The 282,842-nt window shown below is 40.6% G+C and overlaps 1 long non-coding RNA gene and 2 pseudogenes across 5 annotated transcripts; all 3 read right to left on the bottom strand.

The window, feature by feature from the left end:
* Positions 1 to 21,140: 21,140 nt before the first annotated feature.
* LOC126337177 (5S ribosomal RNA) lies at positions 21,141 to 21,258 on the bottom strand (annotated as a pseudogene).
* Positions 21,259 to 60,538: 39,280 nt separating this feature from the next.
* On the bottom strand, positions 60,539 to 261,726 carry LOC126335189 (uncharacterized). 5 transcript variants are annotated; one of them, XR_007564823.1, is made up of 12 exons: positions 261,597 to 261,726; positions 249,516 to 249,587; positions 242,246 to 242,291; positions 198,086 to 198,331; positions 197,268 to 197,736; positions 196,833 to 197,060; positions 190,608 to 190,976; positions 161,248 to 161,418; positions 62,528 to 62,760; positions 61,228 to 61,413; positions 61,000 to 61,138; positions 60,539 to 60,822 (listed from the first exon to the last, which is right to left on the bottom strand). It is a non-coding gene; the product is annotated as an uncharacterized LOC126335189 (long non-coding RNA). The 5 variants fall into 5 exon arrangements; XR_007564824.1 differs by lacking the exons at positions 196,833 to 197,060; positions 197,268 to 197,736; positions 198,086 to 198,331 and having other exon boundaries at positions 261,597 to 261,709; XR_007564821.1 differs by lacking the exons at positions 190,608 to 190,976; positions 196,833 to 197,060; positions 197,268 to 197,736; ... (2 more) ...; positions 249,516 to 249,587; positions 261,597 to 261,726 and adding an exon at positions 161,705 to 161,812.
* On the bottom strand, positions 113,172 to 113,289 carry LOC126337115 (5S ribosomal RNA; annotated as a pseudogene).
* Positions 261,727 to 282,842: the final 21,116 nt, after the last annotated feature.

Below are 282,842 nucleotides of genomic sequence, written 5' to 3'. Positions count from 1 at the left end.
GTGTAACCTAAGCTTGCATTTGTAAACTATGCAGGCATGTGTGGACTAAGCAGGCATGTGTGCACTAAGCAGGCATGTGTAAGCTAAGCTGGCATTTGTAAACTAAGCAGGCATGTGTAAACGTAGGAGGCATGTGTGGACTAAGCAGGCATGTGTAACCTAAGCTGGCATTTGTAAACTATGCAGGCATGTGTGGACTAAGCAGGCATGTGTGGACTAAGCAGGCCTGTGTAAGCTAAGCTGGCATGTGTAAACTAAGCAGGCATGTGTGGACTAAGCAGGCATGCGTGGACTATGCAGGCATGTGTGGTCTAAGCAGGCATGTCTGGACTAAGAAGGCGTGTGTGAACTGAGCAGGCATGTGTAAACTAACCATGGGTGTGTGGACTAAGCAGGCATTGGTGGACTAATCAGGTATGTGTGAACTAAGCAGGCATGTGTGAACTAAGCAGGCATGTGTGAACTATCTAGGCATGTGTGGACTAAGAATACATGTGTGGACTAAGCAAGCTTGTGTAGACTAAGCATGTATGTGTGAACTGAGTAGGCATGTGTGGACTGAGCAGGCATGTGTAAACTCAGCAGATATGAGACAACTAAGCAGGCATGCGTGAACTAAGCATGCATGTGTAAACTAAGAAGGTATATGTGGACTAAGACGGCATGTGTGGACTAAGTAGGCATGTGTGGACTAAGCAGGCACGTGTGGACTAAGCAGTCATGTGTGGACTAAGCTGCCATGTATGGACTAAGCAGGCATGTGTAAACTAAGAAGGCATATGTGGACTAAGCATACATGTGTGGACTAAGCAAGCTTGTGTAGACTAAGCATGCATGTGTGAACTGAGCAGGCATGTGTGGACTAAGCAGGCATATGTGGACTAAGCAGGCATGTGTAAACTAAGAAAGAGTGTGTGGACTAAGCAGGCATGTGTGGACTAAGCAGGCATGTGGGGACTAAGCAGGCATGTGGGGATTAAGCAGGCATGTGTGGACTAAGCAGGCATGTGTGAACTAAGCAGGCATCTGTGGACTAAGCAGGCATGTGTGGACTAAGTAGGCATGTGTGAACTGAGCAGGTATGTGTAAACTCAGCAGATATGAGTCAACTAAGCAGGCATGTGTAAACTAAGAAGGCATATGTGGACTAAGCAGGCATGTGTGGACTAAGCAGGCATGTGTGGACCAAGTAAGCATGTGTGGACTAAGCAGGCATGTATGAACTAAGCTGGAATATATGGACTAAGCAAGTATGTATGAAGTAAGTAGGCATGTGTGGACTAAGCAAGCATGTATGAACTAAGTTGGTTGTGTGGACTCACAGGTGTGTTGACTTAGCAGGCATCTGTAGGTTTGCTAGCTTGTAGGCTCTCAAACATCTGTAGTTGACCGGTGTTGTTGCCGGACTGGACTGAATTTCGTGTCCTCTGCATTCCATATATAGACTCTGAGCTTTGTTGAGATGTCATTTCCTAGGAAACGAATTGCTTTATTGTTGCCTCGCCTAGCTTAAAATAATAATGGGCAATATCCTCGTCATGTTTTCATGCTATGATTCCTATTTGATTATGCTCTATCTTACCACTTCTTAGAACGCTGCTGTTAAAATAAGTTTACAATGAATGAATCGGAAATGCAAAGTAATGACTGACACACGTAGTAAAATGTTGGTACCTACTTATTGTAACATTATAAAAGCCGTTAGTATGTCGACGATGTAAACATTTACGTCCATGTCTATATAGATAATCAGCAAACCACAATGTGGTACATGGCGGAGGGTACCTTGTACCGCTGCTAATCATTCCCTTTCCTGTTCCTCTCGCAAATGGAGCGAGGGAGAAACAGCTGTCTGTACACGAAATGTAATTTGGTAGCGGTGGAATCGTTCTTCAGTCTTTCGGAATTGCCGGTTCACTAAACTTTATCAATAAGTCTCGCGAAAAGAAAGTTTTCTTCCCTCCATACTTTTCCATTTGAGTTCAAGTAGGATTTTCGTATTAATCTCATGTTGATCTAAGATACTGGTTACAAATCTAGCAGCATAACTCTGAATTTCTTCATTGCCTTTAACCTGGAGTGGAGTGGTTTCCAAACCCACTTGAGCGGCACTCAAGAACGGCTGCTACCAGTGTCCCATATGCAGACTTCTTTACAAATGAGCTACACTTTTCTGGGAATCTCCCAATAAACAAGTCGAACATCGGCTCCCTACAACTGATATGACGTTCACGTTGCATTTAATAACGCTTTGCAACATTAATCCCAAATATTTTAGCGAAGTGACTGTGTCTTGCAGAACACAGTTGATACTGTGTTCGAATAAGACGTGATTACTTTCGCTACTCATTAACCTACATTTTTCCACATTTAGTACTAACCGCCATTCATCACACTAAACTGAAATTCTGTGCAAATCATCCAATGTCCTCCCACTGTCACTCAACGACGGCACTTCCCAGTACACTCGCAGTCGCTGTTTTGCTGCGCATCGTAACAGATAGATGGTGGACGTAAATAGCGAAGAGTGATGAATACTCGTCCTTCAGGACAACGTACTGATTTCTATGACTTAAAAAGTCTTCGAGCAACTCACATATCTGGGAACCTATTCCGTAGGCTCGGAACTTCGTTAACGGCCTGTGGAGTGGCATTGTGTCAAACACTAAATCGGAATGCAGAAATATACGATTTGACTGTTGCTTACAATCCATGATTCGCATAGTATCGCGATAGTATATGGAAAGATAGGTTTCTTATGAGCGATCTTTTCTAAATCCGCAGTGATTTGTGGTGGAAGCTTTTCCCCTAAGAGAAATTTATTATATTTGAACTTATAATATACTTAAGAATTCTGTAGCAAACAGTCGTTCAGGATATGGGCTGGTAATTTTGTAGGTCAGTTCTTTTACCCTTCTTATACGTTGGAATCATCTGATGTTTCTTTCAGTTGGTTTGGTGTGAACCTCACCTAAAAACCTTAATCTTTTCTTGTTTTGAGTGACAAATGAAGTTACATAAATCGGTCAATTGTTTTGTGTAAAACAAATTTATTAAAAATGTCTATCTCTGCTTCACTGTTTCTATACTCCGAAATAAGATAATTACTTTTATGGACACATGTATGTTGATATTTAAACAGCGAACTAACATACAATACATTCACAGTTCCAGTTTATAGAATTTTCAGTGCGTGATTTGACTATCGAGTATTGAAAAATCTGCACTATCAACAAAATATTATGTCCTTCACTCTCCCATCGAAGTGAGTTCCGTTGGATCACGTGGTGAACAAGTAATGTGGGGCAGTATGTAAATTACAACTCCATTGATTCAGCAGGGAATTAGGAAATATACGATTTGTGTGACTTGACAAAATGCAGTTGTGATCGCTTTCTGAGAACACAGGAGTTTTATAGACGATGGGAATCGTCGGACATTAACTGGCGTCTTAGGAATTTTTCGAAAGATGCGCGAAAGGCCGTAAAATCGTTAACGAACATACGGCATTAGATGTCAGCACCTCAGCAAATTACATGGGTAACGTAATTTTGATAGTCGTGTAAATGCAGAACAGGCGGCAGTAAACAGCAAGCGGACCACGGTTTACAACTAAAGGAAAAATCATAAGTGTTCAGGATTTACATGGTCAGAAGATTATGGTACGTCACGTTGATGGCAGTGTGAGAACACGCCGTCTTCCACGAGATGGACAGTTAGGCAAACGTACCCAGCAAGATGGCGCAGTGGAAAGACGCTGGACTCACATTCAGGAGAACTGCGGTTCGGATACCAATACAGACATTCAGCTCGAAGCAGAATAAATTTTCACTCTGCAGCTGAGTGTGTGCTGCTTTGAAACTTCTTGGCAGATTAACGCTGTGTGTCGGACGGGGACTCGAAACTAGGACCTCTGTCTTTCTTGGACAAGTACTCTTATCAAGTGAACAATCTAAGGACGACTAACGCCCCGCCCTCACAGTTTTACTTCCATCAGTATCTCTTTTCCTATCTACCAAACTTCACAAAAGTTCTCAAAATGGTTCAAATGGCTCTGAGCACTATGGGACTTAACATCTGAGGTCATCAGTCCCCTAGAACTTAGAACTACTTAAACCTAACTAACCTAAGGACATCACACGCATCCATGCCTGAGGCAGGATTCGAACCTGCGACCATAGCGGTCACACGGTTCCAGACTGAAGCGCCTAGAACCGCTCGGCCACACTGGCCGGCCACAAAAGTTCTCCTGTACACCTTGCGTGACTGGCTCTTCTGGAAGAAAGAATATGCTGATCTGCAAGGAATGCAGAAAAACTGTGAATTTGGAGGGCAGTAAAGATGCGAAGTCGGATAGTGAGTCACGATTTTGGTAGCTCAATGTGAAGGTCTTAGTTCGAATCCCAGTCCAGCACACATTTTGTATGCGAGTCCAGAGCCACATTAAATTTCTTGAAAGAAATCATTTTGCTATCTGAAGATGCTTTTTATTTGATTGGAGATTATGTTATTCAGACCCCTTAGGTATTACCAAGCACAAAACGTTTTCGATTTTATTAAGTATAACGGAATATTTTAATTTGTCGCAGAATGGCTGGTTGATACATGTACCTTAGTGATTTTTTTATCTTTTTGATTGTTTTGTTAGCATGCCATGATCCGCACAGCAGCGGAGAAAGATCAACATGTAATTGTTTCACATATTCCCTTTGAATGGCTGTATATAGTAAAATTTCAGCCGTGAGATTCTTACATTTGTAACGAAGCAAATGCGACCTATATACGTATTTATCCTCGGTACCAGTACAAGAGTTACAATCAAGCAGGTCAGCTTAAGTATTGAATTAACAATATACATTACTCGTTTTACATACTACAAATTTAAAAAAATACATACACACAAATTAAAGAATACAAGGCAATTTTTGTGCAATGCTGCTCAATAACCTAATGTGGGAATAGTTAATTCGTAATAAAATATAGTGTGTGTTTCGTGTAAGAAACTGAACATTGCAGGAAACGATGTCTTTCAGAAAATAATAATACACTTTCGAAACATTTTTTAATCTCATATTTTGTTCCCATTTTCGTAATTTAATATTGCTCTGTCTACTACAATAAAATCTGCTCAATTTTCTTCTGTTTAACTCTCTAAGATACCTGTTCGTGTCTTATATTTTTATTGCATGCAAATGTTTAACCTTAAATATGCTCCGAATGAAATGCTGCCCCTTTTACATACAAAATTTAGACTCGTGAATTTATGTGATGCCGCTGATTGTGCTCACAAACACATATGACACAAGAAGAGACGAAGGTTACTTTGCAGACTAATAATGGGCAAAAATAGAAACTTAACTGTGTTCCATGAACGTATGAAGTACTGATATGCACATGGCCTAACGTTAACATGCTTAATACGGCTTATAGCCGAATCACGTGCTACGAATGTGTTTACCCAGTGTATTAGCATGATCTTCCGATTCAGAAATCTGAATATTCAAAGACACAAGTGATTATATCATATATAAAATGATAAACTACCAGCTCCTTCTGAAACTTGTACTGGTTATTTCCCATTTGTTTTGTAAAAATGATGCACAGAAAATATACAAAGCGTATCATTCACTGCTGTTTATGAAGCAGTCGTATAATGATTGCAGTGATAATCCAGGAGAATTAGTGCCTCTACTGAAAGCTGAATGGCCGTTACATGAAGTAGCTTAGCGGCGATTGTGAAGTAGCCGGCCGTTGTGACAGAGCGGTTCTAGGCGCTTCAGTCCGGAACCGCGCTGTTGCTACGGTCACAGGTTCGAATCCTGCCTCGGGCAGGTTCGAATCCTGCCTCGGGCATGGATGTGTTTAATGTCCTTAGGTTAGTTAGGTTTAAGTAGTTCTAAGTCTAGGGGACTGATGACCTCAGATGATAAGTCCCCTAGTGCTCAGAGCTATTTTTTTGATTGTGAAGTACAACTCGGCCGTAAAGATATCAAAATTGTTAGTGACAAGGGATCATGAATGAATTCGAGAATTTTTTAGTAAGATGCTATGAAACTGTGTTTAAAGCAAGAATAAAGCCTCTACGATGCACATCATCCGTATGCAAAACACGCGACACAAACAATAACTATAGGTGAAGTATTGATCACAAGGAAATCGATATGCATCAGAAAGTATTGAAAAAAAAAAATCTCTAAACAGGAATGTAGCGAATTCAAATGCCGCAATATTCTGATGGATTAATATAAACTCCATTCTGGCCATGCTTCGAAATTCTCACATTTCACCGGGCCACGAATGTATTTTCTCAACGTAAAATATGCTCATTTAAGCACTGAAGTACTCGAAATAACACCATATGAAATCACAAAATACGAATCTTAAAATAAACAGACATTACTGCACGATGTTTGTGAATGTACAACACAAGTGGAAAGACGGGACAAATAGAGACATTGTGTAGACGAAAACTGCATCAGCAGCAGACATTTCGGAAAAAATTTATAAGGGCAGCGCTGGGAACTATCTACAGGCAACATGAAAGAACGGACAGAAATGCCATATAAAGCCGAGCTGGCCGACGTTGTAACGCAACAATTTGCTGGATTTTTAACAAAACGGAGATTTGGGACTATCTAACAACACAAGCCACGAACCCTGGTGCAAAAGGAAGACTACTAGATAACTTGTAATTTTATTCATAATCCATATATGTGTATTTTAATGTCCATAAGGGATGGCTTTGGCAGTCAGCATAGTGTGATGGCAGGTTTTTTTTTTCTGGATGGATATTTGAAACAGTTTTTCTATATGCACGTTAATTTTTATGGTACTTTGGACATGGATCACATATAAGATGACATTTTGGATATGCTGCACAGTTTACATTACATTACAGATACTGTTCATATACAGGGTGAAGAAAAATTCGCGCACTCTGACTTCGCAGCGCGATTCCTCACATACTAGCAATATAAAAATGTCTCTCGCCAAACTTCGCCCTGCGCTTAATTCCGGCAGTAAATGGACGTTAAAGATTGGCAATCTGGCAACACTATAATCACGTGTACGGTAACTATCTCTGTCAGCAGATAGGAATAGTGGGGGTGTGCAGTTCGTGCAGTGGACATCATCTTGGTTCATGCAGGAGGTTCAAGGTTCGAGTCTGGCTCGAGGCGTATTTGTTTCTATTTGCTAAACGCAGTCTGCGTCTTATAATGTCTGGGTCTTGATCGTTGTACAGAGATTACAGTGGGTCTAATACAAAACATTTGTACTTACATACTACGAAAACGACAATGGAAGTACAGTTGTTTTCACTGGCTAATTTTTTATTTCACACTACTGCATCTACTAGATTCCAAACCTGGTGTTTGTGTACCTTTAAACAACGATCTCATCGATTAATACCAACTATTATTCTTGCCATGTTCAGGCCCATTACACTCCATTTGCCCTTACATAATTTCTAAACATGTACTATGTAAACGTTGGACACATGGGCTTAAGAAACGGTGTGTACTTCAGTATTACATGGCACAATGAAACTGGCAAATAAGAACAAATAGGCCTCGATCGAGAAACGAATCCTAGACCTCCTGTATGCCAACCCAAAACACTATCTACTGCACTAACTGCACGGCATTACTGCCGTTTGCTAACAGAGGTAGTGTACACGTTATTATAGTGTTGCCATATTGCTAATCTTTAACGTCCATTTATTGCCAGAAGTAAGCGCAGGACGAAATTTTGTTACAGACATTTTTATATTGCTAGTATGTGAGGAATAGTGCTGCGAAGTCCAAGTGCGCGAATTTTGCTTCGCCCTGTATAAAGTACACCAGCGGCATACCTTCACTGCGAGGTAGCAAATTTCGGAAATTTGTGGTAAGGTCTTGTGGGACCAAACTGCTGAGGTCATCGGTCCCTAAGCTTACGCACTACTTAATCTAACTTAAACTAACTTACGCTAAGGACGACACACACATCCATGCGCGGTAGCATTGGTAATGTTACTGATGACAGTGCCACTAGAATTACTGAACATGGTTTTCCGGAATTCTTGCACCAAAGAAGAAGAGGTAAATTTTTCAGAATCTGAATCAAGAATAACTGCCAAAATAAGAAACTTAGACGTAGATATCCTCGGTGTAGCGAGGTAGCTAAAATTACTTAATAAAGGCAAGGCATTTGATCCAGGTTACATATCAGCTGGGTTCCTTTCAGAGAAGCTCATACAATTGCTCCATACTTAACAATCATAGACAACTTCTCGCTCCTCGAAAGCCACATATAACTAACGTCGTTTTGCAATAGGATTTTGGAACATATAGGCCTACTGTGTTCGAACATTATAAGTTACCTCGAGGAAAACGGTTCATTGACAAATAGCCAACAAAGAGTCTGAGAATATTGGCTCTGAGCACTATGGGACTGAACTGCTGTGGTCATTAGTCCCCTAGAACTTAGAACTACTTAAACCTAACTAACCTAAGGACATCACACACATCCATGCCCGAGGCAGGATTCGAACCTGCGACCGTAGCGGTCGCGCGGTTCCAGACTGTAACGCCTAGAACCACCCGGCCACCCCGGCCGACTGAACATCAACACTGACGCTGACGCTGACGCTGGAGTGACGAGCCTGTCCTTGGCTCGAGGTGATGCAGTATAGACATACATATGTCGTTCCTGCAGTTCCTGTAGGGGAGAGAAATATTAATTAACAGTCTAGCCGAATTAAGTCGGGTGATGCTGAGGGAATTAGATTAGGAAATGAGACACTTAAAGTAGTGGATGAGTTTTGCTATTTGGGGAGCAAAATAACTTATGATGGTCGAAGTAGAAATGATATAAAATGCAGACTGGCTATGGCAAGGAAAGAGTTCCCGAAGAAGAGAAATTTATTCAAAAAAATGTTCAAGTGTGTGTGAAATCTTGTGGGATTTAACTGCTAAGGTCATCAGTTCCTAAACTTACACACTACTTAACCTAAATTATCCTAAGGACAAACACACACACCCATGCCCGATGGAAGATTTCGAATCTCCGCCGGGACACGCTGCAAAGTCCGTGACTGCAGCGGCTGAGATCGCTCGGCTAATACCGCGCGGCAGAAGTTTATTAACATAGAGTATAGATTTAAGTGCCAGGAAGTCTTTTCTGAAAGTATTTGTATGGAAGTGAAACATGGACGATAAATAGTTTGGACAAGAAGAGAATAGAAGCTTTCGAAATATGGTGCTACAGAAGAATGCTGTACATTAGATGGGTAGATTTGAAGCTTTCGAAATATGGTGCTACAGAAGAATGCTGTACATTAGATGGGTAGATCACATAACTAATGAGGAGGTATTGAATAGAATTGGAGAGAAGCGAAATTTGTGGCACAACTTGACTAGAAGAAGTGATCGGTTAGTAGGATATGTTCTGAGGCACCAAGGGATCACCAATTTAGTATTGGAGGTCAGCGTGAGGGTAAAAATCGTAGAGGGAGACCAATAGATGAATACACTAAGCAGATTCAGAAGGATGTTGGTTCCAGTAGTTACTGGGATATAAAGAAGCTTGCACAGGAGAGAGTAGCACGGAGGGCTGCATCAAACCAGTCTCTGGATTAAAGACCAGAACAACACAACATAGTGTGTGTGTGAATTCCTAAGGCACCAAACTGCTGAGGTCATCGGTCCCTAGACTTACACACTAATTAAACTAACTTATGCTAAGAACAACACGCACACACACCCAGGCCCGAGGGAGGACTCGAACCTCCGGCGGGAGGGAGCCGCGCAATCCGTGACGTGGCTCTTCAAACCGCGCGGCCGCTCCTCACGGCTAAATACGTAGTGATTATAATTACGAATAACTTAAATTGGAACGATCACATAAATAATTTTGTGGGGATAGTAAAGCAAAGACGGCGATTTATTAGCACAACACTTACAAAATTCAACAGATCTGCTAAAGAGACTACCTACAATACGCTTGTCTGTCCTCTTCTGCAATATTGCTGTTTGGAGTGGGATCTACAAAAGATAGGCTTGACGGAGGACATCGAAAAGGTTGAAAGAAGGGCAGATCGCTCTGTATTATTGTGAAATAGGGACTGATACAAATGTGATACGCAGATTGGGATGGAAATAATTAAAACAAAGACGTTTTTCGTTGCAGCAGGATCTTCTTATGAAATTTCAATCACTAACTTCCTCTTCTGAATGCGAATATGTTTTGTTAGCGCCTGTCTACATAGGGAGAAATGATGATCATAATAAAATAAGAGGGAAGATTTAAGTTTTTTTCCATGGGTGCTTTTCGAGAATGGACAGTAGAGAAATAGCCTGAAGGTGGTTCGATGAATTACCCTACCAGGCACTTAATTCTGAATTGTAAAGTACTCATGTAGATGTACACATTTGTATTTCGTCAGAGACTGCTGTAGCACATCGCTCGTTGCTGCGGCTGCCAAATCACGCCACTCTGAGGGTCAGGGGTTCTGCCATAGCAGTTACACATACCTACAGCTCACACCAGAGAAGCAAAGATATGACAATCGGTCTGTGAGCGCCTGCCGACTTTCCTTCGTTTAACAATTGCCGCAGTGCATTATTCAAATATACTCTTGCTACGAAGTGAAACTGTCTGCATGTTTAAATGGGTTGACTACCTGAAACAATACCGCCAAAATTTGGATATTACCGAATTAGGATTGGCTGGTTTCGAGCATAAAAAAATATTTGTAGCGCCAATACCATTCTATAGTAGTAAAAACACACGAAAATAGTCTGAGTAGAGGTACACACCTTCCAGCCAGCAATGACTGAGAATGGTTTTAATCTATAATCTGTCTGCTTCTAGTTTCTAGTTCTTTGCATGTGGAAGTCTGTGTTACACATCCTGTTCCACTTCTCTGCTGGAGTACTGACTAACGTCATAAGCAGGCTGCATTTCAAAAATTTGGAGGAGGTGTGTGTCTGTAGTTTTATTAACGGAAATTCCGCAACCACCGGACGCAAAAGGGGACGGACGGGCGTATTGTTGACAATCTTTGTTAACATAGACGATACGGGTATTTTATTAAAGCTTAGGAAACATATTTTTTTCTCACTGCAGAAACATCTTAAAGTGATATACAAGGCTCTTCAAAAAATTCCTGAGCATTCGTAATTTCGTGCCAGTGGTATGTTGGAGCGAATGCGGTTATCAGCCCTGCACATTCCTGTGTTTAACATGTAACTGCCGAAGTTCCATTGTTGTACATCTGTTAGTTATCGTTCACATCGATTAGAGCTATGTGTTGTATAGGTTGCGAATTTCGAGATGGCAGAGTTAGAGGAGCAATGCGTGTGCATTAAATGTTTCGTGAAACTCAAAAAAACCTTTACAGAGACACGCCAAATGATGCAGGAAGCCTACGGTGATGAGCGCTTAAGCCGTACTCGGAGTTCCGAACGGTTAATGGTTCACGCGGTTTGAAAATGCCCTGACGGAAGTTACATATGATCCTCATTCAGGACGTCTACCGACGACGCTCATGTCAGGAACGTCAACGAAATAGTGCGCGCCAATCGGAGACTGACTGTTCGAGAGATGACAGCAGAAGGTAACATTTCAGTTGGATTATGTCATGAAATTCTGACGCAGCATTTTCGAACGGTTCAAATGGATCTGAGCACTATGGGACTTAACATCTGTGGTCATCAGCCCCCTAGAACTTAGAACTACTTAAACCTAACTAACCTAAGGACATCACACACATCCATGCCCGAGGCAGGATTCGAACCCGCGACCGTAGCGGTCACGCGGTTCCAGACTGAAGCGCTTAGAACCGCACGGCCACACCGGCCGGCTATCTTGGAACGCATCATGTTGCTCCCAAGTTCGTCTCACTGCTCTTGAGTCACTACCAGAAAGACCTTCACCTCGCAGCCTGTGAAGAGCTTTTGGATAGCGCAAATAAGAACGAGATGTTCCTTAAGAAAATCGTAACTGGCGATGAGACGTGGGTCTACTGTTATGATGTTGAGACCAAGGTTCAATCTTCATAACGGGACGGGAAAGGCTGTCCAAGACTAAAGAAAAGGTCGTCAGGCCACGCAAAATGTCAAAGCCACGTTGATAGTTTTCTTTGACTCTGAAGCTTTACTCATAATGAATTCGTGTCAGAGGTACAAACCGTTAATCGGTGGTACTATTGGGAAGTGTTACGACGCCTGCGAGAAAATGTGAGAGGGAAACGACGTGAAATGTGACGAGACAATTCATGGTTCTTACATCACAATAACGTACCCTCACATTCATCCCTGTTGGTACGTGGCCATTGCACAATAAACGATATCACTGTGCTGCTTCATACTCCGTATTCTGCAAACCTGATCCCTGCGGACTTTTTTTTTATTTCCGAAGTTGAAAACCCCATTGAAATGACGAAGATTTGCAACGATGGACGAGATTAAAGGAAATTTGCGGATGGCGCTTCGCGCGATCCAGCAATACTGCTGCAGTCATGGACTGTGCGGCTGGTCCCGGTGGAGGTTCGAGTCCTCCTCGGGCATGGGTGTGTGTGTTTGTCCTTAGGATAATTTAGGTTAAGTAGTGTGTAAGCTTAGGGACTGATGACCTTAGCAGTTAAGTCCCATAAGATTTCACACACATTTGAACATTTTTGAGCAATACTGCTGCCGGAAGTGAAACGGCGTTGGGAGCGGTGTAGCAGTTGTGGGAGAGAGTATTTCGAAGGAGACCATACACAATAAGCAAAAGCTAGGCACCGAGCGAGGTGGTGCAATGGTTAGCACATTGGACTCGCATTCGGGAGGACAACGGTTTTATTCCGCGTCCGGCCATCCTGATTTAGGTTTTCTGTGACTTCCCTAAATCGCTCCAAGCAAATGCCGGGATGGTTCCTCTGAAAGGGCACGGCCGACTTCCTTCCCCGTCCTTCCTTGATCCGACGACACAGATGACAGCGCAATCTGGTCTCTTCCCACAAACAACCCTAACGCTGGGCGTAGACAAATTTTGTAAACAAAGTTTCGGATTTTTTTGAACAGGTCTTGCTTAAGGGGCGATCAAAATGTTTTCGTTTGAGGGCATTGCCGGAGCTTATATACAATGTAGTGCGATTCCGATGCAGATGTATAGCTACCAACATGTAGGCTAGTTTAGTAGCTAGGGTTGTGTTTGTGTCTTTCCGACGTGCGTGCGGTATATGCGGATATGTGAACTATAGCGCCGTTATTACCAAATACCACCAAACAGGACCAATCTACTGTTATTCTTTCCTTGATTTCCGAAGGACATCCATCAGAAAATGAGGCAGATGTCTAGGGCAGCATCCCTGTCGAAAACCACTGTTATTGAATGGTCGGCAGAGTTCCGTGCTGGTCGCGATTCGACAAAAGACACCAGCCGATCTGAGAGGCCAGCCCCATCTATTCAAGACTTGAGGACCCGCCCTATAGCCAAGATCTCTCCCCATGCGATTTTGACGCCTTCTGTCCCTTAAAAAAAGGCTTTGAAGGGTCGACGATTTCTGTCGGACGAGGATATGGAGCAAGCAACTAAGGACTTCTTCACGCAGCACGACACGGTGCGTCAGTGATTGCCTCAGTGCTCGCGGTGATTTTGTCTGATTGGCATACCAATTTTGGACTACACGTCCTTTGACCAGAAACTTTTTGAACGCGCCCTCTACTATGCATTGATATGGATAATAATACGTAAACGAACCAATGTTTCGAGTAGACTTAAACCATTCCTTATTTCCAATATGAGTTGTATATTTGACGTTACTGTCGTTTTGCTGTTTTGTCTACTGTGGAATTGGTGGGAGGGGGGCGAGAAATAATTCTTCGTCTGCTCATGGCTTTTTAATTATAGACCTATAAACCAGGAAGACTGCTGATAGCTTTGGGAGAGCCAGCCCTGACAAAACTCTACCATCTGGTGAACAAGATGTATGAAACAGACGATATACCCTCAGACTTCAAGAACAATATAATAAAGGCAAACCTACGTTTCGAGCATTCGTAAACTTAGAGAAAGCTTTTGGCAACGTTGACTATACTCTCTTTCAACTTCTGTGGGTGGCAAGGGTCAAATACATGGAACGAAAGGCTGTTAAACAGTTTGTACAGAAACTAGATGGCAGCTATAAGAGTCGGGAGGTATGAAAGGGAAGCAGTGAATGGAAAGAGAGTGAGACAGTGTTTTAGCCTATCCCCGATGTTATTCAATCTGTATACTGAGCAAGCAGTAAATAAAACAAAAGCAAAATTAGGAATAGCAATTAAAATCCATGGAGAAGAAATAAAAACTTTGAGGTCTGCTGATGATATTGTAATTCTGTCAAAGACAGTAAAGGACCTGGAAGAGCAGTCGAACGCAATGAACAGTGTCTTGAAAAGAGGATATAAGATGAACATCAACAGAGGCAAAACGAGGATAATGGAATGCAGTTGAATTAAATCAGGTGATGCTGAGAGAATCAGATTAGAAAATGTAACACTTAAAGTAGTAGATGAGTTTTGCTATTTGGGGAACAAAATAATTGATGATGGTCGAAGTAGAGAGGATATAAAATGTAGACTAGCAATGGCAAGGAAAGCGTTTCTGAAGAAGAAATTTGTTAACATCAAGTACAGATTTAAGTGGCAGAAAGTCGTTTCTGAAAGTATTTGTATGGAGTGTAGCCATGTATGGAAGTGAAACATGGACGATAAATAGTTTAGACAAGAAGAGAACAGAAGCTTTCGAAATGTGGTGCTGCGGAAGAATGCTGCAGATTAGACGTCTACAGGCAAATGCCGGGATGGTTCCTTTGAAAGGGCATGGCCAATTTCCTTCCCAATCCTTCCGTAACCCGAGCTTGCACTCCGTCTCTAATGACCTCGTTGTCGACGGGACGTTAAACACAAACCACCACCACCACATAACTAATGAGGAGGTACTGAATGGTATTGGGGAGAAGAGAAATTTGTGGCACAACTTGACTCGAAGATGGGATCGGCTGGTAGGACATGTTCTGAGATATCAAGAGATCACCATTTTAGTATTGGAGGACAGCGTGGAGGGTAAAAATCGTAGAGGGAGACCAAGAGATGAATACACTTAGCAGATTCAGAGGGATGTAGGTTGCAGTAGGTACTGGGAGATGAAGAAGCTTGCACAGTTTAGAGTAGCATGGAAAATGCATCAAACCAATCTCTGGACTCAAGACCACAACAACAACAACAAGCCTCGAAGAGGTGATTATTAGCAAAGATGAAATAGTTATCATATATAAGTGCTATATTAATGCTGGAGAAATGTATTTTATTGAATCCAAGACATTCTTCTCCATCGTAATGTCAAATATATATCCAAAGTTCGTTCATCATGGAGGACGATCCAATTAAACAGTAGGCAAAAACACTAAGGCTCGATCATATTATAAATTATAACCAACTAGGGGATAACTATGCATCACGATGTTTTATACAAAAAGTAACGCACGCATGCAAGATATAGATGATGATAGAGCGGCTCCAGCTCGTGCGGATAATTTCGGTGCTGATGGAGTAAGGGTTTGCTATTTGTTGATTTAGCTGTGCTAGATATCCCAAGTATGGGCCGTAGCCAGAAGCAAAGCGTCTGTAATGCTGAAACATATTACTAACTCCCACAACAGTCTCATAAGCGAAAATCTGGGAAATTAGATATAATATGTAGCTTTACCAACAGTCTGTCTTTGGGTTATCTGCCGAGATTTTTACAGTCTGTGGAACAATCATGGTTAATGAGCATTTGTCTGGGTAGTGTGTTACACTACGTGGAAATCGATTACACAGGTTCCGACATGGCTTGCGATTAGTCAACCAAATTACTGGAATCGGATCCTTTACGCTGCAGTTTTACTGGAATATTTTAAGACACTCCGCTAAAAAAAGGGTTGCTGACACTTGTAGTGTAGATGTTTAGCCGTGCTAGACAGGCCAAATATTGACCGTAGCCGGAAGCAAATAAGCTGTGCATACGCCTCGCGACGTGACCGCAACGAGAAAATCCGGGGAACTTAACAGCCAACTGTCTCAGCGCCCCCTGCTTCGCTCGCGTAGACATTAAGGTCGGCCAAGATATTTTTCTTTTATTTTATTTAATCGAATTTTTATGTTGTTCACAACTTCCAACATCTTCTAAGCTTTTCGTGCTAATTAAGGCCATCGAGGCACGGTCTTTTCCAAATTTCCAAAAGAAGTGAAACACGTAATTTTTTTTCTAACCGAATAGCCAAATACCAATTTGAAAATTCAGCCCCTAAGGGATGAATATTTCTAAGAGAATGTCACCACTAAAACGCCAAAGGCCTTGGACTCCAGGTACCAGAATCGCTTTTTAGTCAGAAATATATCCAGAAAAAGACCATGCCTCTATGGACTTAATTAGCACCAATTTTCAAAGATTTAGCTTTAAAAATGCTTTCACAATGAAATACTTTCATAAACATTTTACCCCTTAGGAGTCCAATTTCCAATAACAGTGAAATGTTAACTTTTTTTTTATTTTTAACAGAGAAGCCAAATTCAAATTTTTGTAGAGTTAGCTTCTAAAACGGTTGCATAATGATGTATTTCCATATAAACTTCCATGTCCGATTTTTTAACCTCCATAAGAGTTGATATCCAAAGAGTAACTTTTTATTTCTAACCGAGAATCGAAATTCAAATGTTTGTGCGTTTAGTTTAAAAATGCTTTCATAATGGATTACTTCATAAAACAATTCATGCCCAATTTCATTACCTTAGTGGTTGAATTTCCAAACAAAACAGAAACATTTATATTTTTTATTTGTAACTCAGATTTCAAATATCAATTTTTCATAGATGTGGCTTTAAAAATACTTAAAGCAGTTCTTTAGTAATGATTCATTTTCAGAAAACAAACTTTGGCCCACTATTTCACCCCCATAGGGGTGAAATTTTCGAAAATGCTGAAAAAAGGTCTTTATTTACTTCTGACCAAGAAACCAGATACCAATTTTCAACGATATTTTCATTCCCTATTTCAATCTCTTAGCGGATGAATTTCGTGAAATCGCTTCTTAAACGACGCCTACAGTATATGAGCAACACACTCTCCAATTTTCAAGTTTCAATCCTTAGCGATTTGTGCTGGGCAATGAGGAGTGTTAGTCAGGGCATTGTATTTTATTTATATGGAAGATATGTAGGTTTGCCGACAGTTACTCTTTAGGTTCGTTACTAAGGGCTTATTTATTAAAGCTGTCGAATAATTAAATTTAACGTGCATATGTTTTTGTAGAGAGATAAATTACTTGGAAATCCATCAAACGGGCTCCAAGACTATTTACGGTTCGTCAACCCATGGTCATTACCAGCACTAAATTATTGGTGGAGGGGAGGGGCTCAAAAGATCACGAGAGAGTTATTAGATCACGAGGGGGTCTAAGCGGGAGATCACTTGAATGAAGTTGAAAAATAAGGACCGAAAACAAGTTTTTGGAGCATCAAGAACGCCTCAGACCATAAATTTCCATAGTACTTTTCCGAAAATGTTGATTGATTATCATGTATTATATCCTAAACGAAACGGCAATAGTTTTGAGTTCTTTTCATATATAAAAGCTTCATGCAAATTGTGGCTCAGTCGATTAGTTTGGTTATTAAAACCAGTGTGAGAAAGTGAAAATAATCCTCCAGAGAACACAATGTATTTCGTAGTTTACAGACCAGACCTTTGCTTTTAAAGCATGGAGAATGCCTGAAGTTATTACGTCAAGGATACCCTTCAAGAAATCACAATGCATAGTTTTATTTTACTGAGTAACGCGGCCGAAGCCGCGACTGTTAAATTGCTAGTTTACTGTAAAAAATTTTGTAGGGAAGAATCAAGCAAAAATAATATGTACAGAGCATAATAGGCTGTACGTTATATTACATTAGTTTAAAAAGAAAAGTTGACAAAGTTCTCTACTACACTGTTGCGCAAAACTGAGCAAGTCTGAATACATTTTGTAATAAATATTTACCATGAATTCTTCCCCGTTACAAAAAAAAAAAAAAAAAAAAAAAACCTATACTGATGAATTGCCTTAAACTCTCTTCATAGGAATTTCTCTTGACACATGCACTGACTATTAAGTTTGTTATTATACCGACATCGGACTGTGGTTGTCACGTGGCGTTCGATAGAGAGCAGTACGGTTATTGGCCACCCATCCTACAAATTTACAGATAAACTAAGCAGATTCGTGCTTATCTATTAGGCTCCATCATCACTTGTGGTCCTGCCAAAGCAGTTTATTAAAACTTTGGGTATTGTCTTGTTTGTTAATAATGTAAGTGGATTTGATTTACTGGAACATAAGTAAATCCTCCAGACCGCTGAGTCTTGCTGCACAAGAGCTTTTAGTACATGTAATCAGTTAATCTTCACTTGGATATATTCGTTCATCGGTGTCATATCTTTTGTCAACTGAGACACAAAAAACTGATACTTGGCTTCACGTCCCTTCCTCCCCCCCCCCTCCCCCCCCCCCCCCCACTTCCTCCTGCGGTGACGTCCATGTGTCAGTCACCTTAATGGGGTCAGGTACTTGCTAAGTTGCCGACTGAACAAAGACTTTATTTGCGGTGATGCACTAACAAATGTGGGTAGGTATGGGTCCACCTTCCCAGAAGGCTTTGCTGGTGGCAGACAGTAGCGGCTGCTGTGTAAGAGCATATTAACAGCCTAACTTCAGACGCCTTGCGGATTTTGTGGTAATTTTTCTTTGAATGTTGTTAAACTTAACATAGATGAGGTAATGTGAAATACGTGGTACTTATATCTGCCGCGCTATTGCTCGTCTGCACTCTGTGAAACTTGGCAACAGGATCAGGAGCACATCTTCAGTTGCGCGCGTTTTAAGGAGCTTCTGCGCATACCGAGCTGGCATGACATAGTCGCCTTATGGGTCAAATAACAGGGATTTGATTGACAATGCGCACGGTTTGTGTCGTGCACAGCTACGCATTATCACTCAACTGCAAGTTTACGTCTATGCCACTAGGTGGCTGCGGACTTCGATCTTCTTTCATTTGGCAGTTGGTATAAATTCCATTAGATAGCAGCAGACTCAGGTATGTCAATTCACTCATTATATGGTAAGATTATATCGGACGTCATTGTCACATTGCTATTACAATTATTAAAATTATTGGCAGTGGCTGCAGTTGTGTAACTTTGTTCATAATCATAACTGTTGTACAGCAGTTGCTATTTCATTCTTTCAGGTTTGTACTCATGGGCCACCACGGATGATAGACATTCTTCTCATACTGCTAATATAAATGCATTCCACGCAGTGGCACCAGGGGCGGATATCGAGGTTGTCATCTCACTAATGAAAACTCTTAAAATCTTTAAAACTGGATTCATGTCAAGTATCGATTCAAATAAGGCAAATAAAGTTCTCAGCGTCATTAATCATCAAATTGCAATATATAATTGAATTATAAATTATTACACATTAGTCTCTAGTATTACGCGCTAAATTAGGATATTTTATTATACTCTATGCATTAATATACAGTCTTTAGAAAACTATTTGCTAAAGCCAGCCACAAACACTAAAATCTTCTTTCTAACTTTTAACAGCCGCAAACTCTGATATCACATGTTCAAAATTAATATTTTGTGTTCTCTCGTGTTCGATACATGTAGCCTTGTGTGGCTAACTGTTGATCGTAAGTAATTTTTAATTAATTATAATGTACTCAAGCTCCTCTCACATGAAGCAACTGATAGGCGAGTATGAGGTTTGGAAAAAGAGTCTTTAAAATCGCATTGAACGACAAATTTCAAAAAGTCAAGACATGGCCAACCAGAAACTATAACATTTGCCGCTTTTACATGTCTTCTCAGCCTTGGAATTTCAGAGAGGAGTTCTCCTTCTGACACTTCATCAAAAAGCCAGTGAATTTTGAAACAACTTATTTCAACTTGTCATTGTTGGCCAAAAGCAAAGTATGTGGCTGCACAACCTCAACCAATGCGGTAGCATCTTGAGTGCACTTTGATCTAGTTCGGAGTGCAATACTGAATCGGTCAAGACATTCCAACATATCCTTTTTGATGCTTTAGTCGCAGTGTGATTCCTGTATCGGTGGCCAGTTCACAGCCATTCGTTTTCTATGACGAATTCATCCTTCTAATGAAATGTTGTATTCTTCCAATTTTTTCACAGCAAGATGCATTGCCTCTTCTGCAACATAACCTCGTTTTTGTTCGGTTTAAAGACAAAGTGCCTCTCTCTACTTTTGTAACTGAGACTTTGCAATGCAAGGGCAATTTGCATGTCTCAGTACATCATTCCAAAAGTAAATATGGCATAGAAATGTGAAATTAGATAAGCAGACGTAAGATTCTGTGCAGCACCTGTGAAGTCCAAATTTTCTTTTTGGCCTCATGATTCGTGATTTGCAGCGACAACCTCGTCAAAATGTTTTGCCGGTGCTGTTATTGTAACATAATGAGCACTCCAACGCATTGTTCAGTCTTTTAACAAATGATTTGCTGTGTGTAATAAGAACATCCCACTGTCTAAGGGAAGCAGAAAAAAATTGGAAAAATGGTTCCTACTTTTTCGAAAAATGTTACACAAGATATATTTTGTGCAAAGGATCAATACATCCACCAAAGACGGCCTTAATAACAGCTTGTACTCCTCCAAACACGCTCTGATAACAAGTCTAAACCGTCGTTTTCAGGCTCCTTAAGAATTTCGTCTCTTAGATCAGCGGCGTGTTTTTCTTTCAGGAGAAAAACTCCAAGGAATACTTCTTTTCCTTCCACTTTTTATTATTAATTTTCACGAAACGAATCACTTCAGATCAATATGTGAAGTGTCATCTGTGCTATCAAACACAATACCAGAACATTTACTAAAACTAAATTCTCTCCGAACAGGCCATGAAGGTCCAACGGTACCGACCGGCCTCCGTGTCATCTTCAGCGCACAGGCGTCACTGGATGCGGATATGGAAGGACATGTGGTCAGCACACCCATCCCCCGACCGTATGTCAGTTTCCGAGACCGGAGCCGCTACCTCTCAATCAAGTAGCTCGTCAGTTTGCCTCACGAGGGCCGAGCGCACCCCGCTTGCCAACAGCGCTCGGCAGACCGGATGGTCACCCATCCAAGTGCTAGCCCAGCCCGAAAGCGCTTAACTTCGGTGATCTCAGGGGAACCGGTGTTACCACTTCGGCAAAGCCATTGGCTACCAAAACATTGAGACTATTTAATTTCGCTGATAAGCTTAAATTTTACGTGGTTCACTAAAACATATATAAATTCATTCTGTACTTCTGGCGACAAATATGACAGTTTTTGAGATTTATCATGTTCCAAGTTCAAGTTGTATTCTTTCAACACTACATCACACTCTGACAGTAGATTCGCTGGTTCTAAGAAATTGCTTTTTACTTGTAGAATGTTGTCCTTCATCAAGTCCACGACATGCTAGGTTTTGCTTAGCAAGAAACACAGTTATATCCAGTAACCTTGGAAAAAGATGATTCCACTTCAATTTTTCAGTGTCCATTAATTGCAACACTACGTCATGCAACTTAAGTCTCATTTTCAAAGTTTTCCACTTTTCAAGATTTGCAGCTTTTCGTTTGCAGTTTCGTGGTCGGCCACTTTAGGATTCAGTTTCCATCACTTCTGAAATCGATTCACAGATGTGGCTCTTTCATTAGTGCTACTGGCGACCATAAACAAACGACATCAGAGGCACCCCAGGCTGCAGAATTTTTTCACCAGTACATATCACCTTATAAAAACATTCCTTTGAAAGATGCCGTACAACACCATTGGATTTTGATCGGTGCCTAGATACAGGGCCAAATGGTTTTACCGCAAATAACGTTTTGTTTTTGATCTGTGGTTAGGTACAGTGCCAAATGGCTCTTCTCTGTTTGGAAAAGTTTGCTTCCTTTTTTTATGATGACAATACAAAATTATCAGGAATAGGTACGCTCCAATGAGAGACATCTCTCAAATCCTGCAGAGATTTATTTGTACACTCCTGGAAATGGAAAAAAGAACACATTGACACCGGTGTGTCAGACCCACCATACTTGCTCCGGACACTGCGAGAGGGCTGTACAAGCAATGATCACACGCACGGCACAGCGGACACACCAGGAACCGCGGTGTTGGCCGTCGAATGGCGCTAGCTGCGCAGCATTTGTGCACCGACGCCGTCAGTGTCAGCCAGTTTGCCGTGGCATACGGAGCTCCATCGCAGTCTTTAACACTGGTAGCATGCTGCGACAGCGTGGACGTGAACCGTATGTGCAGTTGACGGACTTTGAGCGAGGGCGTATAGTGGGCATGCGGGAGGCCGGGTGGACGTACCGCCGAATTGCTCAACACATGGGGCGTGAGGTCTCCACAGTACATCGATGTTGTCGCCAGTGGTCGGCGGAAGGTGCACGTGCCCGTCGACTTGGGACCGGACCGCAGCGACGCACGGATGCACGCCAAGACCGTAGGATCCTACGCAGTGCCATAGGGGACCGCACCGCCACTTCCCAGCAAATTAGGGACACTGTTGCTCCTGGGGTATCGTCGAGGACCATTCGCAACCGTCTCCATGAAGCTGGGCTACCGTCCCGCGCACCGTTAGGCCGTCTTCCGCTCATGCCCCAACATCGTGCAGCCCGCCTCCAGTGGTGTCGCGACAGGCGTGAATGGAGGGACGAATGGAGACGTGTCGTCTTCAGCGATGAGAGTCGCTTCTGCCTTGGTGTCAATGATGGTCGTATGCGTGTTTGGCGCCGTGCAGGTGAGCGCCACAATCAGGACTGCATACGATCGAGGCACACAGGGCCAACACCCGGCATCATGGTGTGGGGAGCGATCTCCTACACTGGCCGACACCTCTGGTGATCGTCGAGGGGACACTGAATAGTGCACGGTACATCCAAACCGTCATCGAACCCATCGTTCTACCATTCCTAGACCGGCAAGGGAACTTGCTGTTCCAACAGGACAATGCACGTCCGCATGTATCCCGTGCCACCCAACGTGCTCTAAAAGGTGTAAGTCAACTACACTGGCTAGCAAGATCTCCGGGTCTGTCCCCCATTGAGCATGTTTGGGACTGGATGAAGCGTCGTCTCACGCGGTCTGCACGTCCAGCACGAACGCTCGTCCAACTGAGGCGCCAGGTGGAAATGGCATGGCAAGCCGTTCCACAGGACTACATTCAGCATCTCTACGATCGTCTCCATGGGAGAATAGCAGCCTGCATTGCTGCGAAAGGTGGATATACACTGTACTAGTGCCGACATTGTGCATGCTCTGTTGCCTGTGTCTATGTGCCTGTGGTTCTGTCAGTGTGATCACGTGATGTATCTGACCCCAGGAATGTGTCAATAAAGTTTCCCCTTCCTGGGACAATGAATTCACGGTGTTCTTATTTCACTTTCCAGGAGTGTATTATTACAGACTTTGATAGGAGTAGCATTACCAGTATTATCACAGTCATTTTCAGTATTTTTTCTAATTCGTCTCCCTGATGGGTTATCACCATATCTGTATTATCGCTGTTTCCTTCTAAAGATGAGCTGATGTTATTATCCTTACATCACCGTGAGATTCAGTTTCTTTTGATGCAATTTGGCTGTCGTCAGTTTTTGAATATGGGGCCAGACATTCTCTGAAGTGGATAAGTTTTAGCTTGTTTTGTTTTTATCTGCTGAAATCCACTTCATTTTTTTGGATGTATGAACTCCTCGAGGCATACATTATATCTTTGACACACGTACCTAAAAAAAGTATTCTCAATTAGTGTAGCCGACCTCATATACATGTTAATTTGTGGAAATAAACATGCTGAAAGGCAGTGGCAAAGAGATACTATTTAATATTTTCAATAGTTTCAAGGTTAATCTCATCTGTACATTTATTTCATCATCCCCTCTCAGATGTGTGTGTGCGTGAAATCTTATGGGTCTTAACTGCTAAGGTCATCAGTCCCTAAGCTTACACACTACTTAAACTAAATGAGCCTAAGGATAAACACACACACACAACCCATGCCCGAGGGATGACTCGAACCTCCGCCGGGATCGGCCGCACAGTCCCCCCTCTCAGAAACGTATAAACGAGGTTCTATGTATACGGTTCGACTATCCACATAAACTACTTTTCCGAACACCCATTTTTCCCAATTATTTCGAATAATCGATGCTGTACTTAGTCCAGCAGAATGGTGGCTCTCCTAACAGCTTATTTCCACAAAACGAAATGAAATATTCATTACTACGCACGTAAGTAAATATGCTGTTTATTTTGTCTAATATTAATAATAGAAGATTATCATTTCGGCGCGCATCTTCCGAATGCGGCAGCCATTCGCAGAGAAGGACAGCAATTTTGGAGGTCTTTTCACGATAGCCGTACCTAAAAAAAAACACCTGTCATCAGTACCTCACACCACATTACATCTTCTTTCCACTGCTGCCATCTCAACTGCTCTAAGAAGAGCTTCTTGTATCTGAATATATTGGCTGTAAAGCAAGAAATAATATACCAGTCGGGGCGTAAAGCTTTGTGTCGTGCAGTCATCAAGGGTACACGAGTGGGCCTTCGGCTCCGAAAGCCCATATCGATGAATTTTCGTCGAATGGTTCGCACGCTGACACTTATTGATGGTCCAGCATTGAAATCTGCAGCAATTTGGAGAAGGGTTGCACTTCTGTCACGTTGAACAATTCTCTTCAGTCATCATTGGTCCCATTCTTCCAGATCTTTTTCCGGGCGCAGCGATGTCGGAGATATGATGTTTTACTGGATTCCTGATATTCACTGTACACTTGTGAAATGGTTGTACGAGAAAATCCCCACTTCATCGCTACCTCGGAGATGCTATGTCCCATCGCTCGTGCGCCGACTGTAACGCCACGTTCAAACTCACTCAGATGTTGATAACATGCCATAGTAGCAGCAGTAACCGCGCGAGACACTGGTTGTCTTATATAGGGTGTTACAAAAAGGTACGGCCAGACTTTCAGGAAACATTCCTCACACGCAAATAAAGGAAAGATGTTATGTGGACATGTGTCCGGAAACGCTTAATTTCCATGTTAGAGCTCATTTTAGTTTCTTCCACCTGCGCCCAATGGAGCACGTTAACATGATTTCATACGGAATACTCTACCTGTGCTGCTAGAACATGTGCCTTTACAAGTACGACACAACATGTGGTTCATGCACGATGGAGCTCCTGCACATTTCAGTCGAAGTGTTCGTACGCTTCTCAGCAACAGATTCGTGACCGATGGATTGGTAGAGGTGGACCAATTCCATGGTCTCCACGCTCTCCTGACCTCAACCCTCTTGACTTTCATTTATGGGGGCAGTTGAAAGCTCTTGTCTACGCAACCCCGGTACCAAATGTAGAGACTCTTCGTGTTCGTATTGTGGACGACTGTGATGCAATACGCCATTCTCCAGGGCTGGATCAGCGCATCAGGGATTCCATGCGACGGAGGATGGATTCATGTATTCTCGCTAACGGAGGACATTTTGAACATTTCCTGTACCAAAGTGTTTGAAGTCACGCTGGTACGTTCTGTTTCTGTCTGCTTCCATTCCACGATTAATGTGTTTTGAAGAGAATTAATAAAATGAGTTCTGACATGGAAAGTAAGCGTTTCCAGACACATGTCCACATAACAAATTTTCTTTCTTTGTGTGTGAGGAATGTTTCCTGAAAGTTTGGCCGTACCTTTTTGTAACACACTGTATAGGCGTGCCGATCGCGGCGCCGTATTCTGCCTGTTTACATATCTCTTTAATTGAATACGCATGACTATACCAGTTTCTTTGGCGCTGCAGTATATTACTACTCGATAATTCTCATATGAATATTATGATAGCCTAAAGGCATCGTTCGTGTGGGACTAAATAACTCTCTGAGCCATATGTAAAATGTTGCATAGAAAATTTGCCACTTATAGCTTGGTTCATTCTTTCTTAACCGCATTCCAAGATCAAAAGGTCTTCAACACAGACTTTTCTCATTTTTATTTATAAAACATCAAAAGTGGTCATATTGTAATTCAATGACAGAAAAAATCGCAAAACGAAGGAGCTGTGCAACATAAACAAAAGTTGATAGGCATGTTTCTAGATCTGAGAGTTGACGTCTATTCAAATGTCGCGCCAGTCGCAAATGAGTGGCGCCCGTAGGATGAGAATCAGATTAGCTTTAAATACACGCTGCAGCGGTCGTGAACGTGTTACTCTTGAGATTGGACATGGTCATCTGATATTAGTCGAGAATCCCTTTAAGGCGAGAAGGACGCTATTGCCAACACCTCAATGAGTTTGAATGTGGTTCTATAGCACAGCTACTAGAAGCTAGACGTTCCTTCTGCAATATTGCAGGAACGCTTGGCAGGAATCTAACCTCTCTACATGACAGCTGGCAGCTGTGGTCCCAAGAACGTACAGTCGCAAGAAGACCGGGCTCTGGACAGCCACGTGGTACCAGCGAGAGGGAAGACCATCCTGCTCAGCGAATGGCTCTGTCGCATCGTAGTACACCAGCAGCAGCAGCACGTGCACCAGTTGCCACCACACTGACACGACGAACTGTTACACATCGGGTGCTTCAAAGGCAACTCCGAGACAGACACCTTGTAGCGTGCATTCCACTTCGGCTGGTAATCTTCCTGTTGGTAGTACAACTGAATCTTTGAAAGAAAGCTGTAGAAGTTTAGCAGCTGTGTGACCTGCGAGTTATCTCGTGGATGGTACAGAATTATCTTCCTAAATTCACTTCATTTTCCACGTAATTGCCATGGAATAATTTTTATGATTTTCACCTAAGGTTATCAATTTATGGTTTTGAGTCCACGTTAAAACTGCAACTAATCTCGTCTCTGGCAGTGCGATTTACCTGTCCTAACCACCACTGGGGCAACAAGTAAGAGACAAGTACCACAGCTCGTTTCTAGATCTGTGTTAAGATGTTTGCTTGTAAAGTGTAGACTGCTTAGGCTCAGGGTTCAGCCTTACTGAAGGCCAGGTTTCTAGTCATTCTGTTACTGAGCTACAAGCAATACAGAAGACTTAAGAAAATTTCTCCATCAGAAGCCATGTTGCTACTTTCAGTGCCTAATAGTATAAGAGCAAAAAACTTGTGGTGCCTTATCATTGAAAATGGCTCTTTCCATTTCGGTAGACATAATTTTTGCTTTTTGTTAATAAGAAATTTTATTTTCGAAATGCCACACTTCCACGTACTTGTGTATATGACAGACTATCTCAAATCCCAAAGTAATTCATGCTGACATAAGTACACTCGTTAGTTACAGATACTTCATGTTTTGTTAAATTAGACTTTCATCGTAGGGGTAGTATGGTAAGTTCTATTGCATTTGAGTTAGTACAGTGCATATTTAACGGCACTTTAATTAATTTATTGAACACATCAGAGACACATAAATAATTAACAATATATTCTCTCACATTACCTAAAACAGTAGTTGACTGATTCCACATCTGTAGAAGCCTCCTAGTTCTGATTTAAAGATGTCATCAATCCAGATTTGGAGTGCATTTTCGCCGTAAAACAAATTTTCTTGACTATTGTTCTATAAAGACTGAAAAAGTAGCGACACAGGACACAGCTTTGTGGGTAATTTTTGATGCGGTGTGGCTGAAAGGTGTCTCCGTTGTTGGCAACAAATACCATCTGTGATGGACACAACTCTGGGGAAGAGCTCGTAGGGTACAACAGCTTTCTTGAGCCACGAGATGAATAATATTATGTTCACACTGATCTTAGTTCAAGTGTACATCTTTTGTTAGGGATCAGATTTTAACTTCTCCTCAAGAGGTTAACATAATGGCATCATAACTTGCCGCCAATAACAATATTTCTTAGGAATGCTCAGTGAGGGAACATATGACATTCAAGCAAAAATGCTGTGTCAGTCAGGCCTTTTTTTTTTTTGGTAAATTATGGCATGGAATAATCCTACATCCGACTTATGAGCCTTGCCTATTGATTGGAAATGTTGCTTGATGGTCAAATGGCCACAGTTCATGTTATATGTCATTTGTTGAGATGTTCTCAATATGGAAAGTCATTCATTTCAGAACGAAGTTTCTTTAACAAGAAAAACCTTCCCGACATATTATGCGCAAAAGCACTCACTCCATATTTAATACAAAGGTTACGAGCTACCTCTGTTGCCTTCACCTCTTCTATTAAGACAAAGGGAAAAATATGCCGCAAATGTTAGACCTATTCTCTAATGCGACTGTATTTTACAATGCTTAAATAACGTTCATAAGCTCGAAGTACGCCAACTTCAGTCCATAACTGCAGGATAATGACGTCTGGCTGCTTGTGACCAGTAGCCGCCGTAGGGGAGGAAATTCTCGATTGTGAATTGTTCTGATCGTGAAGCAGCCATGAGTTGTTTTGCGGATATGTTTCTGAAGTTTTTGCCATTACTGGTGGGTTAGAAAGGAAACGAATTATCTTTGTAGTTTCATCAGATTGGTAACTTTAGCAGGCAGGCGAAATGCAGTTTAAAAAATAGAGGAAGGAGTGGACGCAAACACGCGACTATATGTCTACATTGGGCAACATTTACCAGTAGACCACGAGCTAATAAAGCTCTACTAACAACTTGAGAAGAAAATGACGCTTCCTCATCATAAAGTGTTCCCAAATCGTGCGTGTGGTCGGATTCAGAATTTGAGGGGTGGCCAGGTTTATTGGCCGCCTTAATGCCTGGCTAGACGTTACACAAATTGCTGGTACAGCTTGCGGACTTGTAACGACTAGGCTTGTAAAAACTTTTATCCATTGTGGGTGTGGAACAATGCGACTACGATGAATAAAGGCTTCTATTAATAAGTGCTACCAGTCGCCTTTTGTGATTCTTCACTTTTTATTTACAATGGCCAGTTTTGAATGGCTGCGCGTTTTATGGTACACGTTTTCTGAATGGGGATTATTGTAGCTAACTATAAAAAAAGGAAACAAGCCGGCACTGACTGTGGTGAGAATTATTTATATCGTGAGGCATTAGTTACAGTTATCAACATCCGACAGTTTGTTCCTGGTGCACACATTGCTCTGGAAAACATAATGTACGTTTTTCAGTAATGTTAAGTGTAATGTACGCTACGCATAGCAACTCCCACTGCTTTATGCACTGTAAATAAACCAAAGAGTGTGACTGAAGTTACATTCAAAGAATTTGGATCGGGGCAAATGCTCGTTATTGTATCGTGCTAGTCATACAGAGTGCGGCTTTGACGCGGGGGCAACTACTTCCTGCGGCGAGTTGTTTCAGAATACACATGCGTCGCAGTCTGCAGCGGCTGTGACTACCTCAAATGGTTCAAATGGCTCTGACAAGGGAACCTCCCCATCGCACCCCTCTCAGATTAAGTTATAAGTTGGCACAGTGGATAGGCCTTGAAAAACTGAACACACATCAATCGAGAAAACAGGAAGACGTTGTGTGGAACTATGAAAAAAATAAGCAAAATATACAAACTGAATATCCATTTGGAAGACAGGCAACATCAATGACAATTTGAGTTGAGGAGCACCGTGGCCCTGTGGTTAGCGTGAGCAACTGCGGGACGAAATGTCTTTGGTTCAAGTCTTCCTTCAAAAGAAAAGTTTTTATTTTTTTAAATTTTCAGACAATTATCAAAGTTCCAGCACTCACACATAATCAACTTCGCTCTCCAAAATTCCAGGGCATGTTCAGATTTGCTTGGACATATGCAGGATTTGACGGCCTACACACGGAAAAATTTGAAAACGTTAAAAACATGTTTTGACACAGCACAGAGAAAACTACGACTGTGAAACTGTTGCATTCATCTGTTGCAGTTTATGTGACAAACTCTTATCTTTTCATCACTTTTTCGGTAGTGATTATCACATCCACAAGGAAACCTAAATCGGGCAAGGTAGAAGAATCTTTTTACCCATTCGCCAAGTGTACAAGTTAGGTGGGTCGACAACATATTCTTGTCATGTGACGCACATGCCGTCACCAGTGTCGTATAGAATATATCAGACGTGTTTTCCTGTGGAGGACTCTGTTGACCTATGACCTTGCGATCAAATGTTTTCGGTTCCCATTGGGGAGGCACGTCCTTCCGTCTACTAATCGCACGGTTTTGCGGTGCGGTCGCAAAACACAGACACTACATTTATTACAGTGAACAGAGACGTCAATGAACTAACGACACATCATAACTTTGCGAAAATCAAGAAAGTAAAATTTACACTCGAGGGAAGACTTGAATCATGGACCTCCCGTTCCGTAGCTGCTCACGCTAAGCACGGGACCACGGCACGCTTGAGCGCAAATTATTCTTGATGTTCCTATCTTGCACATGGACTACTCAGTTTGTATATTTTGTTTGTTTTCTTCATAGTTCCACACAACTTCTTCCTGTTTTCTTGATTGATGTGTGTTCAGTTTTTCAAGGCCTATCCATTGTGTCAACTTATAACTAAACCTGAGGGGAGGTGCGATGGGGAGGTTCCCTTGTGAGCACTATGGGACTTAACAGCTATGGTCATCAGTCCCCTAGAACTTAGAACTACTTAAACCTAACTAACCTAAGGACATCACACAACACCCAGTCATCACGAGGCAGAGAAAATCCCTGACCCCGCCGGGAACTGAACCCGGGAACCCGGGCGCTGTGTCTACCTGCTGGAGCACTTGACTACTGGGAGGCGACACGGCAGGAGGTAGTTCTGTCTTCACCGCTACATATGCAAGCTGCTATGTGGTTTCGACCGCCCCCACAGTGCAACAGTTGACACACCACCAGAAGTCGCTAGAGCGAACCCCTCTCGCCTGTGCGACATCCTTTGGCGCTGAACGCCACTGCGGCGTAAGCCACACCGGCAGGCAGCAATCCTTCTGGCCAGGACAGATCATGTTTTATGACTACGCCGGGTTTTCACAGGAATTAATTGCTTACAAGTGCATCGCCCCTACCATAAACCTTACATGCAGCTAGCAATTCCACACGCCAAAGTTGGAAGCGCTTCTTATGTGAGTTTCAAGAAGTTGCTTATATGAGTTCAAAGAAGGTGACGAGAGAAATTATTCGTACGGGAGTTGCACAGCTTTCAACCGAAGAGCATATGAGCTGACAAAGAAAACACAGACAACCAAATGTTTGTAATGAAATGGAAACCTTCAAGAACTCATTTGGGAACATCCAATACGCTATTAACGGTGTGGCGATTATCGACCACAAGAAAAATCATCTTCGATTGTTACTTTTATGCTCTTTGACGGTGGATTTTGATTGTTTGTCTTTGCACGGTTCTTCTCTCGAATGTTGACACTGTGTGTATGTGCTACTGATATTCAATAAAAGTGTTCTGTGTACATTATGTTGCTGATTGTTATTCCTTCACCATACAACTAAAGGAAGAGAATTACCACATTATTGAACCCACTCGTTTTCACTCTTTTTTCAAGGACTGTGTGTTCTGTGCACGCTGCAAACAATGCGCCATGCACCGAATGACACAACAAACCACATGTTCTCTCATCTCGTTCTGCCTGCAGACTGTGAATCTCATGTGCACCACCTACCTCAAGTTAGCAGAACGGAACAGGAAAATTTCCTTCTTCACGCAACACAGAAGGACCCTCTGTCCTACCCTGGTTCACGATAGCGTGAACCAAGAGCATCGTCTGCAGTGTTTCTACAAGGTCACGTTGACCTCGAGACTCCGCACGTTTCATAAGCTGTTGAACACGCTTGCTGGAGACCGGATATCGCCACCGTTGCATGGTTAATATGATGCATACATCGACATTGGCGCGCAGCAGCTACCAGACTGGAAGTTATTACACTCAACATTTCACTCAAAGTACTGTTCATTCACCACCTTTGTATAATATACATCTCCTGTTATCGCCTTTCATACCCACAGCTGTATGGCCCATGATGGCCCACCGTGCGCATGTGTCTTCCACGACGCATGATCTCCCTAGTCGGTCCGTGCCCGCTAGTCGCAGAGAAACCCAACACCAACAAAATAAGATCCTAAAATCGGTCCGCAACCACATAAGTAATACACTAAAATAAAGAAACACACATACCCCTCCTAAGAAGAAGGAAATGCTCATAGTAGTAAACCCTTCAGTACATAGCTATAAGATAGCGTTAAGATAGCGGGCATAGCTATCCTGCCGCTCTAGGTGTTCTCTATTCCGTCCGCGCCCGCTCTGGCCGTCTCCAACTGCGGTCGAGGCCTCCTGGTGTTCCCTTCTGGGTCCGCACCCGCGAGTCGCGCTCCAGATCTATACCTACAGGCCGACAGCTGCCACCACCCAGCACAAAAAACCGGGGTGCTTAGAACACTCGTACACCGAGCCCAGACACTGTCTGACACTGACAGCCTTCTTCAAAAAGTGTTTGCTAACAACGGATTCTCATCCAGGGACATCCGCAGAGCTCTACATCCCACCAGACGTCAGGATACACCGGAGAACGAGCAAGAAGAAGAGATCAAGAAACTGGCATTTTTACCGTATGCCGAGCCTGTCTCAGCAGAATACTAATTAAAAATAACATCAAGAGTGTCTTTTGCCCACCTAGCAAAATCAGGGCTTTACTTGGAACAGTCAAAGATGACCTGGGCAAACAGAACACCAGGCACCGGGCAGGCATAAATAAGCGACCCGGTCCAGCAAGCAGCCAGTCTCAGGGAACACCTGATGAAGACTTCAAGTAATGACGTCGAAATATCGTGTTTGGAAGACGCTGATATCCGGCAGAAAACCCGATTTCCACGAGATGTCATCAAATCGCCTGGAAAGTCTAAGAAATTACACGATTGTTATTTCTTCGCCATACAACTAAAGAGAGAGAATTACAACAAGGGTGTTATTTCCCAAAGAAAGTTTCTTTCGAATATCATATTCGAATGAGTAAAATCAATCTTGGGATCGTTTTGAGCCATATATTCGTGTACGTGTACGAGATGCTGTTTCAGCTGGCATTAAATTACAAGTAACACTGAAACATCTCCCATTGGAACCGCTACAATATGTGCATTGTATTCCGAAGACCAACGTTTCTGAATTTTTATGTTCTCTACCATACAGAAAAAGTGTATCGGAAAGTAATGTTTTTGTCTCCACAGTTCAGCTTTGTTTATATTTTCAGGGTTAGTCAGGCTCTGATAGGTCACAGTACTAGGCGACCACAGTTTTACTACACTTGTCCTCTGATGGACGTAATCGGAAACACGCAGTACTGTTACAGTAAACAACTAACGAAAACTCAGCGTATGCTTGTGAAATACCCCAATAAAAGCTCACTATCCTCACTCCCAGTTTGATAATATTTTGGTCGACTAATATGGCCACAAGTGATGTAAATATCTCTTTGTTTTACTTAATTTTGTAACAGAACTTTGTACTACTGTGCACAACTGTCACTCGTTGATATCGCAAATAACTATATCTACATTCATACTTCGCAAGCCACCGTACAGCGGCGGCAGCAGAATCGTTAAGCACCTGCTTCACCTGCGGGTTCTCTCAATTTTCTCACCAACGTTCCTCGAATGAAACGTCGCCTTCCCTCCATGGATTCCCATTTGAGATCCCAAAGCATCTCTGTTTCACTTGTGTTGTTCGAACCTACCGGTAACAAGTAGGCTACATCAGCCTGCCTCCGAATTGCTTCAATGACATCCTTCAATCTGATCTGATATAGATCCCTAACACTCGAGCAGTACTCAAGAATAGGTCGCACAAGCGTCCTATATACGGTCTCCTTTATTTGCAGACCACACTTTCCTAAAATTCTCCCGATTACAGTATATCATGTGAGAAAACTGCAAGCTCAGTTTCGCATGAGCAGTCCTTTCTAAAATTTTTCTGATTCGTTGACATAAGCTTCTCAGTTTTAAGAGAGTTTATTAAATTCGCGCTAGGCGACAGATTCACGATAAATGCAGGCTAGGTAGGGTACCAGTGCCGTAGAGCACTTTTTGTAAAACCTATTAATTGATTGATTAATTAATAGGGGGTTATGGTACCAAATGGCGAGGTCATCAGTCCTGCAATTTCGAAGTTAGTCACAGTCGAAAGGCAGTCCGCTAAAAGTGGACAGATCCAGTCAGGGGAGTCAAGTTATAAAATAATGAACATTAAACACACACAGTACAAGGCATAAAAGGCGATACCTAATTAAAAATTAAAAAAGGGGGCAGTCCTGGGGTCACAAACCGAGAAGACTGGAAAAGAGGTCCCAACCACAACTATCCTGTCCCTGCTCCAAGACTAAAGTATAACCTTATATCTGGAAATAAAAACGACTTTCAGAGAGGAAACTGAGAACCAGTTCAATCACCCACAAATCGTCTGCTAATAATTAATTTAAAGAATCGGTAAGACTAATTTAAGGAATTGGGAAGACTATACTTAGCATGAAGGGCCAAAAGAAGGGGACATTCCACCAATATGTGGGATACTGTCACCCTGGCTCCACAACCACATTGTGGGGATGAGTTGTTACATAGGAGGAAACAATGGGTGAGCCTGGTATGACCAATGCATAGATGGCATGAAACAGTGGACTCCTTCTGAGAGCAGTGAAAGGAAGAGCCCCAAACCGCAGCAGACTCCTTGATTGTGCGGAGTTTATTACTAGGAGCACTAGTGCATCAGATGTCATTCCATTTTTGGGCAGAGAGAGATTTTATATAGACCTGCATATCCGCAGTTGGAATCATGAAAGGAGATGAGGGTAAGTATCTGCTTCTCTAGCCAAATGGTCAGCCAGTTCATTCCCTGGGATGGCCATATGACTTGGGACCCAGAGAAAGACAACTGAACAGGTGGCATGTCAAAGGCCAAAGAGAAGGAGATGGATAGTGGAGACCAAAGGGTGACGAGAGTAGCACCAGTTGATAGCCTGCAAGCTGCACATTGTGCCTGAACAAATTTAAAAACTGCCAAGGGAGGCCTGAGAAACAAAAAGGAGGGCTCTGTGATTGGCTAAAAGCTCTGCTGTGAACACACTTCACAATCCTGGCAATAAATGGTTTCCTTAGCCAGTAGGGGCCATGAAAGCATATGCCACCTTATCGATTGTCTTAGAACCATCAGCATAAAAAATGGTGGCACGGGGTGCATTCCAGTGAGTGGATGTGGAGATCCCAACAGAGGGAAGAGAGATGCATGCCAACCAGCAATCCGACCCATGGGTAGGTGTTAGGTGGGAGACATCCCTCGTTGACAAAGAGTACAGGGTACATAGGATAGTCAGGGAATTGGCGAGAGCGATTGCCTATGAAACCAGGAGTTGGCGTGTATGTGTAGAGGGGGAATCCGCACTTCTGTGAGGACTAGTGCAAAAGGCACCAATAGCCAGACACACCCCGCAATGGTGAGCAGGGTCAAGCAGTTTCAAAGTGACAGGAGCTGCTGAGCCATAAAACTGACTACCATAATCTAGTCTGGACAAGACTAGAGCATGGTAAAGATGGAGAAGAGTGAAACGGTCTGCACCTTGAGATGTGTAAACCAGGAAGCAGACAGCATAAAAGTAGTCTTTAGGTGGTGAATTGGGGGCACCCACGTCAGCTTGTTATCAAAAATAAAGCCTAAGAAACGGGACTGTCCTACAACATCGAGGAGCTGGTCCCCTAAATAAAGTTCTGGATCAGGGTGTACTATGACTTGATGACAAAAATGCATAACTCACATTTTGGAGGGAGAAAACTGGAAGCTATGGGAGGTGACCCACACAGAGGCCAATCGGATGGCACCTTGGAGTTGACACTCAGCACATGGTACCAAGTGGGAACTGCACCAGATCCAAAAATGGTCGACGTACAACGCTGGGGTAACCAGAGACACAACAGAGGTCACAAGCGTATTAATGGTAATGAGGGAGAGAATGACACTTAGAACAGAACTCTGTGGGATAATGTACTCCCGAATCTGAGGGGCACTGAGTGAAGTGGCTACTCGAACCTGGATGTGCCAGTGAGATAAAAACTCGTAGATAAAAATCAGAAGGGGATCACGGGTGCCCCAGTCATGGAGGGTAGCTCAAATGTGATAGCGCCATGCCATTTTGTATGCTTTATGTAGGTCAAAGAAGACCGCGACAAGGTGCCGGCAGTGAGTAAAAGCCTGTCATATGGCTGTTTCCAATCTGAGTAAATGGTTAGTTGGAGATCGTCTTGCCTGGAAACCACACTGGTGCAGGGACACAACGCCCTGAGATTCGAGTACCCAACATAATCTGAAACTGACCATCCTCTCAATCATTTTACGAAGTACACTCATCTGGCTAATTGGATAGTAGCTGTCAAGAGATTTTGGTTTATTCCTGGGCTTAAGGGCAGGGATAACTATACTGTCTCGCCATTGAGATGGCAGAGCGCCCGCAAGCCAAATGCAGTTGAAGACCCTGAAGAAATGTTGCCTCTCAGGAACGTCCAAGTGTTGGGTCATCTGGTTGTGCATGATATCTGGACCTGGGGCCGTGTCTCATGAAGAGGTAAGAGCCTGCAAGAATTCCCATTCAGTGAACGGTTCATTATAGGACTCAGCGTGGTATGGAATGAAACAGAGGGGGAGAGGGGTCTGTTCAACTATCTGAGTTTCTGTCAGAGAAAAGTAAGATGCCTAAGCTGTAGCAAAGTGTGTCGCGAGGTGTTCTGCGAGAACCAATCAAGCAGTGCACAGAGCACCTTGGAGGTTCACACCCTGGACAATTGACTGTCGTTGATGGTCCAGAAGGCTATGGAGCTTGGACCAAACCTGCGATGAAGAGTCATATGTTTCCAGGGAGCAAACATGACGCTCCCAGCATTCCTTTTTATTCTGCTTAATAAGGTAACGATCTTTAGCACAGAGACAAAATCGTGGAGACTGGTCTGTCAAGGGTGTCACTTAAATAACTGCAGCGCCCATCAGCGGTCCTGGACAGCGACTGTGACATCTTTGGTCCACTATGGTACTGGTCGATGATGAGGGGGACTTGTGGATGGGGGGATAGCACTGCCAGCAGCATGAAGGATAGTGGCAGAGACGCCTTGCACGAGTACATCAACAGAATTCGAGGGGGAGGTGTAGAAATGCACAGCAGATGTATATATAGGCCAATTGGCCCTCCAGAACACCCAACGTGGGGCCCTGGTGGCAGAAGGGGAACAATAGAACCACCAGAGAGTAGTCACTTTCACAAAGGTCATCATGAGATGACCAATGTAGAGAAGCCATGAGGGGAAGGGGAGGAGATCGTGAGATCCATAGCAGAAAGGGTGCCTTGAGTAGCACTGAAGTGTGTAGGGGAACCATCATTGAGGAGACACAAATCGAAGTCCATGATAAGTTGGTCAATTAGGAGAGTCCTACCTGTTGAAGCGACTCACCCCCACAATGTGTGGGGGGGCATTGAAGTCTCCAAGGAGGAGAAATGGGGGCAGGAGTTGCTGAATTAAGGTAGACAGTGTAACCTAAGGAAGTGGCCTACCTGGAGGGAGGTAGACATGCAAATGGTGATTGCAGGATCATTTGCACTCGATCCACTATTGCTTCCAGGTTGGTACATAGGGGGACCCAGTCACTTATGACATTGGAGCAAACCAAAGTGCAGACCGCACCAAATGCTACTCTAGGGCAGCACGGTTCTGATAGACTGTCCGATAACCACGATATGTTGGAGAGTTGTCATCATGGAAATGCATTTCTTGAAGAACAAGGCAGAATACAGACTAGCAGGAGACAAGATGTTGCTTTTCTGGTAGGTGACGGTAGTATCTATTGCAATTCCACTGGTTGATCATGTGGTGAGTGTCCAGGTTAGACATAAAGAAGCCAAGAGGAGGGCATGTCACACGGTCACTAGCCATCACCGACAAGGCTAGGGTGACATCCATAAATAAGATGTCAGACTTAGGTTGTGAAGGGGGAGATGGCACCTCCGGGGCCACGGGGGGGGGGGGGGGGGGGGGGCTTACCTTGGGATTTATGTTTCTTCTTCTTCTTCTTATTCTCTTTCAGAGGTGGAGGAGGGCAGGGCACAGAGGGAGTACAGGCGTCTGCAAGATCTGGAACCAAAAGAGTGTGTGCAATCTTGGGATGAACAGATGGTGTGTCTCATGGCCAAGTGGTGGTAGGAGTCTTCCAGCCTGAGAGACGTCGGGGAGATGGGTCCTGCGAGGGAGCCTGATCACTGGCAGATGTCAAAGAAGGGGTGCTGGGGTAAGGAAGAGGTTGGAGGAGGAAATGAAGGAACAGAGGCAAAAGTTGAAGATAGTGACACTGGATGGAGTCTCTCATAATTTTGGCAATCAGCATAAGACAGGCGATCCAGGAACTTTTCTATCTTTTAAGCCAGGCAATACGGCGAACGAGGTGGCAGAACACAGGCTTCCCTCATGGAGTAGATGCCCACAGTCACCGAGCAAAGGGTCTGCCGTACAGCAGGAAGACATATCCCAAAATGCAAGCACTGAAAGCACTGCATAGGTGGAGGGATGTACGGCTTCACATCACATCTGTAGCACATAACCTTGACCTTCTCTGGGAGGGTATCCCCCTCAAAAGCCAGAATGAAGATGCCTGTAATTGTGTGGTTGTCTTTGTGACCTTCTGAACATGTCGAACAAAATGAATGCCACACCACTCCAGATTAGCCCTGAGTTCCTCATCAGTTTTCAGGATGAGCTCCCTATGAAAAATCACACCCTGGACCATATTCAGAGACTGGTACGGACTAATAGACACTGGAATATTTCCAAAACAATCACAAGCATGAAGAGCTGCAGATTGGTTGACAGAAGAGGCTTTGGTCAACAGGGAGCCCAACCAGGTCTTACTAAGAGACTCCACCAAATGTGTCCTCGATATTTTCCACAAAAACAGTGGCTTTGTGGCAGTGAACATGTCCCCATCAATCCTAGTATAGATGAGGTAATGGGAAAATAGTTTCATCCCAAGACAGTGAGCCTGGCCCTACTCACATGGTATAGCCAGGGAAGGGAAGGTTGCCGGGTGATATGAAGCAGCATTCAATGATTCTCATCTTTTGAAGAGATGGCTTTTTGAGAATGTCCAGATTTTTGTAGCTTGATATGGTTAACGCTCCATGCATCTTCCCTGATACCACCCACTCCAACTTGGGGCTCTCCCCCTGGGTGCCACCCAGCCACAACAAGGGCCGTTTGGAATGGCAGCCATTGCCATTAGTTTCAAAGCTCCAAGAAGATAAATAACCACTCTTTTCCATATGTGGTGAGAAAACAGCTCAGGTATCAGTAGTGTGATCCTTGTGTTGTCAGCGGTGTGAGCCATGTGGGTGTATAACAGTCCCACCACTACATGGACTGGCTACACGGGCTGGTGACCTAGCAGGGTAGAAGGGGGCTACAGCAGGAAAGGGAAAGGAGAAGCAAGGGGGGAGCAGAATCCACACCATAGATGCTAGGGAGGGAGTTCTTCCCCAAATGGCTCACACAAAAAACAGAAATTTTGAAGTAGAGCTCAAACCTCAAACGGGGACCTAATGAAAGAACAGGCAAAAGGAATAAAATTGCAACCAATGCAGGAAACTAGGTGGATAGACAATTCGATATAAATCAGAACAATGAGAGAGAGGAAGGGGGGGGGGGAGGGGGCAACACGGAACGAGTGAGAGCAGGGTGAAGGAAATGGGACCAGGGAAGGAAGAATTGGCTGAAATAGCTCATGTCGTCCATATGGGTGCCTGTCAGATGGTCAAATTACAGCATGTGTGTATGATTCTCCTGTGTGAATGATTTCTTGAAAGTTAAATTTATAGCTCTGGCTTTTGTTTTGTGAACTGCAACTGCCACACCAGGTTGGTCAACAAGGGACTGAATGAAAGCCTTAAAACCACTTACACATTTTACATAGGATCAGAATTAACTTAGGTTCTCTTCCAGATCTTTTCCTAAGGTATGGCGGTGGTAGTTGGTGGATACTTCCCTCATAGATCTATTCACAGAAACATGAAGCTCTACTAACCCTTGCTTGTAGTTATTTGTGTGTTCTCTTTTGAATCATGAGTGCAACAGTCTTTGCTTTCTCAGCATCTTACAAATTTTGTTATTAATCCATGGTGGGTCTTTTCCATCATTTACCCACTTACTAGACACATAACTCACCAGACTACAATCTGCATAACATTTCCCATAATTTCTCTACATCCATCTTACTGGAACTAAGTGATATCAGTCACTATCTAAGTGAAATACTAACAACTGCTTATCTGCTCTATGTAGCAGAAACACTGCCCTAACCTTCTTAACTGATTTAATAACGTTCATAACCATAGTTGCTACAGTGACATCATGATCACTAATCCCCATCTCTATACTGATAGTGTCGGCCTATTTGTGGCTACAAGGTGCAAGATACTTCCATTGTGTGTGGGACGCTGAGCTAGCTGCTCAAGATGGCTTTCAGAAAATGTGTTTGAAAGTATTTCAGCAGGTTGTCTGTCTGTACCCCTGCGCAATGAATCCATAGACATCTCAATCTATACTCGATAGGTCAAAGTCGCCTCCAACTAGTACTGCATGATCTGGATATTTACACAGTACTGACCATGGACTATATTTGAATGATTCTAGAACTGTCACAGCAGAGTCGGGTGGGCCGGCAAAAACATTCAACAATTAACATGGTTTCACCTACCCACTTACACATAACTCACCAGATAACTTCACCGTGACAGTGAACTTCGACCTCAATAGAGGCAATATTTTAGTCGGCTGCTATGAGCACTCCCTGTCCAATGGATTTCTAATCTCTTTCCGATATACATTCCATGACTCGCTAAACATCTCAGAGCTTTCCCAGCTTTCAGTCCCAAGAAAAATTTTGAGTGCGAGAACTTTCCTGGAGGGCAGCAGATTAGGCATATTACAAATACTTTGACAGTTCACTGATAAAATTTTGGAAGTCAAAGTATGTTTACTCTAAATGCACTCTGAAATTTTCCTGCTGCATATTGACTGGTGAGTGGCCGCCAGAGAACCTCAAACTACTGTCTGGCCTAAAAACCTTCATGTTCACTTCACAAGTACTGTGCTGCCCACGTAGCTGTTTCCTTTGTGTAGTGCATCCCTGATCAGGCAAGGGGACACTTATGCTGACATAGGGTCAAGAGTGTGTAATATTTAAATTCTTTGACTAAACAACAAAATATTGTTATATAGAAATAAAAAATACCTTTACAGTACCAGTATTTACTGTTCTGCAACACTATCAACTTTAACAAGTTCATGCTCATCATTTACAATACATTTTAATCCACTTTATCACTTAAAATGATGGTACGTTACTCTCTTACAAATAAGCGACAAGGAGTTGCTGAATATTCCTATTGCACATTTTAAGAACATTTTGCCACTTTTCAAAGCATTAGTTTACTTAGTTGAAGACTCAATCCATGCCACTGATCTACGATCGGGCACCATTATCCTCTTTTCCTACATTCAACTTCACTTTACATCTTACTGTTCACCAGAATTGACATCACAATGTTCTCTCATCAACTAGTATGCTGAGGAAGAGATTGTGGAGATGCTGGAAAAGAGCAACTCTGAGGATGATTTTTTTTTTTATGTTGAAGTGATAACGCTTCCAAATTCTGAAACCAACAGTTTCAAGCTGTCTATCTCAGCAGGTGTAACACTACAGTCTTTCAACAGGAGATGTAACTGATTGTTAATCTGAATAACCTGAAACATAATTATGCACTTTAAGAAAGCAAAGTTTAGTGACAAATTGGATTGGAAAAGATTTTCATCCACGTAATCATGCACGTGATAATTATCCTTTGGAACTAAAAAGTCAGCCATGAGTTGATACAATTGTCATTTTCTGTGTGTGTGTTTTTTTATTTACAGAAGATACTGTGCTGGGGTTAGAAGTGCTACAATATTTATTTTGTTTGTGAAGTATACAAAAGTGAAAATACAGCACATTGTGCCAAACAATTAAGCAGTATCAATATATGACACTGAGCTACTCATACATCAACCAAAAAATATGTACATACAACTTGATTTTCACTGCCTTTAAAACTGGATTGCATACTAAACCATTTTTGTATATTTTTTAGAGTTGTTACCCACTTCTTTAGCAAAAGTAATAAGAAGTAGCAAGGAGGCACTGAAGTATTGCATCAGCAACCGAAGTGTGGAGATTTCACCCTGCACTATGACAGCCTACAATCTCTTCATTTGGGCTGAGTGAGCCTACTTTGTTCTTTTGTAGTGAGAGTCATGGGGTTGAGAATTTAGGATTACTTTTTAAAACTGGTGTAACCAGCAAATTTATCACAATTTAAGGGGAGTTCTAGATTGCTTGTGCAACCTGCCTCTTGTGCAGTCTGTACAATAGATTGCTGTAAATGTAATTATTTTGGGTGCATGGATGAACAGTGTAGAAAGCCTAGGTGGCTCATGAGTAGATAAAAGATGCAGGTTGGTACTGCAGGTAACTGTGGAGTGCTTTGTGTTGCTGTTGGAGTATTATTTTTCAATTGTTTCAGAGACTTGATTCTGAATCATGAAGATGAGTAACAGAGAGGCGTTGAAGATAGGAGTAGGAGACTGAATGAGTTACAGTGAAGACTTAAGTATCGTACAGGAAGCCAAGTAAGTTTCATGTTTTTCTGAGAGGTCTGGCACCAGAGACGTCTAGTAAGGTGCGCACTGCTGTGGCTAAAGATATACACGCAGTGGTTATATTATCACTGGAGTATAAGGAAATATATTTGTCAAGAGGTATAATGGACTGAAGAAATGTGTTAGCATCGAAGTTACAATATCTACAGCAAAGATATAGGGATAATGGGAGAGGTGGTCTAGGGGATATGAAGTAACAACTAAACTCAAGAAGGAACCCCAGAGCTACAGAAAAAGGTTCCCAGTAAATATTAATGTAAAGGTGAAATGTGTCAAAGTGGATGTGACATATTATAGGGGATATAATGTTTTGTTTGACACAGGGACGTGTCAGCAGTCTCTTGAGAGTTGGTGGGTAGGTGTTGGACTCCACTATGATACAAGTTGCGTGATATCTCTGTGAAGCCTACAACGTGATACCATGGCCAGACTTCATGTATCAACAGTGTCATAACTGACCTTCGACTATATGTGGTGAATTTATTGGAAAGACATTCCAGCTTGGAGAAGCTGTCAATTTGATCTCTCACAGGGAGTGTCTAGTGTACAGGATAATCCATTTAAGACTGGGAACAATGGCATTAATGCTTAAATTGCATATGGGTCGAGTGGAACCAGAAAGTAGCAAGGGGTGAATGTGAACCCTGACTCGTTGTGCACCATGGAACCAACAGAGGATAGTGATGTACCGAATGCAACATGTTGTTTGGTGAGACCAAATATTGTACATGCACAGGATAGGGATGGAGGCCAGGCAGTACCCATCAAAGTAGATAATTTTGGCGCCAGGCACTCTAAGTTATTGGAGGTAATGTTGTTGGCTACAACAGACATTTTGGATGAGGGAGATTGCCACTCAGAGGATATAAGCAATAGCACACAGGATGCTGCAAGGACTGCATTTTGCAAAAAAATTGAAGCATTTAAAGGGGGGCAGAAACAACACAGATGGAGAGCCTTCTGCTAGAATTTCAGGATATGTATTTTGCACAGGGGCTATTGCCTGCTACACCAGTAACACAGGATTCTACAGAGAACAAAGTGCCAGTGCATAGCATTACATGGACTCACCGTCCAATTTTGGAGGAATTTATTAACAATTCACTGACATAATAAGGGAGCAGTAACGCAGGTGGTGAGGGCAGGAATTGTAATTGTAATTGTATTCATGAAGTCTAAAGGTGGTGCTAAGAAATATCGATTCTGTTGTGACTACTGCCATTTAAAGAGTAAGAATACGATGGATCGGTGCCTAATTCTGAATTCCACAGAAATGATTAGTCTTGGATAATGCTTTTACTTCTTGACCATGGACTTGAAGGGTGGACACCAAGTTAATGGTGGTTCCAGAGAATGGATTGAAAACTGTGTTTTCAGCACCTTGGGGAAACTCAGTACAGAAGGACGTCGTTTGGGCTAAAAAAAACTGCAACAACAAGATTCCAGGATTTATTGAAAGGAGCACCAAGAGAATTGATACTTCATCAGTTTTTGGTGAATACCAACAACATAATTGCCTTTCTCGAGCGATGTGCAGGAGCATAGGCAATGACTGAGGGAAGTATCCAAGAGATTTCGCGTAGCTCATTTGACATTAAATACTGACAAATACCACTTTGCAACAGAAGTAGTCAATTATTTAGGCCATGTGGTTACTAAGGACAATTAAACAACTGATTCTAGATTGGCGGAAGATTTTCCGGTGTCAGCGACAACCAAGGACTTACTATCTGTTCTTGGTTACACAAATTAGTATAGGAAGTTCATGAAGGGGTTTGTGGATATTGCAGGACTGCTTAAACAGTTGTGGAAGGCTGCTTGTGTGGTCGAAGGGATGTCAGAGTGTATGCCTAAAGAAACTGTTAAGAGTTCAGTCCTGTGTGTGGGCCTTTCAGAATGAGTTTATACTCTCATGTGGTGTGTCAAATCATTCTCCTGGGTGAGTTTTACACCACGAGGGCAATAGTGAAAAACACTCTATCACCTTTGCACATGGAGAAAAATATCCAACAACAGAAAGAGAAATGCTTAGTTTTGTTTATGGAGCAACATACTTCAGCATTGCCTTTATGGAATAAAGTTCAAGGTAGTGACTGGCCATGCTGTTTTGAAATGGTTACTAGGTTTGAAGCACAGGGATTGAAGCTCAGTGAATTTGTATATGAAGTAATCCACAGATCAGAGAAGGAGTATAGAAATGCAGAGAGACAGGTAAAGCAGGAAAATAGCCATAGTACAAGCACTTTGTAATGACCCTGTGGAGTAAGAAACAGCAAACAGCCAGAGCCAATTAGGAGTGAAACAGCATAACAAGCAACAGCAGTTTATCATGCATGGCAGATTACTGTGTAGAGAAATGAAATTAGGACCACAGGTGATTGAGCCAGCAGAGTTGAAGCAAGAAATACTTGAAATGCATGATCACATCTTATTGGGCCCTGGAGGACGCTGGATGAAGAATGGCAGGAAAGTACTATTGGATGGGAAGGTAGAATGATATTGATTAGGAAGTCAGAAATTGTGTGGAATGTGTGCAGCGTGAAGATTTGAATTGGAAGCAGATACAACAGTAATGCACAGATTGCCAGCAGCAACTGAACCATTTAGTTTCACTGGGGTGAACGTGTTAGGACCATTCAACCAAACACCAGCAGGTAATCTTTTAGTATGGACAGTTTTTCTTGTTACATCAAGATGATGCCAATGCTGGACCAACAGGCAGTCACAATTGCACAGGTGTTGATTAATAGGTGGATATTGACATCTGGGAAGCTTGAGACAATTATGGACCAGGGGACAAACTACATGTCAGACCTAATGCGAGAGTTGGCTCTGAGCACTATGGGACTTAACATCTATGGTCATCAGTCCCCTAGAACTTAGAACTACTGAAACCTAACTAACCTAAGGACATCACACAACACCCAGTCATCACGAGGCAGAGAAATAATGCAAGAGTTGTGTCAGCTATTAAAAATATAAAAGTTAACTAATCCAACCTAACGGAGGGATGGAATGAGTTCACAGGACGATTGGAAAGATGTTTAGTTACACATGAATCCACACCATTTGGACTGGGGCATGTATTTACTCTTCACAGTGAGTGCATGTAACTAACGGGCACATGCTAGGACACGACTGTCATCATTCAAGGTGATGTCAGGTATGAAGATACCATTGCCATTTAATGTGATTAGACAGCAAGATGCAGGAGTTGAGAGTCGATCTGAGAATTTTCAAGAACATTGAGGGGAGAGGGGAGAGAGAGGTCCGACCAGCAAATACTAATGCATAAGGGATAAATACATCAAATACTATAGCATTTGAGAATCAGGAAGAGGCATTAAAGTGAATGGTAATGTTGCCTCAATATAAAGCACCCCATTAGGTGATGTTATCGAGTCCCTATACCTGAAGAGAAGAACAAAGAACTTTTAAGCATGGCACTAAGACAAATTCCAAGTAACTGAAACCACAACACTCATAAATGTAAAGATCCAGAAGCTGACAAGATAAACAACTGTGCATGTTGGCCATCTACAACCGTTCAGGAGTGAGCTGTAAGCAGTTCCATGAGAGGTATAAATAAAAGTCAGCAAAAGTCAAAGAAGAAGTGAGAGGGTGAGTGCCAAGAGGTGGTGGTCTAGATGCAGTGAGGCAAAGTAGTAAATGAAATGTATTGTTTTCTGTGACTTATGGATATTTCTATTTTGTGTATCGTATAGGGCGTTATCATTGTTTTGGGTAGTATTGTTGTGTGTTTGTGATAAGGTAAGATTTATTGTAAGAATGTTAAGACGTGCTGTTTGGAGGCAGCAGGTTTCTGAGGGGAGGGGAGGTGGTATTGATCCCTGATCTCAGATTGCCATATGGATAAAATGAGAGAAAATAAGAATGCTAATTTTGGCAGTGCTGTAGCTCTTCTACAGTGGGTGGAGTGGGCAAGCTACAAAATGATCACTTGGGTAGAGGAATTCTATTTCCCAGGCAACCATACAGATTGAACAAAACAGCAAAGGCCATAATGTTAGCAGAGGAAAATAAAACAACTATGGGGTGGCATTCCATGCAGATTGTGTCTTACACACCTTGAAAACTTATTAAAGTCACAGATTACACCAGAGCCATGACTAGCACTCTCAATTGGTATCTGGAAGCAGTACGAACACAGATTCAAGTACTACACGCAAGAGTAATGATGACAAGTCTATTGCAGTCACCAGGAGATATTATCTGTGAAATGAGGGTGGAGATAATGAACTTGCAAGAAGCTGGTCATCAAGCACTACACGGGCAGTTAAGTGCATTCTTGCTGTCACCTGAGCAATATCTTAAAAGGTTGAGAAAGTATATAGCAGAATTACTGTCGAAATACACTTAGTGGCAGAGCTGAGCAGCCAGAACTTGATCTCTTTATGAGTGAAGAGGTCAGACTAATATGTGTAGAAACAAAATTTTCACCTAATAGTTTTCTTAAAATATTGTAAGTATTTCATGGCTGCCACACCACCATTTCAGCACAGGCAGCAAAATTTGGCAAGCAGTACAGCCAGGGCAAAGCTGAGCTCAGTGCAGGATGCAGGAACGTCTGCAGCACCAAAATAGTTAAAGCTGTGACAACTAGATATATGTCTGCCATTTTCAACAGGCAACATGTAAACTGTAGAAACATTGCCAAATTTAAGAAACATTGCCAAATTTCCTAACAGGACAAGAATTGTTCCACAAATTTACTGCTCTGTGGTGTAGCTATTACCGACAAGTAGTCTGTCCTCTATGTAACAATACCCATATGTATAGAGTTAGTGTTCCCTCAAAATCAGTTTGCCTTTTATGAGTTGGCAATGAGTATTTAGTGCACACAAACTGTCCGAAGGATTGTGACAAAGTTACAGTGAGTTAGGTGTAAACATATATCACCTAGCAGCAATAGTATTAAGTAAACAAGAGTGTGATCTTGTGCTATGAACTGTAATAAAGGGTGGTATCACCTACAGAAAAAGAAATAGTAGTTGAGGTGTTCTCTTCTGTGTAGTATGTAAAATGTATTAATTGTTAAAAATGTTTAATATTAAGAATCTGTTAAATATAAAACAAAGAACTGAATAAAATTGTAAAAATAATCATATATTCAAAGAGAAAGGATATGAGTAATTAGCTATGACTGAAGTTAGGGGGAGAACGAGACAGGGCACTAGGAAATCCCACCTTTTTGTCAGTTCTTAGAAGCGTGGTTATGGTGTTTGTCTTTAAAAGTCATGGTGAAACTTATGTTCATAAATGTGAATCAGCAGAGTTTATAGTGCCAGAGACAACTGTCTTAATAATACTATGCGTGATGAAGCTGTATGTCGTCTATGTGGATTAATTGCAGATGTTTATGCATATAAGGAAAAGTCAGAATTACAATGGTGGTACGGACACCGAAAGCCTTCTAATGGATGCAGGCTGGTACTTCATACTAAGTATTCAGCAGGTTGTATATTATTCAAGTTATTTTCAAGAGCCACAGGTAACAGGAGCAACCGTTTCGAAAATTACAAAGCATTTTTTTATGCAGTGTTCCCCACAGCAACTGAACATTTAAGTATTTTCATTCTGAGTGTTATTAGAATTGGAACAAGTTTAACAGCAGGCAATACTGAAATTTAAGTTAAGAGCGCCTCAATACACTATGATAAGCAATTTATTTAAAAAAAAAAAAAGATTGTTTTCTTATTACCAGGACAGTGTGTTGCATGTTTTTATTCTCAAGGTACGTGTGATTCAAAGCCGTTACCTTCGAACAACATAATTTTCCATATTCAGCTGTCATAATAGCAAATGGAAAAGTAATTTCAAACATCAAAAGATGGTAATGAATCTTAAGCTTTCTCTCTTTTAAGTACCATCTATTTGGGAACTACACCAAGAAGCTGACATCAAAAAGTAATGTGCCAGACACTATTATGAAGCATAGATACTGCTGATAAAAATCCACACACAAATCCCCACACACACACACTCATGTGACAAAACGCAAGAATTTCTCGAGTACCAAAAGAGGCTGCTAAAATTACATTCACCCAGTTTTATTATTTTCATATCATTACAATAAAGAAAAGCTTTGCTTACTTTTACACATTGTATTAACCAATAAATGTGTAGCCAGTTTCAAATTAAAACCCAACTGCCAAAGAGTGCACTGAGCCTCCAGCCCCATTTAACTGTGTAAGTACCTTCTGAATATTAATTACTTACACTAACAGTGCAAGTGAAGTGTTTTTCATGTTATTATGGCTTATGTTCTTACGAGCATAAACATTCAAATATTTTGTGATTAATTTTTTTTGTGTTATGCTAAGGTCCCTCCAACAGTTAAAAGCTCAGATAGTACTCCCTCCTCTACGCAACCCAAAATTTCAATTAAATGTATTTCTTTGTCTATCAATAATTGCTTTCACCTCCCACGTGCAACCAGTGTCAACATGTGATCCAAAAATATCCACTTACCTACAATCAATTAAGTATATTTTCCATAGTCAGGTGAATAATACATGCTGTACAGTAGGTATTATGAACATGAAGCTACAAAGGAACACTGAACTTGTGTTGTAAATTGGGAGCGAGACAACTATCGGAATAGGTTACCAAAATTGCATCAGAAACTATTGAAAGAAATGCAGTCTAACTCATGTTCAACACTAGGCTTGGAAGGCCACTCAGGTAGCACAATTCTTGCTAGAAGACCAGAAAGACACTACACCATTAGGTAGTACCAAAGCTGACCCTCTCACTTGACCTCAAGCATTTGTGACCAACTGACAGCATGCATGTTATGGCACAATATACATTTACCTTTCAGCTGCATGAAATTGCCCCATGCTTTGAGTTATCTCAAAAATTAAAGCTACAGTGGTATGCTTCTGATCAATAAACAGAACTTTCTGTTTTTCAGGAAGACATGGTGCATAGTTTCATGCCAAATCAATCCAAATTTCAAGAGCAGGTACAGGCATAAGTGCTTCACAGTATCTTAACTCAGCTCAACAATGTCGACAACACACACAAATTATTAGAAACAGCTTAGTTTTTTCAATTGGTATATCATTAAATACTCTCCATCAGTTTAAACATTGTTTAAATCTCAAACATAACAGCAACTGGTTAATTCAGTGCCAAACTGCAATTATATGGTAGCACTAGCCACTCTGAAGAGAATACAAGATCCACCTTGATGGTTTCAACTTCATAGACAATTCCTTAGTCCAATCTTAGTGTGATACAACACAGCCCCCCCCCCCCCCTTTCTAAAAACAACAATGTCAAAAACTTTCACTACCTTAGGCCATCTCCTCTAAGTTTACAAAGATTCCCATTCAGTTATCCTTCGGTGAAGTAATTCGAATTTATCCTTTTAATTCAACAGTAATAAAATGTCTGATCCATTAACCAACACTAACCTACCACATACGACTGCCAATGGGAGTCATCTGGCAATTCTGTAATACAAAAGTTATACCTTTCATCATATCCATGTAGCCGATATCACCACCACCATCATTTAAGACTTATTATGCCTTTCAGTGTTCAGTCTGCAGCATAGTGCCCCTTATAAAATTCCTCCATTATCCCCTATTCAATGCTAACATCGGTGTCTCTTCTGATGTTAAGCCTAAAACTTCAAAATCATTCTTAACTGAATCCAGGTACCTTCTTGGTCTACCCTGACTCCTCCTACCCTCTCTACTGCTGAACTCACGAGTCTCTTAGGTAACCTTGCTTCTTCCATGCGTGTAACGTGGCCCCACCATCTAAGCCTGTTCGCCCTGACTGCTATACCTATAGAGTTCATTTCCAGTTTTTCTTTGATTTCCTCATTGTTGACACCCTCCTGCCATTGTTCCATCCACTAGTTCCTGAAATCATCCTAGTTACTTTCATACCCGTAACCTCAACCTTACTTATAAGGTAACCTGAATCCACCCAGCTTTAGCTCCCATACAACAAACTAGTTCGAAAGATAGAACGGTGCACAGATAACTTAGTCTTGGTACTGACTTCCTTCTTGCAGAAGAGGGTAAATCGTAGCCGAGTGCTCACGGCATTAGCTTTGCTACACCTCGCTTCCAGTTCTTTCACTATGTTGCCATCCTGTGAGAATATGCATCCTAAGTACTTGAAACGGTCCACCTGCTATAACTTTGTTCATCCTATTTGGCACTCAATTCGTTTATATTTCTTTCCCACTGACATTACTTTCGTTTTGGAGATGCTAATCTTCCTACCATAGTCCTTACATTTCTGATCTAGCTCTGAAATATTACTTTGCAAAGTTTCAGTCGAATCTACCAACACAACTAAGGCATCCGCATATGTGAGACTGCTTATTTTGTGTTGACATATCTTAATCTCATCCAGCCAGTCCATTGTTTTCAACATATGATCCATTAATAATATGAACAACAGTGGAGACAGGTTTCAACCTTGTCTTACCCCTGAATCTACTCTGAACCATTAACTCAATTTACCGTCAACTCTAACTAACTGTTGCCTGACTATCTATGTAAAGACCTTTAATTGCTTGCAAAAGTTTGCCTCCTATTCCATAATCTTGTAGAACAGACAATAACTTCCTCCTAGGAACCCAGTCAGGTGCCTTTTCTACATCTTTAAAGCATAGGTACAATTCCCTGTTCCATTCGTATCACTTCTCCATTATTTGCTGTAAGCTAAAGATCTGGTCCTGACAACCTCTAAGAGGCCTAAACCCACACTGATTTTCATCTAATTTGCCCTCGACTAATACTCACACTTTCCTTTCAACAATACCTGAGAAGATTTTACCCACAACACTGATTAAAGTGATACCTCTGTAGTTGCTACAATCTTTTCTGTTTCCACGTTTAAAGATTGGTGTGATTACTGCTTTCGTCCAGTCTGATGGAACCCGTCCCGACTCCCACGCCATTTCAATTATCCTGTGTAGCCATTTAAGACATGACATTCCACCGTATTTTATGATTTCCGACTTAATTTCATCCACCCAAGCTGCTTTATTGCACTGCAATCTACTGACCATTTTCTCCACTTCCTCAAATGCGATCCTATTTCCATCATCATTCCTATCCTTTTGTACATCAAAATCTGGAACATCACTGATCATATTTTCACCTACACTGAGCAACTCTTCCAAATATTCCCTCCATCTACCCAAGGCATCAACAGGATTCACCAGCAGTTTTCCTGATTTGTCCAAAATACTTGTCATTTCCTTCTTACCTCCCTTTCAAAGACTGCTAATTACACTCCAGAATGATTTTCCAGCAGCTTGACCCAAAGTCTCCAACCTGTTTCCAAATTCTTCCCAAGATTTCTTCTTGGAAGCTGCAACTATCAGTTTGGCTTTGTTTCTTTCTTCAACATAACTTTCTCTGTCTACCCGAGTTCTAGTATGTAGCCATTTTTGATACGCCTTCTTTTTCCTTTTGCAGGCTGCCTTGACTGTGTCATTCCACCAAGCTGTTTGCTTCATCCTACCTTTACACACTACTGCTCCAAGACATTCTTTAGCCACTTCTCGTACTGTATCCCTGTACCTTGTCCATTCCTTTTCCAATGACTAATGGACTACATTCAACTAACTGGTACCTTTCTGAGATCACTGTTATGTACTTGTGCCTGATTTCCTTATCCTGAAGTTTCTCCACTCTTATCCTCCTAGATATGGACCTGACTTCCTCCTGCACTTTCGGCCTCACAATCCCAATTTCACTGCAGATTAAATAATGATCAGAGACATCAAAGAATCCCCTGAATACACGTGTGTCCCTCTCAGCCTTCCTGATCTGTTATATAGTCAATAACAGATCTGGTTCCCCTGCCTTCCCAAGTATACCGGTGAATGTTCTTATGTTTGAAAAAGGAGTTTGTGATTACTAAGCCCATACTGGCACAGAAATCCAAGAGTTGTTTCCTGTTCTGTTGGTCTCCATATCCTCTCCAAATTTACCCATAACCTTTTCATACCCTTCTGTTCGATTTCCAATCCTGGCATTAAAATCACCCATGGGCAGAGTACTGTCCTTGTCCTTTACTCTAACAACTACATCACTGAGTGCCTCATAAAAACTATCCATCTTATCTTGATCTTTCCCTTCACAATGCGAATATACTGACACAAACCTAATTTTATTGCTAGACACTGTCAAATCTATCCACATCAGTCATTCGTTTACGCTGGATTCCATCTCTTTCCTGATGTAAAGCCCTACACCCCATTGTGCTATTACTGCTTTGACTCTTGACAGGTAGATGTTGTATTCTCCCACTTCCTCTTCCTTCTCACCCCTTACCCGAATGTCACAAACAGCTAAAGCGTCCAACCCTATCTTACTTAAGCCTCTGCCAGCTCTACCTTCTTCACAGAGTAGCCCCCACTGATATTAATAGCTCCCCATCTCATTACCATTCGTTTGCCGAGTCGTATCTAAGTACTGCCTGGTTTGCCAATTAGAGGTGGGACTCCATCACCTCCAAAGGTCCGAGGCATTTTGCTCTGATTGTTGCCAGCATCACATTTAAAGTACCAGGGAAGCAGGTTGCTGGCCTTACTTGCCCCGGGTCCCATGAGTTTTACCCCTACCGGTTGAGGGACTAACCGGTCAATTTGGTAGTCTTTGCCGTCTGAGCACAAAGGTGGCCATGACTCAGATTATGTCCGAGATGCCCAGCCTTATTCCAAAGTAGATGGTATCCCGACTGTCAGGACCATTTACTTGACCCCCCCATACGTTGCCTGATATTTATCAATAAGAATCCAAGCACCTGGCAAGGACATATACAAATGGGTAATTTTACAGCTGTGAAAGTATATACAATCAACAGAACATTTTATCTTTTCTACTATTCTTTTCATTAATCTTATGTTTGGAACTGCAGTTAACCAGTAGATATAACATGGAGAAGTATAACATGTAAGAGAGAGGAAGGAAGAGGTAAATTGCTAGTAACTTGACCATGCAGTCTCAAACAAAGTAACTGCCAAAACAATACCTAGCAGGGTAGATATGCAGTCAAGGAAGAAAGTCCCAGATTTCCCAGTAACAAATATTTTTTTCACATTGAAAACACACAGATTTCTGTGTTTGGTGAATATATACTTTTCTTTGAAGATGCACAATTTACGAATCCTATTTATTTTCTATACCAGTGTAGAAAATTAACACTCCCAGCAATAATACAATGTGTTTTGGAAAGATCCGTAATGTGTGGCAACATATACACTGAGTATTTTGGTATTACAAAAGAAGAAATATAAATTCGACAAAACATTACATGCAGTTTCCGAATACCGAACATCAAAATACCGATCCCATCTTCTAGTCAAGTTGTGCCACAAACTTCTCTTCTCCCCAATCCTATTCAATACCTCCCCATTAGTTATGTGATCTATCCACCTTATCTTCAGCATTCTTCTGTAGCACCACATTTCGAAAGCTTCTATTCTCTTCTTGTCCAAACTAGTTATCGTCCATGTTTCACTTCCATTCATGGCTACAATCCATACAAATACTTTCAGAAATGGCTTCCTGATACATAAATCTATATTCGATGTTAACAACTTTCTCTTCTTCAGAAATGCTTTCCTTGTCATTGCCAGTCTACATTTTATATCCTCTCTACTTCGACCATCATCAGTTATTTTGCTCCCCAAATAGCAAAACTCCTTTACTACTTTAAGTGTCTCATTTCCTAATCTAATTCACTCAGCAGCACCAGACTTAATTCGACTACATTCCATTATCCTCGTTTTGCTTTTGTTGATGTTCATCTTATATCCTCCTTTCAAGACACTATCCACTCCATTCAACTGCTCTTCCAAGTCTTTTGCCGTCTCAAAGAGAATTACAATGTCATCGGCGAACCTCAAAGTTTTTACTTCTTCTCCATGAATTTTAATACCTACTCCAAATTTTTCTTTTGTTTCCTTTACTGCTTGCTCAATATACAGATTGAATAACATTGGGGATAGGCTACAACCTTGTCTCATTCCCTTCCCAACCACTGCTTCCCTTTCATGCCCCTCGACTCATGATTGCCATCTGGTTTCTGTACAACTTGTAAACAGCCTTTCAATCCCTGTATTTTACCCCTGCCACTTTCAGAATTTGAAAGAGAGTATTCCAGTCAACATTCTCAAAAGCTTTCTCTAAGTCTACAAATGCTAGAAACGTAGGTTTGCCTTTTCTTAACCTTTCTTCTAAGATAAGTCGTAAGGTCAGTATTGCCTCACGTGTTCCAGTATTTCTACGGAATCCAAACAGATCCTCCCCGAGGTTTGCATCTACCAGTTTTTCCATTCGTCTGTAAGGAATTCGAGTTAGTATTTTGCAGCTGTTACTTATTAAACTGACAGTTGGGTAATTTGCATATCTGTCAGCACCTGCTTTCTTTGGGATTGGAATTATTGTATTCTTCTTGAAGTCTGAGGGTATTTCACCTGTCTCACATCTTGCTCACCAGCTGGTAGAGTTTTGTCATGACTGGCTCTCCCAAGGCCGTCAGTAGTTCCAATGGAATGTTGTCTACTCCGGGGGCCTTGTTTCGACTCGGGTCTGTCAGTGCTCTGTCAAACTCTTCACGCAGTATCTTATCTCCCATTTCGTCTTCATCTACATCCTCTTCCATTTCCATAATATTGTCCTCAAGTACATCGCCCTTGTATAAACCTTCTATATACTCTTTCCACCTTTCTGCCTTCCCTTCTTTGCTTAGAACTGAGTTGCCATCCGAGCTCTTGATATTCATACACGTGGTTCTCTTCTCTCCAAAGGCGTCTTAATTTTCCTGTAGGCAATATCTATCTTACGCCTAGTGAGATAAGCTTCTACATCCTTACATTTGTCCTCTAGCCATTCCTGCTTAGCCATTTTGCACTTCCTGCCGATATCATTTTTGAGACGTTTGTATTCCCATTTGCCTGCTTCATTTACTGCATTTTTATATTTTCTCCTTTCATCAATTAAATTCAATATTTCTTCTGTTACCCAAGGATTTCTACTAGCCCTCGTCTTTTTACCTACTTGATCCTCTGCTGCCTTCACTACTTCATCCCTCAGAGCTACCCATTCTTCTTCTACTGTGTTTCTTTCCCCCATTCCTGTCAATTACTCCCTTATGCTCTCCCTGAATCTCTGTACAACCTCTGGTTCTTTTAGTTTATCCATGTCCCATTTTCTTAAATTCCCACCTTTTTGCAATTTCTTCAGTTTTAACCTACAGGTCATAAACAATAGATTGTGGTCAGAGTCCACATCTGCCCCTGGAAATGTTCTACAATTTAAAACCTGATTCCTAAATCTCTGCCTTACCATTATATAATCTGATACCTTTTAGTATCTCCAGGACTCTTCCATGTATACAACCTTTGTTTATGATTCTTGAACCAAGTGATAGCTGATTAAGTTATGCTCTGTGCAAAATTCTACCAGACGGCTTCCTCTCATTTCTTAGCCCCAATCCATAATCACCTGTGTTTCCTTCTCTCCCTTTTCCTACTGCCGAATTCCAGTCACCCATGACTATTAAATTTTCGTCTCCCTTCACTATCTGAATAATCTCTTTTATTTCATCGTACATTTCATCAATTTCTTCCTCATCTGCACAGCTAGTTGGCATATAAACTTGTACTACTGTAATAAGCATGGGCTTTGTGTCTATCTTGGCCACAATAATGCTTTCTCTATGCTGTTTGTGGTAGCTTACCCGCATTCCTATTCATTATTAAACCTACTCCTGCATTACCCCTATTTGATTTTGTATTTATAACCCTGTATTCACCTGACCAAAAGTCTTGTTCCTCCTGCCACCAAACTTCACTAATTCCCACTATATCTAACTTTAACCTATCCATTTCCCTTTTTAAATTTTCTAACCTACCTGCCCGATTAAGGGATCTGACATTCCATGCTCCGATCCGTATAACGCCAGTTTTCCTTCTCCTGATAATGACATCCTCTCGAGTAGTCCCCGCCCGGAGATCCGAATGGGGGACTATTTTACCTCCGGAACATTTTACCCAAGAGGACGCCATCATCATTTAATCATACAGTAAAGCTGCATGTCCTCGGGAAAAATTACGGCTGTAGTTTCCACTTGCTTTCAGCCGTTCGCAGTACCAGCACACTAAGGCCGTTTTGGTTAATGTTGCAAGGCCAGATAAGTCAATCATCCAGACTGTTGCCCCTGCAACTACTGAAAAGGCAGCGGCCCTTCTTCAGGAACCACATGTTTGTCTGCCTTCTTAACAGATACCCCTCCGTTGTGGTTGCACCTACGGTATGGCCATCTGTATCGCTGAGGCACACAAGCCTCCCCACCAACGGCAAGGTCTATGGTTTTATAATAATGATTACTAAAATAAATATGAAATCTAAAACTAAAATTTAAGCTGCATCTTTTTCCTTTCTCTAGTTTGTTACCCTAGCAGATACACTCAACACAAATGTGTCATTAAAATATTAAATAATGGCTTAAATGGTTGGCCGAAGTCTCAAAATTTTCTAATTGGATGGTCCTCGAAGTGTTAGGTTTTGAATGTCTCAAATGTGCCACGATTTAAGAAATTCATTGCATTCTCTCATAACATTATTTATATTGAGGAAAGTAAATTTACTTTGAAAGCAACACTTCTCAAACCATCATTAGCAATGTTTTCCCCACAACCTGTTAGAAATGTTAACAGTTGTGATGCACATCACGCTTTAAGCATTTTGTTATGGAGTACTGAATGCTCGTCTTAAAAGCCACTGATAAATTCTGCTGTTGACATGCACTTTTGTATGCACTATGTTTTGCTGTTTTAAATGATGCATTTTCTCTCCATCTAAAGTTTTATTTTTGTGTTATTCTTTTGTTTGTTTCATTGCTGCTTTATTATTTTGCAGCACTGGGCTAAAGTAAAATTCTTTTTTAGACTATCTATTTTTGCCAGTCAAAATTAAAGAAATTTAAATGAAAATTAAAAAAATGAAAAATTCCTTGAATTCTGAAAAATTCCCAGGCTTTCCACAAATTTTTTCCTAAACCAAGTTTCCGGATTTTTCCCAAGGCATATACACCCTGTTGACAGACCCCTTGGCCTAGTGTAATCAGATGAGCAATTCCAGTACAACTAACACCAACTGTCAGCTACATTCAACACATGGTTCACTGTACCTTTCTCTGTGCATCAGACAGACTGGCTTACATTTCACTATTCTGGCTATATCTTTACAGGTTTCTTTAGGCTATTGATTACAGGGGAAATTCCTGTGTATTGAAAAGGGATAAACTCTAAGAGCAAAAATTGTCCAACCAGCATAGTGCCTTCCACCTAACTACTACACAAACACTTCACTAGTTTAGTAATTTTCATGTTTTCATCCAAAGGCAAGTTTCCATTACTACAACTGGCATGTCTACCCCCACCCCATAGACTGAAGCACCACTTACCACCCTCTACACAGGACAGATACGGATTCCAAAATAAAACTAAATTATTACTAACAGACGAAATTTTAATCCTACAGGTGATTTCTTAAGAATATACAACCACCCTTCCTCTGAGAGGTACCTTACAGCTTTTTTTACTATAAAACCTCATCAATATTTACAGTAACCCAACATTTTGCAATTGACAGTTATCTATAATGATGTACTGTCTGCAAGAAACAGCATAAATATTCCATCAGATCTTGATAAGATTTCAATGTGATGTGAAGATTGGCAATTTAAATGTTCAGAAATGAAAATTTTGCACTTCGCAAAACAAAAAACCTAGTATACTAAGACTAATATCAATGAGACAGTTGGAATCAGTCAACTACAAATACCTGAGTGGAACACTTTGTAGGGTTATGAAGTGTGATCACATAGGCTCTGTTATGGGTAAAGCAGCTGGTAGACTTCTGTTTATTGGTAGAATACAGGGAAGTGCATCAGTTTGCAAAGGAGACTGCTTACAAATCACACACACAACTGGTTCTAGAATATTGCTGAAGAGTGTGAGATCCATAGCAAATAGTACTAATGGGGGATATTGGGTATACACAGAGAAGGGCAACACAAATGGTCACGGGTTGGTTTTATCCATGGGAGAATGTCTGAGGACACTGAAGAAACTAAACAGGAAGACACTAAGAAAAACTTATAAACTAGCAAGAGAAAACATTTCAAGACCTGGCTTTAAATGACAGTTCTGTGAATACAGTTTAAACCTGCCTTTCCTTTCCTGTGATTAACACTTTTCATGCTTTTTATAACATCATTGTTCTCACCCAATTTCCTGTCTTCAGAATGTTTATTTTCCAATAACTTGTTTATAATTTTCCTATAATTTACACTTTAAGAACAACTGTTCATGGAGAAAAACTGATTTAAAATAATGCTGATCAATCAGCGTTTATAAATAGTATGCAGTCAAGTTTCTTTACAAAACAGGACACTGCTAAGCAGATCTGAACCAGTACATGGGTAGAAGTCTGAACAGTTTGTGCCTTATCTCCTGCCGCTGCCAAGCTCCACTTGATGTGGTGGTTGATGAGAGTAATAAGGTTCGTATGAACAGAAATATCATGGCGAATCACAACCAGTTCCAAACTGTCTACTGTGCATGTGCAGCTTCATGATTGTTGCAATTGTCCTAACAGCTTTCTCAAGCCATATTTAGCACACTTCATCTTTTGAGCAATTTTTGTGCTAGCCGACACCTTTGCTCACTTTATGTGGTTCAAACGTTTGATGTAAACACAGCACCAGTGATGTATTTCTTCATGCTTAGCAAGACATGTTTCAAGAATTTATTCTTGTAACATACAATATTTGCCCAAGTAATTTTTTGTTTCACAAACAATGCTATTGATACTTAGTATGTGTGGTTTCTAAGTAAATAAGGAGGCACAGTACCTAATAATTTCAAAAAGACAACTTCAGTACACGAGATGCAGAAGAAAACACATGCAACAACCACACAAAAGACTTAGACAAACATTTGTAGTTAACGATTAAACTAAGCATTTGGTTTTCAGAAGGGAAAATGCTTAACTGGTACAATGTTTAACAACTTAAATAATGAATAACAACTGCAGGCTTTCAAATACATTGAATTAAGTCAAACGTGTAAACTTCCCAAACAGCAGTTCCAATTACATCACTAGTTTTTATTACGTTATCCATCATAAGATAATAAACAAGTCCCTGCGCAGTATACTGCTGCATTATGTACATATATCATACATTAACTGCAAAAATGCAAGGGGGAGAGGAGCCTGCACATAACTGCGCTTAAAATGTTACTTCCCACATTCTACATTTTCCCAGGTTTTACACCATATTTAAAATGGTCTTGGAAAGTGGGGTTTTATCACTCAGGGATCGTGAGGATAAAAATTATAATTACAGCATGCACAGAGGCATTCGAACAATCTTATTGCACTATATATACAAGAATGGAAAGATGAGAAACCCTAGTAACTGATACCAAAGGAATGTACCCTGTAGTATGCGCTTAACAATGGATTGCAGGGAATAGTTTTAGATCAAAGTGCAGATCCTCACACCACACCAGTCAGTTATGCATGCACGAATGGCCCACTGAAAACAAATTGTTAACTCTGTTCTGTTACAGGCAATTCTGCAGTTGAAACCATTAACTGTAGAGAAAAAAAATACATTTTAAACTGGCTCTGGAGAGATAAGTGACACTGAGTTGCAGGGAACTTTGCCCACTACTTGTAATTGTTTCAACTATTTAACAGTTGAGTTAAATTATCAGTTTAATGACAATATTTTGTGAAATGATACACACCATTGGTATATATTTGATAAATGTAACAGATTAATAACAAATCATGTCAATCATTTTATTTCAATCAACATATTATGCAAAAGCTGCATCTTCCTTGATGTGGTCTTTAAGCAAGTCCATAAATGAAGTTGTCATCAGCAGCTTGGAACTGTCCACCACCGAACATGGATGAAGCCTCAATGAATTATAAGTTGATCTTTCCGAAGCCTTCTTCTTTGTGTGCGCTAGTAGTGACTGAAAACCAAACAGAGGCTGTAAAACATTTGCAAGTCTCAACAAGAAATAGGTTTCAGAAAATTAAACTCAGTCCTATCATTGATCATCAAATTTATTGCAGAATCCTTTTGGCTCTACTGCAAAATCATCATGCTACTTCTCACTAAAATAATTAATAATTTTATTACTCCTTACCTTTTGTAGTTATAATCCTCATTTGATCTCTTACACAAATATTTTATGATAAAGTCATCACTGCCATTACCATAATGTGAGACACCTCACATTAGTGTAACTGTCTTCTCTGTTCAATATATGCACTGTTTTTCATCACCTGAAATATTTTAGCAAGTCAATTAGCCACCCTTATAATCTAACAACAAATACGTCTAGTTCATCACCATAGCAAAATACAAAACAAACCTTTCCATCTTTCACAGCAATTCCCTGACCAATGCGACATTTTCTCACTGATTTGCTCTATGGTGGCAACCAAGTTTGGATACAACGAATGAGTATCAGAATGGCAAGCACCAGTGCAAGCACCCTTACATAAACCCTTGCCTGTTTTACATGGCAGCTTCTTTGTGTGCTAATGCAATGTGACATCTGAAAAAGATTTTGCAGTTAACAGTAAGTAATATTGTCAGTGGCTCCACCAAGACAATAACGGGGGGAGGAAAAGAACTATCCACAGATTTGCTCTATGAGAAAATTACTTTCACATTCATCAACATTCATTGTGCGTTGCAAATGCTCTTCTATGTTAAAGTTTCATCAATTTCTCAAAGTTTTAAACTTATTTGTACATTAACTGTTTATATACCGAAGTGAGAGAAGCCAAAGGATACCTCAACATCGTGTCAGACCTTTTGCCCAGCAGAATGCAGCAACTTGGTGTGGCACAGATTTGACAAGTCTTTGGTAGTCTCCTGCATAAATATTGCACCATGACACCTCTATAAATGGGCATAATTACAAAAATGTTGCCAGTGCAGCATTTTGTGTATCTCGAAGAGTAACTATTTGCTCCACACAATGAACAGCACCAAGTTTATTAGCAATTAATTTGACCAGTACATAAACACTAAATGGAGCAAAGAAATGTGATGTATTGCTGGTGACATAAGTGATGTAGTTCAAAAACAAGCCAAGTGCACATAAAACCCATTCAACTAGCATAAGAAGTCTAATAGCTGTCAGCAGTTAGAATTTGCACGATCTACTACAGTGTTGACAAACAGCTGGATTTCAAAACTGTCAAGTCTACACACCCATTTACATTTTGTCACAGGCAAACTAAAAGATCCATAATCTACAATAAAATGTTAAGCTTCTCACATATTAATAAGAAAAGTGAGCTTTTGAACTAAGCTTATAGAAGGTGACAAAAATAAAATCACAGATAACCTAAAAATAAATCTTAACAAGATTTACAATTTACTGTTAAAAAGACTTATATTAATTAAAGTCAAGACCAGCTGTACCAGGCATGGTTTGTCTCCCAGGTCACCACCCAATGGGTTCCTGAAAGCCTATGGAATATGCCGTGCCTCTGCACATCCCAGAAAATTGGGGACAGAGATGCTGTATGATGCTGTGGCAAGGAATTGACTGCACAAAGCAGCTCCAGTGCCACAATGGTAACTTAGTTCAGCCAAAGCTGTTCCTCAGCACCAAGCATCAACTGAAAAACGTAATGGAAAATATAAACTTTACTCACCTCGGTGTGCTCCGATCACCTTGCCATGTCTCAATTTTTTTGGAGGTCACAATCATCTGACTTATAAACCCAAATCATATTACCACTTCTTGGAAGCTGCTTCCTTGACTTGTACCATTCAAAAACATCTTGGGATAGTAGCAGATAAGACAGAATGCTGGTATTGGGAAACCAGATTGGCAAAGAAGTAACCATCTCGTCATTACAAGCGGGTATGATTCTTCTTCACCCACCTGCAGTAACATTCCAAAATGAGCTGTTACAGCTCTCACCATTCGAGCAGAGTGCTTAAAATCAATTATTAGAAACTATACACAAATTCTCTACAACCACGTTAGAAATGGCTTTCAAGCTTGAATCTAGATTAGTTGGTTTATTTGTTGGAGGGGACCAAACAGCAAGATCATTGTTCCCATGATCTAGGATGGCAGAAATCAAGGGAAGAACAACACAAACAGCACAGTCCAGTCAAGGGGAAAGGACAACTTGCAAACAAGGAGGAAAAATGAAAGTCAGGGCAACAAAGTGGAAAGAACAGAACGAGGGTGGGTAGAAACTGGGATAATAGCGGTGGTCCAGAAACAAGGTTATGGGGGGGGGGGGGGGGTATATCCAGTGTGAAGGGGGTGAGCAGAGCCCTGCAACTATAATGGGGGGTTGGGAGTAAAAAAACTACAGGTTAGCCTAGTAAGGGCAACACGGAAGTGGCAAAGGATAGTAGATTCACACAGGGATAGGCAGAGGTAAGAACACCTCAAGTGGGTGTCTCGGTGGGAAATGTATTAGACGGGGGGGGGGGGGGGGGGGGGGGGGTGGTTAGACTTCCCAGAGTAGGACCACCATCGAGAAAAACTGAAGTTTATGACAAGACATATCCACCGCTGCAGAAGGTCACAAAGATCGAGATAGGTGGTCACGTCCGACTGACACCCCCCCCCCAAATAGATACACACAAACCTAACGGAAATCCCCTGAACAAGCAGCATCACCAACATCATCAAGGCCTTGGATTCCAGAGACCAAGGGGAGGCAGGACGACCACTCATTGAATCCATACATAACAACGTGTGAGTGAGGACTATATAATAAAACAGAGGGCCCAATCAAAGGCCATCAATTCCACAGTAAACACCCCACAAGTGAAGGCGTTCCGTGCCAGCAAATGATGTAAAGTCATATCCCACATGATAGGAGGCTTAAAGACACCGGAGTAAAAAAGAAATGAATCCTGAAACTCCCATAGAGCATTCAGAACAACGAAACCTTCATGGACAAATAGAGGCTTTTGGTCCTCAGGAAAGATCCATCCGAATAAACGGCCAATGAACTAATAAAGTGGGAGTTGTCGGTTGACAGACAAGGAGAGGAGATGTATGTCATGGCGGAGAGAAGCAAGGCAAAATCCAGTCAATAAAATAACCTGAGATATGCAGCGGGGGGATTGGGGGGGGGGGGGGGGGGGGCGCAATGGCTTAAAACCACAAAATAGGAAGAGTTAGCAGGGCTAGAGCAGATATTAAATAGGAAAGGAAACCAGGAGCAGGGACTGAAATCTAAAGGGGAGGGATCCCAGCATCAACTGAAAGACTATGGCTAGTGTGAAAGGCACTGGTGGCTGAACGGATACCACAATGGTGAATTGGGTCCTAGAGGGGCAGTGTGTAAAGGGCAACAGATTCATGAACTTGACAATCATAGTTCAGACATGGCAGGATTAATGACTGGTAAAAGCACAACGATCCAAACCCCAAGAGGTGTGGACAAAGAAGTGAATAACACCATAGTTTACAGAAACAGCCAAATTTTTCATGACGTATGGGGCAACCAAGTAAGGTTGTTGTCAAAAATGTGACCGAAAAATGGTAGTGGGGGACCACAGTCGTGTTGGGCATTGAGGTAGAGCTGTGGATCAGGGCAGACCATAGTATAGCAACAAATGCACCAACCTAGACTTGAGGTGAGAGTGTCCTACATCAACCCCCCCTCCCACTTTCTAGATTCTCTGAGCTTATGTGTAGTAATTAATATTAGCTGTCAATTTTAACAAAAATGTGATCACCATTATAAATGTATTGCAAACACAAAGCCTGTCGCTTTACGCACGTTAATAAATTATCGTTTCCTCGTAGTAATGGCCACGATGCAACATAAAACGACAGGACAATTTCTCAACTTACTTGAACCAGGCCTATCGGTGTCTCTCATGACGTGACTCGCACCAGCTTTATAGCTAAAAAGTGGAATAGCGTGAAAAGCTTTAGCTTCACTTCACCGCGAAGCCTGAGTGATCTCTTCTTTGGACAAAACCCAATGGAACTATAGCGACGGGCGATAACCATTCGACGAGACTTAAAACGAAAGAAAAGAAATTATTTTCATGCAAGAGCAATTAAATAATCAGTTCTATATATAAAATGAGTCTCAGACCGCCCTAGACTATTTCTTCACACGTGGTCAGTAGTCTAACCATGTACACAGCTAAATCATCATCGACTGAACGTTTAGCAATTGAAAAATAAGCTACCAACTTCCATAAAACTTTAACCTGCAACTGCTGAAAACATATTTTCGAAACCAAATCGTGAACATGCACTTCGTACAACACTCACCATCTATCCAACACGAACGCCGAACAAATGAGAAGTGAAAACAGAATAACAGATCTGGACTAATTGATTGTGGAAACTGGAAATCAGTGTTGCCAACAGTACATAACTTTTTCTAACCAGATTTATAAGGCCCGTCCACACGCAACGAACTGTCTGCGCAAATTTCTGCGCACAGCACGTCTGCGCAGACATATAGTTGCGTGAGGACGGAAGTTTTGCACCAACCTGAGATTTGTGCAAACATGGAATTTGGAGTTGGAGGTTTGAGCGAAACCTCTAAAATCTGTGGGTTCAGACCAAATCTGCGCAGACAAGTTGGAGCGTATGGACAGGAGATCGCCGCAAATCTGGCGCAAAACAGCTGTTTGCTCAGTCTAGTGTTTGTATTTGTGCGCATAGCACAGTGTTCTCGAGATTTTGTAAGTGAATTCATTGAAATATATAGAAACCACCCATGTTTGTGGAAGATTAAAAATAAAGAATATAGTGACCGAGACAAAAAGATAGCAGCATATAATGCTCTAATTGAAAAATTGCGGGCAGTTGACGCCTCGGCAAACAGAGAAACGGTAATAAAAAAAATTCGTTCCGAACTGGCGAAATTATTTGCAGATGGATGTCGAAGCTTGTAACCCCTCATATTATGAGAAAAAATACTTGTATGAGAAGGACAATTTCTCCTCATAAACGACTGGCGTAACATTAAGATTCCTAGCAACAGGAAGGACCTACAAGGATTTGGATTTTTCAATTGCAATATCGAAACAAGGATTGAGTAAAATAATATCCAACACATGTGAAGCCATTTACGCTGTCCTGAAGGATGAGTTGATGAAAGCAAGTCAAGTAAATTAAGTCTGCCAGCGAACTAGTTACCGAAAAGAGTTATCCAAAGTTCAGAAATCTGGAAGATCTGGTGTAAGAGTAGATCAAGTATACCAGCCAACGTTATTATATTTTGATCTGCTTGGCTTTCTTAGTGATCGAGAAACGCCAAGACCAAGCAGGAGTACAATTGAAGATGAAATTGGAGTGTCAATCTGCCAGGAAATGGAACACGAGGTAATGTAAAACAAAACAGTTTTACCCTGCAACTCTCGCAGTAAATTCAAGTGAGAACACTGCTTTCGCTTTAGCAGCCACTGTCTACACCATTTTGACCGCCTCCTCTGTTTCCTGCGGTTGGCCTGAACGTTTTTTGCAACACAACTTGCGAACACAGACCACAACATAACTTCCTCCATTTCTATATTTCAAAATAACTGAATTAAGTTTTTGACCTTTACGGGGAGCGTAGTCGCTTGCCACTGATATTTCTTTTCTACTCCGAAAGATGGCGGGCGAGTAGTAGATTGTGGTTTGTGTCGTGTGAACACACCACATTTGCAGCGATCGTTTGCATGTACAGACAACTGCGCCAATGTCTGCGCAGACAGATCGTTATGTGTAGACCGGGCTATAGTTAAATAACGAGATACTAAATTTTTCTTCAAGAGCAGAGAAATGGCAATGAAACGCCACTAACTTGAGATATAGGCTACATAAATAACATATTTTTCTACTAAACTTACCTAAAACTGGATGAGAATGTAGTCTTAAATCATTATCGCCACCATCCTCATGGGGAAAGATAAGCTGCAGAAGAAGTTGATGGTGTCAATGTATATCCTTCAGTAGTCCCAATTGTTCTAGGAAATATGTAATTATGACAACACCGATTCTGTCTGCTAAGACATGCACGAATGCCTAATACGGCGTTTACCATATCTGTACACATTCGATTCCTTATCTTCGTTTTGACGGGATTCAACGGGCTGAATATTCTTTCTACCTCACCGCTGGGACAAAGAAGTACGAGTCTAGATAATGCAGGTTCTTTAAAAGGATTTTCACCGCTGGCGTCATGGTAACTGAATATCCACACCAGAAATCGACAGAATTGTTAACGTTATCCCACTAGACGACGGTCATTTTTTGAAACTGTGGTTCATTTATTGTAACTGTATCATTATCCAAGTGAGACATTCCTAACAGGGGAATTAAGGGTTCTTTAACCACTACAAGCGCCTTTAAAACAGCAAATAGGGATATTTTCCTCAATACTTCAATCGTTGCACCAATTGTTTGACAAGTGAAGAAACAAATTTTCACACATCTTTCAATAATATTTTTTTCTTCACCTTCGGTCATGTTGTTTCTAATTTCTGAATTTTTTTTCAATCAAGTATCCAATATACAGCTTTGGATCTAGGTGGTTTTCGAAATCATTGTCAAGACATTTTCAATTAACTGGATAGGTGAGAATGGCAACTTGCTTAAGAAGAGATTGAATAAGAATTACCAGGTCATATAATAACTTGCATGGGTCCACACCATTTGACTCCGATTCCTCACTGATTCTCTGAAGACTTGAAAAGATAGGTTTCAAAAATAGAAAATATACAAAATTAAGTTTGTCACTGAACATCGAATAGAGCAGTCCAGCTGTGTAGCATTTTTCGCTTTGCCTAATAATTTCAAAACGAGTTTTTAACTTGAGCAATTGATCAATTATTCTACATACAACAGGTTCAATAGATAACTATTTCGCGTCACAAGAATGGGAGATTTTAAGTCGCTACTCTCCATGATTTAAGACTGAGAAAATGTGGCAGTAAAAGAGCTGTTGTGAAGAAGATCGCGAAAACCAGTTGTAAGTTTCCCTAATCAAAAAGTCCAAATTTCTTGGCAGATATTCTGCAATTGCTGCAGAATGGAATGACAGACACAGGTTATAAGTACCAAATGCAGAATATCCCTTTTAAATATTTCACACACTCCATTATTAATAACGACCATCACACCTGCAATATCTTTTCCTATTCCCTGCAATTTCTTTAAATCTAAATTAACTTCTTTCCACGCCTCTTCAATAGCTGATACAATAGACTCAGCATTGCATTTTCCAAGTTGAACTAGTGTGAGAAACGTCGACACAATCTTGTGAGATGTTTTACTATGATAAATTATAGCAATTGCTAGGAGTTTAGTGACACTAATATCAGTTAATTCGTCAGTTAAAATACTGTACATGCCAACATCAACATCACTTCTCAGATCGTTCGCTAAATAGGCCCCAAGAAAATCCTTGATAATAGCACTACACATTGTATGATGCAACTTAATCTGGCTTGCAACAAGACTGTCTTTGAACCTGTTTTTACACATTTCTCCTAAGGGATCACATGACATTATAATACAATGTGCAGACACAAAGACGGTGAGTGACCCTTCAGTTTCGAAACATCGTACAAAATCTTGAACTGGTTTAAAATTAATTTTTGCCTGTCTTTGGGAGGAAAAGGAAGAAACTTCAGATTTATGTTTTCTTGTTTCTGCATGATTTTCCATGTCCGCTAACTGGGCTGTTACAGTACAGACACACACTTTACAGAATTCCTTTGTGTTATTTCCTACAGCATGTGATAACCATTGGACAAATTTCGGATTTTTTAAAACCATTCTTCCCTAAACTTTTGGAAGTATTGAGTTTTAATTTTACTCATTTTAACAGAACTATAATCAGTCACTATGACAAGATGAACAAGCATCAAGCACAGCCACTTCTGACACAAACTCCACAATAACTGAATAATAACAAGCAGTTTGCATTCCATTCAGCTTCTCAGTCCTCGACAATGGGAATATATAACAGAAATACAAATTACAGCTTCAGGTCGCAAAATGGAAGATTCACACAATGGATGGTCTAGCCCAGGTGGTAACTCATATAATGCAATGGGACCTATGATTCTGGGGAGTCCCAACATTTGCAATGAAGAAGAGATGGAATATATTGAAAAGCCTTTCAAGTTTCAGTTCATGAAGATGTGCTACTTTGGAACATTTAATGTAAATTCTCTTCTAAAAATTGGGAAACAAATGCAATTAGAATTATTTCTGCAAAAGAACAGTATACAAACTGTATCAGTCCAGGTAACACGATTCTTAGATGAGAATGAAGTTGATACACAACATTATAGAATTTATAAAGGGAAACCAGCATGAGAATAATGGAAAACATTCCAACGTTTGGAACAACAATTTATGCAAACAAAAAAAAACAAAAATCGTAAATAGTGAAACAGAATATAAATCGAATTCAGAAAGAATATCCATATTAACAATAAAGTGCAAGAATAAATGTTACACCCTCATGAACTGTCATGCACATATAAATGTAGACAACAGAAGAAATCTAGAGAAAGTAAATCAATCCTGCGATCTTTTAAAATCTGAATTTTCTATCAAACCTAAAAAGAATGTTAGAATACTACTTGGTGACTTCAATGTGCAAATTGGCAGGTGAAACCTTCCCGTCTAATATTGGATGAACGTTTGCTTGCTGACTGAACGCTGCGTCTCTTAAAATCTTTTAACTGCTGCTCTGTCAAGACTACCTGCTGATTATTACGACGAAACATAAAATGTGTTGTCGCCGTGACCCTCAGTCGTTACCTGAAATTATTAAGACTGATTCTTACCTTTAATTATTTATACTGGATCGCCATCTGACTGCTACAGCAAACTGTGGAATGAATATACATACTTCTCTTTAACATAATTATAAGCTGCTGGTGGAGTTTCATAATACTTTGTGACTGGAATTCTTTAAGCTGAAGTTAATTTAGATTTGATAAAAGCTGAAGCTCAGTTTAGACTTTTCTTTTAAGATAACAATAAATTCCGTAAAGCATTTACGTGAATGATTTTGGGATAGAAAATTCTTAATGCATTTAATCTGGTAGAAGTTAACTATATTCTGAGAACGATCTTGACAAACAATTACAAGGGGTATAGTTCTTTACAAAAATTCTTAAAAAGTAGCGTTGCGCTACATACCTAATTTTCCATCAAAATTACATAACTATATTCTGAGAACGATCTTGACAAACAATTACAAGGGGGATAGTTCTTTACAAAAATTCTTAAAAACTAGCATTGCGCTACATATAGCGAGTGGCTGGCGAGCACACCGCTTCTTTCAAAGTGTTAATTCATACCTCGCTTACAGCGACCTCCTCTCATGTCTCGCTAGCTACGACTGCCTCGTCTCACATCTTACTCGCAACTGCTCGCTTCCAACGCTCAATGCTACAAAAGTGCGGTCTCGCCGCCAACAATGGTTTCTGGTGCAGACAATCCCTGCTACCATTACAGATGTATTACTGCGTGCTGTTTCCCGCTCTTTCTCAAAATGTATCTATGCGCGGTTTCCCGCTCTTTCTCAATAATACACAATGCAATTTAATTAACAAAACAATTTAAATAAGAAACAGTTCAGATAATTACATGGTAAAACAGTTTAAATACGCCTATTACATAATTACATATGCCGCTACTCGGCTTTCTTAAAATTTTACTACGTTGTTGAGTCATATGGACTCAACATAAGTATAAAATTTGATTATAGAAAATAGTTTGAACAAAGTGTATACACAAATGCTGTCATACGAAATGATTTGTCTATCTCTAATAAAGAGAATATGTAAATAGAAAGGGTTTTAGTAGGAATTGTACATCAAGTAAAATTTGGTTCCCTTAAATTTAACAACAAGAATAAGAGTAAATGTGAAAATCAATATACAGATCATATGAAGCAATTGAAAGTTTACATTATGAAACATTTAATTCAAATTGGCATCTCTTAGTACCACAATTAAGGAAGGTTCAAAAGGAATTGGATAGCATGGTCAAAGCACTGGCAACTGTCTGTGAATGCACTCAAAAGTCTGTTCCTTTCCCTCACATAGCACAACACCAGGTTTCGCCATGTGGTTCCATCATCGCCTTGCTCCATAGTTTTAGTGTACCCAAACACTAAGTACGTCGTCGAATAGCCTGAGTTGCCGCAGCCACATCAGGATTAAGTTCCATCTCCAATGGTCCATTAAGGTTGATGGTGTGCATCTTGGTATGCAAACACCTATTGTCGTACATCATACTGTGGTGTGTATCTAGGTATGCAGGCACCAATTGACATACATCGGGCTGTGGTGTGCATCTAGGTATGCAAACACCTCGTCGAGAACATCATTGGTTGAAGTCACGTGTTTCACAATTCACTGATTCTGTGCTCAATAACCATGGGGATGCACAGGAATTAAGGTACGGGTAAAATTGTTTTGGCAATGGGTTCACGGACATTGTTGGTACCATAATTTGACTACCAAATAATTTTCCCTATGACAAAATATGTTGTGTCGTAATTTGTAACAATATGTAGTTTTAATTTAAGAATTCTTCCAGAAAATTATTCCCATATATAAAAGACATAAAAGTTCCTGCTTATTCAGTATTTGATAGTATACAGATTTGTTATAGACAAGTACATTATTACTTATTCTGTATTTACATATCTTAGTTTCTTACATCATTAATTATAAATTTTGTTGACAATGCATTTCTTGACTTACTGTCCTAAAATTTTATCTTCCATTCAGGGGTGTAGTCGTCAGTTATGAGTCGTCAAATGTCAGGTCATAATATACAATAAAATTACTGTCATAAAATTATTTAAAGTATTCTTTTGCAGCTGAAAATTAAGGTAAACATTATTCTGGTTAGACATTGTAATGTGTGGTCCCCATCCATAGTGTTGCAATGTGTCAAATGCTAGCAAAATTATTTCTTAACATTATACATTTCTTATATACTAACATAACATACACATTCTTCTTCTGCATCTGTGTCAACTCTCTGCATAACCTGTTATAAACATTCAGCATTAATTAACGTCAGCGCACGGCATGACTTATTATAAAACATTCAGTATTAATTATCGTCAGTGCACGGCATGACTTCAATAAACATCTTCTGGTACTTCTCGTCCGCTCCTGGCATGACCTATAAAACACTTTATCATAATATTAACTGCTGCAAAATCACGTCAGCTCCCGGCATGACCTATAAAATTTCTGTAATGACAATTAGCGTCAGCTATCTGCGTGACCTAAAGATTCACATCCTTATTCTAACTAAAACTACGTTTCATTTTGATGACGTGTGACAACAATGCTGCATTCTGGAATAAAGAGTACATGTTAATGTTACCACTAAAATAATTGATTAATGAACGATCTATATTATCAGTTTAGCTATTGCAAAAATCGACATTTTCTTAAGTAATTATGTCACGTTATAAAAAAAATTTCTTTCATTTATGAGCTCTCAGTGCACAAATTCATACGTCGTGTCGTTGTCTGCATGTTCTCTTTAAGTTAGGAAATGTTTCTCGTGTTTTTATTTGTCTTGGCTGGCGTAGCATCATTAAGTACTGCTGTGTTCTTTAAGGTACGGTGAAATATTAGCGGCCCGCTGCGTGTCGCGGCTTTGTTTGTTACTGAAGCGCGCTGAAACTACCATTGTTGCATACTTACGTGTCACGCCGTCCTTTCGTCAGCTGAAATGCAAAAATTTAAGTCAAGAAATGTTTCACGTTGGATACATGATGATTCCCTAATGATTTCTTCTTACGTAGCGTTTCCACATGCACTACATTAGCGTGTGGAATATTACGAACTCTGTAAGGGCCTGCATACAGAAGTTCGAATTTACGGCATCTGTGCTTACCTTTGTTGGAAAGAAAATGAGTGCGAATCAGTACTTTGTCGCCAATCTCGTACTTCTGTAGTCGACTTACCTGCTTCTGTTGTTTCTTCCGCCGATCTGCAGCTCTTTTAGTGTTTGCTAATGCTGTGTCTATTATTTCACAATGTCGAAGCCTACGCGTCTTAGGAAAAGTAATTAGTTCGGTAATTTTGTTCGGTGGGTCTTTATTTGTCAGTATTACGGTTGGTGATAGCATCGTAGATTCATTGGGTATTGCATTTATCACTTCTTGAAACTGTAAAATATATTTATCCCATGTTGTATGTCTTTTATGACAATAAATTCTGCATAACTTCCCGATCTCTTTCATTATTCTTTCTGATGGGTTGGAAGAACTGTGATATCTTTATATGTAAATAGGTGTTATGTTCTTACTTTCTAACATTTTCTTCCATACGTCTGACCTAAACTGCGGACCGTTATCCGAAATAACCTTCTGTACACGTCCTACTACTGATAGAAAATCTCTTACAAACGCTCTTGATACTGTTCTTGCTGTTGCTTTCCTTAGTGGAAAAAATGTTACAAATTTGGATGTTAGTTCTACAGCTACAAAAATATAACTATAACCATTATTTGTTCTGGGGATTGGACCGAAAAGATCCACTGCTGCCATGTGTCTTAACTTGACCGGTATGATGGGATACAATGGTGGAATGTGTGACACTGTTGATGATTTAGCTTTTTGACATATCTTGCATGATGCTATTACTTTTCTTATGTGTTTTTCCATGTTATTAAAGTGGCAATTTTGTCGCAGAATCAGAAAGCATTTCCTCGCTCCGTAGTGTCCATAACTTAGATGTGTATACCATATCAGTTTATTTACGATCCCTTCCGGAATGCATAAAAGCCAATTATTACCGTCTCGGTATGATCGAATAAAGAGTATATTTTGATGTACAGTGTAATGAAGTCTGACTTTAGCGTTACTTCTGTCTTTCCAAAGCGTTACAATCTCTTTCAGTGTTTCATCTTTCTGCTGTTCTCTCTCTATATCCTGTAATGCTGCTGATATAAAGTTTTCGAAAGCTACTTGTTTAATATACATAATACTATGGTTGTTGTAGCAAAAGGTATTTTCTTTCTCCATGCGTTTATTGTGAATGGACCTCGACAATGCGTCGGCAACAGTATTCTGCGTGCCTGGAATGTGTATAATGGTAAAATCAAACTCTTGTAAGTATAATTTCCAGCGGCTTAATCTATCGTGCGTAAGTTTTGCTGACAATAAAAACTGGATTGCTCGGTGATCGGTATATATTGTTGTATGTCGGCCATATAGAAAATGACGGAATCGCTTAAAAGCGTAAATTACACATAGTGTCTCTAATTCTGTTACAGAATAATTGCGCTCTGCTGGAGAAAGTATCCTGCTTGCAAAAGCAATGTGTTTCACGACTGTCTTATCTTCTTCCTTTATTTCTTAGAAAATATGTACTCCTAGTGCTGTGGTTGAACTATCTGTTGCAACGGAAAAGTTTTGTGTTGGGTCAGGGTGTGATAACAAAGGTGCTTTTAATAATGCTTCTTTCAAGTTCCCGAATTCAGCTTCAACGTCTTCATTCCATGACCAAAGTGTGTTTTTACTTGTAAGCTGGTATAGCAAGGGCGTGTCTAATGCTTTGTAGTGGATAAATTTTCTAAAATAATTGATAAGACCTAAAAAGCTCCGAAGTTCCTTTTTGTTTGTTGGCACGTCGATGTCTTTCAGTGCTTGCAATTTGTCAGGGTCTGGTGCGATACCTGTTTGTGAGATAATGTGCCCTAGAAATTTTATTGACGCTTTACCAAATTCAGATTTACGCAAGTTTATAGTTATACCATTCTGCTCGAATGTATTCAGTAATTGTTGAAGAGTATGATTGTGTTGTTCCCAGTTTTCTGCTGCAATTAAAATGTCATCGACATATGTAGTAATTTTGTTTTTCAGATCTTGTGGTAGAATAGTATTCATGCCTCGTATAAAGGCGGCAGACGAAATCGTTAGTCCAAACGGAAGTTTACAAAATTGATAGCATTCCCCAAAGCAAAGGAATGCCGTATATTTTCGGCAATTTGGGTGTAGTTGGATTTGCCAAAACCCTGATTTGAGGTCGAGTGTAGTATAAATGGAGGTGCCATGAAATTTTTGCAGTAACTCTTCTAACGTCTGTGGTCGGTCGGTTTCTGTAATGATTATTTTATTAACTTGACGTGAATCTAAAACTAAACGTAGTGATCCATCCTTCTTTTCAACAATGTGTAGTGGATTTATATATTGGCTGGCTGTTGGTTCTATTATTCCTTGATCGATCATTGCTCGTAATTCTTTCTTAACTGCTTTTGTGTGTATGTGTGGGATTGGATAATGCTTTGCTTTGAAAGTCTCGTGTGGTTTCACCTGAAATTCGTACATAAATCCTGTCATTGTTCCTGGAACATTGGCAAAAACTGCTTTGTGTTGTACCAGAATATTTTCAAGTTCTGTGCGTTCTGCGTCGCATTTTGCTACACTATTGTCTACCTTGCGTGTAATTGTCTCGAACATATTGTACTCCTGTTCCTCTACCAAGTCATTATTAAGTGTGTTCGTGTATAGTGCGATATAACAATCGTTATCTTGAGAATCAGTAATAATCTCGATCCTGTGCATATTTTGTTCTTCGGAGGATACTGTGTTTTGAAATCTTACGATCACTTCCCTGTTTTCCTTTTGTAGTGTGAGGTATGACGATTTGAAGTCAATCTTCGCATCGTACTGAACAAGAAAATTTATTCCTAATATCATGTCTGTTGTTAAATTCGGAACTATCCAACAATCACTGTGGAACGTTTCCCCTGCAAAAACAAATGTTAATTGTGTCTGTCTTTTAACTTCAATGCCTTTTCCTGCAAAAGCTCCCTTGACCTTCGTTCTGTTTAAAGGAAATACTGGGTAATCATTATTGCTATTGCATCTGTTAAATGTGTCTTCGTTAATTACGCACATAGGTGAACCTGAATCAATTATCGCTAAAATATTGTGCGACTGTAAATTTATCTCTATTATTGGGTGATATATTGTTTTCTGTAGGATTGGTTTTTCCTGTAACAATGTGTCTCTCACGTCGTCAAATGTAATGGCATTTTCGGTCGTTATGTTTTCTCTGTGTGATTTCATAGTATCGACATTAAGAGATTCATTGCAGGTTTTCTCTAGTCATAATTCTTCCGATATGTGATTTTCAGCTTGGGAATTTGGTATGTGTTCTATCAACTGTACAGTTCTGCCGTTTTGATTATTAGCAGTGTCTGGTGGATGAAATCTGGTGTCTGGTACATTCATACGGTAACGCAGCTGTTGGGCCCTGTTGTAGTTTCCGTTAAAATTGTCATTGTGGAACGTCCTCGGCGGTCTGTGTTCGTTTTCTTTTCTCCTGTCGTTATAACTGTGACTGTACGGCAGCCCACCTGCACCCCGTAGAAACGTTTGTTTTTGTTCATTTTGCGGTCGACCCGCGTAATGGCCTTCCCCGGTCGCATTATCTGAGCGATGATTCATATGGAAATTTGACCTATTCGGTTGCGTGTTAAGTCTCGGATTCTGTTGCTGTCCTGAATATAAATTTACCGTGTCACTATAATGTTTTTCATTACTCCTGTTTTCGTTGTCATTTTCGCTGCGAAAGCGTTTACTCGGATTGTTATTACCAAATCGTGTTTGTTCAAAAGTACCTGACTTTGTTTGTTTTCCGTTCTGTCGTGAAAAATTTTTGTTAACAAATGCGTAGTCTGCCTGGTGTGCTTCTAATAGTTGTAAGATGTCTCTAAAAGCGGATACATTGTCCTTTTGTTGCCCTGTCAGTAATGACACTTTCAAAGCTCTGGGCAGTTTTGAAATGCAAAGCTGTATTAATGCCGATTGACTGCATGGCTCGTTGAGGTACTGGTTCTGTTCCACCATGTACTCGAAAAATTGTGTGATTGTTGGAAAGGTAGAATTTTCAAAGTTTGGCAAACTAAGTAGCCGATCTTTGATGCTGTTTTGTGTAGTGTCAGACCAATATGCTGATAAAAATGCTTCCTCAAATGCTTCTACGGAAAAACATTGTCTAGCAATTGGTCGCATTCGTCGTGCTGGTTCTCCTTCAAGAAAACTGACAATAAATTCTAACTTATGTTGTACTGGCCATGATGGTGGAAGTGCTCCCCTGAACTGTTGGATAAAATCCAACGGATGTATTTGCGCCCTGTCGTTTTTAAATGTTTTAAACTTTCTAACTGAAAGAAAATGTTTGTGATCAAAACTGTCATGTCTGTGTGTGTAAGTGTTGTCGTATTGTCTTGAATATGGATTCGGGTGTCTTTCTTCCTGGGTAAAATCTCTTACTCTCTGAAGTCTACCAACATTTTATGTATTATGGATCTGAGGCATTTTGTAACGGTGTGTGTTCTGTTGAAAATGATTATGTGCGGCGGTTTCTTGTGCGTCCGCTATCTCTTGCTGTAGAGAATTTATTTGCTGATGCAATGAATCATTATGCGATTTTAGATCTGTGATAGTTTGTTGTATATTTGTCAATGGCGTGTTATTACTATTAGAGTTCTGTTGCACTGGGACTGGTGCAGTGTCGTCTGATCTCTCGTCATTGTTAGTATCTAAAAGATCTATTCTTGTAGTGAGTTCATTGATCTTTTCTGTCAGTTCGTTTCGTAATTTACGGTTGCTTTTGGTGACTTTCTTAAACTCTGCCTTTAAATTTTCTGTGTCATGGTTAATTTCTATGTGTTCTATTTTGTCAGTTAGTGTCTGAACGTCCTCTGTTAATTTATCTTTAACATTCTGGATTTCAGTGTCTGTAGAAGTTTTCACATCGATTGTCTGTGTTTGGATTTCTGTAAGCCTGTCTTGTATTTGATTATTTGTTCCTTTGACCGTTTCGATTTCTTCCGAGATCGACTGTATGTGATTGTCTACATATGTTTTGCCCTGGGCAAACACTTTCTTTTTGTCGTCCTGACGCTGTTCAGTGATTGTTTGTACTAATTATTTTCGTTCTTTATCCTGCGATCGCACCAGTTTACGGTGACGTATCAAACAGTTTTCTGTGTGATTGTTAAAACGTTCATCAATCTGAGCGTTTTGTTTAGCAAAGTTTTCTGTCATTGTTTCCCGTATACTAACTGCAAATGTTGCTTGGTTATCGGATATTTCTTGAATTTTGTCGCGTAATTCTTGTGTTGATTGTGAACATTTTTCAGCGACTGTTTGAATTTCTACTTTGATTTCGTGTTTTAGATTTTGGTACATGTTGTCTAATTTCTGATCTGTGTGTGCGTGTTCTGCCTTAATTTCGTTTTTTAGATCTTGTGACCTTTTTTCTAATTCTTGTGACCCTCTGTTAAAGTTTTGATTCATGTCTTGTCTCATTTGTAGCAAAAATGCCATTATTGGATCCGTTTCGGATTGACTTCTGTGTGTATTTGTATTCGTTGTTAAAGGCTGTAGATCTGTGTTCATTTGAACATCCTCAGATGATTGTGACTGCGTCACGTTTTCCGTAATTTCGGAATTTTGGTCATGAGAACTGTTGGATCTGCTATGCAGGTTGTGTAGCTGTGTACCGTTTGAATCTAAATCAGTGCTTAATGGAATCTCTCTGTCTGACTGCATTGTAGTGGTTTCGTTACTGAAACTGTTATGTCTACTATGCGGAATTTGTGACTGTGTACCGTCTGTTGCATTTAATGCCAAATTATTTTGCACTACCGTTTCATTGTCTGTGGGCATTTCTGAAGTTACTTGTTCGTTAAACGCTTCCAAATTGTTACAGTTATTAAATGTCTGTTCACCTAACGTTTCAGAATCAGGGTTTTCACACGTATTATTACTGCCTATTCCAGAAAAGAATCTCTCGTCAGTATTTTGTACAGTTTTATCAGTTTGAGAACGAGTAATTATTCTGCGGGACATTGTCTATAATCATCACACGCAAGAAAATATATCACTGTTCAAAGCGGATTCAACACTGAACAAACACTTTTCAACGCCGAATCAATAAAGCAAACAGAATTGCCGATGACCTGTGAATAAAAGTTATACACTTTAGTATATGCGTTGCGCCACTTAACAGTAACTTATTCACACTATTATCAAAGTCAGTATATTCATATCCACAGTAGATTCACTAAAATGTCGTACTGAATGGATATCGCCAAGTGAAACCTTCCCGTCTAATATTGGATGAACGTTTGCTTGCTGACTGAACGCTGCGTCTCTTAAAATCTTTTAACTGCTGCTCTGTCAAGACTACCTGCTGATTATTACGACGAAACATAAAATGTGTTGTCGCCGTGGCCCTCAGTCGTTACCTGAAATTATTAAGACTGATTCTTACCTTTAATTATTTATACTGGATCGCCATCTGACTGCTACAGCAAACTGTGGAATGAATATACATACTTCTCTTTAACATAATTATAAGCTGCTGGTGGAGTTTCATAATACTTTGTGACTGGAATTCTTTAAGCTGAAGTTAATTTAGATTTGATAAAAGCTGAAGCTCAGTTTAGACTTTTCTTTTAAGATAACAATAAATTCCGTAAAGCATTTACGTGAATGATTTTGGGATAGAAAATTCTTAATGCATTTAATCTGGTAGAAGTTAACTATATTCTGAGAACGATCTTGACAAACAATTACAAGGGGTATAGTTCTTTACAAAAATTCTTAAAAAGTAGCGTTGCGCTACATACCTAATTTTCCATCAAAATTACATAACTATATTCTGAGAACGATCTTGACAAACAATTACAAGGGGGATAGTTCTTTACAAAAATTCTTAAAAACTAGCATTGCGCTACATATAGCGAGTGGCTGGCGAGCACACCGCTTCTTTCAAAGTGTTAATTCATACCTCGCTTACAGCGACCTCCTCTCATGTCTCGCTAGCTACGACTGCCTCGTCTCACATCTTACTCGCAACTGCTCGCTTCCAACGCTCAATGCTACAAAAGTGCGGTCTCGCCGCCAACAATGGTTTCTGGTGCAGACAATCCCTGCTACCATTACAGATGTATTACTGCGTGCTGTTTCCCGCTCTTTCTCAAAATGTATCTATGCGCGGTTTCCCGCTCTTTCTCAATAATACACAATGCAATTTAATTAACAAAACAATTTAAATAAGAAACAGTTCAGATAATTACATGGTAAAACAGTTTAAATACGCCTATTACATAATTACACAGGGAAAAGCAATTTAGGACTATTGTAGGTGAATATCTAGCACACTCAAGAACAAACAGAAACGGTGAAAGACTGATCAATATGTGTAAAATGTTCCAGTTAAAATTCATGACCACACATTTCTGCAAACTACCAAGAAAAGCCAAAACTTGGAGACATTGAAATCCAAACCTAGGAGAATTTCAACTGGATCACACATACATATCTAAAAGACATAACATGGAAAATTATGAATGTTACAATAGTCAGAGATGGGGAATTTGACTCAGACGATTATTTCTCTAAGATTAAAATAAAATTTCTCCCATCTAAAACAAAAAAAGGCGACCAAGAAAGTGATCAGATACAACACCACTACAGCTAATATTACAAAAGAAAAAATAGGAAAATTTAGACAAGAAATGGAGACAAGTAAAGAAGGCGATGGGTGTGAACTCCACATGCAAATAACTCAAGCAGCAGAAAAAACTTAAGGATTGTCTGAGAATAAAGAGAAGACATGGTGGAATGAGGAGTGTGAAGAAGCACTAGTACAAAGAGCTCAAAAATAGAGAAAATTGAGATGTTCGAAAAAAGAGGAAGACCTTGAACAATTCAGACAACAAAGAAAAGAAACATAAAAAATAATCCAGAAAATCAAAAGAAACTTTGAAAAATTCTCAGCTTACTGAAACAGAAGAAAATTTCACCAAACATAATACTAGAAATTTTACCAAAATATTAAACACATACTTAAAGGATACCAGGCACCAAGTATTTCTTTCATAGATGAAAATGGCAAAATGGGATTATATAACAAAGAAATTTGTGAAATTTTAGCAAAATTATTTGAAAAGCTGTTAAACTGTCCAGTTCCAACAGATAAATTAGAATTTCCAGTGACACCTCAAAATCTAGTGGAAGATTTCCCACCAACAAAGTTAGAAATTTATGAATCCATCAAAACACTCAAAGACAATAAAGGAAGTGGTGAAGACTCCATTACAGCAGAATTGAAGTGGTCAGAACCAAAAATCATAAAGTATCTACAACAGCTTCTTGATAACATTTGCAAAACTGAAAAGATTGCAGTTGAATGGAAAACAGCATTAATCCACCCACTACATAAAACAGGAGACAAACAAAATGCCAGTATGTACAGAGGAGTTTCAGTTCTGACAGTGGCATATAAAATATTATCAAAAATTCTCCTGAACAGAGTGGTAGATACTTTAGACAAACGACTGGGAGAATATCAGGGTGGTTTTCAAAAGGGAAGATCCTGTGTAGAACAAATTTTTAATTTAAAGTCAATAATCCGCCATAGAATGTTAACCAGAAAACCAATAATAGTATCATTTATTGATTTCAAGAAAGCATTTGATTGTATAAACAGAGAAACAATAGATAAGGTCATTAGAGAATTTAGTGTTAAATCAAAATTAGTAAAGATAATTAGTGAAACATTAACTAGTACAATATCTAAAGTCAAATGTAAGGGAGAAGTATCTCAGGCATTTGAAATAAAAACTGGTGTTAGACAAGGTGATGGTTTATCACCTTTAGTGTTTAATTGTGTCCTAGAAAAGATTGTAAGGATCTGGAAATGTGAGCTAAAAATCTCACAAAATTGAACCAATAACTCTGTTAAAGAAAACAAATGGAATCACGGTAAAGTGCTTGGTTTTTACAGATGATTTTGCAATACTTTCAGAAAACCTGACAGAAGCAGTTGTTCAGACAAACCTTCTGGAAAAAATAGCAAACAGAACTGGTCTCAAAATTTCAGCTGAAAAAACAAAACTAATCACAAATATAAAAATGCACCAAAATTCATAGAAACACAAATAGGTAAAATAGAGCGAATCAATAAATTTAAATATCTTGGAGAGACTATACAATGAATGGACTAGAAAAATCTGCAATAGATGTAAGAATGAACAAAATGGAAAGAGCATATGGTTTGACCAAAAGTATTTACAACAAGAAGTTTATATCTAGAAAAACAAAATAAAAACACTACACCACAGTGGTGCAACCAGAATGTTTATATGAGTCTGAATGCCTAACGATGAAAAATAGGAAATAATAACACAGAAAGAGTAGGGTTTGAAGTTGTTAACATAATTCTAGATAGTCAATACGAATGTAAAAAAAGAAATCGAAATATTGTACAGTATCAGGTTATCAAAGTTAGTCAAATTACCATTTCAATTTTTTCACATTTAAATAGGTTTGCAAAATAAAATATGAGAGTTCCATACTTAAGTACTTCTTGCACTCGTTATTTGCATTGTTGAGTACCAGTAGCAATTAAGCTTAGGTACGTTCGAAGAGCTGCCAGGAAGCTACTTGAAGAACCAGCAAACAGGCGCTAATGTGCATGCGTGTCATGGTTGACGTCAAGAGCCAGTGCTTGGTGTCTGGGCTCTCCAAACGCAATTTTCCTAATCGACTGTTACCCAGCAGCGAACAGCTGAATTTCTACAGATGATACTACAAGAATAAATAAAAATAATACACAAGAACAAATAAAGTGCGAACCTTACAATTATTGAAGATCCACAAACAGTGAACTATGCGATCGGCTACTGAAAGACAATCGAAAAAACTTAACTATGCACATTTGGAAAACTGGCAGCTTGACAGCGCCAGAAAATTTTCCTCGGGTAGCATCTGGCTACTTGATACTACTTGCTAGACGCTCTTGAAACAGCTGGTGCCTCACTTCAAGTAGCCAGATTTGGGACCAGATGAGCTTTGAACGTGATTACCAATCTGCACATGTGCGGTAGCCTGAATGCTACCTTTCGAACGGAAGTTTTATGTTTGTTAACAAATCTACATAGAACCAACCAATGATAGACCACGGCCAACCTCGTGCGCCGCTGTTTTTTAAGTTCTCCCTCGTTCTTACCGTCATATGTTCGTGATTTGTGAAGGACCAGAGAGATTAGAATATGATCCACAGGAAGAAAAGAACGAAATAACTACATTTTATATTATTGCACCTCATTCTCAAAACATTTTCATTAATTTTATAACCATCATCGACAGTAAATTGCTTTTAACAGGGAATTCTGCCACCATGGAATATATTCGTTACTGATGTCAAAAGTGAAACTGATGAGTAATTGGAGGAAGAATAATTCCTAGTATCCACTAAAAATTAGTATGATTTTAAGCAATTGGTAGTCTTCAACAAAAGGTACATTCAGTATCAAATCAGCTGATTCTGCACCAAGACAAATTTATACCATCGCACTTTTTTACTTGATCCCTCTTTCATCGCTGATTGTAGGCTGATTTCATGCCATTCAGGAATGTTTACGGTTGTTGCCAATCTTAGCTAAAAAAACGGTGTTGTCTGCAGTAAAATGTAGGCATTGTGACTGTATGTTGATGTGTGTGCTCTGTTGTGCGCAGTGATTGATATTATCTACAAAAATGAGCGACTTAACACTGCAACATATTTATCCATTATAGTTCGTTTCTTTTACACGCTGTAAGGTGTAGGAAAAGGAGGAGCAGATTGTCTCAGCAGCCATGTGCTATGAGCCGATCACAAGTTTCCGTTCCTTACATCCTCCACTCAGGGGCCAAGTAAAAGTGTGTTTTAAGTAATGCGAAAGCAGCTTCTGTCGTTAGCACAATATTAGCTGTGAATGCATACGTGAGCTTGATGTACACAAAGTCACCAAAAAATTAACTGTTCTTTGAAGCTGACAGTCACTCTATATGCAATTAAGACATGATATAGAGGTAAATGTGATTTCTTCCCTGAAATGCCACGGGAAGTAAGTTTAACACTAAATCAGAACCACCGTTTAGGAATTGTTGCATTCTTAAGCTTCGAAAACCATCAAGTGGTGGACAAGTTGATTAGTCAAAAAAGGCTATAATTATTGTCATCATTTGCTCTGCAGTGTTTTTAAAGAAAGACTGTGATACAGTGGATTTTAACAGCGAGGCAAAAGGTCTGTTGTTGCAACATGTATATGACTCTATGGTAATGCTAAAATAGAATGTGTGTGCCAAAATTCTCAACAGTTAGGAAGTTACTACCCATTCACAGATTTCCACAACTGAGAAAGTTATCACCTTTCAGCCTCATGCAGACCTCGGGCTACAGTATAGACAAGCCTGTCACCACAGTCAAAGGTGGTCTTTTTCTCTTTTTCTTTTCTTTCCCTGGATGGGAGCAGAGGGAGGGGGCTTCCAATACCATACTCGACACCAAATTATAAGACTGGACTGTTACAGACGCAAGTCACTAATTATCACAGCGTATCTAGTACAGTTAAATGTGGAATAAAACATCTGAAGTAAATCACAAAATTTTAGACTAGCTAGTTTCAAATAATACGGCCATGCCGCAGTGGTAATACTAGTTCCCGTCAGATGACCAAAGTTAAGCACTGTCGTGCTGGGCTAGCACTTGGATGTGTGACCATCTGGTCTGTCGACCACTGTTGGTAAGTGTGGTGCACTCAGTCCTTGTGAGGCAAACTGAGAAGCTACATATCCTTGTGGTCCTTATGTAAAATGTACATTCATGGCAATAGAATTGTTCTTCAGTCAATTTCAAATGACAGGTCTCTACATTTTTTCGATAATGTTCCACAGTAAGAACATTCTCTTCCATCCACGGATTCTTATACAAGTTCACAAAGCATCTCCATAATAACTGCGTGTTGATTGATCCTAATGGTAACACAGCTATTAATAGCAGCCCACCTCTGAACTGCTTCATTGTATTCGTTTAATCTGACTTGGTGGGAATCCCATACACTTGAGCAGCACTCATCAATGGGTGACACTAGTGTTCTAAACAAGTGGGCTCCTCTCAACCTGTGGTCTAAGCGACAACCCCTCATTACCAATCGTTCCAAATCCGTCCATCTTCCCAGAAGAAGGGACCAATAGTCCTGAAAGCTAGACACAGTTTTTTACTCAACTACTATTTTTCTCAGATACGTCTTACACTGCATTTTATAATTTTACAAAGTGCGCCATCAGCTGATCAATTAATGATAAGGCTATTAATGTGATTATTGTGAACATTAGTGTTAACCAGTACATCCATCTTGGAGTCAAAACATTATAATTAATTATAGAAGTAGAGGCTAATAAGATACACTTTCACTCTGTATGTTTTTTAATATCTTGGCATTTCCAGTTTCACGCCTGATGTCTACCAGCAAGTTGTTAAAGATTTTTGTATCAGAATGTAAAATTCAATTCTGCATCCTAGGAAGGTACACATACTCTACAAGCAAAATATTTTCACTTCCAGTAGTTTGCGAACTGTTCATTTTACTGATAATCTTGAAGTCATACTTATTATTTACAGCAAATACCATTAGGGAGTAAATACGAGGGTTATGCAGAAAGTAAGCTCCGATCGGTCAGAAACGTAAACCACATTGAAAACCAGAAACGTTTTTTTGAAACATTTAGGTACATCTTCCACCTACTTCTCTATATAGTCGCCACTCCAACTTCGAGTTTTTTCATAGTGTTGTATCATCTTTCCAATTTCCTCGTCATAGAAAGCAGCCACCTGTGCTTTTGGCCACTTACCTGCACTGGTCTGCAGCTCGTTGTATGTGGAAAAATTGTGTCTTCAGAGCCAGTGGTTCTTGTCAGCAGAGATGAGACTCAGGGGGAGCCAATTACGGACTGTATTGTGGGTGATCAAGCACTTCTCATCGGAAACGCTGCAGGAACGTATTATTGACCCTGCAGTGTGCGCCCGAGAATTGGCATGAAGAAGGAACTGATCAACATTTGTGTTATGTGAGCTGCATGACACAGGTGAAAACTCTAACCAGGCCCTCATACTCGGCGGGAGACGCTATTCCCTACACAACTTTACGTGCTCACTGTTCACTCAAAACTGAAAAGAGCGACGTGACACGATCGACGGGCATACTTGAGACACTCCCCAACACATCTGTGCAAAGCTTTACCGGATTTTCCTACTGGTTTCCATTTCGCAACTTATCGGAACTTACTTTCTGCACAATCCTCGTATATTAACTTGTAAGTGTAAGAATCTCAAGGAGCCTGAAGAAGCTTCTGTAAGATGTTCAGCTATCAGTTGTACACAATAATCTTTCTCAAATGATTAAAAAGTTCTTGGATAACTTGTGACAAAGTTGAATAAAGATAACTGTCATCATGGGCTAAGTCTGACTGTCATGAAAATTGCGAGGCTCACACTTTTATGCCCAGTGGGTGGCATCTGACTGGCTACATTACATCATGATGGCATGGAGATGGCTTTTGCTATGGTCTGTTTATCAAACACTAGGATATCGTCAGGGGTGCTCCAGGTAGGTGTAACTGGACCGCTATTATTTTCTATGTACAAGCTGCATTTACCCGATTATAAGACGAGTTTTTTTTTTCAAATTCGTCAATCGAAAAAAATTCAGGGTCACCTTATATTCACAGATTAAACTATTGCTGCTGGGTCAACATTTCGAAGTTATTTAATATACTATGTAGGGGTAGCCTTACATTTATAGGGGTCATCTTACATTTAGAGATGAAGCTTAGGACCTTGGGGTCATGTTTATATTTATTTTGAACAAGTCGGATTGGCAGGGCTCAGATAAAGTTTAATTCGCGTTCCAACAACTACATGATTTCTCAATACGCCGATGCGCTCAATACATTATCGACTTGGCTTATCTGATTAAAATTTGGCAATTTTGTGAAAAACAGGAGAAAATTGCATTAAATTCTATCATGTTGCAAATGGTTGTTGCACCTGAAAAGGATTGCGTTACACATTCTCAAACATGTATCGTTATGGTGTAAAAACATCAATGAGGCTTTTTAAGTAAATGTTGTCCTCGATAAAACATTAGTTGATACAGAACCCAGACCAATATTTTATTTGGATATGATAAACTGTAATGAATTACTAAGTGGATTGCAAATGAGAAATTCAATCACTGTTTGCTTATTGGAGTAGCTGGTTACTGGGTTTAGTACATGGTGACATTATGTTGAAACGAAAAGCAAATTAATCGAAATTAAAATGTCTAACAAAAGAAATAATATATATCAAACAGACTGTTATTGTTACAGTGAGAATAAATTCCAGTGGCAACACTGTCGTCGGTCTATGTTAGACTGTGCCATAGTGGGGATAGTACCAACAGACTCACTAGATCGCAGGACGAGCGAAAGTTTGAGAATGGGAGTGAATCGTATGGTATTTGCTGTCTTTTATTTACGAATTAGTTTGTGTTGTAACATACGAGCTGCACACTAGGACCTATTGCAGTCTGTTTTTCACAGTAGCTCAGTCTCAGCGATACGAAAGGATTGGAAGGGGAAAAGTGACATCTGCTTGGCTGAGAGCTATGATGATTGTTGGAAGGGAGCGCTGAGCGAGCAGCAAATTTCGTCGTAATCCCAACCATGGGAATCTGTACCAATTAGTTAGTTGGTTGTGTGTTCCATTGATCAATTGCACGGTACGGCAGCCATTATTATGTGGAACGGGTCAAGTGCACAAGAAATGCACATATGAAACAAAATTTTTTAATATATATATATATATATATATATATATATATTTAAAAAATTTGTTTCATATGTGCATTTCTTGTGCGCTTGACACGTTCCACATTATATATATATATATATATATATATATATATATATATATATATATATATATATATATATATATATATATATTAAAAAATTTTGTTTCATATGTGCATTTTTTCTTGTGCACTTGACACGTTCCACATAATAATGGCTGACATACCATGCAATTGATCAATGGAACACACAACCAACTAATATATATATATATATATATATACACTTCACAATTAGTATTTCTATTATTTAACCCATTCCCTTAAATGGCACAAAATGCATACGCTGTATTTGTAGATTTATTTATTCATATTCAAGAATTCATCTGTGGTATAGAAGGAGTTGTCAAGGAGATATGATTACAATTTATTTTTGAAGCTATTACTGCTGACTGTCAGACATTTTATTTCATCTGGTAATTTGTCTAAAATTTTTATAGCAGCATATTTTGCCCCTTTCTGTTTCAAAGATAGGTTGAGTAATAGATAACGTAAGTCTTCCTTTTTTCTGGTATTATAATCATGAATGTCACTGTTGTTTTTAAACTGGTCCATGTTGTTGAGAACAAATTTCATTAATGAGTAAATGTATTGTGCGGCTGTTGTAAGAATTACTAATATTGTTAAAGATGCCTACAAGATGTGCGACTATGAACCCCACATATTATTTTAACCATTTTCTTTTGAGCAGTGAATACTTTTTGTCTAAATGTTGAGTTACCTCGTTAGCTTACTAATTTCTATATCCTCAACATTGGCAATCATTCTGATTGCAAAAGTTGCTGAACCTAGTCGCTTTAGAAGATCCAAAATACGAATTTTCCAATCAAGATTCTCATCTACATGTACATCCAAAAATTTAGTATGCTCTACCCTGTCTACTGCCTTCTGTTTATGTGTTATATTTATTGAAGGAACTGTACTTTTTAAGGAGAAATTTGTATTTACTGTGTTTTTTTTTCAAAGTTTAGAGCAAGCCCATTTGCAGAAAACCAATTAATGACTTTTCCAAAGACCTTATTTGTATAATTTTCTATTCGAATTTCTTTTACTGGATTAATAATGATGCTTGTATCATCAGCAAAGAGTGTCAGTTCAGCTTCCTGTTTCAGATAGGAATGGAAGTCGTTCACATATATTAAGAACAGGACCCATGATTGAACAATGTGGAACACCTAATGCAATTTCACCCCAGTAGATGAAGTGGCAAACGTATTTAAATCACTTGAGTCATATAACGAAACTTTTCACTTCCATTCTGGAGGTATGGCTTAAACCACTCGTATGCTATTCCATTTATACTAAAGAATTGTAATTTCTGTAACATAATGTCATGGTTCACAGAGTCAATGCTTTGGACAAGTCACAGAAAATTCCTATTGGTGACATTTTACTATTTAAAGACTCTGTTATGTGGAGAGTGAAATTGTATATTGTTGTCTCGGTGGAACAGCATTTTTGAAATCCGAACTGTGATTTACTAAGTATCCCTTACTGTTGAGATGTCTAACTACTCTTGAGTACTTTACTTTCTTGATGATTTTTGAAAATGCTGTAAGGAAGGATACCGGCCGATAATTATTGATGTCTGTGGTGTCTCCTTTTTTGTAGAGAGGCCTGACAATGTCACATTTTAACCTGTCTGAGAAAATACCTTGAATTAGTCATGTATTACATATGTGAATCAGAACATCAGCTGTAATTGCTTCACATTGTTTTAATATCTTATTAGAGTTGTGTTCTACTCCAACAGAACATTTATTTTTCAAAGATTTAATAATTTTACTTATTTCACAAGAGTTTGTTAGGTGAAACTTAATCTGGCTAAATTTTTTTCAAAACCAACTCTTCCATGTACTGTCTGGCTTTTTATTTGAACTGTTCTCAGCAATTTTTTCTCCTACATTTAAGAAATGGTTGTTAAATTCATTAGCTACTTGTGTACTGTTGGTTAGGATGGTCTTGTTCTCTTTAATAGTAATAATACCTACCCCAGTGGTTACTTTTCCTATCTCCCTTCTAGCACTCCATTTTAATTTATTGCCGGAGTTGATAATTTCTTCTCTAACATACATATTTCTTGATTTCCTTACAACATTTCGCAGTATGTTGCAATAATTTTATAGTGTGAAACTACTTCTGGATCTTTACTATTTCTTGCTGTCTCATACAGTTTTCTTTTTCTTTCTGAAGGACTTTACTACCTGTAGTAATCCAAGGTTTCTTTGAAAAGTGTATTGTGTTACATTTAGTATTTTTCTTTGGGAAACAATGTTCAAAAAGGGATATAAATGTATCCAAAATATGTTGCATTCATCATTAGCATTTGGCTCATTATATGCATTTTGTCTCTTTACTAACCTATATCACATTCAAACTGTGGTTTGCATGAAATAATTCTTAGACTGACTCGGACTGACTGTAAAACTGGATAAATACTCAACAATAATAGTCATTTCTGCAGTAGGCAGTAGAAATCTAGCTGGGAGGCAGTGGTATATTTAAGTGTTTCTTGCTGCAATGTTGTCGAGGGTCGCCGTGACGTATGATGGAAAATTATAGAGGTTTGCATTAGCTGGTTCTAAACAAACAATGTGAAGGGGGCGGGTGGGCCATATGTTTGGAAACAAGAGTCTGTAAATACTCATGTCAGTATGGAAGCAAAATCCGATAGGCACCCAGGAAAAAAAAAGCTGTGTCCTCAGTTTCCACCATAATGGTAGCTTCAGAAATAGCAGCACATTCAGGAGAAACTGCCAAACATATATTACAATGAAGAGACAAATTTCACATCTGTGCTATTAGGATGATGATGGTGACGATGATTAAAAACGTGATACCACAGACTAATGGGTTAGTAAACAAAAATGGTCGTAAAGAAAACAGCCTGCTAATTAAAATATCCATTTCTTTTTGTTTATTTTATTTCTCCTAGTTTTACCACATGTAGAAAATCAATAAAAGGCACAAACTTACAATAGACATAATGTTAACTTTTTGGCAAATACTTAATGCCAATAAAACAATTTGTAATGTTGATTAGTTAGAATATGAAGAAAATAAATTTTTATCAAGGAGCCTATTAAAAAAAGGGTGGTCGCTTATATTCAAGATCATTTTATACTTGGGTAGATACAATAAATGATCTGGCAGGCAGGATGAGCAGTAATCTGCAGATGTTTGCTGATGATGGTGAAGTATATGGGAAAGTGTCATCATTGAGTGACTGTAAGAGAATAGAGAAGACTGGATAAGATTTATAGTTGGTTTGGTTAATGGCAGGTACCTCTAAATATAGAAAAATGTAAGTTAATGTGGATGTGTAGGAAAAAACCTGTAATGTTCAGATACAGCATTAGTAGTGTGCTGCTTGACACAATCATGTCAGATATTTAGGCCTAATTTTGCAAAGTGATATGAAATTGAATGAACATGTACGGACAGTCGTAGGAAGGGCAAACGGTCAACATTGTTTTATTGAGAAAATTTTAGAAAAATTCAGTGTATCTGTGTTTTGTTTATTTTTTATTTATGTCCTGAAATCATCAAGGTACATGTATCTTAGATGTTGGACACAATTTCATTAATGACTTAAATGTTTGAAGAGATTTTGGGGTTGCTGTTAATCGTTGTAAGTTTCACTTGGTACTAATTGGTAAACAGTTTCAGCTGGACATCATCACTGCTTTTCTCAATCTATTTTGTGTTTAACCAAGAATATTTTGAACAGACTGATGGCGTTGCCATGGGCAGTCCCTTGTCTTCCCTAGTAGCTAACTTTTTTGTGGAGGATTTTGAGGAAATAGCACTTGAATTAGCAGTTCTTAATCCAACTACTTTTTAGAGGTATGTGGATGATACTTTCTTAGTGCGGCCCCATGGAGAGAATCTTCGCTCAGGAGCCAATATTGACATTGTGGGGTTGCGTAAATACCGATCTTATAATTAATAGGTAACCTACATAAATTCGTATGTTTTGAGTCCTCAACAGACCATCTACAGTAATTGCGCGGTAAGTTTGCCACCCGCCCAACTAGTAACCGTTAAAAGTCGACGCCGTTCAGAACACTTCATGTAGACTGTTCTCTATTTCAAATTGCTGGCGCCCTCAAACTCCAAAGTTCTGGCATTGTAGTTGCCTGACGAAGTATTGTTGTGATGTCTGTATAAGCGGACGATTAATTGGTAATAACAGTAATTGTACTTCTACTTAGATGCATTATGCATCATGAAACACGTCACAAATGTTTACTTCCTACTCATTACGTTGTATTACGACGGCCTTTTTATGTTCCTAGCTACAAATAAATTTCGTTGAAGATTAACCATCTCTGGAACGTAAATTCACGAATCCATGTTCTGTGACAAAATATGAGTAATTATTAAGCATAAGAATAACCGTGGGATGAAAATAATGATGAACTGGAAATATAAATCACAACCACACCAAGTTTCAGGCACTTTTATCACTGGATCAGTCAGTGCAGCCCATGAGGATAAAATATTCTAAGTGACCTTATAATTGTTTCTCTCGCAGTTCCTTGGATCACAAACTTATGGAATGCCACAATACTAACTTCAACAAAAAAACTTCTTTGGAGAACAAGTGTATTCCGCTCATTAAATACAAATGCGTATACGTTTATTTACCTCAATTTTAATGGTTCCAAATATCCATCTACATAGTATTAGGCCCTACATCAGTGGTTCCCAAACTTTCTCCGACCATTTCTCCTCCGCTGCCCCCCCCCTTTCGCTGCACAACCACCATTTAATTAGCTTTAGCGCCTACCTAAGAAGTAAAACCAACTACGTTAAAAATATGCACTATACTCTGCAACGCCTCAAAATGACTATACTCTCTGTTTGGTGATTTCCCTAAATCGCTTCGGCCAAATGCCACGATGGTTCCTTTGGAAAGGCAGTGCCGATTTCCTTCCCCATCCTTCTTTATCAGATGGGACCGATGATCTCGCTGTTTGATCTGCTCCCCCAGATCAACCAACCAATATATGTTTGTAAATCACTTGATTGCTGGATTCCTTATGTCTGAACTGACTGAAACTGCAAGATTTCAGACTACCAGTGCTTTGTGTCCTACTACTCTAATAGTAACAATGCTGTGTACTATAGTTACAGTTATGTTGTACTGCCAGTTAGTTCATTTATCTGTTTTAAAGTGAGTAAGGGAGGAATTTCTTGTCTATTCCAACAACTATTTGCAACTTGTAAAAGACATTTACATTCGACATTTAGTAATTGTTATATACACACTATGTGATCAAAAGTATCCGGACACCTGGCTGAAAAGTTCGTGGCGCCCTCCATCGGTAATGCTGGGATTCAGTATGGTTTTGGCCACCCATTAGCTTTGATGACAGCTCCACTCTCATAGGCATACGTTCAATCATGTGCTGGAAGGTTTCTTGGGGAATGGCAGCTCATTCTGCACGGAGTGCTGCACTGAGGAGAGGTATCGATGTCGGTGGGTGAGCCCTGGCACGAAGTCGGTGTACCAAAACATCCCAAAGGTGTTCCATAGGATTCAAGTCAGGACACTGTTTAGGCTAGTCCATTACAGGGATGTCATAGTCGTGTAACCACTCCGCCACAGGCCATGCGTTATGAACAGGTGCTAGATCGTGTTGAAAGATGCAATTGCCATCGCAGAATTGCTCTTCAACAGTGGGAAGCAAGAAAGTGCTTAAAACACCAATGTAGGCCCGTGCTGCGATAGTGTCTAGAGTCACGTAAAACAAGGGGAGTAAGACTTCTCCATGAAAAACACGATCACACCATAACACTACCACCTCCGAATTTTACTGTTGCCACTATGCATGATGGCTGATGACGTACACCGGGCATACGCCATACCCACAGCCTGCCATCGGATCGCAACTTTCTGTGCCGTGACAACAGTTTTCCACCATTGAATCGTCCAATGTTTACGCTCCTTACACCAATCGAGGCGTCGTTTGGCATTTACCGGCGTGGTGTGTGGCTTATGACCAGTCACTCGATCATGAAATCCAAGTGTTCTCACCTGCCGGATAACTGTCATAGTACTTGCAGTGGCTCCTATGTGATGGTCTGGATAGATGTCTGCCTATTACACATTACGACCTTCTTCAACTGTCGGCGGTGTCTGTCAGTCAACAGACGAGGCCGGCCTGTACGCTAACAGTGGACCTATGAATGTTTAAGAGTGTGGAAATCTCGCGTACAGATCTATGACACAAGTGACACTCAATCACCTGACGACTTTCTAAGTCCGTGAGTTCCACGGAGCGGCCAATTCTGCTCTCTCACGATGTCTAATGACTACTGAAGCCACTGATATGGAGTACCTGGAAGTAGGTGGCAGCACAATGCACCTAATATGAGAACAGAATGTTTTTTGGGGTGGCCGGATACTTTTGATCACATAGTGTGTGTCTCACTTTTACCGTCTTCAACAGGTGGTATAAGGCGGAAAGTATGTGTGTAGTGAGTGGAATCTGTCAGGAATCCGTGGTCTCCATTGGACAGTGTCATGCATTACCACTAGTAATTGAGAAAAACGTAATTGTTGATAAGTTATGTAATTAGTATTAGTGTTTAACAGCTCTTTGAAAACTATTAATAGGGACTGATGACCACAGATGTTAAGTCCCATAGTGCTCAGAGCCATTTTTAAGCCAAAACTATTAATATGCTTCTAAAAATAATTTAGTTTCTTGAGGGAAACATAATCAAATCCTTTTGGGTTTTATCTCACAGAAAATTTCATTTTAATTCTCGGTGGGTTATTATACTCAAGTTGGGAGCCACTGGCCTACATGAATCTCAGCATCCCTGAACGTCGTACACTAATCGAATATACATATATGATGTGTACTTTTGGGAGCAAACAGAACTGCATCATCCACGTACCAGTGCCGATACCGGAAAGAGTCAAGACTGAAGACAAAAAACTCTGATGATGTGCTCTACAAATAATACACGAAATTCAATCAGTGGTGTAATGTTAAAAGTTCTAGCAGTTTCTGTGCTTCAGTGATTAATTACCAAATAAAATACATTAATATTCAAGAAGATTAGTAAATTGTGCATACATGTTATACACAGCAGCTGATTGGTACGAGCCATGCAACCCCATCCGTTGTCAATATTGGAAGAAACAATGAAACATTCACCCTCCATACCCTCTGACTCCACAGTAGCTACATTACCATTCCACCCCTTAGGGGTGAGCGGTCAACTTCACTTAGCACATGGCAGAATTCGCCAACATCAATTTACATAACGCACATCTTAAACTATTACTGCCGCTGTTAAGTATTTTTGTTCGTTACTAAGTAAGAAAACTACTCTATTAAGAAGCCCTTAACGTTAGTAGAAGTTCTGGATTCGGCTGTTACTTGTTCGATGTATGTCATTATACAATACAGCTGACATCCGCGATACTTCAGAGGGTAGCTTTCTATCTACATTTTCAGTGTCCATATTTTATCAACTGGCTCATCAGTGGCAAGGTAGAGGTTCAATAATGTTGCGACAACGCTCCGTCATTTTTTATTACAATTATCTGAGTAGAAAGGTTCAAACACTTCATGTTTCGCCAACTTAGGTGGGGACAAAACAACGACACCATCATTCACTTCTTGCACTGCGTCACTGTTTGAAAAGGTGACCTCTATATATTCAGTGCGTGGCCATTCTTACATGGAATCAGATGAAAATGTGGCATTGATCCCCAAGGCCAGAGTCAAGTGAAGTCCATTTATTCTTGTCTCGTGTGAACAGGCCATGTTTAAAGGCCGGAGTAAATTTCATTCTTCTAAGTCATACAAGAAAATGCTTTCTTTTATTGTTAGGTCAGCAAAGTGGTCACGATTCTTTGAAGGAAAAACAAGAGCCACAGAACACAGTACCTTTATAACGGACCATATTCTTCGTAGTGTAGATAGTAGGTCAATGGAAGGAGCAGACGAAACAACAACGTCTACCAGACCTTCAGGAACGTGAGCAGCTCTACCATGTGTCTATTCTTCTGCCCAAAGGCAGATGCAAGGACTTGTAGATTCTGGTCCGTGAGGATGATGGTTCCAGGGAGAACTACAGCCAATTTCTCGCTGTCAATCTTCTCGGACCGCCATCTGGCCAACAATATATTTCCGAGGATGAAGGTGATTTTTAAAGCGAATGTTTTTTTATTACACACATTTCCTGAAAGTGGATTATTTTCTGAACTTCGATCACAATAGGTCGTTGTCAACACAAGACCATGTGCCCTCAAATATTGTTGCAACATCATCAAGTCATTATTTACTTCATTACTTAATTATGGCAGTAAAATAAAAACTTCGCACTTTCATAATTTCGGAGAAAACAACCAAGACTTCAACGAACTTTTAAAAATATTGTTGAACAAAAAGTCACGAATGTAGCTGAGTTTCAGCGTTTGAAAGTGTATTTTACTTCTCCCGAAAAATTTCAATTTTTGGACTCTGTTGTATTTTCTCTTTTTCCCTTCTCTGGCACTTGTTGTTTGACATGGGTCCCTTCTTGTCTGTTCCACAATGTAGTGATCATCTATTACTGTAGTTGACCGTGGTTGAGCTTTTTTAGGGCAGCAGTGTGTGTGGTTTGGGATGCTGCCCATACACGTGCAACAATGCTGAGAACAATACCTAACTCCTGCGCCACACTCGCCACACTTCGTCCTTCTTCCAGTGACCCGGTGATTCTCCCCCCTGTGAAATCATCCAGATGTTGCCTCCAGGACATGTCGTACCGAAGAGCACCACCACGGACCACTGTAACCGCTCGCTGATTGACTCGCGTTGTCTTTTTCCTGTTGCTTCAAGTGCCACATGTTGTGCGGCGAGTCCCATTTGTTCAAAATGGCCCTGAGCACTATGGGACTTAACTTCTGTGGTCATCAGTCCCCTAGAACTTAGAACTACTTAAACCTAACTAACCTAAGGACAGCACACACATCCATGCCCGAGGCAGGATTCGAACCTGCGACCGTTGCGGTCACGCGGTTCCAGACTGTAGCGCCTAGAACCGCAAGGCCACACCGTCCGACTGTCACCTTTGTCGCTCCAGTCACGCCGACCTCAGGCCGTGTGACGTCCAGCTCTCTATGCACGACTGGAAGGCCTCTGGCAACATGCTCCCGCATGCTTACTTATTAAAGCTCACGAAACTGCTGTTGGTTTTTATGTTTTTAAGTGTACACCACAGAGAAGTAATTAAATGATTACAGTATTCAGTGAAAGTAACTGAAATATTGTCTGGTATTGTAACACTATTAGTGTACATACACGTCTTGAAGTTACTATATGACTTTTGCTAATACAAAACAAGCTGTAGTGATTCTCAATGAGTCATGCAGCTTAACCGGTTTTCTTTTTTTTTTTTTTTTTTTTTTTTGCCTAACTTTCTTAACTTTGGAAGTATATACATTGTGTTAGTAGTTTGTTAAATTTACACTGAGCCCACACAGTATTTTAATTGACACAGTATTGGATTTAACACAGTAATTTAGTTTTCTCAAGTTTTAAGACACTGTAATAGCTTTCCAAGACAGTCGGAGCTAATGGTTATTTGTGTAAGATTTGTGCTACTTTAATTAGATTCTGCCGGCCGGTGTGGCCGTGCGGTTCTAGGCGCTACAGTTTGGAACCGCGTGGCCGCTATGGCCGCAGGTTCGAATCCTGCCTCGGGCATGGATGTGTGTGATGTCGTTAGGTTAGTTAGGTTTAAGTAGTTCTAAGTTCTAGGGGGCTGATGACCTCAGAATTTAAATCCCATAGGGCTCAGAGCCATTTGAACCATTTTTTTAAAATTAGGTTCTGGTACAGTCAAACTTTTCAAGTTAAAGACATTCACAATATTTTTTTGCATCATTTAACTTTCAGGTGGATGTTTTAATGTAAGTACTGGCTTCTGTCTCAGCTGTGCGTACTTCTCTGCCACAAACTGTAGTAAAGAAGGAGGAGGACAAGCATATAGGAAGAGAGGGTGTTTATTAATGGTCAATCTGCAGTGTGTCATTGTGTCTACAGATACTGATAACCTATTGGTTATCTAGGTCATAGTCTAGGTATACTGAAACCATTACAAGAATTAAATGGCTAGCTGTTGTGTACAAGAAACAGCTCTCACGTATTTATTCTTTTTTTAACATAAAGTAGTTAACTGCATTACTTTCCTTTTATGAAACAAAGTAGCTGTTTCAAAATTACTTTGTGAAGGCGACCGACTATGTAAATTAATGAGACTGATTAATCGATTTACTCAACTGCACAGAAATAATTAATAAACTGAGATTTTGAGGAAAAAAAAAAAGGAAAGCGAGGTAGGTAGTTACATCTGACTTTTTATAGTAGAGTTGGGATAGAGTGGTTAGATCAAGACGAAGTTTTGTCCAATCGGATCCGGCTTTATACTGGATGGTGAATGCTCAATTGCGACGGAAGTAATAATGGAAGTGCCCCAGGGAATGTCTCACCATACAAAAACGATTTTTCAGATTTATTCAAAAGCGCCATCAGATATCAAACATTTTATAAGGCGGTTATTAACAGTCATTAAGTGTTTTATAATGCTCATGGTACATGGGGTGAGTCACGATCTTTATACACTATTAAATTGTTCGTTGAGCATGCCGTTATCTACAGGGAAGTAGTCGCTGAATGACAATAAGGGAATGAATAACGTCTTAGTGGTTCTGTTTGTGGCACTGAACGTCAGCTCTCTTTACATACGGATAAATAAACGACAGTGCTCTTTACGAAGAAAAACCCTACAACAATATTAGATTTTAACATCAGAAAATCAGTGGTAAACTTAAAGAAATCTCTTCAAATAAACAGCATTAATAAAATGAAGCGACCTCAGCTGGCATTAACATATTTAAAATCAGAAGTAGGCAAGGCGGATCTAGACTTGTTAGATTTGTGGGCAGTTTTTAGGAAGGTGCTGTTCGTCAGTCAACAAAACGAATACAATAATCTGGAGAGAGATATTCTAGAGTTTCTTTGCCAGCGCTGGGAGTATTTGTCAAACAGAGATGATAGAAAATATGTGACGGAATCAAAAATTCGGTGCTGGAAACGTAAAGGATCGATAAAATTTGGGGAATTGAAATGACGGGTATGTGCAGAAGAATGTACAACAAATCTGTTATATCCAACACGTATTCCGGAAAGTGAAAAAGACTATAAAAAGTATGGGGGCAAAGCCAGAGGCATTTTCCTTCACTTTATTCGCTAGTGTATGAAAAATATACATGCAGAGGAATATTGCCTAATTGCACTCTCTGAATTTGTCGATATGTAGTTAAACAATGCGACACATGAATGATCATTTGCATATTATAGTACTACAGATTAATCACTACATACTTTATACAGAAAATTAGGAACACAAAGTGTCTTAGTTTCCTGCCCTTGTGAATGAAGTAATTCTCACGATATAGCGATTTGGATTAAAATTACAGATGATAATACTCCAAAGTGGCCTACAGTCACTGGAATATTTTCTTACAAGTGGTGAAAGTAGAATATTTTATATATTATTGAACATGTGATACATTCACTACAATTCCTTTAGGACCGCGTGTACATTTATGCCATGAACGTATAAAAACAAAGATGAAAGATTTTACAAACCCAACTAGATGATCTTTTTAATGTCTTTAAATCTGCATCCGTCCCATCAACGGGTAACAACATAAATAACCTTAGGTTAATCTCGTCTTTAGGGGCGCTGCGCTACATAGACAGCAGCCACTTTTAATTTGTACAAATCTGTTATTTTTACGAAGTGAGATTCGTGCAAGTATTAAAACTAATTTGTTAGTTGAGAATAGCTTGTATTAGACGAATAGCAGAAGATACTGGGCATCATGTTCTTTCTGTTCATTGATGAATATGAGATGTTTGTTCAGTAGACTCTTCCATTCGTCGCTCAATACAGGAAAATAGACTCCAACCAAAAGCAGCGTTTAAGGAATTTGTACGCTACAACATTCCGTATGGGTTAATAAATGGACAGACGAGCTACATTTCGCCACATTAAAAAATTTGTTTATCAGACCAAATGCTACTTGTCTGTACGATAGGCTCTAAGGAACGCACAGATGTACTATGATCCGAATGCAAACACAAATAGAAGTTCGCTTGGTTTCCGTTGGAGTCTCTACTTACCGCTGCAGTATTACTTGTACAGACTTTTCATAAGAAACACAGTGAGCGTTAAATTTCGGTGACTTTTTTCCATATGCAACAAATATTTTTCTCCAGGTTAAGCGTCTGCCAGAGTTTACTTAATCCAGAGATAACACTCGGCGCATTGACGAACGCTTAACAGTTGAAAAAACGCGAATGTATTCTCTGAATAATAACAATAATTATGAGTCTTTCAGGATATTGAATTTGTTTATAGATTTTTTGGTGCTTTGTAGAATGGATCAGTACTTACATTCACGTGCATTATCTTTCAGCTTTGACTGTAATGGTGAACAGTTTTATGTTTCCCGTTATTTTCAATGGTAAAACTTATTTTGAACTGTGCTGCTTCCCAGTCTCTTTAAAGAGGGAACAAACTGAGCAGTAATCCACACATGACGTACCAGCGAGCGACATACGAGAAAGTAACGCTATAATAGCTTTTCCTGTCTCTTTTCATCTGACTTTCTTCTTTTCGTAAATGTATTTTATCCCTAAAAGGATTTTCTCTCCATCTCTCTCGAAAGTTTCTCTCTCGAAAGATGTTTCCTATGCTGTCGTTATTCATCTAACTTTCTTCTTTTCGTCAATGTATTTCATCCCTAAATGGATTATCTCTCTCTCTATCTCTCTCCCCCATTCAAGTTTCTCTATCGAAAGATGTATCCTACCCTTAAACTTACACCTGCTCATCACTATCGTAAAGAGCCACATTACGAGAGCAATGCTACACACAACTTTGTATCAGACAATAAAAAAGACTGATTCTATCAACTATTACTAAGCTCAAGGATGGATATTTTCATTCATTACTTCATAATTTAACATACTTATAAATTCGTTAAAGACAAATAATTCAGCTGTACCATTTATTTCGAAATTAATCTTTTACATGACCATTGGCTACAGCAATTGGAGGAGATTTGCAGTTCCGGCATTCGCCTTACAACCAAGGAAAACCTCCAGAAAACCTTGGTCGGAACTGAGAGTTCATTGTGGAGTTGACACACCGCCAGCAGACGTGAAGCTATGATGATGACTTGCAGAGCCGCTGTGATCATCGAGATGTATTAAAGTACATCCTCAGCACATGCAAGTTCTGTGTTAAGTTGATAACTGCGTGGAGTGAGGAGCAGTGTAACTGACGTGCAGAGCTGCCATCCTTGCCGCTGTGATCATTGACATTGTGTTAAGGCACACTCTCTAGACACTCACAGTTGTGACGACCCGTGTAGACTCACAGGTGTGTACTCTTAGCAGGCTTGTGTGGACTAAGCAGGCATTGGTGAACTGAGCAAGCATGTGTAAACTAAGCAGGCTTGTGTGAACTAAGCAGGATGTGTGAACTGAGCAGCTATGTGTAAACTAAGCAGGATATGTAAACTAAGCAGACATGTGTGGACTAAGCACGCATGTGTGAACTGAGCAGGCATGTGCGAAATGAGCACACAAGTGTGGATTAAGCATGCATGTGTGGACTGAGCAGGTATGTGTGAACTAAGCAGGCATGTGTAAACTAAGGAGGCATGTGTGGACTAAGTGACAATGTGTGGACTAAGCAGGCATGTGTGGACTAAGCTGGCATGTATGGACTAAGCAGGCATGTGTAAACTAACCAGGGATATGTGAACTAAGAAGGCATTTGTGGACTAAGCAGGTATATGTGAACTAAGCAGGCATGTGTGGACTAAGCTGGCATTTGTAAACTATGCAGGCATGTGTGGACTAAGCAGGCATCTGGGACTAAGCAGGCATGTGTAAGCTAAGCTGGCATGTGTGGACTAAGCAGGCATGTGTGGACTAAGCAGGCATGTGTGAACTATCTAGGCATGTGTGGACTAAGCATACATGTGTGGACTAAGCAAGCTTGTGTAGACTAAGCATGCATGTGTGAACTGAGCATGCATGTGTGGACTGAGCAGGCAAGTGTGGACTAAGCAGGCATCTGTAACCTAAGCTGGCATTTGTAAACTATGCAGGCATGTGTGGACTAAGCAGGCATGTGTGGACTAAGCAGGCATGTGTAAGCTAAGCTGGCATTTGTAAACTAAGCAGGCATGTGTAAACGTAGGAGGCATGTGTGGACTAAGCAGGCATGTGTAACCTAAGCTGGCATTTGTAAACTATGCAGGCATGTGTGGACTAAGCAGGCATCTGGGACTAAGCAGGCATGTGTAAGCTAAGCTGGCATGTGTGGACTAAGCAGGCATGTGTGGACTAAGCAGGCATGTGTGAACTATCTAGGCATGTGTGGACTAAGCATACATGTGTGGACTAAGCAAGCTTGTGTAGACTAAGCATGCATGTGTGAACTGAGCATGCATGTGTGGACTGAGCAGGCAAGTGTGGACTAAGCAGGCATCTGTAACCTAAGCTGGCATTTGTAAACTATGCAGGCATGCGTGGACTAAGCAGGCATGTGTGGACTAAGCAGGCATGTGTGGACTAAGCAGGCATGTGTGAACTATCTAGGCAGGTGTGGATTAAGCATACATGTGTGCACTAAGCAAGCTTGTGTAGACTAAGCATGCATGTGTGAACTGAGCAGGCATGTGTGGACTAAGCAGGCAAGTGTGGACTAAGCAGGCATGTGTAAGCTAAGCTGGCATTTGTAAACTATGCAGGCATGTGTGGACTAAGCAGGCATGTGTGGACTAAGCAGGCATGTGTGAACTGAGCAGGCATGTGTAAACTAAGCAGGCATGTGTAAACTAAGCACGCATGTGTGAACTAAGCATGCATGTGTAAACTAAGAAGGCATATGTGGACTAAGAAGGCATGTGTGGACTAAGAAGGCATGTGTGGACTAAGCAGGCATGTGTGGACTAAGCAGGCTTGTGTGGACTAAGCAGTCATGTGTGGACTAAGCTGCCATGTATGGACTAAGCAGGCATGTGTGGACTAAGCAGGCATGTGTAAAGTAAGAAGGCATATAAGGACTAAGGATACATGTGTGGACTAAGCATGCATGTGTGAACTGAGCAGGCATGTGTAAACTAAGCAGGCATGTGTGAACTAAGCATGCATGTGTAAACTAAGAAGGCATATGTGGACTAAGAAGGCATGTGTGGACTAAGAAGGCATGTGTGGACTAAGCAGGCATGTGTGGACTAAGCAGGCATGTGTGGACTAAGCAGGCATGTGTGGACTAAGCAGCATGTGTGGACTAAGCAGGCATGTGTGGACTAAGCAGGCATGTGAGGACTAAGCTGGCACGTGTGGATTAAGCAGACATGTGTGGACTAAGTAGGCATGTTGAGCTGAGCAGGCATGTGTAAACTCAGCAGATATGAGTCAACTAAGCAGGTATGTGTGAACTAAGCATGCATGTGTAAACTTAGAAGGCATGTGTGGACTATGCAGGCATGTGTGGTCTAAGCAGGCATGTCTGGACTAAGCAGGCGTGTGTGAACTGAGCAGGCATGTGTAAACTAACCATGGATATGTGGACTAAACAGGCATTGGTGTACTAAGCAGGTATGTGTGAACTAAGCAAGCATGTGTGAACTAAGCAAGCATGTGTGAACTATCTAGGCATGTGTGGACTAAGAATACATGTGTGGACTAAGCAAGCTTGTGTAGACTAAGCATGCATGTGTGGACTAAGTAGGCATGTTGAGCTGAGCAGGCATGTGTAAACTCAGCAGATATGAGTCAACTAAGCAGGCATGTGTGAACTAAGCATGCATGTGTAAACTAAGAAGGCATATATGGACTAAGAAGGCATGTGTGGACTAAGAAGGCATGTGTGGACTAAGCAGGCATGTGTGGACTAAGCAGGCATGTGTGGACTAAGTAGGTTGCTGTAAACTAAGAAGGCATATGTGGACTAAGCATACATGTGCGGACTAGGCAAGCTTATGTAGACTAAGCATGCATGTGTGAACTGAGCAGGCATGTGTGGACTAAGCAGGCATGTGTGGACTAAGCAGGCATGTGTGGACTAAGCAGACATATGTGGACTAAGCAGGCATGTGTGGACTAAGCTGGTATGTATGGACTAAGCAGGCATGTGTGGACTAAACTTGCATGTGTGAACTGAGCAGGCATGTGTGGACTAAGCAGGCATGTGTAGACTAAGCAGGTATGTGTGCACTAAGCAGGCATGTGTGACCTGAGCAGGCATATGTAAACTAACCAGGGATATGTGGACTGAGCAGGCATTTGTGGACTAAGCAGGTATGTGTAACTAAACAGGCATGTGTGGACTAAGCAGGCATGTGTGGACTAAGCAGGCATGTGTGAACTTAGCAGGCATGTGTGAACTTAGCAGGCATGTGTGGACTATGCAGGCATGTGTAGTCTAAGCAGGCATGTGTGGTCTAAGCAGGCATGTCTGGACTAAGCAGGCGTGTGTGAACTGAGCAGGCATGTGTAAACTAACCATGGATATGTGGACTAAGCAGGCATTGGTGTACTAAGCAGGTATGTGTGAACTAAGCAGGCATGTGTGAACTAAGCAGGCATGTGTGAACTATCTAGGCATGTGTGGACTAAGAATACATGTGTGGACTAAGCAAGCTTGTGTAGACTAAACATGCATGTGTGAACTGAGTAGGCATGTGTGGACTGAGCAGGCATGTGTAAAATCAGCAGATATGAGACAACTAAGCTGGCATGTGTGAACTAAGCATTCATGTGTGAACTAAGCATGCATGTGTAAACTAAGAAGGCATATGTGGGCTAAGAAGGCATGTGTGGACTAAGAAGGCATGTGTGGACTAAGCAGGCATGTGTGGACTAAGCAGGCATGTGTGGACTAAGCAGGTTGCTGTAAACTAAGAAGGCATATGTGGACTAAGCATACATGTGTGGACTAAGCAAGCTTATGTAGACTAAGCATGCATGTGTGAACTGAGCAGGCATGTGTGGACTAAGCAGGCATGTGTGGACTAAGCAGGCATGTGTGGACTATGCAGACATATGTGGACTAAGCAGGCATGTGTGGACTAAGCTGGTATGTATGGACTAAGCAGGCATGTGTGGACTAAACTTGCATGTGTGAACTGAGCAGGCATGTGTGGACTAAGCACGCATGTGTAGACTAAGCAGGTATGTGTGCACTAAGCAGGCATGTGTGACCTGAGCAGGCATATGTAAACTAACCAGGGATATGTGAACTGAGCAGGCATTTGTGGACTAAGCAGGTATGTGTAACTAAACAGGCATGTGTGGACTAAGCAGGCATGTGTGGACTAAGCAGGCATGTGTGAACTTAGCAGGCATGTGTGGACTAAGCAGGTATGTGAGGACTAAGCAGGCATGTGTGGACTAAGCAGGCATGTGTGAACTGAGCAGGCATGTGTAAACTAACCACGGATATGTAAACTAAGTAGGCATTTATGGACTAAGCAGGAATGTGTTGACTAATTAGGCATGTGTGAAGTAAGCATGCATGTGTGGACTAAGCAGGTATGTGTGGTCTAAGCAGGCATGTGTAAACTAACCAGGGATATGTGAACTAAGCAGGTATTTGTGGACTAAGCAGGCATATGTAAGCTAAGCAGGCATGTGTAAACGTAGGAGGCATATGAGGACAAAGCATGCATGTGTGGACTAAGCAGGCGTGTGTGAACTAAGGAGGCATGTGTGGACTAAGCAGGCATGTGTGGACTAAGCAGGCATGTGTGGACTAAGCAGGCATGTGTGGACTAAGCAGGCATGTGTGGACTAAGCAGGCGTGTGTGAACTGAGCAGGCATGTGTGTACTAAGCAGGCATGTGTGAACTCAGCAGATATGTGTAGACTAAGCAGGCATGTGTGGACTAAGCAGGCATGTGTAGCCTAAGAATGTATATGTGAACTGAGCGGCCATGTGTTGGCTAAGCAGGCATGTGTGGACCAAGCAGGCATGTGTGCACTAAGCAGGCATTTGTAAACTAAGCAGGCATGTGTGGACCAAGTAAGCATGTGTGGACTAAGCAGGCATGTATGAACTAAGCTGGAATATATGGACTAAGCAAGTATGTATGAACTAAGTAGGCGTGTGTGGACTAAGCAAGCATGTATGAACTAAGCTGGTTGTGTGGACTCACAGGTGTGTTGACTTAGCAGGCATCTGTAGGTTTGCTAGCTTGTAGGCTCTCAAACATCTGTAGTTGACAGATGTTGTTGCCGGACTGGACTGAATTTCGTGTCCTCTGCATTCCATATATAGACTCTGAGCTTTGTTGAGATGTCATTTCCTAGGAAACGAATTGCTTTATTGTTGCCTCGCCTAGCTTAAAATAATAATGGGCAATATCCTCGTCATGTTTTCATGCTATGATTCCTATTTGATTATGCTCTATCTTACCACTTCTTAGAACGCTTCTGTTAAAATAAGTTTACAATGAATGAATCGCAAATGCAAAGTAATGACTGACACATGTAGTAAAATGTTGGTACCTACTTATTGTAACATTATCAAAGCCGTTAGGTTGTCGACGATGTAAACATTTACGTCCATGTCTATATAGATAATCAGCAAACCACAATGTGGTACATGGCGGAGGGTACCTTGTACCGCTGCTAATCATTCCCTTTCCTGTTCCTCTCGCAAATGGAGCGAGGGAGAAACAGCTGTCTGTACATGCGGTCCTTGCAAGAAATGTAATTTGGTAGCGGTGGAATCGTTCTTCAGTCTTTCGGAATTGCCGGTTCACTAAACTTTATCAATAAGTTTCGCGAAAAGAAAGTTTTCTTTCCTCCATACTTTTCCATTTGAGTTCAAGTAGGATTTTCGTATTAATCTCATGTTGATCTAAGATACTGGTTACAAATCTAGCAGCATAACTCTGAATTTCTTCAATGTCTTTAACCTGGAGTGGAGTGGTTTCCAAACCCACTTGAGCGGCACTCAAGAACGGCTGTTACCAGTGTCCCATATGCAGACTTCTTTACAAACGAGCTACACTTTTCTGGGAATCTCCCAATAAACGAGTCGAACATCGGCTCCCTACAATTGATATGACGTGCACGTTTCATTAAATATCGCTTTGCAACGTTAATCCCAAATATTTTAGCGAAGCGACTGTGTCATGCAGATCACAGTTGATACTGTGTTCGAAATGACGTGATTACTTTCGCTTCTCATTAACCTACATTTTTCCACATTTAGTACTAACCGCCATTCATCACACTAAACTGAAATTCTGTGCAAATCATCCAATATCCTCCCACTGTCACTCAACGACGGCACTTCTCCGTACACTCGCAGTCGCTGTTTTGATGCGCATCGTATCAGATAGATGGTTTACGTAAACAGCGAAGAGGGTCGGTCGTATCACTCTTCCGTGGAGCACTGTGACGTTACCATTGTCTCTGGTGAATACTCGTCCTTCAGGACAACGTACTGGTTTCTATGACTTAAAAAGGTTGCCAGCAACTCACATGGTTCAAATGGCTCTGAGCACTATGGGACTCAATTGCTGTAGTCATAAGTCCCCTAGAACTTAGAACTACTTATACCTAACTAACCTAAGGACATCACACACACCCATGCCCGAGGCAGGATTCGAACCTGCGACCGTAGCAGTCACGCGGTTCCGGACTGCAGCGCCAGAACCTCACGGCCTTCGCGGCCGGCTGAGGACGATCCAGTTAAACAGTAGGCAAAAACACTAAGGCTCGATTCATATTGTTAATTATAACCAACTCGAGGAAACTATGCATCACGATGTTTTATACAAAAAGTAACGCACGCATGTAAGATGACGATAGAGCGGCTCCAGCTCGTGCGGATAATTTCGGTGCTGATGGAGTAAGGGTTTGCTAGTTGTTGATTTAGCTGTGCTAGATAGCCCAAGTACGGTCCGTAGCCAGAAAGCAAAGCGTCTGGAATGCTGAAACATATTACTACCGCCCACAAAAGCCTCATAAGGGACAATCTGGGAAATTAGATATAATACGCAGCTTTACCAACAGTCACTCTTTGGGTTCTCTGCCGGCTTTTTTTAAAGCCTGTGGAACAATTATACTTAATGAGCATTTGTTTGGGTAGTATGTTATACCACGCGGAAATCGATTACACCGGTTCCGACACTGTTTGCGATTCGTCAACCAAATTACTGGAACCGGATCCTTTATGCCGTAGCTTTAATGGAATGTTTTAAGACACTCCGCTAAAAAAAGGGCTGCTGACACTTGTAGTGTAGATGTTTAGCCGTGCTAGACAGGCCAAATATGGACCGTAGCCGGAAGCAAATAAGCTGTGCATACGCCTCGAGACGTGACCGCAACGAGAAAATCCGGGGAACTTAACAGCCAACAGCCCCCTGCTTCGCTTGCGTAGATCGTAAAGCCGGCACAGAATTTTTCATTTGTTTCATTTTATTGATTTTTTAGGATGTTCCCGACTTCCAACATCCTCTAATCTTTTCGTGCTAATTAAGGCCATAGAGGCATGGTCTTTTCCAAATTTTTAAAAGAAGTGAAACAATTTTTATTTCTAAACGAAAAACCAAATACCAATTTGAAAATTCAGCGCCTAAGCGATGAATATTTCTAAGGGATTATCACCACCAGAACGCCAAAGCCCTTGGACTCCAGGTACCAGAACCGCTTTTTAGTCAGAAATATATTCAGAATAGACCATGCCTCGATAGACTTAATCAGTACCAATTTTCAAAGATTTAGCTTTAAAAATGCTTTCACAATGAAATACTTTCACCCCTTAGGAGACGAATTTCCAATAACAGTGAAATGTGAACTTTTTTTATTTATAACAGAGAAGCCAAATTCAAATTTTTGTAGAATTAGCTTCTAAACTGGTTGCATAATGACATATTTCCATAAAAACTTTCATCTCCTATTTAACCTCCATAAGAGTTGATATCCATAAAGTAATTTTTTATTTCTAACCGATAATCGAAATTCAAATTTTTATATGTTTAGTTTGAAAAATGCTTTCATAATGAATTACTTCATAAAACAATTCATGCCATATTTCATTTCCTTAGGGGTTGAATTTCCAAACAACACTGAAACACTTATTTTTTTATTCGTAATTCAGAATTCAAGTATCAATTTTCATAGATGTAGCTTCAAATATACTTAAAGTAATTCTTTAGCAATGATTCATTTTCAATCACCAAACTGGCCACTATTACACCCCCATAGGGGCTAAATTTTCGAAAATGCTGAAACACGTCTTTCTTCACTTCTGACCAAGAAACCAGATACCAAATTTCAACAAACCTTTCATCCCCTATTACAGCCCCTTAGTGGTTGAATTTAGAAAAATCACTTCTCAAAGGACGCCTACAGTATAACAGCAACACACTCTGGAATTTTCAAGTTTCAGTCCTTAGCGATTTGTGCTGGGCGATGACGAGTGAGTCAGTCAGGCAATTGCCTTTTATTTATATAGAAGATATGTAGATTTGCCGACAGTTGCTCTTTAGGTTCGTCACTAACGGTTTATTTTTTAAACCTGTCGAATAGTTATATTTAACATGCATTTGTTTTTGTAGAGTGATCAATTACTTGGAAATCCATTACACAGGCTGCAAGACTATTTACGGTTCGTCAACAGATGGGCATTACCAGCACTACAATATTGAGGGAGAGGAGAAGGCTCAATAGATCACAAGAGAGTCATTAGATCACAGGGGGTCTAAGAGGGGGACCACTTGAACAAACCTGAAAAATTAGGATCGGAAACAACTTTTTGGAGCATTCTGACTGCCTCAGACCATATACTTCCATGGAACTTAACGAAAATATGTGCATGATTATTATATATTATATCCTAAACGAAATGGCAGTAATTCTGAGTTCTTTCCATATATAAAAGCTTCATGCAAATTTTGACTCAGTCGGTTAGTTTGATTATTAAAACCAGTTTAAAAAAGTGAAAATAATCCTCCAGAAAACTCTATATATTTCGTAGTTTAAAATACAGACCTTTTCTTTTAAAACATGGAGAATCCTGGAAAGTTATTACTTTATAAGAACACCCTTCAAGAATTCACAATACCTGGTTTTCTTTCACTGAGCAACGCGGCCGAAGCCACGACGGTTAAATTGCTAGTTTACTATAAAAATTTTGTACGGAAGAATCAAGCAAAAATAATATGTACAGAATATAATAGGCTGTAGCTATATTATATCACTTTAAAAAAAGTTGATGAAGTTCCTTTAAACTAGGTGTTCTACTACATTGTTGCGGCAAAACTGAACAAGTCTGAAAATATTTTGTAATAAAACTTTGCCATCATTTCTTTGCCGTTAAAAAAAAGACAAAACTGATGAAATGAGTCTAACTCTCTTCATAGAAATTTCTCTTCACGCATACACTCACTATAAGCTTATTATTATACCGACATCGGACTGTGGTTGTCGCATGGCGTTCGACTGTTAGCCCTACGGTTCTTGGCCAACCTTCCTACAAATTTACAGCAAAACCAAGCAGATTCGTGCTCATCTACTAGGCTCCATCATCGCTTGTGGTCGTACCAACGCAGTTCATTAAAACTTGGGGTATTGTTCTGTTAGTGAATAATGTAAGTGGATTTGATTTACTGGCACATCAGTAAATCCTCCAGACCGTTGAGTCTTGCTGCACAAGCGCTTTTAGTACATGTAATCAGTTAATCTTAGCTTGGATATATTCGTTCAACGGTGTCATTTCATTTGTCAACTGAGACACAAAAAATTGATATTGGAGGTCACGTCCCTCCCCTCTCCCCCGCCCCCACATCCTCCTGCTTGACGTCCATGTGTCAATCACCTTAATGGGTTCGGGTCCTTGCAAAGTTGCCGACTGAACAAAGACTGTTTATTTGCGGTGATGCACTAACAAATGTGGCTGGGTAAGGGTCCACCTTCGCAGAAGGTAGACAGTAGCGGCTGCTGTGTAAGAGGACAAGAGCACATGAACACCCTAACTTTAGACGCCTTGCGGATTCAGCGGTAAATTTATTTTGGATGTTGTTAAACTTAACATAAATGAGGTAATGTGAAATACATGGTACTTATATCTGCCGCGCTATTGCTCCTCTGCACTCGGAGAAACTTGGCAACAAGATCGGGAGTACGTCTTCAGTTATGCACGTTATAAGGAGCTTCTACGCATGCTGAGTTGGCGTGACATAGTTGCCTTGTGGGTCAAATAACGGGGATTTGATTAACAATGTGCTCGGTTTGTGTCGTGCATAGCTACGCCTTACCACTCAACTACAAGTTTACGTCTATGCCACTAGGTGGTAGCACACTCCTGCGGACTTCGATCTTCGTTCATTTGGCAGTTGGTATGAATTCCATTAGATAGTAGCTGACTCAGATATGTCAATTAACTTCTGATATCGAAAAATTATATTGGACGTCAATGTTACATTGCTATAACAATTATTAAAATTATTGGCAGTGGCTGCAGTTGAATAACGTTGTTCATGATCATAACTGTTGTACAGCAGTTGCTATTTCATTCTTTCAGGTTTATACTCACGAGCCACTACGGATGATAGACATTCTTCTCATACTGCTAATATAAATGCATTCCACGCAGTGGCACCAGGGGCGGATATCAAGGTTGTCATCTCACTAATGAAAACTCTCAAAATCTTTAAACCTGGATACATGTCAAGTATCGATTCAAATAAGGCAAATAAAGTTCTCAGAGTCATTAATCATCAAGTTGCAATATATAATAGTATTATAAATTATTACACATTAGTCTCTAGTATTACGCGCTAAATTAGGATATTTTATTATACTCTATGCATTAATATACAGTCTTTAGAAAACTATTTGCTAAAGCCAGCCACAAACACTAAAATCTTCTTTCTAACTTTTAACAGCCGCCAACTCTGATATCACATGTTCAAAATTAATATTTTGTGCTGTCTCGTGTTCGATACACGGCATGATTAATTTAGCCTTGTGTGGCTCATTGTTGATCGTAAGAATTTTTTAATTAATTATAACTTACTAAAGCTCCTCTCACATGAAACAACTGATACGCAAACCGTCATAAACAACTTTAGAACGAGCATGAGGTTTGGAAAAGAGTCCTTAAAAACCGGTTCCACGATAAACTTCAGAAAGTCAATACGTAGCCAACCAGAAACTATAACATTTGCCGCTTTTATATGTTTTCTCAGCCTTGGTAGTTCAGCGAGGAGTTCTTCTGACACTTCATCAAAAAACCAGTGAAGTTTGAAAAAGCTAATTTCAACTCTTCATTGTTGGCCAAAAGCAAAGTATGTGGCTGCACAACCTCAAACAGTAGGGCGACATGTTAAATGCACTTTGATCTAGTTCGGAGTGCAATACTGAATCGGTCAAGACATTCCAACACACCCTGTTGATGCACTAATCGCAGTGTGATTCCTGTGTCGGTGGCCAGTTTACAGCCATTCATTTTCTATGACAAATCATCTTTCTACTGGACTGTTGTATTCCTTCGATTTTTTGTACTGCCTCTTCTACAATATGACTTCGTTTTTGTTCGGTTTAAAGACGAAGTGCTTCTCTCTACTTTTGTAACCGATCAGGACTTTGGAATGCAACCTGAGCGCAGTTTACATCTCTCAGTATGTCATTCCAAAAGTAAATATAGCACAGAAATGTGAAATTACATAAAGCAGACGTAAGATTTTGTGCAGCACCTCTGTTGTCCAAATTTTCTTTTTGGCCTCATAATTCGTGAATTACAGCGACAACCTCGTCAAAATGTTTTGCCAGTGCTGTTATTGCAGCATAAAGAGAATTCCAACGCATTTCTGAGTCTTTTAACAAATGGTTTGCTATATTTAATAAGAATATCCCAGCGGTTAAGGGAAGCAGAGAAAAAGTGTAAAAATGATTCCTACTTTTTCGAAAAAGTTACACAAGATGTATTTTGTGCAAAGGATCAATACATCCACCAAACACGGCCTTAATAACAGCTTGTACTCCTCCATACACGCTCTGATAACAGCTGCATTCTCATAACCTTGGGAACGGCACACCATACCGTCTAAAACCGTCGTTTTCAGGCTTCTTAAGAATTTCGTCTCTTAGATCAGCGGCGTGTTTTCCTTTCAGGAGAAAAACTCCAAGGAATACTTCTTTTCCTTCCACATTTTATTATTAAATTTTCACGAAACGAATCACTTCAGATCAATATGTGAAGTGTCATCTGTGCTATCAAACACAATACCAGAACATTTACTAAAACTAAATTCTCTCCGAACAGGCCATGAAGGTCCAACGGTACCGACCGGCCTCCGTGTCATCTTCAGCGCACAGGCGTCACTGGATGCGGATATGGAAGGACATGTGGTCAGCACACCCATCCCCCGGCCGTATGTCAGTTTCCGAGACCGGAGCCGCTACCTCTCAATCAAGTAGCTCGTCAGTTTGCCTCACGAGGGCCGAGCGCACCCCGCTTGCCAACAGCGCTAGGCAGACCGGATGGTCACCCATCCAAGTGCTAGCCCAGCCCGAAAGCGCTTAACTTCGGTGATCTGAGGGGAACCGGTGTTACCACTCCGGCAAAGCCATTGGCTACCAAAACATTTAGACGATTTAATTTCGCTGATAAGCTTAAATTTTACGTGGTTCGCTAAAACATATATAAATTCATTCTGTACTTCTGGCGACAAATATGACAGTTTTTGAAATTTATCATGTTCCAAGTTCAAGTTGTATTCTTTCAACACTACATCACACGTTGACAGTAGATTCTCTGGTTCTAAGAAATTGCTTTTACTTGTAGAACGTTGTCCTTCATCAAGTCCACGAAATGCTAGGTTTTGCTTAGCCAGAAACACAGTTCTATACAGTAACCTTGGTAAAAGATGATTCCACTTGAGTTGTTCAGTGTCCATTAATTGCAACACTACGTCATCCGTCGCTTTATGCAATTTCAGTCTCATTTCCAAAGTTTTCCAATTTTCAAGATTTTCCAGGTTTACGTTTGCAGTTTCGTGGTCGGCCACTTTAGGATTCAGTTTCCACCACTTCTGAAATCGATTCACAGATGTGGCTCTTTCATTAGTGCTACTGGTGACTACAAACAAACGACATCAGAGGCATCCCAGGCTGCAGAATTTTTTCACCAGTAGGTATCACCTTATAAAAACATTCCTTTGAAAGATACCGCACAACACCTTTCGTTTTCGATCGGTGCCTAGATACAGGGCCAAATGGCTTTACCGCAAATCACGTTTTGTTTTTGATCTGTGCTTAGGTAAAGTGCCAAATGGCCCTTCTCTGTTTGGAAAAGTTTGCTTCCTTTTTTTATGATCGCAATACGAAATTATCAGGAATAGGTACGCTCCACTGAGAAACATCTCTCAAATCCTGCAGTGATTTATTTGTATTATTACAGACTTTGATAGGAGTAGCATTACCAGTATTATCACAGTCATTTTCAGTATTTATTCTAATTCGTCGCCTTGATGGGTTATCATCATATCTGTATTATCGCTGTTTCCTTCTGAAGACGAGCTGATGTTATTATCCCTACATCACCGTGAGAATCAGTTTCTTTTGATGCACTTTGGCTATCATCAGTTTTTGAATATGGGGCCAGACATTGTATGAAGTGGATCAGTTTTAACTTGTTTTGTTTTTCTCTGCTGAAATCCACTTCATCTTTTGGATGTATGAACTCCTCGAGGCATACATACTAGATCTTTGACACACCTACCTAAAAAAAGTATTCTCAATTTGTGGAAAAAAAAAACATGCTGAACGGCAGAGACAAAGAGATACTATTTAATATTTTCAATAGTTTCAAGGTTAATCTCATCTGCACATTTATTTCATCATCCCCTCTCAGATGTGTGTGTGTGTGTGAAATGTTATGGGTCTAAACTGCTAAGGTCATCAGTCCCTAAGCTTACACACTGCTTAAACTAAATTAGCCTAAGGATAAACACACACACACACACACACACACACACACGCATGCCCGAGGGATGACTCGAACCTCCGCCGGGATCAGCCGCACAGTCCCCCCTCTCAGAAACGTATAAACGAGGTTCTATGTATACGGTTCGACTATCCACATAAACTACTTTTCCGAACACCCATTTTTCCCAATTATTTCGAATAATCGATGCTGTACTTAGTCCAGCAGAATGGTGGCTCTCCTAACAGCTTATTTCCACAGAACAAAATGAAATATTCCTTACTATGCATGTTTGCAAAGCGTAACACTGTATAATAAAAATAATATGGTAACATTACGACCAGTTTAAAGTTACATGAGATGATATATGACATGTTTGTGCTTGGGTAGCATAAGCTGCATACATAAACCTTAACAGAAGTGGTACCAGCAACACGAACGAGCTGACCACGCTATGATTAATTGGCAAGTAATTTTTACCACTTCGGTTATGATTTATGTATGTGACACGCTGCCCACGCACAGATACGTTAGAAATATTTCTGATGCAACTTTTGAAAATATATAGCTTATGCTACCCGAAACCAGAAAAAAATCTTTTCAAACGCTGTATTCTTCAGCCTGAATTATGTCACAGTACCTGAAGCGACGGCAATCATGGAAACAGCATTGATATCCACTTAACTTGGTTTTAGTTTCTTGCAAGATATTTTTACTGCTGTTTTATAACACGCTGTTCAAATAACAATGATTCACTTGTGAATGATGTGAGTGAAGCAAAAGTTTCATGGTTGCTGCTGAAACATGAATAATGGCCATATTCTCGGTGGCGTCCCTAGCGGCTAGGATAAGAAATTAACGTTGCGGGAGGAGAGAACGTCAGGAGAAGTGTTCTTCATGGAGTGGTGCTACCTCGTGGAGCATTTGGAACGGTTTCTAGTCGACTACGCCACCCAGCGAAGTCACTCAGAGCTATCACGTGCTAAGACAGGCCTGTACTCGACCCTGTTTCAAGTTAAAGGGGCCGCGTTGTACGCCAGAGAGATGCCGTGTGAATGTAATCCATTTCTTCCTTAAAATGTGCCAACAGGGTTTCTCCAGGTCGACTCACTTTTCGAATTTTTTTGTAAAATGTCGTCATGCAATATTCACAATTTTTGTTAAGAAAATTAATCATCGTTTGTCCTCTCTGGTTTCGCACTGAAAGTCCAAAATTTCCAATGAATGGATGGTCTTCTTTTCACTTCAGTCCTATCTTGGTATTAAAGTCGCAACTAACGAAGACAATGTGTAAATTTCCGATTTTGTTACTTTTATCCTGAAGTATCATAGAAGTTGCCCAGACTTGACGATATAAATCGCTTCTCATTTAAGCCTCATGTCACTGATTCCAAATATGCCCCATTTGATGTTCTGCTATTCGTCTTCCAAACAGCCGAAATGTTACTTCAACTCTATGCCGCGGCATAGACATTTTTGTTCAAGTTGTTACAATTTCTTTTGTGTTTATTTTCTTGTTTAATTTGATTAGCTGATTTTTGTCCTCAACCCCCGTCCCTCCCTCGGGATCCAAGGGGAAGAAGACTGGCAGGGCTATCCAGAAATCCATAAGAGTACGAGGTGTTGGAGAACTCTTCTGAACAGCACGTTACAAGGCATCCGAGATATCCTCAATAATGTTCATGTCTGTGGAGTATGGTGGCCGGCGGAAACGTTTAAACTCAGAAGAGTATTTCTGACGCCACTCTGTAGCAATTGTAGAACTGTGGGGTGTCGCATTTTCCTGCTAGAATTGCCCAAGTCCATCGGAATGCACAATGGACAATGGACAAGGATGTGTCACCTGTCAGTCTTATGTAGACTTATCAGGGGCTCCATACAACTCCAACTGCACATGCCGCACACCACTACAGAGCCTCCACCACTCTAAACAGTCCCCTGATGACATGCAGGGTATATGGATTCATGAGGTTGTCTCCATATCCGTACACGTCCATCCGCTCGATACAATTTGAAACGTGACTCGTCTCACCAGGCAACATGTTTACAGTCATCACCAGTCCAATGTTGGTGTTGACGGGCCCAGTACTATAAGAAGAAAAAGAGAGGAGAGAGAGAGCGGGAGATAATTATGCGTGCGTATGAGGCTTCCGAACCTGCTCTGATCTTATTGCCGAACCACTTCGCCTGCCATCGAAGTTACGCGTGATCCGAAGATCACCGAAGTGTTACGTCTGCCTTTTCGTTTAGCAGTTGTTTATTATTCTGCTGGTTGTCAATAATTGTGACTGGAATGATAGCACGCTGTTAAGAGATGGTGCAAGTGCTCTACCATCTGAGTTACCCAAGCACGACTCCCGCCCGTCCTCACAGCCTCACTTCTGCCAGTACACAGTTTTAATCTGCCAGGAAGTTTCAAATACGCTGTATAGTTTGTCTAATGTTAATAACAGAAGATTATCGTTTTGGCGCGCATCTTCCGAATGCAGCAGCCAATCGCAGAGAAGGACTACAATTCAGGAGGTCTTTCTCACGATATCCGTGCAGATCCGTACTCACACAACATTGCATCATCTTTCCACTGCTGCCTTCTCAACTGCTCTAAGAAGAGCTTCTTGTATCTGAATATAATGGCTGTAAAAGCCAGAAATATTACTCCAGTCGGGGCGTAAAGCTTTGTGTCTTGCGGTCATCAAGGGTACACGAGTGGTCATTCGGCTCCGAATGCCCATATCGATGAAGTTTCGTCGAATGGTTCGCACGCTGATACTTCTTGATGGTCCAGCATTGAAATCTGCAGCAATTTGGAGAAGGGTATCACTTCTGTCACGTTGAACAATTCTCTTCAGTTATCATTGGTCCCATTCTTCCAGATCTTTTTCCGGGCTTAGCGATGTCGGAGATTTGATATTTTACTGGATTCCTGATATTCACGGTACACTTGTGAAATGGTTGTACGAGAAAATCCCCACTTCATCGCTGTGTCCCACCGTTCGTGCGGCGACTATAACACCACGTTCAAACTCACTTAAATGTTGATAACCTGCCATAGTAGCAGCAGTAATCGCGCGAGACACTGGTTGTCTTATATAGGCTTGCCGATCGCAGCCCCGTATTCTACATGTTTACATATCTCTTTATTTGTAGACGCACGACTATTCCAGTTTCTTTGGCGCTTCAGTACATTACACCTCGATAATTCTCATATGAATATTATGATAGCCTAGAGGCATCGTTCGTATGAATGGTTCGTGTGGGACTAAATAACGTTCTGTGCCATCTGCAAAATGTTGCATAGAACATTAGCACCACTCATGGCTTGGTTCATTCTTTCTTATCCGTACTCCAAGATCGAAATGTCTTCAACACAGACTTTTTCATTTTTATTGATAAAACATTATAACTGATCAGTATTGTAATACAACGACAGCAAAAAATCACAAAACGAAGGAGTTGTGCAACATAAACAAAAGTTGGTAGGCATGTTTCGACATCTGAAAGTTGATGTCTATTCAAACGTCGCGCCAGTCGCAAATGAGTGGCGCCAGTAGGATGAGAATCAGATTAGCTTTAAATACACGCTGCAGCGGTCGTGAACGTGTTACTCTTGAGATTGGACGTCGTAATCTGATAAACAAGAATCACTGTAAGGCGAGAAGGACGCTATTACCAACACCTCAATGAGTTTGAATGTGGTTCTATAGCACAGCTACGAGAAGCTAGACGTTCCTTCTGCAATATTGCAGGAACGCTTGGCAGGAATCTAACCTCTCTACATGACAGCTGGCAGCTGTGGTCACAAGAACGTACAGTCGCAAGAAGACCGGGCTCTGGACAGCCACGTGGTACCAGCGAGAGGGAAGACCATCCTGCTCAGCGAATGGCTCTGTTGCATCGTAGTACACTTCCTGTTGGTAGTATAACTGAATCTTTGAAAGAAAGCTGTAGAAGTTTAGCAGCTGTGTGACCTGCGAGTTATATCGTGGATGGTACAGAATTATCTTCCTAAATTCACTTTATTTTCCACGTAATTTCCATGGAATAATTTTTATGATTTTCACCTAAGGTTATCAATTTATGGTTTTGAGTCCACGTTAGAACTGCAACTAATTTCGTTTCTGGAAGTGCGATTTACCTGTCCTAACCACCACTGGGACAACAAGTAAAAGACAAATACCACAGCTCTTTTCTAGATCTGGGGTAAGATGGTTGCTTGTGAAGTGTAGACTGCTTACGCTCAGGGTTCGGTCACACTGAAGGCCAGATTTTTAGTCATTCTGTTACTGAGCTACAAGCAGGCACATGGAAGAGCAATACAGAAATCTTTAGAAAATTTCTCCATCAGAATTTTTGTTGCTACATCCAGTGCCTCATAGTATAAGGGCAAAAAAACTTGTGGTGCCTCATCATTGAAAATGCCTCTTTTCACTTCTGTAGACACCATTTTTGCTTTTTGTCAATAAGCAGTTTTAATTTCGAAATGCCACACTTCCACATACTTGTGTATATGACAGACTATCTCAAAGCCCAAAGTCAGTCATGGCGACATAAGCACACTCTTTACTTACAGATACTTTATGTTTTATTAAATTATACTTTCATTGTAGGGGTATTACGGCAAGTTCTATTGCATTTCCATTAGTAGAGTGCATATTTAATGGCACTTTAATTAATTTATTGAACACATCAGAGACACATAAATAATTAACAATGTATTCTCTCACATTACCTAAAACAGTAGTTGACTGATTCCACATCTGTAGAAGCCTCCTAGTTCTGATTTAAAGACGTCATCAATCCAGATTTGGAGTGCATTTTCGCCGTAAAACAAATTTACTTGACTATTGTTCTATAAAGACTGAAAAAGGTAAACATTTGGTGGCTTAAGGTCAGAATAAAAAGGGAGTGAGGGATGACTTACCTTGCAACCTCCTGGATGGTTTTGCTTTTGAAATTTGCAGATTGTGTATCATGTAGTAGCGACACAGGACACAGCTTTGTGGGTAATTTTTGATGCGGTGTGGCTGAAAGGTGTCTCCGTTGTTGGCAACAAATACCATCTGTGATGGACACAACTCTGGGGAAGAGCTCGTAGGGTACAACAGCTTTCTTGAGCCACGAGATGAATAATATTATGTTCACACTGATCTTAGTTCAAGTGTACATCTTTTGTTAGGGATTAGATTTTAACTTCTCCTCAAGAGGTTAACATAATGGCATCATAACTTGCCGCCAATAACAATATTTCTTAGGAATGCTCAGTGAGGGAACACATGACATTCAAGCAAAAATGCTGTGTCAGTGCGGCCTTTTTTTTTTTTGCTAGGTTATGGCATAGAATAATCCTACAAGCGACTTATGAGCCTTGCCTATTGATTGGAAATGTTGCTTGATGGTCAAATGGCCCCAGTTCATGTTATATGTCAGTTGTTGAGATGTTCTCAATATGGAAAGTCATTCATTTCAGAACGAAGTTTCTTTAACAAGAAAAACCTTCCCGACGTATTTTGCGCAAAAGCACTCACTCCATACTTAATACAAAGGTTACGAGCTACCTCTGTTGCCTTCATCCCTTCTATTAAGACAAAGAGAACAATATGCCGCAAATGTTAGACCTATTCTCTTATGCGACTGTATTTTACAATGCTTAAATAACGTTCATAAGCTCGAAGTACGCAAACTTCAGTCCATAACTGCAGGATAATGATGTCTGGCTGATTTAACCAGTAGCCGCCGTAGGGGAGGAAATTCTCGATTGCGAATTGTTCTGATCGTGAAGCAGCCATGAGTTGTTTTGCGGATTTGTTTCTGAAGTTTTTGCCATTACTGGTGGGTTAGAAAGGAAACGAATTATCTTTGTAGTTTCATCAGATTGGTAACTTTAGCAGGCAGGCGAAATGCAGTTTAAAAAATAGAGGAAGGAGTGGACGCAAACACGCGACTATATGTACCCGTGGTCTAGGGAACGCCGGCACGGTAGCTCAGCGTGTTCGGTCAGAGGGTTTAGCTACCTTCTGTAATAAAAAAACTGAGTAAACGAATCAACGAACAACCTCATCATGTATCATAGCACGTCCGCAACGAACAAATTCAACTGCGCCCGGGTGCCCGGGTTCGATTCCTGGCGGGGTCAGGGATTTTCTCTGCCTCGTGATGGCTGGGTGTTGCGTGATGTCCTTAGGTTAGATAGGTTTAAGTAGTTCTAAGTTCTAGGGGACTGATGACCATCGATGTTAAGTCCCATAGTGCTCAGAGCCATTTGAACTTTCTTTTTTTTAAAAAAAAAAAAAAAAGCCGGCACGGTAGCTCAGCGTGTTCGGTCAGAGGGTTAGCTGCCCTCTGTAATAAAAAAAAAATGAGTTAATCGATCAACAACGAACTTAAACGGATGTCTTACGACGTCCGCCCCGAGCAGATGCAACGAACGAAAGCGAACAAGATGAGATTAAAAAAAAGGGGGTAGCGTCTTTGATTCATAATCAAAACGTCTTCGTTCCCGGGTTCGATCCCTGCCACTGCCTAAATTTTGATAAATTATCAGCACTGGCGGCCCAAGACTTCCGGCATAAGAAGTCAGCCTCATTCTGCCAACGAGCTTGTCAAAGAGGGCGGAGGAGCGGATAGAGGTTCAGGGTACTCTCTTGTCCTAGGGGTGGGAAATTGACCCTAAAGGCGGAAGAATCAGCAATGATCAACGACATGAGGATGCAGAAGGCAATGGAAACCACTGCATTAAAGACACAGAACGTGTATCCTCAGGATATGTGGCCTGTAGTTGAAGAATGATCTCTCCATTGGCAAAAGATTCCGGAATAGTTCCCCATTCGGATCTCCGCGAGGGGACTGCCAAGGGGGCAGTTACAATGAGAAAAAGGTTGAATGATCAACGAAAGGATAATGTTCTACGAGTCGGGGAGTGGAATGTCAGATGCTTGAACGTGGTAGGGAAACTAGAAAATCTGAAAAGGGAAATGCAAAGGCTGAATCTAGATATAGTAGGGGTCAGTGAAGTGAAGTGGAAGGAAGGCAAGGATTTCTGGCCAGATGAGTATCGGGTAATATCAACAGCAGCAGAAAATGGTATAACAGGTGTAGAATTCGTTATGAATAGGAATGTAGGGCAGATGTTGTGTTACTGTGAACAGTTCAGTGACCGGGTTGTTCTAATCAGAATCGACAGCAGACCATCACCGACAACGATAGTTCAGGTATACATGCCGACGTCGCAAGCTGAAGGTGAACAGATAGAGAAAGTGTATGAGGATATTGAAAGGGTAATGCAGTATGTAAAGGGGGACGAAAATCTAATAGCCATGGGCGACTGGAATGCAGTTGTAGGGGAAGGAGTAGAAGAAAAGGTTACAGGAGAATATGGGCTTGGGACAAGGAATGAAAGAGGAGAAAGTTTAATTGAGTTCTTAACAAGTTTCAGCTAGTAATAGCGAATACCCTGTTCAAGAATCACAAGAGGAGGAGGTATACTTGGAAAAGGCTGGGAGATACGAGAAGATTTCAATTAGATTACATCATGGTCACACAGAGATTCCGAAATCAGATACTGGATTGTAAGGCATACCCAGGAGCAGATATAGACTCAGATCACAATATAGTAGTGATGAAGAGTAGGCTCAAGTTCAAGACATTAGTCAGGAAGAATCAATACGCAAAGAAGTGGGATACGGAAGTTCTAAGGAATGACGAGATACGTTTGAAGTTCTCTAGCGCTATAGATACAGCGATAAGGAATAGCGCAGTAGGCAACACAGTTGAAGAGGAATGAACGTCTCTAAAAAGGGCCATCACAGAAGTTGGGAAGGAAAACATAGGTACAAAGAAGGTAGCTGCGAAGAAACCATGGGTAACAGAAGAAATACTTCAGCTGATTGATGAAAGGAGGAAGTACAAACAGGTTCCGGGAAAATCAGGAATACAGAAATACAAGTCGCTGAGGAATGAAATAAATAGGAAGTGCAGGGAAGCTAAGACGAAATGGCTGCAGGAAAAAATGTGAAGATATCGAAAAAGATATGACTGTCGGAAGGACAGACTCAGCATACAGGAAAGTAAAAACAACCTTTGGTGACATTAAAAGCAACGGTGGTAACATTAAGAGTGAAACGGGAATTCCACTGTTAAATGCAGAAGAGAGAGCAGATAGGTGGAAAGAATACATTGAAAGTCTCTATGAGGGTAAAGATTTGTCTGATGTGATAGAAGAAGAAACAGGAGTCGATTTAGAAGAGATAGGGGATCCAGTATTAGAATCGGAATTTAAAAGAGCTTTGGAGGACTTACGGTCAAATAAGGCAGAAGGGATAGATAACATTCCATCAGAATTTCTAAAAACATTAGGCAACAAAACGACTGTTCACGTTGGTGTGTAGAATATATGAGTCTGGCGACATACCATCTGACTTTCGGAAAAGCATCATCCACACAATTCCGAAGACGGCAAGAGCTGACAAGTGCGAGAATTATCGCACAATCAGCTTAACAGCTCATGCATAGAAGCTGCTTACAAGAATAATATACAGAAGAATGGAAAAGAAAATTGAGAATGCGCTAGGTGACGACCAGTTTGGCTTTAGGAAAAGTAAAGGCACGAGAGAGGCAATTCTGACGTTACGGCTAATAATGGAAGCAAGGCTAAAGAAAAATCAAGACACGTTCATAGGATTTGTCGACCTGGAAAAAGCGTTCGACAATATAAAATGGTGCAAGCTATTCAAGATTCTGAAAAAAGTAGGGGTAAGCTATAGGGAGAGACGGGTCATATACAATATGTACAACAACCAAGAAGGAATAATAAGAGTGGACGATCAAGAACGAAGTGCTCGTATTAAGAAGGGAGTAAGACAAGGCTGTAGCCTTTCGCCCCTACTCTTCAATCTGTACATCGAGGAAGCAATCATGGAAATAAAAGAAAGGTTCAGGAGTCGAATTAAAATACAAGGTGAAAGGATATCAATGATACGATTCGCTGATGACATATATCCTGAGTGAAAGTGAAGAAGAATTAAATGATCTGCTGAACGGAATGAACAGTCTACTGAGTACACAGTATGGTTTGAGGGTAAATCGGAGAAAGACGAAGGTAATGAGAAGTAGTAGAAATGAGAACAGCGAGAAACTTAACATCAGGATTGATGGTCACGAAGTCAATGAAGTTAAGAAATTCTGCTACCTAGGCAGTAAAATAACCAATGACGGACGGAGCAAGGAGGACATCAAAAGCAGACTCGCTATGGCAAAAAAGGCATTTCTGGCTAAGAGAAGTCTACTAATATCAAATACCGGCCTTAATTTGAGGAAGAAATTTCTGAGGATGTACGTCTGGAGTACAGCACTGTATGGTAGTGAAACATGGACTGTGGGAAAACCGGAACAGAAGAGAATCGAATCATTTGAGATGTGGTGCTATAGACGAATGTTGAAAATTAGGTGGACTTATAAGGTAAGGAATGAGGAGGTTCTACGCAGAATCCGAGAGGAAAGGAATATGTGGAAAACACTGATAAGGAGAAGGGACAGGATGATAGGACATCTGCTAAGACATGAGGGAATGACTTCCATGGTACTAGGGGGAGCTGTAGAGGGCAAAAACTGTAGAGGAAGACAGAGATTGGAATACGTCAAGCAAATAATTGAGGACGTAGATTGCAAGTGCTACTCTGAGATGAAGAGGTTAGCACAGGAAAGGAATTCGTGGCGGGCCGCATCAAACCAGTCAGTAGACTGATGACCAAAAAAAAAAGTCTACATTGGGCAACATTTACCAGTAGACCACGAGCTAATACAGCTCTACTAACAACCTGAGAAGAAAATGACGCTTCCTCATCATAAAGTGTTCCCAAAACGTGTGTGTGGTCGGATCCAGAATTTGAGGGCGGCCAGGTTTATTGGCCGCCTTAATGCCTGGCTAGACGTTACACAGATTGCTGGTACAGCTTGCGGACTTGTAACGGTCAGGCTCGTAAAAACTTTTATCCATTGTAGATGTGGAACAATGCGACTACGATGAATAAAGGCTTCTATTAATAACTCAACCAGTCGCCTTTTGTGTTTCTTCACTTTTTATTTACAATGGCCAGTTTCGAATGGCTGCGCGATTTATGGTACACGTTTTCTGAATGGGGATTATTGTAGCTAAGTATAAAAAAGGAAACAAGCAGGCACTGACTGTGGTGAGAATTATTTATATCGTGAGGCATTGCTTACAGTTATCACCATCCGACAGTTTGTTCCTGGTGCACACATTGCTCTGGAAAACATAACGTACGTTTTTCAGTAATGTTAAGTGTAATGTACGCTACGCATAGCAACTCCCACTGCTTTATGCACTGTAAATAAACCAAAGAGTGTGACTGAAGTTACATTCAAAGAATTTGGATCGGGGCAAATGCTCGTTATTGTATCGTGCTAGTCATACAGAGTGCGGCTTTGACGCGGGGGCAACTACTTCGTGCGCCGAGTTGTTTCAGAATACACATGCGTCGCAGTCTGCAGCGGCTGTGACTACCTCAAATGGTTCAAATGGCTCTGACAAGGGAACCTCCCCATCGCACCCCCCTCAGATTAAGTTATAAGTTGGCACAGTGGATAGGCCTTGAAAAACTAAACACACATCAATCGAGAAAACAGGAAGAAGTTGTGTGGAACTATGAAAAAAATAAGCAAAATATACAAACTGAATATCCAATTGGAAGATAGGCAACAACAATGACAATATGAGTTGAGGAGCACCGAGGCCCTGTGGTTAGCGTGAGCAACTGCGGGACGAAAGGTCCTTGGTTCAAGTCTTCCTTCGAATGAAAAGTTTTTATTTTTTTTAATTTTCAGACAATTATCAAAATTCAAGCACTCACACATAATCAACTTCGCTCTCCAAAATTCCAGGACATGTTCAGATTTGCTTGGACATATGCAAGATTTGACGGTCTACACACGGAAAAATTTGAAAACGTTAAAAACATGTTTTGACACAGCACAGAGAAAACTACGACTGAGAAACTGTTGCATTCATTTATTGCAGTTTATGTAACAAACTCTTATGTTTTCATCACATTTTGGGGGGTGATTATCAAATCCACGAGAAAACCTATATCGGGCGAGGTAGAAGAATCTTTTTACCCATTCGCCAAGTGTACAAGTTAGGTGGGTCGACAACATATTCTTGTCATGTGACGCACATGCCGTCACCAGTGTCGTATAGAATATATCAGATGTGTTTTCCTGTGGAGGACTCTGTTGACCTATGACCTTGCGATCAAATGTTTTCGGTTCCCATTGAGAGGCGCGTCCACTCGTCTACTAATCGCACGGTTTTGCGGTGCGGTCGCAAAACACAGGCACTACATTTATTACAGTGAATAGAGACGTCAATGAACTAACGACAGATCATAACTTTGCGAAAATCAAGAAAGTAAAATTTACACCCGAGGGAGGACTTGAACTATGGACCTCACGTTCCACAGCTGCTCACGCTAAGCACGGGACCACGGCACGCTTGAGCGCAAATTATTCTTGATGTTCCTATCTTGCACATGGACTACTCAGTTTGTATATTTTGTTTGTTTTTTTCATAGTTCCACACAACTTCTTCCTGTTTTCTTGACTGATGTGTGTTCAGTTTTTCAAGGCCTATCCATTGTGCCAACTTATAATAACTAAACCTGAGGGGGGTGCGATGGGGAGGTTCCCTTGTGAGCACTATGGGACTTAACATCTATGGTCATCAGTCCCCTAGAACTTAGAACTACTTAAACCTGACTAGCCTAAGGACATCACACAACACCCAGTCATCACGAGGCAGAGAAAATCCCTGACCCCGCCGGGAATTGAACCCGGGAACCCGGGCGCTGTGTCTACCTGCTGGAGCACTTGACTACTGGGAGGCGGCACGGCAGGAGGTAGTTCTGTCTTCACCGCTACATATGCAAGCTGCTATGTGGTTTCGACCGCCCCCACAGTGCAACAGCTGACACACCACCAGCAGTCGCTAGAGCGAACCCCTCTCACCTGTGTGGCATCCTTTGGCGCTGAACGTGATCATATTTTACGACTACGCCAGGTTTTCACAGGAATTAATTGCTTACAAGTGCATCGCCCCCACCATAACCCTCACATGCAGTTAGCAATTCCACACGCCAAAGTTGGCAGCGCTACTTATGTGCGTTTCAAGAAGTTGCTTATATGAGTTCAAAGAAGGTGACGAGAGAAATTATTCGTACGAGAGTTGCACATCTTTCAACCGAAGAGCATATGAGCTGACAAAGAAAACACAGACAACCAAATGTTTGTAATGAAATGGAAACCTTCAAGAACTCATTTGGGAACATCCAATACGCTATTAACGGTGTGGCGATTATCGACCACAAGAAAAATCATCTTCGATTTTTACTTTTATGCTCTTTGACGGTGGATTTTAATTGTTTGTCTTTGCACGGTTCTTCTCTCGAATGTTGACACTGTGTGTATGTGCTACTGATATTCAATAAAAGTGTTCTGTGTAAATTATGTTGCTGATTGTTATTCCTTCACCATACAACTAAAGGAAGAGAATTACCACATTATTGAACCCACTCCTTTTCACTCTTTTTTCAAGGACTGTGTGTTCTGTGCACGCTGCAAACAATGCGCCATGCACCGAATGACACAACAAACCACATGTTCTCTCATCTCGTTCTGCCTGCAGACTGTGAATCTCATGTGCACCACCTACCTCAAGTTAGCAGAACGGAACAGGAAAATTTCCTTCTTCACGCAACACAGAAGGACCCTCTGTCCTACCCTGGTTCACGATAGTGTGAACCAAGAGCATCGTCTGCAGTGTTTCTACAAGGTCACGTTGACCTCGAGACTCCGCATATTTCATAAGCTGTTGAACACGCTTTCTGGAGACCGGATATCGCCACCATTGCATGGTTAATATGATGCATACATCGACATTGGCGCGCAGCAGCCACCAGACTGGAAGTTATTACACTCAACATTTCACTCAAAGTACTGTTCATTCACCACCTTTGTATAATATACATCTCCTGTTATCGCCTTTCATACCCACAGCTGTATGGCCCATGATGGCCCACCGTGCGTATGTGTCTTCCACGATGAATGATCTCTCTCCCCCCCCCACCCCCCCTTTCACCACAGGGGACTTGGGCGATGGACCACATCACGCTCTCACAGTCCGCAAAACTCCTCTGCTGAGGCATTTGACGACCGTGGGCTTTCCTGCTGTGTTCGTCAATGGTGCTCTTGCACCTGTTCCGTCGTACAGTGCATGACCACCTTCTTGAACCCCCACAAAGACATCAGGCGATGTTGCTCTTAGATACCAACTGTTGCTTAATCACGATTTTTAAAAAATGGTTCAAATGGCTCTGAGCACTATGGGACTTAACGTCTGAGGTCATCAGTCCCCTATAACTTACAACTACTTATACCTAACCAACCTAAGGACATTCATGCCCAAGGCAGGATTCGAACCTGCGACTGTAGCGGTCGTGCGGTTCCAGACTGTAGCGCCTAGAACCGCTCGGCCACCCAGGCCGGCCAAGATTTTCATCTCTGTGCCTTGTCTCCCTCAAAGCCTCAGAAAGCACCAATTCAACTTTATCTTGGGTTGGGTTGGGTTGTTTGGAGGAAGAGACCAAACTCAGGGTCATTTGTCTCATCGGATTAGTGAAAGACAGGGAAGGAAATTGGCCATGCCATTTCAAAGGAACCATCCCAGCATTTGCCTGGAGCGATTTAGGAAAATCATGGAAATCCTAAATCAGGATGGCTGGACGTGGGATTCAACCGTTGTCCTTCGAAATGTGAGTCCAGTGTGCTAACCACTGCGCCACCTCACTCGGTCCAACTTTATCTGATGCAGTATATTCTTACTGGCAGGTTCCCTAAACTGCCCTTTTGTTGGAAGACAACCCTCAGACCTGGTTCACCCTGAACTGCAATCTTTCAACCTATACAGCATTGCAGTTTAGGATTCAGACATAATCTGCCTGGCGACTCATCTATATGATCACATGGACCTTACAAATGACCTCGTTCTCTGCCCACCTACTCTCCAGAAATACTCAGTTGCCAAAGCATCGACGATCAAGTGCCTATCACGCCCTCCATCTGAAGTTATACACCACAGTGTCCATGAGGAAAGCTTGGGTTCGCCGAGTCCAACCGGCTTTGGCGCCATCTGTGGGACTGATTGATGTGCAGTTCACACCTGACATCACATATGGACCTTGTGGCCCATCAGGCTACTATATGAGCTGCAACTTGAGCTCCTTTCTCATCCTTCACAGTCTTTGGGGGCTTAATGATGCCTTGCATACCCGGATTATGGCATCCTCCATTGAGGGCACCTTCTTACAACACTGACAGGCATGTTGAGGCCACAGTTGGTACTACTGACGAAGCCCTACCCCCTTCCATTTGACTAGATGGCAGAGGACACACGAGAGCATGCACAGCATTTCAAGTGGACACTCAGCTGCCTGGAGGCAACCTTCATACCTAACCTGTATCTATCACATGACCATTTGCAAGCACTGCCAAGGTCTCTTCAGATAACTCAGCTAACTCATCATGGAGCATCGTCCACCCTGTGTAACCCTCTGTTGTTTCCACATTACACTGGGTGACAATGCACAGAACTGCTGACCTCCCTGCACATTTCGAATTCTGTACATGTGCCCCAGACTGCGTCACCTCCACAGTGGAATGAAATAACGGCCAGTGAACACCATCTTCTCTTCTGGCAGCTACATGTTGGACCAAACATTGGGCATAAGGTTTCTTATTGATACAGGCACAGAGGCTGGCGTCATTTCTGTCACATTAGCCCCCATTTGCACATCACCAACAATGCTAATCTTACATGCAGCTTATAGTTCTAGCATCACTGTCTTCAGCACTGCAGAGCTTCAGGTCCACCTACCTCCTGATATTAATTTTCTATTGACTTGCATGGGGAAGGGAGGGCTTGAGTTTAGTACCTTTACTGACCGTTAGCTGCTTGAAAATGCCATCTGCAACCTGGTCAAAGACCTTCCTCCCTAATGCCTGCAGCACATGTACCTAATCAGCCATATTCGACAGACATACAGTGAACGTTATATGTCCCCTGTTGGCTCATCTGCAAACCAACGACATCGAGTTATGCTAAAGGACGCAACATGTGCATTGATTGTCGAACCACGCCAATTACCCTGCTCAGCTACCCCCATGTCCCATACTTTGACATGTACTCTCTGACATGGTACATCCCCCTCTATGACGAGCGGTTTCCAACTCCCTACACTCTCTCGCTCACCCAGGCATCAAGACCACTACTAAGTTGGTTACTGAACGAATTACCTGGCCAGGAATTAAGAACTATTTTCATTATTTGACGTGGGGCTTTGTATCTTACCAGAGAAATAACGTTGGACAACTCGCACTGCCCCCTCTACGACTGTTCAACATCCCTAAGGAACGTCTGCATCATGTACACATCGATCCTGTTGGCTCCCCACCTCCTTGCCTTCCAGGGCTTTCGATATATATTCTCAGTCATTGACTGGGTCACGATGTGAGTCAAAGCCATTCGTCTATCCAATACTACGCAGATTCGGCCGCTCATGTTTTTTCAACTCCTCAGTTTCTCGTTTTGATTGTTCTTCATCTATAACCACAGATCAGGAAGCCAACTTTGCAGGCTGTGTGGTGTTGACAAGTTGTCACCACTGCCTACCATCTCCAACCCACATATCCAGTCACTCACAGAGTCCTTGACTGGGGACAGAACACAGTGGACATTCTAATAAATGGCAAACGCCTAACAATCTCAATAAATAGGGTAAATCCAGCCTGGTTGTTAACAGACGATCTACAGCTCTAGGTTCCCACAGCTTCGCCGGTTGCAGTCGACAAAGCTCCTCCACAGGACACAACGCTTGGAGTGACGGACGACTTCACCACCCAGAGTGACAACCCCCAACCCCATCCAACTCCTTCGCCGCCTCTTGAAAAAGTGTTTACCATCGGCATTACTCAGATGAACTCTCCACTAAGGTTCGAGATAGCGAAGTCTTCAACGTATACAGGGTGTTACAAAAAGGTACGGCCAAACCTTCAGGAAACATTCCTAACGCACAAATAAAGAAAAGATGTTATGTGGACATGTGTCCGGAAGCGCTTAATTTCCATGTTAGAGCTCATTTCAGTTTCGTCAGTATGTACTGTACTTCCTCGATTCACCGCCAGTTGGCCCAAATGAAGAAAGATAATGTTGACTTCGGTGTTTGTGTTGACATGCGACTCATGTCTCTACAGTACTAGCATCAAGCACATCAGTACGTAGCATCAACAGGTTAGTGTTCATCATGAACTTGGTTTTGCAGTCAGTGCAATGTTTACAAATGCGGAGTTGACAGATGCCCATTTGATGTATGGATTAGCATGGGTCAATAGCCGTGGCATGGTACATTTATATCGAGACAGATTTCCAGAACGAAGGTGTCGCGACAGGAAAACGTTCGAAGCAATTGATTGGTGTCTTAGGGAGCACGGAACCTTCCAGCCTGACTCGTGACTGGGGAAGACCTAGAACGACGAGGACACTTGCAATGGACGAGGCAATTCTCCGTGCAGTTGACGATAACCCTAATGTCAGCGTCAGAGAAGTTGCTGCTGTACAAGGTAACGTTGTTCACGTCACTGTATGGAGAGTGCTACGGGAGAACCAGTTGTTTCCGTACCATGTACAGTGTGTGCAGGCACTATCAGCAGTTGATTGGCCTCCACGGGTACACTTCTGCGAATGGTTCATCCAACAATGTGTCAATCCTCATTTCAGTGCCAATGTTCTCTTTACGGATGAGGCTTCATTCCAACGTGATCAAATTGTAAATTTTCACAATCAACATGTGTGGGCTGACGAGAATCCGCACGCAATTGTGCAATCACGTCATCAACACAGATTTTCTGTGAACGTTTGGGCAGGCATTGTTGGTGATGTCTTGATTGGGCCCCATGTTTTTCCACCTACGCTCAATGGAGCGCTTTATCATGATTTCATACGGGATACTCTACCTGTGCTGCTAGAACATGTGCCTTTACAAGTACGACACAACATGTGGTTCATGCACGATGGAGCTCCTGCACATTTCAGTCAAAGTGTTTGTACGCTTCTCAACAATTCCATGGCCTCCACGCTCTCCTGACCTCAACCCTCTTGACTTTCATTTCTGGGGGCATTTGAAAGCTCTTGTCTACGCAACCCCGATACCAAATGTAGAGACTCTTTGTGCTCGTATTGTGGACGGCTGTGATACAATACGCCATTCTCCAGGACTGCATCAGGGCATCTGGATTCCATGCGACGGAGAGTGGATGCATGTATCCTCGCTAACGGAGGACATTTTGAACATTTCCTGTAAAAAAGTGAAGTCACGCTGGTAGGTTCTGTTGCTGTGTGTTTCCATTCCATGATTCATGTGATTTGAAGAGAAGTAATAAAATGAACTCTAACATGGAAAGTAAGCATTTCCGGACACATGTCGACATAACATATTTTCTTTCTTTGTGTGTGAGGAATGTTTCCTGAAAGTTTGACCGTACCTTTTTGTAACACCCTGTATTGTGATGACGATTGTTATTTCTTCGCCATACAACTAAAGGAAGAGAATTACAACAAGGGTGTTATTTCCCAAAGAAAGTTTCTTTCGAATATCATTTTCGAATGAGTAAAATCAATTTTGGGATCGTTTTGAGCCATATATTCGTGTACGTGTACGAGATGCTGTTTCAGCTGGCATTAAATTACAAGTAACACTGAAACATCTCCCATTGGAACCGCTACAGTATGTGCATTGTATTCCGAAGACCAACGTTTCTGAATTTTTATGTTCTCTACAACACAGAAAAAGTGTATCGAAAAGTAATGTTTTTGTCTCCACAGTTCAGCTTTGTTTATATTTTCAGGGTTACTCAGGTTCTGATACGTCACAGTACTAGGCGACCACAGTTTTACTACACTTGTCCTCCGATGGACGTAATCGGAAACACGCAGTACTGTTACAGTAAACAACTAACGAAAACTCAGCGTGTGCTTGTGAAATATCCCGATAAAAGCTCACTATCCTCACTCCCAGTGCGATAATATTGTGGTCGACTAATATGGCCACAAGTGATGTAAATATGCCTTTGTTTTACTTAATTTTGTAACAGAACTTTGTACTACTGTGCACAACTGTCACTCGTTGATATCGCAAATATCTATATCTACACTCATACTTCGCAAGCTACCGTACGGCGGCGGCAGCAGAATCGTTAGGCAGTCAGCTTCAACTGCGGGTTCTCTCAATTTTCTCAACAACGTTCCTCGAAAGAAACGTCGCCCTCCCTCCATGGATTCTCATTTGAGTTCCCAAAGCATCTCTGTTTCACTTGTGTTGTTCGAACCTACCGGTAACAAGTAGGCTACAGCAGCCTGCCTCCGAATTGCTTCAATGTCATCCTTCAATCTGATCTGGTATAGATCCCGAACACTCAAGCAGTACTCAAGAATAGGTCGCACAAGCGTCCTATATGCGGTCTCCTTTATTTGCAGACCACACTTTCCTAAAATTCTCCCGATAAACTGAAGTCAACCATTCGCCTTCCCTTCAACAGTTCTCACGTACTCATTCCATTTCATATCACTTTGCAACGTTATGCTCAGCACAGTACATTTAGAGCAAGCTGCCATTCATCACACCAACTAGAAATTTTGTCTAAGTCGTCTTGTGTCTTCCTACAGTCACTCAACTTCGAAACCTTACCGTGCACCACAGCATCAGCAAACAAACGGAGATTGCTGCCCAACCTGTCCACCAAATCATTTGTGTCTATAGAGAAAAACAGGGATCCTATCACACTTTCCTGAGGCACTCCTGACAATACCTTTGTCTTTGATGAACACTCGCCGTCGAAGACAACGTAACGGGTTCTGTTCCTTAGGAACTCTTCAAGTTCCTCAGAAATCTGTTAACTTATTCTGTATGCTCGTATATTTGCTAACAGCCTGTAATGAGGCACTGTGTCAAATGCTTTTCGGAAACCAAGAAATATGGAATCAGCTTGTTGTCCTTCATCAATAGTTTGCAGTATATCATGTGAGAAAACTGCAAGCTGAGTTTTGCATGATCAATCCTTTCTAAAAGTATGCTGAATCGTTGACATAAGCTTCGCAGTTTTAAGAGAGTTTATTAAATTCGCGCTAGGCGACAGATTCACGATAAATGCAGGATAGGTAGGGTACCAGTGCCGTAGAGCACTCTTTGTAAAACCTATTAATTGATTGATTAATTAATTGGGGGTAATGGTACCAAATGGCGAGGTCATCAGTCCTGCAATTTCGAAATTAGTCACATTCAATAGGTGGTCCGCTAAAAGTGGACAGATCCAGTCAGGGGAGTAAAGTTATAAAATAATGAACATTGAACACACACAGTACAAGGCATAAAAGGAGATACCAAATTAAAAATTAAAAAAAAAGGGGCAGTCATGGGGTCACAGACCGAGAAGACTGGAAAAGAGGTCCCAACCACAACCATCCTGTCCCTGCTCCAAAACTAAAGTATAGCCTTATATCTGGAAATAAAAACGACTTTCACCGATGAAACTGAGGACCAGTTCAACCACCCACAAATCGTCTGCTAATATTTAATTTAAGGAATCGGGAAGACTATACTTAGCATGAAGGACCAAAAGAAGGGGACATTCCACCAATATGTGGGATACTGTCACTCTGCCTCCACAACCACATTGTGGGGATGAGTTGTTACATAGGAGGAAACAATGGGTGAGCCTGGTATGACCAATGCATAGATGGCATGAAACAGTGGACTCCTTCCGAGAGCAGTGAAAGGAAGAGCCCCAAACCGCAGCAGACTCCTTGATTGTGCGGAGTTTATTACTAGGGGCACTAGTGCACCAGATGTCATTCCATTTTTGGGCAGAGAGAGATTTTATATAGATCTGCATATCTGCAGTTGGAGTCATGAAAGGAAATGGGGTAAGTATCGGCTTCTCTAGCCAAATGGTCAGCCAATTCATTCCCTGGGATGCCCATATGACTTGGGACCCAGAGAAAGACAACTGAACAGGTGGCATGTCAAAGGCCAAAGAGAAGGAGATGGATAGCTGAGACCAAAGGGTGACGAGAGTAGCACCAGTTGACAGCCTGAAAGCTGCACATTGTGCCTGAACAAATTTAAAAACTGCCAAGGGAGGCCTGAGAAACAAGAAGGAGGGCTCTGTGATTGGCTAAAAGCTCTGCTGTGAACACACTTCACAATCCTGGGAATAAATGGTTTCCTTAGCCAGTAGGGGCCATGAAAGCATATGCCACCTTATCGATTGTCTTAGAACCATCAGCATAAAAAATGGTCGCACCCTGAAACTCTGCAAAGATGGCACATGCAGAACACCAAAAAGCCATATGTGTGACAGAGATCTTAGGACCTTGGAATAGATTGGTCCTAATCCATGGTCTAGGCACCATCCAAGGGGAAATATGGGAGGAAAGACATGGGGTGCATTCCAGTGAGTGGATGAGGAGATCCCAACAGACGGAAGTGAGATGCATGCCAACCAGCAATCCCACCCATGGGCAGGTGTTAGGAGGGAGACATCCCTCATTGACAAAGAGTACAGGGTACATAGGATAGTCAGGGAATTGGCGAGAGCGATTGCCTATGAAACCAGGAGTTGGCGTGTATGTGTAGAGGGGGAATCCGCACTTCTGTGAGGACTAGTGCAAAAGGCACCAATAGCCAGACACACCCCGCAATGGTGAACAGGGTCAAGCAGTTTCAAAGTGACAGGAGCTGCTGAGCCATAAAACTGACTACCATAATCTAGTCTGGACAAGACTAGAGCATGGTAAAGATGGAGAAGAGTGAAACGGTCTGCACCTTGAGATGTGTAAACCAGGAAGCAGACAGCATAAAAGTAGTCTTTAGGTGGTGAATTTGGGGCACCCACATCAGCTTGTTATCAAAAATAAAGCCTAAGAAACGGGACTGTCCTACAACATCGAGGAGCTGGTCCCCTAAATAAAGTTCTGGATCAGGGTGTACTATGACTTGATGACAAAAATGCATAACTCACATTTTGGAGGGAGAAAACTGGAAGCTTAGGGAGGTGGCACACACAGAGGCCAATTGGATGGCACCTTGGAGTTGGCACTCAGCACATGCTACCAAGTGGGAACTGCACAAGATCCAAAAATCGTCGACGTACAACGCTGGGGTAACCAGAGACACAACAGAGGTCACAAGCTTATTAATATTAATGAGGGAGAGAATGACACTTAGAACAGAACTCTGTGGGATAATGTTCTCCCGAATCCGAGGGGCACTGAGTGAAGTAGCTACTCGAACCTGGATGTGCCGGTGAGATAAAAACTCGTAGATAAAAATCAGAAGGGAACCACGGATGCCCCAGTCATGGAGGGTAGCTCAAATGTGATGGCGCCATGCCATGTTATATGCTTTATGTAGGTCAAAGAAGACCGCGACAGGGTGCTGGCAGTGAGTAAAAGCCTGTCATATGGCTGTTTCCAATCTGAGTAAATGGTTAGTTGGAGATCGTCTTGCCTGGAAGCCACACTGGTGCAGGGACACAACGCCTTGAGATTCGAGTACCCAACATAATCTGAAACTGACCATCCTCTCAATCATTTTACGAAGTACACTCATCTGGCTAATTGGGTAGTAGCTGTCAAGAGATTTTGGTTTCTTCTTGGGCTTAAGGGCAGGGATAACTGTACTGTCTCGCCATTGAGATGGCAAAGCACCCGCAAGCCAAATGCAGTTGAAGACCCTGAAGAAATGTTGCCTCTCAGGAACGTCCAAGTGTTGGGTCATCTGGTTGTGGATGTATCTGTACCTGGGGCCATGTCTCGTGAAGAGGTAAGAGCCTGCAAGAATTCCCATTCAGTGAACGGTTCATTATAGGGCTCAGCGTGGTATGGGATGAAACAGAGGAGGGAGAGGGGTCTGTTCAACTATCTGAGTTTCTGTCAGAGGAAGGTAGGATGCCTAAGCTGTTGCAAAGTGTGTCGCGAGGTGTTCTGCGAGAACCAATCAAGCAGTGCACAGAGCACCTTGGAGGTTCACACCCTGGACAATTGACTGTCGTTGATGGTCCAGAAGGCTATGGAGCTTGGACCGAACCTGTGATGAAGAGGCATCTGTTTCCAGGGAGGAAACATGCCGCTCCCAGCATTCCTTTTTATTCTGCTTAACAAGGTAATGATCTTTAGCACAGAGACACTTAAAATTGTGGAGACTGGTCTGTCAAGGTGTCACTTAAATCACTGCAGCGCCCATCAGCGGTCCTGGACAGCGACTGTGACATCTTTGGTCCACCATGGTACTGGTCGATGATGAGGGGGACCTTTGGATGGGGGGATAGCACTGCCAGCAGCATGAAGAATAGTGGTAGAGACGCCTTGCACGACTACATCAATAGAATTCGAGAGGGAGGTGTAGAAGTGCAAGCAGATGTATATAAAGGCCAACTGGCCCTCCAGAACACCCAACGTGGGGCCCTGGTGGCATCAGGGGAACAACAGAACCACCAGAGTGGTCACTTTCACAAAGGTCATCATGAGATGACCAATGTAGAGAAGCCATGAGGGAAGGGGAGGAGATCGTGAGATCCATAGCAAAAAGGGTGCCTTGAGTAGCACTGAAGTGTGTAGGGGAACCATCATTGAGGAGACACAAATCGAAGTCCGTGATAAGTTGGTCAATTAGGAGAATCCTACCTGTTGAAGCGACTCACCCCCACAATGTGTGGGGGGCATTGAAGTCCCCAAGGAGGAGAAATGAGGGCAGGAGTTGCTGAATTAAGGTAGACAGTGTAACCTAAGGAAGTGGCCTACCTGGAGGGAGGTAGACATGCAAATGGTGATTGCAGGATCATTTGCACTCGATCCACTATTGCTTCCAGGTTGGTACATAGAGGGACCCAGTCACTAATGACATTGGAGCAAACCAAAGTGCAGACCCCACCAAATGCTACTCTAGGGCCAGCACGGTTCTGATAGACTGTCCGATAACCACGATATGTTGAAGAGTGGTCATCATGGAAATGCATTTCTTGAAGAACAAGGCAGAATACAGACTAGCAGGAGACAAGATGTTGCTTTTCTGGTAGGTGACGATAGTATCCATTGCAATCCACTGGTTGATCATGTGGTGAGTGTCCAGGTTAGACATAAAGAAGCCAAGAGGAGGGCGTGTCACACGGTCACTAGCCATTACCGACAAGGCTAGGGTGACATCCATAAATAAGATGTCAGACTTAGGTTGTGAGGGGGGAGATGGCACCTCCGGGGCCACGGGGGGGGGGGGGGGGGCTTACCTTGGGATTTATGTTTCTTCTTCTTATTATTCTCTTTCAGAGGTGGAGGAGGGCAGGGCACAGAGGGAGTACAGGCGTTTGCAAGATCTGGAACCAAAAGAGTGTGTGCAATCTTGGGATGAACAGATGGTGCGTCTCATGGCCAAATGGTGGTAGGAGTCTTCCAGCCTGAGAGACATCAGGGAGACGGGTCCTGCAAGGGAGCCTGATCACTGGCAGGTGCCAAAGAAGGGGGGCTGGGGTAAGGAAGAGGTAGGAGGAGGAAATGAAGGAACAGAGGCAGAAGTTGAAGATAGTGACACTGGATGGAGTCTCTCATAATTTTGGCGATCAGCAGAAGAAAGGCGATCCAGGAACTTTTCTATCTTTTAAGCCAGGCAATACGGCAAGCGAGGGGAGTGGCGGCCAGCAAAATTGACACCCACAGGTGGCAGAACACAGGCTTCCCTCATGGAGTAGATGCCCACAGTCACCGAGCAAAGGGTCTGCCGTACAGCAGGAAGACATATCCCAAAATGCAAGCATTGAAAGCACTGCATAGGTGGAGGGATGTACGAATTCACATCACAACTCTAGTACATAACCTTGACCTTCCCTGGGAGGGTATCCCCCTCAAAAGCCGGTATGAAGATGCCTGTAATCGTGTGGTTGTCTTTGTGACCTTCTCAACATGTCGAACAAAATGAATGCCACACCACTCCAGATTAGCCCTGAGTTCCTCATCAGTTTTCAGGATGAGCTCCCAGTGAAAAATCACACCCTGGACCCTATTCAGAGATTGGTGCGGACTAATAGACACTGGAATATTTCCAAAACAATCATAAGCACGAAGAGCTGCACATGTCCCCATCAATCCTAGTACAGATGAGGTAATGGGAAAATAGTTTCATCCCAAGGCAGTGAGTCTGGGCCTACTCCCATGGTATAGCCAGGGAAGGGAAGGTTGCCGGGTGATATGAAGCAGCATTCAATGATTCTCATCTTTTGAAGAGACGGCTGTTTGAGAAGGTCCATATTTTTGTAGCTTGATATGCTTAACACTACAGCCACAACAAGGGCCGTTTGGCATGGCAGCCATTGCCATTAGTTTCAAAGCCCCAAGAAGATAAACAGCCACTCTTTTGCATACGTGGTGAGGAAACAGCTCAGGTATCAGTAGTGTGATCCTTGTGTTGTCAGGGGTGTCAGCCATGTGGGTGTATAACAGTCCCACCACTACATGGACTGGCTACACGGGCTGGTGACCTAGCAGGGTAGAAGGGGGCTACAGCAGGAAAGGGAAAGGAGAAGCAAGGGGGGAGCAGAATCCACACCATAGATGCTAGGGAGGGAGTTCTTCCCCAAATGGCTTACACAAAAAACATAACTTTTGAAGTAGAGATCAAACCTCAAACGGGGACCTAAATGCCAAAAAGGATGAAAGAACAGGCAAAAGGAACAAAATTGCAACCAATGCAGGAAACTAGGTGGATAGGCAAGTCGATATAAATCAGAACACCGAGAGAGAGGAAGGGGTGGCAACACAGAACGAGTGAGGATAGGGAGTGAGAGCAGGGTGAAGGAAATGGGACCAGGGAAGGAAGAATTGGCTGAAATAGCTCATGTCGTCCATATGGGAGCCTGTCAGATGGTCAAATTACAGCGTGTGTGTATGATTCTCCTGTGTGAATGATTTCTTGAAAGTTAAATTTAAAGCTCTGGCTTTTGTTTTGTGAACTGCAACTGCCACACCAGGTTGGTCAACAAGGGACTGAATGAAAGCCTTAAAACCACTTACACATTTTACATAGGATCAGAATTAACTTAGGTTCTCTTCCAGATCTTTTCCTAAGGTATGGCGGTGGTAGTTGGTGGATACTTCCCTCATAGATCTATTCACAGAAACATGAAGCTCTTTGCTTGCAGTTATTTGTGTGTTCTCTTTTGAATCATGATTGCAACAGTCTTTGATTTCTCAGCATCTTACAAATTTTGTTATTAATCCATGGTGGGTCTTTTCCATAATTTACCCACTTACTGGACACATAACTCACCAGACTACAGTTTACAATCTGATTAACATTTCCCATAATTTCTCCACATCCATCTTACTGGAACTAAGTGATGTCAGTCACTATCTAAGTGAGATACTAACAACTGTTTATTTGCTCTATGTAGCAGAAACACTCTCCTAACCTTCTTAACTGATTTAATAACGTTCATAACCATAGTTGCTACAATGACATCATGATCACTAATCCCCATCTCTATACTGATAGTGTCGGCCTATTTGTGGCTACAAGTTGCAAGATACTTCCATTGCGTGTGGGACGCTGAGCTAGCTGCTCAAGATGTCTTTAAGAAAATGTGTTTTAGCAGGTTGTCTGTCTGTACCCCTGCACAATGAATCCATAGACATCCCAATCTATACTCGATAGGTCAAAGTCGCCTCCAACTAGTACTGCATGATCTGGGTATTCACACAGTACTGACCATGGACTATATTTGAATGATTCTAGAACTGTCACAGCAGAGTCGGGTGGGCCGGCAAAAACATTCAACAATTAACATAGTTTCACCTACTCACTTACTAGACACATAACTCACCAGATAACTTCACCATGACAGTCAACTTCGACCTCAATAGAGGCAATATTTTAGTCGGCTGCTATGAGCACTCCCTGTCCAATGGATTTCTAATCTCTTTCCGATATACATTCCATGACTCGCTAAACATCTCAGAGCTTTCCCAGCTTTCAGTCCCAAGAAAAATTTTGAGTGCGAGAACTTTCCTGGAGGGCAGCAGATTTGGGAACTATATTACAAATACTTTGACAGTTCACTGATAAAATTTTGGAAGTCAAAGTGTCTTTACTCTAAATGCACTCTGAACTTCTCCTGCTGCGTATCGACTGATGAGTGGCCGTCAGAGAACCTCAAACTACTGTCTGGCATAAAAACCTTCATGTTCACTTCACAAGTACTGTGCTGCCCAGGTAGCTGTTTCCTTTGTGTAGTGCATCCCAGATCAGGCAAGGGAACACTTATGCTGACATAGGGTCAAGAGTGGCTTTTAATCTCTGAAGCCACAAATAAATTCCCACTTCACTGTAATATTTAAATTCTTTGACTAAACAACAAAAAATTGTTATACAGAAATAAAAAAATACCTTTACAGTACCAGTATTTACTGTTCTGCAACACTATCAACTTTAGCAAGTTCATGCTCATCATTTACAATACATTTTAATCCACTTCATCACTTAAAATGATGGTATGTTACTCTCTTACAAATAAGCGACAAGGAGTTGCTGAATATTTTGCCACTTTTCAAAGCATTAATTTACTTAGTTGAAGACTCAGCCCTTGCCACTGATCTACGATTGGGCACCATTATCCTCTTTTCCTACATTCAACTTCACTTTACATCTTACTGTTCACCAGAATTGACATCACAAAGTTTTCTCATCAACTAGTATGCTGAGGAAGAGATTGTGGAGATGCTGGAAAAGAGCAACTCTGAGGATGATTTTTTTTTAAATGTTGAAGTGATAACGCTTCCAAATTCTGAAAGCAACAGTTTCAAGCTGTCTACCTCAGCAGGTGTAACACTACAGTCTTTCAACAGGAGATGTAACTGACTGTTAATCTGAATAACCGGAAACATAATTATGCACTTTAAGAAAGCAAAGTTTAGTGACAAATTGGATTGGAAAAGATTTTCATCCACGTAATCATGCACATTATAATTATCCTTTGGAACTAAAAAGTCAGCCATGAGTTGATACAATTGTCATTTTCTGTGTGTGTGTTTTTTTATTTACAGAAGATACTGTGCTGGGGTTAGAAGTGCTACAATATTTATTTTGTTTGTGAAGTATACAAAAGTTGAAATACAGCACATTGAGCCAAACAATTAAGCAGTATCAATATATGACACTGAGCTACACATACACCAACCAAAAAATATGTACATACAACTTGATTTCCACTGCCTTTAAAACTGGATTGCACACTAAACCATTTTTGTATATTTTGTAGAGTTGTTACCCACTTCTTTAGCAAAAGTAATAAGAAGTAGCAAGGAGGCACTGTAGTATTGCATTAGCAACCTTAGTGTGGAAATTTCACTCTGCACTATGACAGCCTACAATCTCTTCATTTGGGCTGAGTGAGACGACTTTGTTCTTTTGCAGTGAGAGTCATGGGGTTGAGGATTTAGGATTACTTTTTAAAACTGGTGGAACCAGCAAATTTATTGCAATTTAAGGAGTGTTCTAGATTGCCTGTGCAGACTGCCCCTTGTGCAGTCTGTACAATGGATTGCTGTAAATGTAATTATTTTGGGTGCATGGATAAACAGTGTAGAAAGTCTAGGTGGCTCATAAGGAGACAAAAGATGCAGGTTGGTACTGCAGGTAACTGTGGAGTGCTCTGTGTTACTGTTGGAGTATTATTTTTCAATTGTTTCAGGGACTTGATTCTGAATCAGAGAGACGTTGAAGATAGGAGTAGGAAACTGAATGAGTTACAGTGAAGACTTAAGTACCGTATAGGAAGCCAAATAAGTTTCATGTTTTTCTGAGAGGTCTGGCACCAGAGACGTCTAGTAAGGTGCGCACTGATGTGACTAAAGATATACATGCAGTGGTTAGATTATCACTGGAGTATAAGGAAATATATGTGTCAAGAGGTATAATGGACTGAAGAAATGTGTTAGCATCGAAGTTACAATATCTACAGCAAAGATATAGGGATAATGGGAGAGGTGGTCTAGGGGATATGAAGTAACGACTAAACTCAAGAAGGAACCCCAGAGCTACAGAAAAAGGTTCCCAGTAAATATTAATGTAATGGTGAAATGTGTCAAAGTGGATGTGACACATTATAGGGGATATAATGTTTTGTTTGACACAGGGACGTGTCAGCAGTCTCTTGAGAGTTGGTGGGTAGGTGTTGGACTCCACTATGATACAAGTTGCGTGATATCTCTGTGAAGCCTACAACGTGATACCATGGCCAGACTTCATGCATCAACACTGTGTCATAACTGACCTTCGACTATGTGTGGTGAACCTATTGGAAAGACATTCCAGTTTGGGGAAGCTGTCAATTTGATCTCTCACAGGGAGTGTCTAGTGTACAGGATAATCCATTTAAGACTGGGAACAATGACATTAATACTTAATTTGCATATGGGTCGAGTGGAACCAGAAAGTAGCAAGGGGTGAACGTGAACCCTGACTTGTTGTGCATCGTGGAACCAACAGAGGATAGTGATGTATCGGATGCAGCATGTTGTTTGGCGAGACCAAATATTGTACACGCACAAAATAGGGGATGGAGGCCAGGCAGTACCTATCAAAGTAGATAATTTTATCACCAAGCATTTAAAGGGGGACAGAAACAACACAGATGGAGAACCTTCTGCTAGAATTTCAGGATCTGTATTTTGCAGAGGGGCTATTGCCTGCTACACCAGTAACACAGGATTCTGCAGAGAACAAAGTGACAGTGTATAGCATTACATGGACTCACCATCCAATTTTGGAGGAATTTATTAACAATTCACATGACATAATAAGGGAGCAGTAACGCAGTTGGTGAGGGCAGGAATTCTAATTGTAATTGTATTCATGAAGTCTAAAGGTGGTGCTAAGAAATATCGATTCTGTTGTGACTACTGCCATTTAAAGAGTAAGAATACGATGGATCGGTGCCTAATTTTGAATTCAACAGAAATGATTAGTCTTGGATAATGCTTTTACTTCTTGACCATGGACTTGAAGGGTGGACACCAAGTTAAAGGTGGTTCCAGAGAATGGGTTGAAAACTGTGTTGGGGAAACTCAGTACAGAAGGACGTCGTTTGGGCTAAAAAAAACTGCAACAACAACATTCCAGGATTTATTGAAAGGAGCACAAAGAGACTTGATACCACATCAGTGTTTGGTGAATACCAACAACATAGTTGCCTTTCTCGAGTGATGTGCAGGAGCATAGGCAATGACTGAGGGAAGTATCCAAGAGATTTCGCGTAGCTCATTTGACATTAAATACTGACAAATACCACTTTGCAACAGAAGTAGTCAATTATTTAGGCCATGTGATTACTAAGGACAATTAAACAACTGATCCTAGATTGGCGGAAGATTTTCCGGTGTCAGCGACAACCAAGGACTTACTATCTGTTCTTGGTTACACAAATTAGTATAGGAAGTTCATGAAGGGGTTTGTGGTTATTGCAGGACTGCTTAAACAGTTGTGGAAGGCTGCTTATGTGGTCGAAGGGATGTCGGAGTGTATGCCTAAAGAAATTGTTAAGAGTTCAGTCCTGTGTGTGGGCCTTTCAGAATGAGTTTATACTCTCATGTGGTGTGTCAAATCATTCTCCTGGGTGAGTTTTACACCAAGAGGGCAATGGTGAAAAACATTCTATCACCTTTGCACATGGAGAAAAATATCCAACAACAGAAAGAGAAATGCTTAGTATTGTGTATGGAGCAACATACTTCAGCGTTGCCTTTATGGAATAAAGTTCAAGGTAGTGACTGGCCATGCTGTTTTGAAGTGGTTACTAGGATTGAAGGACCCATCCAGTACACTGAAGAGATGGGGATTGAAGCTCAGTGAATTTGTATTTGAAGTAATCCACAGATCACAGGAGGAGTAGGGAAATGCAGAGAGACAGGTAAAGCAGGAAAATAGCCATAGTACAAGCACTTTGTAATGACCCTGTGGAGTAAGAAACAGCAAACAGCCAGAGCCAATGAGGAGTGAAACAGTATAAGACGCAACAGCAGTTTATCATGCATGGCAGATTACTGTGTAGAGAAATGAAATTAGGACCACAGGTGATTGTGCCAGCAGAGTTGAAGCATGAAATACTTGAAATGCATGATCACATCTTATTGGGCAATGGAGGACGCTGGATGAAGAATGGCAGGAAAGTACTATTGGATGGGAAGGTAGAATGATATTGCGTAGGAAGTCAGAAATTGTGTGCAGTGTGACGATTTGAATTGGAAAAAACGGCTCTGAGCACTATGCGACTTAATATCTGTGGTCATCAGTTGCCTAGAACTTAGAACTAATTATACCTAGCTAACCTAAGGACATCACATACATCCATGCCCGAGGCAGGATTCGAACCAGCGACTGTAGCAGTCGCGCGGGTCCGGACCGAGCGCCTAGAACCGCGAGACCACTGCGGCCGGCATTTGAATTGGAAGCAGATACAACAGTAATGCACAGATTGCCAGCAACAACTGAACCATTTAGTTTCACTGGGGTGGACGTGTTAGCACCATTCAACCAAACACCAGCAGGTAATCTTTTTGTATGGACACTTTTTCTTGTTACATCAAGATGATGCCAATGCTGGACCAACAGGCAGTCACAATTGCACAGGTGTTGATTAAAAGGTGGATACAGACACCTGGGAAGCTGGAGACAATGATGGACCAGGGGACAAACTACATGTCAGACCTAATGCGAGAGTTGGCTCTGAGCACTATGGGACTTAACATCTATGGTCATCAGTCCCCTAGAACTTAGAACTACTGAAACCTAACTAACCTAAGGACATCACACAACACCCAGTCATCACGAGGCAGAGAAATAATGCAAGAGTTGTGTCAGCTATTAAAAATATAAAAGTTAACTAATCCAACCTAACGGAGGGATGGAATGAGTTCACAGGACAATCGGAAAGATGTTTAGTTACACATGAATCCACACCATTTGGATTGTGCATGTATTTACTCTTCACAGTGAGTGCATGTAACTAACGGGCACATGCTAGGACACGACTGTCATCATTCAAGGTGATGTCAGGTATGAAGATACCATTGGCATTTAATGTGATTAGACAGCAAGATGCAGGAGTTGAGAGTCGATCTGAGAATTTTCAAGAACATTGAGGGGAGAGTGGAGAGAGAGGTCCGACCAGCAAATACTAATGCATAAGGCATAAATACATCAAATACTATAGCATTCAAGAATCAGGAAGAGGCATTAAAGTGAGTGGCAATGTTACCTCAATATAAAGCAGCCCGATAGGTGGTGTTATCAAGTCCCTATACCTGAAGAGAAGAACAAAGAACTTTTAAGCATGGTACTAAGACAAATTCCAAGTAACTGAAACCACAACACTCATAAATGTAAAGACCCAGAAGCTGACAAGATCAACAACTGTGCATGTTGGCCATCTACAACCGTTCAGGAGTGAGCCGTAAGCAGTTCCATGAGAGGTATAAATAAAAGTCAGCAAAAGTCAAAGAAGAAGTGAGAGGGTGAGTGCCAAGAGATGGTGGTCTAGATTCATTGAGGCAAAGTAGTAAATGAAATGTATTGTTTTCTGTGATTTATGGATATTTCTATTTTGTGTATCGTATAGGGTGTTATCATTGTTTTGGGTAGTATTGTTGTATGTTTGTGATAAGGTAAGATTTATTGTAAGAATGTTAAGACGTGCTGTTTGGAGGCAGCAGGTTTCTGAGGGGAGGGGAGGTGGTATTGATCCCTGATCTCAGATTGCCATATGGATAAAATGAGAGAAAATAAGAATGCTAATTTTGGCAGTGCTGTAGCTCTTCTACAGTGGGTGGAGTGGGCAAGCTACAAAATGATCACTTGGGTAGAGGAATTCTATTTCCCAGGCAACCATACAGATTGAACAAAACAGCAAAGGCCATAATGTTAGCAGAGGAAAATAAAACAACTATGGGGTGGCATTCCATGCAGATTGTGACTTACACACCTTGAAAACTTATTAAAGTCACAGATTACACCAGAGCCATGACTAGCACTCTCAATTGGTATCTGGAAGCAGTACAAACACAGATTCAAGTACTACATGCAAGAGTAATGACAAGTCTATTGCAGTCACCAGGCGATATTATCTGTGAAATGAGGGTGGAGATAATGAACTTGCAAGAAGCTGGTCATCAAGCACTACACGGGCAGTTAAGTGCATTCTTGCTGTCACCTGAGCAATATCTTAAAAGGTTGAGAAAGTATATAGCAGAATTACTATCGAAATACACTTAGTGGCAGAGCTGAGCAGCCAGAACTTGATCTCTTTATGAGTGAAGAGGTCAGACTAATATGTGTAGAAACAAAATTTTCACCTAATAGTTTTCTTAAAATATTTTAAGTATTTCATGGCTGCCACACCACCATTTCAGCACAGGCAGCAAAATTTGGCAAGCAGTACAGCCACGGCAAAGCTGAGCTCAGTGCAGGATGCAGGGAAAACATCTGCAGCACCAAAACAGTTAAAGCTGTGACAACTAGATATATGTCTGCCATTTTCAACAGGCAACATGTAAACTGAAGAAACATTGCCAAATTTAAGAAACATTGCCGAATTTCCTAACAGGACAACAATTGTTCCACAAATTTACTGTTCTGTGGTGTACTTATTACCGACAAGCAACCTGTCCTCTTTGTAACAATACCCATATGTATAGTGTTAGTGTTCCTTAAAAATCAGTTTGCCTTTTGTGAGTTGCCAATGAGTATTTAGTGCACACAAACTGTCCGAAGGAATGTGCCAAAGTTACAGTGAGTTAGGTGTAAACATATGCCACCCAGCAGCAATAGTATTAAGCAAAGAAGAGTGTGATCTTGTGCTATTAACTGTAATAAAGGGTGCTATCACCAACCGAAAAAAAAAGTAGTTGAGATATTCTCTCTGTATAGTTTGTAAAATGTATTAATTGTTAAAAATGTTTAATATTAAGAATCTGTTAAATATAAAACAAAGAACTGAATAATATTGAAAAAGTAATTATATATTCAAAGAGAAAGGGATATGAATAATTAGCTGTGACTGAAGTTAGGGGGAGAACGAGACAGGGCACTAGGCAATCCCACCTTTTTGTCAGTTCTTAGAAGCGTGGTTATGGTGTTTGTCTTTAAAAGTCATGGTGGAAACTTGTGTTCATAAATGTGAATCAGCAGAGTTTATAGTGCCAGAGACAACTGTCTTAATAATACCATGCGTGATGAAGCTGTATGTCGTCTATGTGGATTAATTGTGTATGTTTCTGCATATAAGGAAAAGTCAGAATAACAATGGTGATACTGACACCAAAAGCCTTCTAATGGATGCAGGCTGGTACTTCATACTAAGTATTCAGCAGATTGTATATTATGCAAGTTATTTTCAAGAGCCACAGGTAACAGGAGCAACCGTTTCGAAAAATTACAAAGCATTTTTGATGCAGTGTTCCCCACAGCAACGGAACATTTAAGAATTTTCACTCTGAGTGTTATTAGAATTGGAACAAGTTTAACAGCAGGCATTACTGAAATTTAAGTTAAAAGCACCTCAATACACTATGATAAGCAATTTATTTTAAAAAAAAGATTGTTTTCTTATTACCAGGACAGTGTGTTACATGTTTTTATTCACAAGGTACGCGTGATTCGAAGCAGTTACCTTCAAATAACATAATTTTCCATATTCAGCTGTCGTAATAGCAAATGGAAAAATAATTTCAAACATCAAAAGATGGTAATGAATCTTAAGGATAAATATTTAGCTCTCTCTCTTTTAAGTACCATCTATTTGGGAACTACACCAAGAATCTGACATCAAAAAAGTATTGTGCCAGACACTATTATGAAGCATAGACACTGCTGATAAAAATCAGTGAAAAAGTACATCCGGTCCCCCCCCCCCCACTCATGTGACAAAACGCAAGAATTTCTCGAGTACCAAAAGAGGCTGCTAAAATTACATTCACCCAGTTTTATTATTTTCATATCATTACAACAAAGAAAAGCTTTGCTTACTTTTACACATTGTATTAACCAATAAATGTGTAGCCAGTTTCAAATTAAAACCCAACTGCCAAAGAGTGCACTGAGCCTCCAGCCCCATTTAACTGTGTAAGTACCTTCTGAATATTAATTACTTACACTAACAGTGCAAGTGAAGTGTTTTTCATGTTATTATGGCTTATGTTCTTACGAGCATAAACATTCAAATATTTTGTGATTAATTTTTTTTGTGTTATGCTAAGGTCCCTCCAACAGTTAAAAGCTCAGATAGTACTCCCTCCTCTATGCAACCCAAAATTTCAATTAAATGTATTTCTTTGCCTATCAATAATTGCTTTCACCTCCCACGTGCAACCAAAGTGTCAATGTGTGATCCAAAAATACCCACTTACCTACAATCAATTAAGTATATTTTCCATAGTCAGGTGAATAATACATGCTGTACAGTAGGTATTATGAACATGAAGCTACAAAGGAACACTGAACTTGTGTTGTAAATTGGGAGCGAGACAACTATCGGAATAGGTTACCAAAATTGCATCAGAAACTATTGAAAGAAATGCATTCTAACTCATGTTCAACACTAGGCTTCGAAGGCCACTCAGGTAGCACAATCCCTGCTAGAAGACCAGAAAGACACTACACAGGTGGAACCATTAGGTAGTACCAAAGCTGACCCTCTCACTTGACCTCAAGCATTTGTGACCAACTGACAGCATGCGTGTTATGGCATAATATACATTTACCTTTCAGCTGCATGAAACTGCCCAATGCTTTGAGTTATCTCAAAAATTAAAGCTACAGTGGTATGCTTCTGATCAATAAACAAAACTTTCTGTTTATCAGGAAGACATGGAGGTGGTGCACAGTTTCATGCCAGATCAATCCAAATTTCAAGAGCAGCTACAGGCATAAGCGCTTCACAGTATCTTCACTCAGCTCAACAATGTCGACAACACACGCAAATTACTACAGCACCTTAGCTATTAGAAACAGCTTGGTTTTTACAATTGGTACATCATCAAATACTCTCACTCAGTTTAAACACTGTTTAAATCTCAAACATAACAGCAACTGGTTAATTCAGTGCCAAACTGCAATTATATGGTAGCACTAGCCACTCTGAAGAGAACACAAGATCCATAGTGCCCCTTATAAAATTCCTCCATGATCCCCTATTCAATGCTAACATTGGTGTCTCTTCTGATGTTAAGCCTAAAACTTCAAAATCATTCTTAACTGAATCCAGGTACCTTCTTGGTCTACCCTGACTCCTCCTACCCTCTCTACTGCTGAACTCACGAGTATCTTAGGTAACCTTGCTTCTTCCATGCGTGTAACGTGGCCCCACCATCTAAGCCTGTTCGCCCTGACTGCTACATCTATAGAGTTCATTTCCAGTTTTTCTTTGATTTCCTCATTGTTGACACCCTCCTGCCATTGTTCCATCCACTAGTTCCTGAAATCATCCTAGTTACTTTCATACCCGTAACCTCAACCTTACTGATAAGGTAACCTGAATCCGCCCAGCTTTAGCTCCCATACAACAAACTAGTTCGAAAGATAGAACGGTGCACAGATAACTTAGTCTTGGTACTGACTTCCTTCTTGCAGAAGAGGGTAAAACGTAGCTGAGTGCTCACGGCATTAGCTTTGCTACACCTCGCTTCCATTTCTTTCACTATGTTGCCATCCTCTGAGAATATGCATCCTAAGTACTTGAAACCATCCACTTGTTCTAACTTTGTTCCTCCTATTTGGCACTCAATTCATTTATATTTCTTTCCCGCTGACATTACTTTCGTTTTGGAGATGCTAATCTTCATACCATAGTCCTTATATTTCTGATCTAGCTCTGAAATATTACTTTGCAAAGTTTCAGTCAAATCTACCAACACAACTAAGGCATCCGCATATGTGAGACTGCTTATTTTGTGTTGACATATCTTAATCTCATCCAGCCAGTCCATTGTTTTCAACAAATGATCCATTAATAATATGAACAACAGTGGAGACAGGTTGCAGCCTTGTCTTACCCTTGAATCTACTCTGAACCATTAACTCAATTTACCGTCAACTCTAACTAACTGCTGCCTGACTATCTATGTAAAGACTTCTAATTGCTTGCAAAAGTTTGCCCCCTATTCCATAATCTCATAGCACAGACAATAACTTCCTCCTAGGAACCCAGTTAGGTGCCTTTTCTACAACTTTAAAGCATAGGTACAATTCCCTGTTCCACTCGTATCACTTCTCCATTATTTGCTGTAAGGTAAAGGTCTGGTATTGACCACCTCTAAGAGGCCTAAACCCACACGGATTTTCATCCAACTTGCCCTCGACGAATACTCACACTTTCCTTTGAACAATACCTCAGAAGATTTTACCCACAACGCTGATTAAAAAGATACCTCTGTAGTTGATACAAGCACTTTTGTTTCCATGTTTAAGGATTGGTGCGATTACTGCTTTCGTCCAGTCTGATGGAACCCGTCCCGACTCCCACGCCATTTCAATTATCCTGTGTAGCCATTTAAGACATGACATTCCACCGTATTTTATGATTTCCGACTTAATTTCATCCACCCAAGCTCCTTTATTGCACTGCAATCTACTGACCATTTTCTCCACTTCCTCAAATGCGATCCTATTTCCATCAGCATTCCTATCCTATTGTACATCAAAATCTGGAACATCACTGATCATATTTTCACCTACACCGAGCAACTCTTCAAAATATTCCCTCCATCTACCCAAGGCATCAACAGGATTCACCAGCAGTTTTCCTGATTTGTCCAAAATACTTGTCATTTCCTTCTTACCTCCCTTTCAAAGACTGCTAATTACACTCCAGAATGGTTTTCCAGCAGCTTGACCCAAAGTCTCCAACCTGTTTCCAAAGTCTTCCCAAGATTTCTTCTTGGAAGCTGCAACTATCTGTTTGGCTTTGTTTCTTTCTTCAACATAACTTTCTCTGTCTACCCGAGTTCTAGTATGTAGCCATTTTTGATACGCCTTCTTTTTCCTTTTACAGGCTGCCTTGACTGTCATTCCACCAAGCTGTTTGTTTCATCCTACCTTTACACACTACTGCTCCAAGACATTCTTTAGCCACTTCTCGTATTGTATCCCCGTACCTTGTCCATTCCTTTTCCAATGACTAATGGACTACATTCAATTAACTGGTACCTTTCTGAGATCACTGTTATGTACTTGTGCCTGATTTCCTTATCCTGAAGTTTCTCCACTCTTATCCTCCTAGATATGGACCTGACTTCCTCCTGCACTTTCAACCTCACAATCCCAATTTCACTGCAGATTAAATAATGATCAGTGACATCAAAGAATCCCCTGAATACATGTGTGTGCCTCACAGCCTTCCTGATCTGTTATATAGTCAATAACAGATCTGGTTCCCCTGCCTTCCCAAGTATACCGGTGAATGTTCTTATATTTGAAAAAGGAGTTTGTGATTACTAAGCCCATACTGGCACAGAAATCCAAGAGTTGTTTCCTGGTCTGTTGGCCTCCATATCCTCTCCAAATTTACCCATAACCTTTTCATACCCTTCTGTTCGATTTCCAATCCTGGCATTAAAATCACCCATGGGCAGAGTACTGTCCTTGTCCTTTACTCTAACAACTACATCACTGAGTGCCTCATAAGAACTATCCATCTTATCTTGATCTGTCCCTTCACGATGCGAATATATTGACACAATCCTAATTTTATTGCTAGACACTGTCAAATCTATCCTACATCAGTCGTTCGTTTACATACCTTATTGCAACTACACTGGGTTTCATCTCTTTCCTGATGTAAAGCCCTACACCCCATTGTGCTACTCCTGCTTTGACTCCTGACAGGTAGACGTTGTATTCTCCCACTTCCTCTTCTTTCTCACCCCTTACCCGAATGTCACTAACAGCTTAAACGTTCAACCCCATCTTACTTGAGCCTCTGCCAGCTGTACCTTCTTCCCAGAGTAGCCCTCATAGATATTAATAGCTCCCACCTCATTACCATTCGCTTGCCAAGTCGTATCTAAGTACTCCCTGGTTTGTCAATTAGAGGTGTGACTCAGTCACCTCCAAAGGTCCGAGGCATTTTGCTCTGATTGTTGCCAGCATCATATTTAAAGTACCAGGGAAGCAGGTTGCTGCCCTTACTTGCCCCGGGTCCCATGAGTTTTACCCCTACAGGTTGAGGGACTAACCGGTCAATTTGGTAGTCTTTGCCATCTGAGCACAAAGGTGACCATGACTCAGATTATGTCCAAGATGCCCAGCCTTATTGCAAAGTAGCTGGTATCCCGACTGTCAGGACCATTTACTTCGCCCCCCATACGTTGCCTGATATTTATCAATAAGAATCCATGAACCTGACAAGGACATATACAAATGGGTAATTTTACAGCTGTTAAAGTATATACAATCAACTGAACATTTTATCTTTTCTACTATTCTTTTCATTAACCTTATGTTTGGAACTGCAGTTAACCATTAGATATAACATGGAGAAGTGTAACACGTAAGAGAGAGAAAGGAAGAGGTGGATTGCTAGTAACATGACCATGTAGTCTCAAACAAAGTAATTGCCAAAACAATACCTACCAGGGTAGATATGCAGTCAAGGAAGAAAGTCCCAGATTTCTCAGTTACAAATATTTTTTTCACATTGAAAACACACAGATTTCTGTTTGGTGAAAATATACTTTTCTTTGAAGATGTACAATTTACGAATCCTATTTATTTTCTATACCAGTGTAGAAAATTAACACTCCCAGCAATAATATAACGTGTTTTGGAAAGATCCGTAATGTGTGGCAACATATACACTGAGTATTTTGGTATTACAAAAGAAGAAATACGCAGTTTCCGAATATCGAACATCAAAATACCGTTAGTCTAAGGTCCATGTTATAATATGGAAACAGAATCCACTGCATAGTATTCCAAGTGACTTTGCATAGAACTACAAATTCAGGAAAATATGACAATAATATGTATTCTTGCTTTGCAAAATACCACTACTAGATTTTTTTGTCAAGCAAAGCTAAGCTTTCATATGTAATATTGGTCGTCAAATGTTTAGCTGTTTTTCTAAGGGTGTGGTTAGGCAAGATTCTAACAGCATGGCTGAATATTTCTGACAAGCACAATTATAAATTTCACTGGTGTGCGCCAAACATTTTGTGCATTACCTAGCTGAATACATGCTCCATCGAGCACTTCAACTTAACCACAGAAAAACCAATTACATGTGAAATTTCTTAAGTACTCACCTTGCACAAGCTTTTTATAAGGTTAATTATACCTTTTGCTATCATTGTTTAATAATAATAATTACTAAAATAAATATGAAAACTAAATCTAACATTTAAGCTGCGTCTTTTTCCTTTTTTTAGTTTGTTACCCTAGCAGATACACTAAACACAAAGGTGTCGGTAAAAATTAAATAATGATTTAAATGGTTGAAGCGAGTCTCAAAATTTTTTAATTGGATGGTCCTCGAGGTGTTAGGTTTTGAATGTCTCTCAAATGTGCCACGATTTAAGAAATTCATTGCATTCTCTCATAACATTATTTATATTGAGGAAAGTAAATTTACTTTGAAAGCAACACTTCTCAAACCATCATTAGCAATGTTTTCCCCACAACCTGTTAGAAATGTAAGCAGTTGTGATGCATATCACACTAAGCATTTTGTTTGGAGTACTGAATGCTCGTCTTAAAAGTCACTGATAAATTCTGCTGTTGACATGCACTTTTGTTTTGCTGTTTTAAATGATGCATTTTCTCTCCATCCAAAGTTTTATTTTTTTGTTATTCTTTTGTTTCATTGCTGCATTATTTTTCTGCAACACTGGGCTAAAGTAAAATTCTTTTTTAGAATATCAATTTTTGCCAGTCAAAATTAAAGAAATTTAAATGAAAATTAAAATAATGAGAAATTCCCGATAATCTAAAAAAATTCCCAGGCTCTCCACGAATTTTTTCCTAAACCAAGTTTCCGGGTTTTTCCCAGGGCATATACACCCTGTTGACAGACCCCTTGACCTAGTGTAATCAGATGAGCAATTCCAGTACAACACCAACTGTCAGCTACATTCCACATATGGTTCACTGTACCTTACTCTGTGCATCAGACAGACTGGCTAACATTTCACTATAATGGCTATATCTTTACAGGTTTCTTTAGGCTATTGATTACAGGGGAAATTCCTGTGTATTGAGAAGGAATAAACTCCGTAAGAGCAAAAATTGTCCAACCAGCATAGTGTTCCACTTAACCACTACACAAACACTTCACTAGTTTAGTAATTTTCAGATGTTTTCATCCAAAGGCAAGTTTCCATTACTACAACTGGCATGTCCATCTCCACCCCATAGACTGAAGCACCACTTACGACCCTCTAGACAGGACAGATATGGATTCCAAAACAAAACTCAAAATTATTACTAACAGACGAAATTTTAATCCTACAGGTGATTTCTTAAGAATATACAACCACCCTTCCTCTGAGAGGTACCTTACAGCTTTTTTTACAATAAAACCTCATCAATATTTACAGTAACCCAACATTTTGCAATTGACAGTTATCTATAATGATTTACTGTCTGCAAGAAACAGCATAAATATTCCATCAGATCTTGATATGATTTCAACGTGATGTGAAGATTGGCAATTTACTTTGAATGTTCAGAAATGAAAATTTTGCACCTCGCAAAACAAAAAACCTAGTATACTAAGACTAATATCAATGAGTCACAGTTGGAATCAGTCAACTACAAATACCTGAGTGGAACACTTTGTAGGGTTATGAAGTGTGATCACATAGGCTCTGTTATGGGTAAAGCAGCTGGTAGACTTCTGCTTATTGGTAGAATACAGGGAAGTGCATCAGTTTACAAAGGAGACTGCTTACAAATCACTCACACAACTGGTTCTAGAATACTGCTCTAGTGTGTGGGATCCATAGCAAATAGTCCTAATGGGGGATATTGGGCATACACAGAGAAGGGCAACACAAATGGTCACGGGTTGGTTTTATCCATGGGAGAATGTCAGAGGACACTGAAGAAACTAAACAGAAAGACACTAAGAAAAACTTACAAACTAGCAAGAGAAAACATTTCAAGACCTGGCTTTAAATGACAGTTCTGTGAATACAGTTTAAACCCGCCTTTCCTTTCCTGTGATTAACACTTTTCATGCTTTTTATAACATCATTGTTCTCACCAAATTTCCTGTCTTCAGAATGTTTATTTTCCAATAACTTGTTTATAATTTTCCTATAAATTACACTTAGGAACAACTGTTCATGGAGAAAAACTGATTTAAAATAATGCTGATCAATCAGTGTTTATAAATAGTATGCAGTCAAGTTTCTTTACAAAACAGGACACTGCTAAGCAGATCTGAACCAGTACATGGGTAGAAGTCTGAACAGTTTGTGCCTTATCTCCTGCCGCTGCCAAGCTCCACTTGATGTGGTGGTTGACGAGAGTAATAAGGCTCGTACGAACAGAAATATCATGACGAATCACAACCAGTTCCAAACTGTCTACTGCGCATGTGCAGCTTCATGATTGTTGCAATTGTTCTAACAGATTTCTTAAGCCATATTTAGCACACTTCATCTTTTGAGCAATTTTTGTGCTAGCTGACACCTTTGCTCACTTTATGTGGTTCAAACGTTTGATTTAAACACAGCACCAGTTATGTATTTCTTCATGCTTAGCAAGACATGTTTCAAGAATTTATTCTTTTAACATACAATATTTGCGCAAGTAATTTTTTGTTTCACAAACAATGCGAATGATATTTAGCATGTGTGGTTTCTATGTAAGTAAGGAGGCACAGTACCTAATAATTTCAAAAAGACAACTTTAGTACACGAGATGCAGCAGAAAACACATGCAACAACCACACAAAAGACTTAGACAAACATTTGTAGTTAACGATTAAACTAAGCATTTGGTTTTCAGAAGGGCAAATGCTTAACTGGTACAATGTTTAACAACTTAAATAATGAATAACAACTGCAGGCTTTCAAATACATTGAATAAAAAACGTGTAAACTTCCCAAACAGCAGTTCCAATTACATCACTAGTTTTTATTACATTATCCATCATAAGATAATAAACAAGTCCCTGCGCAGTATATTGCTGCATTATGTACATATATCCTACATTAACTGCAAAAATGCAAGGGGGAGGGGAGCCTGCACATAACTGCGCTTAAAATGTTACTTCCCACATTCTACATTTTCCCATGTTTTACGCCATTTTTTTAAAATGTGCTTGGAAAGTGGGGTTTTATCACTCGGGAAACCTGAGGATAAAAATTAGAATTACAGCATGCACAGAGGCATTCTAACAATCTTCCTGCACTATATATACAAGAATGGAAAGATGAGAAACCCTCATAACTGGTACAAAGGAATGTACCCTCTGCTATGCACTTCACAATGGATTGCAGGGAATAGATTTAGATCAATGTGCAGATCCTCACACTAGTCAGTTATGCAAGCACGAAGGGCCCACTGAAAGCTAGAATTGTTAACACTCTGTTCTGTCACAGGCAATTCTGCAGTTGAAACCATTAACTGTAAGGGAAAAAAATACATTTTAAAACTGGCTCTGGAGAGATGAGTGACACTGAGTGGCAGGGAACTTTGCCCACTATTAATTGTTTCAACTATTTAACAGTTGAGTTAAATTATCAGTTTAATGACAATAATTTGTGAAGTGATACACACCATTGGTATATATTTGATAAATGTAACAGATTAATAACAAATCATGTCAATCATTTTATTTCAATCAACATATTATGCAAAAGCTGCATCTTCCTTGATGTGGTCTTTTTTAAGCAAGTCCATAAATGAAGTTGTCATCAGCAGCTTGGAACTGTCCACCACTGAACATGGATGAAGCCTCAATGAATTATAAGTTGATCTTTCCGAAGCCTTCTTCTTTGTGTGCGCTAGTAGTGACTGAAAACCAAACAGAGGCTGTAAAACATTTGCAAGTCTCAACAAGAAATAGGTTTCAGAAAATTAAACTCAGTCCTATCATTGATCATCAAATTTATTGCAGAATCCTTTTGGCTCTACTGCAAAATCATCATGCTACTTCTCACTAAAATAATTAATAATTTTATTACTCCTTACCTTTTGTAGTTATAATCCTCATTTGATCTCTTACACAAATATTTTATGATAAAGTCATCACTGCCATTACCATAATGTGAGACACCTCACATTAGTGTAACTGTCTTCTCTGTTCAATATATGCACTGTTTTTCATCACCTGAAATATTTTAGCAAGTCAATTAGCCACCCTTATAATCTAACAACAAATACGTCTAGTTCATCACCATAGCAAAATACAAAACAAACCTTTCCATCTTTCACAGCAATTCCCTGACCAATGCGACATTTTCTCACTGATTTGCTCTATGGTGGCAACCAAGTTTGGATACAACGAATGAGTATCAGAATGGCAAGCACCCTTACATAAACCCTTGCCTGTTTTACATGGCAGCTTCTTTGTGTGCTAATGCAATGTGACATCTGAAACGAAGATTTTGCAGTTAACAGTAAGTAATATTGTCAGTGGCTCCACCAAGACAATGACGGGGGGAGGAAAAGAACTATCCACAGATTTGCTCTATGAGAAAATTACTTTCACATTCATCAACATTCATTGTGTGTTGCAAATGCTCTTCTATGTTAAAGTTTCATCAATTTCTCAAAGTTTTAAACTTATTTGTACATTAACTGTTTATACACCGAAGTGAGAGAAGCCAAAGGATACCTCAATATCGTGTCAGACCTTTTGCCCAGCAGAATGCAGCAACTTGGTGTGGCACAGATTTGACAAGCCTTTGGTAGTCTCCTGCATAAATATTGCACCATGACACCTCTATAAATGGGCATAATTACAAAAATGTAGCCAGTGCAGCATTTTGTGTATCTGGAAGATTAACTATTTGCTCCACACAATGAACAGCACCAAGTTTATTAGCAATTAATTTGACCAGTACATAAACACTAAATGGAGCTAAGAAATTTGATGTATTGTCAGTGACATAAGTGATGTAGTTCACAAACAAGCCAAGTGCACATAAAACCCATTCAACTAGCATAAGAAGTCTAATAGCTGTCAGCAGTTAGAATTTGCACGATCTACTACAGTGTTGACAAACAGCTGGATTTCAAAACTGTCACAAGTCTACACACCCATTTACATTTTGTCACAGGCAAACTAAAAGATCCATAATCTACAATAAAATATTAAGCTTCTCACATATTAATGATAAAAGTGAGCTTTTGAAACTAATTTTATTAAGCTGACAAAAATAAAATCACAGATAACCTAAAAATGAATCTTAACAAGATTCACAATTTACTGTTAAAAAGAGACTTATATTAAAGTCTACAAGACCAGCTGTACCAGGCATGGTTTGTCTTCCAGGTCACCACCCAATGGGTTCCTGAAAGCCTATGGAATATGCCGTGCCTCTGCACATCCCAGAAAATTGGGGACAGAGATGCTGTATGATGCTGTGGCAAGGAATTGACTGCACAAAGCAGCTCCAGTGCCACAATGGTAACTTAGTTCAGCCAAAGCTGTTCCTCAGCACCAAGCATCAACTGAAAAACGTAATGGAAAATTTAAACTTTACTCACCTCGGTGTGCTCCGATCACCTTGCCATGTCTCAATTTTTTTGGACGTCACAATCATCTGACTTATAAACCCAAATCATATTACCACTTCTTGGAAGCTTCTTCCTTGACTTGTACCAGTTCAAAAACATCTTGGGATAGTAGCAGATAAGACAGAATGCTGGTATTGGGAAACCAGATTGGCAAAGAAGTAGCCATCTCGTCATTACAAGCGAGTATGATTCTTCTTCACCCACCTGCAGTAACATTCCAAGATGAGCTGTTACAGCTCTCACCATTCGAGCAGAGTGCTTAAAATCAATTATAAGAAACTATACACAAATTCTCTACAACCACGTTAGAAATGGTTTTCAAGCTTGAATGTAGATTAGTTGGTTTATTTGTTGGAGGGGACCAAACAGCAAGATAATTGTTCCCATGATCTAGGATGGCAGAAATCAAGGGAAGAACAACACAAACAGCACAGTGCAGTCAAGGGAAAGGGACAACTTGCAAACAAGGAGGAAAAATGGATGTCAGGGCAACAAAGTGGAAAGAACAGAACGAGGGTGGGTAGAAACTGGGATAATAGCGGTGGTCTAGAAACAAGGTGGGGGGGGGGGGTATATCCAGTGTGGAGGGGGTGAGCAGAGCCCTTCAACTATAATGGGGGGTTGGGAGTAAAAAAACCACAGGTCAGCCTAGTAAGGGGAATACGAAGGTGGCAAAGGATAGTAGATTCACGCAGGGACAGGCAGAGGGAAGAACACCTCAAGTGGGCGTCTCGATGGTGCGAAATTTATTAGACAGGGGGGTAGATTTCAGAGTCAGACCACCACCGAGAAAAACTGAATTTTATGTCAAGACACATCCACCATTGCAGCGGGTCACAAAGATTGGGATAGGTGGTCACGTCCGACTGACCCCCCCCCCCCCCCCCAGCTAGATAGACACAAACCCAACGGAAATCCACTGAACAAGCAGCATCACCAACATCAGCAAGGTCCTGGATTCCAGAGACCAAGGGGTGGCAGGACGACCACTCATTGAATCCATACATAACAAACAGCGGGCCCAATCAAAGACCATCAATTCCGCAGTAAACACCCCGCAAGTGGTGCACAAGGGATGGTGTTCCGTGCCAGCAAATGATGGAAAGCCATATCCCACATGATAGCAGGTTTAAAGCCACCGGAGTAAAAAACAATGGTGAATTGGGTAAAAGAGGGGCCGTGTGTAAAGGGCAACAGATTCATCAACTTGACAATCATAGTTCAGACAGGGCAGGACTAATGACTAGTACAAGCAGAACGATCCAAACCCCAAGAGGTGTGGACAAGGAATTGAAGAAAATCATAGTTTACAGAAAACAGCCACCTTTTTCATGACGTATAGGACAACCAAGTAAGCTTGTTGTCAAAAATGTGACCGAAAAACGGTAGCGGGGGACCACAGTCAGGTGTTGTGCATTGAGGTAGAGCTCTGGATCAGGGCAGACCATAGTATAGCAACAAATGCACCAACCTAGACTTAAGGTGAGAGTGTCCTACATCAAACACCCCCCCCCCTCCACTTTCTAGATTCTCTGAGCTTATGTGTAGTAATTAATATTAATTGTCAATTTTAACAAAAATGTGATCACCATTATAAATGTATTGCAAAAACAAAGCTTCTCGCTTTACGCACGTTAATAAATTAGCGTTTCCTCGTAATAATGGCCACGATGCAACATAAAACGGCACGGCCAATTACTCAACTTACTTGAACCAGGCCTATCGGCGTCTCTCATGACGTGACTCGTACCAGCTTTAAAGCTAAAAAGTGGAATAGCGTGAAACGCTTTCGTTTCACTTCACCGCGAAGCCTCAGTGATCTCTTCTTTGGATAAAACCCCATGGAACTTCGGCGACGGGCGCTAACCATTCGACGAGACTTAAAACGAAAGAAAAGAAATTATTTTCATGCAAGAGCATTTAAATTAATTTCATGCAAGAGCAATTAAATAATCAGTTCTATATATAAAATGAGTCTCAGACCGCCCTAGACAATTTCTTCACACGTGGTCAGTAGTCTAACCATGTACACAGCTAAATCATCATCGACTGAACGTTTAGCAATTGAAAAATAAGCTACCAACTTCCATAAAACTTTAACCTGCAACTGCTGAAAACATATTTTCGAAACCAAATCGTGAACATGCACATTGTACAACACTCACCATCTATCCATGCGAACGCCGAACAAATGAGAAGTGAAAACAGAATAACAGATTTGGAGTAATCGATTGTGGAAACTGGAAATCAGTGTCGCCAACAGTACATAACTTTTTCCAACCAGATTCATAGCAAAAAAACAAAGACTAAAAATTGCCTTAAAATAACGGGATACTAAATTTTTCTTCAAGAGCAGAGAAATGACAATGAAACGTCACAAACTCGAGATATAGACTACATAAATAACATATTTTTTTTACTAAACTTACCTAAAACTGGATGAGAATGTAGTCTTAAACCATTATCGTCATCGTCCTCATGGGGAAGAGGAGCTGCAGTAGAAATTGATGGTCACAATTCATATGTTTCAGTTGTCCCAACTGTTCAAAGAACCGACTCGGGAAATACGTAATTATGGGAGCACCGATTCTGTCTGTGAAGGCATGCACGAATGCCTAATACGGCGTTTACCATATCTGTACACATCTTCGACGATATTATATTTATGGTGGAAGGTACACATTCGAATCCTTATCTTCGTTTTGACGAGATTCAACAGGCTGAATATTCTTTCTACCTCAACGCTGGACAAAAGAAGTACGAGTCTAGATAATGCAGGTTCTTTAAAAGGATTTTCACCGCTGGCGTCTTAGTAACTGAATATCCACACCAGAAATCGACAGAATTGTTAACGTTATCCCATTAGACAACGGTCATTTTTTGCCACTGTAATTCACTTATTGTAATTGTATCATTATCTTTAACCACTACAAGCGCCTTTAAAACAGCAAATAGGGATATTTTCCTCAATACTTCAATCTTTGCACCAATTGTTTGATAAGTGAAGAAACAAATTTTCACACGTCTTTCAATAATATTTTTTTCTTCACCTTCGGTCATTTTGTTTCCAACTTCTGATTTTTTTTTCAAACAAGTATCCAATATACGGCTTTGGATCTAGGTGGTTTTCGAAATCATTGTCAAGACATTTTCAGTGATCTGGACAGGTCAGAATGGCTAGAAGAGATTGAATAAGAATTACCAGGCCATATAATAACTTGCATGGGTCCACACCATTTGACTCCAATTCCTCACTGATTCTCTGAAGACTTGGAAAGATAGGGTTCAAAAATAGAAAATATAAAAAATTAAGTTTGTCACTGAACATCGAATAGAGCAGTCCAGCTGTGTAGCATTTTTAGCTTTGCCTAATAATTTCAAAACGAGTTTTTAACTCTAACAATTAATCAATTATTCTACGTACAGCAGGTTGAATAGATAACTATTTCGTGTCACAAGAATGGGAGATTTTAAGTAGCTCCTCCCCATCATTTAAGACTGAGAAAATCTGGCAGTAAAAGAGCTTCCGTGAAGAAGATCGAGAAAACCAGTTTTAAGTTTCCCTAATCAAAAAGTCCAAATTTCTTGGCAGATATTCTGCAATTGCTGCAGAATGCAATGACAGACACAGGTTATAAGTTCCAAATGCAGAATATCCCTTTTAAATATTTCACACACTCCGTTATTAATAACGACCATCACACCTGCAATATCTTTTCCTATTCCCTGCAATTTCTTTAAATCTAAATTAACTTCTTTCAACGCCTCTTCAATAGCTGATACAATGGACTCAGCATTACATTTTCCAAGTTGAACTAGTGTGAGAAACGTCGAAACAATCTTGTGAGATGTTTTACTATGATAAATTATAGCAATTGCTAGGAGTTTAGTGACACTAAAATCAGTTAATTCGTCAGTTAAAATACTGTACATGCCATCATCAACATTACTTCTCAGATCGTTCGCTAAATAGGCCCCAAGAACATCCTTGATAATAGAACTACACATTGTATGATGTAACTTAATTTGGCTTGCAACAAGAATGTCTTTGAACCTGTTTTCACACATTTCTCCTAAGGAATCACACGACATTATAACACAATGTGCAGATACAAAGTCGGCGAGTGACCCTTCAGTTTCCTAACATCGTACGGAATCTTGACCTGGTTTAAAATTAATTTTTGCCTGTCTTTGGGAGGAAAACGAAGAAACTTCAGATTTATGTTTTCTTGTTTCTGCATGGTTTTCCATGTCCGCTAACAGAGCTCTTACAGTACACACACACACTTTACAGAATCCCTTTGTGTTATCTCCTACAGCTTGTGATAACCATTGGACAAATTTCGGGTTTTTTAAAACCATTCTTCCCTAAACTTTTGGAAGTATTGAGTTTTAATTTTACTCATTTTAACAGAACTATAATCAATCACTATGACAAGATGAACAAGCATTAAGCACAGCCACTTCTGACACAAACTCCACAATAACTGAATAATAACAAGAAGTTTGCATTTCATTCAGCTTCTCATTCCTCGACAATGGGAATATATAACAGAAATACAATTTACAGCTTCAGGTCGCAAAATGGAAGATTCACACAATGGATGCTCTGGCTCAGATGGTAACTCTGATGAGGAATCCACCATTACATCATGTAATGCAAAGGGACCTAGGATTCTGGGGAGTGCCAACATTTGCAATGAAGAAGAGATGACATATATTGAAAAGCCTTCCAAGTTTCAGTTCATGAAGATGTGCTACTTTGGAACATTTAATGTAAATTCTCTTCTAAAAATTGGGAAACAAATGCAATTAGAATTATTTCTGCAGAAGAACAGTATACAAACTGTATCAGTCCAGGTAACACGATTCTTGGACGAGAATGAAGTTGATACACAGCATTATAGAATTTATAAAGGGAAACCAGCAATGAGAATAATGGAAAACATTCCAACGTTTGGAGCAACAATTTATGCAAAAAAAAAAAAAAAAAAATAAAATAAAATAAAAAAAAAAATCGTAAATAGTGTAACAGAATATAGATCGAATTCAGAAAGAATATCCATATTAACAATGAAGTGCAAGTATAAATGTTACACCCTCATGAACTGTCATGCATATATAAATGTAGACAACAGAAGAAATCTAAAGAAAGTAAATCAATCCTGCGATCTTTTAAAATCTGAATTTTCTATCCAACCTAAAAAGAATGTTAGAATACTACTTGGTGACTTCAATGCGCAAATTGGCAGGGAAAAGTAATTTAGGACTACTGTAGGTGAATATCTAGCACACTCAAGAACAAACAGAAATGGTGAAAGACTGATCAATATGTGTAAAATGTTCCAGTTAAAACTCATGACTACACATTTCTGCAAATTATGAAGAAAAGCCAAAACTTAGAGACATCGAAATCCAAACCTAGGAGAATTTCAACTGGATCACACAGACATATCTAAAAGACATAACATGGAAAATTATGAATGTTACAATAGTCAGAGATAGGGAATTTGACTCAGACAATTATCTCTCTAAGATTAAAATAAAATTTCTCCCATCTAAAACAAAAAAGGCGACCAAGAAAGTGATCAGATACAACACCACTACAGCTAATATTACAAAAGAAAAAATAGGCAAATTTAGACAAGAAATGGAGACCAGCAAAGAAGGCGATGGGCGTGAACTCCACATGCAAATAACTCAAGCAGCAGAAAAAACTTAAGGATTGGCTGAGAATAAAGAGAAGACATGGTGGAATGAGGAGTGTGAAGAAGCACTAATACAAAGAGCTCAAAAATTGAGATGTTCGAAAAAAGAGGAAGACCTTGAACAATTCAGACAACAAAGAAAAGAAACATCAAAAATAATCCAGAAAATCAAAAGAAACTTTGAAAAATTCTCAGCTTACTGAAACAGAAGAAAAATTCACCAAACATAATACTAGAAATTTTACCAAACTATTAAACACATAGTTAAAGGATACCAGGCACCAAGTACTTCTTTCATAGATGAAAATGGCAAAATGGGATTATATAACAAAGAAATTTGTGAAATTTTAGCAAAATTATTTGAAAAGCTGTTAAACTGTCCAGTTCCAACAGATAAATTAGAATTTCCAGTGCCACCTCAAAATCTAGTGGAAGATTTCCCACCAACAAAGTTAGAAATTTATGAATCCACCAAAACACTCAAAGACAATAAAGGAAGTGGTGAAGACTCCATTACAGCAGAATTGAAGTGGTCAGAACCAAAAATCATAAAGGATCTACAACAGCTTCTTGATAACATTTGCAAAACTGAAAAGATTGCAGTTGAATGGAAAACAGCATTAATCCACCCACTACATAAAACAGGAGACAAACAAAATGCCAGTATGTACAGAGGAGTTTCAGTTCTGACAGTGGCATATAAAATATTATCAAAAATTCTCCTGAACAGAGTGGTAGATACTTTAGACAAATGACTGGGAGAATATCAGGGTGGTTTTCAAAAGGGAAGATCCTGTGTAGAACAAATTTTTAACTTAAAGTCAATAATCCGCCATAGAATGTTAACCAGAAAACCAACAATAGTATCATTTATTGATTTCAAGAAAGCATTTGATTGTATAAACAGAGAAACAATAGATAAGGTCATTAGAGAATTTAGTGTTAAATCAAAATTAGTAAAGATAATTAGTGAAACATTAACTAGTACAATATCTAAAGTCAAATGTAAGGGAGAAGTATCTCAGGCATTTGAAATAAAAACTGGTGTTAGACAAGGTGATGGTTTATCACCTTTAGTGTTTAATTGTGTTCTAGAAAAGATTGTAAGGATCTGGAAATGTGAGCTAAAAAGCTCACAAAATTGAACCAATAACTCTGTTAAAGAAAACAAATGGAATCACGGTAAAGTGCTTGGTTTTTACAGATGATTTTGCAATACTTTCAGAAAACCTGACAGAAGCAGTTGTTCAGACAAACCTTCTGGAAAAAATAGCAAACAGAACTGGTCTCAAAATTTCAGCTGAAAAAACAAAACTAATCACAAATATAAAAATGCGCCAAAATTCATAGAAACACAAATAGGTAAAATAGAGCGAATCAATAAATTTAAATATCTTGGAGAGACTATACAACGAATGGACTAGAAAAATCTGCAATAGATGTAAGAATGAACAAAATGGAAAGAGCATATGGTTTGACCAAAAGTATTTACAACAAGAAGTTTACATCTAGAAAAACAAAATAAAAACACTACACCACAGTGGTGCAACCAGAATGTTTATATGGATCTGAATGCCTAACGATGAAAAATAGGAAACAATAACACAGAAAGAGGAGGGTTTGAAGTTGTTAACATAATTCTAGATAGTCAATACAACAGTAAAAAAAGAAATCGAAATATTGTACAGTATCAGGTTATCAAAGTTAGTCAAATTACCATTTAAATTTTTTATACATTTAAATAGGTTTGCAAAATAAAATATGAGAGTTCCATACTTAAGTACTTCTTGCACTCGTTATTTGCATTGTTGAGTACCAGTAGCAATTAAGCTTAGGTACGTTTGAAGAGCTGCCAGGAAGCTACTTGAAGAACCAGCAAACAGGCGCTACTGTGCATGCGTGTCATGGTTGACGTCAGGAGCCAGTGCTTGGTGTCTGGGCTCTCCAAACGCATTTTCCTGATCGACTGTTACCGAGCAGCAAACAGCTGAATTTCTACAGGTGATACTACAAGAATAAATAAAAATAATACACAAGAACAAATAAAGTGCTTACCTTACAATCATCGAAGATCCACAAACAGTGAACTAATGCGATCGGCTACTGAAAGACAATCGAAAAAACTAAACTATGCACATGCGCAAAACTGGCAGCTTGACAGCGCCAGAAAATTTTCCTCAGGTTGCATCTGTCTGCTTGATGCTACTTGCTAGACACTCTTCAAACAGCTGGTGCCTCACTTCAAGTAGCCAGATTTGGGACCAGATGAGCTTTGAACATGACTACCGCTCTGCGCATGTGCGGTAGCATGAAAGCTACCTTTCGAACGGACGTTTTATTTTCCTTAACAAATCTACATAGACCCAACCAATGACAGAACACCGCCAATCTAGTGCTGTTTTCTATGTTCTTACCGTCATATGTTCGTGATTTGTGAAGGATTGGAGAGATTAGAATATGATCCACTTTGCTTAGAATATTACACAGGAAGAATAGAATGAAATCACTACATTTTATATTATTTCGCTTCATTCTCAAAACATTTTCATTAATTTTATAACCATAATCAACAGTAAATTGCTTTTAACAGGGAATTCTCCCAGCATGGAATATATTCGTTACTGATGTGGTCAAAAGTGAAATTGATAAGATATTGGAGGAAGAATAATTCCTAGTATCCACTAGAAATGAGTATGATTTTAAGCAATGGGTAGTCTTCAACAAAAGGTACATTCAGTATCAAATCAGCTGATTCTGCACCAAGTCAAATTTATCCCATAACAGTCTTTTACTTGATCCCTCTTTCTTCGCTGTATGTAGGATGATTTCATGCCATTCAGGAATGTTTACGCTTGTTGCCAATCTTAGCTAAAAAACGGTATTATCTGCAGCAAAAAATAGCCATTGTGACTATATGTTGATCTGTGTGCACTGTTGTGCGTAGTGATTGATATTATCTATAAAAATGAGCAACTTGCCACTGCGACATATTAATCTATTACAGTTCGTTTCTTTTACATGCTGTAAGGTGTGAGAAAAGAAGGAGCAGCAGCCATGTGCTATGAGCTGATCACAAGCTTCCGTTCCTTACATCCTCCACACAGGGGCCAAGTAAAAGTGTGTTTTAAGTAATGCAAAAGCAGCTTCTATTGTTAGCACAATATTAGCTGTGAATGCATACGTGAGCTTGATGTACACAAAATCACCAAAAAATTAACTGTTCTTTGAAGCTGACAGTCACTCTATATGCAATTAAGACATGATATAGAGGTAAATGTGATTTCTTCCCTGAAATGCCACGGGAAGTAAGTTTAACACTAAATCAGAACCACAGTTTAGGAATTGCTGCATTCTTAAGCTTCGAAAACCATCAAGTGGTGGACAAGTTGATTAGTCAAAAAAGGCTACAATTATTGTTATCATTTGCTCTGCAGTGTTTTTTAAAGAAAGACTGTGATGCAGTGGATTTTAACAGCGAGGCAAAAGGACTGTTGTTGCAACATGTATATGACTCTATGGTAACGCTAAAATAGAATGTGTGTGCCAAAATGCTCAACAGTTAGGAAGTTACTACCCATTCACAGATTTCCACAACTGAGAAAGTTATCACCTTTCAGCCTAATGCAGACCTCGGGCTACACTATAGACAAGCCTGTCACCACAGTCAAAGGTTGTCTTTTTCTCCTTTTCTTTTTTTTCCCTTGATGGGAGAAGAGAGAGGGGGCTTCCAATACCATACTCCACCCCAAATTATAAGACTGGACTGTTACAGACACAAGTCACTAATTATCACAGCGTATCTAGTACAGTTAAATGTGGAATAAAACATCTGAAGTAAATCACAAAATTTTAGACTAGCTACTTTCAAATAATACGGCCTTGCCGCATTGATAACACTGGTTCCCGTCAGATGACTGAAGTTAAGCACTGTCTTGCTGGGCTAGCACTTGGATAGGTCACCATCTGGTCTGTCAAGCACTGTTGGTAAGTGGGGTGCACTCAGTCCTTGTGAGGCAAACTGAGAAGCTACTTATTCTCGTGGTCCTTATGTAAAATGTACATTCATGGCAATAGAATTGTTCTTCAGTCAGTTCCAAATGACAGCTCTCTAAATTTTTTCAGCAATGTTCCACAATAAGAACATTGTCTTCCCTCCAGGGATTTTTGTACAAGTTCACAAAGCATCTCCATAATAATTGTGTGTTGATTGATCCTAACGGTAACACAGCTATTAATAGCAGCCCACCTCTGAACTGCTTCATTGTATTCGTTTAATCTTACTTGGTGGGAATCCCATTCACTGGAGCAGTACTCATCAATTGGTGACACTAGTGTTCTAAACAGGTGGGCTCCTCTCAACCTGTGGTCTAAGCGACATCCCCTCATTCCTAAGCTTCAAAATACGTCCATCTTCCCAGAGGAAGGGACCAATAGTCCTGAAAGATAGACACATGTTTTTACTCAATTGCTATTTTTCTCAGATACGTCTTATACTGCATTTATAATTTTACAAAGTGCACCATCAGCTGACCACATAATGATAAGGTTATTAATGTGATTATTGTGAACATTAGTATTAACCAGTACATCCATCTTGGAGTCAAAACATAATTAATTATAGAAGTAGAGGATAATAAGAGAAAATTTCACTCTGTATGATTTTTGATATCTTGGGATTTCCAGTTTTATGCCTGATGTCTACCAGAAGTTTTAATTATAGAAGTAGAGGCTAATAAGACACAATTTCACCCTGTATGTTTTTTAATATCTTGGGATTTCCAGTTTTATGCCTGATGTCTACCAGCAAGTTGTTAAAGATTTTTGTATCAGAATGTAAAATTCTATTCTGCATCCTAGGAAGGGACACATACTCTACAAGCAAAATATTTTCACTTCCAGTAGTTTGCGAACTGTTCATTTTACTGATAATCTTGAAGTCATACTTATTATTTACAGCAAATACCATTAGGGAGTAAACACGAGGGTTGTCCAGAAAGTAAGTTCCGATCGGTCAGAAATGTAAACCACATTGAAAACCACAAACATTTTTTTGCAAAATTTAGGTACACCTTCCACCTACTTCTCTACATAGTCGCCACTCCAACTTCGAGTGTTGTCGTAGTGTTGTATCAACTTTTCAACATCCTCGTCACGGAAGCAGCCTGTGCTTTCTTCCAGTTATCTGCACTGGTCTGCAGCTCGTTGTATGTGGAAAAATTGTGTCTTCAGAGCCAGTGGTTCTTGTCAGCAGAGATGAGACTCAGGGGGAGCCAATTACGGACTGTATTGTGGGTGATCAAACACTTCTCATCGGAAACGCTGCAAGAGCATCTTCATTGCCCCTGCAGTGTGCACCTGAGAATTGGCATGAAGAAGGAACTGATCGACATTTGTGTTAAGTGGGCTGCATGACACAGGCGAAATCTCTAACCAGGCCCTCATACTCGGCGGGAGACGCTATTCCCTACACAACTTTACGTGCTCACTGTTCACTCAAAACTGAAAAGAACGACGTGACACGATCGACGGGCATACTTGAGACACTCCCCAACACATCTGTGCAAAGCTTTACTGGATTTTCCCAGTGGTTTCCATTTCGCAACTTATCGGAACTTACTTTCTGCACAATCCTCGTATATTAACTTGTAAGTGTAAGAATCTCAAGGAGCCTGAAGAAGCTTCTGTAAGATGTTCAGCTATCAGTTGTACACAATAATCTTTCTCAAATGATTAAAAAGTTCTCGGATAACTTGTGACAAAGTTGAATAAAGATAACCGTCATCATGGGCTAAGTCTGACTGTCATGAAACTTGCGAGACTCACACTTTTATGCCCAGTGGATGGCATCTGACTGGCTACATTACATCCTGATGGCATGGAGATGGCTTTTGCTATGGTCTGTTCATCAAAGACAAGGATATGGTCAGGGGTGCCCCAGGGAGGTGTCACTGGACCGCTATTATTTTCTATGTACAAGCTGCATTTACCTGATTATAAGACGAGTTTTTTTTTTCAAATTCGTCATTCCAAAAAATTCAGGATCGCCTTATGTTCACAGATTAAACTATTGCTGCTGGGTCAACATTTCTAAGTTATTTAATATACTATGGAAGGTTAGCCTTACATTTATAGGGGTCGTCTTACATTTAGAGATGAAGCTTAGATCCTTGGGGGTTACGTTTATATTTATTTTGAAGAATTCGGATGGGCAGGGCTCGGCAAAAGCTTTATTCGCGTTCCAACAACTTCGAAATTTCCCAATACGCCAAAGCGCTTGATACAGTATCGACTTTGTTGTAGAGCGGCATCTACAAAATTGCAGGGTAGTCCAGTGTTTCCCCATAAACTAGCTCTGCCAAGGAACCACCAGGTCTGGTCTGTTCTGTTGTGTTGTGAAGCCCAAGAATGACTGGCAGAGCCTCAGTCCACCTGGCCACATGGCACATTGGGGCTGCTTTTAGGGTTTGGTGCAATTGTTCCACCATCACGCTGCTCGCGGATAGTAGCTGGTCATCTGATGATGGATCATTCCACAAAGTGCTGCCTGTTTTTGGGACAATTCAGCCTCAAATTTTCTGCCTCTATCAGATGTGACATGAGAGGTCAGCCAAACCACGATATCTAGTCTGTTACAAAGACCTGTGCCAAGGTTTCTGTTGGGATATTGTCTATCGGAATTGCTTCAGGCCAATGAGTGAATCTGTTGACAATGGGGAGCAGGAAACGGTGACCATTTGAGAGCAATAGCAGTCCAACAGTGTTAATGTGAACATGTGTAAAAGACACTGTGATGTTGGTGATATTACCTACTAGTGCATGAATGTGCCTGCTAACTTTTCTGTGTTGGCATTGTAGACAACACTTTGCCCACTCTCTGTAATCCTTCTTTGCCCCTGCCCACACAAAGCAAGATAGAACTTAGACCTCATACCTGGGTGGCACAGGTTGAGCAGGGATTTGAACACTTGCTAACGGACGTTCAAAGGCAGGTATGGACATGGTTTGACTGTGGACACATCGCAATACAGTTGTTCGCCAGTGCCAGGAATGTCCACAAGTTGTAGTTGTAATGATGATCCATGTCTGGTAAGAAGTCTTGAATCTCTTGATCCAACCTCTGTGCTTCTGCAAGTGCCATATAGTGTACTGACACGAGAGAAGCAGTCAGTCATGACGTTGCCCATACCTGAGATGGGCTGGACATTTGTAGTGAACTATGCTATGTGCAGTAGTAGCTGATTGTGTTGTCTTGGCTAGCAGCTCATGTTATTTTGCTGGAAGGTGAATGTCAGCGGCTTGTGATGAGGAAATATTGTGAAGGTGTGAGCTTCAATATGAGGGCAGAGGTACATCGCCAGTAATTCACTGTCGAACTCACTCCATTTATTCTGCGAGATGGTGAGCTCTTTAGAAAAGAACGCTAACGGCATCCAGGTCTCGTTGACACATTGTTGAAGTATACTGCCTATCGCCATCTGACTCACATCTACTACCAAAGTCAACAATGCATTTGGCTCAGGATGTACCAACAATGATGCATCCACTATTACTTGTTTTAGACTTCTCAAGTGGCGTGATCATATTGTCTGTCCAGGCAACTGTTAAGTTGCCTTTAGCCTTTGGGCCCACTAGTAAGGCTGTCAGTGACTCCTGAACTTCAGCTGTATGGGACATGTACTGTCCATAAAAGTTCAGTATTCCTAAATAACTCCTTAGTTGTTTGTATGTGACCACCTGGGGCAACTGGCAGAGAGACTCAACCTTGTTCAACAATGGTAAAAAGCCAGGAGGAATTAAAATCCATGGAGAAGAAACAAAAACTTTGACATCTGCTGATAACATTGTAATTCTGTCAGAAACAGCAAAGGCCTGGAAGAGCAGCTGAATGGAATGGACAGTGTCTTGAAAGGAGGCTATAAGATGAAAATCAACAAAAGCAAAAAGGATAATGGAATGCAGTCAAATTAAATCAGGTGATGCTGCAGGAATTAGATTAGGAAATGAGACACTTAAAGTAGTAAATGAGTTTTGCTATTTGGGGAGCAAAATAACTGATGGTGGTCAAAGTAAAGAGGATATAAAATGTAGATTGGCAATGGCAAGGAAAGTGTTTCTGAAGAAGAGAAATTTGTTAACATCGAGCATAGATTTAAGTGTCAGCAAGTCTTTTCTGAAAGTATTTGTATGGTGTGTAGCCATGTATGGAAGCGATACGTGGACGATAAATAGTTTAGACAAGAAGAGAATAGAAGCTTTCAAAATGTGGTGCTACAGAAGAATGCTGAAGATTAGGTGGGTAGATCACATAACTAATGAGGAGGTATTGACTAGACTTGGAGAGAAGAGAAAATTGTGGCACAACTTGACTAGAAGAAGGGATCAGATGGTAGGGCGTATACTGAGGCATCAAGAGATCACCAATTTAGTATTGGAGGGCAGTGTGGAGGGTAAAAATTGTAGAGGGAGACCAAGAGATGAATACACTAAACAGATTCAGAAGGATGTAGGTTGCAGTAGGTACTAGGAGATGAAGAAGCTTCCACAGGATAGAGTAGCATGGAGAGCTGCGTCAAACCAGTGTCAGGACTAAAGACCACAACAACAACGTTCTGTAAACTCATACTATTTGTGCCAAAATACAATATGACATTGACTTCAATGGTTGACAACCCCTCTTGAAAACAGGAATGACCTGCTCGTTGTTTCAATGACTTGAAATGCTGTGTGCCAATGACATATTGTAGACTGCTAGTAGAAGAGGGGCAAGTTCTTGCACATAGCACATGTAGACTCATATAGTACTCAGCTCCTTGCACACTGTGACGAAGCAAGCTGGGACCTCTTGACTTCCTCTCTTGTTTTGCCATCTGCCTCCTTATATTCATTTTTGCCTAATTATGATTAACATGCATGAGTATCATCTGCATTTCCAAAAAAGAGAAAGGTTGGACCTCAGTGTTAAGGAATATAGCACCTGTTCTAATTTTGCGCTTAGTTTTGTGTTGTTGTTGTGGTTGTGGTTTGATGCAGTTCTCCATGCAACCCTATCCTGTGCAAGCTTCTTCGTCTCCCAGTACTTACTGCAACCTACATCCTTCTGAAACTGCTTAGTGTATTCATCTATTGGTGTCCCTCTATAATTTTTACTCTCCACGCTGCACTCCAATAATAAATTTTTGATCCCCTGATGCCTCATAACATGTCCTACCAACTGGTCCTTTCTTCTTGTCAAGTTGTGCCACAAACTCCTCTTCTCCCCAATTCTATTCAATACCTCCTCATTAGTTATGTGATCTACTCATCTGATTTTCAGCATTCTTCTGTAGCACCACATTCCGAAAGCTTCTATTCTCTTCTTGTCCAAACTATTTATCGTCCATGTTTCACTTCCATACATGGCTACACTCCATACAAATGCTTTCAGAAAAGACTTCCTGACACTTAAATCTATACTTAATGTTAACAAATGTCTCTTCACCAGAAACGCTTTCCTTGCCATTGCCAGTCTACATTTTATATCCTCTCTACTTTGACCATCATCAGTTATTTTGCTCCCCAAATAGCAAAACTCCCTTACTATTTTAAGTGTCTCATTTCCTAATCTAATTCCCTCAACATCACCCGACTTAATTAGACTACATTCCATTATGCTTGTTTTGCTTTTGTTGATGTTAATCTTATATCCTCCTTTCACGACACTATCCATTCTGTTCAACTGCTCTTCCAAGTCCTTTGCTGTCTCTGACAGAATTACAATGTCATTGGCGAACCCCTAAGTTTTTATATCTTCTCCATGGATATTAACACATTCTCTGAATTTTTCTTTCGTTCCTTTACTGCTTGCTCAATATACAGATTGAATAACACTGGGGAGAGGTTACAACCCTGTCTCACTCCCTTCCCAAGCACTGTTTCCCTTTTGTGCCCCCCGGCCCTTATAACTGCCATCTGGTTTCTGTACAAATTGTAAATAGCCTTTTGCTCTCTGTATTTTACCCCTGCCATCCTTAGAATTTGAAAGAGAGTATTCCAGTGAACATTGCCAAAAGCTTTCTCCAAGTCTACAAATGCTAGAAATGTAGGTTTGCCTTTCCTTAATCTTTCTTCTAAGGTAAGTTATAAGGTCAGTACTGCGTCACATGTTCCAACATTTCTACGGAATCCAAACTGATCTTCCCCGAGGTCGGCTTCTACCAGTTTTTCCATTCGTCTGTAAAGAATTCACGTTAGTATTTTGCAGCCGTGACTTATTAAACTGATAGTTCAGTAATTTTCACATCTGCCAACACCTGCTTTCTTTGGGATTGGAATTATTATACTCTTTTTGAAGTCTGAGGGTATTTCGCCTGTCTCGTACATCTTGCTCACCAGATGGTAGAGTTTTGTCAGGACTGGTTCTCCCAAGGCTGTTAGTAGTTCTAATGGAATGTTGTCTACTCCTGGGGTCTTGTTTCTACTCCGGTCTTTCGGTGCTCTGTTGAACTCTTCACGCAGTATCGTATCTCCCATTTCACCTTCATCCTCTTCCATTTCCATAATATTGTCCTCGAGTACATCGCCCTTGTATAGACCCTCTATGTACTCCTTCCACCTTTCTGCCTTCCCTTCTTTGCTTAGAACTGGGTTCCCATCTGAGCTCTTGATATTCATACAAGTGGCTCTCTTTTTTCCAAAGGTCTCTTTAATTTTCCTGTAGGCAGTATCTATCTTGCCACTAGTGAGATAAGCCCTTTTGTATGTAATTAATTTCCTAATTCATTTTGACCATCCCTAGTTAATATCTTTGTTATAGGGTAAAATCAGTAATTGCTTCATGACTTAAATTCTATTGTTGACTTATAAATAAATAGAAATTCTGTACTAATTATAAACTTTTGGAAGAAGAACTACAAGGATTCTTAAAGTATTTATTTGGTTTTATTCGAAAACATGTTAGCAAAGCTAGCCCTAAATTAGTTCCAAAATAATAACCAGGTTTGTCAAAAGTATTGTTTGTATAACTATATCTGTTAATTTAATTATTTAAACAAACAATTCGGCCAAACTTTTGTGGTAGAATGAACTGTTAAAAAGAAGGAATTTTTTATGTATTCAGTTAATTGAATGAGTTATGTTTTAATTGTAATTTCTGAAACTTAAACATCGAACAATGTGTAGTTTCAGTGCCTATTACCGTGAGGATATATAAAGGGCGAATTTTTGGTACTGACACAGTCAGTCCATGGCCGATTTTTAGACAGGGATTATGTATTGGTTGAAGTAACAACAATGTATCAACTTAACAGTGGAATAAGTGTAACACAAATAGGCCATGTGTTAGATCAACTAATGACAATATCTGTTCAATTTACTTGAGAAATACTGTCACACATACCTTATTAGATGTTTAACAGCAAACTTCTGTAGCAGTATGCCGATGTTTGCCTGCAACCTATTAATGAGGCTTATCAACATTTACCAATAGTGAACTGGCTATATAATTGTATAATAGTGGGGGGGTTGTGAACAGTGAAAGTAAAGAACTGCAAAATGCAACTAAGCAATTGCCAGCTACATCATTTACAGTAGTCAGTGTTTGAACTTCCACCCCCCCACCCCCCCCCCCCACCCCATTTTTCAGTCAGTATAACAATGCAGTACACTGACACTGAGGACTTGTCATAACTTCAAGTTGAACAAATATATTTCAAGAAAGATGCAATACATGAAAGTCACAGATCAAATAAATAGAGTAAGACGTGTGTACACTTTAACAGTCAAATCATAACTGAGTCCAAGTCTAGTGGCTGCTGGCTGGCTGGCCGCTTAGGTGGCATTGCTGCTGCATGGCTGGCAGACAGCGCCGCAATTAGAGAACGCGCATAAATGTGTGGAGGCACTTTGAAAGATCGGCGAGTCACAACACTTTCCCCCCTTCGAATTTTTTGCACAGGTATTGATGGAGGTGGCCTGTAGATTGCTAAAGTCCATAGGTGTTGTTTGACTGGCCTTAAAGTCTCGAGGAGGAGGCCTCCCCTTACGGACGGAAGTGTCCCCGAGAAGACAGGAGACATGGGGGTCGAATCTGCTGGGTCCCCATGCACCAATCTGCCCATTGCGGTAAGTCCGGTTGTTATAACAGGAGACAAGGACAATGTGTCCGCATCCATAGAAGAAGGAGGCGAGTAGAGTTGCTCCGACAGACGATGGTCATCTGGTTCCTGCATGGGCATGTCTCCTGGTGCATCAGTTTTTGTGCTGGTACCAATATGATGGTGAGAGGACTGCATTGTGAGTAATGAGGGATCCCAGTATCCCGAGTGTCAGGTAGAGACGGAGGTGGTGTAGAGGCAACCGGAACAGGCGTTGCCGGCACACGAGGCCGAAGCTGGTCCGAATGACGCACTGCAACACCCGTGTCCATCTGGATTTCATACAGGCGTCAGCCACGGTGTCATAAGATGCGACCAGGACTCCATTTTGGCCGCCTGCCATATCCCCGTGCCCATACAAGGTCGTCGGCGGTGAACCGGCCAAGCAAACGCACCCGCGGCTATGAGGTGGAAGGCCGCAGAAGATGAAGTAGCGTGCGGGGGTGTCGGTCATGTAAGAGCTCAGCTGGGCTGTGGTCGCCCATGGGGGTGAAGCGGTAAGAAGCCAGAAACTGGAGAAGCGCATCATCAGCAGAAGAAGTCAGGAGGTTCCTCATCTGAGCCTTAAATGTGCGGACCAGTCGTTCAGCCTCACCGTTTGACTGTGGATGGAACGAAGGGGCCGTGACATGCATGACGGGCAAAAAAATCCGCAAAATTGGAAGAGGCAAATTGTGGACCATTATCAGTAACAAGAGTAGAGGGAAGGCCTTCCAAAGAGAAAATGCGAGCTAGAGCACTGGTGGTTGCCATGGTGGTAGGCAACGTGCTACGCACAATGAAAGGAAACTTAGAGTAGGTGTCAATAATGAGAAGCCAATAAGTACCTAAAAAAGGTCCCGCGAAGTCAGCATGAGTATGCTCCCAGGGCTACTCAGGCGAAGGCCACGGTGACAAAGATGACTTTGGGGCGGTGGCCTGTGACGCACAAGGGCCACAGGCAGCGACCATGTGTGGGATTTCAGAATCGATGTCAGGCCAGTACACATGACAGCACGCCAGAGATTTTGTGCGAGACACACCCCAGTGCCTTGATGAAGGAGGCACAAGACTGAAGCACACAAAGACACAGGTACCACAACATGCGGCGAAGTATTTTTGGTTGAAAGGAGGATAACACCATCCCTGGCCGTGAGGCGGTAACGCAAAGCATAGTAGTTCTGCAATGGATCAGAAGTCTTAGCTGATGGACGATCTGGCCAGCCCTTCTGAATACAGCGTAAAACCTGGGAAAGGGTAGGGTCAGAATGCATAGCAGCCGCCAGCCGGTCCCTGGTGATGGGGAACCCGTCCACAACCAGCTGCTCGGCAACATCCAGGTGGAAACACAAAAGTTCGTCCCTATCGAATGCCAGATCAGGACCCATGGGAAGGCAAGACAGTGCATCAACATCCACATGTTGAGCCGTCGGCCAGAAATGTATCTCATAATTTAAACGAGACAAGTGAAGAGCCCAATGCTGGAGGCGGTGTGCAGCCTTGTCGGTAAGTGACGTTGATGGATGAAACAAGGAAACTAGTGGTTTGTGATCTACAACAAGATGAAATTTGGATTCATAGAGAAAAAAAAACCAAACTTATGAAGAGAATAAATAATGGCCAAAGCTTCTTTTTCAATTTGAGAATACTTTTGTTGGGCATCCGTGAGCCCTTTGGAGGCATAAGCAATGGGTTGTTCAGAACCGTCAGAAAAACAGTGCGCAATGACTGCACTGACCCCGTATTGAGAGGCATCCTTGGCAAGAACAAGATGTTGGCCAGGTCGATAAGTAGCCAGGCATGGGGCCTGTTTCAGTATAGTCTTCAATTTCTGGAAAGCCGCATCGCATGACGCGGACCAGTGAAAAGGCACGCTTTTATGCAACAAGTGATGCAACGGCTGAGCCACCAAAGCAGCAGACAGTTAAAACTTGTGATAGTATGCTATTTTCCCCAAGAAGGCCTGCAGTTCCTTAACAGATGTTGGGTGAGGAAGGGCACTGATTGTAGCGACAGGGGATGAATACCATCCCGAGAGAGTTGAAACCCCAAGTACGTGATAGATGCCTGACAAAATTTTGATTTCTGAAGATTACACTAAGACTGGCAGTCTGTAAGACATGAAAAAGTGTGCGGAGATTTTGAAGATGTTCGTCAGTGGTGGAGCCAGTGACAACAATGTCGTCCTGATAATTTATACACCCAGGGACAGTGAGCAATAATTGTTCCAAGAATCGCTGAAAAAGAGCAGGGGCACTGGCAACCCCGAAAGGCAATCGTTTGTATTGATAGAGGCCAAAAGGCACGTTAAGGAGCAGACGCTGGCGAGAAGCAGCATCGAGAGGAAGTTGAAGATAAGCTTCTGACAGGTCAAGTATAGAAAAATACTGGCCTCCAGCAAGTTTAGTCAACAGTTCTTCAGGTCGAGGCATAGGGTAAGTGTCGATAAGGCTTTGAGCATTTACAGTGGCTTTGAAATCGCCACAGAGACGAATATCACCATTTGGCTTAGCAACGACAATGACAGGAGAGGACCTCTCACTGGAAGTGACAGGAAGCAAAACCCCTGAAGCAGTGAGATGATTCAGCTCCTGTTTGACCTGATCACGAACGGCCACAGGAATGGGATGAGCCCGAAAAAACTTAGGCCGAGCAGTGGGTTTGAGTGTGATATGAGCTTCAAAGTCGTTTGCATGGCCTAATCCAGGAGAAAAAAGGGACAAAAATGTCGTCGACAAGGAATCCAACTGAGCATAAGGAATAGCATGAGAGATGATATTGATAGAGTCATCTATGGAGAACCCAAAAACGTGAAAGGCATCGAAACCAAAAAGATTCTCCACGTTACTATGGTCAACCACAAATATAGGAACAGTGCGAACGACAGATTTGTAAGATACCTCAGCATCAAATTGTCCCAAGAGAGAAATCTTCTGTTTATTGTAAGTCCGTAATTGCCTAGTGACAGGTGACAGGATTGGACAACCCAACTGAAGATATGTCTGAGAATTGATTATAGTGGCAGCAGAACCAGTATACACCTGCATGCGAATATCTTGACCAAGTATTTGGACAGTGAGGAATAACTTCCGTGAAAGGGAAGAAGTACAATTGACAGACAACACAGAATCAGAATCTGCGTTCATGTTCATGAACATCATGTATGCGGTTGGATTTGCAAACGGATGACACATGACCCTTTTTTTTTGCATTTGTGACACACAGCCCAACATTGTGGACAATTTTCTTGTGAATGTTCATAAAACACCATGGACATGAAGGAAGTTGCCGTGGGTTTTGCTGCAGTTTCTTAGAGGTTTGTTTACAGTTAGGCCGAGGATGCGGGAGCATACTGCGGCCACGTCGGCCGGTGGAGACACACCACACACTTCATCAACATCGCACAGAGGTTGTATTTCCCCAACGTCGCCCCATGCCTCTATTTGCACTCCAGCTGCACGAGAAATTTCAAGACTGAGCAATGGATAGGACTTCATCTAGAGTTGGATTTGCCAACTGAAGGGCGCGTTGCCTAACTTCTTTGTCAGGCGTTGATCAGATAATAGCATCCCATACCATGGAATCGGCGTAGGATTCTTTGTGAACTTCAGTAACAAATTGTCACTTTCTACTGAGGCCTTGAAGTTCAGCAGCACAAGCGCGATAGGATTGATTCAGTTGTTTGTGACAATGATAAAAGGCAACACGAGAGGCTACCACATGCATTTGCTTTTGAAAACAGACGGACAGAAGTGAGCACATTTCAGCAAAGGACAAAGATGCAGGATATTTCAAAGGGGCCAACTGTGACAACAACCAATACATTTGAGGTGAAATCCATGAAAGGAACAGAGACTTACATGTTTGTTCGTCCGCGACATGAAATGCTAAGAAGTGCTGTCGAAGATGTTTTTCGTAATCAGATCAGTCTTCCGCTGTCTCATTGTGAGGAGGAAAAGTAGGTAGAGACAATGACGAGAGATGCCCTGCATTTGATGCTGCGACGAAATCATGAATCCCATTCGTGAGAAGCATTTGGTGTTCTGTGAGACCTTGCAATAGTGGCTCTAAAGTAGCCATGGAAACATGTGGGCCAACGATGGAAAAGAAAAATCACTACCTCGTCGCCAATTGTAATAACTTCAAGTTGAACAACTATATTTCAAGGAAGACAGAATACATGAAAGTCACAGATCAAGTAAACAGAGTAAGACGTGTGTACACTTTAACAGTCAAATCATAACTGAGTCCAAGTCTAGTGGCCGCTGGCTGGCTGGCCGCTTAGGTGGTGCTGCTGCTGCATGGCTGGCAGACAGCACCGCATGTAGAGGATGCACGTAACTTCGCAGCAGCACTTTGAAAGATCGGCGAATCACAACAGGACTATCAATGAAGAAGTAAAGCAGGCGAATGTCACAACATTATCACTTATGAGTGATTTTAATTTATTTTCTATCCCTGATCTCTTAGCTTGATATCTATCATTTTGATATTCATGTGACAACTGAAAGGAGGAATCACAGTTACAACTGCTGAAAGCAAATTTAATACTCCAGCCTTCTTTCTGTCATTCTGCATTTCAGTATTAGTATGATCGCTGAGTGACTGGATAGATGGCTTTCATCCATTTTCCCTCTGACTTGACATAAGACTAAAACCCCTTATTATTTTTTGTCAGATCGGTAGAGAGAATTTCAGTGCCAAATATGTTAAATGCTTCACACATAGATCTCTCATGCTCATTGCAGCTTCCTTCGGTTTTTGTTTGCCAACAATGCTTTGGCCATGTTCCAATCTGTCGTGAAGTTTCGGAGTAACACAGCTGATGGACCACAGCAGATGTCAACAGACCACAAGAAAACATTTCCTCAATTATATATAATGTTAGGCACATATAAATTTAATTAAAGGAAACTAAGGAAAATAAAATTAAAAGAAAGAATGCTACGGCTACTCACGTGAGTATGCACCGACTTGAGAACTGCCAACGAATGCAGATACCAATATGGGTGATGTGGAGCAGTGTAGTAAGAATAAGTTTAGAAATAGTTGGCAAACCTTTAGTTTCTCTGAGGCTGCCAGTAAAATATCTAGTAACGTAAAGTGGAAATTATTAATTAGGAACTTGAGTTAATTATTATTAGCGAATGTTTCTGTTGCAGAACAATAAGCAGGTGATTTTCAGTCTTTCTTAGGGTTCTTCTTAGTTTTCCAATATTTCTTCATTTTCTCCCTGAAAGCCTTCTTTCTGTCTTTAGTCCACTTTGGTTGGTATGGTTTTGGTTCCATCTCTGGAGTAAATTTCCACTTTTCAATTTTGCTTCTGAATGTATCCCTGTCTGATGCGTTTGTTACCTCAATTTTTGCTTTTGTCAAACCCTTCTTAACTTCAGTTATCCAAGGTATTGATACCAGCCCAAAAGACTTTTATTAGTCTGTTTCCAGGTAATCTGTCTAGGTGCCCATAGAACATCATTCGTCTCTTTCTGATGTCAGTTTCGATGCTTGATACTTTTTCTGTTGTCTCGATGGTCTGCAGTCTACATCCATCTTGTATGTACTGTGGTCCCAGAATTTTTCTAATAATCTTTCTCTCTACTTTCTTAATTTTTTGTAAATATAGTTTCAATTCAATGAGAGTGTTTCACTTGCTTGTGTGACTATTGGTTTGATTACTGTTATACAAATTTTAATCAAGTCCAGACACTTTCTTGATTTTCTGCAATCTGTTTTTCATGCTATTTTTTCTGGTCCTGTTGGTTCAATAATTTCACTGAGATACTAAAACAGTTTGTCTTTGATCATTTCACCACAATTTGTTTTAAGTTTTGGAACATCTAACTTGGAACACATGAATTTAGTCTTCTCAAAGGAGATTTGTAGGCTAACCTTCTCTGCACATTCTTTGAGGGTCTTGATTGGTTTTACTGCTGTTTCTTCACTGTCAATTAGAATCGCTAAGTCATCTGCAAATGATAAATATTGAACGTTCAATTTTCTTTGACATATTCCTAGCTTGATTGGCTTCCAAAAGTTTTGTTTCGTCAGTTCCATTTCCCATTCTTTCATTATCTGGTGGAAAATTATGTTGAATAATAGTGGTAAGATCCCATCTCCTTGTCTTCCTCCTCTTTTAACTAAGAATGGTCCTGAAACTTCGTTCATGAATTTAATTTTTGATTTTGTTTCTGTTAGTGTTTTTTAGATCAGTTTTTGAGTTTTGGTGTCTAGTGCGCGTTCTTCTAGAATACTGCATAGAGATTATCTATCTATAGAATTGTATGGTTTTTTAGAAATCAATGAATGTGCAAACTATTGCTTTTGATCTGACTGTCTTATTTTTTAAAAATAGTTTTAAAATTAAAGATCTGTTTGTAACAAAGCAGGGTTGCCCACTGCTATCCTGTTTTGGTTTTACACTCCTTCAATAACATAGTTAAGCAATGAACTTTTATTTTTTTGTTTTGTTTTCACTACTCAGATTCCGACTACAGATTCTGTGGCCTTCAGCCTCATAGCACAGAATACAGAAATAGTTTAAATAAAATTCCCCTAGTAAAATCTGTTATTTCATTACATTCTAATGTCTATTCTGAAAGTAATGAGCTAATTAGTTTTATTGGAAATGCATCATATTAAAAGTTATGAACAATGACGTATATATTGCAATACATATTAAATAAAATTCGAGTGAGCTAATAGATCGAATTCAGCTATAAGACTGCATCCAAAAGAAAGCCTAAATTTTACTGATTCCAGCAAAGTGTTTAAATTAACCTAAAGTATATTAGTTAAATAGATATTAAGACTTGCAATCTGTAGCCTGTATGACTTTCAGTGCCAATTGTGACCAAACTACTAAATAATTCCGAGATTTGTTTTGATACTTTTGCTACTTTTATTTTTTTACGTAAAATGACTCCAGTCTCAACTTTGTAAGTGCATTAATTAAGAAGTAAGTAAATTTGAATAAGTAAAAATTATTGTTCAAAAGGGCTGCCATGGTTATAAGTTGGGAATTCCCACTGCGGATGCATAAGTTAGTTCTGCGTATTTAAATTGATACAGCTCACTCATGTTATTTAAATAATAAAACCCAATAGTTAACTTCAAAAACAATTAGAAAGGATCATTTTAACCTTGGGAAATTATAAACTATAATATATTAGCAGAAATAGTAAAATATTAAAGCACTTGTCTATATAAGGTCCGAGCTGGTGCAGTTCTCAGTTAGTTCTCCGTCAGCTTCTCATGGAGCGAAAGTGCGGCAAGTCGGTGCCAGAATGTTATGTGATAATATTCAAAACAGGAGCTTAACTTTTCCGGCCGGTACCAAAAAAAGTGTAATTGTATTCGGCTTTGAACATTTAATGCGTATTGTGAACATTGTTTAAGACTGGAAGTTTTTGACCTACCTAATGTGACGATTATTAAGTGTAAGAGGCCTGGTCACTTGAATATTGTGTGTGTGAGTGATAACAAATAAATCGCACTGTGGTTGCCATAAGTGTTAAACAATGAATATGGTCTTGACTTTTGATTTTGGAAAACATAATCTAGGATCCTGGTTTCTTAATTGCAGTGTGATTTAGGTGTGATGGATGCAGCTACCGAGAAGACAATATTGAATAAGCAAAGAGAGGTAGGCCAGGAACACTGCGCACTCTCTACTGGGCGAGGAAATGTTCCAATACATCCGGTTGTGATGTGAACTTTAAGTGGCACTAATACAAGGTATCAGCCCGGCATGTTACATGTTCCACGAACAATCTATTAGGTCAAAAGCCTGCTTGGTAATCTGAAATTGTGTGTTCCATTTGTTCTTGTGCCCTCTTTGGAAGACACACATATAAAATTTTGTAAATGACCAGCAGAATTGAAATGCTTCTGTAGTTGTTTACATCTGGTCTCTCTCTCTTTTGTGCAATGGATGAATTAGTGCACATTTCCAATCCTCTGGAATATCTTCTGTTGGCCAAATTTATTTTAAGTACTTTGGAAAAATGCAGTTCAACTACAATTCCATCTTCTTCTGATGAGTTATTATTTTTGAGTTTTTTTGAATGTGACTACAAATTTCTACTTGAGTTGGTGGTAGTGAAGTTTTATTCATGTGTTCTGGTTCTAATCTGGGGAATTTCGTACTTAGCTCTGAGCAATTTAGAAGAATTTCTACATTAATATTACCAATGGTTGCTGTTAACATAGTTCATGACTACATACATAATGTAAAACATAGTATGTAACCATGACCATGATTACTAAATATGTATGACCTGTATAGAGTTTCCAGATAACAGGTCTGAAATCTGTAGCAATAAACTGAATTGAGCAGGTCTTTCCCATTGCTCACTACTCTGCTCAGTAGATACAATGATCAGCCAGAACATTTATTTATTTATTTATTTATTTTCTGTCCATATAACAAAAAGTTTTCAGACATTGTCAGGAAAATTTAGATTATATTACACATATACAGTAAAATATTTACATTCTTTCATAACAACATATGGATCAGACACATGTCTGTACACATTATTTTTCAAAAGGGCACTACAATTTAGCTTATATTTATAATAATACAGTACACATAATACAGTGTATAATAACATTCTTTCATACCACTGATAGACCGGAGACATTGTCTATATACACTTTTTTTTCAAGATGGCACTACAGCTTAAAGTCCTCTATAGAGTAACGACACTTCTCTATTAATAATTGCTTCAGTCTACTCTTTAGCATATTTAGATTTACTTTCTTGAGTTCACAGTGTAGTGCATTGTAGAAAATTGCTCCCATTCTGTGTGGGCTGTGGTCCGTTGCCTTTTTATTGGTCACAATTCTATGAAAATTTTCCCTTCCCCGTGTATCATAGTTGTGTACATTACTGTTTCTCATATTAAATTCAGGACTTTGTTTCATGAATATGACTGTCTGCAGTATATACATGGAGTGCACCGTAAGAATTTTATATTTTCTAAAGATGTCTCTATAAGGCTATCTATTCTTTACCTTGGCTACCATTCTTACTGCCTTTTTTTGTAATCTAAAAAGTCTATCTATATTAACATTACGACCACTGACCTACTATCAATATAAACCTGTCCAGATGACAGTAGTGTCACCTGGTGAGGAATGACTGCTAGTCAGTCACATGCGTGGTGTATGTAGTATGACTGTGCTGTCTGCGTGTAGAACTGGGAAGGCGTGCAATCTATCCAAGTTTGACCGAGGGCAGACTGCCATGGCCTGGAAGCTCGACATGAGCATTTTGGAAACTGCACGACGTACTGGGTGTGAGGAGTGATGTGGTGAGTTTCTGCAATACATAGTGAAGCCAAAGTGTAACTGCATCCAGATGTTATGGGGTTGGGTAGCCACTCCTCATTACAGATGTTTTATGCCATAGACTGGGTAGATGGTGAACTGTAGGAGAACTAATATCAGACTTTAATGCTGGGCAGACTACCGGTGTGTCTGAACACACAGTGCACCGAACATTCCTGCTCTCAACAACCCAAGCACGTGCCAATGTTAAAACAATGATACTGGCAACTATGATTGAAATGGGCATGTGACCATCAGCACTGGATGTTGGTGCAGTGGCTGAGCATCGCACGGTCCGATGAATCCCAGTACCTTCTTCATCATGCCGATGTGAGGGTGCCAAACCATCATCTTTGAGAGGAACAGCTCCTTGACACCTGTACTGAAGGACAGAGACAAGCTGGCAGCAGCTCCATTATGTTCTGGGGAACATTCATGTGGGCATTCATGGGTCCAGTAGAGCTTGTGCAAGGCACCATGATGGCCATGGAGTATCATACACTGGTTGCAAACCACATATACCCCTTATGATGACCAAGTTTCCTGAGTTTCCAGAAGGCAATGACATTTTTCAACAAGATGAGCCATACCACAAAGCCAGGAGAGGAGGATGATGGAATGGTTTGAAGAACACAGTGGCGAGTTCCAGTTAATGTCGTGGTCCCCCAACTCGCCAGATCTGAAACCATTTGAACACTCTTGGGATGTGACTGAATGTGGTGTCAGAGCTCATGACCTCCTTCTCCAGAATTTACGGGAATTAGGTTACTTGTGTATTCAGATGTGATACCAACTCCCTCCAGCAACCTAAGAAGGCCACTGCTTCCACGTCATCACTCATTGCCACTGTTATCAGTGCCAGAAGTGAACATACGGGCTATTAGGAAGATGGTCATAATGTTCCAGCTGATCAGTCTACCTTGCCCTTGTTAAGTTTTCATTTTTATGTACATGCCAATGTGCATGAAATGTTTTGTAAATTACTATTAATTATGATGTAAGAAAATACCATTCAAATATTTTAAGAAGTGTAAATGTAAAGTTATCTCTGTTAAGTTCAATTTTTCAACTATTACAAATGTGAATGATGAAATTTAAGAGCAGCGTTTGCATACAATCATAATCTTCCTGTTGTAATGTTTGCAGTGAGCAGCAGCCACATAAAAAAGTTGTGAATATTCACTTAAGGTGCAAAATCACAGTTGATGTTGGTCCTAGTGGACTTGCTAATATTAAAAGACCAAGAATGTTGATTTGCTAGGGGCAATGCTGTTTGATACAAATAAGGGATAATGTAATGTGCGTCTACTAGTTGGAATACATTGCTTCCAATATCATTAACTGTTAAAGATGAAGATGGTTATGTTCAAAATTGTTAAGCAGTGCACAACACACCCATTGCTGGACAATAAGAGAAGCTATATAACCACAATAGGATTGACAACAAATTTTAATAACTTACACAGTAACACAAGTAAGCCACCTTTGGAGAACCTGTTTTTGCCATCTTGGCTTCAGAATTTGGGAAGTGTAATGTGCCAAATTATTCTTACAAATACTATTCAACCAGCAACGATGTTGAGTGGAGGCCAAGTTAATAACTATGTTATCTTCAGATCAGAAATGTATAAAAATACAATTAGAAGTAAAAACAAAACACCCAAGGTGCAATAACTTCTCACATTATACTCAATACAACAAACATGGGCACTCAGAGTGACTTGCTGGAGTGGTTCACAATGCTAGTGTATAGAGGGCACCACAGTCTGTGACTAGTGGTTTATTGTTCTCCAGAATGTGCAGCTTTGTCTGTACTGCTGAAGAAATCTATTTAAATTTGCTTGTAATGATCCTGACATTGCCAATACAGTACAAAGAGCTTCTTTAATTGTCTGTACACAACATTCCGCTTAGCCATTTGTTGCTAGATGGTAGGGTTCTGTACTTTTGTGAAATTTCCTTCTGTTTCATTTGTCTTTAATTCTACGGCTGTAAATTGTGTTCCATTATCTGTCACAAATGTGACAGGAACCAAATATGAAGTGAAGATGTTGTCCAGTGTTGCAGTATGGCCATTTAGGATATTCTGAATGATTATCTTGAAATTGTGGAGGAGAATGTATGTGTCTATCACCGATGATACACGATATGACAACTTGTTCAATAACTACACTGATACCAGGCCAGTAAAGAAAGAAAAGAGCAATGCTCTTCATTTTAAGAATTCCTACATGAGCTGCATGAAGATCATTTGGGATTGCCTCCTGTATTGTAGTTGGAATGACAACATGGTACTCAAACAGTAAGCAGTAAGCTACTAATGTATACCTAGCTTCCGGTGTCTTGTATCCAGTGTGTGCTAAGTCATTACCTGTCTTCAGAAGTTATATTGTTCTCCCCAAATCTTGGTCTTTCTGTATCTCCTGAGCCACATATTTTACTCGTACTGGCAATTGTCAGATTTAGCACAAATTGACCAAATTTATCCTGAGATATTTTTTCTGTAATTATAATTTACTGACAGCTTCTGCTGGTTTTGTTAATGGCACCTGAGAGAAAAAAAATTCTGCATTTGTGGTGCACTTTGTCAGTTAGACTTCTGTATTAAACATGGAAGTGAGAAAGGTAATCAGCACAGTTTGCTATGCAACTCAACCATGCATCATAATAAATGTAATGATTTTTACTGATATACAATTTGTGCAAGAGGCACTATCAATATACAATAATGGGCATCTATATTTTTACAGTCTCCACAACAGCGAATGTCTCTTTGTCAGTCTGAGAATATTGCTGTTAAGTAACTGTTTATGTACAACTGATGAAGTCTATCAGGTGTTCTTGACCCTCCCTACATCAATATGGCAAAGCAGCACCCAGTTCTATCTTACTTGCATCCATTGCTATAACCAATACGAGTACAGGATCATAATGTATCAAAACTTGTGAAGCAATCAGTATATTCTCAATGTTATTGTATGCTCTTTCTGCAGTTCTCCATGTAAGAATTTCATATCTCAGTGGGCAGATTCCTGTTGCTAATTCCAGGATAAAGGGATTACAGAACAAAGCTTTGCCTGGGACCTGCTGTAATTCTTCTTTTGTGGTCAGCTGTAGCACTACGCTCGTCTGATTTTTGTATGTCACTGGAGTCATTTTTGTGACCCAGAAATTACTTTACTGAAGTGGTGAAGATAAACTTCTTGCAGTCAAGATGAAAGCCATACAATCATAATCTTTCCGATACCAAAACTTTCTTAAAGGTACTTGATGCACTAAGAAGAATTTTTAAAATGCTGCCAAATGTTACACATGTCTGTAGCACCATAAACCACACACTGAGAATGAGTTAATCCATTTGTTGATATATTCAATGTCAGCACATGCCCAAATTCTTCATCCATTGCTAGATATGCTAATCTCATTGAAAATAGTTAATTTAATGTACAATTTTTCATTACCTTTAGAATGAATTTTAGGTTTGAATGAATTTTAGGCTATCATGAAACCAGCTAAACAATTGGTTTCATTCTTCCTTTAATAAAAGTAAATCTGATTGCTCTCACTTGTCAAGAAGGACTAGTGCCATTCTGAAACTGATAAATTGATGCAGTGCATGAAACTGATAAATTGATGCAGTGCATGAAACTGATAAATTGATGCAGTGCATGAAACTGATAAATTGATGCAGTGCATGAAAGAGGTCAGCCAGACACAGACTGAACCAGTAGCTGACACACATTTCACTGTGATACATGTCATTAGTTGGCAACTCCAACTATCCTCTGTAAGACATCTGACCAATAGTTCCAGAAGCTGGAACAAAAGTTTCCTATTATCTGAGAGTAGGAAATGACCTGCAAGCTGTATGACTTTATGGCCAGAGAGTTGTTAGAAAGCAATATTTCATAAATACTTACCATAAGAGAGACTGCGTGCTTATGTAGGTAGCTACATAAACTTTAAACACAGCGACCATCATTTTGTTTGTCAACAGCAAATCCAACCACCTATTCTCTGTAGGACTGCCCGAAGGCGTCTTGGCATAGATAATGCTAACTGCCTTGACAACATGGGCAGATCATTTATTTTCCATCACACATTTTCAATATTAGTCAAAAGGTCTTCAGTGTTGATAGAGTCAGGTGGTAGTGACCTTGTAACCCAGCCCACATATTTTCCATTGGGTTGAGATCAGGTGACCTAGGCACGAAAGGCATAAGTTTTATTCTTTGTTGGCCTTCGAACCAATTTTGGACCCTTAAGCACTGATGAATGGGGCTGTCATCCTGTAAATAAATTGTCATCCATTATTTTCAAAAGAATACAACTCTGACTTAGATGACACAATAATATTACCCTGGAACCTCCAAAACGAAATGTTTGGAAATAATTATCATTACAACAGCTTCCGGTGATGCATGAAGTCTTCCTTTAATCTACATCTACATCTACATCTATTTATTCATGAACATGATTACTCTGTAATTCAAACTTAATTGTCTGGCAGTGTGTTCATCTAACCATTTTCTCACTTTTTCTCTACCTTTCCACTCTCAAATAGCCCATGGAAAAAGTGAACACTAAATCTTTCTGGGTTATTATGATAATTATTTCCTCCTCTGTAGGTGGCATCAACAAAATATCTTCAAATTTAGAAAAGGAAGCTTCAAATTTCATGAAAAGATATCACCGCAACAAAAAACTCTTATTTTAACGACTGGCATCCCGGCTTGCATACCATATCCATGAGACATTCTTCACTATTTATCAATAATACAAAACAAGCTGTTCTTCTTTGAACTTTCTTGATGTCTTCTATCATACCTATCTGGTAATGATCCCATACCACACAGCAAATTCCAGCAAAGGATGGACAAGTGTAGTGTAGGCAGTATCTTTAGTGAATTGTTGTATCCTCTAAGTGTTCTGCCAATAAAACGCAGTCTTTGGTTCACCTTACTCACACATGATCTATGTGATCATTCTAATATAAGTTTTTTGTAATTGTAATTCCTCAGTATTTACTTGAATTGACAGCCTTTAGATCTGTGCGGTTAGCCTTTTAACTGAAATTTAATGAATTTCTTTTAGTACATATGTTGATGACCTCACACTTTTCATGATTTAGCATCGATTGCCACTTTTCCCACCATACACATGCATCTGAATCATTTTGCAATTGGTCTTGATCTTCTGATGGCTTTACTATACAGTATATGACAGCATCACCTGCAAACAATCGAAAAGGGCTGCTCAGATTGTCTCTCAAATCTTTTATATAGATCAGGAGCAGCAGAGGGACTATATCACTTCCTTGCGCAAGACAAGACATCACTTCTGTTTAACTGAATGACTTTCTATCAGTGACTACAAACTGTGGCCTCTCTTAGAGGAAATCACTAATCCAGTTGCCCAACTGAGATGATACTTCATACGTATGAAATCTGATTAGAGGCCACTTGTGAGGAACAATATCAGAACCATTCTGGAAGTCAAGAAATATTGAATCAATCTAAGGTCCTACATCATGAAAATAAACAGCTAGTTAAATCAAACAATGGAAAATCCAGGATGGAATGTAACAATATTAGGAGAAGGAAAGTTGTTATTCACCATATAGAGGAGATGCTGAGTTGCAGATAGGCACAACAAAATCTCTCACAAGTAAAGTTTTTGGCCATTAAGGCCTTTGTCAACACCACACACACACACACACACACACACACACACACACACACACACACACAAATGCAGTCTCAGGCATTACCACACTGTGAGCAGCAGCACCAGTGCATGATGGGAGTGGCGACTGGGTGGGAGTAAGGAGGAGCCTGGGGACAGGAGGGCTAGGGATAGTATGGTGGGGGTGGTGGACAGTGAAGTGCTGCAGGTTAGATGGTGGGCAGGGGAGAAGTAGGGAGGGGACGAAGTAGCAGAAAAGGAGAGAAATAAAAAGACTGGGTGTGGTGGTGGAATGATGCTGTGTAGTGCTGGAATGGGAACAGGGAGGGGGCTGGATGGGTGAGAACAGTGACTAACGAAGGTTGAGGCTAGGAGGGTTATGGGAATGTAGAATGTATTGCAGGGAAAGCTCCCACCTGTGCAATTCAGAAAAGGTGGTGGTGGTGGGAAGGGTCCATATGGCACAAGGTGTCTCCCACCACTTGTTTCTTGGCCACAGTTTGTTGGTGGCCATTCATGCAGACAGGCAGCTTGTTGGTTGTCATGCCTACATAGAATGCAGCACAGTGGTTGCAGCTTAGCTTGTAGACCACATGTCTGGTTTCACAGGGAAAGTTAGTGACTGGACTGGAATAGGCGGTGGTGGGAGGATGTATGAGACAGGTCTTGCATCTAAGTCTATTACAGGGGTATGAACCATGAGGTAAGGGATTGGGAGCAGGGGTTGTGTAAGGACGGACGAGTATATTGCGAAGGTTTGGCGGAATACCACAGTGGAAGGGGTGGGAAGGATAGTGGGCAGAACATTTCTCATTTCAGGGCATGATGAGAGGTAATCGAAACCCTGATGGAGAATGTGATTCAGTTGCTCCAGTCCTGGGTGGTACTGAGTTACAAGGGGAATTATTCTCTGTGGCCGGACGGTGGGACTTTGGGAGGTGTTGGGAGACTGGAAAGATAAGGCACAGGAGGTTTGTTTTTGTACAAGGTTGGGAGGATAATTACAGTCAGTGAAGGCTTCAGTGAGACCCTCAGTATATTTTGAGAGGGACTGCTCGTCACTGCAGATGTGATGACCCCAGATGGCTAAGCTGTATGGAAGGGACTTCTTGGTATGGAACGGGTGGCAGCTGTCGAAGTGGAGATACTGCTGGTGGTGTTAGTAGGTTTGATATGGACAGAGGTACTGGTGTAGCCATCTTTGAGGTGGAAGTCAACATCTCGAAAGGTGACTTGTTGGGTTGAGTATGACCAGATGAAGCAAATGGGGGAGAAGTTGTTGAGGTTCTGGAGGAATGTCGATAGGGTGTCCTCACCTTCGATCCAGATAGCAAAGATGTCATTGAGGAATCTGAACCAAGTGAGGGGTTTAGGATTCTGGGTTTTTAGGAAGGATTCCACTAGATGGCCAATGAATGGGTTGGAATAAAATGGTGCCATGTGGGTGGCCATAGCCATACCCTGGATTTGTTTGTAGGTAATGCCTTCAAAGGAAAACTAATTGTGGGTGAGGATATAGTTGGTCATGGTGACTAGAAAGGAGGTTGTTGGTTTGGAATCTGTCAGATGTTGGGAAAGATAGTGTTCAATAGCAGTAAGGCCATGGGCATTAGGAATGTTAGTGTACAGGGAGGTGGCATCAATAGTGACGAGTAGGGCAACGTGTGGTAAAGGGACAGGAACTGAGGAGAGTCAGTGGAGGAAATGGTTGGTATCTTTTATATAGGAGGGTAGGTTCGAGGTAATAAGTTGAAGGTGTTGGTCTACAAGAGCACAGATTCTCTCAGTGGGGGCTGAGTAACAGGCCACAATGGGGCGTCCTGGGTGGTTAGGTTTATGGACTTTAGGAAGCATGTAGAAGGTAGGAGTGTGGGGAGCGGTAGGGGTGACTAGAGACAAGGACTCCAGCTAGAGGTTCTGGGATGGGTTTCAGGATTTGAGTAGTGATTGGAGATCCTGCTGGATTACTGGAATGGGATCACTGTGGCAAGGTTTGTAGGTGTATCTGACAGCTGGCGGCCAGGTAATCCTTGTGGTTCAAAACAAAAGTGGTGGAGCCTTTGTCCGTAGCTAGAATTATAACATTGGGATCAGTTTTTAGAGTAGTGACTTTCCTTCTAATAATATTGTTAAAGAGCTAGTTATGTAACACAAGTACAATATTTTCTAAATCTGTGCTGACTATGCATCAATAGATCTTTTCTCTGAGATAATTTATAATGTTTGAACACACTACATGTTCCAAAACCCTACAGCAAATAAGACATCAGTGACATGAGTCCATAATTCAGTGGATTACTCTAATTTTTTCCTTGTATATTGGTGTGACTTGTGCAACTTTCCACCCTTCAGGTAAAAATATTTAATTGAGTGAGCAGTTGTATATAATTGCTATGTATGACACTATTATGTGAGCATACTCTGAAAGGAACCTAACTGATATATTACCTGGACCAGAAGACTTGCCTTTATTATGTAATTTGACTTTCTTCGCTACACTGAGCATATCTGCTTCTAAGTTATGTTGGCAGCCTTTCTTGATTCCAATTCTGGAATATTTACTTGGTGTTTTTTGGTGAAGGAATTTTGGGAAACCATATATAGTAATTCCGCTTTAGTGACACTATCACTATTGTGCAGCAAAAGTACTCATTGCGTCTTGTGCTGGTGAACTTTACATAGGACCACAATCTCTCAGAGTTTTATACAGATTTCAAGAATTTCAGTTGTGCAAACCATTAAAAGCATCTCACATAGAAGTCTGTGCTAAACTACCAGCTTCTGTAAAACATTGTCAACCTGGGAGGTTCTGCATTCTTTTAAATTTTACGTGCTTTTTTCATTGCTTCAGAAATAATGTTCTGGCATGACTGTGTACAATGAGGGATTATTTTCCTCTCTTATTAATTTATCTACTATAAATCTCTCAATTGCCATCAATGCTATTTCTTTGAGTTTAAGCCAAATCTGGGCTATGCTTCCATAGTAGGTTGGGAAGAGTAAAGACTGTCTCTAAGGAAGGAAGCAAGCAAAGATTTTTTTTTATTTTTTCAAATTAAAAAAAATATCTATGTCGCATTTATTTTTGATGGGTATGGATGTTATGGAGTATTGACAAGGTCTTCGCTGACTGCACCTGGCATGTTGCATGCTGCTAACAGCTACATGGGAGACAGCACTTTTAAGCTTCCCACCAGCGTGCCACGGTGAGCTTGCTCTTCTGTTGCTCCCTGTATTCAATGGGGGTGCCATGCCTACATGTCACCAGAGGATACTGAACTGATATGACTGCACTGACTGTGACTCTGATTGACTGGCACACCTTTTTAAGCAGCTGCACTAACAACTTTGCCACTTACTCAGTGAATCTACACATGTGTCGACCTTTGACGGAAGACGGAAGTGACAAAATTATACTGTCAGTGACTTATCTAATTGTATCAGCATTCAAGACTTCATTTCCATCAGGTACCAGCACCACAAAAGGACCTCATAGCTATACTAAGTTATGCACATCTAAATTATTACGTGTGAATATTGTAAATAATCTTATTAATGTGTCACCTTTTTGTAGATATTGTCTTTACTAGGCCACCTCATCTACCAATACATCAGTTACAGTACTCAGTGTCACTACAGTGACCTTGTGGTTACTAATCCCTGTGTCTATCATGACGCTCCAAATTTGCTCAGGATTATTTGTTGCTATGAGGTCAAGTACATTTTCACAACCATTTACTCTTCAAGTGAGCTGCTGAACTGCTCAAAATAATTTTTGGAGAAAGCATTTGAACAATTTCAGATGATGTTTAACACCCACCACTAGATTTGAACATGTAATTTTTTTTCCAACTAAACAATAATCTGTATTTTTTGTCCCATGTAAGAATCCATTACTTACCTTCTACATCTACATCTACATCTACATCCATACTCCGCATGCCACCTGACGGTGTGTGGCAGAGGGTACCTTGAGTACTTCTATTGGTTCTCCCTTCTATTCCAGTCTCGTATTGTTCATGGAAAGAAGGATTGTTGGTATGCCTCTGTGTGGGCTCTAATCTCTCTGATTTTATCCTCTTGGTCTCTTCACGAGATATTTTGATGGTAAGCAATGAGTATGATACAAAGCCTAAAAACTAAACTCAGAATTACTCCCAGAGCCAACTATGAATGACTTCAGACCAAACCAATATGAGGATCACTTCTCTGATCTAACTGGCACATTAGCACTGAGCAAGTGAAGCACTGGACACACACAATTTCTGTGTTGTAACAGTGCTGGTCATATTAATGCTGAACTGTGACAGCTGTGTTTCAATAGAGTAGTAACATAACACTTGGATGAGAAAGTTTGTGGAAATGATTGCACTGTCCGCAATTTAATGACAACTTTCTATTATTATCTAAAAACTGTATTCGAAAACACTGAAGATAACTTCTTTTTCAGCTATTCATACCTGCAGAAAATATATGTCACCCTCAGGATAAAGCATCTCAAGGCTTGGCTTCAATATACAGTCCAGAATATTAAAATAAGCCTCTCTGTTGAAGATATAATCTATCCTCCACAGTGGCCCTGCTCCCTGAGCAGAGATGTAACCCCAAACACCAGCATAAAAGCATTTGTTTCTCTTCTTTTTGACTAAAAATGTGGAACTGAAACACTCTCCCTGTGGAGACGACACCTAGTGATAAAAAATTCATTTGCCTATTAATAAAAAATTTCTCATAGAGTCAATATTTTCATTTACATAATAACAAAGCTGCTGTAATCACAATAAAGGGAAAAATGTGTACCTATTTATAATGCATACTTCTAACAACCACAAGTGAAAATAATTTAGAAACTAAAACTGTACTAACACTGATACAATCATTTTTTCGTTTCCTACCTGGCACAGGGCATTGTTAATGGAAGAAAATAATTTTTTGTCCGTAAACAATGACTCTACTCCAATAAAAGTCCATATATTCTTCTGCAAAAGCCATATGGTCAATCTTTTGAGAGGCAGTTAAATGCCGATTTAGAGCAGCAGCTCTTTGATTGCAAAGTCCACTGTTTTTCAGTCTCCTTGCCACAGTTCTTGCACTACCAGGAAAATGGCAAATCTCTCTCAGAGAAGAAACACTGAGAAATGGTTTGGAACACATGCTGTCCAAGAGACGCTGGTCATCTCTCACACTTGACACATGGGGTTGACCACTCCCTACTTTCTGCCCAATACGCCCAGTTTCCAAATACTCTTTCCACCAGCATCTAGCAGTCCTCTTTGGCATCCCGTGTTTCGCTCCAGCTTCAGATGGACAGTATTTTCCATCTTTAACCAGTGTTATCACACTAGTTTTGCTCTGTTGGTCCCACTGTAAATCCATTTCAAAATTTGCACTTATACACAAGGACATTCGCAACCAAACAATGAAAAAAATGAAAAATACAGAAAACCAAAACTGTTATTAGTTATGTGATGAAAAAAACTGTGGAACAATTGCATAAATAATCATCACTAAAAGGAAAAACCAAATTATGAAACATCAAAAATGACATTTAGCAAGCTAATGAAGTACTGTATTTAAATTGGAAACAAATCACAAAATTAATTTTGAGTCTGACTCATGTCTTGCATATTACCATAATTAACAAAATACTCACTTCTTACTTTTGACTTGACTAATAAATCAAACCAAGTAACAGAATGAACAAAATGCTCACCGCCATGTGGTATTTATGTTGGCTGGCAGAGGATGGCTGGAACAGCCAGTGTGATGTACAAGGAAAGATAAATGGTAGACTTGAATGCAGACCCAATGTGCGGACAACCACTCTGATCATGTGCTTCAAAGATGTGGAGACTGTGCCAGAAATTCAGAGATCCAGTGGAGCCAGAGAAACCAATGTTATATCATATGTTGTTAGGATCTTTGAAGATCTGAGAGACTGCCCACTTGTATTTTGATCCTGAGAAACAATTGACCTCTTCGGAGAGTAAGATGAGAAACTAACAAAACTTACAGAGTAAAGAAAAATATGCTACAAGCTATTCTGAACTCAAGAGGTTTTAACATATGTATTAATTTTTTCTAATTGAATTACAGGCAATGACATGAAAGGAATGGAGTCATTCAGGGAAAAACTAAATGAAGATACACTGATATAAAAGTACAGCCATGAAAACTGTTCAGAAATGCTGAACTTGAAATGTGGTGAGTGCTTTACGACAATGTGCCAGACCAGGACTTGAACATGGACCTTCAATTTTATCACAATCCATTGCCTTAACCATTAGGCTTTGTGAGCAGAGCTCCATTTTCATTTTCACTGATGTTTCCTAATATTACTTTCTAACACTACAGCCAGAGATTCTCTCTAGGGATATGTGGCATTGGGGAAACAGATTTGATTGAGGATTATGACTTACAGTGATGAAATTATATCATTGTTACATGTTCAATTACTTTTTTGACAAGTTTTTAATTCATTTCTCCCATATATTTACAAAAGACTTAATCTAAAACCTTGTACAAAAACAATTAGTTCCTCATGTTTCTACATAACTATCATAATTCATGATTTAACTGCTCACAGTATACTTTAAGTTCCTGTCATTAGGTTATTCAGTAGCCATTTTATGAACGCCATTGAGAAGCTTTGAGATACTTGGTAACAACAGTGCTTGTCTGGAGTCAGTTCAAACTGCCAGCCAACACGACTTACAAAATTCATGAATAATGTAACACTGATATTACTTTGGATTCTTTCAGTCTGTCTCTTAATTTATGGTGTATGTTGCTATCAACTTGAACATCACTCCTAGCTTCATTTTGGCTTCTGACTCTACTTACAGAAATGGGGATTGAACTTAAGCCTTTTCCGTCTCCTCATATGGCACCTGCTTCACAACATGAGATGTAAAGAGCTGCTTAAGAAATGATAAGCTTCATCAATATATTCTTCCTGCTACTAGTGTAGTTGTAAATGCAAAACTGAAGTGTGGTGGGAGGGGGGGGGGGGGGGGGGAGGAGCTTTGACAGCTCCATTATCATCCACTGAATTATCCAGCTAAATTTATAGGATGTTCTCTCATCACGTCCAGTTTAGTTCAATATTTTAACATAAAAGTTACAACTGATCATATGTTTCACATTGTGTACTACACACATTAGTCATCAAAATGGCAATATGACAACAAATTTCTTTATCTCCACAAGGTCTCTTGTACCAACAAGACTGAACAAAACCTTTTCGTTCTAAAGCCAAATCAAATAAATTATAATTCTTAAGTTTTCGACAGCTGTCTAAGGGTCAGATATTCTGTATGCTACTGATTTCTTTATTGGTCATGTGAATTTAGGACTGAACAACGTACAAGAGATGCAAACCATATTTAATTACTACACACATTTTTTGAATTTTTTTTACACACATCATTCTACATCTACATCTACATCTACATCCATACTCCGCAAGCCACCTGACGGTGTGTGGCGGAGGGTACCCTGAGTACCTCTATCGGTTCTCCCTTCTATTCCAGTCTCGTATTGTACGTGGAAAGAAGGCAAAAGGAAATATTACACAATATTTTACTACTCTATACACTTTACAGATAAAATTATAATTTGTGTAACAGTTTCGTTTTTCTAGATACTCCATTACTGTATAGGTGCAGAGTTTGATCAAGCAATTCTTCACATTCTACATGGAATTGTTTCTGTCCATTATTATTTTTGTGGATTTGGGTAATATATTATGCACTTTGATGCCAGGATGGCATACGCTTTTCTGCAATAGCGCTGTATGTTGGATATGTGTATCATTTGTTTGTCTTGCAGGGTAGCTGTGTACAGATTCGTTATAACTGATCACAGACATTTACTGTTTAATTTATCTTTCATAATATTTACATTTTCTAGTATGTAAGTACATGGCTATGGTAGAAATAGTTGTCTGCATGATGATCTTTGGCCTACTCCTTCAATTAGTCTAATAATATTTTTCTGTAATATAAATCATTTCAAAGTTACTCCACTACTGCATTACTACACCAAATTTCAGTACAGAGTGAGCATAAGCAAATATATGGTCCTAAGATTATCTTGTGATATAAACTTTTTTAAAATGCATATTAGGAAACATGTTTTGCTCCATTTTCTGTTTATCTGTATCCCATTTTATGTTCTATATAGCGGAGATGCTGAGTCACAGACATGCACAAAAGGACTGTTCCAAATACTGCTTTCGGTCTCTACAGTCTCTGTCAAAAATAGATCTCTCTCTCTCTCTCTCTCTCTCTCTCTCTCTCTCTCACACACACACACACACACACACACACACACACACACACACACACGACACACACACATGGGGAAAATATATCTAAAAACAAAGATGATGTGACTTACCAAACGAAAGTGCTGGCAAGTTGATAGACACACAAACAAGCACAAATACACACACAAAATTCAATCAAGCTTTCACAACCAACGGTTGCTTCATCAGGAAAGAGGGAAGGAGAGGGAAAGATGAAAGGATGTGGGTTTTAAGGAAGAGGGTAAAGAGTCATTCCAATCCCAGGAGCGGAAAGACTTACCTCAGGGGGAAAAAAGGACAGGTATACACTCGCGCGCACACACACACATATCCATCCGCACATACACAGACACAAGCAGACATTTGTAAGGACAAAGAGATTGGGCAGAGATGTCAGTCGAGGCGGAAGTACAGAGGCAAAGATGTAGTTGAATGACAGGTGAGATATGAGCGGCGGCAACTTAAAATTAGCGGAGGTTGAGGCCTGGTGGGTAACGAGAAGAGAGGATACACTGAAGGGCAAGTTCCCATCTCTGGAGTTCTGACAGGTTGTCGTTAGTGGAAAGTATCCAGATAACCCGGATGGTGTAACACTGGGCCAAGATGTGCTGGCCGTGCACCAAGGCATGTTTAGCCACAGGGTGATCCTCATTACCAACAAACACTGTCTGCCTGTGTCCATTCATGCGAATGGACAGTTTGTTTCTGGTCAGTTGGTAAATCACGTGGGTGCTTTCACACGTGGCTCTGCCTTTGGTCATGTACAGCTTCCAGGTTAAAGGACTGGAGTAGGTGATGGTGGGAGGGTGCATGGGACAGGTTTTACACTGGGGGAGGTTACAAGGGTAGGGGCCAGAGGGTAGAGAAGGTGGTTTGGGGATTTCATAGGGATGAACCAAGAGGTTACGAAGGTTAGGTGGACGGCGAAAAGACACTCTTGGTGGAGTGGGGAGGATGTCATGAAGGATGGATCACATTTCAGGGCAGAATTTGAGGAAGTCGTATCCCTGCTGGACAGCCACATTCAGAGTCTGATCCAGTCCCGGAAAGTACCCTGTCACAAGTGGGGCACTTTTGGGGTTCTTCTGTGGCAGGTTCTGTGTTTGAGGGGATGAGGAAGTGGCTCTGGTAATTTGCTTCTGTACCAGGTCGGGAGGGTAGTTGCGGGATGAGAAAGCTGTTTTCAGGTTGTTGGTGTAATGGTTCAGGGATTCTAGACTGGAGCAGATTCGTTTGCCACGAAGACCTAGGCTGTTGGGAAGGGACCGTTTGATGTGGAATGGGTGGCAGCTGTCATAATGGAGGTACTGTTGCTTGCTGGTGGGTTTGATGTGGACGGACATATGAAGCCGGCCATTGGACAGATGGAGGTCAACGTCAAGGAAAGTGGCATGGGATTTCGAGTAGGACTAGGTGAATCTGATGAAACCAAAGGAGTTGAGGTTGGAGAGGTAATTCTGGAGTTCTTCTTTACTGTGAGTCCAGATCATGAAGATGTCATCAATAAATCTGTACCTGCATCAGCTTTCAGACAACACTACATACAAAGTTTGCCAAGGTAATACCATTCCTGATGTCCGATGGAGCTTCAAGGAATCCTCAGAACCTTAGGCCCCCTACAAAACCTTTCACCTGACTCCATCAACCTCCTGACCCCACTGACACTCCGCACCCCTACGTTCTACCTTCTTCCTAAAATTCACAAACCCAATCATCCCGGCTGCCCCATTGTAGCTGGTTATCAAGCCCCCACAGAACGTATCTCTGCCTATGTAGATCAACACCTTCAACCCATTACATGCAATCTCCCATCCTTCATCAAAGATACTAACGACTTTCTCGAACACCTGGAATCCTTATCCAATCTGTTACCCCCTGAAACCATCCTTGTAACCATTGATGTGACTTCCTTATACACAAATATTCTGCACGTCCATGGCGTCACTGCGATGGAGAACTTCCTTTCACGCCGATCACCTGCCACCCTACCTAAAACCTCTTTCCTCATTACCTTAGCCAGCTTCATCCTGACTCACAACTTCTTCACTTTCGAAGGCCAGACTTACCAACAATTACAGGGAACAGCCATGGGTACCAGGATGGGCCCCTCATACGCCAACCTATTTATGAGTCGCTTAGAGGAAGCCTTCTTGGTTATCCAGGCCTGCCAACCCAAAGTTTGGTACAGATTTATTGATGACATCTTCATGATCTGGACTCACAGTGAAGATGAACTCCAGAATTTCCTCTCCAACCTTAACTCCTTTGGTTCCATCAGATTCACCTGGTCCTACTCCAAGTCCCATGCCACTTTCCTTGAAGTTGACCTCCATCTGTCCAATTGATGGCTTCACATGTCCGTCCACATCAAACCCACCAACAAGCAACAGTACCTCCATTATGACAGCTGCCACCCATTCCACATCAAACGGTCCCTTCCCTACAGCCTAGGTCTTCGTGGCAATCGAATCTGCTCCAGTCTGGAATCCCTGAACTATTACACCAACAACCTGAAAACAGCTTTCTCATCCCGCAACTACCCTCCTGACCTGGTACAGAAGCAAATTACCAGAGCCACTTCCTCATCCCCTCAAACTCAGAACCTCCCACAGAAGAACTCCAAAAGTGCCCCACTTGTGACAGGATACTTTTCGGGACTGGATCAGACTCTGAATGTGGCTCTCCAGCAGGGATATGACTTCCTCAAATCCTGCCCTGAAATGAAATCTATCCTTCATGAAATCCTCCCCACGACACCAAGAGTGTCTTTCCACTGTCCACCTAACCTTCGTAACCTCTTGGTTCATCCCTATAAAATCCCCAAACCACCTTCCCTACCCTCTGGCTCCTACCCTTGTAACCTTCCGCAGTGTAAAACCTGTCCCATGCACCCTCCCACCATCACCTACTCCAGTCCTTTAACCCGGAAGGTGTACATGATCAAAGGCAGAGCCATGTGTGAAAGCACCCATGTGATTTACCAACTGACCTGCCTACACTGTGACGCTTTCTATGTGGGAATGACCAGCAACAAACTGCCCATTCGTAGTGTTTGTTGGTAATGGGGATCACCCTGTGGCTAAACATGCCTTGGGGCACGGCCAGCACATCTTGGCCCAGTGTTACACTGTCCGGGTTATCTGGATACTTCCCACTAACACCAACCGGTCAGAACTCCGGAGATGGGAACTTGCCCTTCAGTATATCCTCTCTTCTCGTTACCCACCAGGCCTCAACCTCCGCTAATTTCAAGTTGCCACCGCTCATACCTCACCTGTCATTCAACAACATCTTTGCCTCTTTACTTCCACCTCGACTGACATCTCTACCCAATCTCTTTGCCTTTATAAATGTCTGCTTGTGTCTGTATGAGCAGATGGATATGTGTGCGTGTGTGCGCAGTGTATACCTGTCCTTTTTTCCTCCTGAGGCAAGTCTCTCTGCTCCTGGGATTGGAATGTCTCCTTACCCTCTCCCTTAAAACTCACATCCTTTCGTCTTTCCCTCTCCTTCCCTCTTCCCTGATGAAGCAACCGTTGGTTGCGAAAGCTTTAATTTTGTGTGTCTATCGACATGCCAGCGCTTTCGTTTGGTAAGTCACATCATCTTTGTTTATATAGAGGAAACATTCCACGTGGGGAAAAAAAAAATGCTGTAACTTACCAGATCAAAGTGTTGGTATGTTAATAGAGACAATAACAAACACAAACACACAACAAATTTCAAGCTTTCGCAACCCACAGTTGCTTCATCAGGAAAGAGGAAAGGAGAGGGAAAGACGAAAGGATGTGGGTTTAAAGGAGAGGGTAAGGAGTCATTCCAATCCCAGGAGCGGAAAGACTTACCTTAGGGGGGAAAAAGGGGACAAAGGGACAGGTGTACACACACACACACACACACACACACACACGCGTATCTATATGCAATTCACACACACATGACTGCAGTCTAAGGCAACTGCAGCCACACTGCCAGTGTGTGTTCAGTTGTATCCATATGCAGAAAAATTTGTACCCTCTGTTTTTCCAATTGTTTTTCCATTTATCTCAATATGAGGGTTATCTGTTGTCCTATTCAGGGTATTCACTGCAATAGTTTCTTCAAGATTTTCCACCAATCTGTTTGTGATGGCCTTAATGTTGTTTTCAATGGTTTCTTTGGTACTTTCTGTAATTAAGATACTGGTGTCATCGAAAATACATTGCTATTAGGTCAATTCTGCACCTAGACCCATGAAAATTGTTTTCTCAATCAGAAATATAGAAATATGTTTTCAGTATTTTTGTAAATTTAACCTGGGCACTTTGTGCCCAACTGACAAAAAAATTGTTAGTTATTGTAGAATTATATTGACAACATACTTTTTAAACAGTTGCTGATGTGTATGGTCCAAAACTAGAAAATACTCTTTATCACACTCTTATAAATACACTCCTGGAAATGGAAAAAAGAACACATTGACACCGGTGTGTCAGACCCACCATACTTGCTCCGGACACTGCGAGAGGGCTGTACAAGCAATGATCACACGCATGGCACAGCGGACACACCAGGAACAGCGGTGTTGGCCGTCGAATGGCGCCAGCTGCGCAGCATTTGTGCACCACCGCCGTCAGTGTCAGCCAGTTTGCCGTGGCATACGGAGCTCCATCGCAGTCTTTAACACTAGTAGCATGCCGCGACAGCGTGGACGTGAACCGTATGTGCATTTGACGGACTTTGAGCGAGGGCGTATAGTGGGCATGGGGGAGGCCGGGTGGACGTACCGCCGAATAGCTCAACACGTGGGGCGTGAGGTCTCCACAGAACATTGATGTTGTCGTCAGTGGTTGGCGGAAGGTGCACGTGCCCGTCGGCCTGGGACCGGACCGCAGCGACGCACGGATGCACGCCAAGACAGAAGGATCCTACGCAGTTCCGTAGGGGACCGCACCGCCACTTCACAGCAAACAAGGGACACTGTTGCTCCTGGGGTATCGGCGAGGACCATTCGCAACCATCTCCATGAAGTTAGGCTACGGTCCCGCACACCGTTAGGCCGTCTTCCGCTCACGCCCCAACATCGTGCAGCCCGCCTCCAGTGGTGTCGCGACAGGCGTGAATGGAGGGACGAATGGAGACGTGTCGTCTTCAGCGATGAGAGTCGCTTCTGCCTTGGTGCCAATGATGGTCATATGCGTGTTTGGCGCCGTGCAGGTGAGCGCCACAATCAGGACTGCATACGACCGAGGCACACAGGGCCAACACCCTGCATCATGGTGTGGGGAGCGATCTCCTATACTGGCCGTACACCTCTGGTGATCGTCGAGAGGACACTGAATAGTGCACGGTACATCCAAACCGTCATCGAACCCATCGTTCTACCATTCCTAGACCGGCAAGGGAACTTGCTGTTCCAACAGGACAATGCACGTCCGCATGTATCCCGTGCCACCCAACGTGCTCTAGAAGGTGTAAGTCAACTACCATGGCCAGCAAGATCTCCGGATCTGTCCCCCATTGAGCATGTTTGGGACTGGATGAAGCGTCGTCTCACGCGGTCTGCACGTCCAGCACGAACGCTGGTCCAACTGAGGCGCCAGGTGGAAATGGCATGGCAAGCCGTTCCACAGGACTACATCCAGCATCTCTACGATCATCTCCATGGGAGAATAGCAGCCTGCATTGCTGCGAAATGTGGATATACACTGTACTAGTGCCGACATTGTGCATGCTCTGTTGCCTGTGTCTATGTGCCTGTGGTTCTGTCAGTGTGATCATGTGATGTATCTGACCCCAGGAATGTGTCAATAAAGTTTCCCCTTCCTGGGAGAATGCATTCACGGTGTTCTTATTTCAATTTCCAGGAGTGTATCAATGCTCTTTCAATACCACCTATTCCGACTTAATGATCACCATCAAAAAATTTAAAAAATGCAAATTTTGTTCATTGTTATTGACTTTTATAATCAACATACTTCTTAAAAAGATAGTGATGTGTAAGTAAGATTCTGAACCTCAAAGTACTGAATATGAGGCTGATTGGAGAAGTGAAATCCGCTACTGAGACTTAAATTTTTGGGTTAAGTTTAACTGAAATTATATATGGTAGAAGTACTTACTAGAAACAATTTTTTTTGAAAATTTTTAAAGTACAAAGTAACTGATTAGATTACAATTTTTCAAAAAGTGGGCACCCACATCTGGTATTGCAAGGGTTACCTTTATGGGGATGAACGTTTTCTCTTTCTCTCTCTTTTAATAAATCATTATTAAAAAAATACTGATGTATTTATAAAGCTACACTTACAAAAATTGGTATTTGACTTCTTGGTTAAATTAAAAATATACCTATCAGAGAGTTTTTGGTAAATCAACATCTAAGGGGGTGAAAGAGGGGACAAAAAGTTTTAGTTAAATATTCTGTCATATTAAAAAATGGACAAGGTTCAGGGACACAGTACTAGAAGTGGCTAAAGAATGTCTTGGAACAGTAGTGTGTAAAAGTAGGATGAAGCAAACAGCTTGGTGGAATGACACAGTCAAAGCAGCCTGTAAAAGGAAAAAGAAGGCATATCAAAAATGTCTACATACTAGAACATAGGCAGACAGAGAAAGTTATGATGAAGAAAGAAACAAAGCCAAACAGGTAATTGTAGCATCCAAGAAGAAATCTTGGGAAGACTTTGGAAACAGGTTGGAGACTATGGGTCAAGCTGCTGGAAAACCATTCTGGAGTGTAATTAGCAGTCTTTGAAAGGGAGGTAAGAAGGAAATGACAAGTATTTTGGACAGGTCAGGAAAACTGCTGGTGAATCCTGTGGATGCCTTGGGCAGATGGAGGGAATATTTTAAAGAGTTGCTCAATGTAGGTGAAAATATAATCAGCAATGTTTCAGATTTCGATGTAGAATGGGATAGGACTGATGATGGAAATAGGATCACATTTGAGGAAGTGGCGAAAATGGTCAATAGATTGCAGTGCAATAAAGCAGCTGGGGTGGATGAAATTAAGTCGGAACTCATCAAATACAGTGGAATATCAAGTCTTAAATGGCTACACAGGATAAGTGAAATGGCCTGGGAGTCGGCACAGGTACCATCAGACTGGACAAAAGCAGTAATCACACCAATCTTTAAACATGGAAACAGAAAAGACTGTAACAACTACAGAGGTATCTCTTTAATCAGCATTGAGGGTAAAATCTTCTCAGGTATTGCTGAAAGGAAAGTGCGAGTATTAGTTGAGGACCAATTGGATGAAAATCAGTGTGGGTTTAGGCTTCTTAGAGATTGTCAGGACCAGATTTTTAGCTTACGGCAAATAATGGAGAAGTGTTATGAGTGGAACAGGGAATTGTATCTTTGCTTTACAGATCTAGAAAAGGCATATGACCGGGTTCCTAGGAGGAAGTTATTGTCTGTTCTACGAGATTATGGAATAGGAGGCAAACTTTTGCAAGCAATTAAAGGTCTTTACATGGATAGTCAGGCAGCAGTTAGAGTTGACGGTAAATTGAGTTCATGGTTCAAAGTAGTTTCAGGGGTAAGACAAGGCTGCAACCTGTCTCCACTGTTGTTCATATTATTTATGGGTCATACGTTCGAAACAATAGACTGGCTGGGTGAGATCAAGATATGTGAACACAAAATAAGCACTCTTGCATATGTGGATGACTTAGTTGTGAAGGCAGATTCGATTGAAAGTTCGCAAAGTAATATTTCAGAGCTAGATCAGAAATGTAAGGACTATGGTATGGAGATTAGCATCTCCAAAACGAAAGTAATGTCAGCGGGAAAGAAATATAAGCTAATTGAGTGCCAAATAGGAGGAACAAAGTTAGAACAAGTGGACGGTTTCAAGTACTTAGGATGCATATTCTCAGAGGATGGCAACATAGTGAAAGAACTGGAAGCAAGGTGTAGCAAAGCTAATGCAGTGAGCGCTCAGCTACAATCTACTCTCTTCTGCAAGAAGGAAGTCAGTACCAAGACTAAGTTATCTGTGCACTGTTCAATCTTTCGACCAACTTTGTTGTATGGGAGCGAAAGCTGGGTGGATTCAGGTTACCTTATCAACAAGGTTGAGGTTACGGATATGAAAGTAGCTAGGATGATTGCAAGTACTAGTATATGGAAACAATTGCAGGAGGGTGTCCACAACGAGGAAATCAAAGAAAAACTGGGAATGAACTCTATAGATGTAGCAGTCAGGGCTAACAGGTTTAGATGGTGGGGTCACATAACACACATGTAAGAAGCAAGGTTACCTAAGAGACTCATGAGTTCAGCAGTAGAGAGGGTATAAGGAGTCAGGGTAGACCAAGGAGAAGGTACCTGGATTCGGTTAAGAATGATTTTGAAGTAATCGGCTTAATATCAGAAGAGACACCAATGTTAGAATTGAATAGGGGACTATGGAGGAATTTTATAAGGGGCACTATGCTCCAGACTGAACGCTGAAAGGCATAATCAGTCTTAAATGATGGTGGTGATGATATCGGCTACATGGATATGATGAAAGGTATAACTTTTGTATTATAGAATTGCCAGATGACTCCCATTGGCAGGTGTATGTGGTAGGTCAGTGTTGGTTAATGGAATGTGAGTCCAATAATACCCTAACCATAGCGCCACCTTGCTCGGTAAAGCATGTTCGAAAGCAGCCAGTTGAGCAGGACAGGTTTACAATATAAGCTAGTGATTCAGAGATTACGTCTTTGCTCTTTCTCCCCCTCCCCCCCCCTCCCCCTCCCCCGGCGTTCCCTTGCCACCCCCACTTTTTTTTTAACAACAAAATCTAGTAGTAGATGGCTGCTTTGGCTAGCTTTTCTACCATTTCATTGCTAGGTATCAGGCATGCCACAACGTGCCTTCACCCACCACTGCATAATTTCTCGATTCCTGTGTGATCCATAACATCAAATTCTTAGTGTCATATGCTACTGGATGACTGGATCTTTCACTGTGCAGATTTCTCAGTAGTTCCAGAAATGATGTCAAATCAGATAGGATAATGAACTCAGAACCCAATTGCTTCTCGGCATACTGAAGGGCTCAAAGAGAGCCAAAAGCTTGGCTGTCATAATGGCGGGTTCCTTATGCAGGCTGAATTTCATTCCAATATGACAGCTACTGTACTGGTAAGAACAACCACATCCAGCTTCACTCTTCAAAGCATTGCTGCCGATGAGTTGTACTCCATAAAAAATCAATTATTTGAATAACGACAGCCAAAGTCCAAGTCAAATACTACTTGTGGTTCCAATAACCTGGTACAGCCAACTACTTCAATGCAGTATAATTGCTGTGCAGAAAGTCTTCATTTGAGATATAGACTAGTGTCTTTGTTTGTGGTAACAACAGGAGGAAGAACTTTATTGAGACAGAATCGTGATGTACAGCACAACCTCATTAAGGCATAGGTGTCACGTAATATCTGGCCTTGTGTAAGCTGTGACTGTTTGAGTAAAAATTTGGCACTCTGATATTCATGGTGTAGGTATAGGACAGACTTTCTTGCTTCAATTAAAAAGCATTAGTTGGTATACATCACATTGCCTCAAGGATTCCAGGAGCTGACCCAAAGACAAGCATAATCCATGTATGGAAGTATGAAACGAAAATTACGATAGTCTTAGTCCAATGCCTGAATCTGCTCCCCAGCTCACACTCATGATAGCTTGAAATATATTAATGGATTTTTCACAGCTTGTAACATCTTCTGTAACATGTGCCCTCTGCCAAAGATTGTGGTCAATATGGAGTCCAAGATATCTGCTACTGTCTTGACTCATAGTTTGTACAGACCAAGCTTCAGCGTATGAATGAGAGGAACTCTGTGTCTGATGAGAATTAGAACCAAAGGCTTGCTAAATGATATATCAAAACCATTCTTTGCCATATAAGTGTGTAGTCTTAGACATAGCTTGATCCATCTTCTGCAGGACACCAAGTACATACTTTAAAACTGTTACATTTTGGAACAAACTGTTGTGTAATCAAACATAAATATGTTAGAAGCAGGAGGGGAGGGGAGGGGAGGGGAGGGGAGGGGAGGGGAGGGCGAGGGGGAGGGGGGAGGGGGGAGGGGGGAGGTGGGAGTGTGGAGGGGGAGGGGGGAGGGGGGAGAGGGAGAGGGAGAGAGAGAGAGAGAGAGAGAGAGAGAGAGAGAGAGAGAGAGAGAGAGCTGAACCCCAGAGTAGCCCCACACTTTGTCATCCTCGGCCCCACATAGCCATTTCCACTTCTTACTATAAGTGATGATCGATGGAAAGTAACTGGATACATTTGGTCATGATGCTACCAGAAATATTCTGCCTCCACATTTTGGCAGCCAGCATTAACAAGGTGATATTATCATATGCATTGTTTATGCCAATAAAAATAATGATGACATATACATTGCAACAGACTTCTTTGGACATTGGTTACTAATTTTATTAGTGTTTGATTCATGGTATGTACTCTCCAAAACCAAGATCTGTGTTGGCGAACAGGTTGTGGTGCTCATACTACCACTCAAGTCTACATTTCAACATCCTTTCCAGCACTTTCTCTACACATCTCAGGAGCATTATTGAACCATATGAGATTGCTTCATTAACTGGTTTACTGTGTTTTACTATCAGTGCTATTTGTGATGTCTTCCATTTGTGGTTATTAATTGTTTTGTTCCAAATATTATTAAAAATACTACAAATATGGTTCCTCCATTTCTGCATTAAGGAAGAGAGCATATACGAGGTGCAACAATAAGGTAATGAGACTGATGTGGGGGAGGGGGGGTGGAGGTGGGGGGGGGGGGGGAGGTTGCTTACCGTTTCAGTCAAGTTTAGTGTTGTCTCCTTCAAAGTAGTTCCCTTCTGATTGCACAGACATTTTCCAGTGCTTCTGCCATTTATGGCAACATTTCTGGAACTCATCTTCTGTAATATTCTCCAAGACCCTCGTCACAGCTTTTGAACAGCTTGTGTTGTTTGAAAATTGTGTCCCTTGACCACCGTTTTGACTCTTGGAAATAGAAAAAAGTCGCACGGAGTGATATCTGGTGAATAAGGTGGCTGTGGTAGTACTGAAATTTGTTTTGAGGTTAAAAATTGCGGTACTGACAGAGCAGTATGGGATGGCGCATTATCCTGATGCAGAATCCAATTATCAGCAATGTTGGCACGGACACAAAGAACTCTTTTATGAAGTCTTTCCAAAATTTCTTAGTAATAACATTGGTTAACTGTTTGTCCAGGAGGCACCCACTCTTAATGAACAATTCCCTTGGAATCAAAGGAGCACACATGCATGCATTTCACTTTTGACTTTGACATGCGAGCTTTTTTTTAGTCTGGGTGATCTCTTTGAACACCACTGCAGACTTTGGCATTTTGTCTCTGGATCGTACTGAAAAAAACAACTTTCATAGCCAGTGATAACACAGCTCAACAATTCTGGATTGATTTCCATTTGCTCTAACAGATCGGCTGCCAAATTTTTCCAGGTTTCTTGCTGTTGTGGTGTGAGATTTTTGGGGACCATTTTTGCACAAATATTACTTATACCAAAATCTTCAGTTATTATTAGACGAACTGTTTCTTGATTGATGTTCAATTCTTCTGCAATCATTTTTACCGATAATCTTCGATCAGATCGCACAAGTTCACGCACCCTGGCCAAGTTGACATCCGTCGGTGAGGTTGATGGTCGGCCACTTCAACATTTGTTCTGCCTTCACTAAACATTGTATGCCAACGAAAAACTTGAGCTCTCAACATAACCTCCTCTCCAAAAGCCTTCTGAAGCTTACCGTAAGTTGTCGTAGTGTTTTCACCCAATTTGACACAAAAGAAATGGCACACTGTTGCGCAATATTATGTGGTTCCATTTCTGTCACAAGAGACACAAACGCGTGTTAACTTATTACAGCACAACTCAAGACTGAGCAGTTGCATTGATGTGCCGCTTGGACTAGAAGCAGCTTATAGACCAAGGTCAAACATATTGTGCCTACGCAAGCCTGTAGGGTTGCCACATTTTGTAAAGAAAATCAGTCTCATTACTTTATTGTCACACCTCATATACTGTCAGTCTCTGGGGCACTACTACTCTCAAACAACAGAGCTCTGTTGAGTTCCACAACAGTAGAGCATTTGTTCAGGAAATGGTCTCCTCCCTCTTCTTTCTCATCAATGTATTGTCCAACTGCAACTGTTGCCAAACACTTCAAGAAGACATCCACTAATTTGTCCTGTTGTTGTTTCAGGCTCTATGTATGCACTTAATTAGCCATCAGATGGCTGAGCAGGGTACATCATTGTTAAGGTTGTTGCAGAAGTTTATCTATGCAGATTTCTTATTATTTTTGAATAGTTGCTTTACTTTCGTCTGCAGTCTATTGAGGTTTATGTTATTTTCTTCCAAAATATGCCTTCTGTACAGTTTTAGTGCTTCCCTTCACTCCAGCAATGTATTATTGCATTCATCATCCCACAAAACTAGTAATGTTCCAGTTTCTTCAATACAAGCAATAATATTTTTATAGTCTGTTCTTGCCTCTCCACATTCTGAAAATGTCTGTGTCTTTTTCAAAAATGTAGTAGTGTACTCATTTCAGTCTGCTTTCTGAACTTTCCACTTGTACGCTGATCATATGACACTACGTATTGCTCCTGCATCCCACCTGTGAATGGTGGGCAGATGATCAGATCGAATGAGTTCTGCAACTACCTCCCACGTGAAGTCAAATGCTAAACTCGGTGGCACCAAACATATATCTACAGCTCCCAGTTGTTGGTTTGGTACAGTCATGTTTGTCAGCAACCGTCATATAAAGCTACCATTGTCGACAACCTCGATTATCATTTTGCCGATGGTGTTATCTTGCTCTGAGCCTCAAGCAGGGTGATGAACATTAAAATCATCTAATATTATCTTTGGATGTGCTACTGGGCTAAGCAACATACTCAGCTATTTGTTACAGTCTCTCTTTGCACTCAATAAACTGACATTACGTTTATTTCATTCCAGTTCCTATACAAAGTAGCAGCAGCAGCTTCAATTGGTATCTCTTGTCTAACACCCCTTGAATATTATACACGATTCCTTTTCTTATGAGGAGTGCACTCACCCCATATCCATGGTCTCTATCAGATTGAATCACATTAAACCCAGGAAAGAGATATGGTTCACTTGCTAGTGACTATGTTACAGATATCACACGTAATGATACCTGGTTGAAGAATAAAAAATGGAGGAGGTTATGTTTTCTACTTTTAGTAGAATGAGGATTTTAGTGCACTATATTCTTAACATATCTTGTAATTTTTGAGAGCCAGACTTACAAGCGATTCTACAATGAATTTATTTATGTTATTATTGTTTGATACCGCATATGGATAACACATCATCTTTTGTGGTACATTTATTACTGTATTAAAAATTGCTTTGATTAAGCCCTTATGAACAACTGGGTGTTCCTGAAGCATATGAGGCTACAGTGGGTATGCGTTGTTTCCTCCTGGAATTGTGTGAACTATGTTTGGCTCTCGTAAGCTTTTGCTTGTACTGCCTGGAACTAAATGTACTCTTTCCTGCACAGTTCTCTGTTGCACCACTACTGTCTCCATCTGAACCCTATTTGCTTCATTACTGCCTACTGAAACGTCAAAAATATGAAGCCTTTCACTGGAAAGTCCAGGATGGACCTTTCACTGGTATGTGCAGTCGACATTAGTAAAACACGTGGTGTCTGTTATAGTGCCTAACTTGCAGAAGACCTGTTCCTTTTATTTGGTGGTTTCTTGGTATCCAAAATGTACTGAGTGACTAGCTGTACTAGGCTGAGAGTATACAAAAGGTGTGGAAAGACACCGAGTTTCCTGCTACTACATCTGAGAATGTAATGAAATTTATTTGTGAAGCTGCTTGCTGTTATGCTATGCCATTTATTGCCACGCACTGGTTAATTTTTCTTTGTCGGGTGGACTCTAGACACATGCTAGTATTAGATGGGTGCCCTTCTAATTAGTGGACACAAAATGGAGGTGTTTGTCACATTCATTAATGTTGTGTGGCCCTAAGCAGTGAGCGTAGCATTTCATACAATGGCATTGTTAGTGACCATACCACAGGCAATTCAACCATTGGAGAACAGGTCTCACTTACGTTTCAACAGTACAATGCACACCATGTATATACATAGAGTCAGGTTGTTTCTGTACTTCGAAGGGTACAACGCACAACGGCCATGACACTTACTTAATCTGTTCATATGCTTGATCTGAAAATGCCGCTTGCTTGAAGTACTGAAAACTGAATCATATTGTAATTGGATAGATAAAAAAAATCTACTCACCAAGCAGTGGTAAGAGAAAACACATATAAAGGTTGAGGAAATGTGGAAGCTTTTGGAGCTCAGGTTTAAGGGGAAGGAAGAGGGATGAAGGAAAAGAATGGTTAGGTTTAAGAAAAAGGGAGAATTTGGAAAAGTCACCCAGAATTCTGCATCATGCGATACTTACTGTACAAGATGAGAAGAAGAGCCAGTCTGTTAAGGACAAGATTCCACTACTTGGGAGTACAATTTTTTATCCATCCAATTACATTATATTTTCGAAAATTGATTATTTTCTCGGATACTGATGTTGGATGACATCTACTGTTTCTTCTTCTGATAAGTCATTACTTATTTCATGAGAAAATTGGTGATGGAAAAAAATTCCAACACCAAGAAATACTTAATTTAGAATAATGCAATTTCAGGAATACATATGTCTAGTTAACACATTTAAGTAATTAACATTGCAATTTCAGAGGTTAATTGCAAGAAAAGCAATTGCAAATGTGAAATGCTGGTACTTAATAACTGGTGTAACAGCCAGAATGTCGAATACAAGCAAGCAAACATGCATGTTTTCGTACAGGTGCCAGATGTCAGTTTGTGGGATGGAGTGCTATGCCTGTTGAATTTGGTTGGTCAATACAGGGGACGTTAATGCTGGTAATGGATGACACAGGAGTTGTCAGCTGATGATGTCCCACATATACTCATTTGGAAACAGATCTGGTGATAATGGCAACTTGTCAACACACTGTTGAGCATGTTGGGTTTCAACAGTGGTATGTGGGCAAGGGTGATCCCATTGAAAACACCCTCTACAATGCTGTTCACGAATGACAGCACAATAGAATCATCAGACTGATGCACAAGTTTACAGCTGGGGTGTGTGGAATAGCCACTAGAGTGCTCCTGCTGTCATATGAAATTGCATCCCGGATCATAATTCCAGGTGTGGGTCCAGTTTGTCTAGGCCGCAGACAGGTTCATTGTAGATGCTCACCTGGTCTCCTCCTAATCAGCACATGGCCTCACTGGTTACAAAGGCAGAACCAACTTTCATCAGAAAACACAACAGACCTTCACTCTAGCCTCCAATGACATCACTGAAGTCACAAACAGCAGTGGTTTGGGGTCAGTGGAATGTACGCTACAGAGCACCTGGTTCAGAACTGTCCTTGAAGTAATAGATTTGTAACAGTTCACTGTGGCACTGTGGCATCAACTGTGCTTCACTTGCTCCTGAAGATCAGTACGATGTGTCATTGCCTTATGCTGAACATGATGGGTTCCCTCTTGGTAGTGCTGTATGGCAGTCTTGAGCTCGATCTTCTTGAAACTGTACCTTCCTTTGATCACCACTGCAGCAATCATGTACAGTCACTACATTCCTGCCAAGCCTTTCTGCAATATCTCAGAAGGAACATCCAGCTTCTCATAGCCCTATTACATGAGCTCGTTCAAACTCAGTGAGCTACTGATAACGGTATCTTCATCATCTTAAAGGCATTCTTTAAATCAACAACTTACTACATCCAGTGTCAAAGGTAACTAGCGCATGACCGTTACAGCTTGTATTAGAAGCAAACCTGATTTGCATCCTCATAGTGGTGCCACTAGCGCCACTCTTATGCAACCTGTGCAAAATCTGAATAGACATCTTTTTTCAGATGTATAAACACACCTACCAACATCCATTTATCTCTAACAACTCCTTCTTGGTGTTAAGATTCTCTTCTATCACTGTGTATATTGCAAGACCCACATGTGTAAAAACAGTATTTTTCTGGTGATGATGTTAATTCTTAGTGATGGATGTGGCAATCACTGAGCTCCTTCAGGACATACTGTGGATGATCAGTGTCACTGTACCATGCAGTTGTGAGCTCATCATCCATCGTGATGCAGATCCCGGTGCGGGGTAGGCTGACAGACATCCAGCAGCTGATGATCCCGGTGAAGGCGTGAGATGGTACTGCCTTATGGGCAGTGGCAGGTGTTGTGGTCCAAAGCATATTCTCAATGATGGCTGGCAGTTGGCCTGGAGCGCGGACTGTAACTTGCCATCAAGTGACCGAGTGGTGACCTAAGTACCTGTCAGTGGAGGAATATAGACACAGTGTCTTGGGGACATGTGACAACATGGACACAAATAGGTGCCTGCAACTGTAGTGCTGTTTACACTGAGCTGAGCAAAAGCTACAGATGAGTTGCAAACATGTACAACACACTGATAGGGCATTAAGTTGGCTGTAAAATGAGTGTATCATAGTGCCAACAGACACATTAATTGTCATAAATTATTTAGTAAGTAGTAACTGAGTGTCCAACACAACGTCCTCCAGAGGTACATGAAAGATTAGATCCATAATTAAACATTTGTACTGTTGTTTCTATTTGTTTATATTTAATTGTTTAATTGTTAGACAGTATTTATTTGAAACAGGTTGAGTAACATAGTGAGGAAGTGGAGAGGTGAATAATGTGATAAGGATGAGATGGGGCAGGCATAGAGGAGATTTCCCATATCCTTCTCAAAGAAGTCAATCCTACACTTGCATTAAACAACTTAGACAAACTCCAGAACACCTAAATATGAATAATGGTAGCACCTCCCTCAGGACGTTCTGTTTTGTGTGAAATATACAACTGTAACTTAATGTTCCCCCCATGAACAATGGACCTTGCTGTTGGTGAGGAGGCTTGCGTGCCTCAGCAATACAGATAGCCGTACCATAGGTGCAACCACAACGGATGGGTATCTGTTGAGAGGCCACACAAATGTGTGGTTCCTGAAGAGGGGCAGAAGCTGTTTAAACAGATGTAGGAACAACAGTCTGGATTATTGACTGATCTGGCCTTGTAACATTAACAAAAACGGCCTTGCTGTGCTGGTACTGTGAATGGCTGAAAGCAAAGGGAAACTACAGCCATAATTTTTCCTGAGGGCATGTAGCTTTACTGTAAGGTTAAATGATGATGGCGTCCTCTTGGGTAAAATATTCCGAAGGTAAAATAGTCCCCCATTCGGATCTCCGGACGGGGACTACTCAGGAGGACGTCGTTGTCAGGAGAAAGAAAACTGGCGTTCTAATGATCGGAGTGGGAATTAGTGAAGTTTGGTGGCAGGAGGAACAAGACTTCTGGTCAGGTGAATACAAGGTTATAAATACAAAATGTATTAGGGGTAACACAGGAGTAGGTTTAATAATGAATAAAAAAAAATAGGAGTGCGGGTAAGCTACTACAAACAGCATAGGGAATGCATTATTGTGGCCAAGATAGATACAAAGCCCATGCCTACCACAGTAGTACAAGTTTATATGCCAACTAGTTCCACAAATGACGAAGAAATTGAAGAAATGTATGATGAGATATAAGAAATTATTCAGATAGTGAAGGGCGACAAAAATTTAATAGTCATGGGTGACTAGAATTCAATAGTGGGAAAAGGAAGAGATGGAAACATAGTAGGTGAATATGCAATAGGGGTAAGAAAAGAAAGAGGAAGCCGCCTGGTAGAATTTTGCACAGAGCATAACTTAATCATAGCTAAAACTTGGTTCAAGAATCAGGACAGAAGGCTGTATACATGGAAGAGGCCTGGAGATACTGGAAGGTTTCAGATAGATTAAATAATGGTAAGAAAGAGATTTAGGAACCAGGTTTTAAATTGTAAGACATTTCCAGGGGCAGATGTGGACCCTTATCACAATCTATTGGTTATGAAATGTAGATTAAAACTGAAGAAACTGCAAAAAGGAGGGAATTTAAGGAGATGGGACATGGATGAACTGACAGAACCAGAGATTGTAGAGAGTTTCAGGGAGAGCATTAAGGGAATGATTAACAGGAATGGGGGAAAGAAATGCAGTAGAAGAAGAGTGGGTAGCTTTGAAAGATGAAATAGTGAAGGCAGCAGAGGCTCAAGTAAGTAGAAAGACGAGGGATAGTAGAAATCCTTGGGTAACAGAAGATATATTGAATTTAATTGATGAAAGGAGAAAATATGAAAATGCAGTAAATGAAGCAGCAAAAAGGAATACAAACGTCTCAAAAATGAGATCGACAGGAAGTGCAAAATGGCTAAGCAGGCATGGCTAGAGGACAAATGTAAGGATGTAGAGGCTTATCTCACTAGGGGTAAGATAGATACTACCTACAGGAAAATTAAAGAGACTTTTGGAGAAAAGAGAGCCACTTGTATGAATATCAAGAGCTCAGATGGAAACCCAGTTCTAAGCAAAGAAGGGAAAGTAGAAAGGTGGAAGGAGTATATAGAGGGCCTACACAAGAGTGGTGTACTTGAGGACAATATTATGTAAATGGAACAGGATGCAGATGAAGATGAAATGGGAGATATGATACTGCGTGAAGAGTTTGACAGAGCACTGAAAGACCTAAGTTGAAACAAGGCCCCAGGAGTAGACAACATTCCATTAGAAGTACTGACAGCCTTGGGAGAGCCAGCCCTGACAAAACTCTACCATGTGGTGAGCAAGATGTATGAGACAGGTGAAATACCCTCAGACTTCAAGAAGAATATAATAATTCCAATCCCAAAGAAAGCAGGTGTTGACAGAAGTGAAAATTACCGAACTATCAGATTAACAAGTCACGGCTGCAAAATACTAACGTGAATTCTTTACAGACGAATGGAAAAACTGGTAGAAGCCGACCTCGGGGATTCCGTAGAAATGTTGGAACACGTGAGGCAATACTGACCTTACGACTTATCTTAGAAGAAAGATTAAGAAAAGGCAAACATACGTTTCTAGCATTTGTAGACTTAGAGAAATCTTTTGACAATGTTGACTGGAATATTCTCTTTCAAATTCTGAAGGTGGCAGGGGTAAATTACAGGGACCAAAAGGCTATTTACAATTTGTACAGAAACCAGATGGCAGTTATAAGAGTCAAGGGGCATGAAAGGGAAGCAGTGGTTGGGAAGGGAATGAGACAAGGTTGTAGCCTATCCTTGATGTTATTCAATCTGTATATTGAGCAAGCAGTAAAGGAAACAGAAGAAAAATTCAGAGTAGGAATTAAAATCCATGGAGAAGAAATAAAAACTGTGAGGTTCGTCGATGACACTGTAATTCTGTCAGAGACAGCAAAGGACCTGGAAGAGCAGTTGAATGGAATGGACAGTGTCCTGAAAGGATGATATAAGATGAACATCAACAAAAGCAAAACATGGATAATGGAATGTAGTAAAATTAAGATTGGTGATGCTGAGGGAATTAGATTAGGAAATGAGACATTTAAACTAGTAGATGAGTTTTGCTATTTGGGGAGCAAAATAACTGATGATGATCGAAGTAGACAGGATATAAAATGTTGACTGGCAATGGTAAGGAAAGCGTTTCTGAAGAAGAGAAGTATGGAGTATAGATTTAAGTGTCAGGAAGTCCTTTCTGAAAGTACTTGTATGGAGTGTAGCCATGTATGGAAGTTAAACGTGGGCAATAAGAAGTTTGGACAAGAAGAGAATATAAGCTTTCGAAATGTGGTGCTACAGAAGAATGCTGAAGATTAGATGGGTAGATTACATAGCTAATGAGGAGGTATTGAATAGAATTATGGAGAAGAGACATTTGTGGCACAACGTGACTAGAAGAAGGGTTCGGTTGGTAGGAAATAGTTCTGAGGCATCAAGGGATCACCAATTTAGTATTGGAGGGCAGCGTTGGAGGACAGTGTGGAGGGAGACCAAGAGATGAATACACTAAGCAGATTCAGAAGGATGTAGTTTGCAGTAGGTTCTGGGAGATGAAGAACCTTGCACAGGATAGAGTAGCATGGAGAGCTGCATCAAACCAATCTCTGGAGTGAAGACCACAACTACAACAACAACTACTTAATGTCAACCATCTTATAATCTTTACCATATAACAAAGTAGTAACATATTCAAAGTTTAGAAAAACATAAGTTATGTGTATTTGAAGTATTTAAAATTGTGGAAACTTGCATCTAATGGAATGATGGTCAAACTTCCAGATACTCACTTCACTGCAATTGTCAGTCACATCATGTACATGATAAAGAGGTAAGCAGAGCATGTTTGGGATGTTTTAGTGTCTGTACCTCATTGGGTAAGGTTCTGGCTAAGGTTGAGCAACCAGAAAGCTGCAGGAGTTCAAGTGTTTTTGGTGTAACCAATATTTTGATGTGCACTGATTCTGGGCTTAGTTGTTTTGTTGCTTGTCAGATGTTGATTTAGAGAATATTTGAATAGTGAGTGCTAAGATTGCTTCCAGTAACTTAACAATTGTGATACTGTTATTCAACATAGACTTGGGTGAACTTGTTGAGGATTAGGAATTATTTCGGTATATAGGGTGGGGGCGTGGGCCGGAGTGGGAGAGTGGGAGTGGGAGCGGGATGGGGAGGGAGAGGGAGAGGGAGAGGGGAGCGGGGAGAGGGGAGAGCGGAGAGGGGAGATGGGAGACGGGAGAGCGGAGATGGGAGATGGGAGAGGGGAGAGGGGAGAGCGGAGAGGGAAGATGGGAGTCGGGAGACGGGAGAGCGGAGATGGGAGATGGGAGAGGGGAGAGGGGACAGGGGAGCAGGGAGAGGGGAGAGGGGAGAGGGGAGAGGGGAGAGGGGAGAGGGGAGAGGGGAGAGGGGAGAGGGGAGAGTGGAGAGGGGAGATGGGAGACGGGAGAGTGGAGATGGGAGATGGGAGATGGGAGATGGGAGAGGGGAGAGGGGAGATGGGAGATTGGAGAGGGGAGAGGGGAGATGGGAGATGGGAGAGGGGAGATGGGAGATTGGAGAGGGGAGATGGGAGAGGGGAGAGGGGAGAGGGGAGATGGGAGAGGGGAGATGGGAGATTGGAGAGGGGAGATGGGAGATGGGAGAGGGGAGAGGGGAGAGGGTGGGGCGAAGTGGGCTACATTCTCACTTTTGAATTTTCTGCTGTGAATCAAAGTTTAATTGCCACATACATTTAAGAAACTACTGGCATAAACATATGCTTAAAAAGTAATATTCTTATCACAGAAAACTTGGTATAATTATCCATTTTGATAATAGATATCCACTTGATAACACATATCTTCATCAGGTGGAATCTGAAAATGTCAACTTTGTTGTTCCTGTTGTAGAAACACAACCCTGTTCACCATTCTAATTAACACTCAAGTGCTAAAGACAGTATAAGTCTCAGAAGCTACTACAAAGCACTAAGGAAGAGAAAAAATTAGCAAATAATTTAAAGCACTAGTAAACAGCCCTGTTTAACCTTACTGTCATTGCGGTACCCCTGCAGCATGTGATGGAACTCCCTAAGTATGAGACAGATGAATGGCCTTGTTCTCTATGTGGTGTCAGTAAAGATGTATCCATAATTAGTGTTATGGAAAATGGCTTTCTACATCTACATATGTATTCCACATGTCACCATAGAGACCATGGCAGCACCTAACTTGTACCATTGGTAGTCATTCCTTCACTGTTCCACTCACAAATAGAGTGAGGGAAAGACAACTGTCTATGTGTCACCATATGAGCCTTCATTTCACTTATCTTGTCTTCATAGCCTTTACGCAAATGCATGCTGATGGCAGTGGAACCATTCTACAGCCAGTTGCAAATACCAGTTCTCTAAAGTTTTGGAAAACTAACAGCATCAACCTCCAGGGATTTCCATTTGAGTTCACAGAGAATTTTGGTAATACTTGTCTGTTGATAAAAACTATCAGTAGCAAATTAGTAGCACACCTCTGAACTGCTTTAATATTTTCTTTTTACTTGATGTAGTGGTGATACCAAACATTTGACAGTACTCAAGAATAGGTCACACAACTGTTCTTTAAATTGTATCCTTTAAATATAAACTAAACTTCCTAAAATTTTCCCAATACACTGAAATCGACCATTTGCCTTCCCTGCTACCAACCTTACATAATTGTTCCATTTCATACTGCTTTGCAACATTACACCTAGATATTTGATCAACATAACTGTGTCAGTACCAAACCACTAACACTGTATTTGACATTACATTTTGTTATCATAATCATTAGCATTAACTGACATTTTCTACATTGAGGGGAAGCTGCAATTCATCACAGAAAATAGAAATTCTGCCTAAGTCATCCTTTAAACTAGTGAAGTTACTCAATGATGATACTTTCCTGTACATTACAGAGTCATCAGTAGACAGTTTCAGACTGCTGCGTAACACCTGTCAGATTATTTATGTATAGGGAGAACAAGAAAGATCCTATCACATTTTCCTGGGGCACTCCTGATGATACCCTTGTCTTCAATGAACACTCACCATTCATGACAAAATATTGCGTTCTATTGCTTAAAAAGTCTTTGAGTCACTGACATACTTGAGAGCCTATTCTGTTTGCTCAGACCTTCACTGGCAATCTGCAATGGGGCACTGTGTCATAAACTTCCCAGAAATCTAGGAATATGGAATATGCCAACTGCCCTTCATACTTGGTTGACAGGTTATTGTGTGAGAAAAGGGTATAGAAATTTACTACATTTGAACTCAGTAAGCTAAGTAAAGGTGTAAGAATTCATCCCATTATTTTTAGAGATCTGACCATGACTCAAATGGTTGGCTAGCTGACTATAGGGTAAGAGGCTGACTTCAGTCACAATTGCACGGAAAAGTAAACTGTAGACTGACTGCACTTAGAACAACTGTAATTACTTGCAACAAAAGTAACCATAAGACCTGGTTGGGTTCTTTGGAAATAAAAAATGACATCCTTTAATTTGATTTATTCATCTTCAAACAATGGAAAACATGCCTAACTTTACCACACTCATTCCTTTGATGAATCTGCCAATTTTTGAAGTTCATTCACTCCAAAAGAGTCACAGACAATTCATCATTCAAACTGCAATGAAATATTTCTCTCAATGCACTGCCAAACATTTTATAATTCAAGTTTGTATATTTTTGCCTCACAACTCCTCCACGACATGTTCAGGGAGCAAATAACAGAATTTGTATTCCTTCAGATCTGGCAACTTACTTGTTTTCAACTTCTTCAGCTGCTTCTCAACGGCAGGGGCACCTACTTTTATGTCCTCCATCAAGGAGTCAGTGTGACAGGCAAATGATAGTATGTCTGTATGATCCTTCTGCTTGAATGATTTATAAAAGCAGAATTTCAGCTTTCTCTTGCTGTCTTCAGTGTCACTAAGACTGATGACTGAGTGTGTGAATAGGAGCCTTCAATCTGCTAACAATTTTGTGCAGGACCAGAATTTTTCTCTGGTTGTCAGTTAGTTCTTTCGCAAATGTATGATGTGGAAGTTTTATGATGATATTTTTATAGACATATGAAGTTCTACTAACTTCAATTTGTTGAAATTACTGATTATATTTTTATTTGTTTTTCTTAAAAAGCAGTCTGTTCTCTCAGCAATTTCTGAATTTTGTTATTGAACTATGGAGATTTTCTCCATCCAGTATAAAGATGGCACCCAGGAAAAAGGATAGTGTGATGCTATCGTCAAAAATGGAAAAAGTGAACAGTTCATTGTGTAAAGAATCTAATAAAAAAGAGATGAAAGGAATCTTATGTCATCGTCATCATCGTCATCATCATCATCATCATCATCATCATCGTCATCATCATCATTTAAGACTGATTATGCCTTTCAGCGTTCAGTCTGCAGCATAGCCCCCTTATAAAATTCCTCCATGATCCCCTATTCAGTGCTAACATTGGTGCCTCTTCTGATGTTAAAAATATTACTACAAAATCATTCTTAACAGAATCCAGGTACCTTCTCCTTGGTCTGCCCCGACTCCTCCTACCCTCTACTGCTGAGCCCATGAGTCTCTTGGGTAACCTTGCTTCTCCCATGTGTGTAACATGACCCCACCATCTAAGCCTGTTCGCCCTGACTACTACATCTATAGAGTTCATTCCCAGTTTTTCTTTGATTTCCTCATTGTGGACACCCTCTTGCCATTGTTCCCATCTACTACTACCTACAAAAGAGAGTAGATCATCGCTGAGGGCTCACTGCATTAGCTTTGCTACACCTCGCTTCCAGTTCTTTCACCATGTTGCCATCCTCTGAGAATATGCATCCTAAGTACTTGAAACCGTCCACCTGTTCTACCTTTGTTCCTCCTATTTGGCACTCAATCCATTTAAATCTCTTTCCCACTGACATTACCTTTGTTTTGGAGATGCTAATCTTCATACCATAGTCCTTACATTTCTGATCTAGCTCTGAAATATTACTTTGCAAACTTTCAATCGAATCTGCCATCACAACTAAGTCATCCGCATATGCAAGAGTGCTTATTTTGTGTTCACATATCTTAATCTCACCCAGTCAGTCTATTGTTTAATATGAACAACAGTGGAGACAGGTTGCAGCCTTGTCTTACCCCTGAAACTACTTTGAACCATGAACTCAATTTACCGTCAACTCTAACTGCTGCCTGACTATCCATGTAAAGACCTTTTTATTGCTTGCAAAAGTTTGCTTCCTATTCCATAATCTCGTAGAAAAGACAATAACTTCCTCCTAGGAACCTGGTCATATGCCTTTTCTAGATGTATAAAGCATAGATACAATTCCCTGTTCAACTCGTAACACTTCTCAATTATTTGCCGTAAGTTAAAGATCTGGTCCTGACAACCTCTAAGAGGTCTAAACCCACAGTGATTTTCATCTAATTGGCCCTTGACTAATACTCACACTTTCCTTTCAACAATACCTGAGAAGATTTTACCCACAACACTGATTAAAGAGATACCTCTGTAGTTGCTACAATCTTTTCTGTTTCCAAGTTTAAAGATTGGTGTGATTACTGCTTTCGTCCAGTCTGATGGAACGTGTGCTGACTCCCACACCATTTCATTTATCCTGTGTAGCCATTTAAGACCTGACATTCCACTGTATTTGATGAGTTCCGACTTAATTTCATACACCCCAGCCGCTTTATTGCACTGCTATCTATTGGCCATTTTCTCCACTTCCTCAAGTGTGATCCTATTTCCATCATCATTCCTATCCCATTGTACATTGAAATCTGAAACATTACCGATCGTATTTTCACCTACATTGAGCAACTCTTCAAAATATTCCCTCCATCTGCCCAAGGCATCCACAGGATTCACCAGCAGTTTTCCTGACCTGTCCAAAATACTTGTCATTTCCTTCTTACCTCCCTTTCAAAGACTGCTAATTACACTCCAGAATGGTTTTCCAGCAGCTTGACCCAAAGTCTCCAACCTGTTTCCAAAGTCTTCCCAAGATTTCTTCTTGGATGCTACAATTACCTGTTTGGCTTTGTTTCTTTCTTCAACATAACTTTCTCTGTCCACCTGAATTCTAGTATGTAGCCATTTTTGATACGCCTTCTTTTTCCTTTTACAGGCTGCCTTGACTGTGTCATTCCACCAAGCTGTTTGCTTCATCCTACTTTTACACACTACTGTTCCAAGACATTCATTAGCCACTTCTCGTACTGTGTCCCTGTACCTTGTCCATTCCTTTTCCAATGACTGTAGTTGACTACATTCAACTAACTGGTACCTTTCTGAGATCACTGTTATGTACTTGTGCCTGATTTCCTTATCCTGAAGTTTCTCCACTCTTATCCTCCTACATATGGACCTGACCACCTGCACTTTCGGCCTCACAATACCAATTTCACTCCAAATTTGCCCATAACCTTTTCATACCCTTCTGTTCGATTTCCAGTCCTGGCATTAAAATCACCCATGAGCAGAACACTGTCCTTGTCCTTTACTCTAACAACTACATCGCTGAGTGTGTCATAAAAACTATCCATCTTATCTATATCTGTCCCTCCACAATGCGAATATACTGACACAATCCTAATTTTCTTGCTAGACACTGTCAAATCTGTCCACATCAGTCGTTCGTTTACAAACCTTATTGCAACTATGCTGGATTCAATTTCTTTCCTGATGTAAAGCCCTACACCCCATTGTGCTATTCCTGCTTTGTCTCCTGACAGGTAGACGCTGTATTCTCCCACTTCCTCTTCTTTCTCACCCCTTACCTGAATGTCACTAACAGCTAAAACGCCCAACACCATCTTACTTGCAGCCTCTGCCAGCTCTACCTTCTTCCCAGAGTAGTCCTCATTGATAGTAATAGCTCCCCATCTCGTTACCATTCATTTGCTGAGTCGTATCTTAAAAGTCTCTGGTTTGTCAATTAGAGGTGGGACTCCGTCGCCTCCAAAGGTCTGAAGCATTTTGCTCTGATTGTTGCCAGCATCATATTTAAAGTACCAGGGAAGCAGGTTGCTAGCCTTACTTGCCTCAGGTCCCATTGAGTTTTACCCCTCACAGTTGAGGGACTAACCAGTGGATTTGGTAGTCTTTGCTGTTTGAGCACAAAGCTGACCACGACGCAGAATATGTCTGAGATGCCAGCCTTATTCCAAAGTAGTTGGTATCCCGACTGTCAGGACCACTTACTTGGCCACTCATACATTGCCCTTGGTTCATGAACTACGACATGATAACAGGAACCCACACCATGAATCACGAATATCTAAGTAGTCAACATAAAATATTCAGCTATGAGGACAAAGATGTGGAGTACAAATGGATAAAACCCATAAGTGCTGCATAATGTGCCCTTCACAATTATTTGCCAAGTAAGGTTGTGAGACACAGAAAAGACCCACAGCTGTTCACAGCCTAGTTAGGCAGATGCTGCAAAAGCAAATAGAAGTTCATCTACAATTTAGAGGAATGTGAGAAGCACTCAATGATTTTTAAAGTAAAATTTTGTCAAAGACCTTTAATCTGGCAAAAAAAACCTAAAAAGTTTTGTAAGTAAGTGGATCAAAATCATCTACTCAGCCACTCAGAGCTTATACTGGTACTGGAACAGATGACAGAGAATGAATACTGAATTCAGTCTTCTGAAATTGTTTCACTCCTGGAAAATCAAAATTCTGTTCCTCCTTTCATTCATCACACAAATACCGAAATGGTAGATATTGAGATGAGCAAGTGTGGAATAGAAAAGCAACTATCACCATTTAATAGTGGAGAGGAAACTTTGATTGGATGGGATACCTTTGAGGTTTTACAGAAATTATGTGAAAGAACTTACACTCATTATAGCAGTTTATCAAATATTGTTGAAGCAATGATGAAAACCTAGTGAATGGGAAAAAAAGCAAGTCATGCCTGTTTTCAAGAAGGGTAGCTGTAGGCATATATTACTGACATCAATCTTTTATTTTATCTATAATGAGTATAAGGTGTTACAGAAAAATTAAAATGTCAGCTTAACCACCTATTTACATCAAACTGTAGAGTAATGGACCATGTTTTATGCTAACACATTGTGACATTTTAGGAGAACAAAACTCTCCTCTATAAAAATGAAATGGATTCTGCAAACAGACAGCTTGCAAAACTCAGTTCACTCTCTTTGTCCACAAGATCCTGGGCACCATAAACAACAGCACCTATACTTATACAGCATCCCTTTATTATACCGATACTGCATCCCTTTACTTCTAGAAGGCATCTGATATAGTTTCGCAGTGTTGTTTAGTGAACAAAATATGAGCTTACCAAGTATCGGGCCAGATTTGTGATTCGATTCAGGACTTCCATGCACATAGAACTCAGCATGTCATACGTAACAGAACAAAACTGACAAATGAAGAGGTAATTTCATGAATACCCTAAGGGACTGTTCACAGCTGTTACTGTATACAACTCATATTAATGACCTAGTAGATAATGTTGGAGGATCTGTGAGGATATTCACAGATGATGCTGTTACCTATAGGAAAGCTGCACTGTCAGGTGACTGTAGCGAAATGCAAGACGACCAGCAAAGGAATGATGACTGGCGGAGCGGTTTGTAGTTGACCATGAACATAAATAAATGTAATGTAGAACACACAAATAGGCAAAGAGATCCACAACTGTTCATTTACACCCTTGCCAATAAATCACTGGAAACAGTAACTACTGTACTGTCTCACACTGTAAGATGACTTGCAGAGTACAGATGTAGATATAATAGGAGAGCATTAACTGCCTGCTGAAATGACTCTAGTTTTGCTTCCAAGAAACAGCATTACCCAGAAATGAACACTGAAAGACTGAGATGAACTCAAGAACTAAAGAATCAATGGTGGGTCTTTAAGTCCCACAAAATGCAACATATGGAAGAAACCAACAATATTCAATACTTCCTTAATATTACCAAGATAATGTGTGATCTGTCAACTTAGATCTCAATTCCATAAATCTAAGAAAGGCAATGACTTCTGAAAGCTCGTTATTGAATAAATAATTGCGAGGAGGAACACTTTTAAGGACACTTGCAAAGAAACGAGAATGTCAGTGAAGAGAGATTTTCTGAACTATGTCAGCAGCCAATCAAGCATGATCTTCGCGAGATGCCCTAAATTCAAAAAGTCAGTTCATTATAATAATAACAGAGCAGTGGGGAAAGCCCAAACATGCATTTACTCATTACAAATTTATTAACAAAAGAAACCAACCCTGTTGATATCACAGCTGCAGTAAAAGGGGGTAAATTTGATAGTCACTACATCCATGGAATTTCTCCACTTCTGGTTGCTGCATTTCTATCAAACACTTTATATTCCTAACTGAAGAATTTTCCATGGAATAAAGTGTGATTCAAACCAAACTCAAGAATAATCAGCATGCTCTTCAGTGCCAGAATAATGTAAGAGAACTGGAGATAACGAAATCACTCATCACAGATGGCTTATATACGTCTTGTAAAAGCCTTGGACTCCATACAGTGAGATACTTAAGATTAAATTGCTGCCAACAAAAATTTATTCAGATAATTTTATTGCTATGTAACACACAAGGAGAATCATCTGAAATCATCTCAGGTGTTAGACATGGATATGTAGATGTCCTACACATTATTTTCAATATTTGTTGGTGCAATAACCCATGTCATCATGAAAAGAAACAGCTTACAATGGCTTCTAAAACTAGAGGTCACAACCTCAGCTGGGGAATAGGTGAACATTTTCTAGGTAATGTGAACAATTGGTAGAGTGAAAAAAAGGTAATTTTTAACTAATCCTTGAATTCTGACAAGTGTGTCGAAACTATAATCCAAAATATCTTAACAATAGGTAGTTGGTTAAATTAGTCAGACAGCACGACAACAGATAGTACTGGAATTATAGATCAAGGCTTCACAGGAAACATGCTCCCCGAGCTGATGGTGAGTGAAGGCCTACGAGCAGCAAGTACTGCACCTCTTCCATCATTATGGGAAAAATGGTGAGCAGTCTTGTGGAGATCTGTGTAAATCAATCCTAAGGGCAATCTAGACTGTCCTTATATTCCAGAATGAAATTTTCATTCTGCAGTGGAGTGTGCACTGATATGAAACTTTCTGGAAGGTTAAAACAGTGTGCTGGACCAAGACTCGAATTTGGGACCTTTGCCTATTACAGGTAAGTGCTCACAACCTGAGTTACCCAAGCAGAATTCACGATCTGTCATAGCTTCACTTCCGACAGTATTTCATCTTCTACCTTCCAAAGTCCACAGAAGTTCTCCTGTGAAACTTGCAGGACTAGCACTCCTGGAAGAAAGGATATTGTCGAGATATGGCTTACCTACATTCTGGGGATGTTTCCAGAGTAAAATTTTCACTTTGCAACAGAGTGTGCACGTTTGTGAAAAGACACATGCACATTACTGAACATAGTGCAATTCTGTAGCTCATCCAAATGGCACACTCACTTTATTTGTCTTCAGAGAGCTTCCTTTCAAGTTTTAAAACATCTTATACATGCTCAGGTCCTTCACATTTTCCATTTCTATATTCTTTGATGTTGTAAGATGTGTAATGCCTTTGTAAGTTGTACTTCCTGAAAATATTTAGTGCTTTACAATACACTAAACATTTTGAGAATCCATTTTTGTGCAAAATGATAAGATTCTTGCACTGCAGATGGAGTATGAAGACATTATCAGTGCTACACAAAGCCACTCACCATTGCTACTTTTAAACTGCACCAGTGCCAAAACTGACCCTCCCCTGTTTCACAGTTAGTCTGTCTCCTACGTCGTCATGACCGCATGATGCATGCACATTTCCCTCACTCCCTACCATGCTTCAACTGCTCTGCTACAGATCTTGCATCATTGGGGCCACCTTTAACAGGTATGTGCAGACAGATAAAACTGCGTATGTTTTGCCTTTGTAGGCAGAAAAGTGAAACTACACTGACAAATTGCTGCAATAAGAATTTACTTTTATTTCCACAGACACCGAAGATGAACCAGTGAGCTTGATTTGTAATGAATGTTTAGTGATTGAAAGTCTGATATCTCCAAAATTAAAGAGACGTCTACTTACACAGAATGCTTCCTATTCCAATAAACTTGTAAAGATCTGTTTAACAACTATTTCACCCATGGAAATTTTAAAAAAAAGTTTTCCAATACACTACATTAGTAGATAAGAAGCATTCACGAGCATCCTATAAATCCCTTTACTTAATCAGAAAGGCTATGAAATATACACTAAGGTGGCAATTGTCATGGGATAGATACCTCCTAACATCATGTTGGACTTCCTTTGGTCCGGTGTAGTTCAGCAACTCGATGTGTCATGGACTCAAAAAGTTACTGGAAGTCTCCTGAAGAAATATTAAGCCATGCTGCCTCTATAGCCTTCTGTAATTGTGAAAGTGTTGCCAGTGCAGCATTTTGTGTACAAACTGATCTGTCGATTATGTGGCATAAATTTTCAATGGGATTCATGGTTGGTTGGTTGATTTGGGGGAGGGGACCAAACAGTGAGTCCAATGGTCCCATCGGATTAGGGAAGAAAGGGAAAGGAAGTCGGCTGTGCCCTTTCAAAGGAACTATCCTGGCATTTGCTTGAAGTGATTTAGGAAAATCATGAAAAAGTTAAATCACAATGGCTGGATGCTGGGCTTCATGTTGGATGATCTGGCTGGCCAAATCATTTTCTTGAACTGTCTAGAATGTTTTTCAAAGCAGTCATGAACAATTGCGGCCTGGTGACATGGCGCATTGGCACCCATAAAAATTCCATCGTTCTGTGCGAACATGAAACCTGTGAACGGCTGCAAATGATCTCCAAATATCTGAACATAACTATTTTCAGTCAATGATCAGTTCTGTTGAACCAGACGACCCACACAATTCCATGTAAACACAGCTGACACCATTACAGAAGGACACCAGCTCACGGACTGCCTTATTAACAACTTGAATCCACAGCTTCATGGGGGTACGGTGACGCACCCCAACCCTGCCATCAGCTCTTACCAACTAAAATTGGGATTCGTCTGACAAGGTCAAGGTTTTCCAGTCAACTAGAGTCCAATCACTATGGTCACAAGCCCAGGAGAGGCACTGCAGGTGAAATTGTGCTGTTAATAAAAGGCACTCATGTCTGTTATCTGCCCATTAATGTCAAATTTCATCACATTGTGCTAATGGATGTCTTCGTCATATGTATGACATCAATCTCTGCATTACTTCATTCATCACATCGTGCTAATGGATATATTCGTCGTATGTCTGACATTGATCTCTGCATTATTGCATGTTGATGGAGGCACACCCGACCCCATGGTCAGTTTGAGAGCCATCAGTGTACTCAAAGGTACTAACCAGTCTCAGGACTGAAGACCACAACAACAACATCATGAAGTTTGTGACATTTGCCTACTTTATTTCCTTGTTGATGGTACTCAGTGTTGATGTACTGCATTGCTACACTGGCTGAAAAATGGGGGGTGGAACTCCAACACTGACTACTTTAAATGATGTAGCCCACAGGTCTATAATTGTGTTTCACAGTTCTTTACTTTCACTGTTAGCAACCCCCCCCCCCCCCCCCCCCCCCCAAATAATACACAGTTATATGGACAGTTAACTATTGTTTAACTTTTGATAAGCCTCATTAATAGGTTGCAGGCAAACATCCACATACTGCTACAATAGTTTACTGTTGAACATCTATGAGCAGTACAAACCTAAACACACATTTCACAGTCTTTCAAATAAATTGAACAGAGACTTCTTTAACACACAGCCTATTGGTGTTACACTTATTTCACAGTTAAGTTGATGCATTGTTGTTAATATAACCAAAACAGGTTCCACGTCTGAAACTTGGCTGTGGACTGACTGTCTTGGGCACTGAAACTATACATTGTTCGATGTTTAATTTACAGAAATTACAATTAAAACTTAACTCCTTCAATTAACTGTATACATAAAAAAATTGCATCTTTTTAACAGTTTCTTCTGCTACAAGGGTTAGGCTGTATTATTTGTTTACATCATGAAGTTAACAAAGATAGTTATGCAAACAATACTTTTGACAAAACTGCAAATTACTTTGGAATTAATTAAGGGCTGGCTTTGCTAGCAAGTTTCTGAATAGAGCGAAATAGATCCCTTAAGAATACTATTAGTTGTTCCTCCAAATGTTTTATTAGTACAGAATTTTTTTTTTATACATCAACAATAGAATTTAAGTTACAAAACAACTACTGATTTCACCCTATAATGGAAGTATTAACTAGGAATAGTCAAAATAAACTAGAAAATCAATTACATACATAAAACTAAGCACAAAATTAGTTCTGGTGTTATATTCTTTAAAACTGAGGGCCAACCTTCCTCTTATATGAAAATGCAGATTATGGAAATTAGTCAGAAATGAAAAAATGAACTTTAAGAAGGCAGATGCCAAAACAAGAGAGGAAGTAAAACTATCCCAGCTTGCTTTGTCACAAGCTTCATGTGAAGGTTGTAAAACTGAAGGTGATAGACCAAGGCTGGAGTAGCGTCCTTAGGAAGTGAATGAAGGCCAAAGTTAACACAACCCACTTCACAAAGCCAAGGTGGTGAAGGGTTCACACCCACAGGGAAAGTTGAAGTTAAGCCACCGTAGTAAGTGCCAAAAGCAGACTCCAGGAGGTAACAGAGAAGAGCGACCCGCCCACACTGGTGATAAAGGAATCGTCGAAGAAGGCGGCATAGGATGGGTGGCCACGCATGGCAGACAAATGGCATTCATACCTGCTGAGGATAAAGTCACAGCAATAGGACAATGGTAGTGCAGTCAGCAAACGGACTCTCAGCCGCGCTAGTGTAAAAGGCGCCCGTGGTCAAACAGATGCCACAATGGTGGATAGTGTTGTGACGACGAAGAGGGATGGAAGTGCAGACATATAAACAAAGAACCCACTGTTGAGTTTCAAATGGACAAGGGACCGGTACAAACGGAGCAGCACCCAAGGGAGTACATTGACGACACACAGGACACTGAGGTACCGAGTACAGCAGGCTGCTAGGTAAGACACATAAGAGGACCAAGAGAGTTTCCTATCGAGCATGAGCCACAGAAATTCCTTAGTTTCAACAAACGGTGGGGCAACAGGCCCAACATGTAAAGATGGTGGGAGAAACCAAATGTGTCACCAGAAATTCATTCAGACGGTTTTGTCAGTGGAAAAGCAAAAGCCATTGTTGATGCTCCAGGAGTAAAGACGATCAAGACATTGCTGAAGATGCTGCTCAGTTAGACAGGTCCATGGAGAACTGCAATAGATGGTAAAATCGTCAACGAAAAGGGAGCCATAGATGCCTGGCGGGACATAGGCCATTATAGGATTCATGGTGATAGCAAAGAGGACGAAGCTCAGGACGGAACCCTGAGGCACATCATTTCCCTGGATAAAGGTGTGTGACAAGGCAGAACCCACACACACATTGAAAACTCGATCCTTTAAAAATGCCTGAAAGAAACAGGGCAGGCACTCACGGAAGCCCCACGTGTAATGAGTACCAAGGATACCAGTTCTCCAGCAGGTGTCACAGGCCTTCTCCAAATCAAAAAATATGACCACAGTCTGGGATTTCCGTAGAAAATCATTCATGACATAGGTGGACAAAGTAACAAGATGGTCAACTGCAGAATGACGCGCTCGAAATCCACACTGAGCATTCGTCAGTAAATTGCAAGACTCGAGCCACCATACCAGTTGGGCATGAGTCATACATCTATCAGCTTGAAAACACAGCTGGTAAGAGAGATGAGTTGGTAGCTTCAAGGAACGTTGCTTTTTCTTACTGAGCTAAGACATGGGTATGACGGTGGCTTCACGTCAGTGTCTGGGAAATGTGCCCTCTGACCAGATGCGGTTGTATGTGTTATGCAGAAAGTGCTTGCCCCCGCAAGATAAATGCATTGCAACATCTGAATGTGGATCGCATCTGGCCCTGGAGCGGAGGATTGGGATGAACTGAGAGCATGATCTAGTTCCCTCATAGTAAAGGCTGCATTGTAGCACTCATGATTTGGAAATGAGAAGGATATTGCCTGAGCCGCCTCTGCCCATTTCCGATGGAGGAAGGCAGGGTAATAATGAGAAGAGCTTGAAACTTCTGCAAAATGACGGCCCAAGGTGTTGGAGATAGCCATGGGGACCATGATGAGATCGTCAGCTACTGTGAGGTCAGAAATTGGGGAATGGATCTTGGTCCCAGAGAGCTGTCAGAGGTTGGCCCACATGACAGAGGAGGGGGTGGATCAGTTAAAAGAACTAGTGAATGAAGTCCAGCTAGCTCTTTTGCTGTCCCGAAGAACACAATGACACTTTGCACCCATCTGTTTACAAAGAATACAGTTTGCCATTGTAGAATGACAGTTACAAAGGTGGAGAGCACATCTCCATGCGCAAATTGCATTGCGGCATGCCTCAGTCCACCAAGGGACTGGGACACGATGTGGTAAAGAGGAAGTGCAGGAAATGGAATGTCCTGCAGCAGTAAGGATAACATGTGTGATGTATTTCATCTGGTCATCAGAGCTGGGGAGCTCTTGTTCTTCAAAGATCGCCAGGAAGGAGTAAAGCTGCAGCTTTAGGAAGCTGCCATTTGGGTGTGCAGGTGGATGGGGTAGGAGTCAGCAAACGGATAGTGCATGAGAAATGGTTGCTCGAGTAGGTGTCAGAAAGAACGGACCACTCAAGATGAGGGAGCTGGGCACTGCAGCTTGTTTGGCAACTGGATGGCCAAGTTTGTGTTTTGCCACAGTTTGTTGGGTGGCAATTCATGCGAGTAGACAGTTGCTTACTTGTCATGTCCATATAAAATGCTGTACACTGATTGCAGCACAGCTGACATATAACATGGGCTGCTTTCGCATGGGCCTGCCTTCTATGGGTTAGTAAATGGCTGTGACTGGTCTGCAGTAGGAGATGGTGGGTAAGTATGGAATAGGTCTTGCATCTGGGCCAACCACAAGGTAATGACATGTGGAGTGCAGGATTGGGAATAGGACTGGAACGGGGATGGACAAGGATATTTTGTAGGTTGGGTGGGTGGCGGAACATTGCTTTGGTGGATGTAGGTAGGATTTTGGATGTAATATCCCTAATCTTAGGGCATGATGAGAGTTAGTCAAAGCCCTGGTGGAGGATGTGGTTGAGCTTTTAAAGTCCAGGTTTATGCTGGGTGATCAGAGCAGCCTGCTCAAGGGCTGGTTAACATGTTTATTGGTGTCTGAGGAGCAGATGGCACTGGAGATTTGTTTATGGATGATCTGAATTGGGTATTGTCTGTCAGCAAAGGCTCTAGTAAGGTTATTGGTATATTTTGACAAATCCTGCTGATTACAGTGACCACAGACGTCGAGGCTATAAGGAAGAGATTTTTTGAGATGGAATGGGTAATAGCTGTCAAAGTGGAGATATTGTTGGTGGTTGGTGAGCTCAGTATCGGCAGATGTATTCATGGAGTCATCTGAGATGTGGAGACTGACATTTAGAAAGGTGGCTCAATCCCTTGAGAAGGACCAGGTGAAGTGAATATGGGAATAGGTGTTAAGGTTGTGGAGGGAAGGGTAAAGGTTGTCTTTGGTGTGAATCCAGATCATGAAAATGTCATCAATGACTCTGAACCAGACAAGGGGTTTTAGGTGTTGACTTGATAGGAAGGATTTCTCTAGATGGGCCAAAGTTGGCACAGGATGGTGCCAAGCAAGTACCCATAGATTTGGCCTTTGAACATGAAATAACTGAAGAGTACATTTGAGAAAGGTAGTGTTCCATGGCTGCAAGGCCATGGGCATTAGGGATGTTGGTGTACAAGGATATTGCATCCACTATGACCAACAAGGTGTTTGGTGGTAATGGGACAGGAACTGTGGAGTGGCGGTGAAGGAAGTGTGCAGTGTCTTGAATGTAGAATGGGAGGTTATGGACAGTGGTTTGGAGTCAATGTGACATTGTTCATGCGAAAAACAAGTGTTGTTTGTTTGTATATGCATTTAGTTAGTTTCATGTATCATGGACCATTTGCATGATAAATTGTAATGATGTGGAATGTATCCTTTTACATTCACATTGCAAGTTAGTTAGTAACTATGGCTACATGCCGAACATTTTATGTATTTCTTTTCTTGTTTTTCTTTTTAATACACATACATGAATTAGTAATTCCTGCTGACGCTATTTTACACACTACAATAACAGAAATTTCTTCTACAGAATAGAAGTTGTCATGGAGAAACCTTTTCATTTTGTTTTCAAATTCTACTTTGGTTTCTGTAAGACATTTTACATCATTGGGTAAGTGACCAAAAATTTTGGTTGCATCATGGAGCACCCTTAAATAAAATCTTAAAGGGGAGTAATGAATGTCATTTTTTCTTCTCACATTTTAATTATGTATACCATTGTTCCTTTTGGCCCGCAGAGTGTTATTTACAACAAACGTCATAAGGAAATAAACATATTGTGTAGCAGTAGTAAAAATTCCCAACTCCTTAAACACGATGATCACGGATGAACACCACATATTATTCTTACAGGATGTTAGTATTAGTTACATACAGCTGTTAGTATTACTTACATTTATAACACTGTGTCGGCATCAGGGAGAAATGCGCCTGTGCGACAGGTATCACCAACAAAAAAGTTTGAGAAGTCATGAGGTATGGGACTGACAGAGGACCTCAAAAGATTAATGGTTGGAAAAAAATTCTTTAACTAGGGTTTTGAATCGATAATATGCTGATGACAATGTCATTTCCACCAAATCAGAAGATTATCAACAGGTTATTTTAAAAGTTTTGAACAATGCTTTATCTCAACATCAAAAAGACCCATATTCTGCATCTTTCTTATATTGCCCGAGTCATTACAAACAACAGAAAGCTTCAACTAGGAATGTAAAGTTTTTATTAACTCAGCAGTCAGAAATTGGAAAAAAGTGTAAACACTGCTGCTGTAATACAACACCGCCTCAAATGTGACGCACAGCTTGTAATCACCCATGGCAAAAGATTTTCAGTAATTGTAACATCAGCACTCGGACTAAGCAGTGTGTGTTTCAGTTCACTGGTTGGGTTGTTTTGGGGGAAGAAACCAAACAGCTAGGTCATCGGTCTCATTGGATTAGGGAGTCTCATCGGATTAGGGAAGGATGGGGAAAGAAGTTGGCCGTGCCCTTTGAAAGGAACCATCCTAGCATTTGCCTGGAGCGATTTAGGGAAATCACAGGAAACCTAAATCAGGATGGCCGGACGCGGGATTGAACCGTCGTCCTCCCGAATGCGAGTCCAGTGTGTTACCACTGCGCCACCTCGCTCGGTTCTTCAGTTCACTGTAGTAATAACAACTGACAGCTGTAAAACTTAAGCCACCTACAACAGACAAGTAGTTTTCTTGGAGAACAATCATTACTGCTGTCTGAGAAAACTTCTTAGAATAAAATGGCAGGAATGGCACATGGCACCCTAACACCACTGTCCTTGAAGAAGTCAATACTACTAGCACTGAGATGACAATAACAAAACATTAATGAAAAGTTACTCCAGTTGCCAACTAGAACTTTATTAAGTCCACACAATCGGTTGCAGCCTTTATATTAAGTCATTATCAAATGTGTCTCATACTGCCAGACTGCCAAATGTTAGCATTAATAGGATATAGGATGGTGTGTGTGTGTGTGTGTGTGTGTGTGTGTGTGTGTGTGTGTGTGAGAGAGAGAGAGAGAGAGAGAGAGAGAGAGAGAGAGAGAGAGAGAGAGAGAGAGACTTTATGCTGTAGGAAACCAAAATCAACTGATAAAAACAGTGGAAGTCAAATAGATGTAAACAGTTTCGTGCCCAATGACATCATAAGGCTAATGGGCGTGTCTTAATTATAAAAGAACCCTCTGCCAGGCACTTGAATGTGATTTGCAGAGTATCCATGTAGATGTGGAATCCAATACCTTAAAACTGTTAATATAATTTAGCTTAAAATGAGTTACCAAACATGTTTCAAAATTACACTGCACGATTTTCAGGTAATGTGCTAATAGTAAATGATAAACCAATAAAAGTCAAGTAGATTTAAAAATGTTTCTGCCCAATCACTTCATGAGAAAAAGTGGCATGCAGTAATTAAAGAAACTGTACAATCCAAGACTTACCAAGTGGGAATGCGCCGGCAGACAGGCACAGTGAACAAAACACACAAACACACACACAGAATTACTAGCTTTTGCAACCGACGATTGCTTCTTCAGGAAAGAGGGAAGGAGAGGGAAAGACGAAAGGATGTGGGTTTTAAGGGAGAGGGTAAGGAGTCATTCCAATCCCGGGAGCGGAAAGATTTATATTAGGGGGAAAAAAGGACAGGTGTACACTCGCACACACACACATATCCATCCGCACATACACAGACACAAGCAGACATGAAAATGTGCGTGAGTATACACCTATTGCCTTGGGGGGAGGGTAAGGAGTCATTCCAATCCCAGGAGCGGAAAGACTTATATTAGGGGAAAAAAAGGACAGGTGTACACTCGCACACACACACATATCCATCCACACATACACAGACACAAGCAAACATGAAAATGTGCGCGAGTATACACCTATTGCATTGTGGGGAGGGAAGGATAGGTGTATACTCGTGCACATTTTCATGTCTGCTTGTGTCTGTGTATGTGTGGATGGATGTGTGTGTGTGTGTGTGCGCGAGTGTACACCTGTCCTTTTTTCCCCCTAATATAAGTCTTTCCGCTCCCGGGATTGGAATGACTCCTTACCCTCTCCCTTAAAACCCACATCCTTTCGTCTTTCCCTCTCCTCCCCTCTTTCCTGAAGAAGCAACCGTCGGTTGCGAAAGCTAATAATTCTGTGTGTGTGTTTGTGTGTTTTGTTCATTGTGCCTGTCTGCCGGCGCTTTCCCGCTTGGTAAGTCTTGGAATCTTTGTTTTTAATATATTTTTCCCACGTGGAAGTTTCTTTCTATTTTATTTACAAACTGTACAATCCGATTTATTAAAACTGTTAACACGCCAAGGTTTAAAACAGTTATATTCTAACATGTTTCAGAGTTACAACTGCATAGTTTACAAATAAAATGCTGAAAGGAATTATCTGGAACTAATAAAAAAAGTTGCAATGAACAAGACATCCAAGATGAGTGTAAAGGTATGATCTCTAGCGAGTAAAGTTAGACCACAAGGAACTGTTGAGGGCTCTAGAAGAGCTTGGATGCATCGTCGATTGCTTGCAAAAGTTTGTTTACAAACAACTACCATCTGGCACAGCTTCTCTTTAATTTAACAACAGTTTTGGAACTTGTACAATCCAAACATGGAGAAACTAATAATCAAACACTGGCTTTGGTGGACTAGTCATGTGGCACTATTGCCAGAGTCGCTCCCCCCTACGCAAATCATACATGCTATATTTCAGGAATGAGGACGTACACAGGGGGAACAGCTTAAAATCAAGATATAAGGATGCTCTGAAATGCAACATACAGAAATGCTTGATCAATATTTAAAACTGAAAGTCTACAGCAGGGTACCTATAAAATGAGATGGTTTTTGCTGGCTAGTGTCCCATCCAAAATTGCTGTGTACACAGTCACAGACTGTGCAGTATGGCATAGAGAAGATGCCTACCAGACTCTCTGTGGTTTAAGGCCATAGGAAGAACTGATGTGACCTGATGGCTTAATGTGAGTTGTTCTGTTGTTTCTCAGATGTGGCAACAGTTTATAGAGATCAAAACTGTATCCTGAAGACCAGGGCAAGGCTGATCACATGTGAAATCAGAAACAGGAGATCAATATTGGGCTGTAAGGGCACAGCATTACTGCCTTAGTACTGCACAGCAACTGGCATCTGACCTCACAGCATCCACTGGACGTGTTGTATCGAGACAAAGGGTGTGCAGAAGGCTTCGGCAGAGTGACTTTTATTGTTGGAGGCCTGCTGTCTGTGTGCCTCTGACACATCTTCATAGATGGGAATGTCTAGAGTGGAGTCATCAACATGTCACCTGGACAGTCGAACAGTCAGCCAATGTTCTTTTCACAGATGAGTCCTAATTGGTCTGGAGAGTGATTCCTGATGAATTCACATCTGAAGGGAACATGGAATATGATTTAGGGACCCAAACATTGTGGAAAGAGACCGGTATCATGGGGGATCCCTAACGGTCGGGGTGGGGATTATCTTGACCACTCAGACACCTCTTTATGAAACTGTATGGGTGAATTGGCAAGGTTTAACTGCTGTCAGGTACTGTGACGAGATCTTCGGATCTCTTGTGTGGTTACTGTTAGGTGCTTTGGACCCAGGCTTCGTATTGATGGATGATAATGCCCAACTTCATGGAGCACAGATGGTTGAAGTTTTCTTGGAAATGGAAGATATAGCACATGTGGCATAGCCTGCACACTCTCCCAGTCTGAATCCCATAGAGTATGGCTGGGATGCACTAAGGAGACAGGTTGCATCATGTCAGTATCCACCAACCACTCTCAAAGATTTGCATGCAGCTCTGCAGGAAGATGGCGCGTTACTGCCTCAACAAGAGATTGATGACATCAGTCACAGAACGGCTCATCGATGAGAGGCCTGTATTGCTGCCAGAGCACCCCATACTGAGCACATTAACCAGTTGTCAGAATGTGTGTGCAAATCTGTTACGCTGGAAAAAACAAAGAACATTTTTGTCTACCATTATGCATGTTGCTATTGTTTACATTCTGTATTCTTTACATTGTTTCTACCCTACTATCAACTGTTTGTCTGCTTTGTGTAAAAATTTAATGCAACCTTGCAAAATTTCCGTTTGCTGCTTTAATTTTGGACACCATTGTAGATAACACAAATTCCCACAGTCAAACTAATATAATTACATCATGCAAAGAGTAAGTATATACTGAGAATAAAACTGCACACACCTCTTTCTTCACACACATGATTGAGACCTTCAGCACAATCCCATTTCTGGAAGAAATCAAGGAAACACTTTTAGATGAATTTGTATTTTTAAGAACTTAAGAACATAAAAAAGAAACAGAAAATATGTGGACAAAATAAGGGTTCTGAAAAACTGACCAAAATTCTTAGAGTGCAGAAATGCAATCATTTGAAGTGGTATAGCACTTTCATCTAAGATATAATAATTAAACTATTTTCTTCAGTTAACTGTTAATAGCATCAATATATTTGTTGAAATGCTTGATGAACATGATACTGTCTTGTATATCAATTTATTCACAACCTTTTTCAGTCATAAGACTATTTTCACAGTGCTGTACACATAAACCGAAACCAACAGAAAACAATGAAACTTCAAAATTAAAATACAATTTACACAGATATCATAATCAAAGATTTTAAACACTTGTGAAAAATAACATTTACAAAGGCAGCATCACAAGGCATTCATACTTTTATGCAACATGAAGAACACTGAATGACTATGAAAAACATAAAGATCATAAGTAATCTGCATTAGAGCACTGGCCCATCAGCAACAAATAGGCTACTGATAGTCCTTGTAACAAGTGTGATCTAAAAGGTCACTGAGTTAACATAAAATGAAGGTCTATCATGTTGGCTGCATTAATCGTATGTCTCCTTATACCGGCTAGGAAAATGATCGAAGACACACTGAGAATATAAAGTGAAGTACAAACAATACTATCACAGAAATGTATACAATCAGTTGAAAAATGAGCTAGTAACTGAAATCTGTTGTAATTATACACAGTATACATAGTATTTATATACATCCTTTTCATACAAGTCATTTATTTTGTTTCTATAACATTATATTCATTATACTTCTTTTGTCTTATATTAGTAAATCAGGAAAATGATGTATATGAAAACTGCATACAATTAAAATCGTTGTTCAATTAATAGCTTTGGTTGGTTGGTTGGTTGGTTGGTTGGTTTGGGGGATTAAAGGGACCAGACTGCTATGGTCATCGGTCCCTTGTTCCAAAACTTAAAAAACACTCACAGAGAATAAAAATGGACAATGGAAAAAAGACAGATGACACAGGACAAGAGAAACTTAGACAAAGACCAGACAAGATGAACTAAAAGCACACAGAGTGTGACAGTGGTTGGCCAACCACAGAGAAAAAGAGGAAAAGCCAAACACTGAGAACACATTAAAAATTCAGATTAAAACCATAGGCCAAAGGCCAGACTTGACACAAAATATAGACAAACACTTAGATCATGTGATAAAAGCACCCTGCCCGAATAAAACGTAAAACTAAGTCCGCCATGACAGAGTCATCTGTTAAAAGGGCAGGGAGCGTATCAGGCAGTGCTAATGTCTGCCTGAGCACAGCTAAAAGGCGACACTACAACAAAATGTGGACCACAGACAAAATGGAGCCGCAGCAACATAGAGGGGGGTCCTCACGGTGCAATAAGTGGCTGTGCGTCAGCCGAGTGTGCCCAATGCGCAGCCAGAAGAAGACAACAGCCTCCTTGCGAGAGACCCGCATGGATGACTGCCACACAGTCGTCGTCTCCTTCATAGGACGGAGTTTGTTTGGCATGAGCAGGTTGCGCCATTCAGTGTCCCACAGTTCGAAAATTTTGTGGCATAAGATTGCCTGCAAATCAGTCGCTGGGAGGCCAATCTCCAGAGATGGGTTACTGGTGGCCTCTTTCACCAGGCGGTCAACATTTTCATTGCCGGGTATCCCAACATGGCCTGGGGTCCACATAAAGACCACAGATCGGCTGCAATGGGCAAGAGTATGCAGGGACTCCTGGACAGCCATCACCAGACGACAGCGAGGGAAACACTGGTCGATAGCTCGTAAACTGCTCAGGGAGTCGCTACAGATAATGAAGAACTCACCTGAGCAGGAGCGGATATACTCTAGGGCACGAAAGGTGGTGACCAGCTCAGCAGTGTAAACGCTGCAGCCAGCCGGCAATGAACATTGTTCGGAATGGTCCCCTAGAGTTACAGCATAACCGACATGACCAGCAACCATCGAACCGTCAGTGTAAACAATACCAGAGTTATGATACGTGGCGAGGATAGAATAAAAGCGGCGGCGGAAGGCCTCTGGAGGGACTGAGTCCTTCGAGCGCTGTGCCAATTCGAGCCGAAAGCAAGGGCGGGGCACACACCACAGGGGAATATGCAGAGGGGCCCGGAAAGGAGGTGGGAGAGGAAAAACCCCAAGCCCTGAGAGAAGCTCTCTGACGTGGATGGCGATCGTACAACCCCACTGGGGCCAACGTTCTGGGAGACAGACGACCGACTGCGGGAACAGGAGATGATAATTAGGATGCCTGGGCAAGCTAAAAACATGGGCAGCATAAGCGGCCAGTAAACGTTGGCGCCGTAACTCCAGTGGAGGGACACCTGACTCCACAAGTAAGCTGTACACAGGGCTGGTCCAGAAAGGACCAGTGGCAAGGTGCAACCCACTGTGAAGGATGGGGTCCAGCACCCGCAACGCAGAAGGGGATGCCGAACCATAATCCAGACGGGACTGGATTAACGCCTGGTAGCATATCAAAAAAGATAGTGACCAGGTGCTGACAGTGGGAAAAGGCAGTACGGATGGCTGACTCCAGGCTCACCAGATTGTCGGCTTGGGAGCGGCCTTTACGGAACCCACCCGGAGACGGAGCCAGAAGGCCTCGAGATTCCAGTACCCAATTCAACCGCCGGCTCACCATCTGTTCAAGCAACTTGCAAAGAACGTTGGTGAGGCTAATGGGACGGTAGCTGTCCACCTCCAAAGGGTTCTTGCCAGGATTCAAAACAGGGATAACAATACTTTCCCGTCATTGCGACGGAAACTCAGCCCCAACCCAAATACGGTTGTAAAGGTTGAGGAGGCATCGCTGGCAGTCCACTGAAAGGTGTTTCAGCATTTGACAGTGGATGCTATCTGGCCCAGGAGCGGTATCAGGGCAAGTGGCGAGGGCACTGTGAAATTCCCACTCACTGAATGGAACATTGTAGGATTCAGGATGGTGGGTGTGAAATGAAAGGCTCTGACGTTCCATCCACTCTTTAATGGAGCTGAAGGCCAGTGGGTAATTCGAAGAAGTGGAACTCAGAGCAAAATGCTCTGCCAAGTGGTGGGCAATTATGTCGGAGGCAGTACAAACTGCTCCATTCAGTGAGAGCACAGGGACGCTGACAGGGGTCCGATAGCCATAGAGGCGTCGAATCTTGGCCCAGACCTGCGATGGAGTGACATGAAGGCCAATGGTGGACACATACCGCTCCCAGCACTCCTGCTTGCATTGGTGGATAAGGCAGCGGGCTCGCGCACGCACCCATTTGAAGGCGATGAGGTGTTCTGTGAAGGGATGTCGCTTGTGACGCTGGAGTGCCCACCGGCAATCTTTAATCGCTTCAGCGATGTCAGGTGACCACCAAGGCACAGTTCTCCGCCGAGGGGACCCAGAAGAATAGGGAATGGCAGATTCTGTGGCAGTAACGATGCTGGTGGTGACTGAGTGAACCACCATATCAATGGCTTCATGAGAAACAGGGTCAATAGCGGCAGTGGAGGAAAACAAGTCCCAGTCAGCCTTATTCATAGCCCATCTGCAAAGGCGCCCAGAAAAGCGACGCTGTGGCAGTGACAGAAAGATTGGAAAGTGGTCACTACCACACAGGTCGTCATGCACACTCCATTGGACATAAGGTAAGAGGCTAGGGCTGCAGATCGTAAGGTCAATGGCGGAGTATGTGCCATGCACCACACTGAAATGTGTGAAGGCACCATTGTTTAAAAGGGAGAGATCGAGCTGTGCCAATACATTCTCAACGATGGCACCTTAACCTGTTGCCACTGACCCACTCCACAGAGGGCTATGGGCATTGAAGTCGTCCAGTAACAGGAAAGGCGGCGGCAGTTGCACTATCAGCGCAGCCAGGACATGCTGCGGGACATCACCATCCGGTGGGAGATGAAGACTGCAGACGGTAACAGCCTGTGGCGTCCACACCCGAACAGCGACAGCCTCTAAAGGTGTCTGTAGAGGGACAGACTCGCTCTGAAGAGAGTGAAGAACATAGATGCAGATGCCTCTAGACACCCTTTCATAAGCTGCCCGGTTCTTATAATAACCCCAATAGCCACAGAGGGTGGGGGTTTGCATCGCTGGAAACCGAGTTTCCTGAAGAGCAATGCAGAAGAGTGAAGGCTGATAAATTGTCAGAGCTCAGTTAGATGATGGAAGAAACCGCTGCAGTTGCACTGGAGGATGATAGTGTCCATGGCTGAGAATGGCGTGAAGGGACTGGGGAGGCAGTTTACACAGCTTGTTCACTTGCTGCCACCAATTCAGTACCAGAGCGAGTGACATCCATGGCGTCTGAGGGACTTGCGAGATCCAGGTCTTCAGCAGATGCCAGAACTTGACCCAGTCGTCAGACGCTGTGCTTGTAGGAAGCGGTGGGACGGGTGCCACCGCAATGTTGGGATTCTTGGGAACGTTTTTCTTTTCAGCTTATCTCACTGTGCCTTTGGTGGTTCAGGCTGGGAGGGCTTAACTGGGTCAGTCTCAGGCACGGACGACGACCGTGAGGCCCTACGACCAGGGACTGGTGGTTGTTTGAGCCACTTGCGGGTGTCCGCTTTTATACTGGTCGGAACTTGCGAAGGGAGGTCCCCAAGGGACCCCTTCCAGGCGAGAGGAGTCGGAGAAGTCTTATGCTTCTCTGGCTGGGAAGGGGGAACTGATGTCCCCGATGGTTGGGGGGGGGGGGGGAGGGGGGGCGTTGCACGTGAAGTAGATGGAGCAGGAGCAACAGGGAGTGAAATGCCCCCCACCATCAAGGGGGCAGGTGTGGTCCTTCGACTCTGAGAGCTGACTGGAAGTATTGGAGCTGATGGAACTGTAGCAGGAGTGACAGTGGCCGCATAATAAGACGTCATACGCACCGGATGAAGCTGATCAAATTTCCGCTTAGCCTCAGTGTACATCAGTTGGTCCAGGGTTTTGTATTCCATTATTTTTCTTTCCTTTTGCAGAATCGGACAGCCTGGCGAGCAAGGGGGATGGTGCCCTCCGCAGTTGACACAGATGGGTGGCGGGGCACATGGAGTATCAGGATGGGATGGATGACCACAATCGCGACACATTAGGCTGGAAGCACAGTGGGAAGACATATGGCTGAACTTCCAACATTTGAAGCACCGCATCAGGGGAGGGATATATGGCTTTACATCACACCGGTAGACCACCACCTTGACCTTCTCAGGTAATGTGTCACCCTCGAAGGCCAAGATGAAGGCACCGGTGGCAACTTGGTGATCCCTCGGATCCCAGTGGATGTGCCGGACGAAATGGACACCTTATTGCATGGTAGAATGCTGAGGTCAGATCTGGTATCAATCAAAAACTTTTGGCCTGTCTTGCGGTCTGTTAGGAATAGATGTACAGAAGATCTGCCCAGTGCATTTACTTCCGTGTGATGTTTGTTGCTTGTATATGCACAAGGCAGATTACATTTATGTGCCTGCTCTCCATATCGCTGGTGATACCAACATATGTTAGTAGGCGGCGCATCACCAGAGGCATGCAAGTGCGATGAAGAGAGGCTTCGGAATCTCTGTCGGAACTGTCCTTTAACGTTCCGGTCAGTGAGCAATCCATTTGTCTACTGAGGACGTCGATCCTGCTTAATAAGTTCTCTTTCAGCTGTTTGATAAGTGTTTCCACTTTATTCATGAGTCTATTGTAGTTGAGTTTAGTTCCCACTGAAGCACTGGAACACGCCATCGACAGATCAGAACAGAAAGCGGGTACAATTGCATCTTGAATACGGTTGGTGAGATCGGCAACGGTGTCAAGCTGCATATTGATTTGTGACGTGACAATGGCTTTCACTTGGGCTGGCAATCTACTGCTCCATAATGCATGAAGTGGCGTATCCGGGACTGTGCCTGCATCGACTTTGCTCCTCAGGTGACAGAGGTATTGGGACGGTTTTTTGTCTCCAATGTCTTCCTGTGTTAGAACCTGCCGTACCCTCTCCTCTTGTGAGGCGGATACTCGTCAAATTAATTTGGTCTTGAGTTTCTTGTAGGCCTCTGTGTCAGGTGCCAAAGTTATAATATTCTGTACTTCAGCAGCATATTGATGGTCTAAATGGCTCACTACCAATGCAAACTTGGTGGAATCCAACATCACACATGCACAATGAAAACTCACCTCGACTTGTGCGAACCATTATGCAGGGTTGTGAGGCCAGTATGGTGGTAGTCATACTGCCAGTCTTGAAATCGTGTGAGTTTCTGGTGTATCTGTCATGTTTCGGCTAACGAATGTTACTTTCTTGGTCCTGATGAATCATCTTCTTAGCCACAATCACGTTGGGGTCACCAGATGTTGTGTTCCCACTGTGCATTAGGCTTGCGACTAACTATCACGTTCTTATTGTGGAAGAAGTACATCTTCTATGTTTATCATGTTTTTATTGAAGATCACTCAGGAAAGAACACATAACACAGGCAGTGATTACACAGTAATAACCAATGGAACGTTACAGAAAACTTGGGTAGAACTTCCCAGAAACATTCTGTGAAATCAACACTGGAACAATTATAATGTATCCAGAATGAGATTTTTCACTCTGCAGTGGAGTGTGGGCTGATATGCAACTTCCTGGCAGATTAAAACTGTGTGCCCAACCGAGACTCAAACTCGGGACCTTTACCTTTTGCAGGCAAGTGCTCTACCATCTGAGCTACCGAAGCACGACTCACGCCCAGTCCTCACAGTTTTACTTCTTACTTCTGCCAGTATATCATCTCCTACCTTCCAAACTTTACAGAAGCTCTCCTGCGAACCTTGCAGAACTAGCACTCCTGAAAGAAAGTAGAGCACTTGCCTGCAAAAGGCAAAGGTCCCGAGTTTGAATCTCGGTCGGGCACACAGTTTAAATCTGCCAGGAAGTTTCAATTATAATGTAGTACATTGTTTAAAAGTCATGGAATGCTCATGCGCCGCAGCAAGGAGTAAGTACATGTCAGCACTCCTTGCGACCGGCACGCGAACCTCATTGACACTTGCGTTCCATCAGCTGATTGTGGCTGCCAGCTGCGCGACTGCCTTAGTCACAACATAAGCATTATCAAATCAAGAATCCTCTGCTGCAGGAAATTAGAAAGCCAAACACACAAAAATTACATAAATATTGAATATTATTCAACCCACCTGTGCAATAAATGGTTCATCTGCATCTAACATCTCCATCCACTCATCCTTCACTATTGTAACGTCATAACCCTGCAACAGACATAAATCTAAATCAGGTGGCTTTCTCAATCAGTGGATTTTTAAAGGTTTCATCATGTATTGCAAAAGCCATGTGCAATTATGAAAAAAGTGTTTTAAACTTGCATATCACAAATGAAAATAATGCATAATTCTCCAATGCAGTCGTCCATCTCTGTAGTCCTCTTATATCATCAGCTCCATGTTTTGTTTTTCATCTATTATGAAACAGCCCCTGTTTCCTTAGAAGATGCTTTACAGCAACTGTATCCCATGGATGGTTTCTTCCATCATGGACTGTTTTACCAGGTACCCATCCAGTGTATGGTCAACTATTCTTTAAACTTGCGTCTCAGTTCTACCACATGCTTCTGTCCAGAGCTAAATGTTTCAAATTTCTCAAAGAGATACGACACTATTGCCTCTTTATATAGTTTGCTGAATACGTAAATCTTTTCACTTGTTTTAGTTGCCATATGTAGTTTGATAAGCATTGTTGCTTCTATTGTTTCATTATTACTGATAACAGTTTAAATGTGGACACAAAGGGTCTCACTAGAAAAAGAGTCCTGTACTAAGCTATCCGGCAACTGCAAACTAATAACATGTGGTGTCCCCCAACATTCCCTCTTGGGGCTGTTACTTTTCCTTATGTATATCAATGACTTTTCCTCAGCAACATACCAGATGCAATGTTTGTTTTGTTTGTAAGTAATACAAACATTACAATAAATAGCATATGAAATACAACTTAGGCGGACTGGTCAATAATATTTCATGGGTTGCCAATTCTTTTGTCATTAGACTTAGAGGGAAAACCACTCTATATGGAAAACCAGTAAGAGCCCGCTCCCCCTCTTGTCTCCCCAGTATATGTCTAAAACATGACAAGTAGATAGAAGAGGCTGACTGTGTTAACTTCTTGGGATTACAACATGATAGTAAATTCATCTTGGAGGAGAACACCATAGAACTGCTGAAGTCCCTAAACAAATCTTCACTTGTTGGACACAGGTGATAAAAACATTTAAAAAAATCAACGAACAGGGTGTTTCAAAAATATCTCCACAACTTTGACAATGTATATCTCAGCAATGGGATAGGTAGGAAGGTGTGGTTTGCGGCATAATGTTCACACAAACCTAAATTTTTTTGTGGTATGTTTCTGCAAATTAATTATTGATGAAAATGGTGGTTTCCCACAAGCTGACTGCAGGTCCCATGGAATTTCTGGATCCATTACAGAGGCACACCACATTCACATCTGACCACGAGACAGTAGTACACGAGGTTCAAGGAATCCAGAAGTGTCATGAGGAGGATTAGATCTGAATGTCCGAGGTTTGGTTATGTAGAAGTGGAATGGATGAAACAGGTATTTACCTGGAGCCTTACCAAATCAATCTGTCAAGCATCCTGACAACTTCAGTTGCTGCATGTGGTTCTATCTAATGACAGACCAGAGTTTAAATCATTTGCAACTGAGATTCTGAACTGCATCACAATGACACGAACTTTCTTAAGAAGGTGATGTTCACAGATGAAGCTTGCTTTCATGCATCAGGGAAGGTAAAATGATACAATGAGAGGACCTGGGGCTCTGAGAATCTTCACTTTAGTATGGAAATTGGTTGCGACAGTCCAAATGTAAACATGCAGTGCGACCTGCTTTGTGACTGTGTGCTAGGACTGTTTTTCTTTGCAGAGGAATCACTGTCCTTGGCTATTTATCTGGAAATTTTGGAAAACAATGCATTTTCCCAGGTTGGAGATCTGCAAGCTGACATCATGCTGCAGGAGAATTGTGCCCGTTACTGGGCTTTGATTACTAGGAAGACTCCGGATGACAAATCTCCAAGTTGCCAGACTGGCACAGGAGGACCCATTTCCTGGCCTCCAAGATCTCCAGACATAGCCCCTTTAGGTTGTTTTTTGGGAGTTGGGGGGGGGGGGGGGGGGGGGGGAGTTTTGAAGGATATTGTCTACCAAGTCCAAGAGCATACCTGCAGGATCAGAGCAGCAGTTCTACATGTTAAGGAGGACATGCTGCGATGGACATGTGACGAGCTGGAATATTACCTAAATATCCACCATGCTACAGATGGCAACCATAATTTAGTTAACAATTGCAATTTCGGCCTTTGGATTACTTTTCACGATTTACAGAGCTTTGTACTCATCTTATGTAACTGTACTTCTACAGTGAAAAGGCCTATTTTTGACAGTGAAATGTACATATGTTGGAGGATTTTTAAGTCTGACATTTGTTGAGCAAAATCTTTTGCAGTACCACTTGAAAACTGCCCAAAGCTGAAACTGCAGTTGTGAAATAAATAATTTCAGCAGTCAATGGCGAATAAGATGCCCTTTAAAAAATTCTACATGACTGTCAACCCCAATCATGAGAAGTTAATAATTCTGGAATGTCCTGCACTTCCTTTACCCTCATTCCACAATGTATTGCAGGATCATTTTTTGGAGTAACTCATTAAGCCAAGCTGATTTTTAGAGTCCAAAAGTGTGTGATACAAATTATTTGCAATGTGATCTAGAAGTGGGGATACTAACAACTAATGCTTCCTAATACGCTTACTCCTCAGTGGACTTTTTCCAAATAATATATTTCTTTTTCAAACCAACAGCTCAGTTTATGGAAGCAATACTAGAAAAAAGAATAACCTTCACAAAGATTTAAAATCACTTACTCTAGTCCATTATTCAGGTGGTTAACTCCTACTTCTACACATCAATCCATGATGGCAATATTACTTTTGCATTGAGATTCATTGGCTTTGCTAACTTGCAATCAAATTTTCACCTAACCTAGTCTAGACCTTGGGCTAGGCTACATGTAAGTCTGTTAGCATTTATAGTTTTCTTCCCATTCTCCATATTAAAAAACAAATCAATTCTCATATTCTGCCAAAAGAAATCATTAGGTCCAGCAATTCTTGGTTACTGTATACTATAATATGATAGGTTACAGCCAATGAAGACAAGTTGTCAACAGCAGCATGCAACAAAAGAACCTGGTACATCATAAACTGGAAAATGGCGTTAGTGGCCAAACCTGCTCAAGGTGATTAAAAATAGAAGCGTAACTGGAGTGATTAATGTGGAATGGGTCTACTTAAGCAAATGGGGTAGCAAAAGGCGTTTTGCAAGATAATGTTTGAATGCTCATATTGGCATCACTGTTATTATGGTCTTCAAAACTTTGCTTGATTTAATGGTGTTTTCCAACTAATTTTAAGACCACCACTTTCCAATATAACCTCAAACAATACTTCAACTTCTTTGCTGGTTTAAAATGTGTTTTTCCAAGATAATGTTTTTTGTATTAAGTTTAAAGCAACACCAAATGTGGGATGACACGAGCCACCTATAAAATCGTACCACTTCTCTCGACTTCTGAAGAAGTATATTCTTGACTTTGGTGAAGAAACCACAAAAAGCAACTTCAAGGTGGGTTTCAAGGTAGCAGAAATTCTACCTATGGACTGACAGTATTGTCTGAAGAGGGTTCCAGCCAGTAAATTGGAATAAAATGGAAATTTTGATTCTTCAAGAGAGCAGAAAAGAGAGACCAAACCTGTAAGAATACAGAAGAAAAGGATACTGAATGTTCCAACTGGAAGAAGCACTGAAGTACAAATTTTGGAAGCAAAAGGATGCACCTCTGAGTCTGAAACAATGTACTTCGAGAAAAAGGAGGAAAAATGCCAGCAATTCAAATTCAAGTGGGGTCATTCCATGTCAAATCAACCAATTGTACTACATGATTTGAACCATAACCTCTCAGATTTGGATGAATTTTTTTTCAGGTAATGTACCCATTAACACTAGTTTAAATTTGAAATTTTTCTGACCTTTGGTTTTTGAGTTTCAAGGGTTTAAAAATCAGAAAAACCTCTATTTTTGATCAATCGATGATTGTTTTAAAATGCTGTAGCTCAAAAGCTATACAACCTAGAGTACAAACTTGCATAATTGTTTTCCTCTAAAAATTCCCTTCAATTTGATATGTAACATGACTATGCTACCTAAATCTGAAAATTTTAAACTATTCCAAAACAACATTTTTTGAAATTTCCAAAATACATACCCTTGGATTTTTTTATAAAAATTATGTGTTGTCGAGTCAAACTGAATACATGCATGCAAAATTTCAAGATTGGTCTCAATGGGTTCTTGTATAAAATAATATTTTACTACCGCAATACACACTAGTGAGGTGAAAAGCAGACTATTTCTAGGCTATGAAGACTAAGGTAGGCCTATGTAATTCTCAGAAACTTAAATTATTATGTTAGCCTTTTTATGCAACATTACCCTCTTATTGTTTTTTAATTCATTAAATGATATAGTGTTGTTTTAACTTAATGTTCATGATTCTTTTAACTATGTATCAGAGGGAAGTGAACACATTTTAATCGGTAATATACGTGCTACAAGTTAAAGTTTTGAATAAAGCCACTCACCTTCAGCCTTAGTTGTAAACAGTGGGGATTATCTTTTTCTTGGTTTTTCAGTGTTATTTGTAATCATTTACAACAAGTTCGTTATACTAGAAATTGGTATATAAATAATTTCACTTGGGAAAAAGATCAACTTGTTGATATTTGCATGGATAGAACTGTATTTCTAATACTAATTGGTATTTACAAAGTTAACACACATGGTATTTATACAACTTAGTGTTTAGTGAGGTTAGGTGTAACATAATTTAAATGTGCTTCTTTTATGATCTTTTAAGATATTTTTCCAAAGCAAGAGAAGACAACTTAATTTCTTTAGCACTTAAAGTGTAGGTTCTTCCCGTAGCTGTTGTTGGATTCACTGTTTGTAAAAAGAGTATTTCCTGTGACATCTAATATATCTCTTAGTTGTGGATAGTAAAAAGACTGGGCTGGACCATTTGAGTGCAAAAAATTTATTCAGTACATGCCACTGTATTTTTCTTCAATGCATCCTAGCCACAGTGAGTCGTCATATGCTACTGTCACAAAACCAGCAGCAATATTTTCGATACGTTATATGTTATTTGGTTCAGTGTTGTCACATATTCAAGATACTCATCCAGACTAAAATGATAAGGCTTGACAGTAATGTGACTCTCTGTGCAGGGTTTATATGAGTGAAACTTTTGCGTTCCCACAATTGCTTTTGATTCACTAAACCGAGGAAGTAAGTATTCTTTGGTCAGTTCATAGTCCTCTGCTGTGCAATATTCAAAGTCAATGTTTTTTATGTTTTCAATGGCAAATGATTTGGGTGTTAAGGTTTGTCGGTCATATGGCCTTTGTAAGCTGGCTTTAGCAGTTAGCCGCTTAACAGTTCCGCCAAGGCCATCGGATGCACTCCTGCCATGAGACGTTGCAAAGAACTCCCACTCTGCCCCAACTTCAAAATCAGTTTTATGCAAACACAAATTAAGGAAGTTTTTCTTATTTTTATATTGTGCAGTGCTGCCATCAGAAAAGTATGTAATCTCTTTAAATGCAAAAGGCATGGTTTGCTTACATAGAAAGTGACTATATTATGTTTCAGGCAATCTGATATGAGGACATACTGCAGATGTTTTAGTTTTTCCTCCCATTTATAATATATGATGAAAGGGTGCAGTGTAGCTTAGGTGGTAGCCCAGTGGAACGACTGTATTTCATCTTGTACTACGAAAGAGTAGTTTTCTGCAAAATCACAGTTCACTACTACATGGCCTTCAGTTAAATTGTCCTTTATTTCGCTATAGTATTATTTCTGCTGGCTAGCTATAAATGAATGAGTTTTTACCTTCATTAGTGTATCCAAAAACTCATCCATAAAGTCATCAGTACTTTTTACTACAGTTTCCTCAAACACCTATATTCAGTTACCCACTTTTTGTAGGTAACTTCATCAATCATTTTGTCAGTGAACTTTGCATCAATAGATCTTTAAGTCTGGAGACACCAGGACATTCTTTACAAATATCCATAAAACATTCTTGTGATGGTGGGTTGCACATCATCTCAACTAAGCAGGAATAAGATTTCAAAGCAGTTTTATCTCCATCCAAAACAAAATTTTGCATCTTAGCATTCATCATTAGCTTAATGTTTTGGTGTAAGGTACACACACACAAACAGTATGTGTGCCACTTCTTCCAGCCAGGATACAGTTCCTTGGTCTTAATTCACAAAACTTGGAAAACCCAATTTTGTTTGCAGGGATCTTTTCCTTAAATAATCGGTATATTTCTTGCAAATTTGCCAACACTAGCCTCTTTTGAACCTGGATCTTTCCAGCTTTATTTCTTATGGTCACACAACCTTTTTTCCTTGGCATCATTCTACTAACATCGTCAGAATTGTAGAAGTCTTTTACACAGTTAACAATATTATCATTTAGTGTTCTTCCAGGTTTAGGATTAGGATTTGACAAAATTCCTCTTTCTTCTACTAACAGTTTTACTGCACGAGCCATGTAGTTTGTCACTCCAAATTCTTCTTCTATTTTCTGACAGCTCCAACTCATAGGTAAGATAGACAAAATCATCATGTTTTCACTTCTTTTTGTTGTTTGAGCAAACTTTTCTTTTAACTGTTGAATAATCTCAGATTCATCTTCGGAATGTTCAGTAATAACTTCTTCAGGGATCGATTCTGGTAGTAAGTTCTTTTCTAAGCTAGACTTGACCAAATAAAGTTTTTTCTTTGAATAGGTAGGCACAGCAAACTTTTTCTTCTTTAGTGGTGACTCACCAATGAGTTCCAGTGACTTGTTCAAATAGTCTATGGAAGATTGAGGATCAATAAAAGAATCGTTTAAATTTTTGCTACTGCAAGGTAAAACAACTTCAGTTTTGTGTCAGTGGACCGATGACCATAGTAGTCTGGTCCCTTTACTCCCACAAACCAACCAACCAATCTCTCTTAGCGAGGTTTCTATGGCTGCCGCCACCTAAGGCCTCTCGCCGCCACTGCTTCATTGACGTCGTCTTTCCAGCATCTCGCAGGACTACCGCGCTTTCTTCTTTGATGTGGAGTCCATTGCCATACCTGTTTTGGCCATCTTGTGTCTGGAGTATGCTGTAAGTGGCCATACCAGAGTAGGCGCTTCCTTTCTATGTGGTCTAGGATTGTGCTTTTGACATTCATAACCTCTCTGACCCTATCATTTCTAATATAGTCAAGTCTGGAGTATCCACAACTCCGTCTCCAGAAATCCATCTCGACAGCCAGCTGGCGATCTTTCTGCCTCTGAGTTAGTTCCCACAACTCTGCACCAAATGTTGTGATACTTACAATAATTGTGTGGGAGATGGTGTGTTTTGTTCTGTGTATTATGTTTTTGTTCCAGAGAATACGATTTAGTTTTTTTATCGCTCGCTTGCCTTGGCCTATTTTATTATTTACATCATCCATACTTCTACCATCGGACGACAGTGTCACTCCCAAGTATTTAAAATTATGACACCCTTTAACAGTATCAGAAACGAGCTGTAAGTCATTAACAGTATTTTCTCCCACTTTCAGATATTCTGTTTTAGATATGTTTATGACAAGACCCTATTTTTCATATTCTTCTTTTAATTTGCAGAGCATGTAATTTGCATCTTCCTCATCTCCAGCTACTAATACTTGGTCGTCAGAAAAAAATAGAGTGAACAAGCCCTTGTCATCTATAGGGACACCCATTCCTCCGCATTTCCTTTTCCATGATCTAGCAACAATAATCACCCAATTCTTCTGAGATGCCACTTCTGTAAGGTAACAAATTCTCCTATCAAAAAGTACAATTTAAATAACTACATTTCTATTATTTGGAACATTCTAGAAAAAATAAATATAGAAAATAATCGTATTTTATAATGTTTGATATATTACCACATACATGGCACGGCGTACACTAAGACTACACCGCTCTATACTAGATCACTTGGGCAACTTAACACTAAAACGCAGTACAATATAGAGCACTAAGAGTTTTTTTGCTATGCTTATTTCATACACATTTTAATGTAGGGTCAAGGCCCCACTTACGGCGACATGTTTTTAGGTTTTATCATGTTTAACTTGTAGGAAATGAAAATATAATACTTAATCTTACCTCCAATAAATTAAGTTTCTTCTGATGCTTTGTACAACATGTAGGGGGGGGGGGAAAAAAGCAGATTGTGTGTTGCTTAAAGAAAAACACAACATAACTCAACTTCTGCAACACAGATCTTTTCATTAAATGGTGACTTCAAACATGACAAAACAAAGAAATGTTTCTATAGACAATTGAATAGCACATTTCATATTGCTTATTATAATCTATGGTAGCACTGGCTGGTATTCTAAAGCAGCTTAAAATTGCACCAGTTACATTAAGGCATTAAGGTGGCCATAAGTGAGCTAGTGGCCAAATCTAGAGTCTTAGCCCTATATGAAAATCTCACGTTTTTTAATAATAAAAAGTGAATGTCGTATAAAATCTTAAGATTCTTAAGTTATTATTCTTTTATATATTTTATTCTCGCATTAAAATATCATTAATGAATTAACAACCAATAAGAGGGTAATGTTGCATAAACAGGCAAACGTAATAATTTAAGCTTGTTAGAATTACATAGGCCTCCCTTAGTATTCCTAGTCTAGATATAGTCTGCTTTTCACCTCACTAGTGTGTATTGCGATAGTAAAATATTATTTTATACAAGAACCCATTGAGATCCCATTTTGAAATTTTGCATGCATGTAGTCAGTTAGACTGGACAACACATACAATTGTATTTTGGAAATTTCAAAAATTGTTTTTTTTGGAATAGTTTAAAATTTTCAGATAAAGATAGCATAGCCACATTACATATCAAATTGAAGGGAATTTTTAGAGGAGAACAATGGTGCAAGCTTGAGCTCTCTATGTTGTATAGCTTTTGAGCTACAACATTTTAAAACAATCATCGATTGATCAAAAATAGAGATTTTTTTTATTTTTAAACCCTTGAAATTCAAAAACCAAAGGTTAGAAAAATTTCAAATTTCAAATTTAAACTAGTGTTAGTGGACTGTTAGTTGATTTGAGATGGATTGACCCAGTGGTGATAATGAGGAGTTTTCATTGCAATACTCTGATAGAGATATAATTTTAAGGGATTCTTCTGATGCTGACTTTTATATAGAAACTAACCCAGAAGAAATTCCTATTGTGCTGAAGGAAACATAGGTGAAAACAGATGATCTCAATCCTGATGACTTTGCTATACTGCAACACTTTTCTTTGATAAAAAATTAAATGGGAAGCATCAAAAATGTTCTATGCTATTGTAACTAAAAAAATTAACTTTAAGAACCTTTCAAGGGTGAATTTTTTTTGGAAAAGCTCCATACCATTGGGAAATGATTATTTAATCCCAGTTGTGGATAAGGAGGTGGATGTCCACATCTCAAATTAGTGGATGTTACACATTCACTTTTGCACTGAAAGAGTGAATTTTATAGTAAGCCAATATTGGGCTTCCTTCATGATGATCTTGGTATGAAAAGTACAAAACTAACTGTTTTCCACTTTTTCCATCATAATGTGTTGCAAGCAATGGGTAAGTCTAATAAAATTTTCTCGGGCTTCCAGTCGCATCAGGTGGTTAAAATCCCATGAGCTTTCAACCGAGCTCTCCTCAGTCATTATACAGTGGTAAGAATGGCTGCTGTGTCACCATGGCTTCGTCTTTATATAGCCACACTGCTTGCTGTGACATTACTAGTGATCTATTCCTCGCCATAAATGATAATGTTTTCATCCCGTGTCTGTCGCGCCCATTTTAACCTCGCGATGGCTGGGTCCCAGGCTGTGCTGAGCTGCAAACCACCTTCTTTGTTGATGGTGTTTTCAGCGGTTTTTATTTCAATAGCTTCTTTTATGACGCTATCCCAAAATCCCTTTGTGCTCATAATGACAGATGTTTTGTCGAATAAAATTTGGTGTCAATTTTCTAAAGCATGTTCTGCCACGGATGATTTTTCTGGATAGTGCAGGTGTAAGCACCTCTCGTGTTCCATCCGGCGTTGCTCCACAGTGCGTACTGTTTGGCTGACGTAGTAACAGCCACACTGACATGGTATCTTGTACACTCCAGGTGTTCTAAGCCCTAGATCATCCTTCACAGGCCTCATGAGCTGTCAAATTTTTGTTGGGTGTCTGAACACCAATGAAACATTATCTCTCTCCAGGAGCCGGCTAATCTTTCCTTATACTGCACCACAGAAAGGTAAAAACACAAGTTTCTTGCTTTCTTCTTTGGTGGTGTTCTCTTCTCTGTTGGTGTGTTTCTTGTGTATCACACCAGATATAGCTTGTGACACCTGTCCATGGCTGTACCCATTTTCCCAGATGACTTTTCAGAGGTGGCTCAGTTCTAGTGGCACACTTTCAACGTCTGAGACGACTTTAGCACGATGGACGAGGGTATTCAGAATGCCACATTTCTGTGCCGCGTGGTGGTGGCTGGGAGCGTACAGATACCAATCTGTGTGTGTCGGTTTCCTGTAGACACTGTGGGCCCATTGGTTTTCTGTGGAACAAGGACGTCAAGGAAGGGCAATGGACCATCTGTCTTGACTTCCATTGTAAACTTGATGTGGCCATGAATGCTGTTCAGGTGTTCTAACAATTCTCCCAGTTTTTCACGACCATGGGGCCAGATGATAAAAGTGTCAACAACATGATGGTAAAAGCAACTTGGCTTAGCTGGAGCCATGTCCAAGGCGATGTCTTCAAATTTTCCCATTAAAAGGTTGGCTATGGATGGAGCTAATGGGCTTCCCATTGCCATGCTGTCCAACTGGTCGAGACACTGGCCGCCGACCTGGAAGGTCAAGTGGAAGTGTCCGATTCCTGAAGATTTTGTAATTATTTTTGTTTTGTTTGTAATTTTTGTGTTTTGGGATCGTAATGTGTTTTTTTACTGTTATATTTAGTTTGTCCCCTTTCTAATACCAGCAATTTCCCGCGGTTGTCCCATTAATTTGATTGTATTTTTGGAAGGAGATGTTATTGTCTTATTTGTGTGTGTGTGTGTGTGTGTGTCGGACACTTCCGTAATCCCCAATAATCACATAGTGTACAAACCAATCAGTGAATAGCATGATCTTCACAAAGGCATTAAAAATCTCGGCATGGTACAGAAATGAGTACATTATTCAAATATGAAAGTATACAAGAAACTTGCAGTTCATGTTAAATAGCTCACTGAAAAAAGCTAAAACATTTATCTTCTAAATAGTTCTTTCTATTGTTTGCAAGAATCTTTTCGACAATGTACATTAATTAGTGAAATGTGTTTAATTTCACACATCCCTTTAAGAAAAGACTATATAAACTGGTATATCGATTGTTGACAATGATTTTTTATAATCTGCGTTGTTAGCCGAGTACCTCATACTTCTGTGATTGTAAGTATCATGACTATTTACATATGGTTATTATTGTAATGATCTGGCACGTTCTACATCCTAGCGATACACTCGACGCAAGGACCCATGAAACTCTGAAATAGATAAAGTACACGTATTCTAATGCCATTCACACATCAGTTGTCTCTTTAAGAATAATTCAAATTATTTCACTGAGACTGTCACGAGAATTCGTTGTGTAACTGCGTAACATGAAACATTGACCGACCAAAATTCACCTACAATTATTCCGTTTTCCTTATTATTTACTTGTGATCTTTATATTCAGTCCGCATAATTAGAAAATCATAATACATCTAGCTGTCAATGTGCATTTGCTGACATGTGAACCCTATATATAATTCCGGACGCGACACGGTTCTTTACACACCACTCTTTTTACGTGCCGGTGCTAGCGATAAATTGTTTCGACTGACTTAAAAATAGTGTCATCCAATTATCTTTTATAAGACTTGATGATATTAAAACCGTTGCGATTTTATTTCGTTCAAAAAATGATGTACGCTGGAGCTCTAGGGAAACAACCAGACCAATACGCAAAACGATGTCAAACCATATAGACACTCTTTCAATTTTAATTTACCTCTGAATCGTTCTGATCTTTGATCGCGATAGAGTTTTTCACTTTTTTTTTTTTTTTTTTTTTTTTATGTTTCACTACGCGGGCACCGTAAATGCACTTTAGCAGACACAATGACAGGAAGGGCGTTGTTTACAATACATGTTCAAAGACTATCATCGCAGATAGCAATGTGAAGCCGCGCTTCCAAACGCGTCTTTTGCTTCCAGAGGCCTTGAAAACTTGCACAGGCACGCCGACCACAGACAGATCGTCGACGCACATGCACCCAACCACAGTCCACGTAGTTTAAATACTTATACTACTGTCTAACACAGACTGTGCTTGCACTCCACTATATATTAGACTGTGTTATGCTCTATGTCACAATCGGTAAATTGACAATCCAACGGGGGAGGGTCTCGCGAAAGTAAAAGGCCTAGCTGCGTTGATATTTCGGATCGGGTACCGGCATCACGTATCTATCTGCTGTACACATATGGCTTCAGTAATAGGTGAACAGCTGGCGCGGAACTCTATGTCTGAGTGTAATACATTTGTATATTCATAGCTATAAAATTCGTGCAGTTTTCCTCATTTTTATCCCTCAAGTATCCACATACATCAAAGGAATTAGCGAGTATACTGAAGTGGTGATAATTACATTTCAAGTGTGCTTAAGAACTTTTACCACACTGACAGTAAAAGTGTGATTGGTATTTCTGTAACAAATGTTTGTGACACTGTTATAGAAGTAGACTCAAGATTATACAGTAGTCAATATTTTTGTGACTTACGTAGTGACGTTTACTAACATTGTGCATTAAATAATGAGAAACTTGTTATGGCATTGCAACTTTTCTCACAAAATTAATAAACGAGATCATACATATGCTAATGGCACATTGGGGATTACTTTATACAAATATTTGTAATCTAATTATTACTCGATGCCTATAAATGACTTAAATGTTGTATAGTTGTTCATCTAAACCAAGTAAACAACCTTCAAATTTCATCAACACCTTTTTATTAGCTCGTGGTGTATGACACAAATCTCTCAAATTTTTCTGAGCATGTGTGTCACTACTAATATGTTATATATCTATAAAAATTATACACACACATACACACACACAGATATATATATATATATATATATATATATATATATATATATATATATATATATATATATATCCCCATGAACCATGGACCTTGCCATTGGTGGGGAGGCTTGCATGCCTCAGCGATACAGATAGCCATACCGTAGGTGCAACCACAATGGAGAGGTATCTGTTGAGAGGCCAGACATACGTGTGGTTCCAGAAGAGAGGCAGCAGCCTTTTCAGTAGTTGCAGGAGCAACAGTCTGTATGATTGACTGATCTGGCCTTGTAACACTAACCAAAATGGCCTTGCTGTGCTGGTACTGCGAACGGCTGAAAGCAAGGGGAAACTACAGCCGTAATTTTTCCCGAGGGCATGCAGCTTTACTGTATGGTTAAAGGATGATGGCGTTCTCTTGGGTAAAATATTCCGGAGGTAAAGTAGTCCCCCATTTGGATCTCCGGGCGGGGACTACTCAAGAGGATGTCGTTATCAGGAGAAAGAAAACTGGCGTTCTACGGATCGGAGTGTGGAATGTTAGATCCCTTAATCAGGTAGGTAGGTTAGAAAATTTAAATAGGGAAATGGATAGGTTAAAGTTAGATATAGTGCGAATTAGTGAAGTGCGGTGGCAGGAGGAACAAGACTTCTGGTCAGGTGACTACAGGGTAATAAACACAAAATCAAATAGGGCAAATGCAGGAGTAGGTTTAATAATGAAACGGAAAATAGGAATGCAGGTAAGCTACTACAAACAGCATGGTGAACGCATTATTGTGGCCAAGATAGATACGAAGCCCACATCTACCACAGTAGTACTAGTTTATATGCTAACAAGCTCTGCAGATGACAAAGAAATTGAAGAAATGTATGATGAAATAAAAGAAATTATTCAGATAGTGAAGGGAGACGAAAATTTAATAGTCATGGGTAACTGGAATTCGTCAGTAGGAAAAGGGAGAGAAGGAAACGTAGTAGGTGAATATGGATTGGGGGTAAGAAATGAAAGAGGAAGCCACTTGGTAGAATTTTGCACAGAGCACAACTTAATCATAGCTAACACTTGGTTCAAGAATCATAAAAGAAAGTTGTATACATGGAAGAATCCTGGAGATACTGACAGGTTTCAGATAGATTATATAATGGTAAGACAGAGATTTACGAACCACGTTTTAAATTGCTGGGCATTTCCAGGGGCAGATGTGGCCTCTGACCACAATGAACTGTATGAACTGTGAACTATGAACTGTAGACTAAAACTGAAGAAACTCCAAAAAGGAGGGAATTTAAGGAGATGGGACCTGGATAAACTAAAAGAACCAGAGGTTGTACAGAGTTTCAGGGAGAGCATAAGGGAGCAATTGACAGGAATGGGGGAAAGAAATACAGTAGAAGAAGAATGGGTAGCTTTGAGGGATGAACTAGTGAAGGCAGGAGAGGATCAAGTAGGTAAAAAGACGAGGGCTACTAGAAATCCTTGGGTAACAGAAGAGATATTGAATTTAATTGATGAAAGGAGAAAATATAAAAATGCAGTAAATGAAGCAGGCAAAAAGGAATACAAACATCTCAAAAATGAGATCGAGAGGAAGTGCAAAATGGCTAAGCAGGGATGGCTAGAGGACAAATGTAAGGATGTAGAGGCTTATCTCACTAGGGGTAAGATAGATACTGCCTACAGGAAAATTAAAGAGACCTTTGAAGATGAAATGGGAGATACAATACTGTGTGAAGAGTTTGACAGAGCTCTGAAAGACCTGAGTCGAAACAAAGCCCCTGGAGTAGACAACATTCCATTAGAAGTACTGACAGCCTTGGGACAGCCAGTCCTGACGAAACTCTACCTTCTGGTGAGCAATATGTATGAGACAGGCGAAATACCCTCAGACTTTAAGAAGAATATAATAATTCCAATCCCAAAGAAAGCAGGTGTTGACAGATGTGAAAATTAACGAAATATCAGTTTAATAAGTCATAGCTGCAAAATACTAACGTGATTTCTTTACAGAGAAACGGAAAAACTGGTAGAAGCCGACCTTAGGGAAGATCAGTTTGGATTCCGTAGAAATATTGGAACACGTGAGGCAATACTAACCTTACGACTTATCTTAGAAGCTAGATTAAGGAAAGGCAAACCCACGTTTCTAGCATCTGTAGACTTAGAGAAAGCTTTTGACAATGTTGACTGGAATACGCTCTTTCAAATTCTGAAGATGGCAGGGGTAAAATACAGGGAACGAAAAGCTATTTACAATTTGTACAGAAACTAGATGGCAGTTATAAGAGTCGAGGGACATGAAAGGGAAGCAGTGGTTGGGAAGGGAGTGAGACTGGGTTGTAGCATCTCCCCGATGTTATTCAATCTCTATATTGAGCAAGCAGTGAAGGAATCAAAAGAAAAATTCGGCGTAGGTATTAAAATCCATGGAGAAGAAATAAAAACTTTGAGGTTCGCCGATGACATTGTAATTCTGTCAGAGTCAACAAAGGACTTGGAAGAGCAGTTGGACGGAATGGACAGTGTCTTGAAAGGATGATATAAGATGAACATCAACAAAAGCAAAACATGGATAATGGAATGTAGTAAAATTAAGATTGGTGATGCTGAGGGAATTAGATTAGGAAATGAGACATTTAAACTAGTAGATGAGTTTTGCTATTGGGGAGCAAAATAACTGATGATGATCGAAGTAGACAGGATATAAAATGTTGACTGGCAATGGAATGTAGTCGAATTAAGTCGGGTGATGCTGAGGGAATTAGATTAGGAAATGAGACACTTAAAGTAGTAAGAGGATATAAAATGTAGACTGGCAATGGCAAGGAAAGCATTTTTGAAGAACAGAAATTTGTTAACATCGAGTATAGATCTAAGTGTCAGGAAGTCGTTTCTGAAAGTATTTGTATTGAGTGTAGCTATGTATGGAAGTGAGACGTGGACGATAAATATTTTGGACAAGAAGAGAGTAGAAGCTTTCCAAATTTGGTGCTACAGAAGATTAGATGGGTAGATCTCATAACTAATGAGGAAGTATTGAATAGGAGTGGGGAGACGAGAAGTTTGTGGCACAACTTGACTCGAAGAAGGGATCGGTGGGTAGGACATGTTCTGAGGCATCAAGGGATCACCAGTTGAGTATTGGAGTGCAGCGTGGAGGGTAAAAATCGTAGAGGGAGACCAAGAGATGAATACACTAAGCAGATTCAGGATGTAGGTTGCAGTAGGTATAGGGAGATGAAGAGGCTTGCACAGGATAGAGTAGCTTGGAGAGCTGCATCAAACCAGTCTCAGGACTGAAGACCACAACAATATCCCTGAGAGAAAGTGTCATGCTCTAACAAAAGAAAAATTCACCTGATTAAAATCAGGTGAATTTTTCTTTTGTTAGAGCATGACACTTTCTCTCAGGGATATTGTCTTTTTTTATCACTTTTACTTATGTGCATAAGTAAATATGAAACGGGTTCTTGAAAAGCCACTGTTATTCATGTACCAACTTTAGATTTTGAACATGATGACTAAAATATAGTTGCCATTAACTGAATTGAATTAAAAGCAAGGCTAGAGAGAATTTCTATTGTTGATGAAACTTACTGAACTCATGGAATCAGTATAATTTAAAAAAATGAACTTTAACCTAAATTAATTGTGTGCTTCCTTTCAGCCCCGTCGACGGGACGAGGCTCTCCTCACTTGGCTTCGGGTAGGCCACAGCCCTATGACGCATGGCTTCCTACTCTGACGATAGGACCGCCAATGTGAGGTGCTTGTGGCGTCCAGGTCACTGTGCCCCAAGTTTTATTGGATTGCGTTTTATTTTCTGACCAGCAGGCCACTGCTGACTTGCCAGCTGACCTGCCATCTCTTTTAGGCAACACTCGGACGAATGTGGTTAAAGTTTTAAAGTTCTGTGCCATGTCAAATGTTTTTACAAAGATTTTAGGGAGTGGATCTTGATTTGCTCAGTGTGTGACAAGCTCGTCCGTATTTTATGTAAGTGGCCAGCCAATGACAATTTCTTGTGACATTCTTGTTGCTACGTTTTCCCTTTTCCTACTTTTTACTTTCTTATGTAGCATTTTCCTTTTTTTCCTGCTTTCTTTGCATGTGTGCTTCAGTTTTATTAGGTCTGTTCACATAAGTAAATTAATTATCTACTGCAATTTAAAAAGGTTCTTACAACGAGATCTGTGGCATTTACTGTTACTGTTAACACTCTGAAAAATAAATTAATACTTCGACATGTAATGGCCGACCAGAGGCTGCATCGGAAAATGAGCTTCCCGCAGGCCAAATTACTGAAAAAAATGCTTATTAAAAATAAGAGACTGATTTTACTACTCATGTGGTACAGGAAAGCAGCACACTGATAGCTAATGTTTTTATAGACCAAGATAAATTTAATCAAATAAAAATTTTTCCTGTTAAGAATGGTCTGTATGATCATGATGCACAGCTATTTACAGTATATGACATAGCTCCATACAGCGATGCAAAACAGTCCTCCAAAATAGTGTATTCAATTAATAATTTAACAATTGAAAATTTTAGATAAAGCTTGCAACAGTTAGACTGGGATGAGGTGTAGAGGGAACGTAGTGCTTATTTAAAATTTAACCTCTTTCATGGAACTGATGGCATTTCCAACAGAATACTAAAAGCTTGTTCCCAACAAATAAGTAGGATTCTTAGCTACATATGTAGTAGCTCAATGAAACAGGACATTTTTGCAGATTAACTGAAATACCATTTATTAAATCATTGTGCCAAAGTGGTGTCAACTAAAAAAGGACTTTCAATATGGCGGCCAAACTCCCCCAGACAAACTCCTCCCAGCATTCAATGCCTTACGAACATTTCCATTATTTACTGCACAATATCACTTCTGACAGCATTCTCAAAAATTCTTGAAAAAGTAATATATTCAAGACTAGCATCACACATTTGTAAAACCGAAGTACTAACAAAATATCAGTTCGGTTTTCAGAAAGGATTTTCAACCTAAAATGCTATATATGCTTTCACTGATCAAATATTAAGTGTACTAAATAACTGAACATCACCCATTGGTATATTTTGTGATCTCTCAAAGGCCTTTGATTGTGTGAATCATGAAATTCTTCTAGGTAAGCTTAAGTATTGTGGTATGAATGGGACAGTGCACAAATAGTTAAATTCTTATTTAACTAGAAGAATGCAGAAGGTTGAAATTAACAGTACAGGCAGTCTGCAAAAATTCGCAGTCCTCAAACTGGGGAGGTATCATTTATGGTGTCCCACAGGGTTCAGTCTTGGGTCTCTTATTGTTCTTAATATATTTTAATGGCTTGCCGCTCTATATTCATGAGGATGCAAAGCTAGTTCTTTTTGATAATGATATAAGAATAGTAAACACATCCAACAAACAAGAACCAGCTCAGGAAATTGTAAATAACGTCCTTCAGAGAATTTTTAAGTGGTTCTTGGCAAATGGACTATCACAAAATTTTGAGAAAACACAATTTATACAATTCTGTACAGTAAATGGCATAACACCGTTGATAAATATAGACTATGAGCAGAGGTCTGTTGCTAACGCAGAATATTCAAAATTTCTGGGTGTATGCATTGATGAGAAATTGAATTGGAAGAAACACATCGATGATCTGCTGAAATGATTAGGTTCAGTTACTTATGCTGTTAGGGTTACTGGAAATTTTGATGATAAACATATCAGTAAATTAGCATATGATGCCTATTTTCATTCGTTGCTTTCATATGACATCGTAGTTTGGGGCAATTCGTCATTAAGAGAGAATGTATTCATTGCATGAAAGTGTGTAATCTGGATAACAGCTGGGGCCAACCCAACATCACCTTGCAGACATTTATTTAAGTATCTTTGGATATGCACAGTACCTTCACAAAACATATATTCACTTATGAAATTTGTTATTAATAACCCATCCTAATTAAAAAATAGCAGCAGAGTGCATAGGTAGAACACTAGAAAAAAGTATGATCTTCACTATTTTAGGTTAAATCTAACTTTGGCACAGAAAGGGGTGAATTATGCTGCTACATAAATCTTTGGTCATTTACCAAATAGCATTAAAAGTCTGACAGATAGCCAACCAGCATTCAAAAACAAATTAAAAGAATTTCTGAATGACAGCTCCTTCTGCTCAATACATGAATTTTTGGATGCAAAGTAGCAATTTTAAAAAAATTAATTATTTAGTGTAAAGAAAACTCATGTTAAAGTAACACATTCCACATCATTACGAAATGTCATATTCATGGTATACAGAACAAGTATTCATGTAATATGAACACATTATAAGAGGATAGTTCAGAAAGTGAGTTCCAGTCTGATTTTTCTCCGTGACACTGCTATGATTGCAGCTACACTCATGCACAGTAGTATCTCTAGTTCAAGCAAAATAAAATGACGCCATTTCGAGCTTGGTCTGTGTTGTGTGTCATTAGTACTGGTTGTTTATAATGGCATCATTGACCAAAAACCCCACCGCATGTGAATTGACATCTGTGATCCGTTTTCTGAATGCAAAGTACTTTCAACTAAGTACATTGATCGACAGATCTGCGAGGTTTATGGAGAAAATGCAGTGAACACTTCAATGGTGAGAAGATCGAGCTGACAGTTTCAGGAATGGGGTGATCAAGTGCATGATGAAGAACTATGTGGACATCCACCTGTGATTTCTTATGAACTGGTTAGTGCAGTAGAAGAAATGATTAAAAGGAACCATACATTCATGATTAATGCTATTGCTTATCAGCTTTCACAAATATTACAAACAGTCATTTACGGGACTGTTACTGAAAAACTGGGATTTTATAAATTTTGCACATGCTGGGTGCCTAAATGTCTTAGTGAACAACACAAAAACAATGGATAGTTAGAGCAATTGATTTTTTGACATGTTACAATGATTATGGCGAGAAATTTTTATCTCAAATAGTCATGGAGGATGAAACTGGGGTGGCTTATGACACCCCTGAGACGAAATGGCAATCGATGGATTGGATACACACTTTGTGCTCAGGAAAGGTTAAATCCTAGCTGCTCTTGACACTCAAGAAATCGTGAGCATAGTATTTTGGGATAGATAAGGCATTTTAGTGTCTGATTGTTTACCCTTACGGGAAAGAGTCAATAAGGATGTTTACGTTGAGACGATTAAGAAATTGTCCCTAGCAGTACAGAACAAGCTAAGAGGAATGCACTCAAAAGGTGTGGTTTTCATTCACGACAACGCCCGTCTGCAGGCTGCGAATTTGAGTAAACAACTCCTTCAGAGCTTTGTCTGGGAGGCTTTTTTGTCCATCCTCTGTTCAGCCCTGACCTCTAACTAGCGATTTTCATCTCTTTCGGCATCTGAAGTCGTTTCTTGCGGGTAAGCGCTATAACAACGATGAAGAGGTAAAAGAAAATGTTACCAAATGGTTGACAACACAGGCGGCAACATTCCATGACGAAGATATACACAAACATATACCATACTACCACAAATACCTGGGAAATTACGGGTGCTACGTTGAAAAGTAGTGTAAGTGTTATAGATTTTTGTGAAATAAATTGGTTTCTTTATCTGTATTCGATTCCTTTTTTATTACCAAATGGAACTTACTTTCCAAACTATTCTTGTGTAACACTACCGAAAAGTATAACATACAGACACACAAAAATCTGCTGACAATATGTCCATCACAAATAAGCTAGTACCAGGTCCCTTCTTTGAGGAGGTGTATTGCAATGTACCTGAAACAGAAGAGACAGGAATGCAATTGCAGAAACATTCTTTTGCAAAGACAAACACAGGGTAGATGGAACATGTGATAACAGAATCATGAGAACTCTACAATTAATGAGAGCCTTATGTATCTGTAAACTAATGTGATCAGTTACATTGTAGAAACACTTATCAATAAGTAATTAATTAATAAGATGAAATTTTTTAAGTTGAAAAAAACATATTGTAGCAGTGTCTTTAGGGACATAGTTTTTCTTATATGTCAATACATTTTTTTATAACTGGAATGTATGGTTCATAATAAGAGTCAATTAAAGGTAAACTGTACAATTCACTACCAAAGCATGAAAAGTAAAACTTTCCATATAGACTATGAATCCTTATCTGGAGTTCAGAATGAAGTTTGGTATTCTGGTGCAAAAGTTTGTAACAGGTCGCTAGTAGACTTCAGACAGGGAACTGAAAATCACCAGATAAGCTGAATCAAAGCAAAAAATACCTCTCTGGCCATTCCTATTGCTTGTTAGAGTACATGGAGTTTAAAACATGTTAAATGTAAATATATTATTTATAACTTGCCACAATTAATGTTACATAATTGAGATAGTGTAGTGTACTTGTCTTCATAAAATGTTTCTTCAGGACAGTTTACACAGATCTGTGTGTGTCATGTTTTTTGATTAGAATAGATTAGATTACATTTACTTTCATACCAATTGATCCATAGTCAGGATGTCCTCCAGGATGTAGAACATTTCGGAAAAACAACAATACATAATAAATATTTACAACTCAAACACATAAGCTGATGTACCATTCCACAGGTCCCAAGTGGAATGATCATCATTTTTAATAAACACTATATGAAATAATCATTTTACAAATACTAATGCAGTGAATTTAAAATAATTTTTTTTAATTTATTTATAAGGTAATAAACGTGTAATACAACTACTATAATACTTATTTACAATGAACACATTAATGCACTGAAATGGTGCAGAAGTTAGATTGTAATCACACACACACACACACACACACACACACACACACAGGAGCTGGGCGACAATAAATCCTTTAGGCTTCTCTTAAACTGAATTTCATTGGTTGTTAAGCTTTTGATGGCTGCTGGCAAGTTATTGAAAATGTGTGTTCCTGAATAATGCACACCTTTTTGCACAGGACAAAGTGACTTTAAATCCTTGTGAAGATTATTCTTATTTCTAGTATTGATTCCATGAATTGAGCTGTTGGTTTGAAAAAGTGAAATATTTTTAATGACAAATTTCATTAAAGAATAAATATATTGGGAAGCATTCAGCTGATGCTAGATTGGACATTGCTGATGAAAATTTTATTTCCTTGTAACTTCTTCCTGTTGCCCAAATTGAAAAGTTGCTATCAACCATTCATGTGGTGAATTAAATGTTCTGAAACATATATTTTAACCTTTTGTATGAGGAGTTACAAGAGACAATATATGTCTCCATGTTCGTTTGTAACAGAACCTACCGATTCCATGTGTGCCCGAATGGTCTAAAATTTTTAAATTACTAGATTCGCCTGTAATCGAACATTTTAATGTTCGTAGCAGGGAAAGTATTCCTTTTTAACTACGAAACTAGTAATGTTTAGCTATTATAATAGCTATGTTTCCTGTCTTTGACGTTTAATATGTACAGAATAATGTTTTAAGTTACTGGAAAGAAAATTCTTCAACGCCTACAGAGCTACGAAAAACAAGCCGCTGCATTGCCGTTTTATGGCCGCGAAGCCGATCGCGTATCCTTGGAAAACAAACCATCTTGCTGGACTCTCTCTGTCTCTCCCTCCCTCTGTCCCTAGAAAACGAAACCCTTTTGCTCACTGATTTGAGTATTATCATTTGATTTGCGCTATGTAACTGGTACTATTTTCGCTGACTCTTAACAGTACATGATTTCTGATTTGCCCATGTGTAACCTACAGGTATATTGTTAATTTTATACAGCTATTTTTCTCTTGAACTTCTTGCCAAAGCACGATGAGGATAAAGTGGTTGGGTGTGCAATGGTTTCGACACACAACAAAGGATATTACACTGCATAATCACTTCACTGCGTACCTTGTATTAGACAAGTGCAGAAGTTCGTAGCGTTTTTTTTTTACATGTTGCTGTGGGTTTATTTATCGATTGTCATTTTTCAATTTGTAGTCGCTGTAGCTATTTGAGTTTACATACTATAATTTTGTCGTTTGGAGGTAGTGAGTAGAGCTGTGGATGCAAGAAAATGGAGTGTCAAGTGGAAAAATCGGAATATTTTCGACATATTCTTCTGTTTGAGTTGAATAAAGGAGTGACAGCAGTGGAAGCAGCCAGAAACAATTGCACCTTGTATGGAGATAATGCCACTGGACAGAACATGGCAAGAAAATTGTTTTACTCGTTTCAAGGAGGAGCATTTGACATTATTGACTGTCCAAATTCAGATAGACCTTCGCGTTTTATGTAGATCGTTTAATCCACAAATCCACAATGATCACGTCAGTGTATTCTAGAACACGCTAGTATGATGAACTGTGATCTTTCCATCGTCGTGCGACATCTGCATGCAATGGGGAGGTTCAAAAATCGGGTATATAGGTACCACATGCTCTAAGACAAAATCACAAAAAATTGTGACTGGCCATATGTGTACCTTTGCTTGCTCATCATCAGTTGGCTGGTGAACAACACCGATCAATCCTACCCTATATCATCATGGGTGTTGAGAAAAAGTTTCTTTATGCTAATATAAGGATACGAAACGAATGGTTAAGTCCAAAAAAAAACAGCAACTCCCTGTACAAAGACCTGTGCCCATACACAAAAGATAACGTGATGCATCTGATGGCACAGCGACGTTGTGGTGTGCTGTGCTTTGCTTCCCTGACGTATAACCATCACTGCTGACATTTATTGCCAAGAACTAAGGCGTGTTGCAGACGCAATGCAAGAACGACGATCAGGAAGACTGCCTGAAGTGTTGCTGCATGCATTCTGCTAAACTGACAAAAACACTGTACAGAAGTTCGGTTGGGAAGTCATTCTGCACCCACCTTATTAACCTGATCTTGTGCCCTCAGATTTCCACCTTTTCCGCTGTCTAGTGAACAACTTTCAAGGAACTTCCTTTAAGATGAAAATGTGTTCCGAACGTGGTTCGATGAGTTCCTTGCTTCAAAAACCAAGTGATTTATACAGTTGTAGAGTCGAAAAGTTACTCCAGCGTTGGGACACTTTTGTAAATGGTGAAGGAGAATATATTACTGATGACTAAATTTTGCAGTTATGTATCAATGAAAATTAAATGACTGAAAATGAAATGAAAGAAATCTCAAAATGTGAAGCATTAATTGAATTAACAAAGCGACCAGTTTGTTTTATATATAATAAAATTAATTTAAAGCTGTCTTTTTCAGCTAAATACTCTTATGACAATCATTCATTGTATCTGTTGATCTACTGTGGACGTGGGACAGCAGTTGGTCAAATGTTTAACAAAGAAAGTCTCCAAACAGGCATGCAAATTAAGAAGTTACTTTATTTTATTTTCGCTATCAGTTTCTTCAACTAATTATGCCATCTTCAGGCCCTATATATGTTGTTGTTGTTGTCTTCAGTCCTGAGACTGGTTTGATGCAGCTCTCCATGCTACTCTATCCTGTGCAAGCTGCTTCATCTCCCAGTACCTACTGCAACCTACATCCTTCTGAATCTGCTTAGTGTACTCATCTCTCGGTCTCCCTCTACGATTTTTACCCTCCACACTGCCCTCCAATGCTAAATTTGTGATCCCTTGATGCCTCAAAACATGTCCTACCAACCGATCCCTTCTTCTAGTCAAGTTGTGCCACAAACTTCTCTTCTCCCCAATCCTATTCAATACCTCCTCATTAGTTACGTGATCTATCCACCTTATCTTCAGTATTCTTCTGTAGCGCCACATTTCGAAAGCTTCTATTCTCTTCTTGTCCAAACTAGTTATCGTCCATGTTTCACTTCCATACACGGCTACACTCCAAACAAATACTTTCAGAAACGACTTCCTGATACATAAATCTATATTCGATGTTAACAAATTTCTCTTCTTCAGAAACGCTTTCCTTGCCATTGCCAGTCTACATTTTATATCCTCTCTACTTCGACCATCATCAGTTATTTTACTTCCTAAATAGCAAAACTCCTTTACTACTTGAAGTGTCTCATTTCCTAATCTAATTCCCTCAGCATCACCCAATTTAATTTGACTACATTCCATTATCCTCGTTTTGCTTTTGTTAATGTTCATCTTATATCCTCCTTTCAAGACACTGTCCATTCCGTTCAACTGCTCTTCCAAGTCCTTTGCCGTCTCTGACAGAATTACAATGTCATCGGCGAACCTCAAAGTTTTTACTTCGTCTCCATGAATTTTAATACCTACTCCAAATTTTTCTTTTGGTTCCTTTACTGCTTGCTCAATATACAGATTGAATAACATCGGGGAGAGGCTACAACCCTGTCTCACTCCTTTCCCAACCACTGCTTCCCTTTCATGCCCCTCGACTCTTATTACTGCCATCTGGTTTCTGTACAAATTATAAATAGCCTTTCGCTCCCTGTATTTTACCCCTGCCACCTTTAGAATTTGTAAAAGAGTATTCCAGTCAACATTGTCAAAAGCTTTCTCTAAGTCTACAAATGCTAGAAACGTAGGTTTGCCTTTTCTTAATCTTTCTTCTAAGATAAGTCGTAAGGTCAGTATTGCCTCACGTGTTCCAACATTTCGACGGAATCCAAACTGATCCTCCCGGAGGTCTGCATCCACCAGTTTTTCCATTCGTCTGTAAAGAATTCGCGTTAGTATTTTGCAGCCGTGGCTTATTAAACTGATAGTTCGGTAATTTTCACATCTGTCAGCACCTGCTTTCTTGAAGTCTGAGGGTATTTCGCCTGTCTCATACATCTTGCTCACCAGCTGGTAGAGTTTTGTCATGACTGGCTCTCCCAAGGCCGTCAGTAGTTCTAATGGAATGTTGTCTACTCCGGGGGCCTTGTTTCGACTCAGGTCTTTCAGTGCTCTGTCAAACTCTTCACGCAGTATCGTATCTCCCATTTCGTCTTCATCTACATCCTCTTCTATTTCCATAATATTGTCCTCAAGTACATCGCCCTTGTATAAGCCTTCTATATACTCCTTCCACCTTTCTGCCTTCCCTTCTTTGCTTAGAACTGGGCTGCCATATGAGCTCTTGATATTCATACACGTGGTTCTCTTCTCTCCAAAGGTCTCTTTAATTTTCCTGTAGGCAGTATCTATCTTACCCCTAGTGAGATAAGCTTCTACATCCTTACAATTGTCCTCTAGCCATCCCTGTTTAGCCATTTTGCACTTCCTGTCGATCTCATTTTTGAGACGTTTGTATTCCTTTTTGCCTGCTTCATTTACTGCATTTTTATATTTTCTCCTTTCATCAATTAAATTCAATATTTCTTCTGTTACCCAAGGATTTCTAGCAGCCCTCGTCTTTGTACCTACTTTATCCTCTGCTGCCTTCACTACTACATCCCTCAGAGCTACCCATTCTTCTTCTACTGTATTTCTTTCCCCTATTCCTGTCAATTGTTCCCTTATGCTCTCTCTGAAACTCTGTACAACCTCTGGTTCTTTCAGTTTATCCAGGTCCCATCTCCTTAATTTCTCACATTTTTGCAGTTTCTTCAGTTTTAATCTACAGGTCATAACCAATAGATTGTGGTCAGAGTCCACATCTGCCCCTGGAAATGTCTTACAACTTAAAACCTGGTTCCTAAATCTCTGTCTTACCATTATATAATCTATCTGATACCTTTTAGTATCTCCAGGGTTCTTCCACGTATACAACCTTCTTTCATGATTCTCTCAAAAACTGTCGATATTGGCATGCTGGGGCCATCTGTTTCTGGATGTCGTAGATTCTTACGAGCTTCCTTCAAAGACTTGACTGAGCTGCATTCAAGTCTTTGAAGGAAGCACTTAAGAATTCACAACATCCAGAAACAGATGGCCCCAGTATGTCAAATCGATAATTTTTAGCGAAAATAAAATAAAATAACTTTTCAATTTGCACCGCTGTTTGGCGAAATTATTTGGTACATGTCATGATTCTGGGAGCATTTTATATGATCTCTTGACCGTTTGGATTGATTCAGAATTATTTAAACAAAGTGACAAATATGTGAATTTCTAAGGGACCAAACTGCTGCGGTCATCGGTCCCTGGACTTACACACTACTTAAACTACCTTATGCTAAGAACAACACACACACACGCACACGCACACACACACACACACACACACACACACACACACACACACACACAACGAGGGAGGACTCGAACCTCCGACGGGAGGGGCTGTGCAGTCAGTGACATGGCGCTTCTAACTGCGTGGCCACCCCATGCGGCAAACACAGTGACAAAGAATATTTGTATTCATCGTACAAAGTAAGCTTTCATGGCAGGTAATGACATCATTTAAAACTGTCCAGACTAATAGACTGTGGTCGATGAATAAAACTTTCTCCTAACATTTCCCTCTCCAACTGCGGGAGACATCTTCAGAGGTCAAGTGGCGAACTGTTCGCCATTTGACCTCTGAAGATGTCTCCGACAATCTCAGAGGAAACGTCATTCATCGACCATGTACTGTTAGCCCAGAAGTTTTACGTGATGACATTCGGATTCAGTTTGTGACTTTAGGATAGTGAATTTTACATATACTTTTAAAGAACTGAATCTACTCAGTGGTTAGACAAGAAGTTGTTTTAATAAAACGTTTGCCTTGTTTACTGTAGCTGCTGCGGTGCTGTAGTTGTTGATTGCAGAATGATAATTGACTATGCTTTACATGTCCCCAGTGAGATGGAATTAATTACCATAGCGCTGCTTGCGGTAGCCATTTTCCTTGAAGTTGTGTTGGCTCCATATTCCACCATACATCAGTGTTTGATATTCTTGCATCCTAAAAATACGAATTTCTGGAGATGACTTTATGACACAAATACCACAACCACGCCAGGTTTCACTCGAGTGTGCATGGTTTTAGCACTCAAAGAAAGTTGAGGTCGCCAGACACGATGCAGTTACGTGCACACACATGGCTACCCTGCCTGCACCTGTTGTCTTTTAGTTTCTTTCCATCCTCACAGCGTCATTTAGTGCTAAGGTCATCTACACACAACAGAGTGGAACCCTAACTTTCTTATTTCCTTTGTTAAAAGTATTATAGAATATCAACTAATCTATGAACATTACAGTCGTTATAATTGCATACACCATTCATTATTATCAGATTTGCAAAGAACAGTATATTCGGCCACACGCCGAATACCAAGTATTCTGCTGGCTTTCTAGCCGAATATGTCAAAAACGGCCAGCGTGTGGCAGGAAAACGCGTATCGAAATGTATGTTTCCCACTCGTTTGTTCAATTGTACGCCGCGCTGTCCTGTGCGCTCAATTGTTACCGCGTTGCTTGCTTTGTTGACAAGGTTAGTTTGATACACACAATTAATACGTAAGCACAGTTTATCGTACTCTCGACATTGTTGAAAAAGTGAAATTGTGAAGGGGCTAACTAATAATATGGATTATGGCGTTTAACAAAATGGCCTGTATGGACACACTTGGAAGAGAATAATCCGAAAAGTGTTGTGTGTAAACTGTGCAAAAGAAAACTTTCTCATGGTGGTACAGGAAGGAAGGCGACTACATCAGGAATGATAAATCATTTGAAAAATTAACACAGCGACGAACATCGAAAGTTGCAGTCCATTTCCATAAGGGGTAAGAAATTACAGATCAAGATACAGATGTAAGTAAACCTTCGACATAAAAAAGTGACTTAATCTTGAAGAATATGTTGAAATACGCAAACAATGAGATATTAATGATGCCAAGGCTAAAAAATATCATCTCTTAATTGTCAAAATGATAGCACTTTACAGCGAGGCAGAAAATATAGTAGAAAGATCTGGTTTTAGAAGACTGACTATTAGCATTTTGTGGCGATATAAAATACCAAGCTGCCCTTACTTTTCAGACAAACTAATTCCAGTAATATATCATAAGGTGGTTGAGGGAATTAAAAGATTATTTTCAGGGAATGATTATATTTCCGTGACAGCTACATCTACATCTACATGGATACTCTGCAAATCACATTTAAGTGCCTGGCAGAGGGTTCATCGAATTACCTTCACAATTCTCTATCATTCCAATCTTGTATAGCACTCGGAAAGAACGAACACCTATATCTTTCCGTACGAGTCCTGATTTCCCTTATTTTATCGTGGTGATCGTTTCTTCCTATGCAGGTCTGAGTCAACAAATTATTTTCACAGGAGGAGGAAGTTGGTGAATGGAATTTCGTGAGAAGATTCCATCGCAACGAAAAACGCCTTTCTCTTAATGATGTCCTGCCCAAATTCTGTATCATTTCTGCGTCACTCTCCCATATTTCGCGAGAATATAAAACGTGCTGCCCTTCTTTGAACTTTTTCTGTGTAGTCTGTCAGTCCTATCTGCTAAGGATCGCACACCACACAGCAGTATTCTAAAAGAGGACGGCCAAACGTAGTGTAGGCAGTCTCCTTAGTAGATCTGTTAGATTGAATGACAATGCTTGTGTGAGTTGGAGGGAGAGTTTTGGCGGTTGGGCTATACCTTCTGGGGTGGGTACACCGAAACAATGATCGCGTTTATGAATGCAATATGATGAACGAGTCGAAACGGAACGTAGACTTATCAGCTATACCGTCAGTGTGAGAGATGAGTGTAAATGTAGAGGTCGTGAATCACATTCGGAATGTAATTTAGGGACTCTACACAATGCCAGTGAACTCTTCCGGTTTCCTTATGTTGTAGCTATCTTTTATTTAAAAGCATCCGGTGTGTGGCATGTTATGGTATCAGCCCTAAGAACATGATTTACACCGTGCAATGTCTAGTTTCCTGTGAAAGTCCGTGGATCAGAACTTCTTAATGTCAATTTAGAACCTGGCGCAGGCCTTGAAGTCATAGCAGAAAAACGAAATGTTTGGCAGTGTACAAAGCATGTTAGTAAACAGCATTTCAAACAACTAAACAGGACCACAGGGGGGCGTTTCTTGCGATTTACAGTATAGTACGTGGGATACGATCATTCTCCTAGAGTAGAGGTGATGAAACCTTAAACAACCCTCTGTAGTGTATCAATGCGCGTGTATTTAATAGGTTCATCCCACACAGGGAGCAGGAGCAATTTGTCAGGTAAATTCAGTGACGGACAAAGTATGCTGTTAGGAATGCTTGGAGAGCTGCACGCTGTGCTACTCTGGGAAGCATTGCGAAATCTCTCTCTCTCTCTCTCTCTCTCTCTCCGTGCTGGACCCCCAACGCAGCTTTGCGTAATCGCGCGAGTAATGGTGTCTATGTGCGTTCTATATCGGATGAAGTTGTTTGAGCTTCTTTAGTTGTTAATTGTTCTCTGTTGCAGGGTAGAGTATAACGATGATAGCATGTTGAGCTGATAGATTTGAATGGACGTGGATCTGTAGTACTTGTATATAGTTTCGGAACGCACCACAATGCCCGCATTTCCACCGAATGGTCAAAACACGGTCCTGTCGCACTAACTAACTCGGTTCGCTTTATTTCTAGACGGGTTTCAGAAGGTGGTGTATATGGCTTTGTCCGACGTCTGCTCAGTTCCGAGTTAAATGGGATAATCACATGCGCAAAGCTGTAGAAATCGAAGCATTTGCAAGATGTGTAGGGATTGACTAAGACCATGTTGGATTTTTACTGTAGCAGGTAGGTTCGAGAAAGGTTACTCGTTTCGAAATACGAGAGCGCCAGATATATGATTCACTTGTGGCTGTGATCCAGCGCAGGTATGTGGCTGAACGGACCTGATTCCAAATCGTAGACGTCATTTCCAGCGGATAGCGTAACACTAGGTATCGAGACGGGATACGTTACACATACTGGATAAATATCTACCGGCGTGAGGGAGTTGCAAATACCTGTCACATACCGCGTTCCTTAGCCGAATGACTTTCAAAATTCACCGATTTTATAACGAGGTTGCATGGTGGGCTACATGTTGGTCTGATAATACACATCCTACGATTATCATCTCGGTATTTGTCTGGACAAAAAACCATCTCATTCAGAGGCAATGTCGTACCTAGATTTATAAAGCAAGTATACAACTTTTAACATGTATACTAATGCACACCCCCTATAAACCATAGACCTTGCCGTTGGTGGGGAGGCTTGCGTGCCTCAGTGATACAGATGGCCGTACCGCAGGTGCAACCACAACGGAGAGGTATCTGTTGAGAGGCCAGTCAAACATGTGGTTCCTGAAGAGGGGCAGCAGCCTTTTCAGTACTTGCAGGGGCAACAGTCTGGATGATTGACTGATCTGACCTTGTAACATTAACCAAAACGGCCTTGCTGTGCTGGTACTGCGAACGGCTGAAAGCAAGGGGAAACTACAGCCGTAATTTTTTCCCGAGGACATGCAGCTTTACTGTATGACTAACTGATGATGGGGTCCTCTTGGTTAAAATATTCCGGAGGTAAAATAGTCCCCCATTTGGAGCTCCAGGCGGGGACTACGCAGGAGGACGTCGTTATCAGGAGAAAGAAAACTGGCGTTCTACAGATCGGAGCGTGGAATGTCAGATCCCTTAATCGGGCAGGTAGGTTAGAAAATTTAAAAAGGGAAATGGATAGGTTAAAGTTAGATATAGTGGGAATTAGTGAAGTTCGGTGGCAGGAGGAACAAGACTTCTGGTCAGGTGACTACAGGGTTATAAATACAAAATCAAATAGGGGTAATGCAGGAGTAGGTTTAATAATGAATAAAAAAAGGGGGTGCGGGTATGCTACTACAAACAGCACAGTGAATGCATTATTGTGACCAAGATAGACACAAAGCCCATGCCTACTACAGTAGTACAAGTTTATATGCCAACTATCTCTGCAGATGATGAAGAAATTGATGAAATGTATGATGAGATAAAAGAAATTATTCAGGTAGTGAAGGGATACGTAAATTTAATAGTCATGGGTGACTGGAATTCGTCCGTAGGAAAAGGGAGAGAAGGAAACATAGTGGGTGAATATGGTTTGGGGGTAAGAAATGAAAGAGGAAGCCGTCTGGTAAAATTTTGCACAGAGCATAACTTAATCATAGCTAACACTTGGTTCAAGAATCATAAAAGAAGGTTGTATACATGGAAGAATCCTGGAGATACTGAATGGTATCAGATAGATTATATAATGGTAGATTATATAATGGTAAGACAGAGATTTAGGAATCAGGTTTTAAATTGTAGGACTTTCCAGGGGCACATGTGGACTCTGACCACAATCTATTGGTTATGACCTATAGATTAAAACTGAAGAAACTGCAAAAAGGTGGGAATTTAAGAACATGGGATCTGGATAAGCTGAAAGAACCAGAGGTTGTACAGAGTTTCAAGGAGAGCATAAGGGAACAATTGACAGGAATTGGAAAGAAACACAGTAAAAGAAGAATGGGTAGCTCTGAGGGATGAAGTAGTGAAGGCAGCAGAGGATCAAGTAGGTAAAAAGACGAGGGCTGCTAGAAATCCTTGGGTAACAGAAGAAATATTGAATTTAATTGCTGAAAGGAGAAAGTATAAAAATGCAGTAAATATGAGATCGACAGGAAGTGCAAAATGGCTAAGCAGGGATGGCTGGAGGACAAATGTAAGGATGTAGAAGCTTATCTCACTAGGGGTAAGATAGAACTGCCTACAGGAAAATTAAAGAGACCTTTGGAGAGAAGAGAACCACTTGTATGAATATCAAGAACTCAGATGGCAACCCAGTTGTAAGCAAAGAAGGGAAGGCAGAAAGGTGGAAGGAGTATATAGAGGGTTTATACAAGGGCGATGTACTTGAGGACAATATTATGGAAATGGAAGAGGATGTAGATGAAGACGAAATGGGAGATAAGATACTGCGTGAAGAGTTTGACAGAGCACTGAAAGACCTGAGTCGAAACAAGGCCCTGGGAGTAGCCAACATTCCATTACAACTACTGACGGCCTTAGGAGAGCCAGTCATCACAAAACTCTACCAGCTGGTGAGAAATATGTATGAGACAGGCGAAGTACCCTCAGATTTCAAGAAGAATATAATAATTCCAATCCCAAAAAAAGCAGGTGCTGACAGACGTGAAAATTAGCGAACATTTTAATAAGTCACCGCTGCAAAATACTAACGCGAATTCTTTACAAACGAATGGAAAAACTGGTAGATGCGGACCTCGGGGAGGATCAGTTTGGATTCCGTAGAAATGTTGGAACCCGTGAGGCAATGCTGACCTTACGACTTATCTTA

The sequence above is a fragment of the Schistocerca gregaria genome, chromosome 2 (assembly GCF_023897955.1).
Source record: "Schistocerca gregaria isolate iqSchGreg1 chromosome 2, iqSchGreg1.2, whole genome shotgun sequence".
NCBI lineage: Eukaryota > Metazoa > Arthropoda > Insecta > Orthoptera > Acrididae > Schistocerca > Schistocerca gregaria.
Note: the sequence above shows the minus strand (reverse complement) of the source record. Positions and strands in the feature narration are given on the sequence as shown.